We start from the raw sequence: 288358 nt of genomic DNA, 5'->3' as shown, positions 1-288358 counted from the left end.
CCCGCATGAAGATCACGTCTAGATCTTCAAGCCTGCGCATGACATTTCCAGGGCCAGCAGCTATTCTCTGTATGACTGCTACATGACAACCTCTCACTATAAGAGACGATAAGGATAAAAGATCTCTATAGGTCGACGCCCCGAACAAATATCATTTTAAGAAATAACAGACGGTAATGAAGTGAATTTATTCACCTAAAGAGGTCAGACTTTGGACGAGGATAGACAACCTCTCATAGGAAGAGACAAGAATGAAGTGACTTAGAGAGGTCAGAGTACGGGCTAGGAAAGACGACCTCTCGCTGGCCTCTTGCGTACTCCTGTTGTGGTTGGTAATGTGGTGTGCTGAGTGAATGTGAAGAGGAGAGTGTTGGTACGAACACAAACAACCTGTCCTCGAGTCAGAAGAATTAATCACACGCGATTAAAATCCCCGACCCAGCCCGTAATTGAAACCAGAACCCTGTGAAGTGAAGGCCTCAACGCTGAACACTCAGCCAAGGAGTGGGGCAGTTTTTGAAAAGAGTATGTCTATATTCTATATCATAAACTTAACATGTTACAGACGTGAAAATGGTGTTTGTAATCTCCTTTAAACATAAAGAAACACGTACATTTTGTGTTCGGAAAATCGCTTAAGCTGGAGATCGAAAATAAGAGAAGAAGGAGTTGAATTCTCTTTATGAGGGTACTTATATCTGAAAAACTAAGATGTTACAGACGTGAAAATTGGTATTTGGAATCTCCTTTAGAAATAAAGAAACCGGGTTTTCTTCGACTTAAAAGAGGACTGTTTCTCACATGTAGAGTTCCATGTCGCATGTTCCAGATTTAGCTCTGCCAGTAGCCTGGTCACCTCAGCCGCAAAATGCAATGCCACAAACGTGGTTTACATAGATGTTCTGGGGTAAGTTAAATGAAATACAATTTTTCGGTGAGTTTTTACACTTGATGGATTTTCAGATAATGTCTTAGTGCAGTACCGAGGAACAATTAATTTTTATAGACAACCTTTCATAGGAAGAGACAAGAATGAAGTGACTTAGATAGGTCAGACTACGGGCTGAAAAAAGACAACCTCTCGCTGGCCTTCTGACCCCAGATTGGCAGGTTCGATCCTGGCTGAGTCTGGTGTTATTTGAAGGTGTCAAAATAGCCTACGTCAGCCTCGTGTCGGTAGATTTAATGGCACATAAAAGAATTCCTGCGGAGCTAAATTCCGGCACTTCAGCGTGTCCGAAAAATGTAAAAGTAATTAGTGGGATGTAAAAACAATTATTATTATTATTATTATTATTATTATTATTATTATTATTATTATTATTATTATTATTATTATTATTATTAGTGTCCGCCTCTGTGGTGTAGTGGTTAATGTGATTAGCTGCCACCCCCGGGGGACCGGGTTCGATTCCCGGCCCTGCCGCCAAATTTGAACAATGTAAGAGGGCTGGGACGGGGTCCACCCAGCCTCGGGAGGTCAACTGAATAGAGCGGCGTTCGATTCCCTCCTCAGCTATCCTCGAAGTGGTTTCCCGTGGTTTCTCACTTCTCCTCCAGGCAAATGCTGGAACGGTACCTAACTTAAGGCCACGGACGCTAATTTCCCTTTTCCTTGTCTATCCTTTCCAATCTTCCTATCTCCCTACAAGGCCTCTGTTCAGCATAGCAGGTGAGGCAGACTGCGTGAGGTACTGGTCCTACTCCCCAGTTGTATCCCGACCCAAAGTCTCACGCTCCAGGACACTGCCCTTGAGGCGATAGAGGTGGGATCCCTCGCTGAATCCGATGGAAAAACCAACTCTGGATGGTAAACGGATTAAGAAAGAAAGATTATTATTATTATTATTATTATTATTATTATTATTATTATTATTATTATTATTAAAGACAACTCACTGGAAGGGACGAAATGAAGTACTGATTTATGTATTTATCGTGTCAGAAGCAAGGAACATTACATTAAAGAGAGAATAACACAAACTGTATTTACGTAAAAACTTTGAAAAAAGGAAAAACCACAAACTACAGCGTGGGCCATAAGTCAGTTGTCACTAGCAATCCTTAGACCTTGTTTTGCCTAGCGCAGTGGTAGTCAGTTGTCATATGTCAGTTGTCACTAGCAATCCTTAGACTTTTGCCTAAACAGTAGTCTGTTGTGGGCTTGACCAGTGCGGAGTACCCGTAAGTCAGCTGACATTAGCAGTTTGAGGTTATGTTGTTTGTTGTTATCTGAGAAACAATGAATAGAAAGTTAACTGCAGAACACCGTTTTGCAAACATGGTGGAAACATGACCATAATTACAGTGATGTTTGTGAATTGTTTGTGGAACGTTTTTCAAACATTCAACCTCCATCTCGACAAGGTATTCGCAAATTAATTTTAAGATTTGAAGAGAATGGGTCGCTAGCGGAGCTTCCTCGTTCGGGTAGGCTGAAGTCTGTTACTACAGAAGAGAACCTTCATGTTGTCGCGCTATGTTTTGTCCAATCACCGACAAAATCTCAAAGAAAAACGTCCAAGGAGTATGGAACAGCAAGAACAAGCCTACGAAGGATGCAGAAAAAAAAAGTTGAAATTGAGATCATATAACATAGGTCTAAATGAAGATGATTCGGACAGACGTATGCGATTCTGCGAGTTGCACACAATCCGACTAGAAGCCGATCCCAACTTTTACAAAAGTGTTCTTTGAAGCGACGAAGCGTCTTTCAAGTTAAATGACAGAGTGAACGGACACAACTGTGTCTACTGGCATGTGGCGACTTAAACTCTCCCGTGTGTGCATGAGCAATAATCTTCAGCGATGGGCTTCAAGAAGTGTTGTTAGAACTGGAAACTAGTCCGTCTACAGCCAATTAAGGAAAAGTTGATACGACAACAGTAGTATAATACAGGGATTCGGGCGCCACCACCTCCTCCGGCTCCCAGAGGCCTCCTCCACCACCACCACAGCCAGAGGCCTCCCAGAGGCCTCCTCCACCACCACCACCACAGCCAGAGGCCTCCCAGAGGCCTCCTCCACCACCACCACAGCAGAGGCCCCCCAGAGGTCTCCTCCACCACCCGCGGGAAATTTGAACTTGTAAACAAAGCCACGTGCTTTTTGACAGCTATAATCGACAACAACGCATCGCTAACCTCACTGCTGCCATCTTGACGGGCCTAAACCTCAGTAGTACCAACTTAACCTAACTAGCGCGAGAATTGAATTGGTAAACAAATCCACGTGTTTTTTGACAGACAACAACGCATCGCTAACCTCAGTACTGCCATCTTGACGCGCCTAAACCTCAGTAGTACCAACTTAAACTAACTAGCGCGAGATTTGAATTTGTAAACAAATCCACGTGTTTTTTGACAGCCACGTGCTTTTTGTCAGACAACAACGCATCGCTAACCTCAGTACTGCCATCTTGACGCGCCTAAACCTCAGTAGTACCAACTTAACCTAACTAGCGCGAGATTTGAATTTGTAAACAAATCCACGTGTTTTTTTGACAGCCACGTGCTTTTTTGACAGCTGTCATCCGCCATCTTTAAACTACACAGCACCGTGCTGCCCTCTTTATCGCAGTAGCTGCAAATTCGTCACCTGTCATCCGCAGTGCTGCCATCTTAACGGGCTTAAACCTCAGTGCTACCAACTTAACCTCACTAGCGCGAGATTTGAATCGGTAAACAAATCCACGTGCTTTTTTTGACAGCTGTCATCCGCCATCTTTAATCCATAGAGCACAGTGCTGCCCTATTTACCTACTTACCATTGAAATGTGGTGGCGGATAATTTGAAAAATGCTTTTGGACAGCAGCCATCTTTAATCCAGAGAGCACCGTGCTGCCCTCTTTAGCTAGATACCATTGAATTCTACGTGACAGCAGCCATCTTTAATCAAGTTCGTCACCTGTCATCCGCAGTGCTGCCATCTTAACGGGCTTAAACCTCAGTGCTACCAACTTAACCTCACTAGCGCGAGATTTGAATCGGTAAACAAATCCACGTGCTTTTTGACAGCTGTCATCCGCCATCTTTAATCCATAGAGCACAGTGCTGCCCTCTTTAGCTACTTACCTTTGAAATGTGGTGGCGGATAATTTGAAAAATGCTTTTTGACAGCAGCCATCTTTAATCCAGAGAGCACCGTGCTGCCCTCTTTAGCTAGATACCTTTGAATTCTACGTGACAGCAGCCATCTTTAATCAAGAGAGCACCGTGCTGCCCTCTTTGTGGCGGTGGCAAATTCCACGTGCTTTACAAACTCTCGTGCTTTTTTCTGACAGCTGTCATCCGCCATCTTGCGTCACAAACCTCAGTGCTGCACTCTTTAGCTAGATACCTTTGAAATGTGGTGGCGGCAATTTGAAAAATTCTATGTGCTCTTGTTTGGAAACAAAGCCACGTGCTTTTTTGACAGCTGTCATCCGCCATCTTTAATCAATTGAGCACTGTGCTGCTATCATGCGGGCAATTTCATCAGTTGTCATCCGCCATCTTTAATCTACAGAGCACGGTGCTGCCCTCTGTAGTAGCGGGCAATTTGAAAAGTTCTGTTAGCTGCCATCCGCCATCTTTACTCAAGAGAGCACCGTGCTGCCATCTTTAGCTAGATACCTTTGAAATGTGGTGGCGGCAAATTGAAAAATTCCACGTGCTCTTGTTTAGTAAACAAACTCACGCGCCTTTTGTCAGCTGTCATCCGCCATCTTTAATCTATAGAGCTCAGTGCTACACTCTTTAGGTACATACCTTTGAAATATGGTGGCGGATAATTTAAAAAGAAAAATTCTACATCAGCCATCTCTCGACGCTAATTGCACAAGGTGGTGGCTATACATGACTCCTTAAAGGTGCTTATGCAAGATGGCCGCTACACATAGGTTCTTATGAGACGCCATTGGGATACTTGCGCAAGATAGCGGTTATACAAGGCTCCTTATGAGACGCCCTAGAGATGCTTGCGCAAGATGGCGGTTGCTGTTATGAGGCGGCTTGAGGGTCCTTGCACAAGATGGCTAGAGATGCCCTAAGGATGCTTGCGCAAGATGGCGGACGCAAGATGGCGGCTATACACGACTCCTTATGAGACGCCTTAAGGGTGCTTGCGGAAGATGGCTGCTGCTCTTATGAAGAAAGCTAGCTTAGAGGCTAACGTGTCGTCCTAGTTCGATTCATTAAATTTGGGGCAGCCTTGAGGTTTACCGCCGTAAAGATGGCAGCAGTGAGGTTAGCGACGCTATATTGTCCTTCAAAGTGAGGTTAGGGTTCGTCAAGAAGACAGCTGTCAAAAAAGCACGTGGCTATGTTTACCAAACAAGAGCACTTGGCTGTGACGTCACGTTCACGTAGTATGCTGCCTCAGCATGCAAAGTTCAATGTCTACACCTACGTAGTTAACATTCTGCTACGTTCACATGATTTTTTACACGTAACTATTCTTTATGCTTTAAGTTCATGCACATAGGCTATGCTATGATAGCAGCACAAACACATGCGAACTTTGTACATTCTAGTGGAATAAGTTTAGTATTGCGTGCATCATAGATACATGATGTGTACATGCATTTAATCATTTCTATACTTAATGCTGCTGCTTTGTTTACAAGATTTTTATACATTGCTATTCTTTACGCGTTAAGTTCGTGCACACACAAGCGATAGTCTTACGCTCTGGCAGGAGAAGTTTAGTACGATATTCGATACATACATTATCGATAGGTGATGTGTACACGCTTTGGAACATAGCTCTTCTTTGTGCTTTAAGTTCGTGCACATGGGTTAGGGATACACAAAAGCGATTGCTACATGCTCTAGCGGAAGAAGCCTAGTACGACAGTCGATACATGTAAAATCGGTAGGTTATGCTAAGATAGCAGCTCACTTACACGATTTTAGCACAATCTAGTGGAAAAAGTTTAGTATGATAGTCGTTTCGTGCAAAATCATTAGGTAATGTGTACACGCTTTGAAACAAGGCTATTCTTTGTACTTTAAGTTCATGCGTACAGGTTATGCTAAGGTAGCAGCACAATCTAGCGCAAGAAGTTTAGTACGATATTTGATGCATGCAAAATCGATAGGTGATGTGTACACGCTTTAACACATGGTTATTCTTCGTACTTTAAGTTCATGTGTATAAGTTATGCTAAGATAGCAGCACAATCTAGCGGAAGAAGTTTAGTACGATATTTGTTGCATGCAAAATCGATAGGTGATGTGTACACGCTTTGAAACATTGCTATTCTTTTTACTTTAAGGTCATGCGTATAGGTTACGCTAAGATAGCAGCACAATCTACCTGAAGAAGTTTAGTACGAGAGTCGATACATGCAAGATCGATAGTTGATGTGTATACGCTTTGAAACATGACTATTCATTGTACTTTAAGTTCATGGGTATAGGTTATGCTAAGATAGCAGCACAATCTAGCGGAAGAAATTTAGTACGATATTTGATGCATGCAAAATCAATAAGTAATGTGTACACGCTTTGAAACATGGCTATTCTTCGTACTTTAAGTTCATGTGTATAAGTTATGCTAAGATAGCAGCACAATCTAGCGGAAGAAGTTTAGTACGATATTTGTTGCATGCAAAATCGATAGGTGATGTGTACACGCTTTGAAACATTGCTATTCTTTTTACTTTAAGGTCATGCGTCTTAGTTATACTAAGATAGCAGCACAATCTACCTGAAGAAGTTTAGTACGAGAGTCGATACATGCAAGATCGATAGTTGATGTGTATACGCTTTGAAACATGACTATTCATTGTACTTTAAGTTCATGGGTATAGGTTATGCTAAGATAGCAGCACAATCTAGCGGAAGAAATTTAGTACGATATTTGATGCATGCAAAATCAATAAGTAATGTGTACACGCTTTGAAACATGGCTATTCTTCGTACTTTAAGTTCATGTGTATAAGTTATGCTAAGATAGCAGCACAATCTAGCGGAAGAAGTTTAGTACGATATTTGTTGCATGCAAAATCGATAGGTGATGTGTACACGCTTTGAAACATTGCTATTCTTTTTACTTTAAGGTCATGCGTATAGGTTACGCTAAGATAGCAGCACATTCTAGCGGAAGGAGTTTAGTACGAGAGTCGATGCATGCAAAATCGATAGGTAATGTGTACACGCTTTGAAACATGGCTATTCTTTGTACTTTAAGTTCATGTGTATAAGTTATGCTAAGATACCAGCACAATCTAGCGGAAGAAGTTCAGTACGAGATTCGATGAATGCAAAATCAATAAGTAATGTGTACACGCTTTGAAACATGGCTTTTCTTTGTACTTTAAGTTCATGTGTATAAGTTATGCTAAGATAGCAGCACAACCTAGCGGAAGAAGTTTAGTACGATATTTGTTGCATGCAAAGTCGATAGGTAATGTGTACACGCTTTGAAACATGGCTATTCTTTGTACTTTAAGGTCATGCGTATAGACTATGCTAAGATAGCAGCACAATCTAGCGGAAGAAGTTTAGAACGAGAGTCGATGCATGCAAAATCGATAGGTAATGTGTACACACTTTGAAACATGGCTATTCATTGTACTTTAATTTTATGGGTATAGGTTATGCTAAGATATCAGCACGATCTAGCGGATGTTTAGTACGATGGTCGATGCATGTAAAATCGATAGGTTATGTGTACACGCTTTGAAACATGGCAATTCATACTGCTGCTCTGTTCCCAATACTTTTAAGCATAGCTAATCCTAATGCTGCTCTTAACGACGTCGATCTAAGGATTGATTACGTGACCGTGACATCACGACCACGTGCTCTTGTTTGGTAAACATAGCCACGTGCTTTCTTGACAGCTGTCTTCTTGACGAACCCTAACCTCACTTTGAAGGACAATATAGCGTCGCTAACCTCACTGCTGCCATCTTTACGGCGGTAAACCTCAAGGCTGCCACCTTATGCATGTTATTGCGCAGAATTTAAAATCCAACAACAGAACATTGCTAACCTCACCCATGTCATCTTTACGGCGGTAAACCTCAAGGCTGCCACCTTATGCATGTTGTAGCGCGGAATTTATAATCCAACAACAGAACATTGCTAAACTCTCTGCTATCATCTTGAAAAGTTCAGTGTTCCAAACACTAGTTCGAAATACGTAACTCATCGCACCTCGGGGATTTTATTATGTAAGACGTAACCCCTAGGTTCCATTCCTTGTTCTGAACATGAAACCATTTACAAATAAAAATTAATTTTCTACACTTAACAAAGTACAAGCGTTCTTGCTGATAGCGATCGATGAGGTTGTTGCTCCTTTAGCCCTTTAGCCCTTTAGCCCTTTTGCCTATTAGCCCTTTAGCCCATTAGCCCTTTTGCCCATTAGCCATTTAGCCTATTAGCCCTACAAGGAATGTGCGGTAATCTAATCTTCTTAGAACAAAGGTATCCCCTGACATGTTCTAAACACATGTTGTATCGAGTACAGTGTTCTATTTTAGTCTTGATTACTTATTTGGTGTTCTAAACACTTCAATCAATGTTCCGATCACATGATAAAGTTCACGGCATAGAGTGCAGTGTTCGATTCTAGTCTTGTTACGTTTCTTTTGTGATTTGCAAATCTAAACATGCTTAATGACGTCATCACTGCAGCACGTGCTTACTCTAGCTATTCCGATGCAGGTTTAAACTTGTTCGATAGAGCTATGCCTTGACATAAGAGGAGGCCTTAACAGCTTATGTATAGCCGCTATTGTCTAAAGATAGCTGCTGTGAAGAAAAAGCACGTCGAATTTTTCAAATTACCCGCCACCACATTTCAAAGGTATGAGGTAGAGATGGGCGAAGTTGTTCTTTTTCCGGAACAGTTCCGGTTGTTCCGGTTCCGAAAAAATACTATGTTCCGAATAACAGTTCCAAAATAACAGTAAAAGGTTTAGGCAGTGGGGAATTTGAAAACATTAACGAACCTCAAAAATGTTCATTCTAAAACTGGCTCCTCACTGTTAGTTTCATGCTTTACTCTTTATGTCTGTAGAGAACGCTGAAATATAGTTTTTATCAAAAAAGTGGGTATTAATGAAGCCTGAGAAAGAAATACCTTAATTAAATTTAATTTAATTTTCAGCTGTGATCAGTTGTTAAATGTTTCATTTTTCAGGTATCTTACAGCCTAATAAATAAATAAATTAGTTTCGACAGACAGAATAACAGTTATAGATTAACTAAGAAGACAGGTACCAGTAAAATATGAAAAGGATAGCGCAACACAAACAGCCGTAAATCGCGCTAAAAGAATACTTTGACGATGCACGTGGTTTCACGCAGCAAGAATTCATACGAATAAAGATTAAAAATCAGTGCCATGCACACTTTCGCTGTCTCTTAAAATACTGACTGAGATGCGCGCCTCTACGTCTTACAGTTTCATATTTTGTGGGTTCCTTCCCCTTCCATTAATGCTCCAGTGCAGTCAAGTTTCAAAGAACTTCGAAGCCAGCGCAGAGAAATAGCACTCACTTTCGCCCAGAGTCTGAACAATCAGCCAACCAGGATACAGAACACTGTTCTTTTGGAACAGGGTGTTGCTAGACTAGTCCCGCCGAGTGCAGGCGATACGGAACACTGTTCTTTCGGAACAGGGTGTTGCTAGACCAATCCAGCTGAGTGCAGGCGATACGGAACACTGTTCTTTCGGAACAGGGTGTTGCCAGACCAATCCAGCTGAGTGCAGGCGATACGGAACACTGTTCTTTCGGAACAGGATCTTGCTAGACCAATCCCGCCGAGTGTACAGTAGAGCCCCCTTTCATAAAACATTTTTCACTAATATTATTAGTAAGAAACCAATAATATTAACTAATATTATGAATATTACGTTTCATAGAGTTATTATGTAAAAATATTAGTTAGGCCTATTCGTTTATGAGTAAAAATTATTAGTAGATACTCCTAATAATATTTGTAAACAGTTTCAAGGACAATATGACTAATAAAAGTTACTCATATTATTGGGATTATTTCCATGAGTGTATTTCGACTCATAATCTATATTATCAGTGAAACCAAAGCGAGTGGACCGAGCTCGATACCTGCAGTCGCTTAAGTGCGGCCAGTATCCAATATTCGGGATATGGTGGGTTCGAACCCCATTGTCGGCAGCCCTGAAGATGGTTTTCCGTGGTTTCCCATTTTCACACAAGGAAAATGATGGGGCTGTTCCTTAATTAAGGCCACGGCCGCTTCCTTCCCACTCCTAGCCCTTTCCTGTCTCATCGTTGCCATAAGACCTATCTGTGTCGGTGCAACGTAAAGCCAATAGCAAAAAAAAAAGAAGCAAAGTGAGTGGTATTTTAATATTTTGGCATAAAATTGTGAAGATCAGTGAACAGGTTGACTCTGATTCAAATAGTGATGAGGAGCGAATGTACTGGTACGGAACAAACATATGAATACAGTGAGAGATTTACGTCGGATTACAGAACATCTGAATATGTGTGCTTGATAGGAGAATGCAAGGAATAAAGCACTAACCTCAAAACAGCAGCTTCAGATTGCACTGAACTGGTTAGGTAGTGGTACACAGTAGCATTCTGTTTCTGATATACATGGTACTTAAACAACTACAATCTGGAGAGTTATGTCAGCGCCAGATGACACCCTTCCTCATGATCTCGCATGTTGGTTAGCTGACTATGGCGAAGTGCTGCATTTGTCATATTCACCGAACTTGCCGGTATTCCTTTAGTTTGAGGAGTACTTGGTGGAACGCCAGAAATGGATGCACCAAGTGCGTATGAACCAGCATTTGCTGATTGGTATGGGAAACATTCCTTGAATGTAATGCTCATATATGGGCCAAATTTAGAATTATACAGTTGATAGCGTGGTTTGGCGACCACGGGGCTCATAGCTGAGTCCTGGCATTGCTCCCACTTACTTGTGCCACTTCCAGCTCTCCTATCCGACCTCCCTTGGTCAACTCTTGTTCTTTTCTGACCCCGATGGTATTAGGTTGCCAGGCCTAGGTAGTCTTTCTTTTTCACGCCCTTCGTGGCCCTTGTCTTCCGTTGGACGATACCTTCACTTTTCGAAGAATCGGATCCCTTCCATTTTTTATCTCTGATTAGTATCATATACAGGATGGTTGCCTAGTTGTACTTCCTCTTAAAACAATAATCATCATCACCACCACTTAGAATTCTATTATGTTGTGAGAATTGGCCTGGTAGTGTCAACGATGTTAGGGCTCTAAGGCTAAGTGACTTGAACAATAAGATGATTGATGGATGGAGACCTTTTTCTGGTGCAGTTCTGTTCGGAGACTCAGTCTATCCTTTTATGCTCCGCTTATACCACCGGTAAACCAAGATGTTGCTAATCCATCTCAACAGAGATTTTTAAGAGCACATAAAAAAGAAAAATAATGGAGGGTTATAGAGTGTGCAATAGGCTGCAGCCCAAAAACTTTCCTCAAAGAACATTTCTTCTCTCACATTACTTTAAATCTTTTTACCGGTACCCATTCTCCTATGTACCAAAAATCAGAACAACGAAAATATCAAGTGACCCTATTGAAGATATGGATTAATATCCAGTTGTAGTCAAGCAATAGCCTACTGCTGGGAACAAACACAAACCAAGAACATATGCAAAAAACCGATTCTAACCTCCAATTGGATCAGCTGACTAATTAACTAGTATTATGAGTGAAGACATTTTATTAGTCATGTATACACATTTATGAAACAGAATTTGGTTAACCAATAAATATTTTTATGAGTTCTAATAATATCAGTTAGTTTTATGAGACAGGGCGATACAGAACAATGTTCCTTCCGAACAGGGTGCAGGCGATACGGAGCACTGTTCTTTCGGAACAGGATGTTCCGGCGTACTGTTCACTTAGAGACCAGTTCCGAGTTCGGAACAGTTCCGAAATAACTGTTGTGTTATTTTTTGCCCATCTCTAGTATGAGGTTTAGTGCTGTAAAAATACCTGCACGATGCAAAGCTAGCTTTCTTCATCAGAGCAGCCACCATCTTGTGTGAGCACCTCTAGGCCGTATCATAAGCAGCTGTGTATAGTCATCGTCTTGTCGCTGCTACCTCCCGCAAGCACCCCTAGGGCGTTTCATAAGAGCAGCAGCCATCTTGTGCAAGCGCTCTTAAGCTGTCTCATAAGAAGCTATGTATAGCCGCCATCTTGTAGAAATAGATAGCTGCCAATGTCAAAGGGCCTAAGTAGGAATCGAACCGTCCATCTCATCATTAGACTATGTTTTTCTTATGTTATCATGTTCCTAATACTGCAAACCTAGGTATTAGGTAGAAAAAGTTTGTCCGTTTTGCTCTACGACGCACCGTTTTCGAGATATTTATCATTTTGCATTTAAGCCCCAAATTTAATGAATCGAACCTGCACGGCACGTTATACTCTCTACCATAGCTAGACCTGATCATGTTACGAAGACTTGCTTCATTACACGCTGAAACAGAGCTAATGCCAAAGGGCCTAAGTTAGAACCGAACCGTTGATCTCATCATTAGACTATGTTTTTCTTATGATATCATGTTCCCCATACTGCGAACCGAGGTATTGGGTAGAAAAATTTTGTCCGTTTTGCTCTACGATGCACCGTTTGCGAGATATTTAACATTTTGCATTTAAGCCCCAAATTTAATGAATCGAACTAGGACGACACGTTAGCCTCTAAGCTAGCTTTCTTCATAAGAGCAGCAGCCATCTTCCGCAAGCACCCTTAAGGCGTCTCATAAGGAGTCGTGTATAGCCGCCATCTTGCGCAAGCATCCTTAGGGCATCTCTAGCCATATTGTGCAAGGACCCTTAAGCCGCCTCATAACAGCAACCGCCATCTTGCGCAAGCATCTCTAGGGCGTCTCATAAGGAGCCTTGTATAACCGCTATCTTGCGCAAGCATCCCAATGGCGTTTCATAAGAACCTATGTGTAGCGGCCATCTTGCATAAGCACCTTTAAGGAGTCATGTATAGCCACCACCTTGTGCAATTAGCGTCGAGAGATGGCTGATGTAGAATTTTTCTTTTTAAATTATCCGCCACCATATTTCAAAGGTATGTACCTAAAGAGTGTAGCACTGAGCTCTATAGATTAAAGATGGCGGATGACAGCTGACAAAAGGCGCGTGAGTTTGTTTACTAAACAAGAGCACGTGGAATTTTTCAATTTGCCGCCACCACATTTCAAAGGTATCTAGCTAAAGATGGCAGCACGGTGCTCTCTTGAGTAAAGATGGCGGATGGCAGCTAACAGAACTTTTCAAATTGCCCGCTACTACAGAGGGCAGCACCGTGCTCTGTAGATTAAAGATGGCGGATGACAACTGATGAAATTGCCCGCATGATAGCAGCACAGTGCTCAATTGATTAAAGATGGCGGATGACAGCTGTCAAAAAAGCACGTGGCTTTGTTTCCAAACAAGAGCACATAGAATTTTTTAAATTGCCGCCACCACATTTCAAAGGTATCTAGCTAAAGAGTGCAGCACTGAGGTTTGTGACGCAAGATGGCGGATGACAGCTGTCAGAAAAAAGCACGAGAGTTTGTAAAGCACGTGGAATTTGCCACCGCCACAAAGAGGGCAGCACGGTGCTCTCTTGATTAAAGATGGCTGCTGTCACGTAGAATTCAAAGGTATCTAGCTAAAGAGGGCAGCACGGTGCTCTCTGGATTAAAGATGGCTGCTGTCAAAAAGCATTTTTCAAATTATCCGCCACCACATTTCAAAGGTAAGTAGCTAAAGAGGGCAGCACTGTGCTCTATGGATTAAAGATGGCGGATGACAGCTGTCAAAAAGCACGTGGATTTGTTTACCGATTCAAATCTCGCGCTAGTGAGGTTAAGTTGGTAGCACTGAGGTTTAAGCCCGTTAAGATGGCAGCACTGCGGATGACAGGTGACGAACTTGATTAAAGATGGCTGCTGTCACGTAGAATTCAATGGTATCTAGCTAAAGAGGGCAGCACGGTGCTCTCTGGATTAAAGATGGCTGCTGTCCAAAAGCATTTTTCAAATTATCCGCCACCACATTTCAATGGTAAGTAGGTAAATAGGGCAGCACTGTGCTCTATGGATTAAAGATGGCGGATGACAGCTGTCAAAAAAAGCACGTGGATTTGTTTACCGATTCAAATCTCGCGCTAGTGAGGTTAAGTTGGTAGCACTGAGGTTTAAGCCCGTTAAGATGGCAGCACTGCGGATGACAGGTGACGAATTTGCAGCTACTGCGATAAAGAGGGCAGCACGGTGCTGTGTAGTTTAAAGATGGCGGATGACAGCTGTCAAAAAAGCACGTGGCTGTCAAAAAAACACGTGGATTTGTTTACAAATTCAAATCTCGCGCTAGTTAGGTTAAGTTGGTACTACTGAGGTTTAGGCGCGTCAAGATGGCAGTACTGAGGTTAGCGATGCGTTGTTGTCTGACAAAAAGCACGTGGCTGTCAAAAAACACGTGGATTTGTTTACAAATTCAAATCTCGCGCTAGTTAGTTTAAGTTGGTACTACTGAGGTTTAGGCGCGTCAAGATGGCAGTACTGAGGTTAGCGATGCGTTGTTGTCTGTCAAAAAACACGTGGATTTGTTTACCAATTCAATTCTCGCGCTAGTTAGGTTAAGTTGGTACTACTGAGGTTTAGGCCCGTCAAGATGGCAGCAGTGAGGTTAGCGATGCGTTGTTGTCGATTATAGCTGTCAAAAAGCACGTGGCTTTGTTTACAAATTCAAATTTCCCGCGGTTGGTGGAGGAGACCTCTGGGGGGCCTCTGCTGTGGTGGTGGTGGAGGAGGCCTCTGGGAGGCCTCTGGCTGTGGTGGTGGTGGTGGAGGAGGCCTCTGGGAGCCGGAGGAGGTGGTGGCGCCCGAATCCCTGTATTATACTACTGACAACAATATGGAGCACCCCCGCGTTATTGCGATCATAATGAATTCCCCTTCATGTATGGCCTGAGAAATAATTTGACTCTTCCATGAGTTTGTAATTCTGAGATAATATTCACCAGAAAACTAAACGCTCATCGTATAGGTTATGTACGATATTAATGATGAGTCGAAGCGAGTTGGTCAGGCAACAGGGGTAGCTGTAATGGACGTGTAAACTTTTACGAAAATTGGCGCACGCATCACATTTTAAAGGTCCGGTACTTGTTTACAACATGTAAACTCGGCCGGGAAGCTAATACCATTCAAGGCCAAACTTGCTGCTGTCAGGATGAGTATCAACAGTATTGTGTGAAAGCAAACATGGCAGGGGTTATGTTAACGAGGAAAAGAGGTAAGAATAAACTGACAACAGATGATTATAATCACTCCTTCTATTCGAAGTCGTCCACTGGAGAGGAGAGAAAAATGTGGAAACGTAGAGCCAATAGGGATGTATCACGCAAAACTTGTCTGCTAGGCAGCGTAATGGTAATACCCGGTATGCGCTTTTCGCTGCTCGATTGGAGTATTCCTACATTTGTGATCATCGAAACGAAACTTTAAATGCATGAAAATGGAGTTACCATATTCTGCTAATATTTTTAACAAGACAGGAAATGGCATAGGTGCAATGACAATTGCGGATTTGGAAGCAGAACTGAAGAAAGGGGGCGGAAAAATATCCGGAAAAAAGCAAGAGTTGATTGAAAGTTAAGGACTAAATGCAGCAACTCTTTCTTTTAGCGATTTTGTTAAGAGTGAATTATTTAAGTACAAATAGAATAGCATTTTGAAAATATTCCTAATACAGTATTTTTCTTTTTTTTTTGCAGGTTAGAGGCGTACATAAGGCACGACAATGGTGTGACAGCAGTGCCTAAGGCTACATCCAGTACGACTGAACTTCATTTCCGTGCAGCGCACAAGTTTCAGGATCTTGTTCGGATCATAAGACAAATATAAAGATTACAAATTTGGAATTAATGAATTATTTCCTGTTCAGGAAGTCTGAAATTGATGGTGCTCCAGTGTCCAATTATAGGTCACTGTGAGATTCAGGGTACCGTACCGCACACGGTGTTATGGCTGTTTTCTTAATTCTATATCTTCTTGCTCTCGGAGTTATTTCCAAGGTACCGGTGCCACACCATGAAAATATCGAAGGTACAGCGTTCTCCTTAAGTCTTTGTCTTTCACCTAAAATTATTGAAATAGGTCATATTAACTTTTCAGAATGTCACCACCTGATTATAAAATTATTTCTTAATTAGTACTAATTAGCTTACTTACCAGTTTCAGTAACGACATAATCTTCAACTGTAAAATGTTTCGAGCGGACCTTGATATTAGGATTCACATTTTTAATTCGTAGGTCCTGCCTACGAATCGCATGCAACCACTTTTTTACGGAAAGGATCCTGCTTAGGAAATTGATGGCATGAATACGGTCGACCTTGATTTTGGGACATTGGAACACAGCAATAGTCAGGCATCACAATTTTCTTGTTGTCTTTGTTGTCGTAACGATATATTAAATTTTTAACTTCATCATTTAACTAGGTAACTTCCATTAAGAACACACACAAACAAATGACGATCGACAAGCGCATACCGGGTACTACTCGTGAGAAAACTATCGGTAGTGTTTCAGTACATCCCTATTCAAATATCCGGCCAGTGTATATTGTACCGGTTACGACCCGTACATGAGTATTTTTTGAGTATAAATTACATTTAATTACCACGCGTAATGTTCTGAGCACGCCTGGTTTGTTTACCGTCAGCGGGGCAAGCAAGCGAGTGAAGGACAGCTGTGAGCTGTGACGTAGCCACAGGGGCTAGTTAGACCACCTGCCCGTCACACCACGTGTTCCCAGCCTGGACTCGTATATTCTAGATTCCACGTCACATCTTCCAGATTGTTCGACGGGGAAAATTTTGTAACTCCCGTAATAATTATGCTAGCGGCTTGAGCGATATGCCATCTTGTTTGGGATCATCTGAACGTCGCAATGCTCGAGTTTCAAGTAAATCCATAGAGGGATTTAGGAGATATTCAGTCAAGCCGTATTGTGACGTAGACGCCCCGGATCGAATAAAAGGAGGGCCCACTGTAGCCTGTTCACTCAGTTACAGCTGAGTAGTCAGCGTGGACACTCTCGCTGCTACTATCGTCGTGTAGTGATAGTCCCGACGAGGAACTCTGTAATTTTCTAAGTATTCATAAAGTGAACTTGTATTTTCTTCGAGTGTAGGAGAACGAATTCTTCCAAATATTCTCAAGTGGACTTGCAATATTTCGAGTGTTAAGGGACATTTTCTAAGTCTTCATAATTGAACTTACAATATTTACGGGTGTTCGAGACTGGAATTTTTCCAATTATTCATGAAATGGACTTGTATTATTTACGTGTGTTAAACTCATAATTGGACTTGTATTATTTACGTATGTTAAAGAACGAATTCTTCATAAATTGAACCTGCAATACTTGCGAGTGTTAAGAGACTCATTCCTCTAATAAACAGTGATTTACAAACTTTGATAGTGATGATCACTGAATGCGCTCAAAGTTCCCGTAAGCATAAATTTGTGATTTTGCCGGTACTGGTTCAAAGTCTTATAAACTTTGCCGGTGATGAACTCTAACTTCATTCAATGTCTTTAAAACATAAATTTAGGATCTCACCTGTGTTTATTCAAAGACTTGGATACTTTGCCAATGATAGAATATAAATTTATTCATGTGGATGGACTTGTGTTTTTCGTACATGTTCACCCAAAGACTTGTACATTCGCCAGTGTTAATTCAAAGACTTATAAATTTCGCCAGTGATAGACTGTAAATTTATTCATGTGGATGGACTTGTGGTTTTCGTACATGTTCACTCAAAGACTTGTACATTCGCCAGTGTTGATTCAAAACTTTATAAATTTCGCCAGTGATGAACTTTAAATCTATTCAGATTTTCATGTGGATGGACTTGTGTTTTTCGTCTGTGTTCATTCAAAGACTTGTACCTTCGCCAGTGATGAACTTTAAATTTGGTCATAGTTTCATGAGAAGGGACTTGTGTTATTTTTGCCAGTATTTATTCAGAGACGAAGACTTTTGCTAGTGGTGAACTTTGAAAGTATTCATAATCCTCGTATACAGAGACATATCATTTTACGAGTGTTAAATTTTGAAAATCTTGACGAATAATAACCAGTGACTTCGCTAATAGGTTAATCACCCAAGATTCTTATGAACTCAGATTTATCAGTACTGCGAGTGACCTTGGAGACATCAACCCTCTCAGTCACATTGGACTGAGGTAGCAAATGATTATCTGCAACATCACCAGGATCATCGGGGTTCAACCTGGGCCTCGAAAGTTCGAGGCATCTCTACCCTCTACCAACCCAGACAGTCCAGCCGCTTCTGTACGGAGTCCCTGGAATCTTCTGGGACGTGTTCCAACCTGCTCGGCTTGGTGAACTGGAGAATCCGAGCCACATTATAGGACTATGTGGAAGACAACTTATATCTACCTGGAGGTGATGTGCAATTTCATGTCTTATATGAATAAACTCATGTTTAGTCAAAGTCAAAGTTTTCTTGTAGATAGGACCCTACCTCCTGTACCGAGCCCTAGCTACTAGTCACCCAGTTTTTGCCCTGAGAACTATATTCTTGCCTACTTTAAAATATAATCTGAGAGTCGGGCTCTTTTACCGGTACAATATAATAGAGTTGGTGACTACAATGTAGAATTTCAGAAGAATGTTGCGCATCATCATCCACCTACTGATCCAACAAAATCAAAACGGGATGTATTATCCGCAACATATAAACGGTATGGTTCAAATCCCGGTCGCTCCATGTGAGATTTGTGCTGGAAAAAGTGGAGGCAGGACAGGTTTTTCTCCGGGTACTCTGGTTTTCCCTGTCATCTTTCATTCCAGCAACATTCTGCAATATCATTTCATTTCATTAATCATTCGTTTATCATTGCCCCAGAGGAGTGCGACAGGCTTCGGCAGCCGGCACATTTCCTATCCTCGCCGCTAGATGAGGACTTCATTCATTCCATTCCTGACCCGGCCGAGTGACTGGAAACAGGCTGTGGATTTTCGTAGAAACGGAAAGCGATGAAGAACATGTTCGTTAGGTCCACAAAAGAGTTACAAACCGAAATGGCAAATGCACTAACGGAAAGACCGACAACTTGAGATCTCTCCTGTGTAACCATTCCTTCCCAAAAGATGTGTTTCATAATTATCTTCACATGTAAACGAAAAGTTAGTTCAACTGATGTTGATTCTGTATATGAGATTTGGATGCCTCAGGTTTTCATCCATCAGGTCTGTATGTAGTACGTCTGAAACTGGGTATAATTTACAGGGAATTCAACCGAAATTATACCGGCCTGGAACAACGTAAGGGAGCGAGCTTGTAGTTTTGTATGACTATTGATACCATGATCGTAGCCACGAGAACTCCGCTTTTACGTGTATTTCGAACCCCTAATATTTCACTTCAAAAATCTCTCTCGCATTGAAATTCAAGAACTGCAGCAATTGCTAACTAACCGAAAAGAAGAATTTCTGTTGGTGAGTTGACTGGCCTGTAAAAGTACAACACAAAGACCCAAAAGGGCTACTATTTTTAACCATGCCAGATTTCATATGAAAACTGCCAGTCCTAATCCTGGATAAAGTGGGGAGGAAAATGTTCGGAAACCGGGCTGAGTGGCTCAGTCCAGTGGTATTTGAACGTTCTCAAATGCGTCACCCTCGCACAGTGCGTAATTTCAGGAATCTAGCCGGCCAAAAATCGTATCTCGGAAACTAATGGGCCGATTTACATAAAACTTAGTATGTAACAGCTCTTATTGGAGATAATTAAGTGTGTGGTCAATCAAGTACAAAGAAAAAATTACTACGCCAGTAACAGAATTAGTAATCTTTGTAATTTTAATAGTTTTTCGTTATACGAGTAGCTTTAAGAAATTAAATAGACGTTAATAGTGGGACATGCTGTTTAGAATGTTTAAAGACAGATACAGGAATACATGTACTTGCCAAATAATTTATTCATTAGATGCAGTTACATCAAAATCGCTATCGTCACTTTCATTATCTCCTTCGGCAGAACCAGATACAGGAGGCTCAGACAGTAAGTTGAGCACTTCTCGTGAAAGCGAAATCAACTTCCTCCTCCTTGATATCCCTAAGCTGGTAATATAAGGGTCCGATGATAAAAGCAGCCTATGGAAAATGTCACTATTTGTATCTTTCTGAAAGGATTCCTATTATCTTTATTCCTAGTCTCCTGGGCTTCCTCGGAGAGGTGTCCAATAGGTATAATACAGTGCCATGACCCAAGAGTTCGTGCAAAGTTACAGGCATGTAGTACGATTTGTATTTTTGTAAGTATAATTGTATAGTTTCCTTTGCGTACATGCCAATGTTACTTTATCAATGGCATACCCACACAAAAGAGTTTCTACGATGGCACGTAGATGGTTTATTAAATTTATATCTACTCCAGTAATATCCGCAGAAGTGGAAGCCTCTCTGAAGAATCTTCTAGCGGTTTCCATCATTGGTATTGCCAACACTTTGCTTCGGATATCAACCAATAGAAGCGTTTCCTCCCTGAAATTCTGTAGTGAAGTCATCTACAGTATTTATTTATTTATTGCGTGTGTATTTTAGGCTTTAAATCAGTGCGTAAATGTATTGTGTTGAATGAGTGTTATGCGATAAGCCTACGTGTGTGATTTATTTCTTTAACATTAATACTGTGATCTTTTGTAGTCATCTGCAGTATTTATTTAGTGCGTCTGTTTTCTAGCTTTTATTGTCTGGATAAATTTATTAAATGCAATTAAATACATCACCCGCCCCTCAAGTCCATAAAAATTATTTGTCTATTTTCTCTCGCACTTTGCCTTATATTTCAGTGCTGAGGTTTCTTATGTGCCGTAGTTTACCTCTGATTCTGTACGAACCCAAAGTGGCCCCTGTAAACCCCACGTCCCCTTCAGTTCATAAAAGTAATTTTTAGCTTAGTTTCTTCAGCCTTTTGGCTTGAACTTACATACTGAATTTCACAAATGTATGTGCCGCCGTTTTCCCGTGATGGCGTTCAGCGGAGCGTTCGATATGGCAACCCTGTTGTCATAAGAACAATACTGTTTTTTTAACATGGAATGAGCTATAGTAAGCTAATGGCAGGCTCGTCCTGACATTGTTGTGATGTACGTCCTTCTGCACGGCTCATTCCCTGCTCGATCCAACTTTTATTGTACTTCAGCAATTTGTCCCTTTTTCTACCATAATTTGTCCAGCGTGATCGAATTTTAGCACACAAAATACTGACAGATTTCCTTATTGATTTGGATATATCCTCGGAACAATCCTCAAAGCCTAAATGTTCAATTACAACATTAGCAATATCATCGTTCCGCTTATATTCCCTGCTGTTCCTCAGCAGCTCGAAAACCGACCTCCGGGTTACAGGGTACATGGCTTCTGAAAAAAATTAATTACTCTCATGGTCGCGCCTGGTCGCAGCAAAAAGTCACAGTTTTCTATTCTTTGAATTATAGATAACTCATCTAAAAGACTTTTATTGCGGAAATCAAAGGCAATCCATTTTGAAAGTCAGCTCGAATTTGTATAATTAGATAGCGCTTGGACACCGTGTATCTGAATTTTAAGTGCATATTTCGGACAACAATATAGTAATTTTCAGAAAATGCTACATACTATATAAAAATGCATACCTTCATCTAATATAATCATATTGCAAGCTAAAGAAATATTTAGTTCTGATGTCTTTACTGAGCGCTCACATAATAATAACTGCGCGTTCGCCTCGCCAGAATATGATGCTCTAACGGAGGAGAGCCACTTTAGGCCGTCGGTGAGAATAGATAATCAGACAGCGCAACTTTTCAATAGTTGATTATTGTACCCAAGAGTCTTATAAACACGACTCACAAAAAATGCGCACCAAAGACAAGGGTTGAAAATATTATTTTTGGCCGGCTGGATGCTAGAAATTACCCACTGTGCCTCGTGTCGGTAGATTTACTGACTCGTGAAATAATATCTGCGGGACTAAATTCCGGCACTTCGGCGTCTCCGAAAATTGTAAAAGTAGTTAGTGAAACGTAAAGTCAATAATATTATCATTTTTTTTAATGTTCGGACTTCTCTTTTGCATCCATAAGAGTTTGCATGGTCATTATAGAACTTATGTCACATGTTTACATCTCAGATTCTAATTGTCGATTTCCTTCGAACGAGATTATATTCCCCATTCGGGAGATGAGGCAGTTTCGAAACCCAAGCAGTACTGACGATGGTATGGTTCCTAATTTTCACAACAGGTGAATGCCGTGGCTGAAAGGTAAATGATAATGTGTAAAGCCTTCTATTTCTTTTTACAATCCTGCGAAAGTTAATAATAATAATAATAATAATAATAATAATAATAATAATAATAATAATAATATTAATAATAATAATGGCTTTACGTCCCAGTAACTTCTTCTGCGGTTTTCGGAGACGCCGTGGTGCCGGAATTTAGTCCCGCATGAGTTCTTTCACATGTCAGTAAATCCACTGACACGCGGCTGACGTATTTGAGCACCTTCAAATACCACCGGACTGAGCCAGGATCGAACCTGTCAAGTTAGACTCAGAAGGCCAGCGCCTCAACCGTCTGAGCCACTCAGCTCGGCAAACCAAGTTAAGATGTATCTCATTTATCTTCACATGTAAACAAAAAGTTAGTTCAATCGATGTTGATTCAGTGTATGAGATTTGGATACCTCAGGTTTTCATCCCCTAGATCTGTGTGTAGTAACTGTCTGAAACCTGTGTATAATATTTACAGAGAATTCAACTACAATTATACCGGCCTAGAACTACGTAAGCAGGCGAGCTTGTAGTTTTGTATGATTACGGATACCGTGCGCGTAGCCACGAGACCTCCAGTCTTACGTAGACGTCGAATCACTGATACTTCATTTCAAAAATCTCTCTTGCTTTGGCCTGTATGCGAACAAGGACCTTCTTACTGAGAAGCCAATAACAATGTCACTTGGCTATAACCTAGAAGTGGGGCTTAAACTGGTGAATAAAATTCAGCACTGGATTAAATCAATGAAACATTGTTTATACGTTGAGCTAGTACTCCAACTCAATGTCATCAGCTCTAGTTTCTCATCACGCAACCTCAAATTTAAATCCCACTCAAGACAAGCAAGACATTCAAAATGCAAAGCCACGTCGTGTGACTCGTATTCCGTACACAATATTGGGTCCCGTAGCTTATACGATAAATATTTAAAGTCATGCTTTAGACACTGATCGAAAATATTAGCGACCGAGCTTGATAGCTGCAGTCGCTTAAGTGCGGCCAGTATCCAGTATTCGGGAGATAGTGGGTTCGAACCCCACTGTCGGCAGTCCTGAAGATGGTTTTCCGTGGTTTCCCATTTTCACACCAGGCAAATGCTGGGGCTGTACCTTAATTAAGGCCACGGCCGCTTCCTTTCCAGTCCTAGCCCTTTCCTGTCCCATCGTCGCCATAAGACCTGTCTGTCAGTGCGACGTAAAGCCAATAGCATATATATATATATATATATATATATATATATATATATATATATTAGGGAAGATATTACTTCTTTAAAGGAGCATAGCAGTTAAACATCACCAATATTTACTTATTGAAAGAGTATAGCACCAAATATGATGAGACTTTAATAGCCATGGCTCACGAGTTTATGAAGTAAGGACAGCAAAGTAGCGGATAACACAAGTACTTAGAAAGTAGAGTCTACTAACACCCTTATCAACGTAGTTTTCTCCTGATTGGATGTATCACCATTAGCTGAGAAAAGGAAGAGAAACTCAGAGACTTAGATCATGGGTGATCAATAGATATCAGATTTATATGCTGTATTAATAACCAATCTAAGCATGCAACTAAGATGCAAAAAGTGGTCAAATATGCATTTAAGTATGAAGTTATAATCATTACAAAATATCAAAGCCATTATGTTAAAAACAGTACTGATGGTTTTATTATTATTATTATTATTATTATTATTATTATTATTATTATTATTATTATTATTATTATTATTATTATTATTAAAAATATCAAAGCCATTAGCCTATGTTAAAAACCGTACCGATAATTTTATTATTATTATTTAAGTATGCACTTATTTTCATATTATTAAACACGTGTATCAAGTGCAAACGTAACATTCACCCACACCAATACGTACAATTATGGCCATGAATAAACAACTGAATGAGAACAAAATCACACTACTTACATCTGCGACGTATCAGTGTTCATTGTTAAAACAATATGCACATATCTCCTAGACAAGACACAATGTGTTAATTAATACACGTGATAAATCAATTGTCTGCCTCTGTGGTGTAGTGGTTAGCGTGATTAGCTGCCACCCCCGGAGGCCCGGGTTCGATTCCCGGCTCTGCCACGAAATTTGAAAAGTGGTATGAGGGCTGGAACGGGGTCCACTCAGCCTCGGGAGGTCAACTGAGTAGAGGTGGGTTCGATTCCCACCTCAGCCATCCTGGAAGTGGTTTTCCGTGGTTTCCCACTTCTCCTCCAGGCGAATGCCGGGATGGTACCTAACATAAGGCCACGGCCGCTTCCTTCCCTCTTCCTTGTCTATCCCTTCCAATCTTCCCATCCCTCCACAAGGCCCCTGTTCAGCGTAGCAGGTAAGGCCGCCTGGGCGAGGTACTGGTCATTCTCCCCAGTTTTATCCCCGACCAAGAGTCTGAAGCTCCAGGACACTGCCCTTGAGGCGGTAGAGGTGGGATCCCTCGCTGTGTCCGAGGGAAAAGCCGACCCTGGAGGGTAAACAGATGATGATGATGATGATGATGATAAATCAATTAGTAAGGTTTTAAGAAAACCGTGTAAAAAACCACAAGCGTGAAGAAACACACTTCAATACACATTCCTCTTTCATTTTACATTGCACACCATACTTTTCCTGTTCATAATTTGCTCTGCAGTACGGTACTCTACAACAGTCTTCTCCAAGTTTTTCTCTTTTTAAATCTGTGGCATTTGTCAGTTAAAACTAGCATCAATGCGGAGAATGATTCTCTACATCTACGGGTGTGACATGCCAGTTCTTGATTTCGGGAGCGAGTGTAGGTGTTAAAAACATTCTGGTAGACCTACATTATCAGTATCAGCCAAATATTTGTTAATAGCTATCGTGATGTCGTAGCTCGTTTAAGGACATCACGATATTTTGTTTGCAGACGGGGTCCGAGGTTTCCTGGGATACCTTGTATTTCACGCTTCACGTTTTCCATAATGGCCAGCGAATCACCGAGACGTCACCCACGTGTTTCTAGCTTCTTGACTGATTCTGGTGATTTGGAAGTGTGTTTTGATTAAGTGCCCGTTTCCTATGAGCAGTTTCATTGCCGAAAGAGTTCACGCCATGAATTACTTTACATTTTGTTGAAGACTGCTTTAAAACGCGTTAAAATATGCACAATAAACCCGACATTTGAAATGTATTCAAACCCCAAACCAAACCCCATGGCACTACAGCCCTTGAAGGGCCTTGGCCTACGAAGCGACCGCTGCTCAGCCCGTAGGCCTGCAGATTACGAGGTGTCGTATGGTCAGCACGACGAATCCTCTCGGTCGTTATTGAAATATATTCACCATTCTCAAATATATGCAAGTATAAAAATGAATTGGCGTATGGCTTTTAGTGCCGGGAGTCTCCGAGGACATGTTCGGCTCGCCAGGTAAAGGTATTTTGATTTGACTCCCGTAGGCGACTCGCCCCTTCGTGATGAGGATGAAATGATGATGAAGACGACACATACACCCAGCCCCCGTGCCAGCGTAATTAACCAATGATGGCTAAAATTCCCAACCCTGCCGGAAATCGAACCCGGAAACCCTATAACCAAAGGCCACCACGCTAACCATTTAGCAATGAAGCCATACTATGCAAGTTTATACTCATTTAAATTTAATAATTTGTCTAATTTCACCTTCAAAGCACTTCCTTGTTGGTTTTAGAAGTCTTCATATAGGCAAAAAAATTATGCATTTGCATACAAGTCCACCGAGCTCGATAGCTGCAGTCGCTTAAGTGCGGCCAGTATCCAGTATTCGGGAGATAGTAGGTTCGAACCCCGCTGTCGGCAGCCCTGAAAATGGTTTTCCGTGGTATCCTATTTTCACACCAGGCAAATGCTGGGGCTGTACCTTAATTAAGGCCACGGACGCTTCCTTCCCATTCATAGCCTCTCCCTGTCCCATCGTCGCCATGAGACCTGTCTGTGTCGGTGCGACGTAAAGCAACTAGCATTAAAAAAATGCATACAAGTCCGATGTCTATAGAGCGTTCCAACCTTAAATTGCAGTACAGCGTAGATGGAGCGCGCTGTTGCGAAATCGACCCGTGAAGATCACGCTCGAGTGTGACTCAAGCAGGGCGTCACAGTTCCACATTTTTCGTTTGCAATTTTGTTACTTTAAGTTCATTCATTCATAAATTAATATTTTAGGGTGGTAAAATAAATACAACACACCTTAATCACTGGCGTTGCTCTCAGACATTGAACGTACACCTATCATTTCTGCAAGGCCTGATGTTCCCGCTTTGGATGAACCGGGTTCGGGAGATTAACTTGAGGATTATCCGGACGATGAAGTAAGTCGTATTAAAAACTTTTCATCGTCGACATCGTCCTGTAATTCGTCTGCTTTCCACAAATCTCTTTCATTTTCTTTACTTCGTTCACTAATTTGCCCAATTTCTTATGTTTTTATGGCATAAAAATATTAGTTCAGCATTTGGAACAAAACCATGTTCATTACCCGCGTGGACTAAGGAAAATCACGGTCCTCGGCTTTTCCGAGGCCTATGTCCCGAACTCGCCCCTTCATTAGCTGCCTGCTGTGCACTTTTCACTGTCGTATCCTTCCATTCTTTTGTCACTGTGTGCCCAATATTTACCCACGATTCATCTGTGTAAATTATAGCTTTAATTAGTGCCCTCAAACGTTTTATCTCCCTGAGATATCTGTGCCTCCAATTAATAATTTCATTGGTTTCAATGAAAGCTGCTTTATTACCCCGTCTTAAATAACGGAAGCCTATATCATGTAAGAAGCGATACAACGTAGTTTTGGAAAATCGTGGCAAAGAATCTTCTCCATTTACCCGACTCAAAATCACGTTCAATGTTGGTGGTATATTAGCAAATAAAAGAAAGTGAACCACCTAACGCACTCCACTTCGCACAATTTCATCATATTTAATTTTCCTTGCATTTTTCTGTCGTCCTTCTCTTTTTTGCTTTTTTTGCGGGAGTTCGCAAATGACCATGTTCCTTCCTTATAGCATAGATTGTTCTTTCGGAACAACCTGTAGCTTTAGCTGTTTCACTGACTGCGCTGCTTATATTCATAGTCTTTAAAAAATAATCCAGGACACTCATTATAATATTGCGTTCTTTTCCCATGAGTTTACCTACGGAACGTTTCTTTTTAATTTGACGATCCATTGTACATCCTTCTGCACTTTTTCTTCGAACTAAGAACCCCCCGCACGAGCACGAACTGACAACTACACAGACTACACAAACACAACAAACACAATCTACTTGTCCTCAAGAACTATACATTTATCACTGAACTTGTCCGGCTCCATGGCTAAATGGTCAGCGCGCTGGCCTTTGGTCCAGAGGGCCCCGAGTTCGATTCCCGGCCGGGTTGGAGATATTAACCTTCATTGGTTAATTCCAATGGCTCTGGGGCTGGGTGTGTGTGCCGTCTTCAGCATTAGAATTCATTACAGGTAGGGCCCCATTCTTGTAGACGCGCAGGTCGCTTATGCGGCGTCAACTCGAAAGACCTGCACTCGGCCTCTTCGGAGGCCACACGCCATAAAATATTATATATATATATATCATCGATCTTTATTTAATCAATCTTATAATACTGATTAAATGAACCCCACGGCACACGGCTGTCAGTATATTTAAAAGCTCAGCCAGCCGAGTCATTCGTGAAACGTAAACAAACGAGACGTTCTCCCTGTCATAAATTAAGAGATAATAAGGACTCGAGCTATGATTTAAAAATAACTTCCATATCCGAAGACCGTTTGCTTTGCTTTAACCACACCATGATCCTTCTGCACCTTTTCTTCGAAATTAGATCCCCACGAACTCACGAACCACACACACGAAATACACTTTCCCTCAAGAATTGTACATATGTCACTGATATGTATTTAACCACTATTATACATACTACTGACGAAATGAGCACTGCACTGCATGCGACTGTGTGGAAATGTTAAAACCGCATGTTTGGGAGATCACAACCGGTACTTCAGCCAGCCAGCCAACCGAGTCACGCGCGAAACCAAAATTCAAGGAGATATTCTTCCTGTCACAAATTTAGAACTAAGCAAGATAGGAACTTCGGGATTGTTTTAAAAATAACTTCCATATCTGAAGACCATTTGCCTCGCTTTGACCCCCCATGCAAATTCAATAGGAAAGACGCTGGCCAGCGACTGACTTTTTCGTGCCTGCACATAAAATTCCCTGAACATGACTGAAAATAAACGCATATACTGCATTTTGTTATCATTTAAAATTAAAAATAAACTTATCTACATCGAGCTGAAATGTTTCTTTACCAGCAGTGAAAAAATTATTAAAATAATGAATATAAAATAGGAGTTATGACATGATAAGTTCTATGCAATGAAGATTTTGCATTTGGCGAAATTTCCATTATATTACCATTTTCACAGTAAATTATCTTTTTTACATTTCTTTTGTTAACGGCATCAAATGCGCCTTGAAATTCTGTACATAACACGATATTCACCCATTTTAACCGATAACATCTGATTTACGGATATTTGGCAAACCCGCTGCATTAGAGTAGGACAGCGCTACTCGCAAAACATGGGAGAAGGCAAGAGACGGAATTATCCCATTACTGATGTACTGCAATTTAAGGTTGGAACGCTCTATAGTGATCATTTAGAATACTAAAATATGTTTTCGTCTGCGCAGGAAGGTGTCACTCACTGTTAGTTGATACACTGATATGTATGTTTAGTCTTCACCTCGACGGCTGGTTAATTTCCCATCAGCTGTCATAGATAGCCTAGGCGTCAGTACAGAAGTGTACTAGGAAAATGAGAAGCAAGGTAGTTTCCCGTTGCTTTCTTCATTGAGCTAGAAGGTGTGTGTATTAGTCCGTTAAGCCCACTGAAACGCATACACAAACTGAATCTATAAATTACACCTTTATTCAATTCGATGATGATTAAGGGGCAGATGTTAATGACCTAAATATCACTTAAAATGATCAAAAAATCCCTTACATTTATGGAAAAATACAATAAAATAAGTAAAAAAAATAATGACTTTCAAATATCTGACCAAACTGAATTCTGGTGGCTGCGTCACAATGGTTTTGCTAATAGTATATCCGTGTTCTATTCAGTGTGCAGCTCTTGTTTTAGAGAAATAATGATCTCCTAATTTACTTGAAATTGTATATAACATGGGCACAACTATTTGCTGGATGTAGACCTAGCGGTTTGCCCCCAGAAGAACCTGGGAACACATCTTTATGGTGCTTCTGGAAGCCGCTTTCTATCTGAACTATGTCACCTACAAGTGACGTTGCGCTGCATTGGTCTTGCAAAGGTGAAAACAATAAATTCAGTTCTCAATGCTATGATGGATTTTTTTGAGAATCACGGATATAAGAATTTGACTTTGTGCTCATCGCATTGCTGCCGGTGCTTTGATTGTTCTTCCCCTCTCCTCCAGGAAGAGAGATTCATTGTGGACGATTTGATTTTGTTTGTTATGCGCACTTTGCGCTGACAAATTCATATTTTTGGATGTGTTATGTGAGTGTTCATTGTACACGAAGGATGAGCAAATGTTGTTACAACGAGGTCAATTAAATAAATAAAAAATAAAACCGGCAACACCTTTAAAAATGTTTTTCTCGCTTAATGTGCTGCTGTACAACAAATTACCTTTCAGCACTCACATCAACACTGCACAATTTTACAAAATAAAACACGCCCATTGTTTTAAACACGCCTTTTCCAAATTCTACTAGCGGAATTACACCCCTGTGGGTGGGGGCGGCAGAATAACACCCACGGTATCCCCTGCCTGTCGTAAGAGGCGACTAAAAGGGGTACCAGGGGCTCTCAACTTAGAAGCGTTGGTTGGCGACCACGGGACCATTAGCTGAGTACTGGCACTGCTTCCACTTAAGGCGACACTCCGCAGATAAAAATCGATATTATGGTCATTTTATTTCTTTCTTTCTTTCTTTCTTTCTTTCTTTCTTTCTTTCTTTCTTTCTTTCTTTCTTGATCTATTTATCGTCCAGGGTTGGCTTTTCCCTCGGACTTAGCGAGGGATCCCACCTCTACCGCCTCAAGGGCAGTGTCCTGGAGCTTCAGACATCGGGCCGGGGATACAACTGAGGAGGGTGACCAGTACCTCGCCCAGGAGGCCTCACCTGTTATGCTGAACAGGGGCCTAGGTGAGGGTATGGGAAGATTGGAAGGGATAGACAAGGAAGAGGGAAGGAAGCGGCCGTGGCCTTAAGTTAGGTACCATCCCGGCATTTGCCTGGAGGAGAAGTGGGAAACCAACGGAAAACCACTTCCAGGATGGCTGAGATGGGAATCGAACCCACCTCTACTCAGCTGACCTCCCGAGGATGAGTGGACCCCGTTCCAGCCCTAGTGCCACTTTTCAAATTTCGTGCCAGAGCCGGGAATCGAACCCGGGCCTCCGGGGGTGGCAGCTAATCACACTAATCACTACACCACAGAGGCGGACGAAATTTTTTTATGACTGAAATTGAAAGGATTTTCTTTTTTCTTGTCACGAAGTTTCCGCTGAATTCAAACAATTTATCACTGTAACAATGCTTTGTTTGCCAATTGTAATTTTACATTTAAATCCCATTTTTCTCCCATAATATTTTGCCAAATGTAACAAGATATGTATGGTATATGTAGGCCAATCACAGCTATACTAAGAAACCTGCGTGTGGAATTTTTGATTGCATATTTTTTTCAAGTAGTAGGGATTATTAAGTCCAAAATTTTACAACGTAAAAATTACACAAACTTTAGTGAGATATATCTTCTTATATAAATCATGTAGGCCTACAGAAAAGTCAATATCTAGTGCTTTTAAAAGAAGTATTATCTACCTAATTACGATTATTTAGTTTATTTTCCGGGTTGAATCGTATTGTTGTTGTCTCTACATCACGTACAGTTTGCCGACGTTTCGAATACATTGCAGTATTCTTTGTCAAGGCGACTGAAATACCCCTACTCGATCCGAGGTAGTCAGTCTCCCAAGCAGCAGTCACAGACAACAACAACACGATTCAACCCGGAAAATAAACTAAATAATTCTTCGCACCGTGGAAGCTTCACCTCTAAGATACCTAACCACGAGTTTACATTAACATGTTAATTAAATTTAATGAAAAATGGAATTAATTATTTCAAAAAAAAGTTATTTTGGAAAAACTATTAATTGTATATGAAAGAAATATCTCTACTTTTATGTAGGTGACATTCCCACAAAGTTTCGTGAAAGTCCATGCATTAGGTAAAACTATCATTTTATCTCCGGAGTGTCGCCTTAATTGTGCCAGGCTCCTCACTTTCATCTATCCTATCCGACCTACTTTGGTCAACTCTTGTTCTTTTCCGACCTCGACGGTATTAGGTTGCGAGGCCTAGGGAGTCTTTCATTTTCACGCCCTTCGTGGCCCTTGTCTTCTTTTGGCCGATACCTTCATTTTTCGAAGTGTCGGATCCCTTCCATTTGTTCTCTCTGATTAGTGTTATTTAGTGGATGATTGCCTGGTTATACTTCCTCTTAAAACAATAATCACCACCACCACTAGCTGAATTAAAAATACACTGTGTTGGTTTCACTTCTGGCAATTTTCTTGCATAGAACTACTTGGGAGGATAATTCTGTACTGAAAAGGAAAGTCATACAACTGTTTCCAGTCCCTTCTCGTTCTTGTCTGTTCTTGGCCTTAAGGTACGCGGAGGTGAAGGACTTGCTATAGTAGCGGGTGCGAAAGCTAGTGCATTCCTTGCGCTTGAGACACGTTATGAAATACTTTCTCCGAATTATCAGAGTTCTGTATTGTGTTCAAGCACACATCTTGGAAACATATGACTCACAGGTATAAATCCTTTCCTTACCCTTTCAGAGTCACCAAAATCTGTTGTCAGTTTGCTTGATCATGAAAGATATTTAGAAAATTCAACCATATGTAAGACAAATGTATTATTTTTTATGCTCTCACTTGTGGACTTTTATCAGTCTGAGAAATGAAATGGGGTGTGGCTTTTAGTGCCGGGAGTGTCCGAGGACATGTTCGGCTCGCCAAGTGAAGGTCTTTTGATCTGACATACGTAGGCGACCTGCGCGTTGTGATGAAGACGACACATACACCCAGCCCCCATGTCAGCGAAATTAACCAGTGATGACCAAAGGCGAGCAAGCTAACCATTTAGCCATGGAGCCGGACATCAGTCTGACATTAAAGGATATATGCATAAATTTAAAACAACATTAAAAATGAAAGTTGACATGTGACTGATCAACACAAATCGGCAAAAAATGCAAAAGAAGCAAAATAAAAACGCGTTATTTTTGTCTGTTATATCGCCGCCATAAGACCTTTCTGTGTCGGTGCGACGTAGAGCAAATTGTAAAAAAAAAAAACTTTCTTTCCTTCTTTCTTAATCCGTTTACCCTCCAGGGTTGGTTTTTCCCTCGGACTCAGCGAGGGATCCCACCTCTACCACCTCAAAGGCGCGTGAGACTTTGGGTCAGAATACAACTGAGGAGGAGGACCAGTACCTCGCCCAGGCTGCCTCAACTGCTATGCTGAAAGGGGCCTTGTGAGGGGATGAGAAGACTGGGAGGAGTAGACAAGGAAGGGGGAAGGAAGCGGTCGTGGCCTTAAGTTAGTACAATCCCGGCATTCGCTTGGAGAAGTGGGAAACCACGGAAAACCACTTCGAGGATGGCATCAACCCCCCTCTACTCAGTTGACCTCCTGAGGCTGAGTGGACCCCATTACAGCCCTCGTACGACTTTTCAAATTTCGTGGCAGAGCCGGGAATCGAACCCGGGCCTCCAGAGGTGGCAGCTAATAACATAACCACGACATCACACACGCGGACCTTGTAAAAATATAATAATAATTCTATACTACTGAGCAACGTCCTGATGCAAAGAGAAAAAATGTGACATTTCAAGTTTCAACAACATCCGCTCCCTAATGATCGGCCCTCACTCAATTCATCACAGTGACTTACTGCACAATGAATGGCATTACTGATATCGCTCATACCTTGGTCATTTTCATATTGTCGAAGTTATACTGTAGACGAAACTGGGACACTTCTATGAAAGTAACAAATTTGCTCTCACCGAGCGAGGTGGCTGCGCGGTTCAGATCGCGTAGCTCAAAGTACCATAATTAAGGTCGCAACCCTTAACTTTCATATCATAACCCTTTCCCATCCTTACGTTACGAAAACCTTCAATGGGTTACTGCGACGTCAAGTACCAGAAAAAAAAAAAACAAAAAACCTTTTTCTCTAGCCCACACTAGAAGAGAGTATGCACTAGGAACACTATATTTCACCAGACATAGGTCTAGGAACCTAAATAATGACACCTTCCTAAGATGATGTTCCAGAAATCTCCTCTCAACACACTATAACAGTCTACTACTATATACTGTGTCAAACATAGAGCAAATTTCTTTTAATAATATAGGCCTAATATGTTTACTTCATCTGGTGTTGATTTTTAAGAAATAGATTTCTTAAACATTTCAGTAACTGTACTGGTACATGGTTCTCGAACGTAAGTTCCCGTAAATTTAAATCGATTGTGCCCTGAACACAAGAAACATAACCGTAACCAATTGTACTACAGAGCTGGTCATTTAAAGAAACTCCAGTCACAACTTTTTTTCCCTGAGTTTTCAAACTATACATAGGTGTAATAAATTTTGGCCCGTCTCTGTGGTGTAGTGGTTAGTCTGATTAGCTGCCATCTCCAGAGGCCCGGGTTCGATTCCCGGCTCTGCCACGAAATTTGAAAAGTGGTACGAGATCTGGAACGGGGTCCACTCAGTCTCGGGAGGTCAACTGAGTAGAGGGGAGTTCGATTCCCATCTCAGCTATCAGTGGTTTCCCACTTCTTCTCCAGGCAAATGCCGGAATGGTACCTAAGGCCACGGCCGCTTCCTTCCCTCTTCCCCCCATTTCCTCACAAGGCCACTGTTCAGCATAGCAGGTGAGGCCGCCTGGGCGAGGTACTGGTCCTTCTCCCCAGTTGTATCCCCTCGACCCTCTAGCACACTGCCCTCGAGGCGGTCGAGGTGAGATCCCTCGCCGAGTCCGAGGGAAAAACCAACTCAGGAGGGTAAGCGGATTAAGAAAGAAAGAAAGAAAGTCATAAAGTTCGGTGCAAGAAATAATCCTTTGAATTAACATGCCACATTTTGGTTATGGTTTCTATGAACCATAATTAAAGAAAGAGAGAAGTATACATCGTAAATAACTCTCTCGTGCACGCTTCTCTACATGCCAGGTTGGCCACATTAGTACATTTCTTTTAACAATTTGTCTTATCTCGCACCGACACAGATAGGTCTTATGGCGACGATGATATAGGAAAGGCTTTCGCCCGGTCTGAAAATGGAAGACACTGAAAACCATATTCAGGGTTGCCGACAGTGGGGCTTGAACCCACTATCTCTCGGATGCAAGCTCAGAGCTGCGCGCCCCTAACCGCACGGCCAACTCGCCCGGTAGCAATAGTACATTCAAGTGAAGCAGCTCATTTGCAGCTTTGGAATTAGAAGTACAATATGCCCAAATATGTTGTTTCACAACCACCGAGCGTGATAACGCGCTACGGCTCTGTATTCGGGAGACGAGTGGGTTCGAACCCCACCGGTGGCTGTCCTGAGAATAATTTTCTGTGATTTGCCATTTTCACTTCCAGAAAAATGTCGGAACAGTTCCTATGCATAGGTCACAGTCGATTCCTTCCATGACTTTACCCTATTGCATTCACCACCATTCATTTCATTTTCATTAGTTTCTCAAGTGAGGTTGGCGCCAGGAAGGGCATCCGGCCATAAAACATGTCATATATTATAATTTCATCTCACATCATCCCCGACCCCGTACCAGAAACCGCGACTTAGGGGAAGATATGTACATTATTTAAAACAACCATGTTAACCAAATGTGCCAAGAACAGAGTGGACATAAAATAGTATTTTTACAAAGAGAGACATTACAGATGCAGAAGGGCACCGATAACTGATGTATCGAATACATGCCGTGTTATCATCAAAAATTCACTGACAGGATTATATGATGATTCAGAAAACACACCCTGAAATAAAAGCCCTGCAGATGGCTTCAAACTCTATCAGGTCAGGATAGGGTAATTACACGCACTATTATGCTCTTACGCATCGTAGCTCATGGTTTTAATTACCATAAGATTTTGAAACAGGGATAATAGATGTCACATTCACGTCAGCTGAGAACCGGAGAAAAGAAACAGCTTAGCAAAACAAAATATTACATGCAAGATTAAGTATCTCATTCTCGACAAAATAATGAGCTTACAGAAATCAACTCCAACTCTGAGAAAATTCCAGCCCTTCGATATGCTCCAGATCTCTGTTTCACTGAAGAACAACTTCCGCATTAATCCAGCTGGTTACACATCACATCATACACTGCACTGAAAATAAACTTACGTCTAAAGCTGGCTGCAAAAATGTATCCTCAAGGATAATGAAAAGAAATGTTGATAACTGTATTTAATAACACATCGCCTGTCACCGAACCGACACAAGCCAAGTCGAGACTGCACGATCACTCCCTCAGCCTGCTATGACTCGCAACGAGCGCTCACGGCACACTGACCGCCTCAGCCAGCCACAGCGGTTTAAGAGCAGCAGGCATGGTCCGCTGTGTGTGTCAATAAACCAGTACGCCGCCTACCCAACTTCTGTCTGTAGGAAGATGGCTCCCGGTTAGTCCATATGTAACGATAGGTTAGAATGTTTACTGCTGTATAATAATAATAATAATAATAATAATAATAATAATAATAATAATAATAATAATAATAATAATAATAATAATAATAATAATAATAATAATAATAATAATAATATAGCAAATAACATACGTACATTTTCCTGGGGCCTATTATGCATTTCAGCGTTCAGTTTCCTCTTCTCCTTCTTAATCTCTTAATCTGTTTACCCTCCAGGGTCGGTTTTTCCCTCGGACTTCTACAGCCTTAAGGGCAGTGTGCTGGAGCTTCAGACTCTTGGTCGGGGGATACAACTGGGGATGATGACCAGTACCTCGTCCAGGCCGTCTCACCTGCTATGCTGAACAGGAGACTTGTGGGGGGATGAGAAGTTTGGAAGGGATAGACAAGAAAGAGAAAAGGAAGCGGCTGTGGCCTTAAGTTAGGTACCATCCCGGCATTTGCCTGGAGGAGAAGTGGGAAACCACGGGAAACCACTTTCAGGGTGGCTGAGGAAGGAATCAAACCCCTCTCTACTCAGCTGACCTCTCGAGGCTGAGTGGACACCGTTCCAGCCCTCGTGCCACTTTTCAAATTTCGTGGCAAAGCCGGAAATCGAACCCGGGCCTCCGGGGGTGGCAGCTAATCACACTAACCACTACACCACAGAGGCGGACAGCGTTCAGTTTACAAGCCTTTATTAATGAAACTCGCTTTTGCTCATTGGGGGCTCCGCCCCCAAACCCCCAGTTGCTCTTCATAAGAAGTGGTCATTTGGAAAATTACTGTGACGAAATGGTACGTCGTATCAACAAACAGATTGCACCACCAGACGGCACATTTAGTGGCCTACATGTTTGGTCCTAAATATTTTCTCGTATATTGGGGTTTTAGAGCAAATGTGGGACAAATTTCGTACGTTTTTCACAAGTTGAGAAATCGTTTTTCTCACCACATGGACAGCTACAGTCTTGAAACTTGGGAGGCGTATCGACGATGACAATGTCTACAATTTTGTTCTTTGACGTTTTGTCGTATTTTCATGGCCTGCACCTTACAGTGATTTAGAAACTTAGATTAGGCTGAAATTTAAGTACTATTTCCACATATACATTTCATTTTTCCATACCTACACGGCAGCTGGAATCATGCAATTTGGCCTACTTATGGCCTACGGACTTGCCAGTCAGTCTGCCGAATTTCATGATTCTATTGTACCGTACCCAGGGGTAAATACCCTCTAGGACGATGCCTACATTCCTGTATGAACATCCGACTAACTCAGGGTTGGGCAGAGTGTGGGTTGGTTGTCGATTGGGTCAGGATAAAAAGTCGAAGTTCTACACTAAAATAGCAATCAATGACAGGAAATGGAGGTATAACACGAATGAGAAACAATCATAGGGGGTAAAATGGATTTATTAATAAATATTCCCGATCATATCACATGAAAATAATTAAATTAAGGAAAATAATAATAATTTGTAAAAAAAATGAACTCAAAGTATTGAAATAAGTCGAAATTAGAACGTTAATTGAATGATCATACCAAATTTGACATTTAAAAAAAACAAGTTCAACAAAGAACATTTATATAAATCAAGACTGAGTTTCTTCTTATAGTCCAATGTTTATATAGTATGGCAACAAGTATACGCAAACACTGCCATGTGGTATTTCCGTATGGAGTTTCACACTATCGCATCCCAACGATACGGTTTCAAAATTAAGTTAATCCCGAGAGTCGTCAAACTATTTCCGTAAAATAAAAGTTACATTATAAAGAAAAATTACGACGGAAAGAAAAATAATTAAGACGCAATGGACGCTATGTAAGTTATGCAAAATACTAGGGGCATATCCTATACTGTATTTACAACAATTCAAATAATCAAACTAGACATATATATACATCGGATATCGAGTAAAATCTTAAATGCTACACTGCTTCTAATGTGAATCCCGGTTCACTGCAAAAGATCTAGACAGAACTAGATAAACCAACAATACTTCAGCACTCGGGCTGTTCCCTTTAAAAACAACGAGACAAGGTATACAATCACAAATAACAATGTAAAACATCATCCTGTAAGGGAAAAACATATAAATAACCCTTGGTATCATGAAGAAAGCAATGGGCAACATTGCCTCCTTCTGCTGCGTTTGAGCGCTCAACAGCGCGGTCATCCGTCATGTACTTCCGGGTAGATTACGAGCTGAAAAGAAATGTTGAACTCCACTATGCTAAAAATTGGATTTTGTCTCCCGAGGCTGCCACAAGGAAATACTGTCTCCTTCACACTTACAGATAAACACAGGCCAGGAATCAGCTTGCCATGAGATAACGCCTTTCATCGGCTACACAGAAACTCACGTATATTCATTTCTTCTTAGCATGCTTGGGCCATTTAACAACATCAGACTCAATAGTCTGGAATTAACACTGTCCATTCTGATCACAATATACACTCAGAAGACACTAGGCAGGCACACACATCTGCACAATACTCTTTATCTTGTCAGGCATACAATCAGCCTGCACCAATACATTATAATTCAGCATGCAATTTTTATCTCATTATTTCTCATGAATTCCACTGGCCTTTCCACATAATGAGACGCAGTTCGTGTCCTTGGCAGACCATCAGGCAAACAGAATCCAACTTAACTTCAAAGATCTTATTTTAACAACGGCGTTCTGTAGCTCCTTCAATCAGCTTCTGTAAAATCATGCATCATGCAGAATAGCTATACCTTTCTCTCTGAATAACCGAAATAAAATAAACTAATACGTGTTTAACGTTGTATAAAAATGAACCTGTCAATCTAGCCCTTCTAGCATATAAATATAAGGAAAACTCGGAATATCCTATACTAAGTAACATACACAAATAAACAACAACTGATCCTATCAATCCCTCATTTTCCCAAACATCTAATCATAAAGCAAAATGAAAATAAAATAAACATGCATTATTCTCGTATCCGAAACTATCATAGTAACAAAATTAAACAAACACATGCCGTTAGGCTTACTTTACATGAAAATAAAAATTCTATCTACACTGCCCTAGTACCTTAACATAACTTACATATCATGCCATAAATAACACATGCGCCTTACTGTATTTACATTACGACTCTCGAGATACCAGGATAGCAGCTTACATCCCCACTGATTTAGGGATCTACACCATGTTAATCACAGTATTAACATGTGTGAATGCACTTCCTTCCTCTGCAGGCGTATCCATCATCTTGCTGGAAAATAATTCACTGGAACACAGAAGACTATAGTTGATAATATCTTCGCTGCTTAATGCTGCGAGCCGAAATACCCTTTCTCTTTACAAGATCAGCTAAACACACTGATTCACATATATATTACACACTTCACTTAAAGGGTGAGAATACAGTTTAAAAAACAGCACACGGTTCGCTACGGAAGTTCATCGCGAAAACGCGCCCGTCGCGAAATAGTGAAACAATAGCACGTTTCCACTACACTTGTTACTCAGAGGTCACTAAACACCGTCTTTATCAATTGAAAGTAAACTCTGCCAAAATTATACTATTCCATTTACTCAAGTACAGTAAAATATTGCAACAGCACAATTTAAAGTATCATTGAGAACCAGTTACTATTACGGGAATAACACCACGTTAATCACGATCACCAATCAAAGTTTGTGCTTCCGCACTATCCAAGCATTTAACACAGAGATACAGAGTTGGTGCTTCCGCACTATCAAAGTCTTTAACACAGAGTGACGCTCTCCAGAGCTAGGGTTACTGAGGAGGCTTCGGTGACGCCATAATATTGGGGTTCCCGGGTGTCTGAACCAACCACCAATCAGAGAGTTCGTCATATATGATGACACAATACTTATTGTGATATATTTACAAAACATAGCTCAAACACTAGCAAATCTCTTCCACCAATTTTTATATTACATTTCCAAATATATCTGACTTCTGAAACTGTGGAAAACCGATTACCTACAGAAACTGACTTTATCAACTGAGCACGTTGGTCGTCCTGAAATTAAGATTTGGCGCGGTGTGGCCTACAGGTTTGCCAAATCCTTAAGTTCCCATTGGCTGAAATATCTTGCTTGGTCAGCATCTAATACACGTGTGTATCCTTGCCAGCGCTTGGGTACGCTATCCTTTCTCACGGTCATACGGAAATATGAAGCAACGTCCAGCGATTGACTGTCTTGCTCAACATCCGGTATTAACTATCTTGGGATATGATGCTTTAACATGTTAGACTGTAACTTTTATGAATAAATTGTACATATTGGGTCAAATAATATTCCAATTATTATTATGGGCCGGCATGATACGGCTCATCATCAGTCATATAAGTGTGCCTAATGGTAAAATTAATTATGGAAAATGTACAAAATTGACATAAAATGGAAAATATAACTCTATATACGGTGTAAGTGATCGAGATCTGACTAAAAATTATAGGACAAAAGTTGCAAATCTCTTCATGGTAGGTGGCGAATGTGTTGTCCGTTTTGCGATACAACATACCGTCTATCCACAAAATACCTCGAAAGGATAGTCTGCGCCGTCATGATAATTGCCTCAACATTTCGATATTTTTCGGCGGTAAATTGGAACTTTTTGGAATTTCTCTGCCAGTCACAGACTAAAAGCTATAATTTAACCATATTTCAATTTTCTAGAGCACCTAGAAGTTTAAGTCCGCCATTTTGTTTGGTGAGAGGTAAAAATTAAAAATTAGAACTACTTGGACATTTTCCTGAGGGAACACCCGAATAGCTATCAATCAATTTCAAGTTTCTAGCTCATCTAGAGGTGGTAAACATTAATGTTAGTGAGTGAGTGAGTGAGTGAGTGAGTGAGTGAGTGAGTGAGTGAGTGAGTTAGTTAGTTAGTTAGTTAGTTAGTTAGTTAGTTAGTTAGTTAGTTAGTTAGTTAGTTAGTTAGTTAGTTAGGTAGTTAGTTAGTTAGTTAGTTAGTTAGTTAGTTAGTTAGTTAGTCTTCTGGCTTTATATAATAGAGATAAACCTCTCCTTAATTCCAGACCTGCAACTAGCGTTACAGCGCTGTGAAAGCATAAATAATCAGAAAACACAGAAGAGTCCTGGTAATTCGGGCTAATTGGGGGCTGAAACTATCTTGAATTACAAGAAGAGAAAACACGGAAATAAGACAAATCAAAGGATAATGCGTAAGAAATGCTTAACGAGTGCAGGAAACGTTAAATAATTCAGTGCCTACCTATGTTAGATATGAGCTAACATTATCCAGTTTGAAAGAAACACGATTACAAATGTTAAAGAAATAGTCCAGAATATTTTATATTAAATGGTGACGGAGAATTGGGAGAAGCAAAGCAAACATGTACGTTTACGTGACTGATCATAGCAGAGGACCTACAGTTTTTCGCGCAGTCTGAACCATGGGAACATGATTCTTAATTTTTGTTTCAAAAATCCAAACATGTTACGTTTCTTTCTTTCCTTCTTTCTTAATCTGCTTACCCTCCAGGGTCGGTTTTTTCTTCCGACTCAGGGATCCCACCGCCTCAAGGAGCGTGAGACATTGGGTCGGGGATACAACTGGAAAGGATGACCAGTACCTCGCTCAGGCGTCCTCAACTGCTATGCTGAACAGGCGCTTTGCGGGGGAATGGAAAGATTGGAAGGGGTAGACAAGGAAGAGGTAAGGAAGCGGTCGTGGTCTTAGGTTAGCATCTTGGCATTTGCCTGGAGGAGAAGTGGGAAACCACGGAAAACCACTTCCAGGATGGCTGAGGTGGGAATCGAACCCACCTCTAGTCAGTTGACCTCCCGAGGCTGAGTGGACCCCGTTACAGCCCTCGTACCAGTTTTCAAATTTCGTGGCAGAGCCGGGAATCGAACTCGGGCCTCCGGGGGTGGCAGCTAATCACACTAACCACTTCACCACAGAGGTGGACTAATGTTACGTTTAAGTGCGGAAAAAGTACTTGTGAGGGGCGTATAAACGAGGTTTTACTGTATTTTGACTTTCATAACCGGAGATTCACTCAGCATACACCAAACGTGAGTAGCACCTGGCGAGTTGGCCTTGCGGTTAGAGTCGCGCAGCTTTAAGCTTGCATCCGGGAGATAGTGGGTTCGAATCCCAATGTGGGCATCCCTGAAGATGGTTTTCTGTGGTTTTCCATTTTTACACCAGAGTGTACCTTAACTAAGGCCACGGCTGCTTCCTTCCCACTCGTAGGCCTTCCCTAACTCAATGTCGCCATAAGACCTATCTTGTCGGTCAGTGGCGTGCGGTGAACATATTCATTACCCCAGCTGAAAAAAATGCTTTTTTAAATATAAACATTTTTTTGCAAGTTATTTACGTCGCACCGACACAGATGGGTCTTACGGCGACGATGGGGCAGGAAAGTGCTAGGAGTGGGAAGGAAGCGGCCGTGGCCTTAAATAAGGTACAGCCCCAGCATTTACCTGGTGTGAAAATGGGAAACCGTGGTAAACCATCTTCAGGGCTGCCTACAGTGGGATTCGAACCTACTATCTCCCGAATACTGGATAGTGGCCGCACTTAAGCGACTGCAGCTATCGAGCTCGGTTAATTACAAACAATCGCAGCCCCACTACACTCTCTATAGTCAACGTTACCATTTTATAAGGCTGCATTTTTCGTGGAAAGGTCAACCTGAGAAAGATCTTTCAAGAATATTTTCAACCACACGCTCGCACATACTTCCAAATCGATATTCACGGCAGTGACGACACCATCATAACTTAATCTATAGCATATTTTAAACAATGTACTTACGGTTTCATCCGGTGACACCTCGTGATAGTACAGTCATGGTTTTCACAAAAATACACTGGGACTAACTATTTGCTTTTTACTTAAAAATCCCAATCTAAAATGAATCAGCAAAATTTAACTGGTATTTTACCATTGTGTCCGCCTCTGTGGTGTAGTGGTTAGCGTGATTAGCTGCCACCCCCGGAGGCCCGGGTTCGATTCCCGGCTCTGCCACGAAATTTGAAAAGTGGTACGAGGGCTGGAACGGGGTCCACTCAGCCTCGGGAGGTCAAATGAGTAGAGGTGGGTTCGATTCCCATCTCAGCCATCCTGGAAGTGGTTTTCCGTGGTTTCCCACTTCTCCTCCAGGCGAATGCCGGGATGGTACCTAACATAAGGCCACGGCCGCTTCCTTTCCTCTTCCTTGCCTATCCCTTCCAATCTTCCCATCCCTCCACAAGGCCCCTGTTCAGCATAGCAGGTGAGGCCGCCTGGGCGAGGTACTGGTCATACTCCCCAGTTGTATCCCCCGACCAAGAGTCTGAAGCTCCAGGACACTGCCCTTGAGGCGGTAGAGGTGGGATCCCTCGCTATGTCCGAGGGAAAAACCGAACCTGGAGGGTAAGCAGATGATGATGATGATTTTACCATTGTCGAAGTTTTATAGTTTCACTCGCATAATGAGTGTACGTGCATCAACGACAAATGAGGGAAAATATTCGTCACGATGTATAACACACGTTATATTAATGAAGAATGCCACAGAACTCGCGAAACCTTCACCTTCACCTTCATCCAAGAGGGACACTACAAAAATTCACCAAATACCATCATCACACCGCCTCTGTGGTGTAGTGGTTCGCGTGATTAGCTGCCACCCCCGGAGGCCCGGGTTCGATTCCCGGCTCTGGCACGAAATTTGAAAAGTGGTACTAGGGCTGGAACGGGGTCCACTCAGCCGCGGGAGGTCAACTGAGTAGAGGTGGGTTCGATTCCCACCTCAGCCATCCTGGAAGTGGTTTTCCGTGGTTTCCCACTTCTCCTCCAGGCGAATGCCGGGATGGTACCTAACTTAAGGCCACGGCCGCTTCCTTCCCTCTTCCTTGCCTATCCCCTCCAATCTTCCCATCCCCCCACAAGGCCCCTGTTCAGCATAGCAGGCGAGGCCGCCTGGGCGAGGTACTGGTCATACTCCCCAGTTGTATCCCCAGGCCCGATGTCTGAAGCTCCAGGACACTGCCCTTGAGGCGGTAGAGGTGGGATCCCTCGCTAAGTTCGAGGAAAAATCCGAACCTGGAGGGTAAACAGATGATGATGATGATGATGACCATCATCACAGACAACCAAAACAAAATTCTTTTACTTCGCCCTTAGCTGTGTGTTCATGTTGGGCAACCTAAATGTTTTTCTGCGGCTATCAAAAACCATACTCTACACGCGTCATCAATGAATTGCTCGAAAAAGCTATGTAAGTGCCGAAGCCCGAGAATTAAATATATTCTTCTATAATACAATTAATTTCATAAAATGGCTCTATTTTTATTAGCAAGGCGATGTGCAAGTGGCTAACTGTTAACATATTGATATTTTTCTTGTAGTCTCTAGTCTGTGGCGCTGAACACTTCGAGTGTCAAGTATTAGAAATAACATGCCTTTCACAAGCTAGCTGGCTTGTTGCCGTAAATAGCTGTCGGGGAGGGGCCACAGCTCCGCCTCGACGAAGCTTCAATTGCATGCATCACCCAAGCGACCTTTTAAATTTCGCTGGTGGTAGCTCTTTATCGCGCCGGCAAGGAAACCCAGCTCGCTGGAGAAGCTGAACTGCGGTAGTGCGAGCGGATTGTCGAGACAGCTGTACTTAGCTTGGCTAAGATCTTCACATTTTTTTTAACATTATAAAAACAGTTCTAAGGAATAATTAGAAAATGTTAACACAAAGTTCTTTACCTCAGCGGCGCTGGGGTAGATGGGGTTCAGTGCACGCCACTGGTGTCTGTGCGACGTATAGCAAATAGCAACAAAAGAAAAGTGAGTACCAGGTTAATTCCTGGCGGCAAAGGCGGCGGGGCGTAAGAGTTAACCACCCTACCCTCCTAGTGCCGAGATTACGGATAGTGGAAGTCTTTACATTCCACCCCTCCAAGGGCCTTCATGGCCTGTATGGAGATGACTTTGCTTTTCCGACTTTCATAAGACCAGCTCGAATCACACAGAACTTGGAACTACCAAGGCTTGACTGTATGTGTTTATCCATTTGCTCAGACAAGAGCTTAGACAGATGTGCTATGATAACGTAGATATGGGTGGTGCTGCACAACAGCATTCAAGGCTTGGCCAGTCCGTGTGGATGTGATGAAAGATGTTATTCATAAGATCAATAGTGCTACAAAAGTACTTCCTGGTCCGGTTAGGACAATGATGGTATACACTACTATTCACCCTCATTATCCCTCATTTTAAAATATTCCCTTGAATTTTTGGGAATTCCGTGCAGAGGCTTTCAGACAGCTCCGCGTTCGTTTCCCGGCCGACTCCGGTATATTAACTATGTATGGTTAATTCCTCTAGCTCGGAGACTGGGAATATGTTTTAGTTTTAATACATATCTTCATTTACATACAATACATCACATTACCAACCACCACAAAAACCCACAGCAGTGAATACATGCCTCCTCATAGGGTCGGCGTCGTGAGCTCGTCAGGGGCATCCGGCCGTAAAGCTGGGCCAGATCCACACAAAGGGCCGACTCCAAAAAATTGCGATAAGCCAGGAAGAAGAAAAGAGTTATAATAATAATAATAATAATAATAATAATAATAATAATAATAATAATAATAATAATAATAATAATAATAAACTCATACCCTCGCGGTGGTGCAGCTCTTTTCAGGCACATATTCATTGGAGATAAGCTGCATATTCCTTTTTAGCTATATAACAGCCCTCCTTCCCATCTTAAACCCCTGCTAGTACCGGGAATCGAACCCAGGCCTCGAATAATAGCGTATCCGTAGCCAAGACACAGAATGTTGATCTACTGAGCGAGTTGGTCGTGCGGTTAGGGGCACGCAGCTGTGAGCTTGTATTCGGGAGATAGTGGATTCGAACCCCATTGTCCGCAGCCCCTGGAGATGTTTTTCCTTGGTTTCTCATTTTCACAACAGGCAAATTCTGGGACTGTACCTTAATTAAGGCCACGGTTGCTTCCTTCCCACTCCTAGCCCTTTCCTATCCCATCGTCGCCATAAGACCAATCTGTGTGGATGCGACGCAAAGAAAGGAAAAAAAATAATACTAATCTTTGGTTGAGAGGTCACGGGTTCCATTTCCGGCCGAGTTGCGGTATTTTTAACTGTAGATGTTTCATTTGTGTGGATCGGGGAGTATAATAATAATAATAATAATAATAATAATAATAATAATAATAATAATAATAATAAAAATTGTCCCGGGGATAGCGCGGTGGACAGAGGTGCGGGCATGAATGGATCTATCTAAGACAATTGAAAGATTAATTAAAAACTTTAAAATCAGCGTTATTTTTCTTTTCTCGGTTATCTTTTATTTTTTAAAACAAACTTTATAATTCAGGTACTAAAGTTCATAAAATAGGAAAACGATTTTAGAATATCGAATAACAACAACCTTGTCCGGCTCCATGGCTAAATGGTTAGCGTGCTGGCCTTTGGCCACAGGGGTCCCGGGTTCGATTACCGGTAGAGTCGGGAATATTAACCATCATTGGTTAATTTCGCTGACACGAGGCCTGGGTGAATGTGTCGTCTTCATCAGTATTTTATCTTCATCACGACGCGCAGGTCGCCTAAAGGAGTCAAATCAAAAGACCTGCATCTGGCGAGCCGAACATGTGCTCGCACACTCCCGGCACTAAAAGCCATACGCCATTTCAATTCATTTCAACAACAACCTTGAGCTTAAAGCTCTCTAACTATGAGTGCTGCAGCTCCTTTAAAATAACAGTCAAGGAGACGAACCTCCCAATTTCTTTTCCGGAGTATTCAAAACACACATTGTTTCAAGAACACCTTTTGCTCCACAAAATTATCTGAGAGACTACTCTCCAAATATGATACCACACCACCCTTCAAAAGGTACAATTTAACCTTTACATAGAAGGAGCGTCATTGCTCTATTAACATTTTACACTTGGAAACATAGTTCCAGAAAGGTCCAGGCCTATCAAAGGCACAACCTACATTTTACAATTCAAACAGTATTCACTGTCCTAGACACTCAACAGTCTAACCTCTTAACATAAAAGGAGGAAATTGAATTTTACAGGGGTATCGAATACCCATTCCACCGAGCCTTTGTGGTAAACAACAGGTTAAAGTTACTGGCCCAAAAATCAAAATGATATGGGGGCGGACACTTGCACTCCTTGAAATTTCCAATTAAAAGATTAAAACCCTATTTGGGCTTCTGGCCCGAAGTTACAGAGGCTAACCTTATAATACCGAGGTGAATAAATGGGAGAATGTTTAAATTACAAAGATTTCAAACTGAAAAAGGTTACAAAATCATAGTCACCTCAAAATCAAGTTGATAGGGAACGCGAGAGGGTACCTCACTCTCTATTCCCTGATTTCAGCTAAGTTCTATTGACTTGTTTGAAAGTTACATTTTAGAAAATTTGCATTAGTAAAGATTGGAAACCTTCTCCTCGAGCAAGCTTTCAAAGATAGGACTTAGATAGGACTGCCATTACCTTGAACTGATAGATTGCTCTGCGATGGACGAGGTTCCCGCCTCCTTTATAAACACTCACACTAGATTGGAGCGATGAATAAGACCACCTGGTCGAAAATGTGCCTGCTTTTATATCCGAGAGGAAGGTTCTAGAGAGCTCTGGGCTAAGGCCCGACACAACCCCAATTCTTATTAGGTAATTAAATAAATACTAGACATAGTTTGACTGGCTGAAAAATAAATATACAACCTTTCCTATTGGCCATGATGGTCCTGACGATGGTGGTGTTTTCATAGCTTTCATTTAACTTCTTTGAACATTTTTGTAGATATACTTCTGTACTAAGTGTATATGTATATCTGACAACCCGTGTGGCTCTGAGGAGTGCACGTGTTAATTTCAGCTAGTATGACTAGGAAGAAGCGGTCTTGTCCTATATGGCAGATACCATCCCAGCATTCTCCTGGAGCTAAAAAAACTGCAGGAAATACCATCACGATGGGCGAAAGTAGGATTCAAAGTGTCATCACGAGGATAAGGGCGCTTGGTTCCAATCCTCATATACGAATTTAAATCGTCCATACTGCACCGGGAATCGACCCCGGATGGAATGCTGGAGCTCTGTGGTGGTGCAGTTACTGACACTGACATATGAGTTATTGGACTATGTCATCTGACTACTTAAATGGAGGTTCATTTATCTACAAAGAAGTCAGTTGGGCAAACAAAAATTTCACTCTCTACTTGTACTAAAAGCTAGCTGAACATTTTGAAATACTAAATACGTTGGAACTAGTGGAAAAAATTCGAAAGACTGTGTGATTAATCGATATAATATTTTTCTACTTTCTTCCTGAAGTATTTAGCTTCAGCACCATTATTTTGGTGTAATGCGTAAGTCCCGTTAGTTCCGCCGAAAGTGTGTTTTGTTCATCCATGTCTGGTGCCTACACTACCGGCAGAGGTTGCGTGGCGAGCCTCAAGGCCATTCAGCGGCTCTTACTCTGTCAAACACCGCTATTCTCCGTAAGGAGCATGAAGAGATCGTCATCTCATTACAATCTTTCTCTTCCACTACCATTCAGAAACTGGTTACTTTCATCTAACATTCTTCCCCAAGGATCTACTTAGCTTTTATGTGTCTTATATTTTTATCAGTCAACTCGGATCCGTACCTGAGAGATAGACTGCTGACATTTGCTTGAGAGGTCGCGGGTTCGATTTCCGGCCTAGTTGTGAGATTGTTAACTATGGATGGTTGATTTGTGTGGTTCAGGGAGTAGGCCTCTATGCTGTTTCCATACTTCCCTACAACTAACACTCATCGTACAACATATTCCACCACCACTCTGTACCCAACGCGGCAGACGCCATTCACTTTCCATACAGGGCAGTGGCGTATACTGAGCTACCAAGGCTATCGGTGAAACCCAAACCTCAATTTAAAAAAATCGTATGGCTCTTTCTAGCCGAGTGCAGCCCTTGTAAGGCAGACCCTCCGATGAGGGTGGACGGCATCTGTCATGGTAGGTAACTGCGTGTTACTGTGGTGGAGGATAGTTTGTGTGTGGTGTGTGAGTTGCAGGGATGTCGGGGACAGCACAAACACCCAGCCCCCGGGCCATTGGAATTAACCAATGAAGGTTAAAATCCCCGACCTGGCCGGGAATCGAACCAGGGACCCTCTGAACCGAAGGCCAGTACGCTGACCATTCAGCCAAAGAGTCGAACAAACCTCAAATGAAAACGATGGAAATCTAAAGCACATTATAATGTAAACATCTGACACGTTGTTCCATTTACAAAATTTGAAGGCAATGCGAAAAAAAGTCACACGTATTTCTGAGAGCAAGGCATCGGAGAAAGATGTTGCAGTCCAGACTCTGCGTACCTCTCTCCTCGAAGTATGCTAGGCTTCGGTCTCTATCAAATTGCCACTAACAGCCATGCGTTCCTCATCATATATCCTTCCTCACTTTAAACTCATAGATAACAGAGTGCTGACATTTCACTTCCGTTACTTCTACATCCTTGTAGGAACTAGGAAGACACTACAGGGCTGCTCTTATAAGGGTAATATTATACTCTATAGGGCATAAACAACACTGCATAGTTGATCTTACCTTCTTACCTGTCATTTGATGAATGCGCCAGCCCAACTGCAGTCGGCAGGAAAAGGTCGTTTACAGGGTTCTTGCGAACGAGAGTAGGGAGATTAAAAAAAATGTTCTATACGTATGCATACGAAATGAGGAACACAAACGCATTTACTAACATTTTGAGCCAAAGTTGTGTATTCTTAAACCAACATTTTCTTTTCTTTTATATTACAATTGATTGCACTAATAGTGCTAAAATGGATGCCCCAAAGGCTCACATCATAAATGTTGTAACTAAGGTTGAAGTTTACAGAACACAACTTTTATTTGCTTCACTTTATAATATTTACACAAATAACTGAAATTTATTTTGAAGCAAAAAGGAATATTGAATCTTGAGAAAAGTCTGTCTTTATACAATATGTACAGGTTTGCAGTCTTTATATACACTTCTATCTTGAAAAGATAGTCTTTGTGAATTGACACTTTGATAGTCGAGAACTATCTGGCACACTAACATAAATGTCATGAGAGTCCTTGTTTGTTGAAGTGCCTGAATTCTTAAAAAAGCAAGTTCAATTGATTGAAGAAATTCCACCTAGCGAAACTAAGGGAGCTTGCATAAGTTAGGGAATGAATATGGCTTGTAAGAGAATTACGGAACATAGGCAGCGGAAACAGGTAAGGGAGCGGTGACCAGAGGTGAAACCTCGTACTGCCAGAAATTCAGTCCACCTGGTCGAAGCACATTTTCAAGAGGAGTAGCCTCCGTGCTCGACGTAGGGTGTATTCTGGAGCTGGACACCGGGGCAAGTGGGCAAGTGAGCAGACAGGGAGCTCCTATTTATAGTACACTCGATGGTCAGGCACGCGCACTGAGGGCTGCGCGTCGAAGCTAGCAGAATGATACACAGGCGCGCGTGCAGCTGGCTGGCGGAGCGAGAAGGGAGCGCCGGACATACAACACCCTCCCCTCCTAAATGCGCCGGTACGGCGTGAAACGGCGGCGGCGCTGGCGGCGACTGCGATGCTGGGGCGGAGCTGCTGATATCTCTGTTGTATTGTCCGGAGCTGGAACTGGGCGGAGAGGCGCTGTCTCGTCCTGAAAGGAACCCATTGTTATTAAATGATCTAAGGCTCGTTCAGCAATAGATTTATCTGGTTTAGCAATAGCATCAATAGCTGGACAGGGGCGGTAGCGCAGACGTATCTGATCTTGATGGCGGCAGATACGTTTCTCCGTAGTCTGTATCTCGTAGAGACGATGACCCAAAGATCTGCAGATGACTCCAGGTATCCAGAGTGGGTTGGATTTGAATGTCCTGGTGTAGACCTTGTCGTTGAGGGAGAACTTCGTTGGTGTTGTCTTATGCTGGGCCGGAAGAGGCTGTAACAGAGAAAGTAAAGTTCTGTGAGGTCGTCCATGGGGCTTCTGTGCAGGAGTGATATTATCAGCGCCTGGTAGAGTTCTGTAGTTGTTTAAGAGTTGGAGCAAGGCTTGGTCTTTAGTTAAGCCTGAAGAGACAGCTTTCTTCATACTTCGTTTAAATGTTTGTACGAAGCGTTCAGCTTCACCATTAGATTGAGGGTGAAAAGGTGGTGCTAGGATATGACGAATGCCATTATGTGTACAAAAGTTCTGAAAAGCAGTAGCTGTAAATTGAGGTCCGTTGTCCGAAATGAGTACTTGCGGTAAACCTTCTGTAGTAAAGATTTTCTGGAGAGCACGAATGGTAGCTTCGGTTGTAGTAGTCGAATGCATATCTACTACATATGGAAAGTTTGACAGTGAATCGATGACTATTAACCACATGGAATTGAGGAAAGGACCTGCGAAATCGATGTGAACTCGTTCCCATGGAGTAGTAGCAGGAGGCCATGAAGCAAGATCAGAAGACGGGGCGTTCTGATTCGTTTGACATTGCTCACAATGACGTATTAGCTTTTCGATGGCGGCATCAATACCGGGCCAGTAGCAGTGTTGACGAGCGAGTTGCTTTGTTCTGGAGATACCCCAATGGCTTTGGTGTAATAATTCGAGAACTTGTTTCTGTAGGCTAAGTGGGATAACCACTCGGAAGATGGTGCCTGCTTCTAGTAGTACAACTCCGGCACGAGTCGTGAGACGATGCTGCATACGATGATAAGGTGCCAGTTGGGCAGGAAGTGTGCTCTGAAGAGGCCAACCGTTGCGGATGTAAGTACGTACAGTAGCAAGTGTACTGTCCTTATCCGTAGCTTTAGCTATGCAGGTAGCATCAATAGGAAAACTGGATACAGTATCTTCAAGTTCTATGTCCAACTGAAGACATTCAGATTCTTGAGAATCGAAGGCAGTATCAGGACCAACGGGTAAGCGGGAGAGGGCATCAGCATTACAATGCTGGGATGTGGCTCGATATACAATCTGATAGGAATAATCAGAAAGGAACATGGACCATCTTTGAAGCTTTCTGAGGGAATTCTCTGGGATCTTATTACCAGGATGGAATAAGTGTACGAGAGGCTTATGATCGGTAATGATCAGGAAATGGTTGCCATAAAGATATTCATTGAAACGGCGAATACCAAAGATGATGGCTAAAGCTTCTTTCTCTATCTGTGAGTATCGACGTTGATGGTCATTAAGTGTTTTCGAAGCGAAGGCGATGGGGCGTTCTTGTCCATGACGATCCTTCTGTGAGAGAACTGCACCGACACCATAGTCTGAAGCGTCAGTAGCTAGCGTGATGATCTTGTCGGGCTGAAAATGAGTGAGTTGTATAGCTTGAATTAAGGCGTTGTTGATTGTTTTCCATGCCTGTTGGCATTGCGGAGTCCACTGAAACTTAACACCTTTTTTACGTAGAGCGTTTAATGGAGCTGCCACTGTAGCGAAGCGTGGAATGAACTTATTATAATAGTTCGCTTTGCCTATGAAGGACTGAAGCTGCTTGAGGTTCTGAGGTGCTGGCATGTTTACTATCGCGGAGACATTCTGTATACTAGGACGAATTCCATTCTTATCAAGTATATGTCCGAGGTAGTGAACTTGAGGCTGAAAGAAGGTACATTTAGCGAGATTCGCTCGTAGGCCATTGTCTTGCAATTTCTGGAGAAGAAGGCGGAGATTGGTGAGATGTTCCTGATGATCTTTTCCAGTAACAATAATATCATCCAGGTAGTTAGCACAACCGGGAATTGAGGCGGTGAGTTGAGCCAAATAGCGCTGAAAAATAGCCGCTGAGGATGAAACACCGAATGGGAGCCGCTGGAGCTGGAGCAGTCCGAGAGGAGTGTTGAGTGTGAGAAATTTCTTAGATTCTTCGTCTAAAAGTAGCTGGAGATATGCTTCTTTAAGATCAACTCGAGAGAAGAAGTGTCCACCAGAGAGACGACGGAATAAGTCTTCTGGACGTGGAATAGGAAAGATATCGGTTTCAAGTTGTGCGTTGACTGTAGATCGAAAATCGCCACAAAGTCGAACATTACCATCAGGTTTCTTGATTACCACGAGTGGAGTAGCCCATTGACTAGAAGTAACTGGTACTACAATGCCAGTTTGTATCCATCTTTCTAATTCTTTCGTGACCTGTTCTTGAAGTGCTAGGGGTACTGGACGTGCTTTGAGGAAGCGAGGCTTAGCTCCGGATTTCAGCTGTATGTGAGCTGTATAGTCTTTTGCTGTTCCGAGCTGAGAGTCGAAGACTTCAGGAAACTGCGCTAGGAGAGCGGTAACGTCAGAAGTAGGATGCAATGTAGATACGACGTTAATGTTGTCATGTATCTGGAAACCAAATAAGTTAAATAGATCCATGCCCATAATGTTTGATGCAGTGTAGTTGTTAACTACGAGAAGAGGAATGGCCTTCTGAATTCCTTTATAAGTAGCCTGAAGCTTAATTTGACCTTTGATGTCAATTTTCTTCTTGTTAAATGTCACGAGCTGGATGTCAGCTGGAGAGCATGAAGGTGAACCTAAGTCGTGGTAGGTAGTCAGGTTAATAATAGAGACAGGTGATCCAGTGTCTAATTGAAAATCGACAGATCGATCAGAGAATGAGAGAGGAATGATGATTTTGTGAGAATCCTTTGTGGGAAGAATAAGATTGATCTGATCAACTTCCATGTCTTGGCGGGGCTGTATATGCTTCCGGCGCGCTGCAGTAGTCTTAGCAGGGCGGAGCGAACTTTGACAGACAGTCTGAATGTGTCCAAGTTTATTACATCGTTGACAAGTAGCTTTGAAAAAAACGACAGTCACGACGTTCATGATGCTTGAAACAACCTCGGCAGGAAGGCAGGAGTTTCGAGGTGCTTTTAGAATTGGGCTTCCGTGTAGCATTACGAGAGGGAACCTGGCGAGAATGCTTGGTGGAGAGCGCCTTATCCGTACGGTTCACTGTAGCAGAGGACTTGCGGGCCTGAGGCGAGACTTGTGCAACTTCGTGTGGAGAAGCTATGGCTGCGGCAGTCTTGGTAGTAAGCTCATAAACCGTAGCAATACGCTGTACGTCTTCTAAAGAAGGGTTACTCTGCTTGACAGCGTCAAAACGTATTTTGTCTTCAGGAGTATGTAAAATTATCATGTCCCGAATGAGAGAATCAGTGTAGGATGAACCACAATCGTCCTTGGAGCAGATGAACTGGCAGGGTTTAGCTAGACCACGCAATTCAGTTATCCATTCAGTATGTGTCTGATGGGGTTGCTTTCTGCTCTGAAAAAATTTATAGCGAGCAGCCACTATGTGAGGAGCTTTGGCATAGTTTTCCGTGAGACGGGCCAAGAGCTGTGTGAAGGGTACCTCAGATAAGTGTTCTTCTGGACTTAATTTACGTAGTAATTCACACGTAGCATTGCCAACCGAACTAAGAAATAGTGCGCGGCGGCGTTGATCATCTGTGACAGAATGGCAGATGAAATGCTGTTGCAAGCGGGCTAAATAAACTGACCATTCTTCCTTAGCTGGATCAAAAGCAGAGAACGGAGGAATAGCTGATGGCTGTGTAGAAACAGAAAGAGCTTGAATAGCCTGAATTAATGCTGCCTGTTGTTGTTGCATAAACTGTTGTTGTTGCTGCTGTAAGGCTTGGAAGACCGTAGCTAGTTGTTCCGCAGTAGCCATTGCGAGATGCGTGCAAGAAATAGTAAGGTAAGCTGTGTGTCAGAACTGGTTGGAGTGTCGTTGTTGGTAGCACGTCGCCGTAGAGTTGACAACTGGGCCCGTTGAATTGTAGTGCTTGTTCCGTGTTTACCTCGTCGCTATAGAGTTGGCAACTGGGGCCGAAGAATTGTAGTTTGTTGCTTTTTTACCTCGTCGCCATAGAGTTGGCGACTGGGGCCGATGAATGGGAGAGTCGCTTTTTTACCTCGTCGCCATAGAGTTGACGACTGGGGCTGATGAATGGTAGTGTCGCTGTTGTACCTCGTCGCCATAGAGTTGGCGACTGGGGCCGATGAATTGGAGTGTCGCTTTTTTACCTCGTCGCCATAGAGTTGTGTTGTAACTAAGGTTGAAGTTTACAGAACACAACTTTTATTTGCTTCACTTTATAATATTTACACAAATAACTGAAATTTATTTTGAAGCAAAAAGGAATATTGAATCTTGAGAAAAGTCTGTCTTTATACAATATGTACAGGTTTGCAGTCTTTATATACACTTCTATCTTGAAAAGATAGTCTTTGTGAATTGACACTTTGATAGTCGAGAACTATCTGGCACACTAACATAAATGTCATGAGAGTCCTTGTTTGTTGAAGTGCCTGAATTCTTAAAAAAGCAAGTTCAATTGATTGAAGAAATTCCACCTAGCGAAACTAAGGGAGCTTGCATAAGTTAGGGAATGAATATGGCTTGTAAGAGAATTACGGAACATAGGCAGCGGAAACAGGTAAGGGAGCGGTGACCAGAGGTGAAACCTCGTACTGCCAGAAATTCAGTCCACCTGGTCGAAGCACATTTTCAAGAGGAGTAGCCTCCGTGCTCGACGTAGGGTGTATTCTGGAGCTGGACACCGGGGCAAGTGGGCAAGTGAGCAGACAGGGAGCTCCTATTTATAGTACACTCGATGGTCAGGCACGCGCACTGAGGGCTGCGCGTCGAAGCTAGCAGAATGATACACAGGCGCGCGTGCAGCTGGCTGGCGGAGCGAGAAGGGAGCGCCGGACATACAACAATAAATCCAAAGATAAACATTAAAAAAAATATACACTAGCTGGTTGATGTCGTGCGGAAGTCGATAAGTGAACCAAAGAAACAAATGTGTCCTTACACGGAACAGCATCGCTGTACCTACAAATAGAGTATATGATGCCAGGGTGAGAAATTGTCCTGCAGAAATAAAGCCACTAAAAGGTCCCCACACATATTTGGGAACTGCATACAACAAAATAATAAGTTTAAATCTACGACTACAGGCATATCCTTTCCTATCTCGCATGACATATCCAATGGATGCGCACCTAGGTTCATAAACAAACGTTATATACAAATGTACTGATTAAGCTAGTTTTATTAGTGCCCAGTTTCTACCTAACGCACCACAATTTACAAACAAAATAAAGAAAGTAAGAGAGAAAGAAAGAATGAACGAATGAAACCGCCGTCGCATGCCTGTCTCGCCTGCGAGAAGGAATTCCTCACACCACCATCTATTTAAAAATGGCGGCGAGGCTCCCTGCTGTGCAGGCAGGGGAAACGACCTCCAAGTCTTGGCCGTGAAACGCACCCTCACAACAAACAAAAATAAAAACATAGCCTAGTTTCCAAGCATGCAGAGCTCTGCTCTTGCTTCAACCTTGTCTCTACACATGACGAAGATCGCCACATAATGAGTGAGGAATCACATACATTTCTTTAATTGTCCAACGCCCGTGACAGACCACCCTGGATCTCGATTATACCATATGGAGTATTACACTCTGTTATACACATCAACCTCGCCGTCAACCCAATGCGACGTGTTCCTATTAACCCTCAAGTCTAGGGTTCAATCCCTTACTTGGCAGAGTACGAGGGGTCGCAAATATACGTGACATAGCCTACGGTGTAGTTTCATTACACTCACAGTCAATCAAACTCAATACAAACACGAAGTAAACAATTAAATCCAGGCCGCATGCGTGCTCTACATTATGCAGACAGATTCCCTTCCCAACATAAGGGTACTCTATCATTAATAACCCATAATTACAAGCAGATATCGTCTGATGCCGGGCACTAAGAAACATTGATTTAAGCTCGTACTTAAGCTTCCCTACGACTATGTGTACAGCAACACTATCATTTAAACTACCTTAATCCTTGCTTTCTATAAAAATAAAATAAAAATGTATATGCCTTACCCTAAAATATATAAAGAAAATACCTCAATAAATGGCCTAATGGGCCGTAATCATATTCCCTACTATATTTACAAATTAATCACCGTATTTCTGCATAACAACCCCCCAACCCTACACATATATATTAATTATTGTTCACTTATCTATCATCTTGGAGACCTCTTCCTCACCGTCCGGGTTGACTGCGGATGCTTAAGCAGTCATGGCGGCAGCGTTGTCCCAGATCGATCCCTTAGGTCCCGTCTTCCAGTGTACCATGTTCATGATGTCCTTTTCCGCCTGGGTAGCCCGTTGGTCGTCTTCTTGGGGTCGTGGACGGCAGTTCGTAACACCAGTCTCCTGCACACCTCACCGCTCTTCACTAAAATGAAATATTCAGTTTATTCACAGCACAGCACCTCCCGATCTATTTATTCCCTTTGACATGGGAATCAATACTGGATATCTGGAATCTCGAAACTGACTCCACTCCACTAATCTAGTCTTCTACCTCTGACCGGAATAATACCAACTATCCTAGCTTTTTGTTATTGGTATCTTTCGCCCGTCGCCACTCCTCTCTCATCGCCTCATACTGAAAGTCTACACAGGTAGCACTCTTTGCGTTACATATTTAAACACTCGCGGTCTCACCGCACACGTCTACATATTGTCATTTACTTAAATTGCTACCGGGAATTTTACAAATCTCGAAGCTACTGAATCAAATTATCGCCACAACACTTATTAGTTACAATCTTTGTCTTAGACAAAGGTTTCTGGCGCGAATATCAGCAGAAACGCGACGCGCACGGACAGCGATCTTATCATGGACTGAATACCTCCTTCCACCTTTCTCTGCTCTTATAGAATCCAGGAACCCACGCGACGCGTTGGGAAGTCCCGGGAAACAACTTGAGATTGGCATGTGGCCTCGAAACATTTTCTCACGGCAGTCGGCCTCCCACGTAGTTATTTATTCGATTATATATTAATAGACTTTGCGGTACCTATGGCTTCGTAAAATTTTGGCACTGATTTCCATCCTATTACTTTCCTGTAAAACCTTCAAATATAGGAATTACGACTCAATTTCCGTAGCGTGGTGAGCCTGTCTGTTCCCGCTGAAAATCTCTGTTAAGATGGCAGGTCTCTCCCCCAGACAAAATCCCATCTCTCCTTCTTTCTTCCTCACATATTCTTTCTTCGTCACACATGACCACGCCTTGCCTCGGGAATCCCCTTCAGTTCCCGCGCTTGGTATAGCATCACGCCTTTGCAGTTAGCGTCCTGCTGCGCATTATTTTATCAGCGTTAAATATCCATTCTTATAATTAACAGAATGGTACAATATAGTTTTCTTTTTATAGGTAGATCTGCTAAAATGAAATGCAATATTTCAGGTGTAGCGTTCTCTTTTGTTGGTTGGAATCGAACCCGTGATCATGGGTCGGACACCACCACTGATCTCCCGAGGAAGCCAATAAACCAGTGAACGATACGTACGACCCCTGGTAATGCTGTAAGATTCAAAATTTGTATTTAATAATAATAATAATAATAATAATAATAATAATAATAATAATAATAATAATAATAATCGGCGTAGGGATGTGGCGACACCATCGCCCAGTGGGAAACCACTGCAATTAGCCACCCGAGTATTGGCGGGAAAACCATAGCTCATTGGGTTAGGAGGAAATGCCAACCCAAGCAAAGACATCATTCGGGTATGGTGGGATGTCACTTAAAAGACCAAATTGAATCGGAGCACCTGGTGAGCCCAACAGCCATGCAGGCACAGCAATTTAAGAAGAAACTTAAATTCAACAAGAAAGGAAAGCTTTCATACTTTGCTACATTAAATATTAACTCGCTAATGAAACTGGGTAAGTTGAAGCACTTAACAGATGTAATGGATCAACATAAAATCTCAATAACAGCACTTCAAGAACAGCGAAATGCAGATCAGGATCCAATTGAATCAGGAGGATATCGTCTCTATAAAGGACCCCCAGGGAAAGGTAATGAAGAATGTCCCTCAATTCGGAGTGGGATTTCTGGTTCATAATAGTATAATAGACTCAATAGAAGACTTCTCCTCGAACAATGCGTGGACAGCATCTTTAGCAATTAAAGTAGAAAACAAAACCTACACCTTGATAAATGTACACGCACCAACAAATGATAAAAACAGAAAGGAAGGATGGAGAAGAAGTGGACAAATTTTTGGAGGAACTCAGCGATATGATATCAAACATCCCTGATGCACATGTTAAAATCTTGCTGGGAAGGAAGCGATCGTGGTCTTAATTAAGGTACAGCCCCAATATTTGCCTAGTGTGAAAATGGGAAAGCGCAGAAAACCATCTTCAGGGCTGCCGACAGTGGGGTTCTAACCCACTATCTCCCGAATACTAGATACTGGCCGCACTTTACCTGCTGCAGCCATCTACCTTGGTACTGGCGGTAGGAAATGGGGCCTATCATTATAATGAAAACTCCCCAACTTGACTGAGACAGGCAGTAGGAGGGGGCCTGCCAGTATAATATAAACTCCCCAAATCGACAGTGACCTGGTGAGCCGAACTTGTCCTCGGACACTCCCGGCATTAAAAGCCATACGCCATTTCATTTATGGAGGGTCTAGTGGACGTGAGGTCTTCGCGGATGTGAACATGAGTACTCTGTAACCTCCTTTTCTTACGAAATACTTTCTGCCGAGTACGATACGAAGTGAACTTGACAATGATAGTCCGAGTTTTCTCTGCTGATTTGGGCCCAACACGATGTCTTCTATCAATGTCATTGATATTCACATTACCGAGCTCGATAGCTGCAGTCGCTTAAGTGCGGCCAGTATCCAGTATTCGGGAGATAGTAGGTTCGAACCCCACTGTCGGCAGCCCTGAAGATGGTTTTCCGTGGTTTTCCCATTTTCACACCAGGCAAATGCTGGGGCTGTACCTTAATTAAGGCCACGGCCGCTTCCTTCCCACTCCTAGCCCTTCCCTGTCCCATCGTCGCCATAAGACCTATCTGTGCCGGTGCGACGTAAAGCAACTAACGATATTCACATTTACGTCTATCTCCTTTAAGACGTTTTGCGGTGAGTTCGTCAGTGTTCTCTTCTGAGCTCTGCTACACCTCAAAGTTTCTAATATTATTCCTCCTACTATACCGCGTGATTCACCCGCCCCTTCCAATGTAGTTTTATGCAATCCCTAATATTATTTCCGTCCTGAAAACATCTGCCCTGCCGGTATGCTCAGACAACACAACCGGATATCTTGATAATTACCGCCTCAACATGATAGGACGCCGTAATATTATACTCGTATACTGGAAGGCATGCGTATGCCTTCTATATCATATGAACCTAACAAGCCGGCGAAACAATAAATTGATATTGTAACCGCAGTGACCCTAATACACGCTATAAGCTGCAGAGTGTGCCGTACGGAACCGTAGCGTAAAGGCGCGGCGGATAGGGCTTACGTGTGAGGTGGGAGGTTGGAGTCAGGGGCCAAGATTCCGTATTTTTGAAATATTTGATTAATACGTACCGCACGTAATATAGGTGCAATGCCCACTTTCATGCAAATTGTGTGTGAATGAATCTTTGTGGCCCTAAGAAGGATCGATTAGTTAGCAGGCAGGACATATACGGGCCGGACATAATAAGAACACAACTGCCCTGACAACGATTTATAGCAGCAAATGCTCGATGTGGAGACGGTTCTGGATTATGCACATTCGGGTTCGGTGTCCAATAGAACGTCTTGGCGCTGAAGCATTCCAGGTGTAATTGCACGACAGGAGCTAGTCGGGTTTTCCGGCGCTTGAGTATAAACGACGTCCTTCAAACGTCTCCACAAGAAGAAGTCTAACGGCGTTAAATGCGGTGATCTGGCAGCCCAAGAAACAGGGCCTCCTCGTCCTATCCATTTCCCTGGCATTTCCCCGTTCAGATGGTTACGAACGGGTAAATTCGAATGTGCTTGAACTCCATCCTGTTACAATCAGATCGTCAAAGGATCGTGCAAGGGCACATCCTCCAGCAGCAGTGGGAGTTCCTGACGCAGAAAAGTGCAGGTAGCGCGGGCACTTCCAATGGCCCTCGAAGAAATAAGATCCAATCAGGCGATCCCCAAGATTCCACATCACACATTCACTCTCCATCGTACTTGGTTGACCGCCTGTCGTATCCATTGAAGATTGTCCAGACTCCAATAGTGCATATTGTGGTGATTGACATTCCCATTACTGTGGAAGCATGATTCGTCCGAGAATATGATATGCTCAGTCTGCCTAATAGCCACCGACAGAACCCCATTCGAGCTTCGAAATCCCGCCCATGGAGCTCTTGGTTTAACTCAAGATGGTATGGGTGAAATTTATGTTCATGCAGTATTCGCCAGACGGACGGCTGGCTGGTGTTCGCCTGTTTTGCAGTCGCCTTTGTATTGATGTGTGGATTATTACGAGCTGCCTCCAGAACAGGTTCTTCTGTTTTATCCCATGTTACGGGCCTATCTCGGACTGGTGGCTGCTTGAAAATCACGCCTGTTATTCTTAAGCGTCCTTCAATGCGGCAGAATGTCGTAGCAGCAGGGTGTCGCCTGTCGGGATACCGTTCCTGGCACAGACTTAGTGCCTCGCACGCGTTTTGTCTTGCTTCCCCTTAAATGAGGAGCATTTCAATGTATTCCTCTGTGGAAAGCCTGCCGAATGACAGCAGAGATTACAGTACATTTCAGGCCCTTACCAGCGGAGTATGCTCAGGGCACAAGATAAATAACAGCGTCGTTCTGCTGTTTGAATGTGGAAAACAGGGGCCTGTGTTTACGCATTGCTTGGCTGAGTGGCTCAGACGGTTGAGGCGCTGGCTTTCTGACCCGAGCTTGGCAGGCTCGATCCTGGCTCAGTACGGTGGTATTTGAAGATGCTCAAATACGTCAACCTCGTGCCGTTAGATTTACTGACACGTAAAACAACTCCCGCAGTGCTAAATTCTGGCACCTCGGCGTCTCCGAAAACCGTAAAAATTAGTGAGTGGTACGTAAATCAAATAACATTAATTACGTATTCAAGCATCATATGAAAACCTACAACCTGTTTTCCAGTCAGTGGCTGGGTCAGGCATGGAATGAATGAAGCGCCATCTTGCGGCGAGGATAGAAATTGAGCCGGCTGCCGGGGTCTGTCGCATTCCTCTGGAGCAATGATTAATGACTGACAGATGAAATGAAATGATAGTGGCGAGTGTTGCTGGAATGAAAGATGACAAGGAAAACGGAGTACCCGGAAAATAACCTGTCCCGCCTCCGCTTTGTCCAGCACAAATCTCACATGGAGCGACCGGGATTTGAACCACGGAACCCAGTGGTGAGAGGCCGACGCGCTACCGCCTGAACCACGGAGGCTTTATTCAAACATCATACCGGTACAAAATTATCACAGTGACGCAGATTCGAACCGCCGATGGCACATTCCGTCGACTACGAGGCTAACGCTTAACCACACCCGCTACGTTACACTGTTGGGAACATGGTTGTAGTACGACGAGAGTACATATGCCATCCGGTTCGGTGTTTTAGACATTAATTACTGCACTGTTACCTAGTTTTATTCATTGATTCCCCCTTCTTTACACACGGTCACGGGGCACGACACATTAACATAGTTACATGGTCAAAGCACGTCGCTACATGATTTCAAGGCGTCATGTTTTGTGAGCGGACGATATAACCTGTTGGTAGGGTTCAAAATCTTGTGCAAAATGTGCTCACTGGATATTAGTACCATAGCTTGCAGGGGAACAGTCACCTTATAACGTTATAACCATGTCACACGTTAGTTGGGTTGCATAAAACTTCATTGGTAGGGGCGGCTGAATCGTACGGTATTGTTCGACAGTCATTTCCTGTTTCGAATATTCTTCCCTATGTGCGTGGATTTCCTTATCTTGACAATCGAGCTTATTCTTTAAGTCCGCTACAAGTTCATCTTGTAGAATTCAGGATCCTCCGGCTCCTTTACGACAAGTGTTGTCACTCGCTCCGGTATTGAATCCACAATCTTGTCCAGAAACTTACCCAAGCTGAAAATCTTATTCGGTTCCTCGTAGAGGTCTCTTCCACAAGGCTGACACTAACACTCGCGTCCTTGGTGTTTCGTTTGTTACTCCTGGTCAACTTCGTTCACAGTGGAATATTTGAATAAACTGAAGAAAATAAGGCCGCTACAGGGAGACACATCCACTTAACATGGTCAGGCTACGATTATACACTTCAACATAGATTTTGATATATATTACTGGGAAATAACATCTGCTAATTCACTTTAACTGAAGAGCCGATCTCACTAACATCCGTCAGCCAGCATAAGAATAAAGGGGCCTGGCACTATAATCAAAACTTCCAAATTCGACTGTTACTGGAAAGGGGACCTACCATTATCACCAAAATCCCCTGCCCGACTCGTTGTCTGAATGGTCAGCGTACTGGCCTTCGGTTCAGGGGGTCCCGGGTTCGATTCCAGGCCGGGTCATGGATTTGAACCCTTGGTTAATTCCAGTGGCCCGGGGGCTGCCCACCACAATAACACGCAGTTACCTACACATGGCAGATGCCACCCACCCTCACCGGAGGGTCTGCCTTTCGAGGGATGCACTCGGCTAGAAATAGCCGCACGAAATTTAAAAACAAAAACAAAACCTCTAGACCTCCGCGTGGTGTTGTACGGGTAATGCTGAGACACATGCAATGTAATAATATCGTACGCACAACGTGTACAGTAATTTACCTAGAAATCCGTTTACAGTGCAGAATTCCGTAGTGAAGCATGGGTACTTTAGCTAGTTCTTCATAAAACGCTTCAATTGATCGTCACCTCATTACAAGCTTTATTTCCCATTGTCATTCAGAGAGTGGTTACTATCACCTTTCTTCCCCAATGATCTAATTAATTAGCTCTCAATGTCAATTTTTAATCAGTTGTGCTAGTACGTATATCACACCCTCGCACTGTATTCAGAAGAGATATTATTGTCATTATTCGTATTATTATTTCATTTGTATATTATTATTTTAAGCTGGAAGGTCTCCATATGTGATATGAGTAATTTCTTTTGTACAAAAGGATGGGAAAACAGTGCTATTTACAACTCGGAAACTTTGTGTGAGTCATACGGAACTGCTCAGAGTCCGTTGATGTTGTTATTGCTTGGGACCCGGAAGTGGTTCAGAGCGTGGGGGAGTACGGCAAGAGGATCTTTTACTCGTGATTGGATGGCCAGGATCAATCTAGACTTATCATGTGAGAGTAAGGGGAATCTGAGGTCTATATAGGCATGTGAGAAAACAGAGGAGAGAGGACTGAAAACTTTTGTAGTAAGAGGAGAGGTAACTTTTGTGAAATGTACTTGACTTCAAACTTTGGTGGAGCATACTTGACTGAAAACAGCAGAGGTGTTGATTTAAAAACTTTGGTGTACGTAGAGGGGATTAACTTTTGTGAAACATGCTAGTCTTAAAATCTTTGGTGGAATGTGAGAGGCGATGTAACTTTTGTGAGACATGTTTATCTTAAAATCTTTGGTGGAACGTGAGAGGAGATGTAATTTTTGAGAAACATTATTGTCTTAATATCTTTGGTGGAATGTGAGAGGAGATGTAACTTTTGTGAGACATGCTTGTCTTAAAATCTTTGGTGGAACGTGAGAGGAGATGTAACTTTTGTGGAACATGGTTTACCTACAAACTGTGGAGTGCTTAGGCGTTTGATATTATATCACTTGTGGCGGCTTGGTGTCTTATATGTTGGTGAAAGCTGTGAGGTACTGTATCTCAGGCTTTCCATAATTTATGCTCTGGAACAACAAGCGTGTGTTGCCCGAATGAATGCATCCTTAAACCAAGTGTTAGAATCTGTGAACACTGTAGTATAGGCTATAGGTACAGTATCAATGTGACATAACAAGTGTCAATAATGAGAATATGCAAGTTGTGTTGTTACACAGAGACAGTGAAGGGTATTTATCTACATATATATATGCTTTGTAATTAACGTTCATCCGGCTGACTGCAAATGGTAGCTTGGTCCTTGCTTTTAGTTTCCCATTGTTTTGTTGTTGTTGTTCTTGTTGTTGTAAATATGGAGTCTTCCAGCAGTATTTTGTGAATGTATTTTATGTATATTTTGGTATGCTGATGAGGTGCTCATGCACGGATGTTATTTAGAATATAGTTAGTTATTTTAGAATCAGTGGAATTATTTATGAACCTTGGTATAGTTCCTACCTATTTAGTCGTTTTCAGAGGGTTAGGTAAAGCCTGGAGCAGATGTACCAGTACGCAGCTTTATGTACACTCCCTGGGAGAGAGAATTATCATGCTTTATTAAAATTTGAGGGATCCATTCTGGTGAACTCTGGCGGCCATACTACGAACATTTCGATTAATTATTATTATTCATTTATTTTATTTCAATTACGTTATTTTAATTATTTCAGTTATCATATATAATTATAAATTTTCACATTCAGCTTGGATCCGTAGCTGAGAGGGAGAATACTGACGTTTGGTTGAGAGGTTGCGGGTTCAATTTCCGGCCGAACTGTGGATTTTTTTTTACTGTGGATGGTTGATTTGTGTGGTTTAGAGAAGGGGTCTTTATTCTATTTCTATACATCTCTACAGCTCACACTCATCGTACAACATATTTCACAACCACATATACACGCTGTACCCCACGCCACAGACGCCACTCACTTTCCATAGAGGGTCTTTCTAAAAAAGAGCTGCATCCACCCTATGATAATCAGATTAATATTGAAATCTGTAACTTATGAGGTCGTATTTCTGAGACGAATATCGTGAGATTATGATTACAGACACTTCTACCTGATTATTCGTCCTGGTACAAGGCAAACGATTAATTAATTATCAATAGGCCTCCATGCATTTTTAATTCTATATATTTGTCGCATAGACCACATTCCTTGTAAATGTGAAGCACAAACAATGAAGTCCAGCCTGAGTTGCCCACAAAAACTGCCCGTCGTAATTAGTTACGTGGCATTTTTCAACAGGTAGAGCAGTACTGAGCTGTACAGACCCGCAAAGATATAAAATAAATGCCTGAGTAGTAGGAGCAAAATATGTACTAAAACAATGGGTGCTGAATCAGTATTTTCCCACGCTGAGTCAGCACTTTTTTCTAGTAGTAAGACAACGTCGATAATAAATCATGGGTAAAGTGGTAAGACAATGACGATAGCAAAATGAGGTCACTGATCTCTACGTGAGGTTAATACGCGAAATAACGGCATAACCTCACGTACGAGAGCAATCCCAACTTCACAGGGTTCCTTGGAGGAACCAAATCAATTGGGACAATGGCCTGGGTTGCTGACCCCAGGTGAGATTAAGACGTCATAACCTTTTGTACATAGGCAATCCTAAACTCAGGCCCACCCCTCGTTGAAGTCGAATCGGTCGGCCCACCCTTGGAGGAGCTGAACTGTAGGTGAACTGTAGGTGAGGCTAAGACGTCATTATGACGGATTAACCTAACCTTGCGCACGAACGCTAAGCTAACCTCTCACGCGTAGGTGAGGTTAGGGCATTATTATCTCGTCTTAACCTAACCTCACTACCAGGAACGCTAACGTAACCACACACAGGCTCTTTACGGGATCCCCTTCGAGGAACCGAACCAGTCAGGTGACCTGTAGGTGGCACGCGCGATTTTAAATGCGGACAGCTGGCTAATAATGCATGCTTAACCTTATGTGACGTCATAACAACGCTCGGGCCTGCCCCTGACGGAGCTGTGACATTACAGTGCGGTCGATTTGAAATGCTGACTGCTGGATAAGAGTGCATGCTCAACGTCACATTACGTCATAACCTAACGCAGGTTACGTATGCAGGCTTATCCTTACAGGCTCCGGGTTCGACCGCCCAGACCTAAACTTTCAAGGGCGTTAACCTTACAGACCCAAGTTAGTTACCCTAGAGTGCAAGCTAGACAAGATGGTGAGCATACATTGTTATTAGGAGACGTGATAGAGGGCGAGATCAGGACCTTGAAGCTGAGCTTGGAATTCTGAACAAGATGGTGTATATACAGTGTTATTATGGGACTAACGTGGTGATGTAAGGCCTATTACGTATGCATTGCTTATATTTTGATAACTTTGGAAGCGACCTTTTTGGAGCTGGGCTACTAATCTTGAACAAGATGGATACTATACATTTTATGAAACTAAGGGTGTTTTGTATACGTATGCATTGCACATATGGGAATAACATTGAAGGGCGACCTCAGATCCTCGGACTTGAGCCACTACTTTAGAACAAGATGGTGACCAAGCATTGTTCTTATAGGACTAGTGATATGGTGTAAGGCCTAATATGTACGTATTGCTTATATAAGAATAAATATGGATAGGGACGCGGAGCTGAGCTTCGAATTCTGAACAAATGGCGACTATACATTGTTCACGTGAGACTAAGAAAGTGGTGTAAGTGTTAATACTTATGCATTGCTTACATAGGACTAAATCTAGAGTGCAACCTCAGGGTCTCAGAGCTGAGCGGCCGCTGTGTCAAATACGCTAGCGTCTGAGCTGATGCATAACGCTCTGTTTTTAGTGTCTGGAATACTCGTTTTTTTAATTTTAACTTTAGAGCTTATAGAATCGAAATCTACAGACTTATAATAGCTTGCAGTATTCTTTACATCATTCAGAGACCAACCCTTGTATTCAAAACACACACGAAATATTAATTTACTAGGACAGCTATGTGTAACGCGTGGGAAATATAGCGGAGCTGAGCATGTGACATAGTAAGGTCATACTGTTTTGACACGAGTGACCATGTGGACACGGGGCGTTAAGAAGGCCATCCGGCCTTAAAACATGATCAACCTTACATTACGACACAGATCGCACCTGCAATCCCACTAGGGGTGCGGGAAAAGTGGAAGAAGAAGAAATGTCACGGTCGGAAGATTAAATTTACACGTGTTAAAGTAATAAACGTAAACAGAGATGAGCATCTACCTTTAAATGCAAACTTTATCTATGATTCCAGTGTCGAACACGAATCCATCAGATTAGGTAGGGACTTAGACTTATGTTTCTATGATATACTAAACACGAAACAGAGAAGGGCATCTGTCACCTCACCTGTGATGAACCTCGGAATTTGCTTGATGTAAAAATGAGAAACTACAGAAATCCATCTTCAGGACTGTTGATAACGAATCTGAATCTAGTCTCCTGAATACAAGCTGATGTGTATCTTGTTTTAGTTATATTTAATTCATTTGACATATAACTAATTCCCTACTTTACAATAAAACATACATAATTAATTACAGCTGGTTTCAAGGGCAATAGATGACACTAGATAGTCAACCGAACATGCTTGTAGAGTCACGTCTGTATTTTATCGTTAATATAGCTATGAAATATCCAGTTTACATGGAATACGAACCATAGGGATGTGATATTTCAGTTTAAAGTCGGGAGTTGTACCGCGCGGCTTCCTTCCTAGTCAGCTGCGTTTAGGAAAGAGATTTAGGGTTCAAATCTTACTGTCAACAATTCTAATGATAGCTTTTTTACAGTCGAGTAAGTTGTACATGGAATACGAACCATAGGGATGTGATATTTCAGTTAAAAGTCGGGAGTTGTACCGCGCGGCTTCCTTCCTAGTCAGCTGCGTTTAGGAAAGAGATTTAGGGTTCAAATCTTACTGTCAACAATTCTAATGATAGCTTTTTTACAGTCGAGTAAGTTGTACGGAATACGAACCATAGGGATGTGATATTTCAGTTAAAAGTCGGGAGTTGTACCGCGCGGCTTCCTTCCTAGTCAGCTGCGTTTAGGAAAGAGATTTAGGGTTCAAATCTTACTGTCAACAATTCTAATGATAGCTTTTTTACAGTCGAGTAAGTTGTACATGGAATACGAACCATAGGGATGTGATATTTCAGTTAAAAGTCGGGAGTTGTACCGCGCGGCTTCCTTCCTAGTCAGCTGCGTTTGGGAAAGAGATTTAGGGTTCAAATCTTACTGTCAACAATTCTAATGATAGCTTTTTTACAGTCGAGTAAGTTGTACATGGAATACGAACCATAGGGATGTGATATTTCAGTTAAAAGTCGGGAGTTGTACCGCGCGGCTTCCTTCCTAGTCAGCTGCGTTTAGGAAAGAGATTTAGGGTTCAAATCTTACTGTCAACAATTCTAATGATAGCTTTTTTACAGTCGAGTAAGTTGTACATGGAATACGAACCATAGGGATGTGATATTTCAGTTAAAAGTCGGGAGTTGTACCGCGCGGCTTCCTTCCTAGTCAGCTGCGTTTAGGAAAGAGATTTAGGGTTCAGACCTTACTGTCAACAATCCTAATGATAGCTTTCTTACAGTCGAGTAAGTTGACCTATCTCTGGCTATCATAACCCGTATTTATTAATACAGTAGTCATGAGTTGCTGCTGGTTTGAGGAGTTACCTCGTTCACTCACTAACATATGTGCGGACGCTGACTATGTGAAATTCCATAAGCGGGTGTTAGGGTTGGACAAAGGGTGTACGCGCGATTGGCATTAAGGTTACACATGTTGGAGACTCGTAAGATCTTAGCTGAGTCTGACAATATTTCTACTTGAATTCAAAAGATAGTAAGTTCTAACCCTACTGTCAGTAGCCTTGAAAATTGTACTTAAATTTTTTTTATTTTCACACCACGCAAATGCCGGGAGCTGTTTACATGGAATACGAACCATAGGGATGTGATATCTCAGTTTAAAGTCGGGAGTTGTACTGCGCGGCTTCCTTCCTAGTCAGCTGGGTTTAGGAAAAAGATTAAGAGTTAAAATCTTACTGTCAACAATCCTAATGATAGCTTTTTACAATCGAGTTAGTTGACTGTGTGGTTAAGGTTGTGCAGCTATGTGCTTGCATTTGGGAGATAGTAGGATCGACTTCTACTGTCAGCAACCCTGAAGATGGTATTCTGTAGTTTATAGTTTCACACTAAGAAAATACCAGTGCTGTATGTTAATTAAGACCGCGACTGCTTCCTTCTTACATTTATTTGTATTAGTGCGTTATTTAAGAGATTGAGGTTCGAATCTTACTGTCAACACTCTTTTTGATAGCTTTTTACAACTGAGTAAATTTGTTGTGCAGTTAGAGTCGTGGAGCTGTGAGCTTGCATTCGAGAAAAGACCTAGCTCTGTTCTTGTATAGCCCTGTGTTGCTAACTTCGTTTGTAGGCAGCTTATCAGTGTTACGAAAATTCATAACCGCGCACACAGAAGCAAGCAAGAAGGCAGTAAAGCAAACCAGTGTATGTAGGCCCTGTACGACCGTTGCTTGTTTAGGAATAACTTTGGAGGGTGACCTCAGGGATTAGGAACTGATCTCGGCATTCTGAATAAGTTGGTGTCTATACATAGTTCGTATAGGCTGATACGTAATGCACTGCTGATATAAAACACTTTGGAGAATGACCACAGCGACTTGGAGCTGAGCTGGGAATTCTGAACAAGATGGCGACTATAAATTGTTTGTACTAGGGAGATGGTGTAAGGTCTAATGCGTACGCATCACTTACATAGGACTTAATCTAGGGGGCAACCTTAAGGTTTCGGAGCTGAGTGACCGCGAAGTCAAATACGCTAGCGTCAGAGCTGATGCGTAACGCTCTGTTTTTTGGTGTCTGGAACACTCATTTTTTATTTTAACTTTAGAGTTTAAAGATTTAAACTCTAGAGACTTATATTAGCCTGCAGTATTGATTGTATCACTCAGAGACCAAACCCTTGTATTCAGAATACTTTCTAAACATGAATTTACTAGGACAGCTATGTCTAACGCGTGGGACAATATAACGGGGCTGAGCATGTGACATACATATATACATACATTATAACAAAGATCAATCTCTTGTGTTTAGAACTAAAACAAAATTAAAGGTATAGGCGGAGATTGAGGAAAAGTTAGCAGGCGTCAGGAACTGCATTTGGCAGTAAAACATGACCACAACTCTACATTATGACACTAAAAGAAAGAGTGAATGGCATCTGCCACCTTAATTAAGATACAACCTCAGAATTTGCTTGATGTGAAAAACCAAACAGGTTTTTATATTCACGTGACTGTTATTATCGTGGATAAAGTGACGAGATCTCCGGTTTCATAAAACAAAGTCTAAGTCTAACATACTTACCTGTTATACATTTTAAATGTCTTGTAACAGGAGCATAATCTTCAAAACGTATATATGATTTAACACTTACTTGTATCATATCATAAAAATAATCTTCAGCTTGATAGGATACATTTTTCTGTCTTGTAACAAAAACATAGCTCTATTATGAAAATGGGCATAAAAAGGGAAGAGAAATAGGTTAAAAAATGAAAATTAACTACTTTTCACCATTCATATGTTTGTTAAGTTTATTACATTCGTGCCGTTATGAGTTAAAGGATAGGTTATTCCAGTAAAATAAAACGATACTGCTTTGCCTTTCCATGTATTAATTATCAGGCATCTAGTACATACCATTAACATGGGTATACTAGCATACTGCTAGCATTTAGAAAATGAATTTTACAAAGATTATATTAAAAATATAAAGAACATCATATATAAAGAATAGTACACACAACTGTACAGTTTTTATATGTAAAATAAAGCAATATAACTTTGCTTTCCTATGTATTAATTACCTGAGCTATTATATCGTCCAAAAATACTGTTAGCATTTTAGAAAATATATTTTTACAAATGCTTTATTAAAATATAGAGAACATATTGTAACTTATTGCCAGTTGTTTATACGGTAAATAATGTTTATAACACGCTGCTATTTGTTACGGGGTTACCCGTGGACCAGCAGAGGTGAAAGAAGGTGCCGGGGTGAATGGGTCTAACTACAATATCAAAGTTAATTTAAAACTTTAACAAAGGTTATGTATTTTTTTAGAATTTCAAAATTCAACAAATACCAGTTACAATTAGCAAATTTGGAACAAGTCAAGGAAAATACAATGCAGAGAATTCCACAAGTCCTGGGCTTCAAGCCAATCGCTTTACATTTCCTGAGCTCTCAGCTCAATTTTAATGCAAGGGCAGAACTCTCCAAATACATGGAGCACTTGCTCAGTCAATTTCAATATCAAGCCTCCCAGGGGCATGCCTTAATCTTACAAAAACTTTGAAAAAGAACTAACAGGCTCTCAGTTTTCCAAGCCTTTGGAAGGCTGCACTAAATTACAAATCCTGGCCTCTGAAGGCACAACTTACAATAGGAAAAATTATAATACAGGGGTATTAACTACCCAACCTACGGGGCCTTCATCTAAACGGAAAAACGGTTAACTAAATGGCCCGAACACAAAATGAATGGAGGAGAAAGCTTCCACTCCTTGAAATGAATTCTTAAACCCTAAAGGGCACTAGGCCGATGACACAGGTCTATTCCCAAACTATGGAGGTGACTCGTATAAGAATAAATTAAGACATTACCGAAAGGAAGAAAACCAGTTACAAAACGTAGTCACCTCAAACCAGTATGAAGGGGAGCTCGAGAGGGTATATCACTCTCTATCCCCGATTTACAGTTAAAGATTTTATGAAGTTTTTACATGAGCCGAAAGGAGATTTAAATTTTAGAGAAGTTGGTTACATAGTTAAAGTTTCGAACCTTTCCCTCGGGTTAAACTGCAAAGCTAGCAAGAGATAAAGATGTTAAGTGGCCATACCTTGTCGGTGTACTGCTCCCTGATGAAAGAGGCGCCTCCCGCCTCCTGCTTGACACACACACTAAGTTAGATGACGATCAATTGGCCAAGAGGCGAGAAAATCCGCAGTTTATAAACCCTCGGGGAAAGTTCGAGACCTTTCACGAATAAACCAGCCCCACCCTCTTAATTTTATTGGTCAATTCAAAAGTTACACTCAAAGTCGAAGAAGAAATACGGGATTGGTTGGAAATTAATTACAAAAATTATGGATTGGCTGGATTCAAAACTGGCGGAAGGAAAAGATAAATATTGTCAAACCAAAAATAAATGAACATGAATTAGTGAAAAAAAATAATACAAAACTTCTTCAAATCAAAGTTCATTCACTTCGCACCAGGGTGCATGATCATAGTTCTTGTAGTGACATCTGTTGAAAAAGTCCAAACTTCTTGATGAAGGGCTAACAAAACAAACAGAAATTCACACAGTACTGGTGCAAGATTTAAATGCGCGGCGTAGGGGTGTACCTCCCGGTACACTATTTATTAGCAGATACGTTAAAAGATAAGTTAACTTCCTGAGGATTTAGAGTTAACATTTGAAAACAACAACAGTTGGGCAATAGAGGTCAGACAAAAAATTCAAGCAGCAAAATTTGTCTAAACTTTATTGCTCGTCTTTTGTTATGTTGTGCTGTGTGTTTTTAACTTTCTTGTCTATCTTGTATTGCATGACATATGCTGTTTTATAACTTTAAATCTAGTTTGCTGCTAGCAAGTGATTTAGGAAAAATAACCCCACGGCACACTAGTAAGTTTATGTCTTTCCTACTAACGTTTATTATCAAACGCGATCAAAGAACATTTGATCTGCTTGATGCGTGCGTGAAAGTATTTTCATTTGCCTGCAAAGAGCCCCATTCTTAGTAGCTAGAACTTTACGATTGTGTTGAACTTGTAAATGTCTAACTACACTAGAACGCTCCCCACTGCTTTTCCCACATAATGTGAATTCTTAGTCTCATATACATACATTTTAGGTGCTAAACCCTACAAACTCCGTTATGATATTCGTGCGACATTCACCTCACATGAGACCCATTACTTTGTTATTTAGTGCCTTTATGTCGAATTTATTGCTTCATGAAAAAGAAGAAGTGTCAAAGTATTCAGAATGGTTACGCATTACATCGTACACGTTTGTATTCTGAATATGGTAAATAAAACTCTCTGGGTCCATGCACAAGAGTGATAGATCGTTAAATCGTTGCTTTGCAGAACCATAATGAATATCATACATTTTTAATTTTGAGTAACCTACATGACTATTCCTAAATAAATTGGCTTCGCGTAAACAAACTCTGTTTTTATTTCAACTGTAATATGATCACGATCAATGATATTATAGGTTTCAAAATTAGGTTTTGAGATGTACAGTACTTACGTTCAGCATACCAACCGTCCCAATGATTAATCAAATGAATATCACGATGTCCGCGAACATTTTCCATAATTTTTCCATAGCTGCAGTTAGTCATGAGTTTGGAAAACGTACTTTCAAAAGTTGTGGTAGCGCGTTGACGATGTTCTGTGTTTTAATGCATGTACGGCTTAAACCATACTTGCTGCGTAAACAAAATAATACACTCTAATAATTAAATCGTAATTTAGACATTGAAAAAGACACCGAATCTGAATAACATATCGTTTCTTTGGATATAGTGTAGCCAGCAGTTTATGTATCGTCAGGTGGAATAATTTTTTCAAGGCATAAACATGGTCACTATATGCGTTATGTAGTTTAGAAGAGTAAGCAAAATCAACTTCTAAAATGAATCCGCGATTAGGATCTTTAACAGCAAGAAAAAATATCAAAGTGTTCAATTTCACTTTTCGATATCCAAACAAATCTTTATATGGTAAAAAATGTGACATTGCATAGGCATTCAAGTTGTTAACATCATAGTACATAAGATAAGAATGTTTTTATGAATCATAATGATCAAGGTATGGGTTATTTGCAGTTGAATATCTATTAACTAGTGAAACAAGTCCTCCGCATATGCGTGTTCGAAAAACAAATGCATGTCTACATTTGTAAGAAGGTCAAGTTTAACGCCTGTATACTTTAAAATTGCATCCCACGAAAGACGAGGGCTAGTGTAGTATATTTTTTTTTTTTTTTTGCTAGTTGCTTTACGTCGCACCGACACAGATAGGTCTTATGGCGACGATGGCACAGGAAAGGCCTAGGAATGGGAAGGAAGCGGCCGTGGCCTTAATTAAGGTTCATCCCCAGCATTTTCCTGGTGTGAAAATGGGAAACCACGGAAAACCATCTTCAGGGCTGCCGACAGTGGGGTTCGAACCCACTATCTCCCGGATGCGAGCTCACAGCTGCGCGCTCCTAGCCGCACGGCCAACTCGCCCGGTGCTAGTGTAGTAAAAGCAAGGATCTAATCAATAAATGGTCGAACACATTTTACGAAAATTTTCAAACACATCACAAAGTAAAAGCATGTATATTTTAAATACAAATCAGCATATTCACCTAGGGATTTTATATTGAATGTATTCAACACGTTACGTGCAGGCATGTAGTCCTCGTCTGAAATGTACGTCGCATGGTTATCACTTGACGGTGTACTTAGCGATGGTATACTTCTTTAATTTAAAACACTTGAAAATGCTGTTTGAGGAGGTAAATTTTTTTATTCTAGCGTTCAAAATATTTTAATGTGAGCATAGGTCAAAATAATTTCCGAATACAAAGTTTAAATCTCTCTGGATCTGGGAAATGCTCATGAATGTATTTGAAGTCATCGCTTGGACGATTATTTACAATCATGGGGCAAATAAACGCAATTGTATGAGTATAAAAGGCGAATACTAATGTCATCTACACGTTGTGAAAATTAAGTAATGTACTCATGATTTTGTGCAATTAGACAAAACCGAGTGCAAACTCCCGCACAATAAAGTGTGAGTCATAGACAGAAACTTTATGAAAAAAGCAAGGAATAAATTTTGTAACACGATATGTGTTGTTACACGTCTGATGAGCAAGTCCACGATATTGACCCGTAAATTGACCGTGATATCTAACCTTCAATCCCTGTACATGCGATAGGTTGTTTACAGACGTGTCATTCTTCTGTTTCATCATACAAACAATCATATTCTTCTACTGTCATTCCAATTGGAACTGGAGATGATATACGTAAATTAACACGATGTGCTAACTCTTCTAATTCATTTAACATCCATGCAGTACAGTTTGGTCCCCAAAACATCTTAAAAATTATACGGAAGAATCAAATGCACATACAACTTTGCACACACAGAAGATCGTGTATGCTTCTGAATATAGTCAGCATACGGTTGTGAAAAATCTGGTTGACAGCGTTGAATAGGAGTTGTAAAACATTCAAGATCTGCATAAACAGAAACCGAAACAGCATCTTGCCGTTAATAATTTTCAGATGTCATTACCTTCAGAGTGAGTTGTACAATCAACTATGTGAGTAGCTAACACACTTTCTGATGAAAAGTGTTATGAGCATGTATCACATATAAACTTCCTTTCTATATGAGATGAGAGCTGGAAGCTTAACAGACGTGAAAGATTTGTTAAAAGACAGTAGTGGCTTGTGTTTTCTTTAGAAACGTACAAGAGTCGAATATGATGTAGTTTAGGTGAAGAGGCTGCATAAAGTGGTCCTACAATAATCTCTCCATTTACACTGAGCACTTGAAACGAAAAATCTGGATTGTTTTTCTCAAATTTAAAAATGTTTGATAAGTCCATTGGAAAGGTAACATCTGCAAAATTTAATGGTTATCGTAACTTGTTGAACCTATCTGCATACTGTGTAATTCTGTAAGGATTGTGAAGTATTACTGGTTTTAATGCCATTGTAATACAGCATATAAAGCAATAGTCATAATTATTCTGAATATTGATAACTGTTTTCGTATCTGATATATATATCGGAAGAGTGAACCAGAATTTAAGGGATCATAGACCTTAAGCTGAAGATGTAAAATAGTTTCTAGTGCTTTACTTCTTACTCCCTCTTCAAACGTTTGGAATTTTGCAAGTAAATCGTCCACACTGCGTCCACGAAACCATTCTGCGATATTATCACAACAAACAACTTTGTCATTTTTGAAATTAAATAAAAAGTTTCATGAATTTCATCATCTTCTTTGTAGAGTACGAAAGTACATGCTAATTCAGAATGTTCAGATAGCCATGAAGTTATTTTATCTTCAAATACGTCGTAGCATGATAGTAGAAATCAATTGGATCCAAAATGTATTTAGGAGACTTTTATAATACCACTAATTATACGCGGAGAAAAACATGAATTAATAGGTTCCCAATTATAAGCCATGATGTATGTAAAATTATGTTTTTAAATCTACATGATATTACAAGCAAATATATTAAATGTATACAAGTAACAACGTATTTAAATCTTTATCTCAAATTGAGTTATGAGCATGTGGTAGCTTACGTGTTATATTGTAAAACCTACCTGTTATATACCGTTAAAAATAAACTATACATGTATTGTTTTCCATACCAATGTGTGTCATTGAAATTGCTTTTTGATTTATTTCTTGAAGATCAGTATCGGATAGTGGATTATATCTATTTGGTAAAAACACTTTAAAATCCTCACAGTTACATACAATTCTCTCACCAAATCTAGAAATAAGGCGGAATGCTTGATCGACGGAGAGTTCACTAATTCTGCGTGTTGACATTCCTACGAAGCCACCGAGATTGTTAATCCCTTCCATTTTGAAAACACACATTTACTAATATTAGTCTATAGTAATATCAACATGCCTTTCCTAGCAAGACCTAGTTTACTCAGTGCATTATGTCTTCTGAAATGGGCTAGACCAAATTTGTTATTTTCATTAACCGGCCTTAGTCTCATACTTGTTTTTAACAAAATGAAAATGACTGAATTATGAGAGAAGCTAGTAATGCCATTCCATATGCAGCCAGTCCCTGTTAAGAATGATGTGAAAATATTGCTCATAGAGTCAGTTGATGCATTCCTTTTATTGGGCTTGGCGGACTGATATATAATAGCAACTTCTGACTCAGTGAGAAAAGTAACGGAAAACTACCTCACTCCTCATTTTTCCACTACGACCCTTCAGTGACACCTAGGCCACATATGACAACTGATGGTGGAACTGCTGAGGATGAATCAAGCCTCCGGGCGGAACACTTAACATAATACAGTAATATTAACAACGTACTGTATACTTTTATAAACGATTGAAACATACCTTGTATAAGATAATGGAGTTGTGTTGCATGCTGAGGTCCGTCTCGTATCCATAAAAGTGATGAAAAATTCTTACAATGTACGTTGTGTGATAGGGTGAAGGGATTTGAACAGTGGCGGTTTCTGATATAGCGCAATGGAGCAGTGAACCTCCAGTTTATATCAAATTGTACTCAACTACTTAATATTCATAACTCCCTTCTCAATCTCGAAGCTCTTGCTTAGCCCATCTAACCGTAATATACTCGTACTTGGATTTCAATTCATGCGAACTGCGCACGTTCCGTGACTGGATACTTGTCTGGAATGAACCCCCTTAGAAGGTGATCTCACCGTCCGTACCCGGGCGAAGGGAGTGGCAAGGTGCGGGGTACATCGGCCGGCACATAGACAAGACCAGGATATCGCAGAAACAGATATCCGTACTTTACGCATGCGCAATATGCCACTCTCTCTAGTCGTGTTGTCGGGGGTGTCCGGGGTAAGTATGTGTCTGCCATCTGTTGTCCTTACGGGAATTCAACTACGTAGCAGAAAATAGTGCACATAATTAGCGCTAGTGTTGAAGAGCATCATTACTACCGGCAGTCACATTAAACTGACAAATTCCAATAGATGTCTTTTCCCAAATACATCAATACTTACTAAACATCTATTCATTTGCCTTCTTTGGAATAATTACTTTTTGGAGAGAAAATTAACTTAAAAATCACCGAGACAAAGAGTAGCGGGAATGTAATACTAATGAAAACGCTAATTGCCTAGCCATACGAGTTCTTAAAATTAAGTTACCAACATTGTGAACTGTGTGAACATAAATTCCTAAAGTTTACTCGTGTTTTTCAAGTGTGATGCTAGTGTTTACAAAAGTTTGCAATAGTTATCATAATTCGTAATAGACTTTTATTGTACGCTGTGCAAGCGTGTGAGTGTTTTTATGTACTGTTGTGCCGTTCAGAAACTTAATTTTTATGACATAAACAAGTTACAATATTTTGTCCGTTTGTGTATTTTTGTGCACTGTAGTTGCGTCCATAATCTTTGTTCCCGGGAAAGGTAAGGAGCTACATAATGAGTTTGAACAGTGATATGATACTTAAGAAGTGGAACAAAGATGCTCCTGTCATTCTTACATTACTCCCTCTCTCTTGAGCGTAAACTTAAGATTAAGGATGCCGGACGTCCAATGCCTGATGTTGATATAACGAGGCATCCTAAAAGTAAAAGTAATGAAATCGTGCGTACATTCAGAATGGATATAAAACTTATATAAAAGAATCGAGTGGATCTGTGGATGCGAAATTACTAACATGTTGATTTCTTTTCCTTTTTTATGATTCATGAGTGATGAAAGCGAAGGGACTTGGACCAAAGTCGGAGTTGGTAGATTTAGGCCATTTGTCCCAAAAAAATAAAGAAACACAAAAGTTCCAAATCTCATATGCTTGCCCAGTTACAATTCGATCTCCTGGGAAGACACGATAACCGTTAGTAATTGGACTGTGCTTACAGGCAGTCTGTAGAAAGAGACAACTATCAAGTACGTAAAAATCGTTATGTGCTGTGTAAAGTTCTGTGGCGCGTTTGAGATGGCATTGCACGGGCATGACGAAACAAGTAAATCATCGAATCCTGGCCACGTTAATTTTAGTTCTGAAATTGACGTTGCATTAAGAGACCATCTGTCCAAAGCTACTGTTTTCAAAGGCACCTCGAAAGACATTCAGAATGATTTGCTTTCGTGCATTTATGAAATCTGTCGTGAGAAAAAAAAAATCATCACAGCGCACTTCATATCGGTAATCGCAGATGAGACCGCGATATATCAACTACCGAGCTCGATAGCTGCAGTCGATTAAGTGCGGCCAGTATCCAGTAATCGGGAGATAGTCGGTTCGAGCCCCACTGTCGGCAGCCCTGAAGATTGTTTTCCGTGGTTTCCCATTTTCATACCAAGCAAATGCCAGGGCTGTACCTTAATCAAGGCCACGGCCGCTTCCTTCCACTTCCTAGCCGTTTCCTATCCCATCGTCGCCATAAGACCTATCTGTGTCGGTGCGACGTAAAGCAAATAGATATATCAACTACAGCACAATTTGTTATCGTTCTTCCGAACGGTAAGCCAGTTGAAAGATTCTGGGGTTTCCTCCCACCGTCTAGTCATGATGTTAAGACAATAGCAGAGTGTTTAAAATTTTCTTTGAGCGAAGTTGTGGATAATCCAGATAAGTTGATTTCACAAGGTTATGATGACGCAAATTTAACGAGTGGTCAACATTTAGGGTGCAAGTTCTCATCAGGGAAGATTTTAGGCATGCACATTATGTTTACCGCTATGCCCATTCTTTGAACTTAGTCATGGCACAGGTGACAGGGGGGAGAGGAGATACTGAGGGGGGGGGGGGGGGAGTTTTCCTTTTGTTGAACCCCCAGTGACGAAAGTCACGCGCCGCCACTGGTGAAAGGAAATCATCCTGGTGGTGTTGCAAACAGCCAAGCTCATGGCAAGGAGGAAAATGATGTTGGCAAAATTATGCTTGAGGAACTGGAAAGGATGGTAAATAAACTGCATTGTCATAAGGCAGCAGGAATAGATGAAATTAGACCTGAAATGGTGAAGTATAGTGGGAAGGCAGGGATGAAATGGCTTCATAGAGCAGTAAAATTAGCGTGGAGTGTTGGTAAGGTACCTTCAGATTGGGCAAAAGCAGTAATTGCACCTATCTATAAGCAAGGGAACAGGAAGGATTGCAACAACTATCGAGGTATCTCATTGATTAGTATACCAGGCAAAGTATTCACTGGCATCTTGGAAGGGAGGGTGCGATCAGTCGTTGAGAGGAAGTTGGATGAAGACCAGTGTGGTTTCAGACCACAGAGAGGCTGTCAGGATCAGATTTTCAGTATTCGCCAGGTAATTGAAAAATGCTACGAGAGGAATAGGCAGTTGTGTTTTGTTTCGTAGATCTAGAGAAAGCATATGACAGGGTACCGAGGGAAAAGATGTTCGCTATACTGGGGGACTATGGAATTAAAGGTAGATTATTAAAATCAATCAAAGGCATTTATGTTGACAATTGGGCTTCAGTGAGAATTGATGGTAGAATGAGTTCTTGGTTCAGGGTACTTACACGGGTTAGACAAGGCTGTAATCTTTCACCTTTGCTGTTCTTAGTTTACTTGGATCATCTACTGAAAGGTATAAAATGGCAGGGAGGGATTCAGTTAGGTGGAAATATAGTAAGCAGTTTGGCCTATGCTGACGACTTGGTCTTAATGGCAGACTGTGCCGAAAGCCTGCAGTCTAATATCTTGGAACTTGAAAATAGGTGCAATGAGTATGGTATGAAAATTAGCCTCTCGAAGACTAAATTGATGTCAGTAGGTAAAAAACTGAACAGAATTGAATGTCAGATTGGTGATACAAAGCTAGAACAGGTCGATAATTTCAAGTATTTAGGTTGTGTGTTTTTCCAGGATGGTAATATAGTAAGTGAGATTGAATCAAGGTGTCGTAAAGCTAATGCAGTGAACTCACAGTTGCGATCAGCAGTCTTCTGTAAGAAGGAAGTCAGCTCCCAGACGAAACTATCTTTACATCGGTCTGTTTTTAGACCGACTTTGCTTTCCGGGAGCGAAAGCTGGGTGGACTCAGGATATCTTATTCATAAGTTAGAAGTAACAGACATGAAAGCAGCAAGAATGATTGCTGGCACAAACAGGTGGGAACCATGGCAGGAGGGTACTCGGATTGAGGAGATAAAGGCTAATTTAGGAATGAACTCGATGGATGAAGCTGTACGCATAAACCAGCTTCGGTGGTGGACACATGTGAGGCGAATGGTGGAGGATAGGTTACCTAGGAGAACAATGGACTCTGCCATGGAGGGTAAGAGAAGTAGTGGTAGACCAAGACGACGATGGTTAGACTCGGTTTCTAACGATTTAAAGATAAGAGGTATAGAACTAAATGAGGCCACAACACTAGTTGCAAATCGAGGATTGTGGCGACGTTCAGTAAATTCTCAGAGGCTTGCAGACTGAACGCTGAAAGGCATAACAGTCTATAATGATAATTTATGTATGTATGTATGTATGTATGTATGTATGTATGTATGTATGTATGTATGTATGTATGTATGTATGTATGTATGTATATGAAATAGAAGTTGATTTTCCGGGCTGAGTGGCTCAGACGGTTAAGGCGCTGGCCTTCTGACCCCAACTTGCCAGATTCGATCCTGGCTCAGTCCGGTGGTATTTGAAGGTGCTCAAATACGTCAGCCTCGTGTCGGTCGATTTACTGGCACGTAAAAGAACTCCTGCGGGACTAAATTCCGGCATCTCGGCGTCTCCGAAAACCGTAAAAGAGTAGTTAGTGGGACGTAAACCAAATAACATTATTATTATTATTATTATTATTATTATTATTATTATTATTATTATTATTATTATTATTATTATTATTATTATTATTATTATTATTATTATTATTATTATTAGGAGTTGATTTGCTGTGTACCTTAGTAGAGAAGTGTGTATTTGTTAAAACCGGAACCAAGTCTAAAATAAAGTAATAGTTAAATTTTCTTGTTGAATCCAAATAAACAAGCTTTCATCCAGTGTATGAGTTTCATTTTGACCCACTGTACGTGCTGTGATGTGACCTGGTAAGTGTGCATAAACATTGTTGTACGTTACAATGGGGGAAAATCTGTCGGTCAAAAATAAAAACATGCAGAAGGTTGTAACTGAACTACTACATTACCAGTATTCAGACACCTCGTGTTACTGACCCTCAACCGACTGCGCCTCAAAGATAACGTACAAGACGCCTGCTTTAAGTATGGCGGTTCCACACTGAAAGTTAATATCCGTGTCAAAGTATTCAATAACGCTTTACACTGTTCATTTAACTTTTTACCATTACGGAGCACGTGCCATACATATTAATTCGAACATACTTTCTCCATAAATTAGCAACAATTCAACGTGTTCTTCATAGGAATACGTCCTGAGGAAATGAATGTGCTATGATGTGATCTGGTAGGTGTGAATAATTATCTGTGTGCGTTGGATTCGGGAGGTTGTGGATTCGATTCTCATGCTGCCCGTTCTGAAAACGGTTTCCTAGATTTCCCATTTTCACCAGCATGCAAATGCCGCTACGGTACCATAATAAAAGACCAAGGCGAATTTCCTTCCCAACCATTCCTCCACCCATCCGTAGGGGAAAAACGCCAAATTGGAGCGCACCCCTTAAAAAACCTTTCTTTCTTTCTTTCTTTCTTTCTTTCTTTCTTTCTTTCTTTCTTTCTTTTTCTTAATCTGTTTACCTTCCAGGGTTGGTTTTTCCCTCGGACTCAGCGAGGGATCCCACCTCTACTGACTCAAGGGCAATGTCCTAAGATGTGAGACTTTGGGTCGGGAATACAACTGGAAAGGCGTACCAGTACATCTCTCAGGCAGCCTCACTTGCTACGCTGAACAGGGGCCTTGTCGGGGGATGGGAAGTTTGGAAGGGATATACAAGAAAGAGGGAAGGAAGCGGCCATGGCCTTAAGTTAGGTATCATCCCGGCATTTGCCTGGAGGAGAAGTGGGAAACCACGGAAAATCACTTCCAGGATGGCTGAGATGGTAATCGAACCCACCTCTACTCTACCGAGGCTGAGTGGACCCCGTTCCAGACCTTGTATACCTTTTCAAATTTCGTGTCAGAGCCGGGAATCGAACCCGTGCCTCGCACTAACCACTACACCACAGAGGCCGGCAACAGCAAAAAAAAAATATTATTATTATTATTATTATTATATCCCCGTTAAAATGGAGCACCTCTGTCGCCCAAAAACTTGCCTCATGCTCGATTCGAACCACTACCCTGCCGACACTCACAGACACCTTGAACTCCATCCTGTAACCGATTCAGCCATGAAGCCAAGTTACACGATTTTTGCTAGAGGTTCAGGAGTTAAGTATGGCCATTCAACCTCTCAAGTTAAGATCCGTGTCAGAGTCTTCAATAATGTTTTACAGTGTTCATTTAACTCCTTTATATGACAGAGCACGTGGCATAACATATTAATTCCATCGTATTACGGTTACCTGTGTTATTTCAAGACGCAATAAATCACATGTTTGCAGAATGGTCCTCAGTATTTGGCGCGGATTCGTGCATAGCAGTTTTACCTTTGCTAGGTCCATGGCTCATACACATGACACACAGGTAGAGGAGAGCCTTGTCTATAATAAGGTGAAATTTCAAGCTATTTCGTGTTCATAAAACTAAATTATATGGATCTTTAATGTCACGCGCGTTATTTGGGTTGCCTATCCTCGAAAAGTAAGGGGCTGGTGAACCACCCTTTATCTTCTTCTTAATTTGCTTACCCTCCAGGGTTGGTTTTTCCGTCGGGCTCAGCGAGGGATCCCAGCTCTACCGCTCCAAGGGCAGTGTCTTGCAGCTTCAGACTTTGGGTCAGGGGATACAACTGGGGAGGATGACCAGTCTCTCGCCCAGGCGGCCTAACCTGCTATGCTGAACAGGGGCCTTGCGGAGGGATGGGAAGATTGTAAGGGATAGACAAGGAAGAGGGAAGGAAGCGGCCGTGGCTTTAAGTTAGGTACGATCCCGGCATTTGCCTGGAGGAGAAATGGGAAACCTCGGAAAACCACTTCCAGGATGGCTGGAGTGGGAATCGAACCCACCTCTACTCAGTTGACCTCCCGAGGCTGAGTGAACCCCGTCCCAGCCCTCGTACCACTTTTCAAATTTCGTGGCAGAGCCGGGAATCGAACCCGGGCCTCCGGGGGTGGCAGCTAATCACACTAACCACTACACCACAGAGGCGGGTACCACCCGTTATAAGCATCAAAAATACCTTACTTCCAGATACGAGTAAGAAGACCACTTCCGGGTGCTAGAGGGACCATCACCAGAAATGTTGTCGAATGGCGGCAATCGTACAGACTGGACAGAAATATTCAAGACAATATTATAAAATTCTTGGTGACAATAATAAGTAACTATTTTTATGGAACACATGGTATTTAATTTCCTCCCGGTAGGATAAAAAATGTTCATATTCTTGAGTACATTGTTTTTTCGTCCGCCATTCCTTTCCACCTTTAAAGGTACAAACCTGTTTTCACATGACTCAACAATTGCTTTAAACCCATCCCAGAGTCTGTTTACATTTGTATTCATCTTTTTCCACCGATCATTTTTACTTTTCAAAAACTCCCTCACGCCTGCTTTATCAGCCATATGGTACTGCCTAATAGTCCTACCTTTAAGACCTTCCCTTCTACCACATTTATTTTTAACTAAGACAAAAGCAGCTTCGTGATCACTAATACCTCTATTACTTCGGTTTCTCTATAGAGGTCATCTGGTTCTACCAGTACAACGTCTAGTTCGTTCCATCACTTTATGAATCAGCTGTCCTTATTTGCCATTTCTTTGGTTGTGCTTCCTGTCGTTCGCACTACCTTCCCAGTTGACATTTGGCAAATTGAGATCTCCCGCTACAATCACATTCCTTTCCATTAAAGTTAAAGTTGAATAATTGAAAAAGAGGTTCAACCTATTCAATACATAAGAGAAAGAAATGTAGTGATTACATTCTTATTTAATAGTAATTAGAAATGGGACCGGTTTCGACCCTAGTCCAGGTCATCGTCAGCCGTTCAAAACATAAAAACATGAAAAACAATGCATAAGAAAAAGAAAAAGATTAAGTGAAGTCTGGATCGGTATAAGATGAAATATAAAATGATGATGGGGGTAGAAACTGTGAGTCACTTAAAAGAAAACAGTACATAATATTATAAATGGTAGTACGGCACACGCAATGATAGGTAAAGTCTCACAATGTTTATGAACAGTGGAGAACGGTCAAATGGGTCAGTTTTTACACACCGTCAGGTACAAAGTCACAACACTATCGAACAACATATGAAGATCCATAAATATGTTGAAGTCGAAGACGAATAGAATTATAGAAGCAAACTGCCAGCTCCCGGTGATCAGCGTGGCATACTCAAGGTCATGCGCTGTGGTCTCGAATGCCAAAGTAGAATGGAGAATATCCTGAAGATCCAGTATTTGCCTCGGTTGCGGGAAGTTAAGTACGTATATATAGATATATACAACGCAATTCAGTATAATTGAATGAGTAATTGTGCTCCTGCTGAATTATTAGAAAACAGTTGACTTGAAAAAATAATTCCTTTCCATGTCGTTTTCCACATAGCTGATTATCTTATCAAATAATTCTGAATCAGCATCAGCGCTACCCTTTCCTGGTCTGTACACTCCAAAGACATCAAGTTGCCTATTATCTTTAGAAATTAGCCTTACACCTAGAATTTCATATTTGTCATCTTTAATTTTTTTCGTAGCTTACAATTTTTTCTTTCATCAGAACGAATACTCTGCCTCCTACCATTCCTATACTATATCTACGATACACACTCCAGCTCCGTGAGAAAATTTCTGCCTCCATTGTATTGTTTCTCAGCTATGATTCAACTCCTATTACAATATCTGATATGTGACATTACTTAATTATATTCCTTTCTTTACAATTCTTCTACAGTTCAACACTAAAATGTTTATGTCTTCCCTGCTAAACTTCGAGATCCTTGTACCCTAATCACCGCTCCCTAGATCATCCCGTTTCCCTGAATGTATCTCCCTACAACCATTCTAAACAAATTTTCTAACTTACACGTATTACTGCGGTTTAAGTGAAGGCTGTCTGAGCGCGGATCCCTATCTCCTACCCACCCATTAGGATCTAGAAATCTCACTACCAGGTTCCCACATACCCACTCCATAGTCTCATTCAAATCCCCAATCACCTTCCAGTCAGTATCCCTCCTACACAGTATTCTACTGATAACAATCTCTGCTTTCGTAAACTTCACCCGTGCTGCATTTATTAGATCCCACACATCCCCAACTATGTTGGTACTTATACCTGCTTGCCTTACGTTGTTGGAACCAACGTGAAATATTACCACCTTCTCCTTTCCCTCCTCCTTCTCTTCTACTTTCCTCAACATCTGCCCTAACGTAATTCCTGGATAACACTCTACCTTGGTTCCCTTTCATGCACACACTTTCCCCACATATCTAACAATAGAATCCCCTATGGCCAGAACCTCAACCCTACCCACCTCATTTGATCCCCTCCCCTCCTGGCTAGCCCTGACGGTTGCAGAAGCTACTTCCTCCTACATTTTCTCCCTCCCATACGCCTGTTTCACCTTTCTTTTCTTATCCTCTACTCTACATTACCCATTACTTCCTTTTCCCTTCCTCCTAGTTCCACACTTCTCAGCAACAGTCCCCAGTTCTTCATCTTCCCTCGGTTGTTCTACCTGCAGTGACTCATACCGATTTCGCACAGACACCTGTCCTGAATTCTGGTCCTGAATAGAACCCTTAGCCTGCAATGTCCTTCCCCTTAAAACATTAGACCACCTGTCTTCTACAATTCCCCCCTTTTCTTCCCATCCCTCTTTTACACCTACCGTATCCCGTGCATTGTTTGAGGAAGTCCTACCTACCTTTCTGTCCTCTGAGAGAATCCTAATTATCTGCCTCAAACTCTCCAACTCCTCCCTCATACTCCTTAATGCCTGGCCAAACCCACAGTTCCTACACTTGCATTCCTTATCCATTCTTTATCGAATAATGAAAAAGAAAAAGAAAAGATAAAATAACTTATTCTGTGCAAAAAATGGAAGGAAATGAATGCTGTCTATGTTAGTACACAAGGATCACACGACAATTGGGTAATTAATATAGTACACTACAATACTACTTAGTCGTATTATATGTTTATCCTGCAACGCCCCAACAGAATGAAAACTGCCGTTGATTACTGAATATCGAAAGGAATACCAAAGAATTCCACAATTCTAAACTGCATTTAAGTCCACCCTATTACAACAACAGGATTCTAGTAAGAGAATTTCCAGAGAGTTACTTCTGCTACATAAATATTTCACACTGATAAAATAAGCACGCCGATTTCTAATAAAATAATACTGTACATACAAATATCGAACGGTTTACTGTACACAAGGATACACACGAGTACAGCAGGAAGATACTGTCTAATATATCAACACTACAATTTAAAACTGAAATGTAGTTACCGCTACGTGATTATTACAGCTGGTGGATTATTATTATTTTCCCTACAACGCGGGACGGAGATTAAAACTGTCCTTGAATGCTGAAAAATAAGAGGATGTCTACAATAATTTCTCAAAAACTTCTGTCAAAACTACGCCGGAGACTTGAATTGCAATTTTTGGGATATAGGAATTTGATTATTAATTTTTTTACTTGATGAATAATCGAAGGTGCAAAGTACAAAGTACGCCGGGGACTGGGAACCACAATTAATCGGAATACAGTAATCAGCTGATTCTTATTTTTGTTTTCTCATCTACCCTATACTCTTTGTTCTTCAATAAGTAATTCTCCAGCGAAATACCATATATTCTCTTTAACTTCTTTTTAAAATCAAACTTTACAACAAGCGTATCATATTAATTAAATCTATTGTCTGCACGAATGTAAAATCTGCGGAAGTTACAACTCCTTATAATAAAGTACTATACCAACGAACCTACAGATAATTAAATTTAAAGTTGATATTATTACCTAAATTATTTCCTAAACCTAAATTCGGAACAAAGTACACCTAGCTAGCCTACATAACCTAGAACACGCAATCGACCGAACACCAACTGAACTACTTGTTATAAAATTTAAATAAATATCACTACTCCTAATTTATACCAATAAGCACTAAACTATTATTATTATTAGCCTATTATTATTATTATTATTATTATTATTATTATTATTATTATTATTATTATTATTATTATTATTATTATTATTATTAAGTAGATACATAAGTTCGTAGCGTTTTATGTGTGATAATATGAGTTGTAATTATTTCACATCTAATTGTTACACATTTTGGAGAATGAGAGACAATAGTGATACAAACTACACACTAGAATTTTCACTAATCATCAGTAATATTGTCAATGACTTTCTGTCAACGCCAGGCCAAGTTTTTTAATTCCCCGCCTAAAGTAATCTACCGATTTGGCGTTAAAGAAGACGATAAGCCAAGTTCAAAGTTCATTTTCAACATGAAAAGAGAATCCTTGGATGTTGTTCGATGAATAAAGGAAGAGGTGACAATCGGATGGGACAAGATCGGAGATCAAGAGGAATTGGAGAAACCTACCAACCAGCTTCCGGATAACTGTGGGGTTTTTTTGTTTCCGTTAGGAGTATGCGGGCGTGCACTGTCGTACAGTAGCAACACTTGATGTTATTTCGGTCGGTTTTCATGTATCCATGGGTTCCATGGGAAGATATGTCTGACGAATGGATTTCACACCCCAAATGATGACTGTGTCTGCCGACTTTGTGACATGCCCTGTTCTCGTTATCACTTAATGACCTGTTCCAAAAGAACACAATCTCTCAGTGGATTTGCTGAAGACTGATGAAAGAATTGTGAATGATGTACATGATCCGCTATATATCTATGGATATTACATTAGGTAGGCCTATGTAATGCTTGTGTAGATTTCCCATTATATTAAATAAATATGCATATTGTGCTTAGTAAATAATTATTTAAAAAAGAATTAGCCATGCGTGTCGCTAGGCAGTCGGATAAGTTATTTCGCAAGTTACCTCCGAGGATCAGTGGTAGAGTGTCGGCCTCTGGATCTCAAGATCGTGGCTTTGAACCTGTAGAAGTAGTCCGTTAGACACTCTATGTCAAATAAATTTCGGCAAATAAAAGATTTCTTGCATTTGCTGAAGACTGGTGAAAGAATTGTGAATGATGTACATGATCCGCTATATATCTATGGATATTACATTAGGTAGGCCTATGTGATACTTGTGCAGATTTCACATTATAATGCACATTGTGCTTAATAAATATTTAAAAAGTAATTGGCCATCCGTGTCGCTAGGCAGCCGGATAAGTTATTTCGCAAGCTCCCTCTGGGGGAGACATTTTGTTTTTACCCAACAAAATGTTATTCTGTGGAGAGTAATAAATAAGTTACAAGATTGCGAGCAACTGCAAAATGACCTTGATTATGTTGTGAGATGGACAGCAGGCAATGGTATGATGATAAACGAATTAAAAGTCTGGTTGTGAGTTTCACAAATAGGAAAAGTCCTCTCAGTTTTAATTACTGCGTTAATGGGGTGAAAGTTCCTTATGGGGAATCACTGTAAGTACCTAGGTGTTAATATAAGGAAATATCTTCATTGGGGTAATCACATAAATGGGATTGTAAATAAAGGGTACAGATCTCTGCACATGGTTATGAGGGTATTTAGGGGTTGTAGTGAGGATGTAAAGGAGAGGGCATATAAGTCTCTGGTAAGACCCCAACTAAAATATGGTTCCAGTGTATGGGACCTTCACCAGGATTACTTGATTCAAGAACTGGAAAAAATCCAAAGAAAAGCAGCTCGATTTGTTCTGGGAGATTTCCGACAAAAGAGTAGCGTTACAAAAATGTTGCAAAGTTTGGGCTGGGAAGACTTAGGAGAAAGAAGACGAGCTGGTCTACTAAGTGGTATGTTCCGAGCTGTCAACGGAGAGATGGCGTGGAATGACATTAGTAGACGAATAAGTTTAATAATAATAATGTTATTTGCTTTACGTCCCACTAACTACTTTTTAAGGTCTTCGGAGACGCCGAGGTGCCGGAATTTATTCCCGCAGGAGTTCTTTTACGTGCCAGTAAATCTACCGACACGGGGCTGTCGTATTTGAGCACCTTCAAATACCACCGGACTGAGCCAGGATCGAACCTGCGAAGTTGGGGTTAGAAGGCCAGCGCCTTAACCGTCTGAGCCACTCAGCCCGGCACGAATAAGTTTGAGTGGTGTCTTTAAAAGTAGGAAGGACATTATGAAGATAAAGTTGGAATTCAAGAGGACAAATTTGGGCAAATATTCGTTTGTAGGAAGGAGAGTTAGGGATTGGAATAACTTACCAAGGGAGATGTTCAATGAATATCCAGTTTCTTTGAAATAATTTAAGAAAAGGCTAGGAAAACAACAGATAGGGTATCTGCCACCTGGGCGACTGCCCTAAATGCAGATCTTGATTGATTGATTGATTGATTGATTGATTGATTGATTGATTGATTGATTGATTGATTGATTGATTGATTGATTGATTGATTGATTGACAATTAAAACTTCGTCATAGACGCCCTAAAGAAATTGATGAGCAGACTGCCTGGATGGCGTCCGACTCGTTGGCTGAATGGTCAAAGTACTGGCCTTCGGTTCAGAGGGTCCCGCGTTCGATTCCCAGCCGGGTCGGGGATTTTAACCTTCATTGGTTAATTCCAAAGGCTCGGAGGGCTGGGTTTTTGTGCTGTCCCCAACATCCCTGGAACTCACACACCACACATGACACTATCCTCCACCACAATAACACGAAGTTACCTACACATGGCAGATGCCATGAGGTAATAAATTTCTTTTTCTTCTTCTTCTTATCATAATTGTTATTATTATTATTTTACTTAGTTTGGATTAAAATATCAATAACATTGTTTTTGTTTGTTGATTGATTTATTGTCTACTACGGTGCCATTCGTCTCTTACTGTAGTTATCATCGTCCACTTGTAAATAAAATCGTATTGAACTGACCATCTAACGCGTTTTTTTATTTTGCCAGGCGACATTGTCACTGAAACGCAGGTAGTTTAACGTTTCACTGACACATAGAGGGTCTTCGGTGACACAAGGATGGAAAAGGGCTAGGATTGGTAAGGTCGCAGCCGTGGCCATAATTAAGGCAGAATCGTATAGGTATTATGACATTTTCTTATGAACCATATTGAGGGTAGTTACAGATAGGAGTTATACTTAAGGCTGAATTTAGAGGAAATTACCTCCGTTTGCAAAACATTCCTTTAAAATGTGTATTATTATTATTATTATTATGGAAACAGCAGCAAGGCCTCTCCGGTCGTCATCATGCGAAATCCTTGCGAAGGGAACAATAAGTTCACCTTAGGTACATGGAATGTGAGAACACTAGCTAAGCTTGGAAAATTGGAAGAAGTAAAGAACTCAATGATCAAGAAAGATGTGGATGTGCTAGGTGTATGTGAAACTAGATGTGCAGGAAACGTAGACTTTCAATCAGGTAATTTCAGGGCAATACACACCAGAAACGATAAAGTTGGAATGAACGGAATGGCAATATTCTTAAAAGGTAAATGGTGTCAAAATGTGATGAATACACTTCATATCAGTGACCAGTAGTGGCGACTGGGAGTTAGAAGTCGGGGGGGGGGGGAACAAAAATGAGACAGCACAGAGTACCCGGGTTTAAGGGCTATATGAAGTGGGGGGGGGGGGGTTAGGACATAAAAATTGGAAAAGATATAGGAACTAAATGGTAAGTTTTCTCTCTCATCTCGCTATTTGCTTTACGTCGCACCGACACAGATAGGTCTTATGGCAACGATGGGACAGGAAAGGCCTAGGAATGGGAAGGAAGCGACCGTGGCCTTAATTAAGGTACAGCCCCAGCATTTGCCTGGTGTGAAAATGGGAAACCACGGAAAACCATCTTCAGGGCTGCCGACAGTGGGATAGTAAGTTTTTAATGCTCTCTAAGCGAATTTCGATAGAGACTTAAAGGTTGAGTCTACCAACTTTACTGCCGTAATGGTAGTACTGTACAATACAACTTTCACCTAAGGGATAATCATTAGACCTACACATGCATTACAATTAAATAGAAGTTCGGCGTGATTATACAATTAAAATGTCATTTAGTATTTAACTGCACATTAACAAACAGACCTTACACAGACACATTTACTGAGCGAGATTGCCAGAATGACAAATGAGCGCGGCAAGAGGATGAATCGGTTAGCCGCAACGGACGATATTTTCTGAGTATTTCCGCTAAGTTTGTCTTAATATGTGATTAAATATATTAAAGGAAGGAATAAGTTGAAAAAAACCATATGGATTGTACAAGTTGTTTTTTTTATAATTTCTAGTTCAGGCGATTTTTCAAATAACTCTTAGGTTGTTCAATCTCTCGAAACTTAAAAATAGTCGGGGGGCTAAAACGGAAAAAAAATGTATTTTTTCTCCACAAAGTGGGGGCGATTCCCTCCTCCTGCCCCCCCCCCCCCGCCCTAATCGCCACTACTGTCAGTGACAGGATTATGATGCTTAAGATAAAAGCTGACCCTGTTGACGTAGTCATTATTCAAGTATATTTTCCAACCACAAACGGTGAAGACGATGTTGTAGAAGAAATGTATGACTGTATTCAAGAACGCTTTGAGTTAGTAGACACCAAAGCTAATATTATCTTAATGGGAGACTTCAGTGTTTCAGTTGATAGTCATGAAAATCTTAAACATACCGGTAAACTCGGACTTGGCGAAACAAACTCGAGATGAGAAAAATTGCTCGAGTTTTGTAAACAACATGAACTATTAGACCCTAATAACTAATACAGGCTTTGGTGTTCACAAAAGACGACGTTATTCATAGAAGGCTCCTGTAGACAGTAGAAGACATCTGTTAGATTACATAATAGTAAGACAGAGACACAGAAACCAAGTGCTTACCAGTCACAGTTACCCAGGGGTTGATGTAGACAGCGATCATAATATTAGTTGCAGCGAAGTGCAGTAGGCTAATTAGATTCAGAAACATAAAGCGTACGGTTCGAAGAAATGGTGTTTGAATAACTTACACATTGCAGATTTGGCTTCAAAATTCAAAAAGAAAACTAATCAACTGAGCAGTGAAAGAACTGGATGAGAAAATATCAAGAACACCTTAATGACAGCCGCCTCAGAAATACTGGGTAAAAGAAAATTGGAACCAAAGAAGAAATTGACTCAAGAAATTTTAGATCTCATTGAACAGAGGAACAAAATGAGAAGCAGGGATTTTGAACAATATAGAGCATTAAAAATTTAATAACAGACAGGTGTCGCTTAGCGAAAGATAGGTGGATGAATGAAATTGGCGAGGACATAGAAAAAGATTTAAAAGCAGGGAAATCTGATAAGGTATTTAAATAAAATCATTGCAGAACAAGAAATTAACTAGAAGTTATGTGGTTAAAAACAAAACAGGAAGGATTCTTTTTTGAAAATGAGGAGGTAGGTGACCGCTGGATGCAATATATTGAAGATATAAATGAACGTCAGGAAATAGATAACATTCGGGATTATATAGAGGATGAGAGCCTGATTGAGGTAGAAAGAAAAGGCCCACCAATTACAAAAAGGGGGTTTAATATGGCTCTACACTTACTAAAGGATAAAAAAGCTGTAGGTGTTGATAACATTTCAGCAGAGCTCCTAAAGAACTCTGGAGACATAATGAAAGAGAGATTGTTTGATATCATTACAAACTACTATGAAGAAGGAATCATACCACCTGATTTCGAGTCGGACGGTAACACTCCCAAAGAAAGGAAATGCCAAGAACTGTTCAGATTACAGACAATAGCCATTCTATCCCATGCTTCTAAAAATCTACTGACAATACTTGAAAGCCGAATCAGCAGAAAAATTGAGCAGAATTTAGATGACAACCAATATGGGCTTCAGAGCAGGTAAGGGTAGTAGAGAAGCAATTCTAGCTCTGCGTGAGATCCTGGAGAGAAGACTGGAAGTTAACAGGAAAACTTATGTAGCTCTCATTGATTTAGAGAATGCATTCGGCAAGGTTGACTGGAAGTTACTATTTCAAACTCTGAGAAGGTTATGTGAATGATGTTGATCCACGAAATGTCACTGTAATGTTTGTCACAAATGGAAGATAATAATTGATTTTACTCAAATAAAGTCTCAAATCGGAGGGTGATTAAGAAATAATCAGAAAAAATATTTGAGAGAATATATACTTTACTGCCTTACAACTACTATTTCTGCTACATCGGAGCGCTTCCGTAAGTGTTTTGTTTGTCTAACACTGTCGTTGGTGATGTCTTTGCTCACTGAAGTTCTTTGGTGTCGTTTCATTGATTTTTCTCATTCGATGTATTTTGAAGGGCTGTCACATAATGTGCCCTAACTGATTCATTAAACGATTTATTGGTTCAGGGATCATGCTATTTTCCTTTTTAACACATATATATTTTATATATATATTGGTCCAGGGATCATGTTATTTTTCTTTCAAAAATGCCCGCGCTGGACATATGAAAGAAAAAAGGGAGAATTCACAGACATACGTAGCACTCCCATTCATCGGTGCCAGCCCTGGACCTCAAGAAAGAAACAAAAGACGGCGCGAGCAGCGGAATGCAACATAATGGAGTCCCTTTTACAGCGCATAAGTACGTATACATATTTCTCGCTAGTAACGACGGTATTTCTTAATCAACCTCCCATTTGAGACTTTATTTGAGTAAAATCAATTACTATCTTCCATTTGTGACAAATATTACAGTGATATTTCGTGGATCAACATCATTCACATAACCTCTGAGACAGATATTTGCTGTACAAAGCCTGGATAAAGCCCAAAGCACAGAACTAAACATCAGTGGAACGACAAGAGAAGCAAGAATAAAAAGAGAAGTGCGGCAAGGCTGACTCTTATTGTCTTATCTGTTTAATATCTTCATATAATTCGCTATTAGAACAGTAAAAGAGAAAACAAAAGGATCGATTTTAATTGTAAACAAATTCATAGTATTCGCTTTGCAGATGATATTAGCATTGATAGCTGATTCAGAGCACAACATGTCTAGAACGCTAACAACACTTTAGAGAAGTTCAGGCAAAACACAAAGAAAACGAAAATGATGGTCGTTCAAAAGAAAAACACTGAATTGAAAACGAACAATTAATTAGACTGTGCAAAAATAGATCACGTTAAAGAATTTCGTTATCTGGGTAGTGTTATTACCAATGATAATCAGTGCCTGACAGAAATCAAAAGAAGAATTGCTATGGCAAAACAAGTGTTTCAAAGCAGGAAAAATCTATTGTTAAATAAGCACCACACTGCCTGCTTTGTGCCGCGAGAATTGCGTTTACAGCGACATTGCAGATGGCAGTACTTACTGCACCCAAAGCACATGTTTGTTAAATGGGAGTTCGTCCGTAAAGCCAGTACAAAATGAAAAATAATCCTTAACATGTAACTAACTGAAAAGATAAAGCACATACAGAAACTTAAATTTCACATCTGAACTTGTCTTAAGATATAGAAACGTAAAATATATAAAATCTCACCAGTTACACTAAGTATGTTAGGATCATCCCGCTGCTGCCGACTGCTGCATGGTACATAAACATTTCAGAATTTTCTCGACAAGAGTAACGGAGCACCTTTTCAGTCCTTTTCTTACTGTTATTTACCAGCAGTGGACGCAAAAAAATTTCTATCACTATTTCGCTGACCCTTTGTTCACAACCAAATGTCAGGATGCGTTTTACGGCACATAATGCGTGCGTTCGTCATATCATTAAATCCACCATCCAATCTCACTGAACTAAATAGAGCTTCTATTGCGTCTCCAGAAAATCATCTAGTTAGAACATAAAATAACCGTTTTGTAACAGATAATACACGCATTCCTCTATAGATTTCACAGTTAGCGAGACAGCATATGACGTCTCATTAGTCACGCACTTCAGTTTTTCACGTTTTTATTCCAACCGAATGTTTTTAACGTACTCGATGAAATCATCATTCAACCATTGTAAGTATTTTATCTGCTGGTGAATAGAAATGCACGCAATCTGGATTGTTTTGCCGAAAAGCATTACAGTAATCATTTCTGAACTAAAAGGGATAGATTGGAGACTTCTATACTTTAACGAGGAAGTAGACAGCAGGACTAGAGAACTCTGATTACAAGTCAGATTACAAGAAAACACAACAGTTTATTCGCGAGAGCAGGAGATTTTACAGTGGGTATGTACCGCATACACCTTTAACATTGACCACGCAAACGAACTTGTCACTGGTTCGGTCGTAGAGGAGCCGTACCTAATCAGCCATTTAATCGACGATCACTGTTACACTCCTCTCTGTTGTCTGAGAGTTTTATATTCAGCTCTTTCCTTCACTAATCGGGAAATCCTGACAAACACTATCAACATTTTCCATTTAGGCTACCTGTCCCGGGTACTTCGTGACGGAGCTGACACTAGACTGGGAGTCCTGCCATATTCGTAACCGTTTGGGATACTATTCCTCACGCCGCATAGTACCGCCTGATTTGTTCTGACTGCCCGGGTTTTGTCTTGCTAAAATTATGAATTTAATTTTTAAAAACGGTCGTTTTTCCTTTATATTTGGCTGCTTCCTTTACCTTATTCAGACGATCAATTTCTGGGTTGTCTTCGAATTGTATCTATAGTCTTTTAACTTCATTATGGTTATTCATCAGCTGTTATCGCAGTCTCAGAATTCTTGATCGGAGCCTCTAATGTCTGATTTTCTGATCACTGTTGTCATTGTTATTCGTTGGAATATTGACTTGGATTGATACATCGTTATTCAAATGAATTTCGTACTCGTCATCCAATGTATCTCCCGCGGTTGAAGAGCTTGTTTTATCACAGATTTCTTCCGAAGAAATATCTTGTCGCTGTCTGGTCTTTCGTGGAGCTATTTTTCTGGTTTGAAGGTAATGGGGATAATTCGAAGACCGACTAGGCACGCTCTCTGTCAAAAATGGCTTTCACGGCCGCAGATCTTACAATCATATGAATAGAACCAGCTTATGGGTGGTTAGGCCGTGTGCATTTTGCAGAGTTTTGCCCAGACGTGCCATTTGGACTCATCAGCTGGATTGGGAGTAATAATTTTTGGAAATGGAGAATTCACTTCTCCTTTAGCAAGTTAGCAATCTCTATTTGCTAACACGGCGGGACCATGCGCTTGGTCTGCCACTGCTAAGCAGAGTCCTGGAGGGGCGTGTCAATCCAGCTGATGAGCCCAAATGGCACGTCTGGGCGAAACTCTGCAAAATGCACACGGCCTAACCACCCAAAAGCTGGTTCTATTCATGTGATTGTACGCTCTCTGTTTCAATATATTTTTCTTTTAGTTTTATCTTTTAGCTCCATCTCTAAAATTCAGGCTACAAACTAGAGCTGGGAACGGTAGGAGCGGAGCAGTTGTTTTCGCTCGTCCTCCGGAGACCTCCGGTAGTCCTCCGATTGAATTCACGGGCGGAAAATTCAAATGCTTTAATGTGGGCAATGTTGTAACGGTGATCTTAGGAGGAATTACAATTTAAATTTCATTACTAATTCCACAGATGCATGTGTTCCCCCACGTTTGTCATTCAAATGCTGTAGTCGTTTCAAGATCGCCGCATTATTTGTTACGCTATGAACAACAGATTTTGTTCTGCTGACATTCAGTTCGCAATAGGTGCAGGTGGATAGAATACTGTAGATTGAATATTGGCACATATTATACCATTGCAAATGCATTTACAATATTATTAATAGTAAAACAGTTTAAGCAATAAGTATATTCCAGTACATGTAAACACGTATTATACACGATGCTCTTACATTGTGTTATACGTGTAGCTCATTTATTACGGAAGAGTACGTCCGGCTTCAAGGCTAAATGGTTACCGTGCTGGCCTTTGGTCGCAGGGGTCCCAGGTTCGATTCCCGGCAGGATCGGGAACTTTAATTTTAATTGGTTAATTTCGCTGGTACTGGAGCTGGGTGTATGTGTCGTCTTCATAATCATTTCATCCTCATCACGACGCGCAGGTCGCCTAAGAGTGTCAAATCAAAAGACCTACATCTGGTGAGCCGAACTTGTCCTCGGACACTCCCGGCACTAAAAGCCATACGCCATTTCAGTTTTTAATGAAGAGTACGAACTGATTGGTATTGGTTATATGCTGTACCGTGCTGAGTAGTTCAGACGGTAAAGCTCTGGCCTTCTGAGCTCAAGTCTGCGGTTTCAATTCCGACTTTGCTCGGCGGTACTTGAAGATGCTGACATACGAGAGTCGCATGTCGGCAGGTGTACCGGCACATGAAAGAACTCCTGTGGGAGAAAATACCGGCACCTTAACTTCGCAGAAAACCACAGAAGTGGTTATGGGAATACAATAATAATAATAATAATAATAATAATAATAATAATAATAATAATAATAATAATAATAATAATAATAATAATAATAATAATAATATTTCTATCAATTTACCCTCCAGGGTTGGGTGTTCCCTCGTTCGCAGAGAGGATCCCACCTATACCGCCTCAAGGACAGTGTCCTGGAGCGTGAGACTTTCGGTCGGGGATACTTTTTTGTTTTGTTTTACGTCGCACCGACACAGATAGGTCTCATGGCGACGATGGGATAGGGAAGGTCTGGGAGTGGGAAGGAAGCGCCCGTGGCCTTAACTAAGGTACATCCCCAGCATATGCCTGGTGTGAAAATGGGAAAGCACGGAAAACCAACTTCAGGGCTGCCGACAGTGGGATTCGAACCCACTATCTCCCGGTTGAAAGTGGGTTCGGACCCCACTGTCGGCAGCCCTGAAGATGGTTTTACGTCGTTTTCCATTTTCAAGTCTAGAAATTGCCCTCCTTAATAGTTCCTATCACATCGTCGCCATAAGACGGCATGACGTAAAGCAAATTGTTACAAAAGTAATCGACAAATAAAACACGAACGATAAATGAGAATGTATATATTTCATATATTCGCCTTCGTCATACGTATAAAGCAGTATTTACCATATCGCTACCACATCCGTTGCGCACCACGGATGGAACGGCAAGGGAGCACGCATTCAATACTGTTCCTCCGTCCTCCGCTCGCCATCCGCTCGCCGACTGAACCAGCGATTGGTTTCCAAGCAACAGTTTACTACCAAAGAATACCGGAGGGAGCGCTGCACTCGCACTACCGATTGCAATCATAGGAGCAACTGCTCCGTTCCCAGCTCTACGTCCAATGACGAACCGATGCAATCTCAGATGAAACTGTGGAATATGATATAGCTAAGACGAAGACAGAGTGCCTAGAGCTGAGAACGGTAGGAGCGGAGCGGAGCAATTGTTTTCGCTCTTGCTCTGGAGACCTCCGATTGAATTCACTGGCGGAAAATTCAAATACTTTAATGTGGGCAATGTAGTAATGGTGATCTTGGGTGGAATTACAATTTAGGCTACAGTATCAATTCCACAGATGCATGTGTCTTTCTACGTTTGTCATTCAAATGCTGCAGTCGTTTCAAGATTGCCTCATTATTTTGTTACGCTGTGAATAACAGATTTTGATCTGTTGAAATTCAGTTTGCGTCCGCCTCTGTGGTGTAGTGGTTAGTGTGATTAGCTGCCACCCCCGGAGGCCCGGGTTCGATTCCCGGGTCTGCCACGAAATGTGAAAAGTGGTACGAGGGCTGGAACGTGGTCCGCTCAGCCTCGGGAGGTCAACTGAGTAGAGGTGGGTTCGATTCCCACCTCAGCCATCCTGGACGTGGTTTTCCGTGGTTTCCCAGTTCACCTCCAGGCAAATGCCGGGATGATACCTAAGTTAAGGCCACGACCGCTTCCTTCCCTTCCGATCTTCCCATCCTCCCGTAAGGCCCCTGTTCAGCATAGCAGGTGAGGCCGCCTGGCGAGGTACTGGTCATCCTCCCCAGTTGTATCCCCCGACCCAGAGTCTGAAGCTCCAGGACACTGCCCTTGAGGCGGTAGAGTCCGAGGGAAAAACCAACCCTGGAGGGTAAGCAGATTAAGAAAGAAAGAAAGCTCATTTATTACTGAAGAGAATGAAGTGATTGGAATTGTTTATATGTTGTACCGGGCTGAGTAGTTCAGACGGTAGAGCGCTGGCTAGTGGCTGGGACGGAGCGGTGCAGTTGTTGTGACGTCATCTTCTGGTTGTACCGAGTAAACTACCGAGTGAATGTACTGTAGCGGCATGACAACGTAAAGGTATTTCACCCGTATATTCAATGCCCTTTTCTCACAACATAACTGTTTCGCTTAATACAGCAATTTGCTGATGTTTATCATCGGCAATTTCAAAGAAATGCCATGCATCGGACGGCCTTCGTGGCATTTGTGGTACAAATTTCTGTACAAATTTATTAAATGCCTTTAAATATTCTAAAACACGAATACCATCTAAATGCAACACCAAAAAGAAGTGGTCAGTACTTTATGCCAATTGCAGGGTAGACTGAAGTCACTGAGGTATGCTCATGATGTGAAATGCACCGCTGTGCTGCGCACGTAGCGAACGATAAATGGGACACGGCGTTGGCGAATGGCCCACTTCGTACCGTGATTTCTCAGGCGACAGTCATTGTAGAACGTGTTGTCGTGTGCCACAGGACACGTGTATAGCTAAGAATGCCAGGCCGCCGTCAACGGAGGCATTTCCAGCAGACAGACGACTGAGAAGGGCAGGTTGGTCGCTTCGTCAAATCGCAGCCGATACCCATAGGGATGTGTCCACGGTGCAGCGCCTGTGGCGAAGATGGTTGGCGCAGGGACATGTGGCACGTGCGAGGGGTCCAGGCGCAGCCTGAGTGACGTCAGCACGCGAGGATCGGCGCATCCGCCGCCAAGCGGTGGCAGCCCCGCACGCCACGTCAACCGCCATTCTTCAGCATGTGCAAGACACCCTGGCTGTTCCAATATCGACCAGAACAATTTCCCGTCGATTGGTTGAAGGAGGCCTGCACTCCCGGCGTCCGCTCAGAAGACTACCATTGACTCCACAGCATAGACGGGGACGCCTGGCATGGTGCCGGGCTAGAGCGACTTGGATGAGGGAATGGCGGAACGTCGTGTTCTCCGATGAGTCACGCTTCTGTTCTGTCAGTGATAGTCACCGCAGACGAGTGTGGCGTCGGCGTGGAGAAAGGTCAAATCCGGCAGTAACTGTGGAGCGCCCTACCGCTAGACAACGCGGCATCATGGTTTGGGACGCTATTGCGTATGATTCCACGTCACCTCTAGTGCGTATTCAAGGCACGTTAAATGCCCACCGCTACGTGCAGCATGTGCTGCGGCCGGTGGCACTCCCGTACCTTCAGGGGCTGCCCAATGCTCTGTTTCAGCAGGATAATGCCCGCCCACACACTGCTCGCATCTCCCAACAGGCTCTACGAGGTGTACAGATGCTTCCGTGGCCAGCGTACTCTCCGGATCTCTCACCAATCGAACACGTGTGGGATCTCATTGGACGCCGTTTGCAAACTCTGCCCCAGCCTCGTACGGACGACCAACTGTGGCAAATGGTTGACAGAGAATGGAGAACCATCCCTCAGGACACCATCCGCACTCTTATTGACTCTGTACCTCGACGTGTTTCTGCGTGCATCGCCGCTCGCGGTGGTCCTACATCCTACTGAGTCGATGCCGTGCGCATTGTGTAACCTGCATATCGGTTTGAAATAAACATCAATTATTCGTCCGTGCCGTCTCTGTTTTTTCCCCAACTTTCATCCCTTTCGAACCACTCCTTCTTGGTGTTGCATTTGCTCTGTCAGTCAGTGTATTTTCGGCCTTTCCCCTCACATGCTGTATTCTAACGAGGTACTTCGCACGCCAATCAACAATGTCACCACGCTCTAATGTTAAAACACGTTTATTCTGTACGCACTTTCACATTACGAAGACAAGTTCGTCCCATTTCCCATCGTCCCTCGTAAACCAGGGATGAGTTTGTGACTGGTGACGGACGTAACGTTAGGGCCTGCAGGACCTGCAATGCAGGCGGGCCCGGGACTTTAGACTCAAAATAAAAATAATATAGGCCTACTCTAGTCCAGTGTTATCTGCACGGAAATTATCTGGGCGGCTTTGTGGAATCAGTCGGAATAGTTTGTTTTTTACAATTTGCACGTAGAAGAATTGCTAGTTGGTTGCATCTAGCAACACCGTGACATGCTCTTCAGAAAAGACCTGCGCTAAATTATTTTAAAATAATTACAGCAGTACAAATTGATCATCATCATCATCATCTGTTTACCCTCCAGGTTCGGTTTTTCCCTCGGACTTAGCGAGGGATCCCACCTCTACCGCCTCAAGGGCAGTGTCCTGGAGCTTCAGACTCTTGGTCGGGGGATACAACTGGGGAGTATGACCAGTACCTCGCCCAGGCGGCCTCACCTGCTATGCTGAACAGGGGCCTTATGGAGGGATGGGAAGATTGGAAGGGATGGGCAAGGAAGAGGGAAGGAAGCGGCCGTGGCCTTAAGTTAGGTACCATCCCGGCATTCGCCTGGAGGAGAAGTGGGAAACCACGGAAAACCACTTCCAGGATGGCTGAGGTGGGAATCGAACCCACCTCTACTCAGTTGACCTCCCGAGGCTGAGTGGACCCCGTTCCAGCCCTCGTACCACTTTTCAAATTTCGTGGCAGAGCCGGGAATCGAACCCGGGCCTCCGGGGGTGGCAGCTAATCACGCTAACCACTACACCACAGAGGTGGACTACAAATTGATACCAAAATATAATATTTTAGTTAGGTAAGCGTGTATTCTGCCCGAAGGCAGGTCCGAAACTCCGCAGAGGTGTGCCTGAGCCGGAATTTACGTATGGTAGTGGGGCCAGTTCCTTTCCGCTCCTCCATTCCCTTACCCCGTCACTCCAACAGCGCGTAGCAACCCATCTAAATCTTGACCACGCCCAAATGTTGCTTAACTTCGGAGATCTCACGGGATCCGGCGTTTCAACACGGCTACGGCCGTTGACTATTTTAGTTAGGAAATTACACAAATTTTACAGAGTATTGAAATAAAATGGCGTATGGCTTAAGTGCCGGGAGTGTCCGAGGACATGTTTGGCTCGCCAGATGCAGGTCTTTTGGTTTGACTCCCGTAGGCGACCTGCGCGTTGTGATGAGGATGAAATGATGAAGAAGACGATACATACACTCAGCCCCCGTGCCAGCGAAATTAACCAATTATGGTTAAAATTCCCGACCCTGCCGGGAATCGAACCCGGGACCCCTGTGACGAAAGAAGTTTCAGCAACGATCAGTCAACTCTATTTCGAAAGAGCTCCTTTTGCACTAAGTTGATAATAGGCCTATCGGTTGCGCGGTTTGATATTTTACGAACTTTGTTTGAATAGTTTTTTTTATTTAAATGTGTCCATATATATTTCTGTGCTGTCTTCTTCTTCTTTATCAGTTTAACCCTCCAGGGTCGGTTTTTCCCTTCAACTCTGCGAGGGATCCCACCTCTACCGCCTCAAGGGCAGTATCCTGGAGCTTCAGACTCTGGGTCGGAGAGACAACTGGGGAGGATGGCCAGTACCTCGCCCAGGCGGTCTCACCTGCTATGCTGAACAGGGGCCTTGCGGGGGGATGGGAAGATTGGAAACGATAGACAAGGAAGAGGGAAGGAAACGGTCGTGGCCTTAAATTAGGTACCATCCCGGCATTTGCGTGGAGGAAAAGTGGGAAACAACGGAAAACCACTTCCAGGATGGCTGAGATGGGAATCGAACTCACCTCTACTCAGTTGACCTCCCGAGACTGAGTGAACCCTGTTCCAGCCCTCGTATCACTTTTCAAATTTCGTGGCAGATCCGGGAATCGAACCCGCGCCTCCGGAGTGGCAGTTGATCACTACACCTCAGAGGCGGACTTTCTGTGTTGTAATCAAATAAATTATTATAACCGAGACTTCGATATCGGCTGCAGAGTATAGTTCTGTACTTACTGAAACATGAAACCAATTAAACTTACGTACGAACATCAAAAGGGTGCACCGAGCGAGTTGGCCGTGCGGTTAGGAGCGCGCAGCTATGAGCTTGTATTCGGGAAATAGTGTGTTCGAACCTCGCTGTCGGCAGCCCTGAAGACGGTTTTCCGTGGTTTCCCATTTTTGCACTAGGCAAATGCTGGGGCTGTACCTTAATTAAGGCAACGGCCGCTTCCTTCCCACTCCGAGCTCTTTCCTATCTCAGCATCCCCATAAGACCTACCTCTGTCGATGCGACGTAAAGCATCTTGTAAGAACAACAGCAACAACAACAACAACAACAAAAAGTGGTGTACGGCTGGCAGTTCAGCAGCTTAGCCGTTAAACAACGGAGGCAGTCAAAAGAAACATATTACACATTATTTTTAATAATCTTACAGTAAGGAATAATCCCTTTGGCAATATAAGTTGACGTTATATTACATTACTAGCAGTTACCCGCGGCTTCGCTCCCGTGGATTTCGTAATTTGTAAAAGTAATCGTTCCTCGGCATTATACTATGACATTATCTGAAAATCTCTAAAGTATAAAAACTCACCGAAAAAATGAGTTTCATTTACCTCAGAAACTCTTCGTAAACCACGTTGTGGTATCACCTTTTGGGGCTAAGACGACAATGCGATATAAAACTGTGCATGTGAGACACAGTCTTCTCTCAAGTCGAAAAAAATAAATACATTTCTTTATTTTTAAAGGAGATTCCTAATACCTATTTCCTCATCTGTTACTTCAGTTTCTGAGATATAAGTATCCTCATTAAAAAATCAATTCTTTTTTCCACTTCTTTTCACCCCCGTTAAGTGCCTTTCCTGAAAACAAAAGGGTACATGTTCCTGTATTTTTAAAGGACTTTCCAAATAACTTACCAAGTTTCTTGTCTGTAACATGTTAAGTTTTTGACATACTGTATACTGTAGATATACCGGTATTCATTTTAAAAATTCACCCGCTTTTTCAATTCTTTTCAGTCCCTTTCGAAAATAAAAAATACGTGTTTATTTATTTTTTAAAGAAATTCAAAATACCAACGTTCACGCCTGTAAAAGCTTCAGTTTTTAAGATATAAGTATCCTCATAAACATAATTCAACTCCTTTACTTATTTTTAATCCCCCACCTAAGTCGGTTTTCCGAAAACAAAACATACGTGTATCTTTATATTTAAAGGGGATTCCAAATACCAATTTTCATGTCTGTAAGATCTTCAGTTTTTGAGAAATAGGTATCCTCATAAAAAGAGTACAACTCCTTTTTCACCCACCCCCCGCCATTTAAGTTGATTACCCCACCCCCGATAAAGTGTGTGTTTCTTTATTTTTAAAGATTTCAAATACCAATTTTCACATCTGTAAGCTTCAGTTTTTGAGATTTCTACCTGCTGTAATTAAATTTATATTAAGTTATTCAGAGGTTTATATTGTATTTGAGGGGGTTCGAATTTTGATTTCAGCAGGCTTGCCCGTATCACATTCGTCGCACCCCTGGTTGGTGCGGACGACTTTCTTCAATCGTATTTCGAAATCGTCCAGCACTCTTTAAATAGGCTACCGGTGCATGAAACATTACCGGTACGTATCGGCATGAAAGCACAATAGGTCTACGTTTTCTTGTTTGATGCCTGTGGAGATTTCTTCAGAATCTAGGCAGTTTCACCCACATGCCCTTTTAAGAGGCTGCTCGCTTTTTCTTTCCCATGACTTCCCAGAACGTTTGTAGTAAACTATCTTCCTCTCACCGCTATGAAAAACGCGTTGACTTGTTTTAGGGGCATTTTTCGACTCCTCACACGGTCCGGGAGTATGGTAGTCTCTGCCATCTCTGTATCAATACACTACAGGTCCGGCTCCGTGGCTAAATGGTTAGTGTGCTAGCCTTTGGTCACAGGGACCCCGGGTTCGATTCCCGGCAGGGCCAATGGATAATTTCTCTGGCACGGGGGCTGGCTGTATGTGTCGTCTTCATCATAATTTCATCCTCATCACGACACGCAGGTCGCCTATGGGTGTCAAATCGAAAGACCTGCACTGGCGAGCCGAACATGTCCACGGACACTCCCGGCACTAAAAGCCATACGCCATTTCAGTTTTTCTCTACAGTAAACAAAATCTCAATTCCTCGTGGGAATATCCTACTCACTCAGTTTGCGGACTACGCGAGCAACAGAAGACAAGCGATTGGGTGCGAGGATTAATAGCCTCACTCACGACCATCTCCACTCACTCCTCATTTGCCTGTAGCATGCTTCTTCAGCGACGCCTAGGCCATCTGTGACATGACGGTGCTGTTAAGTTCAAACCAGCTTTCGGGCTCATTATCAGCATACAGTTTTTAATACTGTTTCTTACTGCAGTAATCGCATATCGAACGTACAGTCACAATGACGCACCCTTTTCAGAAAGATTGTGCCACTTGTTTTGAAGCAAAGAAAACATGATAAACAATATTTATTTCTTGAAGAGGAATTTCCTTACAGCATGTTGGCTCAACTGGTTAGATGAGGCAGCTGGGAAAGATGGCTGAGACGTGTACACGTCGTAGTTCTTGAAACTTATGACTGAAACATATGTATAATCGTGTGTTTCGCCCTTAGTAAAGTAATTTCAAAATGGATTTTGGAGAACTATTGTATGCTGCTCAAAGAAATGAGCACCAAGCTAAGGCGGAGGTGAGTATCCATAAAGGAACATCAGGTCCCTTGCTTTTTTTTACCCACCATGGTGTCAAAGGTATTGATATGGGAGATGACATTACCTATGGTCTAGTGTCATTCACGATTTGTGAATCAGGTGCACGGTATACTATCCTTTTCACCCTCTCGATACCTTTACGAAATACCACTGCAAGAGCTTGTTTCTCTAAGAGGGCATTAAAATCTTGACCTAATTAACAACACTATATAGACATTTACGTAAACAAATGAGGGTTATAAACATTGTATTATTTCTTACATGTGTGCTTGTTCCTAAACTGTTGTTAAAAAATAAATGCGTTAAATTGAAATATAATTTGGTATACTACATAATTATCATCTGTTGTATATGAAATTACTGCCATTAAAATTTGTCAACTTTTATTTATTTATTTATTTATTTATTTATTTATTTATGCTAGTGAAACAGTAGATGAATGGTTGCGAACTTCAGAAAATAAAAGTGTCATGGTGATTTTACTTTTAAAGAAAGTTTGAAATTACCTTGGAAGGTAGGCCTAAGTTATATTGTTTCTCATAAACCCAAATTTTCTCGAATTTCAAGGCCAGTGTGGCACCATTTCGTGAAATCAGCAATGTGATACATGTCTTTGCTTTGGTAGGCTATGTTAGAATACTGACAGAGGATGGTTATATAGTTGTATTAGCCCTGAAGGCAATACCACCAAAGCCACCAAAATGCTGACAGCCATCGTAGCTAGGATTATAGTCGCTGGCCTTCTTTACAATGTTTTAGGGTCGGCACTTTGTGGATTTGGCCCAGTTTTACGGCCGGATACTCTTGACACCAAACCTATGTAGAGAGATGTATTCATTTCTGCATGTTTCTGTAATGGTTTGTAGTGTGCTGTGTTGTCCATAAATCGAGAGAAGTGTATTAAGACAAACAAAAACACTCAGTCCCCAAGCCATAAGAATTAATCAGACATAATTAAAATCCCCAGCCTGACCAGGAATCAAACCTGGGGCCCTCTGAGCCGAAGGTCGGTATGCTGACCATTCAGCCTTAGAAGATGGACAGCTAGAATAATGGAGGTTTTTTTCCTATTTGCTTTACGTCGCATCGACACGGATAGGTCTTATGGTGACGATGGGATAGGAAAGACTTAGGAATGGGGAGGAAGCGGCCGTGGCCTTAATTAAGGTACAGCCTCAGCATTTGTCTGGTGTGAAAATGGGAAAACACAGAAAACCATCTTCAGGGCTGCCAACAGTGGGGTTCGAACCCACTATCTCCTGGATGCAAGCTCACAGCTGCACGCCCCTAACCGCACGGCCAACTTGCCCGGTAATGGAGTATTTAACTTACTAAAATTATATCTAAGGCATTACAATTCACATTTCCTTTCAGTACCGTATGCTGGAACTGGGAAACTTCTCCTGTTTTATATCACATATTCATAACCCATCAGACCAATGTTTACCCATTATAACATAGGCTGTGTATCAAAGTTTCTCTATTCTTAGGGAACTTGTCACTTTTGTGAGATGTGCAAGGCAACCAAAGGACCCCAATTGATTTAAAGCTTTGGTTCTGTTGATGAACTGCTGTTTCAACAATTCTGGCTGGACGTGTTTAAATTTCCTGCCTGACATGACCTTTCCCTTTTCTTCATCTTTTACTCTCAATTGTGGAATTTAAATTATTATTCTCATTTAGTCATGAAATCATTGACCTTAATATTTATGTCCCCTAAATTGAACCTATCATTTAATCAGATCTTTTGTAGTAGTTGATATATCTATAATTACTTTTGTTCATACATATTTCCTTTATTAAATTTACTGAATTAGAGATATAGGCCTTTCCTATCCCATCGTTGCCATAAGATTTCTCTTTGTGTCTGTGCGTCACAAAACGTAAAGTAAATTTAATAAAATAAATAAATAAATTGAATAGAGATAGCTGCGATTGTGGGGAAGTGGCACTGTACTCAGCTCAGCAGTTTTAATAGAAGGGTGTTGCATGTGACAGTGAGGACGTCAGACCTTGTAACAGCTATAACAGTTGACTTCAGGATGGATGTCTTTGATCGTGGCCAGATTGTCAGCACCAGATGTATGGGCCACTCTATCTCTGAAGTTGTGCACACACTGAGCTTTCCAAGGGCCACTGTATCAGGAGTGTTCTGTGAGTACGTGAATTTGGGAAAAAACAACACATTGACGTCAGCTAGCTTGGATTGTAAGAGTGGAGAGACGGGCCACAGTGCAGCAGATCATTTGTGAATTCACTGCTGGACAACAACAACAACATCAACATGTGAGCAGCCATACCATCCAGAACCATCTCCTTGCCATGGGATTCAGAAACAAGTGTCCCACGAGGGTACTTATGCTGAACACCCATCACAAGGCACGATGACTGACATGAGCAGAGGAACACTGCCATTGGTCACTCGAAGTATTGGAAAAGGTTGCCTGGATAGATGAGTCGAGGTATCAGTTGGTACATGCCGATGGCTGGGTATGAGTGTGTCATCACATCCCTCTTACTAGCAGGGTACAGTACAGGCTGGTGGTATTGATACCCTCATTTGGGAACCGTGCATTTGGGCTGAAATGGGAACCCTGGTATATGTGACGATATACCTCACCGATTACAGGGACCTGCTGGCAGATCATTTTCACCCCTTTGTTTGCCTTCAGCACCTTACAAGCAATGTGTACCTACAGCGAGACAATGCTCCAGGCCATTGCTCCTGAATTTTAGCTGACTGGTTCAGTGAGCTTGCCTGGCCCCCGAGGAGCCTCGATCTCACTCCCACTGAGCCCATCTGGGATGCAGTCGAGAACGGTGTGCGTGCCCTAGTCCCTACTCTGTGTGGATTGTGGAAGTCTGTGCAGCGATAATGGATCAGTGTGGCTCCCCATTGCTTCTGGTGTCTTGTAGAGTCCATGCCATGCCAGATTGCTGCCGTCGTCAAGGCTGCACTCTACTAGCCAGGTATCTCTAATTCAGTTGTTCAGATAGTTCAACATGTTTCCTACCAATTCTCAGATTTGACGGATTCTTTGAATCCATTCTGAAAGCCACATAGTATGTGGATGTGCAGAAGTCCATTTAAATCTACTTAAAGACTTCTCCAAGACTGTGGTATGTCAATTTATTTGGTTGCAGGCAGCAAGGTAAGAGCAATTGTTCAGTGTTAGTGAACCCAGAATATATGGTGCAACAGCCCATTTGGGCATTGGGCTTCCAAGATGACTGTTGCCCAGCCAGATGACTAGCACATACTATAGTAGTATATGGTCAGCACAACAGCATCCTCAGCTGTTTGGCTTGGCTTTGAATCCTGTTCCAGCCATCAGTCCAAAATTAAAATCTTTGAACTGGCCAGGAATTGAACCCAGTGCCTTTAGGTGAGAAGCAGGCATGCTACCCCTATACCACGAGGCTAGTTTGATGTTAATGGATGTTGGAAGTGGTAAAAGAACTGAACAGGACAAAAAATTTGAGAGGGAACTCAGTGTTTTGATTTTAGAACGCAAGGTCATTCATGTTCATCTCTGCTCCCTTTGTCCCAGCATTCCCAACTGATTCACCACTGTTTAATGATACACTACCACTAGTTGTTGTGATTTTTGTACCATGGAATTGGTGCTACACACTACTTGCAATTGGTCAAGATGATTATTTGGGAGTTATAATGATATTAAAGAAAGCTGTACCAAAACCATGAACCACTCATTATTATTTTTGGGTAATGTCTTCCTTTCTCTCTCTTGTGATTAGTGTTAAAATGGGGGCTAACAATTCTGTTGTTTTGCCCCTTTAAACAATAGTTATCACCTTCACAATATTATGTCAATAACTTTGAGAAAGACAAATGCATACCGGTATTACATTTTTTAAAAGATTGCATAACACTACGGTATTGATGAAGTTTTGAAGTCTAGAATCTTATCCATTGAACGGCGCAAAAATGTTTTAACAGTAGAAGGACCAGACCAGTCATTTTGATGGGTGAGCCTTTTTCTTGCTGCAATAAATGCTACATATTGTTCAGCCAGACTTTGATGACTTTTATCATTCTTAATGATATTAGTTACCATAAATCTTTAACCTTGTATTGTTTTTGTGGAGGTAATAACTTAACTCTTTACCTAGGAGCATCACCCATCAAAATGACTGCTGTAGAATTTTAATCCTTGTTAAATTACCACTTCCTTGCTGTTTTTAAAAGGGATACGTCTTATGGGATCAATCATCAGATTTCATTGTAGCATTTATTACAACAATTCATTGTGATTATCCATTAGAGCACACAGTTACAAAGAAAATATTTAGCTGTGCCCTGCATAACAAATGCACTTTGATTATTCTGAATTATTGACTTCAGTGAGTGAAAATATAGCTTGTTCTTTCATATTATACGGTACCCACAACACTTTCTAACAGGTAGATACTGAGATATATCTGAATCTGAAGAGGATGCTGAAAATGTATGCAAAATGAATGAGTTCTCGGATGATGGAGAAGATTACAAGTGTACACCTCCAGTCATTGTTGGGGTTAATCTGGCAGTGAGAGCCTTTCTGAAGAAGAAAATGTGATCAGACACAAGTCTACACAGTTGCCATGGCAAGTAAGTCTACGTCATTTTATTTTGAAGCAGTCGGTTTCCATCTAATGCTTTGTTATGGCTGTAACTAAATAGGCAGCGTTGATCTTTCCACTTGGAATTGTTTCAAACTAGGATAAAATATGAATGTATCATAAATTTCATTCTTATAACAGGCTCGTTGAGTTAGCGGTCTAAGTTGTGCAGAAGAATCTTCGCTGATGCCTGCAATAGGAGATAAAGTACTCTGCTGATGGAACAGAATGGACCTGCACTGCACCTGGGAATTTACCTGGCAGACGTGGGCAGCAGTACATACTGAGGGAGACTCCAGGACCAACTGTATATGCTAAGAGGAACATTATGAATATGGACATGTTATGGGCTTTTGGGCTTATGCCATGTCAAGAAAACAAGGTGAAACTCTCTGTGTTTCGCAGAGAACTTTGCTCCGCATCTTCAGAAGAAAATCTCGACTGTTCCTGAGGAAGTCTTCTACAATAATGAGGGTTTGAATTTAACCCTTTCACTCCGGTTGATTGCTGTAGCAGTCGAGAGGGAGCAGTCCTGCGCACAGGGTGGACTGCTGTAGCAGTCATGCTGGAGCCATGCCTCATAGCCTGTCGACTGCTATAGAAGTCATGTGTCTTTCGCCTGTTTTCCGTTTCTGTACGATAGACTGCTGTGGAAGTTCGGCCTTGGAGGACTCTAGTTGCAGTCTTGGAAGTCTATAATGGTTACGGCTACAGTCACCAGGTGTCAGGAGTAACCAGTTCAAAGACGAAAGCAATGTGTCCGGTATGCTACTCACTTCGTGCCTAGTTGCTCCCCTGTGCTGACGTGCTTGTGCTTCTTGACTTAGCTTTCAATCGCTTTTAAACTGTGAAATGCCTGATGATGGAGGAAGGATATACTGTGGAGGAATCTCCTGCCCTCGTACTGGGTAGTGACTTTGAAGATGACAATGATAGTGATTTGTCATCTGATTCTGGTGACGGGACAACTTTAATCACACCTTCTTCTTCAGGCACGTTTTGTACTCCAGTTACCGCTTCGTCGTCTAAAAGGTCGGCCTGCTTCAATAATTCAACTGAATGCGAAGATAGTGAGGATGAAGATCAGGTGCCTGGACCTCCGAGCAGAAAACTAAATTGGAAAAAGTAGAACCTGAATCTGAAGAAACGTAAGTTTGATGCAGCCAGTTCCATATTGAAAAGTTTAGTGGACAGTTCTAGCATGTTAAGTTTCTTTCAGCTGTTTTTAACATGCGTATTGTAACTCTTCTGTACAAGGAGGATTAAAAGTCCGAAAACTATATATTCATAAGCATTTCACCGAATATGCATTACGAATGAAATACTTTTAAACTCTGTCTGTCCTCTCCTCACGTCACGACCCGACTGCGGATGGGAGAGCAGAGCGAGACAAGTATCCCGTATAGCAGGCTCGGTGAGCCACTCGCTGCTCGTGTCCAGAGGGTCATGCAACCATACTTGCTATGTCAGAGTGAAAGGGTTAAGATTATTTTACCGTTGAAACTGTAGTGGTACGCTCACTCATCACCAGTGCTGGCACAGTACTCCAAGCAGGAGCTGACAACAACATTAAGCTCCCGTTAAAATGTTCATCACACCGTGTGTGCATGAGGAGTAACAGAGAGGACGTCATACATATCGGGGACGAATGTGGTAGAAGAAATAAATAGAAACTGATAAAGTACAGTGAGACACCAGGATAGAATAGAACAGAACTGAAGAATGAAAAGGATGGATGATGTGAGACCGTGTGAGAGGAGGCAGAGGGGGCATAACCGGTGTACACACGTTATGAAAGTACAGTATGACACTAACACACAACACACAGCTTGGAATGAGCCAACTGGTGATGACGAATGTACAAATTTGGAAAACACTGAAATAAAATAGCAATATAGAAAGGACAGGGAAGAGAACTACCTATGTAAATCCTTAATGGCTGGCAACCACGTATAACTTAATTGATAGCCAGTGTCCCTGTTGAAATTGTTAGGATTTTTATGTATTTCTAAACTTCCCGTATATTCCTAGACCTGTAGTGTCATCATGACCGTATGATTGGGCGTGCTCAGCTATTATTGACTTGTCTGGCTGGTTGAGACGGATATTTCTTTGGTGTTCCTTGATGAGAGTCCCATTGGACCGGCATGCTTGGCCAATGTATACCTTGCCGCAAGTACAGGGAATTTTGTACACCCCAGGGTGTAATAGTGGGGACAATTTGTCTCTGGTTTTACCTAACCTGTGAACAATTTTAGTGACAGTGCCGGTGAATGTAAGGCAGGTAGGCAGTTACCTTCACTTCTTCTTTCTGTGAGCTTTGCTTAGTTGTCCCTCTGAGATGCAGAGCTCTGTGAATCTGTGCATCGTCTCTTGCACAAACCCATATGCTAGCAAAATTGTCGTCAATCTTTCCAAGAAATCCTTGGACAAGAACCAAACAGCAGTTCTAGCTAAGGGACTTAATTTTGCTGTCGCTCCTTCTAAAATTCCCACTGAAGGGGTAATTACTTCCGTGGAGGCAGCCATCCACAAACTACCTATGGATGAGGCTGAGGAAGTATGACAGAAATGTGTGAGACTTATAAAGTCTGTGCTGCTGTACCCGTGCCTAATTTGATTAGAGACTAGAGGAGAGCTTTGAAGGTACATAAAGATGACCCTGAACTGACCATTCTCTCAGCTGATAAGGGTAATGCGACTGTGGTAATGGACACTGAGGAGTATAAAATACAAGATCTCAGCTATATTGTCAGAGCCTGTGTACAGACTGAGCTCAAATGACCCTACCACTCCTGTATCCAACACCACTTTTAAGCTCTTAATGCAATCCTCATCAAAAGAGGAGGCAAAATATCTGACTGCGGGGATGCAGTGCCACCTAGATTATATGAACTTCCTAAAATCCGTAAAGAACGTGGTTGCCCTCAGACCAATTTTAAGTACAATGTGTTGTCCTACGTATCCATCCATTATCTAAAGACTAAGCCTTGTCGCTGCAGCCACATCCTATGGTCTTCAGCAATCCTTTTGATCATGGCATAGAAAGCAAAACCCAGCTGAGTAATTATGTTCCTAAGGTATGAGAGACGTGGTCTTCCTCTCGACTTCTTCCCTAGAACCTTTCCTTCGTATGCGTTGGCTAAATACCTAAGCAAGTTGCTTCAGCCACATATAGGATGTACTGAATCGTACGTTAGGGACTCTCTGTATTTTGTCATTAAGTTGTCAACCATAACCCTTCAACCCTGTGTACTTTTGGTGAGTTTCGATGTGGAGTCCTTGTTTACTAAAGTGTTGATTGGTTCGGTCATGTTCCTCACTGAGCATCTGTTCCCTGAGGACATTACTAAGCTATTTCACCACTGCATGACTTTGAGCCTTTTCTTGTTGGGGTGGGCAATTTTATGAACAGATGGATGGGGTGGCTATTGGTAGTTCACTCTTGCCGGTAGTGGCTAATTTCTTTATGGAGCATATTGAGAGGGAAGCTATTGCTTCGGCGCCTGTCATACCTATGTTTTGGTGGAGGTATGTTGATGACACATTTGTGGTATGGACAGAAGGTCCTGAGAAACTTATGTATTTTTAAATCACTTAAATCAGCAACATCCTTCAATTAAATTCACTATAGAGATGGAGTAGGACGGATGTTCCTTTCTTGGATGTTCTATTATGAAAGAAACCAGATGGCTCCGTAGGATATACTGTCTATCATAAGTCTACTCACACAAATCGCTACCTCCATGCAGCACAAAAACAGGGCATTCTCACAACATTCATCATGAGACCGACACAAACTTGTGAGCCATCAAATATCCAGGAGGAGTTGGACACATTCAAAGTCACTTTCAAGGGTAATGGTTACAACAATGTTCAGACTCTTAGACCCCTGCATCCCACAGGGACAACTAAGCAAAGCTCACAGAAAGAAGTAGTGAAGGGAACTGCCTACCTGCCGTACATTCACAATATCACAGACAGAATTGCCAAGGTCCTCTGCAAACATAACATAAAAACTGTGTTTGGCACCGTCACTGAAATTGTTCACGGTTTAGGTAAAAGCAAAGACAAAATTCCCTGTACTTGCAGCAAGGTATACATTGGCCAAGCATGCTGGTCCCAATGTGACTCTTATCAAGCAACAACAAAGAAATATCCATCTCAACCAGCCAGACAAGTCAGCAGTAGTTGAGCATGCCCTATCATCGGGTCATGATGACACTACAGGTCTAGGATTATACGGGAAGTTGTGGAAAATACGTAAAAATCATAACAATTTCATCAGGGACACTGGCTATCAATTAAATTATACGTGGTTGCCAGCCATTAAGGATTTACATAGGTAGTTCTCTTCTTGTCCTTTCTATATTGTTATTTTATTTCGGTGTTTTCCAAATTCATACGTTCGTCATCACCAGTTGATTCATTCCAAGCTGTGTGTTGTGTGTTAGTGTCATACTGTACTTTCATAACGTGTGTACACCAGTGTACCGCCTCCTCTCACACGGTCTCACATCATCCTTCCTTTTCATTCTTCAGTTCTGTTCTATTCTATCCTGGTGTCTCACTGCATTTTATTTTATTGGTTTTTATTTGTATTTCTTCTACCACATAGGTCCCTGATTTGTCTGATGTCCTCTCTTGTTACTCCTCACGCACACATTTTAATTGGAGCTTAATGTTGTCAACTCCTGCTTGGAGTGCTGTGCCAGCATACAAGCAGACACTTAGTGACGAACGAGCGTACCACTACAGTTCCAACGGTAAAACAATCTTAAATTCAAACCCTCATTATTGTAAAAGACTTCCTCGGGAACAGTCGAGATTTCTTCTGAAGATGCGGAGCAAATTTCTCAGCGAACCATAAAGATTTTCATCATGTTTTCTTGACACAGCATAAGCCCAAAAGCCCATATCATGTCTACAAGTATGCACCGTGAAAGCATCTATGTTAACATCATGAGTGGTAGTCACTTGAGTGTGTGGCAGCTCTTCATTGATAAGAAATATAAAATAATGCACAGAATCTGGAGCTAGTGAAGAACCTCAGGATGACAATTGCGTTCTAACATTAGAGGAATTAGAAGCAGCTATCCATAATGCATGCTCATGGAGTGTATGGAGCCAAAAACTTTCGTATTAAGACCATGTGGTCAAAATATTGGGGACCACCGTTTCTTGCTGGGACAATGGCCAGGAACAAATTTAAGAAATCATGTGCTTTATTCATTTCAACGAGAAAGTCACTCGATCGCAGCGTCTCCAAAGAAACCGCTTCATAGCAGCATTACTGATCTGGAAACCTTCTATAGAGAACTGTATTTTGAGCTATGAACCAACAGAGAACATTACAATTATTTCCCTGTAAAGCTTGATTCCCTTTCAGTTATAACCGGTACATAAGCACAAAGCCAGATAAATTTGAAATTAAATTTTGGCTTGCTATTGATGCAAAAACCAAATACATGGTGAATGGCTATCCATATTTGGGAAAGGATGAGTCGCAGCCTCCGAAGATAAAGTCTGTTTCTCGTCTCGTGCAACCATTTGTTTCAAAAGGCCGAACTGCGACATGCCAATTTCTTTACTTCAGAGAGTCTCAACGAGTCTTTGAGTAAAAGGAGCAGTAGTTTGGTTGGCACTATAAAGAGAAAGCACTGGTAGATGGCACCATCTACCAAGACTACTACAGGGACTCTGCTCAGCAGCATTATTTATAGATCTGGCGACACTGCATTGACATCCTACCAAGGCAAGATTAATAATGTTCTCTGCCTCGGTATTCTACACGTCAGTCACGATCTGCAACCAAAGCAGGAAGAAGCTCCCACAAACCGTGAAGTTTTATAATACTACAAAATTTGTAGTAGACATTCTTGACCAGATGTCCCACCTATATACTATGGATTTTGCAGGTGGCCCATGCATGTATTTTTCAGTGTTAGATATTCTCGCAATAAGTGCATGTTTCTAGACTGTTACAAAATATCTTGTCGGGACTTTTTCATGCTGGTAGAAGAAATGGCCATGCCACACACACTGGCAAGACATTCAATGTATGTTCTGCGACAATACTGCTTGAGCGGCAAGATCGCGCCGTGCAGGCTGAGCTGATAAGCCACAATGAGCAAGTAATGCAGCTTAAGAGTGGATAGACCCAAGAAGGGAGAGGTGGAGTAGAGGGGGGATGGGACAAACAAGCGAAAGGGAAACAGGACAGTACTCTGGTGGCATAAATTAGTCGTAACAGCTACTCAATAATATGTTTCTTCAATTCAGATAGGATGGAAAAAAGCGAGTAACATGATAATATTGCACATAGTTGTAACAATATGAATATAGTTAAGGATTTAAGCCTAACTCCAAACATATTAGAACATCAGTTAAGTGTTACCAGGCGAGTTGGCTGTGCGGTTAGGAGTGCGTAGCTGTGAGCTCACATCCAGCAGTGGGTTCGAACCCCACTGTCGGCAGCCCTGAAGATGGTTTTCCGTGGTTTCCCATTTTCACACCAAGCAAATGCTGGAGCTGTACCTTAAGGCCATGGCTGCTTCCTTCCCATTCCCAGGCCTTTCCTGTCCAATCGTCGTCATATAATAGCAACAAGTGTTGGACTATCATCCAGTGTTTCTAACTGAGCATTTACAGGGTCTAGAAAAAACTACCAATATGATCCAAAAGGCAATGCAACCAATTTTTACCTTGTAGTTACATTTTAACTTTATGATCTCTGAAGATCCAACATAATGTCGTTTTAATTTTTAAAAATTCTTTCTGATTTTATTGTAAGCAGGTCTTTTGAAGTGTAAATCTTTACCTGTGGCATTTGACTTTAGTTCATAGTGTATAGCTCAAGAAGTTGAGACGTGTTATTTAAGAAATAGTAGTTTTTTTAGAAATTTGTGTGCATTTTTACTAAATTTTTGCTCTTAGGCTGAAGATGTCTCGTACAAAGAGACAAAACCTGTCCCTTTGATGCTGTTCTGGAAAGGAATAAAATAACTTTGAGTATTGTAAAGGGGGAATTTATCCTAAAAAAATCCTTAACACTTGTTCAAGTTTGACAATACAGGTTAATAATGAAATTCATTTCTTGTAATATGAATATGTAACAACCACGAAAAGAAATGTCCAGCATAAGAAACGATATATGGTGCGATAAGTACAAATCCAAGATAAAACGAAACTAACTTAAGAGAAATAGGGCCAGATAAACTTGAAATAAGACACTTAAGCTAAGTACAACAAGATTTTTGATCCCATAAGAAAAAACAAGGGATTACACATGATACTAATATAAGGGAGGAACAAGTCAGTTTGTGAACTAGCAAGCTGGCACAATTGACCCCTGTTGAATCTTTCTCACAGGAATCCAGACACATGAGCATTGAGTGGCTGTGTGCCTGTTGATGCCGGTTTTATACCTTGCCTATCAAAGGCACCAATGTAACCATGCTGTATACGTGTTCACAAAATATGAAGTCGTATGAAATTTACTTGAATTTTAAAGACACAATAAAAAGATGATGGTCCACACAACAGTTCCCAAGGATTTCCAGTAAACAAGCACCTAACCCTGGCTGACATAAGAAAGGGCGATTAGAATTCAAAGTCTCTGTCGGTCCACAAATGCCTTCATAAAATCATATATTGGTTTCTGAAACAATCAACCTCACTGGACCAAGGTTACATGGGATTGTGTCATACATCTTTAGCTGTGAAGTTTTAGAAATGAACAAAGCAGCTGTGCAGAGAGACATAACTCACCACAAAATTTGACATGCTCTAGCGGACGTAGATGGCCATATGGGGAAGACCTCTGTTGTAACAAGTCCAAGGTAGTGTACAAGTGTTAGGCAATAATTCACCTCTTTTTATAGTGACATTAGAAACCGTGATGTAAACATTCACCAATCTGGAAAGAAACAGATGAGTCAATGCTTGTGACTTAAAAGTCAGCTGATAACAGTACTTCCACACAAGGTGATGAGGAGGGTGAGAAGGTCGTTCGGCTACGTTATAATTATAACAAAAGATTTGAAGTTGTGGAGGTCCAAGCGAAGATACCATGGCAGATGTCCAAGTTCCGTTGCTTCAGTGTCCAAGTAACTGGATTAGAATTTAAAGTAATTGTGCTAGATAAACAAAATTCGGGAGGCATGTTTGCACATCTGAAAGATGACGCCTATTCAAATTTGACACCACTGTGACCTTGCGAAGCAAGTTTGCTTTAAATACTAACTGTACACTTCATGAGCATTAGTCATTGTCCAGTGTTGACGTTGTCCGGTAGGTATGAGTCAACCGTGCTTTTAAGGAGACAAAGGCAGTATCAGGAGCTTACTGAGTTTGAACGGGGCCGTGTAATAGGACCACGAGAAGGTGAATGTTCTTTCTGCGATATTGCAGAAAGACTTGGTAGGAATATGTTCACACTGCATCAGAGTTGGCAACAATGGCCACAGGAAAACACCATCTCAAGAAGACTGGAGTCTGGCTACTACAGAAAGACTGCTGTATTCATCACATGGCTGTGGTGGACCTGCAGCAGCCATCAGAGCTTCAGTTGGCACCAGAGTGACACAGTGAACTGTAACAAGTGGATTACTTGAGGGACAGCTCCAGGCCAGACGTCCTGCAGCGTTCATGCCACTAACTCCGAATCACTGCCATCTGCGACATCAGTGATTTCAAGCTAGAGCTCATTGTTGGGCAGAGTGGAGATTTCTTGAGTCCTCAGATGAGAGCCGTTTCTGTCTTGGTGCCATTGATGGTCATAGGTTTGTGTGGAGGAGGCCAGGTGAGCACTTGGAACCAAGGTATTTGCTGCATCAATACACTGGACCTACACCAGGAGTTATAGTCTGGAGAGTGATTTCTTTTGACAGCAGGAGCACTTTCGTCGTCATCCCCAGAACCTTGACAACAGATTTGTCAGACTGTTCATTGAACTGTTTTTGCTGCCATACATGCACAGTATTCAAGGGGGTGTTTTCCAACAGGATAATACTCGTCCTCATACCATTGCTGTCACCCAACATGTTCTACAGAGTGTTCACTTCACTTCAGTCACTACTGATCTACATTTAGGGCAGTTGCCCAGGTGACAGATTCCCTATCTGTTGTTTTCCTAGCCTTTTCTTAAATGATTACAAAGAAATTAGACATTTATTGAACAACTCCCTTGGTAAGTTATTCCAATCCGTAACTCCCCTTCCTATAAACGAATATTTGCCACAATTTGTCCTCTTGAGTTCCAATTTTGTCTTCATATTGTGATATTTCCTACTTTTAAAGACACCACTCAAACTTATTCGTCTACTGATGTCCTCCCACACCATCTCTCCACTGACAGCTTGGAACATACCACTTATTACATCACATACCACTTAGTTGAGCAGCTCGTCTCCTTTCTCCCAAGTCTTCCCAGCCCAAACTTTGCAACATTTTTGTAACGCTACTCTTTTGTCAGAAATTGCCCTGAACAAATTGAGCTGCTTTTCTTTGGATTTTTTCCCGTTCTTGAATCGAGCAATCCTGGTGAGGGTCCCAAACACTGGAACCATACTCTGGGTAAGGCATACTCTAGGTGGGGTCTTACTAGAGACTTATATGCCCTCTCCTCTACATCCTTGCTACAACCGCTAAATACCCTCATATCCATGTGCAGATATCTGTACCCTTTATTTACAATCATATTTGTGATTACCCCAATGAAGATCTTTCCTTATATTAAAATGGTGCCTCTCAGGGTGCATGCACTGTGCACGCTGCATAAGACGACTTTGCAGCATGCACTGTGCACGCTGCAAAAGACGACTTTGCTTGGTTGCCCAGAGTGCAGACCCTCCACTCCTCGATTTGGAGCAATAGCGCTGTCTCTCGCTTTCCCCATGCCTGTCTCCCTCTTCCTCACTTGCTCCGTAGCGCTCTAAATTCGAGCCAAGCTTAGCCGAATAGCCCAGAGACGAAGCGTTGGTCCGAGCCGAGGCGATTGGAACCGATGCACATTGCACGGAGCTCTTGCACCTCGATTTGCACGTGTGTGATTTTGGGCATTTGAGAGGCCCTGTATTAAGAGACCTAGGTATTTACAATGATTCCCAAAGGGAACTTTCACTCCATCAACGCAATAATTAAAAATGAGAGGACTTTTCCCATTTGTAAAGCTCACGACCTGACTTGCCCTGTTTATCATCACACCATTGCCTTCGCCTGCGAGATCACCATACATTTTGCCTGTTGAGCATGTATGGGATATTATGGGATGACAAACCCAGCGTCATCCAATACCAGCATTAACTGTTGCTGATTTGACTGACCAAGTGCAACAGATGTGTAACTCTATCCCACAAAATCACAATATGGCATCTGTACAAAACAGTGCATCCATGTTTGCATTCAAAATCATGGGGACTACAGTAATTATTAATGTACCACCATGTCACATGTCTTCTCACACATATTTAAACTTGTGACCTGGAAACTTTTAACAAATTGTGCTGCGTTCCTTTGGGTTTTTTCTGGTTCTCAAATCAAGTAACCTTGATGAGGGTCCCATATACTGGAACTATAATTAGGGTCTTACCAGTGACATATATGGCCTCTTCTTTACATTTTTACTACAATCCCTAAATAACTTCATAACCATATGAAGAGAACTTAACCTTTATTTACAATCCCGTTAATGTGAGTACCCCAGTGAAGATCTTGTCCTTTTATTAACACCTAGGTAGGCTTACTTAACAGACATAACTGCATGGCCCCAGCTACCATGTTCAGTCATTTTAATCTGATGTCTTCATGGCTGCCCGCACATCAATATTGATGTTCTGCTTAACTCTGCTAGATGGCAGAGTACACTGGATCTCTCTTAGACAATCTTTGACTGAGTTTTAACCTTTTGCGGTCCTTTGTCCACTGGGACTAGACATGAACTCTCTCCCTGTTGCGGTCCTTTGGCCAGTCCCGCTGGACAGAGTGTATTCTTTTAGTTATTGGCAATTTACTCCTGTACGGGAAGTTTCCGCTAATGTCGTCTGGTGAGTAAATTTCTTAACTACAGATTTCAGCACGTTTCATGTTATGTTTGCATGTTTTGAGTGCTGTGTCTTTTCTTTTCATCTATGACCTACCGTAACTCCTGTTTGTAAACAAACATGGCCTCCACTTCAAATGAACATGAAGACTCTCCCTGTTGTGGTCCTTTGTCCAGTCCCACTGGACAGGGCGTATTCCTTTAGTTATTGGCAATTTACTCCTGTACGGGAAGTTTTCACTAATGTCGTCTGGTGAGTAAATTTCTTAACTACAGATTTCAGCACATTTCTTGTTATGTTTGCATATTTTGAGTGCTGTGTCTTTTCTTTTCATCTGTGACCTACTGTAACTCTTGTTTGTAAACAAACATGGCCTCCACTTCAAATGAATGTGACTTGAACGATTTGGATATCGAAGATCTTTTGTTGCTTGATGAAGATAATTTATTCTCGGATGATAGTGAATTTTTTGACGAAGATATTAGTGAAGTTAGTGAGAGTGATGATAATGAAGAAAGTGAAATAGAAGCAGGAAGAAAAATAAATACAACAGACTATTCTGGACGGAATAAGAGAAATCCACCCGGTAATTCTTTCAAACATTATAACTTCACAGTTCCTAATCCTGGTATTCAGTTATCAGGCTCTGCAGTTCCCACAGACGCTGTCAGATTTTTTACTGACCAGTTTTTGAGTGAAATAGTGAATGAAACAAATTGATATGCAGCTGCCAAGCTTACTTATGTTCCCTTGAGAAGCAGTCCTATATGGTGGTCATTGAAAGATGTTACATTGACAGAAATGGAAGTATTTTTAGGCGTTACATTGAATATGACATTGAATCATACATCTGATGTAAAGGAATACTTTTCTAAAAACTTGCTTTCTTATATGCCGTCTTTCAATTATTTTTTACAAGGAGTCATTTCCTTCAGATATTCTGGATGCTACATTTGAACCCATCACAGAACCAAGCTGCAAAGGCTACACTGAGTAGAGGCCAAAAGGTTAGGAATGTAGCGACTTACTTCTGGCATGCATTTCTGAAGTATTTCAAACCTGGTGATTGCATTGCATTAGATGAAAGAACTGTAAGCTTCAAGGGGCGTGTAGCATTCAAAACATACAATCCTCAGAAACCAACCAAGTGGGGATTGCACGTTTTTGTACTGGCTGATTCTGAAACTGGGTACGTTTTAACCTTATTTTGGGAGTGCTACAACACAATCATTGCCTAGACCTGGAATGCCATTCGCCTGTAGAATTGTTTTTACATCTCTGTGATCAACTTTTAAAGCAGCTGATGGTAGAGGCTACCATTTATTTACAGACAGATTCTACAATAGCCTTCAGTTGGTTAATGAGCTACTTGCTAGGAAAGTACATTTTACTGGGACCATTACTAAGACCAGAAAAGGATTCCTAAAGAAGTAAAGAAGAAACAGAAGAAACATGAATTACTTGCCTTTAGTAAAGATGATGAAGTAATGGTTCTTTTTTGGCAGGACAAGCAGCAAGTTGTAATGCTCAGTACCAACCACAACACAAACACAAAAGGTTACCAGGAAGGGTCATGGTGACAGCCAACAGGAGTTTGAGAATCCGACAATGATCTGCAACTATACCTCCAAAATGGGGGGCGTCGATAGAGCGGATCATTATGCATCAAGTTATCCATTTGGAGGAAAATCGGTGAAATGGTGGAGGAAACTTTTCTTTTGTCTCTTAGAAGTTGCTATAGTCAATAGTTTCATTCTATTTAACCTTGATAGAGTCAGAAACCAGCTACGTCCTGTGAGACACTTGAAATTCCGAAAAATGTTGATATGAGACTTAGTGGGCTCTGTGAGAAATCCGACATCTGTTAGAAAAAGGGGCAGACCATCATCGTTGAATGAAGTGGAAAGTTTGGACAAGAGACAACACTTCCTTGGTGAACTTGAGAAATCCAAAACTAAGGATTTTGCAGTGTTAGTGACCAGAAGAAAAGGAGAGGGCAGATACATGGAACATTTTTTTTTTTTGTAAAACATGTTCCAGAAATCCGGGGCTTCACCCCTCTGAGTATTTTGAAAAATATCATACCTTGGTGAAATGTCAACCTTGAACAACTCTGTCCATGTAACTGTGTTTAAAATGTACTTTATTTGATTTGTTCCTGAAAAAGTTATTTCCCTCGTAAACTATATTGGACCAGCTGTGGTGCATTGAACAAAAGTAAAAGGACTGCAAAAGGTTAGTTAATTTTGTGAAAATGGGAAACCATGGAAAACCATCTTCAGGGCTGCCAATCATGGGGCTCGAACCCACAATCGGCAGCCCTGAAGATGGTTTTCCATGGTTTCCCATTTTCACACCAGGCAAATGCTGGAGCTGTACCTTAATTAAGGCCACGGCCGCTTCCTTCCCACTCCTAGCCCTTCCCTGTCCCATCGTCGCCATAAGACCTATCTGTGTCGGTGCGACGTAAAGCAACTAGCAAAAAAAAAAAAAAAAAAAAGTTAATTTTGTTGGGTTAACATTGAATATATCACCAAAGATTTTTTTTTTTTTTTTTTTTTTTGCCACGCTGGCATGCTGGAATGCTGAGCTCTTTTCCACCCTTCAAAAATCTAACTACGCTATCTCTCCCAGGTTTGAAATCTTCATCTATGATCCACAGAGAGAGCTTTTAATATTAACGAACTAAATGGAGCGTGCAGTAACCAAGTAACATCATCACTGGCTTCTCAATCTACCTGCTGTGCGTGTGGGATTTTTAAAATGAAAAGTCTTGACTTCGGTTGAATTTTCATGTAAAATTGGAAGTTCTGTGATTATGATCACAATATCAACAGTCGTGAGGTTCAAACCCCGTTGTTGGCAGCCCTGAAGATGGTTTTCTGTGTGGTTTCCCTTTTTCACATGAGGCAAATGCTAGGGCTGCAAAAAGCAACCTATAAAAGATATTTTAAAAAACAGTCTTGTGACATTACACATTTGCTTGTTACAAAATAAATATTTAAACTGAACGTTCATATAAAATCTTCATAGTCATTCTTAAATGTCCTCCTACTGTTTTGAGTTAACCTTTCCACAAATAGTATATTCAGAGTAGGTAAAAGAAAGAAAGGAGTGAGGGAGAGAAAATAATCAGTTGATTATATGGATAAAAGAAACACTTTGCAAAGAACTGCTAGTATCCCATCGTCGCCATAAGACCTATCTGTGTTGGCGCGACGTAAAGCCCCTAGCAAAAAAAAAAAAAAAAAAAAGAACTGCTAGTGTGATGTCAGGTCTGTGTAACTATGAGTTTAAGGTATTGAAATGGGATTAAAATTTGTTCTGTGGGTTTGAACCCCCCTGTTGGCACCCTAAAGAGTGTTTTCCGTGGTTTCCCATTTTCACACCAGACATTTGCTGGGGTTGTACCTTAATCAAAGTCAGCTTCCTTCCTACTCCTAGCCCTTTCCTATCCCACATCACCGTAAAACCTATCTGTGTCAGTGTTATGTAAAGCAAATTGTAAAATAAATAATAATTTGGTCTTACCAATAGTTTCTTATTATGTCAGTAAGAAGTGGATCACTAAGAATTTGTTTAGAAAATATTACTGTGTTTTCTCAATATGCATATTTCTGTCGCAGATGTATTGCTTTTTGAGAAAGATGTTCATGACATAATGTTTTACTTCGTATGTTCACGCATCAGAAAGATACTGTTCATCACCTCAGTCTTGTCTGTAGTTCTTAATGTTGCAGGGACCTTTTCTTTTAGAAGATTAGTTCCTTTAAAACAAATGTAAACAAACTTTCTCATACTCCTTCCTCTGAAAGGCAAAATAAAGTCAAAGAATGGGAATAAATTAATTTGAAGCTACCAAGCTATTTGGCTATGCAGTTAGAGTCATGCAGCTGTGAGCTTGCATTTGGGAGTTAGTCGGTTTGAACCCCACTATTGACAGCTCTGAAGTTGGTTTTCTGTAGTTTCCCATTTTCACACCACTGGGGCTGTACCATCATTAAGGCCATGTTTGCTTTCTTCCTACTCCTTGTCCTTTCCTATCCCATTGTTGCCATAAGATCTGTCTGTGTCAGTGTGACATAAAGCAAATTATCATTTGAAGTTGTACTGTTGGGGTCCGACTCATTGGCTGAATGGTCAGCGCTGAGGCCTTCATTTCAGAGGGGTTCCGGGTTCGATTCCTGGCCAGGCTGGGGATTTTAATCGTGTTTGATTCATTCTTCTGGCTCGGGAACTGGGTGTTTGTGTTCGTTCTAACACTTTCCTCTTCATATTCAGACAACACACTACACTACCAACCACACAGAAACACGCAATAGTGATTCCATCCTTCCATATAAGGTTGGCGTCATGAAGGGCATCCTGCCGTAAAACAGGGCCAAATCACACGTGCAACACAGTTCGCACCCGCTACCCCACAGGTGTGTGTGGAAACGCGGTAGAAGAAGAAGAAGTTGTAGTGTTGGGAAGGTAAAGCATTGTCACTCAGTTGTGAACACTACATGGAAGTTAGGCTATTGCAAGAAGATTGGGGTCTAAGATTTATCATTAGATCTCAGATTTTTAGATTAAAAAAAATCCTAGTTAAGATATTTAAAATAAGCTCACTTTCAATTGAAAATACATTCTAAGGAATGACAAAGGAGACTTATCACTTTACTGTCCATGGCCATAATCATAGTTCAGTACAGTATTTCTTATTTTAAGGATATCATGAAAAAGCAGAACAGAAAGTTATTCACAGTATTTTGATGTAGTCTGTCCCTTTGCAATCCAAGAGTTTCTAAATGTTTGTAGGCAAGAGGTCTCCTATTTCCCTATGTTATGAATTTCATTAAAATCCAATTATCAGGTGTTTCACAAACTACTGAATTGAGTTATATTGTAGAAAATGTAATTTATTGAACTTAATTTTATGTTTACTGTCAGTTTAGTAGTAATGAATTTTCTTCTTTTTCTGTTTTACTAGTCTGTGAAGTGTTATCGCACAACTTTCGATCCACCTAAGAAGGAGCACAAGAATAAGGCATTATCAAGTAATATTCAGAAGTTTCTGGCTCGAAAGGAAGAAGAAGAAAAGAGGAAAGCAGAAGAAGCCAGGAAGAAGAGGGAAGTATGTACAATACTTAAATATAAGCTCTTAATGACTTTCTTTTATATAAAATTACTTGCTACACTTCTTCCTAATTAGCTTGGCTGTAAGCTCCTAGTCTGCCCTGTATTTAAAACAGGCTTGGGAGATGAGAGCAGGTTTAGTCCGAGGTAACACACAGTAGAATAAAAGTAAGTTAATATCCATCTTTTGATCACCCTACAAGAAGTGTATTTCCTTGGTTTTTCATATCAACACTGGTTACTAGACATACTTAACACACAGTTTATTGACCATTGTCCCACTTCATAGCATAATAAGACAATTTTTTCTATTTTATTTAACCTCTCAGTGATTTGGACCATTTTAGTGCCACATTACCCAGCAGTTGGAGGTGATTCTATTGCAAGTGCTATAAAAATGTGGCAGCCTCTCTAAAAATTCACTGTTCCTACAGTATACTGCAGGTCAGGTTATTATTTTTAAATGTTTACTGTAAAGACTGAAAAGAATGTAGTTTACAATCATTGATTTTATATTATTTTGTTGTTTACACTAATGGAGAAGAGAACCCAGCCACCTTAGAGGTAATTCAATCCTACCAGACTCCAGTCCCAAGCCCAGATAATGGGGAGGGTGAATGGCTGGTATTTTGATCTTGAGGAATTCACGGAGACCAAGTCCTTGCCTGTGGTAAAACTCGACAAATACCTAGCTAACGGTCTTTCTGCTAGTACTCCCAGCATGTCCTAACCCTAACCTGAATGGGGAGGGGCAAGGGCAAGTTCTTGGTATGTTAAAACGAGAATATATTGGCTAAGTTATGGTAACCCTAACAGAAGCTGGAGGAGCTTGGGGGTTTAGCTGCATTTTTTCCTTCTTCGAGGGTTGTTTCAGGATGCTATGAAAACTAGTGTTATCCTTGCCTCAGAATTATTTTGCTTAAAAGTTGGAGCCAATGGGTAATTAGCACAGAAACGACACTGACATTACATGCTGCCCCACTCCTCCACCCAATCATCCTGTGGCACGGAGTGCTGTCAGACCTGCCAATACTTGGCGACACTCCAAGCATGAGCCATGGGTAGCCCGAATGAAGGAGTGCTGAGAGCAGCAGCTCCAAGCTTGCACTTACCCCACTGCTTGCTCTGTGCTGCTACCTGCTACCTCACTAGCCACAACACTACATGCCTTCTCACTGTTCAGAAGTTAGTTCTCGGATTGTACACCAAATAAGTCCATACAATGTCACAAAAGTAGGATGATTTCCCTGTACGTTTTGAATTCATAATTAAACTGCATCTAGGTATACAGAAACTTAAAAACATTTTCACCCCATGTGTTATGTCCCTCTTTCTTAAGGTTGGTTTTCAATGGTTTCCAGGGGCCGATGACCTTTGATGTTAGGCCCCTTTAAACAATTATCATCATCAGCAATGGTTTCCATTCACGTCAATGTTATAGATTTCAGAAGCATCCGGTCGCACAAACAATGTGATGAATATGTCCCTCCTCTCAGAGCTGTCTATACGTCTTCCACCCACGAGTACATACTTTTGTACAGATTGACAGATTGTAAATTGACAGAGAGCAAAATAAAATAAATGAAGTAGAGGGATTACAACATGAGAGACTTTTACAAAAACAGAATGAACTGGCAAAAATCACAATTAAAATTTTTGACATCCCCCAGAGACACCCATTAGGCCTATGTAATGACTGTTGGAAAAACCAGTAATCAGAATTAACCATCAATGCCACAGAATTGTGCTGATTAGGACACAAGAAGAGAGAAAGTAAAACAATTAGCGCACACATTAATATTACCCATAACCATCCCCTCCAGTGAGCGTAGTAGCAGGAAATCTGTTGGTTCCAAATAACCACGAACCTACTACACTGGCGTAGCAGGGGGAGAGGTGATATTCCCACCGACGCGTCCCATGTGGTGGATAGGAGGGGGCCTAGCCGGCTCGCGGACTAAACACACATCCCCCTGTGGATGGGGAACACAGGCGAAGAATACTCCCATGGTATCCCCTGCCTGTCATAAGGGGCGACCAAGCGATGTTCGACACCATGGGTCTGCCTTGCCAATGATTAGTACCCACTATGTGAGGAACACCACGAGATAGTATGAGTCCCTGTATGAGGAAAACCATAGGTTTGCGTTGCCTGTAAATGGCGCCGCAATGTGAGAAACACCATAGGTCTGTGTTACATGTGCGCATTACATTACCTGTGAGTAGTACCATAATGTGTGGAATACCGCGATTCTACGCTAGTTTTGATTAGTACTGCAACATGACAAATACCATGGTTCTACTTTCCTAGCAATAAGTACCATTATAAGGGGCTGATGACCTGGGTTTTGGACCTCTTTAGACTACAAGCATCATTGATTCAGGATTGTCCCTTGGTCCCTTGGTCAGTAATACTATTGTTTAACGCTCGTTTCTGGGAATGTGGGACAATCCATGGATTGTTTTAAATTCATATCCATACATTCATTCTTCGTCATCATTTTTTGAATTCTGGTCAGTGGATGATTTTGGACCTTTTAAGTTGTCATTACATTTCCTACCATTAGGGGCCAATGACCTATGTGTTAGGCCCTTTTAAACAACAGCACAGGTGAGTGATGTTTGAGGGCAGCTGGGTCATGGATCATCTTCAATTACTTCTCTTCATTCTTTGAATTTTTTGAACCAGTCCAAAACTTGAGTACAGGATTAATGCTGATGATAATAAACTTCACTTAACAAAATGAATGTTTCTGTTGCAAATTTTCCAAGTTTTATGAGAAACTTCACATTTACATGCTGCTCAACTTTTACACTCAACATTTTTTAACAGAACTCATGTACATGAGTTTCTTAGAATAGCTGCTACAGTGAGACTGTTGATTCCACGTCAGCATGAGTTGGAGAATTAATGTAGGACGAAACAGGTTACAGCACTCGCCTGCCGGAGCCGTCATTACCAGGACCACAGCAAGTTTGGGAAAAAAAACCCAGTTCAGTTATTTTTTAGCCACACCTCATATAACAGAATCGTATCAGTAGATTTACTGGCACTAAAAAGAACTTCTGAATCTGGTGATGTTCTTTCAAGAATGAAACATCATTCTAATTTAATTGTAAGGTATAATCTGTTGTTTATGTTTTCTTTTTCGGGTATTTTCTACATTTTATTTATTTATAAATTAGTTTCGACAGACTGAAGAACCTAACAGTTATAAATTAATTGAGTCAAAACTGAAAAGAAATGGCTTTCACTATAACAAATTACATTAATAATTCAGTTCATTGTAATAGTTGTAGTCTGATTCACTCAAAAATTCAATTGCTTCACTTCATTCACACTACAACCTGCCATACTTCCATACCATGCAATATTGTATCACAGACTCAGTGAGCTGAGCAATAATGATTTGTAAAAGGTTTCAGGGAGTTAAAAAGGATATAGGAATCCCGAAATAAAGCGAGTTCTCCTTTTACATGGCTACTAGCAGAGAGAAACATTCTGGTGTCTTCTCCGACTGGATGTACCATATTCCAGACTTACTGGTGCCTCCCTACTCACTCTGAGCCAGATGAGCCTAGCCTGGCCGCTCGGTGATTAGACGTTTTCCTTGCCTCCTGCTACTGGCAGGAGATATTGATTTAAACTCCAGTCCCACCAGTTGTGAACTGAAAGCAGATCTAAATAGTTAGAATGTGTGCAACCAAGCTCGATAGCTGCAGTCGCCTAAGTGCGCCAGTATCCAATATTCGGGAGATAGTGGGTTCGAGGCCCACCGTCAGCAGTTCTGAAGATGGTTTTCCATTTTCCTCCAACCACCTGTGTGACACCACGGAGCGGTGATGTGGCGCATTGTCCTGTTGAAACATGGCATCTTCATCAGGGTACTCTGGGGCCGGAAAGGGATGCAGATGGACTGAAAGAATGTCCACATAACGTGCACCTGTCAGCGTTCCCTGAAGCGACCATGAGAACGCCACTCAGACCAGAAGTGAGCCACCTCCTGCCTAGACACAACCTTGTTGACACGCAGGATCCATAGCTTCATGGGGCATACGCCACACTTCATGCGCCCATCAGCTCGATACAATTGGAACCGGGATTCATCGGACCATACCACATGGCGCCACTGTTCCATGGTCCATTGCCGATGTTCGTGGGCCCATGCACGTCGTTGAGCTGTGTGTCGAGGTGTCAGCAAAGGGATACGAGTTGGTCATCAGCTGGTGAAGCCTATGTGGTGCAGTTGCCTCCTTACAGTCCTGGTAGAAGTGAGTTCCTGCCTCCCAACATTCAACTGGGTGGTGATCTGACTCTCAGTAGCCCGCCGAGCGCCCAGTGTAATTCTGCGGTGGCAATGTGATTTCCGTTCGTTAATCACCTGTAATCTTCCCGTGCAGCGGTTTATGTGGGTGATAACATTCTCTCTGCGATGTTGAAGATCCACCCTCGACACTGTTGATCTCGGAAACCCGAATTTGTGAGTAATCTTCGCAATGCTATGACCTATGTGCCGATGATCATCGCACGATCAAAGGCGGTTCACATGCAACGTGTTGCCTTCTTCACAAACACTGGTGTCTGTGATAAACTGCTCAGCTATGCCGCAGCTAGTCACAATGCTCAGGGGTCACACGGCTTTTTCCTAATGGGACAACCATTCTTGTGACTTTTGGCCACTCAGTGTATATGCAGGGAATTACAAAATAAAATGATTGAGACCAATAAAGCATCACACTTTCATATAATATCTTAACATTTCATTACATTCTAGAACATGTTATTTAATATTTACAAATTTATGCATCTAGGTAGGCTTCCAGCCTCAGCCAAACATGTGGTGCCATACCATATTTCTCTTTGAATTCAGTCACACAAAATCTATATATATAAAATAAGAGTTTTGTCTGTACATTGCTCAGAATTTGAAAAGAATTGTATTTCTGTATCAGTCATGTCCACTGTAACAAGCAAATGCACTTTTTACTTTTCCGTAATTTCTGTCTGTCTGTATGTATGTATGTATGTATGTACACGCATCACTAGAAAACGGCTGAAGAGAATTTAATGAAAATCGGTATGTAAAGTCGGGGTATGAACCACTACAATCTAGGCTATAAATCATTTTATTAACAGTGAGTGAAATGGTAGTTTAGGGAAGGCCTAAAATTTAATTCTCAAATATTTATATTAATTGTGGTCCTATCGATAAATAATACATAACCAAAGTTATATAGAATTAAATTTCCGATCATTTATGTCTTATACATTTTTACCGTACCGGCTATGAGAACACAGATATTCATGAATTTGTATTTTTGTTGCCAAGTCCATATCAACGCCGAGCCACGAGAAAATGGGTTAACAGAATTTAATGAAAATCGGTATGTAGCGTTGGGGAATAAGAAACTACAGTCTAATCTATAAACAATCTTATTCACCCTGGATGAAATTGCAGTTTAGGGGAAGGTGCCTAAATATTTAATTTTTAAATAGCTATGTTATTGGTCGTATGGAAAATTACTACATAACAAAAGTTATAGAGAATACAATTTCCTATCATTTGTGTTTTATTCAGTTTAACCGTACCGACTATGATAAGGGTAGTATTTCAGAGTCGGAAGAAAACTAAATATGAAGGCCTACAATATCGAAAGCGCATAACATTGAGCATCAATAACTTTACATTGACCATTGTTTGTTGTTATGTTCTTTGTCTCTTATACTTCCACTCAACTCCGATAGATGGGAATGCTGCTGTGTACCATGTATAACAGCCTACCTGAATATTGGCGGGAAATGACTGGAGAGTTGGAAAACTTTCTTCTTTAGCATGCCATTTCTCTACTGGTTCATCGTAGTATTCCAGCTATTCTATCCCTACTCTGACGCGCTGTTTAAATGAACAGTGTGTCCACTTAAGGCAGAGGCTCACTTAGTAGTAGTAGTATGACCTGGTCTAGAATTACAACTTAAGCCTGTTCCAAATTATGGCACCACAATTCACTAAATAACTCAAAATTTAACCCAGTAAAAGCCGTTTCTTAAGAAAAGCTTCTTCTTTTTCTTCTTCGTCTGCTTCACATTTATTAAATTATCAAATATTTATATTATTAGTGATCCTATCGATAAATAATAGATAAATAAATGGATATAGAATTTAATTTCTGATTATTTATGTCTTATACCTTTTTTACCATTCTGGGTGTGATAACATATATATATATATATATATTTGTATTTTCGTTGTTAAGTCCATATCAACGCCGAGCCATTCCAAATTAGCAGTGAAGAGGGGGTTTCTCCTCTGGCTTGGAGGAAAAATTTGCCTCCAAGTCAGATAGAATTTTCCACCACCAGTGCATTGAACTGAGGTTTTCCGACTCATCGGGTACTCCTAGGAAACAGATTAGTGAGGACATAGTTTTTGCCCTGGGACTCTCCACTATTCGACTCCCCCCCGCCGAAAAAAGACTAAGAGTGTTCACGGATCACGGCTGTCTGCGGCTTGGTCAGTCCAGCTCTAGAAATTTGGACTGTCAGTTCGGCAGCGTTCGTTAAAAGTGAGAAAATGTGTGGTTTTTCATTTGATCAACTATTTCGTGTGAAAGCATTGCTTTTAATCGCGCCATTCCTACTGATGTCATTGTAATGACCTATGTTCATTTCAGTTGGGAAAACCACTAAGAAAGTCTTTCTGAGGATGTAAAAAGGCAGGTGGAGTGAGTTTCTGACATCATAATGAAAACTCCCCAACCCGATTTTGACTGATGGTAGGAAAGCGGGCCTACCTATACAATGAAAATGCCCTAACCCAGTTTTCGTACGAGAAAAGACGTTTGGTGAATTCCCTGTCGCGTTTCTTGGGTAACGTTAAGAACTATGCAATATAATACAATCTTGCTCACAACGTGTACACTACCTAACCTAAAATTCTGTATACAAGGTAGAATTCCGTAGCGAAGCACGGGTACATCAGCTAGTTTATAATATGCCATAAAACTTAAACGTTTCTCCATTACTCACCAACAAGCTGACATGCTGAAAAGTATATTTAGAGGGGGATTTGTTATTCACCATAGTTATATCCTGCAAGGTGTGAGCTCTTTAGAAGACTAAATTAAGGATGGAGACGACATTATTGTTGTATACAAGGAACTTGGTATACAAGGCACAACATAAAAGTTTATTGCTTCAACACATTTATACAATATGTACATGAAATAGAACGAAACTTTTCTTGAAGCTTGTTGAGTTGCACACGTTTAATGTTAATATAAGGTAGTAGGCTGAGGGCCTGAATAATGTTTACATAGATACAATTTGAGATTCCTATATACATTCAATCTTGTCTTAATGAGACAGTCTGTTCAAATGAGAGAATGTTCTTGATAGTCGAAAACTATCGGTCATGTATAATAACAAGTGGAACTTGTAGAGAGAGTTCGTATTAGCAGAATGCTAACAGGAGGCGTATAACTTGCAAGGAACTTGCGTCTAGTGTTCACATATAGCAGAATGCTATGATTGGAGTCAGAGCACTGTAGGGGACTTGAGTGAGTAGCAGAATGCTTGGATGGGTGCTCGACGTGGCTACGGGATGCAGGATGAATGAGGCAATGTCTAGAGGTGAAACCTCACGGCCAGGAATCAGATCACCTATTCAAAACACATTTTTAAGAGGGTACCTCCCTGTCTGCCTTGCGGTGTAGTCTGGTTGTTGGACACTGTAGGAGTCCTGGAGAGGCAAGAAACGGTGCTCCTTTTATAGCGCTGGCTGACGTCACAGACGATCACATCAGTGCACTGCAGTCTGCCTCGTGGTCTCTGGAAACATCCATGTGTCGGGCGGGCTGCGGAGATTGTAGGCGCGGAGGACACACACAACAATTGTGCCCTTTACTTAGGTTTACTTTTCCAAGGTTGTTAGATATTCTGCTACAGTTTAACTCAATATCCTGAATTTCCCTCCCCTGTGAACCCTGTGACCTTGCTGCGAAGGGGAGGCTTGCGCATCCCAGTGAAGCAGATAGCCAAATCGTAGGTGCAACCAAATCGAATGAGTATCTGTCGAGAGACCAGACCAAAGAATTATTCATCGGAAGGGGGGTAGCAGCCTTTCGGAAGTTGCAAGGGCGGTAGGCTGGATGATTGATAACGCTGTATTTTGGAACTAAATGGCTGTAAATGTGAGTCTAATTTCTTTCTTTGTCCTGTTAACTTCTACCATGGAGGTACTTTTATTTAGATGGAATCTATAATCTTGAGCTCGAGAGATATAACAAAGTCCATCAGATAACTGCTAAGAATAGTCATGTATACTCATAAAAAATATTTTTTTAATGTACAGGGTGAGTCAGCTAAAAATGTTCATCTCAAATAACTTGTAAACCAATAAAGATATTGAAAATCCATTTTCATTTTCAGTAATGTTACACAGGAGCTCATAATGAAACATGCAGCATTTTTCGATGGAATCATCATCTACTGAAATAATGATACAGTATTAATTTTGTTCTTTTTTCTAATGGAACTACAGCTGTGTTGACACTGCTACATGGCTGAAAGCAACAGGAAACTACAGTTGTAATTAACTCCTGAGGACTGAGCTCTCTCTGTATGATTGAATGATATACTGATGATGGCTTCCTCTCGGGTGAAATATTCCTGAGGTAAACTAGTCCCCCATTCGCATCTCAGGGTGGGGACTACATGGGAGGGGGCGATCATCAGGAAGATGAATACTGACATTCTGTGAATTAGAGTGTGGAATGTTAGAAGTTTGAATCATTGTGGTAAATTAGAAAATCTGGGGGGGGGGAATGGATAGACTAAAATTAGATGTCTGTGTAAGTGAAGTATGTTGGCAGGAAGAGCAAGATTTTAGGTCAGGCGACTACATAATTATCAACACAAAATCAAACATGAGAAGTGCAGAAGTTGGTTTAATAATGAATAAGAAAATAGTTCAGTGGGTAAGCTACTACAACTATCATTCTCAATGCGATTTTATTTGTGTAAATAAATATCACACGAGATACATACACTTGATTGTAAAACTACTTTGTCACAGAGTCTATTCTTTACAACACATAACTCCCATTCAGTTTGCTTAATGACTAAACAATAATGTACAGTTATACACACCACTGCAGTACTATTAAGAGAAACACACTGAAGCAATTTACTATTGATTTTGACAAGTACAGATATCAACAAGTCCTCACATTGATTATTCAGTTCACCATCACAAGGCAGGAATAACTAACTACCTACCTTCCAGCCATCAGCTCAGTATGTATCTATCTATCTATCTATCTATCTATCTATCTATCTATCTGTCTAATATTTTATCTGATGACCTACCACCGTTATCCTCAGTTGCTTTCGCAGATGACCTAGTCATACTCAGCAAAACCGAAAATGATGCTACTACCTTGTTAAATTTGGCTGAAACCAGCTTTGCAGAAATTGGTTTACATATCCATCCTCTTAAAAGCAAATCTATAATCCTGAAGAAAGGAAAATTAACTGAAGGAAACGTCACTACAGTCGAAGGATCAATAATCCCATCGATAAAAACAAACAATGAACGAATCAAGTATTTAGGAATTGACTTCAACAATGAAATCTTTCTTGACAGACATAAACTAATAAGCACAATAACTTCTGACTTAAATAATCTGCTAAAAACAAAACTTCTAAAACCTGAGCAAAAAATCAAGATTATTAACGAGTTTGTTTGGCCGGGTTTGATCTATCCTCTACAATGTGCCCCTCTGACACAACTATCAAACACTTTTCTTAAAGATCTGGACAAAATTATAAGAAGTTCTGTAAAAGAAATAATGATGCTGCCTGATGATACTCCAAATTCGATGCTGTATAGTGCCAGAAAGGTCAGAGGGATGGGAATAATTTGCGCAGAATGGGAAGCAAATATACAGCATTACAATATTTGTAATCGCTTACTCCATGTTCAGGACGTTCACCTACCATACGTAAGGAAGTTACCCAAAGAACAAGATATGGCACTCCACAGACTTGATATAAAAAAGGAAAGTCTCCCCCCAAAGATTGACGGAAGGAAACTACGCGAAATTATGAGAAATCGATCCTTTCAGTCGTGGTGTCAGCTACCACCTAAAGGAAAAGGAGTAGTGTTATATTCAGACTGACCGAAAGCAAACTCCTGGATGACTCATAAATCACCTCTGTCCTCCTCTGAATACATGAATGCAGTGAAGATGACATGCAACCTCACCGCAGTCAGGTCGGTTCCCGGTAGGTCATTCAACACAACCCGTTGCCGCCAAAATGGCTGCAACGAGACAGAAACCCTTGGATATGTGCTGGGATTCTGCCGGAGCACTGAACTAATGCGCAACCGCCGCCACCACCGTGTAAGATCGTCGATCGCTCAAGGCTTGAGACAGCGTGGATGGGAGATGCACGAGGAGGTTCACTGCGTCTCTACCGATGACTCCAGTCGGAGGGCGGACATCGTAGCCATCAACAGAGAGGACATGAAAGCGATGGTCTTAGATCCCACCATTCGCTTTGAAAGGGACCTGGATCAGGCTTGGGATGTGGACCTAGAAAAGCAAGCTATTTATATTCCATGCTAGTAATACAGATACTGAGGGACTCTCTGCAAATCATTCACTTCCATCTGTACCTGAGAACGTGATTGACATTTCTCCCCCACTAACCCCGGGAAAAAAGAAGATAACAGCTTCAACAATTAAATCTTCATTTCTTAATATTTTTAAACTCCATTGGAATTGAAACTGTATTCTGGATCCAAATGGTCACCCTCATTGGAGGACGGACGATTTATTTCTTTAATAAATCTCTCTCTCTCTCTCTCTCTATGTATATATATCATTCAACAGATCATCTAGAAATCTCCAACATCTGGAAATGTTCTTGCAACACACTAAATGGAACACACCCAAAAACACAGGGAACAATCAAACTATCGGCCTCTCGAATGGAGTAGATTAAACTCGAATATTCTGTTACATGTACACAAACCACATTGAAGGAGTCCACATAATTCCTAAAGTTTCTACACATCTGGATAATAAAACATTACGGTAAGCTCCCATAAGTATCAGAATGATAGTGGATCATACCCAATATACGAATATTGCAGGGTTTTCTAGTTCTTGACTGAACAGATTTTGAGGTTATACGAATTTACAATACATATTTACAGGGAAATCACATGTTAGCTGTACTTAACATTTAATAAAAGATAATTAAAATATATTAAACATAATAATTGAGCATTTTACAAGAGTTAGGTTAGGTGTAAGATGGTGAGTCCGCCTCTGTGGTGTAGTGGTTAGCGTGATTAGCTGCCACCTCCGGAGGCCCGGGTTCGATTCCCGGCTTTGCCACGAAATTTGAAAAGTGGTATGAGGGCTGGAACGGGGTCCACTCAGCCTCGGGGAGGTCAACTGAGTAGAGGTGGGTTCGATTCCCACCTCAGCCATCCTGGATAGTGGTTTTCCGTGGTTTCCCACTTCTCCTCCAGGCGAATGCCGGGATGGTACCTAACATAAAGCCACGGCCGCTTCCTTCCCTCTTCCTTGCCTATCCCTTCCAATCTTCCCATCCCTCCACAAGGCCCCTGTTCAGCATAGCAGGTGAGGCCGCCTGAGCAAGGTACTGGTCATTTTCCCCAGTTGTATCCCTGACCAAGAGTCTGAAGCTCCAGGACACTGCGCTTGAGGCGGTAGAGGTGGGATCCCTCGCTGTGTCCGAGGGAAAAGCCGACCCTGGAGGGTAAACAGATGATGATGATGATGTAAGATGGTGTACATATGACACAACCGCATGGCTGATGATGACATTTAAATGTCGAAACCGGTCCATGTTAAATAAATGTTGTAAATAACATCTGTACAACACGTAATTAGTATTGAATAGGTTGAACCTTATAAATAACTCATCTCTGTAATGTCAGTTCAATACGGAAACAACAGTGAAGCTCATATCTTTGAACTTTGAACAACCGCATAATGAACGAATTATTGTTGTCAAGATTGACACTAAGCCAATGCCCACTACAATGGTAAAGGTACCTACCAGTTCAGCAGATGATGAAGAAATCAAAAGAATCTATGAAGAGATAGAAGATTTAATAAAATATGTAAAAGGAGATGAGAATCTAATTGTGATGGAAGACTGGAATGCAGTGGTAGGCCAAGGAAGAGATGGTAATGTTGTAGGAGAATTCGAACTGGGACAAAAGAATGAAAGGGGAAGTTGGTTGGTTGAATTCTGCACTGATCGTAATTTAGTCCTTGCTAATACATGGTTCAAACACCACAAAGGAAGACTGTACATGTGAACGAGACCTGGAGACAGGAAGGTATCAAATAGACTTCATAATGATTAGCGTTGATTCAGAAACAAAGTGTTCAAGGCGAGGAAGAAAGGTAAAATCAAGTAAGAATCAGTGGATAACTTGGGAGATATTGGACCTGATTGATGAATGGCAAAAATGCAAAACAGGAGGGGGGGGGGGGGGGGCAGAAAAGAATACAGGCAATAAAAGAATGAAGTGGATAGAAAGTACAGGACAGCTAAGGAAAAATTGCTAAAAGAGAAGTGCAAGGCTGTTGAAGGTTGTGTGGTCCTAGGAAAGATAGATGCCGCATACAGGAAAATCAAGGAAAGTTTGGAGAAAATAAAACTAGGAGTATGAATGTTCAGAGCTCAGATGGAAGACCACTTCTAGGGAAAGAAGACAAGGCAGAAAGATGGCAGGAACATAAACAATTGTTGCTGTTGTTGTTGTTGTTGAGTCATCATTCAATAGGCTGGTATGATGCAGCTCCCCATGCCACCCTATCCTGTGCTAACCTTTTCATTTCTACGTAACTACTGTATCATAAATCTGCTCTAATTTGCTTGTCATATTCATACCTTGGTCTACCCCTACCATTCTTACCACCTACACTTCCATCCAAAAACCAACTGCACGAGTCCTGGATGTCTTAAGATGTGTCCTATCATTCTATCTTTTCTTGTCAAATTTAGCCGAATCGATCTCCTCTCACCAATTCGATTCAGTATCTCTTCATTCGTGATTCGATCTATCCATCTCACCTTCAGCATTCTTCTGTAACACCACATTTCAAAAGCTTCTATTCTCTTTCCTTCTGTGCTAGTTATCGTCCATGTTTCACTTCCATACAATGCCACGCTCTACACGAAAGTCTTCAAAAACATCTTTCTAATTCCTATATCAATGTTTGAAGTGAGCAAATTTCTTTTCTTAAGAAAGCTCTTCCTTGCTCGTGCTAGTCTGCATTTTATGTCCTCCTTACTTATGCCATCGTTAGTTATTTTACTACCTAAGTAACAATATTCATCTACTTCCTTTAAGACTTCATTTCCTAATCTAATATTTCCTGCATCACCTGCCTTCGTTCGACTGCATTCCATTACTTTTGTTTTGAACTTACCGAGCTTGATAGCTGCAGTCGCTTAAGTGCGGCAAGTATCCAGTATTCGGGAGATAGTAGGTTCGAACCCCACTGTCGGTAGCCCTGAAAATGGTTTTCCGTGGTTTCCCATTTTCACACCAGGCAAATGGTGGGGCTGTACCTTAATTAAGGCCACGGCCGCTTTCTTCCAACTCCTAGCCCTTTTCCGTCCCATCGTCGCCATAAGACCTATCTGTGTCGGTGCGACGTAAAGCAACTAGCTGTTTTGAACTTATTTATTTTCATCTTGTATTCCTTACCCAAGACTTCGTCCATACCATTCAGCAGCTTCTCGAGATCTTCTGCAGTCTCAGATAAAATAACAATATCATCGGCAAATGTCAAGGTTTTGATTTCCTTGGATTGTGATTCCCTTTCCAAATTCCTCTTTGATTTCCTTTACTGCCTGTTCTGTGTAAACATTGACAAGGAGGGGGGACAAACTGCAACCATGCCTCACTCCTTTCTCGATTGCTGCTTCTTTTTCAAAGCCCTCGATTCTTATCACTGCAGACTGATTTTTATACAGATTGTAGATAATTCTTCATTCTCGGTATCTGATCCCAGTCACCTTCAGAATTGTAAATAGGTAGCTTGGTCGAATCAACATTATTGAATGCCTTTTCTAGATCTATGAATGCCGTGTACGTGGGCTTGTCCTTTTTGATTCGATCCTCTAAGATCAGACTTAAAGTCAGGATTGCTTCACGTGTTCCTACATTTCTTCTGAAGCCAAATTGATCTTTTCCCAACTCAGCTTCAACTTGTTTTTCCATCCTTCTGTAAATAATATGTGTTAAAATTTTGCAGGCATGAGATACTAAACTAATGGTGCGATAGTTTTCACACCTGTCAGCACTGGCTTTCTTAGGAATAGGTATAACAACATTCTGCCGAAAATCGGATGGGACTTCTCCTCTCTCATACATCTTACACACTAAATGGAATAACCTTGCCATGCTGGCTTCTCCTAAGGCAGTTAGTAATTCAGAGGGAATGTCATCAATTCCAGGTGCCTTGTTCCTATTTAGGTCACTCTCAGCTCTGTCAAACTCTGGCCTCAAAATTGGGTCTCCCATTTCGTCAGCATCAACAGCCTCTTCTTGTTCCAGAACCAAATTATCTACATCTTTACCTTGATACAACTGTTGGATATGTTCTTGCCATCTTGCTGCTTTGTCTTCTTTCCCTAGAAGTGGCCTTCCATCTGAGCTCTTAATATTCATACACCCAGATTTCCTTTCTCCAAAGGTTTCCTTGATTTTCCTGTATGCAGCAACTAACTTTCCCAGAACCATACAAGCTTCAACATCCTTGCACTTCTCCTTCAGCCATTCTTCCTTAGCAACCTTGCACTTTCTATCCACTTGATTCTTTAATCACCTGTATTCTTTTCTGCCCTCCTCATTTCAAGCATTCTTGTTTTTTTGTCATTCATCAATCAGGTCTAGTATCTCCTGAGTTATCCACTGATTCTTAGTTGATCTTTTCTTCCTTCCTAACATCTCTTCAGCAGCCCTACTGACTTCATTTTTCATGACTATCCACTCTCCCTCTATAGTGTTTCCTTCAGCCTTTTCATTTAGCCCTTGTGCAACATGTTCCTCGAAACAATCCCTCACACACTTTTCTTTCAACTTGTCTAGATCCCATCTTTTTGCATTTTTTTCTTTTCTTCAATTTCTTGAACTTCAGATGGCATTTCATGACCAACAAGTTGTGGTCAGAGTCCACGTCTGCTCCTGGGAAAGTTTTGCAATCCAACATCTGGATTCTGAATTTTTGCCTAATCATAATGAAGTCTATTTGATACCTTCCAGTATCTCCAGGTCTTGTCCACGTATACAGCCATCGTTTGTGATGTTTGAACCAAGTATTGACAAGGACTAAATTATGATCAGTGCAGAATTCAACCAGCCGAGTTCCTCTTTCGTTCCTTTGTCCCAATCCGAATTCTCCTACTGTATTACCTTCTCTTCCTTGGCCTACCACTGCATTCCAGTCTCCCATCACAGTTAGATTCTCATCACCTTTTACATATTTTATTAAATCTTCTATCTCTTCATATATTCTTTCGATTTCGTCATCATCCGCTGAACTACTGTAGTAGGCATATAGACCTGCTCTATTGTGGTGGGCATTGGTTTGGTGTCTATCTTGACGACAATAATTCTTTCACTATGCTGGTCGTAGTAGCTTACCCGCTGCCCTATTTTCTTATTCATTATTAAACCAACTCCTGCATTTCCCCTGTTGAACTTTGCGTTGATAATTCGGTAGTTGCCTGAGCAAAAATCCTGTTCTTCCTGCCAACTTACTTCACTTATACCAACTACATCTAACTTTAGTTTATCCATCTCCCTTTTCAGATTCTCTAACCTACCACAACGATTCAAACTTCTAACATTCCACGCTCTGACTCGCAGAATGTCAGTATCCCTCTTCCTGATGATCGCCCCCTCTCATGTAGTCCCCACCCAGAGATCCGAGCAGGGGACTAGTTTACCTCCGGAATATTTTACCCGGGAGAAAGCCATCGTCAGTACATCATTCCTACAGAGAGAGCTGCTTGTCCTCGGGAGTTAGTTACGGCTGTAGTTTCCCATTGTTTTCAGCCGTGTAGCAGTATCAACACAGCTTAGCCTTGTTGAGTATTATTACAAGGCCATATCAGTCAATCATCTAGACTACCGCCCCTGCAACTTCCGAAAGGCTGCTACTCTACTTTCGATGAACCATTCCTTCGTCTGGTCTCTCAGCAGATACCCATCCGATATGGTTGCACCTGCGGCTCGGCTATCTGCTTCATTGGGACACGCAAGCCTCCTCTCCGTGGCAAGGTCACATGTATCAAGGGAAAGAAATGGATGATAAAGTTCTAGAACCTTTCTGTTTACTGGCAAGTTCAGTCTGCCGAAACTAACTTCGAGTACATCAGTTTATAAACTACCTGAAGGAGACAACATAACGTAACAGTATTACACCTGCAAAAGAAAATACTTAAGAAGAAATGAAGTCTTAACCCTCTTGGAGCCAAGAGCCGATCTAATCGGCCGCTCCCCATCAGCTGGAAGAGGCCAGAGCTCCGCCTCCACTGTACTGCTGTAAAGTGCCAGGCCGTTTTCAGTGGAAATACATGTATTTTAAAATTCGCGTATATCTACCGGTGTATAGCAAATACCGGCATGAAATTTTCTACATATCGACTACGTAGAATAAGAAACTGGTTTGGAGTGATATAAAGAGTCAAAAACGTTTTATTGTTGATTTATAGTTGTCGGTAACGTTTATTTTTAGGAAGAGAAAAATATTTTCGCACTTTCTCTCTCAATATCTACTTTGAAAAAATAATTTACGATACAACAGAATATACGTAATTATGTATAATGTATTTCTAAATACAATTCTATAGAATAACTAATATGAAGGAGAAATATAAAAACGTAAAAAATAAAAATTCTAACATATGTCACTAATAAAAACAAGACAACTTTACTCACCGATAAAATTCGCGTGTATGTATCGATGTTTGGCAAATACAACAAATTTTCTACGTGCGGACAACACAGTATTAAAATAATTCTGAATTATTAAATAAGTAAAAAATAGTAGTTGATATTATAGTTTTTGTTTTCAGAAAAAATAGTTTCTCATTTTCGGTTGTAGATGTTAGAAAAATAATTTTACAATACAACAGAATTTACGAAATTACGAAATATATGGCACTAAAGCCGTGATTTGCTTTGACCTACTAAGCGACCGCTGCTCAGTTCGGTACCTGCACTTTACGAGGTGAATCATGGTCAGTGAGACAGATCCTCTCAGTAATTATTCTTGGTTTTCCAGACCGGGGTCCTCTCACCCTCAGATATCTCCTCAAGTCCAATCACTTAGGGTCACTTATATTGAGTGAACCTCGAACCAACCCTCAGGACCAGGCGAAAATTCTTAACCTGGGCGGGAATCGAACCCATTACCTCCGGGTGAGAGGCAGGCACGCTACACTTAGCCCGCGGAGACCGGCATTTAGGTAATAATAGAGGACTATATGTGACTATAAGGTTTAGCAGAGAGTAAGTGAAAAGTAAATTAAAGTATGATATGGGCGGAGAATCAGACGGTAGGGCATGTTTAGGTCCAAGAACTTCCTTGAAGGAGACAGGAGGTTGAGGAATGTTGTCGGGTTCATTGGGACAAATTTCCACAAAATGTTCTTCAGAGACATCATCATCATCATATTCGTTATCACTAGTTTCATCTACCACCATATTCAGAGTAGCTTTAGTGCTGTTAGATACAATTAAACGTCTCTTCTTTAGCTGCGGTTATTCCGCGGACGTGTCCGGTATAATTTCGTCGCTACTCTCTGAACTAAATTCCCTATCGCTATCCGATAAATCATCAGCGTTAACTTCGCACTGTTCTAAATACTGCATTAATTTATTGTCATCAATACCTGCTGAAAAATTATCACGTGAATGACATGCCATTTTCCTGTCACGAATCCACTCACTGCAAGGAGCAGTCTCTTACTGACCAGTTAGCGGTATTTGTAAACACAGGAAACGACTCTTGTGAAAGGTATAACACCCTCTTAGAACTGCCAAAGCAAGGCCAGGCACACAATAACGAGTAGCCCCTTTACTACAGGTTGTAACAAAAGTATGCACTTCACTATAGGTTACCTCAAAATAATGTATATCACAGAATTTGAAGCCGGCCGATGTAATCGGCTCTGGCAACTTCCGACTGGATTGTTAACGGCCGACCAGATCGGCTCTGGCAATTTAAAGGGCGGATGCTCGCACTACCGCCCGGCACCAAGAGAGTTAAAGGATTGAATTAAGAAAGACATGCCCATGTGCATAGCATTCGTAGATCTAGAAAACGCATTCGGTAATGTTGATTGGGCCAAGCTATTTCAGATTTTGAAGGTGATCAGGATCAGATATCAAAAAAGATGAATTATCTTTCATCTGTACAATAATCAGCCTGCAGTGGTAAGAATTTTAAGGCAATGAAAAAGAAGCAGCAATCCAGAAAGGAATAAGGCAAGGCTGCAGTTTGTTCCCTCTCCTTTTCAGTGTCTATATAGAACAGCCAACAAAGGAAATCAGAAAGGAATTCAGAGAAGAAATCACAATCCAAGAGAGGAAATCAAAACCCTGAGATTTGCCGATGATATGGAGAAATTGCTGAATGGTGTGAACACAGTCTTGGAGGAGTACAAGATAAAAATACATAAATCCAAAACAAAAGTAATGGAGTGCCGTCAAATGAAGTCGGGTGATGCAGAAAATATTAGATTAGGAAATGAAGTCTTAAAGGAAGTATTTGCCACGTAAGGCTGTACACTACTGGATATTCCCTCACCCAAGTAAATGATCAATCAAGATATTCAAGCTTAATGAAGAATTGAAGAAATACACACACACTCTCTCTCTCTCTCACCCACATTCAATTTAATGTTATATATTTCCAACTTTATTTTATTATGTGCTTTACTATAACCGTATTCTTCGGCATTTGCCTTGTGTAAATAATTCACCTCCCTTCTTGAAATTTGCTATTTGTTGGACTGAACAGAAGCCACACTGTAATAATACACACAGGCAAATATATTACATGTACGTATGCCGTAAGTTAATAAGAATACACGAAGGCTAAGTCTGCAAACCATACCAAAGTTGTGACAAGACAAGGTTAGGTTAAGTTTCATTAACAAATTTTCCTTCCATTTGAACTGAACTGATCTTTATAGAGGAGGTGCTGTAGCTTTCGTTTTTGGAGCAGTTCTTGCAGATTTTTCTTGCTTCTTGGACATCCTAATTGAATTCTATACATAAGTATAGAAAGAAATAAGACCGTAATTAATAAAATGCTGCGTTCGTCATTTCACACCAACTACGTTATTAAATGCATTATTCAAACATTCCACAATTCTATTTACCAGGTATTACCCAAACAGATTTACAATTCCACAGAAAAAGAAAGTATGCTTAATTATACCCGCAAATGTAACACGTGGTTTTAACAATATGGCAGTGGCAATACATAATTATCGCAAATCACGAAATAAACCATGATTGTACAGTGCCTTCTTCTTCTTCTCCTCCTTTTTCTACCGCTTTTCCCACACCTGTGGGGCTGCAGGTGCGAACTGTCTTGCACATGTGGATTTGGCCATGTTTTACAGCCGGATGCCCTTCCTGATGTCAGCCCTATATGGAGGGATGCAATCACTATTGCGTGTTTCTGTGGTGGTTTGTAGTGTAGTGTGTTGTTTGAACATGAAGAGGAAAGTGTTGGGACAGACACAAACACCCAGAGCCCGGGCCAAGAATTAATCAGAGGCGATTAAAATCCCTGACCCGGCCAGGAATCGAACCTGGGACCCTCTGAACCGAAGGCCGCAACGCTGACCGTTCATGACTGTACAGTGCCGACGTGCCAGATTAACAGTAACTGTAAGTCATCGTATCGGCAAGTAGGGTCCCTAAACTATATGGTTAGTGGCACTGAACCAAACCCAGCAGTTAGAAAATAACAAAAATTCTTTACCTTCAGTATTAACAGGGGAGAAAGAGTAAGGTTGTATACTTAGTGTATAGGCTTATGTGCCTGAGAGTATAGATGAGTATTGATACTAGGGTATTAGAATAAATAATGATGGTAGAAGTAAGGAGGACATAAAATGCAGACTAGCACAAGCAAGGAAGGCCTTTCTTAAGAAAAGAAATTTGCTCACTTTCAGCATTGATACAGGAATTAGAAAGAAAGTTTTTGATGTCTTTCATCTAGAGCGTGGCATTGCATGGAAGTGAAACATGGACGATAACTAGCTTAGAAAGGGAGTAGAAGCTTTTGAAACGTGGTGTTACAGAAGAATGCTGAAGGTGAGATGGGTAGATTGAATCATGAATGAAGAGATACCGAATTTGTGAGAGGAGAACGATTTGGCGAAATTGGACCAGAAGAAGAGATAGAATGATAGTACACATCTTTAGATACCGATCGTTTATTCATTTGGTTTTTGAGGGAAGTGTACGTGGTAAGAATGGTTGGGGTAGACCAAGGTATGAATATAACAAACAGATTAGAGTAGATGTTGGATGTAGTAGTTACATAGAAATGGAAAGGTTAGCACAGAATAGGGTGGCATGGAGACCTTTATCAAACCAAGTCTGAGGACTGATGACCCAAACAACATCCTGAATTTCAACTACTTCCTTTTTTAATACTTCCTTTTTAATTGAGAAGATGATCGAATAGTTTTTTTTGGGGGGGGCTATTTTGCTTTACGGCGCACCGATAGAGATAGGTCTTATAGCGACGATGGGACAAGAAAGGTGGCCGTGGCCTTAATTAAGGTACAGCCCCAGTATTTGCCTGGTGTGAAAATGGGAAATCACGGAAAACCATCTTCAGGGCTGCCGACAGTGGGGTTCGAACCCACTATCTCCCGGTTGCGAGCTCATAGCTGTGCGCCCCTGACCGCATGGCCAACTCGCTCGGTAGTTGTTGTTCTTATCTAATATGTAAGATAATGGCATATTTCATGAATATATGAGGGTTGGGGCATACATCATGGCAACTATTTTTTCCTTGCATTTTCACAGTGCTTCGATGCAATGGTCATATATTCTGAATAGCATACACTCATAGTACATAGACACAGCATGAGATGGCTGTTAGTTGGACAGGTACCATGCACAGGGCAATGGGACTGCAGTAGTGAGTCAGGCTCCATGCAGAATGGGTGTGGTGGTAGAGATATAGGACGAAGTGGAGAGGAACAATATTTGCTCCCACCCCGTGTCAGCTGGAAAAGGAGAAATGATGATGAGGTGGTAGAGGAGGAAAAAGTCTCTTCTCACTAAATATTATTTCTTTAATGTTGTTACATGATATGTTATTTCTCAGTCTATAACTTATTATAATGTTAGTCAAGTACAGGTAAACCCTATTATTATGGGGATTCTTTATCCGTGATTTTTCATAGACATGATTTTGATGTTTAAGTCTAGTACTGCCTTCTGTTAACAGTACGTGGAAGCTGCAATGTCTTAAGGTGGGTACAGACATGTGTCGAACACCGTAACGTACACTATGTCACTCGCGAAGTTTAAACGGGTAAGCGCATTTTTTGAAGAACAGGATCCTGGAGAAGTAAGGAGTGCAATAGAGAAGAAACAAGTTGAACATTGTCTTAAATATTGCAAGGAGCTGTATAATCGACTGGTAAAGAAGATTACACAGTCAACAATTAAATATTTCTTTGCAAAACAGTGAAATGAATGTCAAGCGCCTGGTGAGAATATTTCAACTACAGTGCAAAGGATTTGCACGAAAGGAAATCCGTGACGGAAACTGAACCGACTACAGCATTATTAGATTCTTCCAATGTAGATGATTTGGAGCCTATTTAGGGTATATAGATGGACTTAATGAAATGATTTTAGTTTATTATTGTGGGTTTCAATATTAAAATTTTAAATGTATAAATTTTTCATTAAAATGTGTTTCAGAAACATGATAGTTACTCTTTGTAAAAATACTAAGAATCTCTGCTGTTTTTAACTTTAATATGCGAGTAAACGGAAACCTAACCGTATATTTCACTGATAAAATGACTCGATTTACGCAAATTCGGTTTGCACGGCAATACCAGTATAAATGGTCCGTTATTGGACATTATACATTTTTCAGCTAACTCATTCCTGGTTGCCAGCGTTTCACCCCAGTGTTCTAAGTTGGGCTCTTCAGTTGGTAAATAGCACACCCACCAAGACGCATGGCTAGTGCATACCGTGGAAGCCACTGCGTAGGTTACTTGGAGCCACCAGCCGTAGTCGACACAGTGGCCTCCATGGTGTAATTGCACTTTCATATGACAGAAATATCTTGTTCTTCTTTCTAATGGCAGTGTTTGTTGCATGTTGTTCTGTATAATTTGTATTTGTGCTAACTTTTAATATAGTCTGTAGTACGGAAGAAACAGATTGTCTAAGATGTATACTTCAGTTTGTGTACTGTAGTTTTATAATTTATTAGTTAACTCAGATATACACCATCTGATTAAGCAAATCTGGACACCCTTCTGTACACACAAACTAGAATCTGGATATTGTTAAGAACACCGCTGCTGCTACAAAAGGCAGATGAGGGCTTTATGTTGTTCAATGCTATGAGATTATCTGCAGAATGGGTAGAGCAAGGAAGCTTAGTGATTTCAAATGTGCGAGTATTATTGACTGCCTTATTAATAAGCAATCAGTGAGGGCCATTTCCACCCTTCTCAAGTTAACTGTTAGGGACTTGAGTGTGGAGTGGAAACGGGAAGACAGAACAAAAACAAAAATCATTCGAGTAGGCCACGAGTGTTGATCGACAGGGACCGTCGAATAATGAAGGTGATAGAGGGAAATTGTGTAACACTGTGTTATACAATCAGTTGTGAATTCCACATTGCTACTAATTGGGCAGTTAACACCATGACTAACATTAGAACTGGGGTTCAAGATTCAGGCACCCCACCCATAAACAGCACATTTCGTTGGTAAATGTTCACATTCGATGGTGTAAAGAGTGCCATCATTGATCTGTGGACAGCTGAAGATGCATGATTTGGAGTGGTGAATCATGCTATACCATTTGGCACTTAGATGGCAGGGTGTTGTAAATGCCAGGCAGAGGATACATACCAGCCTCTAATGTGTCCTCAGTGAAATTTGGGGAAGGTGAGAAGATGTTCTTCATGAAAGGGACTTCATCCTCTTGTAATAGACTAGAGTATGTTGACCATGGAAGGATATAAGGACATCTTGACCAAGTGGATGTTGTCTACTGTAGAAGACTAATGATCACTGTATGTTTTCAATGTGAAAATGCTCCTTGCCATAAAATGGGATCTGTTCACAAGTGGTATGCAGACAATATGGTTCTTTAAAGGGACTAGGATGAACTAGAACAGCAACATCGCTTCAGACCCTAGCAACTCACTTGACTGACTACGCTTACTACAGGGGTGCAGGAAAAACGGTCTACCTTTCCCCAGGAAACATTCTAACACCTGGTTGGCAGTCTCCCACCTGCGAAGTTCGAGCTGCAATAAAGGCCTAAGGTCATGCCATATTAATGCCCACTACCGGGCAGTATATCTGAGGTACATTTAGAGGACAGTTTCAGATAGGTGTCTGCGTACTTTTGAACTGATAGTGAATAATTGTGTATCAACTTGTATGAAATGAGCAGTTTTTGTGGTGTTCTCTTTCAGGAACTCGTAGCACTTCGTTCACAAGATGGTATGGCTCGTAAACGAGTGCAGGCTATGCTTAAAAGAACTAAGGCAGCCAACAAATCGGTTATTGATGATGCTATTGATGAAGATAATACTGCTGTCACTATTGGTGGTGAGTATTTATAAGTATTGTGTTGGGTTGTGAGGGTTCTTAAAACTAAAAAATACTACTCAGGGAGGTAGCGTGCTTCTACTATCAACTAAATTTATTAAACTAGTATTTACAATTATGTAAAGGTTCACTTGCATTCAAATTTTCCATTTCACACAGTTTGTACTCAGGAACGTGGTAGAGCACATGGTCCTCTCTCACACAGTATCATCAAAAGGAAATTAATATAGTTCCATCTTATTCATTACCAATCAAATTTTTGAAATCTTTAACTTATTATTAACATTTACAAAAAACACATGTTTTGGTACATGTTTTGTCGTCGTGTTATAGGACTTCTTCAGCAAATACACTTGACAAAATTTATTGATACACAATTAAGAAAAGATTTTTTAAAAACATCGGACATTGCACATTTTCCCCCCATACTAATTGTTCATTACACTATAAAAATAAATGTTCACTTATATAAATGTCAACATAAAATAGTCTTCTTAGACTTAACTGTCCCAAATGGAATATTGATTAGATGAAGAACTTAACAGTGTACATTAATTACAGTCTCCATTAAACTGTTGTGGTTCACTGGAATAGACTCTTTTTGTGAAAGGAATCTAAAAAGGAAAAACAAAGAATCAAAAAAGGAAACAACTATAGGTCAGTTGAATAAATATTCGCTCTATTTTGTCATGTGGATCTGTTTACTGTTATGTGCTCACATGTACACTGTAATCGGAACAAGGCCAGAATGTGCAGGCACATCTATGACATCATACTTGTGGGACCTCCCTGCGTAATAGAGTTTCGGGTGGGGAGAAACTAAAATTAGAGAATAGTTTTACCATTATACTTTTTTTCTCTTCACTTTCCTTCTGTCGCCTGTAACCCTCTGGTCTCCTTTTATCCTATTTTACATTTATTTGTATCTTACACATTTGTACCATATGCTAACATTATACACACAAAAACAATAAACAAAGGAAAGATAAACAAAATACCCAAAGCAAGGCCCACTAAAGGAAATATGAACAGACGGACAACAGGATGTGGAAGGTGCTGGACAACCCTGCAGGGAACATAACTTGGTGACGCAATCTTGAGAAAAACAATCACGTTCCTTAAATACCATTTTTAAAACATAATATTCTTTATATTCATTTAGTAAGTAACAACTTTCAAAAAATATACAAAATAGAGTACATATTTCAAAGATATTAACGGGCACAATTGACGGAGAGTGTGCTCTGACACAAAATGATTTAAAGATGTTACACATTTACTTTCAAGGTTGATAAGACAACCTAATCAAACTGACAGCCGTGCTGGCAGGCACATGAGGGTTCTAGTTCTGCCCTCAGAACACGAGTAATGTCCGTGCTGATGCAAGTTGCCATCTGGCTTAAACTATTATCAACAAAAGGGTATTTTAAATCACAACAAATTAATAGTTTAAAAAAAGAAGATATTTTAGCAAAAAGTATTTAAAAGAACATCAAGGATATTCTAAATACGTGACCATGCAGTTACTTCCATATAATGGGTACGTTCCGTGAGGCGGTAGCATATCCAATTGCAAACCTATTTTGGAATTGTGGATTCCCTTATGCAGGTGGCTAGTCCTATTCTACCATAAACTGGCAAACAAAGGAATTTACAATGACATGAGTTACTTTACAAGTACAGTACAATCTCGATAATCCGGCTCGTTTGGTAATCCAGCGCTCTCTGGAAACACGTATCATATTGTCTTCCCCCCTCCTCCCTTCACTATCTACTACACCTAGTCATCGGTTGGGGTCTGTGTTCCCGCCAGCTCCTCAGGGTAAAAATATTGACTTCGTCCTTAAAATATGATAATATTGTTGTAGGTTCCGTTGAAGAGTAAGACCATGTGCATTAAAATATTATTTAACCCCGAAACTCTATCAATGCATTTCATCTTTCGTCATATCATCTCAATAATTCTTGTCATTAATAGTTATATAACCTTACAGTTACATATCATTACCTACATTTCATAATAAAACTCAGAAATAATCCTTACACTAGTTTATTAGCATGCTAATTTCGTATGAAAGAAAATAAAATTGAATTATGTGTTGTAGAGAAAAGAAAATGTAAATACAATAATTAGCGATCTTATATACATTGATTCTTTTTGTCAACATAGTTAGAATTGGTTCTTTTGTAATCTTACATTCATCATTTTACCATTAATGCTTCGCTGAATTACTTAAATCCATCATTTTGCACAAGTATTGTTCATAGGGTAATTTTTATACAAGGTCATATTCTTTGTTCATGGTGGGATGTTAAGGATTTTTCATATTTGATATTCAATATTTAATATTTAGTATTCGATACTTGATATTTGGGTTTTCATATTCATTCTGTGAGATATGAGATAATTAACAAGTTTCCTTATTGTGGCTTTAAACTGACACCACACTCTAAAATACTATTATAATTAGAAATGCTAACTAGGCAATGTTATATCAATTTGTTTATGACATTGGAAATCATATCTGTAATCAGTAAGTGCCTCTAATGAAATAGCCTTTCGTTATTAACTCTGAAATTGTGCCACTCATTTATATATGTGCTAATATTAACGATGTCTACTCTTATTTCATCTACCACTGTGCTATTACTTTGACGTAATATAATTCCTCAATCTACATTTTATTCTGGGAGACATTCTCGTTCTGTAGGCCAATAATTATTAATGTCCCTACATATACACCAATAAGTATCCTAAAACTCCATAACTATGCATAATCTTTCACATCATATCACCAATCGACATTAAATCAGCTATTCTGTAACTCAATATACATATCAACATGACTTAACCTCATAGCTTTCATTTTAATTAACATGGTTTATGAATATCTGCCACACGAATCCATTACAACAACTTCCTTCCTATAACCTTACGACGAAAATAAAACATTATACCACAACACTGTCATTACTACACATTTCTCATGTACCCCTTCTCATTAATCTACCTGAATATATATATACTTATTTCGCTTCCACTAAATAATATTTCTGTTATGGTTTGACACTCCCTCGATGATATATGACCTTGTATAAAAATTACCCTATGAACAATACTTGTGCGAAATGATGGATTTAAGTAATTCAGCGAAGCATTAATGGCAAAATGATGAATGTAAGAATACAAAAGACCGGGCGAGTTGGCCGTGCGCGTAGAGGCGCGCGGCTGTGAGCTTGCATCCGGGAGATAGTAGGTTCGAATCCCACTATTGGCAGCCCTGAAAATGGTTTTCCGTGGTTTCCCCATTTTCACACCAGGTAAATGCTGGGGCTGTACCTTAATTAAGGCCATGGCCACTTCCTTCCAACTCCTAGGCCATTCCTACCCCATCGTCGCCATAAGACCTATCTGTGTCGGTGCGACGTAAAGCCCCTAGCAAAAAAAAAAAAAAGAATACAAAAGACCCAATTCTAACTATGTTGACAAAAAGAATCAGTGTATAGAAGATAGCTAATTATTGTATTTACATTTTCTTTTCTCTACAACACATAATTCAATTTTATTTTCTTTCATACGAAATTAGCATGCTAATAAACTAGTGTAAGGATTATTTCTGAGTTTTATTATGAATGTAGGTAATGATATGTAGCTGTAAGGTTATATAACTATTAATGACAAGGATTATTGAGATGATATGACAAAAGATGAAATGCATTAATAGAGTTTCGGGGTTAAATAATATTTTAATGCACATGGTCATTACAGCCGTGTCAGTCGATTTGGTTTACTCAAAGATTAGGTTATGGTCTGCAATTCATGTCGACTCTTTTCAATCTTCCCCCATTTCATAGTAAAATAAACTTTCCGTGTAGATTGGAATGTTAAGGTCGATATACACACTTCACGTATGTTGACAGTAACCTATAATTGCATTTTGGGTATATCTGCTACTTAAATTGGCACACACTCGCGGTTAACTGCTTAATGTCTAATATTGACATTCACAGTTTGGCACATATAATTCGTTTGTAGGTAACACTCAAATGTTTTTAATTTAATACAACAACTACTATTAATTTTATATATATCGGAAACTTATCTCTTATCTCGACTTGAGTTGGTCAGCTGCTGGCTCCTGGTTGTATGTTATGCCATCTCTGAGAAGTTATATTCCATCTCCGGTCACGTCACAGCTGGTTACTGAGCATCGTAGTCTTGGTCTCCGTCATAGTAGCCTGGGCAGTCTTCCTCCATCAGCTTAAGCAGTTCTCATCCTATTGGCGGTGTCCATGCAAGAAGAAAACAATATTATACTAGCAGAATAATTATCTAATTCATTCATTTTAAACATTAGCATCGAAATTGCGCTCTTATATGAATTTAAATGCAGCTTATTCTCATTAAATAGATCTTTTTCTTCACGTTTGTTAGTGCTTCTAGGTATTAATTATGTTATTTTTTATTATATTCAGCCACACTTTCTCTTCGATCTTGCACCGGTCCGTATATTCCTTTTCCTCTAATATTTGAAATTGAAATATATACATGTTTCTCCACGTCTTGACTAATTCTTTAGCTGTGAATAATTGATTTCTTCACCAATATTTATATTTTAAATACACAGTTCTCTTCCTTCTTGTTAATAAGCCTTTCCTTAGTTTCAAGTAGATTACTTTTTTTAAATGCGATCTATTTTCTGAAAGTAGTAAGAATTAATTGAATTAAATTATTTCTCAAGACAATAGTTGTTCCAATATGAAACTCTTTTCCGATGGTCTTTCTTAAGTCTCTGCCTTCTAAACTGTGAGGATGATTACCTCATTGTACTTCCTCTTAAAACAAAAATCACCACCACCGCTTCTAAACTGTGATTAACATACCTCTTGGTGACAGTTCATATGTGTTCATGTTACATGAAGCCGGCGCACGCCATTTTGTCCGCTACATCTCTGCGAGTAGGATTGCCTCGACTGCAACGTAATGGTACACTACTCATTCTGTACGCTGCTTTCCCGCCATTAGCTCTTTCACCATTGTTATCAAGTTTACAACCTAGTGTATACAGTAGTACGTCCTGTATGTATGTGTAGGTACTGTATTTTGTAGTGTGTTTATCTAGTGTACTACCTGCAATGTCGACCAAAAGAAAGCACGTGACTTTAAGTTTGTTTCAAAAACAGCAGATAATAATTAAACTTGACAAAGGAGAAACCACGACAAACCTAGCACGGATTTATGGCGTTGGACGATCTACAATCTACGACATCAAAGTCAACTGTGATAAAATCCTGGAGTATGTTGGGACTGCTGAGGGAGACTTGAGGGGAAGAAAGACAGTTAAAATAGGTGTGTCTTGAAATGGAAAATGCTTTATTCACTAGGTTTATGCAAGAGCGTGCCAGGCACACGCCATTATTGGGTGACATTCTTCGTGAAAAGGCAAAATATTTTTATGAAAAATAATGAAAAAGGACAATTTTTGGGCTAGCGATGGCTGACTTGATAATTTTAAGAAAATATTTGGGATTCGTTTCTTAACTGTCACGGGAGAAAAATTGTCTAGTGATGTTTCGGCCTTTGATACTTTTCAGAAGAAATTTGACTTAAAATCCAAGAATTAGGTCTTCTGCCAGAACAAGTTTACAGCGCGGATGAAAGTGGTTTATTCTGGAGGATGTTACCGCATAAGACTTTCGTACACTCTTCCGAAGAAAGTGCCCCAGGAAGATAAATGTCGAAAGACAGATTGACATTCATGCCTTGTGCAAACTCCACTGGCACACACAAACTTCCGTTACTGGTTGTAGGAAAAGCCAAGCATCCGAGGGCATTTCAAAACGTATCTCACTTGCCTGTCACCAATAAAAACCAAACCAAGGATCGGTTACCCGAGATGTTTTTACCGAATGTTTCAAGCAAGATTTTATACCGGCTGTAAAAAGATTTTCAAAAGACCACAATTTACCTCCTAAAGCTTTGCTACTTCTGGATAACGCTCTTGGACACCCTAAAGAAGAGGATCTGCATTCCAAAGACAGGCAAATTCAAGTCCTCTACACGCTTCCGAACACTACACCACTCTTGCAGCCCATGGACCAAAATGTAATCCAGCAAATAAAAGTTCATTACAAAAAATCGCTCCTTTCTGATGTAATTAAACAAACTGATGGAGTAATACATTTTTTGAAAAAAACAAACATTAGAGACATCATTTTCAACCTAGCTCAAAGCTGGAACAAAGTTAAAAGTGACACTATCCAGTGTTCGTGGAAAAAGGTTTACCCTGCTTTCAATTCTGAAAACTTGGTTGATCATTCTGAAGATAACTCTTCTTTACAAATGACTTCCCAATTTTTGCAAGAGTTTACAGAGTTTTCATGGCCAAAAACTGTGTATTCTTTTTTCCAGAAATAGAAATGTACTGTACTTATCTGTAAATTTTTTTAAATTTTACTCCCGATAATCCGGAATATTTCGATAATCCGGCAGTTGCCCGGTCCCATATATGTCGTATTTTCAAGAATGTACTGTAATATGTTGAGGTTGCCTATTGCTAAAACATACTGTGTACCATTGCGCAGCAAAGTGCTATTTCGACTAAATTAAATCGTCGAAGATGCAAGACTGACCCGTAAAATTCCTGTGATAGTTACCTATAAAGTTAAGGCGTGTTGAAGAAAATATGCTTACATTATCCTGTTACCTAGGCCTGAACTTCCTTGGCAGAGCAAGAGCCCAAACGGTAGATGTCTGCCGTGACAGAGAACCAAGGTGAGAGTGGTAGACGCTAACTTTGCATCTTAGAATATAAACTACTCGGTGTGCACGCGTCACCCTTCCAGAACAACAGAAGAGTTGACCAGTCACGTGCTGAATTTTGACAGAGCAGCTTTTGCATCTTCTTAGATGAGGGTGGAACATTCTCACACCCTCTGACAGTTGCCAGATCACCACAAACAAGGGTTCCTTTTGGCATCAATCCCACACTCTCTGATACTGACTAAAATTCTCTAAACAAGGGTCCTTTCTTGCATCAGCGAGTCATGAGAACAGACAGTTCCCTTCCTCATTGTACTGCACAGAACTGCAACCCCCCTTTTCCCCCACCTTTTTGTAGCCTTTACAGTATAATCAACACTGTGGAAACACAAAAGGCCTAAGTACAATCTTAATGGTGCTGAATGTTCGACCCGACCAAAACTGACAGAGAACAGTCAGGAGCTGGATTGGTGCCTCTCAAAACCAAAATCACCAAGATAGGAGGCTATCGTGTAAAATAACATGAACACAGAGATACAAGGAAATGCTGAGTTTTATTAGAATTAAACAAGGAGCAAAACAAAACAAAGAAGGTGACCCTCGTGAATCAAAAGGAACAAAATTTAAAATGTTTTTTACTCACATTGCAAAACTTTTAGACCCTCTTCAACGTTGGTCAAGTCATATCTCAAAACATTACTTTCTCTCCGCTCAACACCAATCTTTATCATCAATACAATATTTTGACTTGACTCGTTTTCTTCACACACTTATGATATGTCAAACTTTGATTCAAAACGTTGTATGAGTATTTCTTTCTCTTCTTAAAACACCAATATCATATCAAGGTACCAAAATCTTCCACCCCCTTCTCTTTTTTTCCCTAAAATCTCCACAGAAAAAAAGGAACGGAAAAAGGTCATTGCTGACGTAAAAAGAGGAGAAGGGTCAAAACAAGAAGTAATGTGCTGAAAGCACAGAACATTAAAATCTTAAACTACCATAATAAGTGGGTTGCCGTGGCTACCTTCTAATTAAACAGATAATGAAGTAATGCATACTATGCATAACATAGTGAAAAATAAATCAACGGCTGAAAAACCTGTAACAAGAACAGGAGTCATAAAGGCAAAAAAAAAAAAAAAAAAAAAAAAAAAAAGGTTTGAACAGCTGATACGTCCCCTTTCCAAACTACACTCACACATATTCAGAGACCCATAATATCCAGATCATAACCAAAGGAGCATAACGGCAAGGCATACCCAAGCAGTCATTGATCTGTTAAGCCAATAAATCAAATGCTCTTTGCCTAGTTCAGAAAAAAAAACAGGTGTGCAAGGTTTCAATAAGAAGCCTTTCTCTCCCAAACCAAACATGCCATGTAGTTATACGTCCTCGCTGCCAACACTTACTTATACCAGATGAATTAGGATCTCATGTTGACATGAATTTTGCACAGCAAACGATTGCAATTACAGTCAAGACTTCCAGGTCAAGCAATGCACCGTAGGCCCTTAATGCAAACAAAACAATGGTCTCCAACCGCACAGATAATCAGCCGTAACACTCAACTCACAAGAGGATGTATAAGCGCCCAACCCTCATCATTCCTGTGACAGTGGAAAATGCACACACTACAGTAAATAAATAAAGTTAAAACTAAGCTCAAGCCACACAAGACCAATCAAAATGCAAGTCAAGACACATCTTTTAGATATCCATGGCAAACATATCAAAAGAATGAAAGGATACTGTTACCTCAAATTACTTGAAGAGAGAAAACACCCCCGACTTGAACGAGAGTCCCATAGCATATACAGTATTGAAAATTGCTGAAACACTGCCTATATGAGAGGAAAGTCATTGCTATCCCTTTTCCCTTCATCTCAAGACATAACCCAAACAGAAGTAAAGTCCTACTTAGAGCTAGAAATAAATGCTTCCGACGACAGATCTCGCACGAGACGCTATCTGCCTGCATTGGGTCTAGTTAGGTTCACAAGTCTTTCAATTGAAAGAGAAGCAGCCATTATTGGCTGACCTACAGTGACTGTAAATAATGCAAAATCAGACTGAAGTTACAAGATACAGGCGTGGTTCAAAACAAAGACTCAGTTTTCATTATTATTATTATTATTATTATTATTATTATTATTATTATTATTATTATTATTATTATTATTATTATTATTATTAATAATAATAATAATAATAATATAATAATGAACTGGTATATCTCCCTCCCGCAAAACCGACAGAAAATTTCTTACTCACGGATTTAAACATAACACCAACAAAACGAAAAATGAGGGAAGGGGGTGACCATACTAAAGTATGTCTCAGGTGATGAAGTCTTCCAGAAGTGAAACAAACAAAAAACTAACAAAACTTGAACTTTCATACTTGGAATCTGACTGGGGCTGGATCCAGTGTTGCTGATTCGGATGAGAGAATGGAGGCTTGGCCACCACCTCCAGTGCTCCCAGATCACTTTTCTGTTCCATTCACACTCCAGCACCAGCATTGCTCATCTACACATCAGGTTTTTCCTCATTCGGCAGGATGGTTCGCAATAACACCTGCAACACTGACATTTTTCTGATACAGGTCACGTGGGCGAGATGCGGTTTTGATCCAGAAAACAGCATTAGGGAATATAGTTCTCTGAGGAGGTTCACATAGCGATGAAGGCGTTTGAAGACTTTACTCCCAGTCATGGAGCATATTCACATTCCTCGCCGCACTAAGTCTAACAATAGCTTTCAAGAAGGAACTATGCCTTCTACTTCATGACAGCATATTTTGTCGTACCAGAGGACTGAAGAAATCCGTTGCTCCAAATGAGCTCCAAATGCTTCATCAGAACTTAGCCGTGCTCCAATAAAGTCCATCCATATCACAGGATAAGGTAACGAAAAAGATTGTTTAAATTTAGCCCAAAAAAGAAAAGCACGGGAATTCGCACGTACAGCCCTTGTGCATTATATATATATACATACACATACGGAATTACCAGTCTAGAAAGCCAAGAATAATGGCCATGAGGATTTGTCATGCTGACCCCACAATACCTCGTAATTTGTAGGCCTTCGGGCTGAGCAGAGGTTGCTAGGTAGGCCATGGCCCTTCAGAGCCATTATACTGAATATACCAATGAAATCCCATTACATAAGAACTCGACATAACTAACATCCTACCTTGGCTTCTATCTGCACCTAGACGAAATACTCTGACATAAACAATTATTCTGAATGGCCACAAACATTAAATAAGATTACATAAAATGTTGGAATAAAATGAATATATTTTGACTGCCGCATTTTCCCACAGTCGCATCCTCTTCCACATAAACTCGAGCTCTGCTTGGCAGAATGATGCCAGAAATTTTAAACTTTAACTGGAGGAGGTGACACACGACATATCACAACCTCTAAGATGCCATTCACAGCAGAAACATCCTTTTGCATAAACTGCCTGTTTTTCCTGGGTTTCGCTGTTTCATTTGTGAGGTAGTCGACAGTGACCATCTTCCAACAGACTCCCCATCACCTTTCAGTCCAACCACAATAATACAGGAATTTTCCGTCATCTCGCTCCTCCTTAAAACTGATTGCAACTCGAGAGAGTAATTCACCATCCACCAGGTGGGCACAGGGACTGCAACAATTGGACCATAATTACAAACAGCAGAAAAGGTCTTTCAGATAGTGTGAGGCCAGTGTCGAAAGAAATTTATCAAGGTTGGGCTCTTTAGGTGACACAACATAGGGTGCTCATAGGAATTTTTTTTTTTAATTCATGAGATGCTGAAGAACTTTAGCTAAATTTACTGTCACCATTCTGGAGATGGTTCCCACTTGGCTCATCAGAGCCTCATGACTCTTTCCCCACTGAGGAGCCCAGTGATTTCCCTGGGTAAGCACAAATTTAGAAATGTAAAAAATTTAAGAAAAGTAGAAAAATGTACAAGTGTTTTCCTGCTGCAATGAAAACATACAGTAACCATCTAAACTTTAAGCTACATTTAAAAAAAAAAATCTCTATCCTTACATAACCTATAACTTAAAGAAGGTAACCCATGTACAGAGAAATATTATTTACCCATAGGGATTTTGTAAAATTCACAAGTTGCCTTTACACATACTTCCAAAACATTCCAATGTAACAGGTTTACCAGGTCAGCACAAAAGAAAAAACATCATCCAGGTAAATCAATGAATATTCAAGATAAACTTAAATATTATAACTAAGCGGTCTGCCTATTCAATACAATATATAATTTATTATATCTAGTACATATTTTGTCCCCTAAGAGACATCATTAGCAAATAATAAATTAACATTAATATACCAGAAATCAATATTATTAAAATTGGAAAAACACATTAAAATTTTTGACATTTAACGCGTTGGGTGCCACGTGCCGCCATATGGCGTCACGGTGGTCTACAAATTTGAGAAATTTGAAATCAGAGTTGGCGTGACGCCATATGGCGGCACAGTTGAGTTTCAGGCGATGCGCCGTAGATAATCAGCTGTGACATCTATGCGCGTAAAATTGGTACTACGTGAAGGGCGAATTTCAGGGTCTATTCCAGCTATGTATTTTTACTGTATGCCAACATGTGGCGCCACAGTATTCTTCCGAAGCCACTGACTGGCCAGTGGTCTTTGTCACAGGTGAAAGCGCGCCAGGCTTTGTTTATTCCTCGTTTACGTACGTATTATCACTCAGTTTATATAGTTGTGCAAAAATATAAAAAAAATGGAAGATATTGGTAATAATCTTACGAGGGAACACATACATGTGTTACACTCGGATTCGGTTGAAATTTGGTAGGAATATTCGTGGGAGGCAGTAGAATGCCAAGGTGAAAACTGCATGTACCCAGGGCAAGTTTTAACGCCAAAATTGAGCAAATAAATAGTCATAAAATTAGAAGTACCACGGGAGTATCGGGGTGTGGCGGAGAGGTAGGGAGGAGCGAAGCATCGGACGTGAACCAACCGGGCTGTGTCGAGCTGCGCCAGCAGCCAGGTAGCGTACAGTTAGCGCGTTTCCCTTAACTTCCCGATCAGATGTGCAAAACGTAAATATGAAAACAGCACATGAAACAAGTGTACAAAGGACGATGTTTGAACAACGATGCCAATAAGGTTCGAAAAATTACGAGTAACAAGATCTCGGGCATGCCGAGACGCATATTTTCATTGTTTAGAGTTATCAGAAAACTGTTCACAACAATATGTAATGCAATATAAGTACTTGTTTTGCATTTTACTAGGTTTTCATAAATATTGCGTTAATTTGAATTAGGAAATAAATATCCCGTATTGGAAATTCGTATTGAACATTCCATGTCAAAAAATTCTGTGACACCATATGGCGTCACGCTATATGTTATCTTTCCTAAAAATTGATGTGACACCATATGGCGTCACGCATGACCATGGTATGGTGAGATAAAATTTACTTAGTACATCATATAAATACATCCCAAGATTATATAAACAGTCTACAACGCGTACAATTGCTTTGGCACCAGCGGAATGCAATTCAAAAACATGCCTGGCACCAGTGGAATAGTGTGCTACAATCGGCTCGGCACTCAACGTGTTAAAATAAGATCTTCGAAATTTTGTTAAAATTGTAAGTCATAAGACAGATAAAACAGTTAAATTGTCCATACTTCTCTTGTTGATATTCTTGGAAAATACCAGTTTTGCTTATAAAATCTTAAAATATCATTTCTTGTAAATAGCACACTTGATTTGTATCTCTTGGTAAAAGATTTGTTGAAACTTAATAAGCATTCCTTAGATGGTATAATAAATTTAAATGCTTCAGAATTTAAAGTCAGATGCACACTTACCTCGGTAGAAGTGAGTCCTTCTCCGCACATCGGGGCCAATAATAAGGAATAAAATTATATCCATTACCACACAGAACTTTACCATCACGGCCCCGAGCTGACTTTAAATTACTGTCTACTGTTCGAAACTTCTCACTAATCATATCCATGTACTTCTGTCTAATTTCCTCATCCTGGAGATTTTCTACCCTTATACGTTTGCAGACAGATTTCACTTTCTCTACCCTAGGCCTAGAGATACTTAGTTCACTACAGATCAGATAGTAAAAATGAAATGGCGTATGGCTTTTAGTGCCGGGAGTGTCCGAGGACATGTTCGGCTCGCCAAATGCAGGTCTTTTGATTTGACTCCCGTAGGCGACCTGCGCGTCGTGATGAGGATGAAATGATGATGAAGACTATACATACTCCCAGCCCCCGTGCCAGAGAAATTAACCAATGCTGGTTAAAATTCCCGACCCTGCCGGGAATCGAACCCGGGACCCTCTGAACTGAAGGCCAGTACGCTGACCATTCAGCCAACGAGTCGGACTAGATCAGATATTGGTCTGTATCATCGAAAAATCCGCGAAAAACTCTTACATTCCTAACAGATTTCCTGAATTCAAAGTCTGTTAAGATATAGTCTATTATGGATCTGGTACCCCTAGCCTTCCATGTGTAGCGGTGAATAGCCTTATGCTTGAATAAGGTATTCGTAACTGCTAAACCCATACTAGCACAGAAGTCCAGCAAACGCTTCCCATTCCCATTAGCTTCCATATCTTCCCCACATTTACCAATCACCCTTTTGTATCCTTCAGTTCTATTCGCAACTCTTGCATTGAAATCACCCATTAGCACTATTCTGTCCTTCCTGTTGACCCTGACCACGATGTCACTCAATGCTTCATAAAACTTGTCAACTTCATCCTCATCTGCACCCTCACATGGTGAATACACGGACACAATTCTTGTCCTAATTCCTTCGACTGACAAATCTACCCACATCATTCGCTCATTTACATGCCTAACAGAAACTATGTTGTGTGCAATGGTATTCCTGATGAAGAGCCCTACCCCAGACTCTGCCCTTCCCTTTCTAACACCCGTCAAGTACACTTTATAATCTCCTATCTCTTCCTCGTTATCTCCCCTTACCCGAATATCACTTATTCCTACCTCATCCAGATTCATCCTCTTTGCTGACTCAGCCAGTTCTACCTTTTTTCTTCCATAAGCTCCATTAATATTGATAGCTCCCCATCGAATTCCATTTCGTTCGCCAAGTTGTTTCCAAGGAGTCCCTTGCCTGTCAAATGGGAGTGGGACTCCATTACTCCCATAGGTCCGAGACTTGTTTAAAATGTTCTGAGCTTGGTAAATTCATGAAGCAGGATGCTACCCTACTTGCACATAGTCCAAGTGAGGATCTCTCCTCTAACGGGTTATGGACCACTGGTGAATTGTATAGTCCTAGCCGCCTGAGCACAAGAAGGGCCATGACTCAGAATATGTCCGAGATGCCCACTCCCATTCCATAGCAACTGGTATGCTGACTCTCAGGACCACTTACTAGGCCACTCAGCCGTTGCCCATGGTTCACGAACTAGGGCGTGACTACAGTAACTCACAAACATGAACCATGGGGTTTATAATAACATTTTTTAAAAAATTGGTAGACTGTTGTAACTCTCGTGTGAAGAGATGAAACTGCAGTCTTCTAGGAGCATGAGTGAAGAAGAGTGCTTGATGGTAAGTAGCTGTGTTAAATATTAGCTGGAAGGAGCGACTGTAGCCTCTTGTATGGAGTCAAAAGGGAAATTTGGTTTGAAGTCTGTAACAGTAGGAGATTTATGTGTTAAAGAATGAATTTGAATGAAAGGAGAGTTTAAAGAGAAATCGAAGTGTGTAAAATCACTTACCTCATTATTAATGTTGAAATTGGTTGACATTTGTGTGTAATTTCATTTATTTTCAACTGTAATAGTGTTAAATAGTTGCTGTGATAGCGTTGAAATGACTGATATTTAAGTTACTAGTGTTACAGATGATGTGAGATTAATGGAGGAGAGGGTCGAAGCGGTGTGCCATGTTTATATGCTATTGGCCGTGGCGGGTAGCGGGAAATGAATTCAATTCTTAGAACAATATAAAGAGAAACGATATCATCAGTATCAAGTGGATTTCAAATAAAAGTTAGGTCCAGTCTATAGTCATTCTTTTGTGAGGAGATAAATTAGCCTTCCTCTCGAACTACGATGCGGGAGCGAGGGAAAGTGTGACAGTAAACATCCATAATTATAAAGTTCTATAAGAACTCAGTTAATTTCGTTAAAAGGTGTTCTGTAAAGGGTTTAAGAAATCAAATTGTAGCATTAATAGTGTGGCGAAGCAAATAATTTTTTTTTTTTTTTAATTCTGTAATAGAGGAAGTGTGTTCGATGGCAAGTAGTTGAGTTATAAGTAGCTATAACAATGTAATTCTGTGGGAACAGTTAATACTGCTAAAAGGTGTTCAGCAAAGGATTGAGAGTGTAGGAAATCAAACTAAATCTTAAACGGCTTGAAATTAGAATAATAATGAGGGAAAGATTTTATGATTATTCCAATTTTTTTTTTTTTTGAAAAGGTAAGTTTAGTCCTTTTAAAGCATGTAAGAGTGAGGAAGTGTGTTCGATGGTAAGTAGCTGTGTTTTTTTTTTTTTTTTACAGAGATTTTGGTTTGAAGTCTGTAATAAGGAGGAGAATAAAGTATTAAAAGTATGAGATTATAGAGTTAATCAGAGTTTTGATACTTGTTACTTGTGCTTCTGGTATTATAACGGTGTGAGAATATGGGAGGTGGATGTGGTGGAGGTGGGGGGGTTAGGTGGGGTGTTAAGTTTATGTGTTGTTGATAGTGGTGGGATTGTGGGTACGGGCAGGGCAGGAGTTGTATTTTTTGAAATTAATGGGGACTCCGAAGTTAATAATTTAATATTAAAAATGTTATGTTGATTTAAATTTAGTAGAATTGTAACATGTAATGTGCTGCTGTAGTCAGTACAAAATACTAAGTAATCGGAGATTTCTGCCGGTAATGTTTTCATTTTATAATTACAATGCTGCTTTATAAATTATTTTTTGTGTTCATTCATTGTCAATAAATATCTGTCTAAGGAAGTGTGAGTATTATGTTTGAACAGAGGAAGTATATATCACAATTTTCTTGTAATTATAAAGTGTCGTTTTATCTTTCAGGACCTTGTCAGCCTGATGAAGATGATTATGGATATGTTTCTCAGGAAGCTTCTGCCTTTTATAATAAGTTAATGGACAAGTATAAGAGTGCACCTGCCGAAGAGCCACTGTTTCCCGAAAGGTCATCAAAGCCAGTATATAAGGATCTCAATTCAACGAAGGTGAGAAATATAAGGGTCTTGATGTATTATTCCCTTATTCCCTTGCCTTGTTCAGGTGCACAGTCACTTTTTTTTTTTTTTTTTAAGAAGGATTAAGTACACCAGTGAACATTCCAGAAACTCAGACTTTTCTGAGTAACTGTTGGTTCTGTTTGCCTATGGATTGCTGTCAGAAAGTGGTTGGTCAGAGTTGAATTGTAAACAGTACAGTAGAGTTGAAACGTACAGTCCCTGGCCATATTATTAGAAGCACCTTTTTTTTTTTTACAATTCTTCTGGGGTCTAGTTTTGTAAACTGGCTCACCTATCATTGTTTAATGGGTTGAATATTGTAAAACAGCTACAATAGAAGCCCTATTTAGCATTTTTACAGAGACCTGATTTTTTAAACTTTGAATGAGTGTTTACCTTAAATCAAGGTTTCAGTAGAAAACACATCTTTTCCAGAAATATTTGCCTGTATTAACATAAATTGCACCATCACACATTATATACACAGTGGCAGCAATAAAACAAGGAGGTATCTATCCTACACACTGTACTGTAGTTGCAAATTTGTACTATTTGTGCTGAAGATTCCTCTTATGTTAAACTGCCCCTGTTATCGGAGCAAGAGACCTGTATTGCACCATAACTAGTTTTGGCTCAGATTGTTCTTTGAAAATAAATAAATGTATTAAACAAAGGCATGCTTGGGTACAGCGTAATAAATTTGTTTCTTTACACTGTCATCAGATTAACAGACCTATGCTATTTGCAGAAATCGCTGAATAATTGCTCAAGGCTGTGGTTATTGGTCCTCACTACATACACAAGGAAATGTGGTTGATAGATGATGGATCATTATCTCATACATACATCTTCATTGTTCACTGTAACGTCTTTTAAAGTTCAGTCTGCTAGCCTCTTCAAATGAACTAAGTGCTTCCATAATCCTCCTTCTGTAGCTTCTTTTAGTTGCACACCTCTTAAAATTTGGTCCCTTCTACGTTTTGTGGTTGGTTAAGAAATTGTTTTCAATTTTTAGTTACGAATATGTTCGCTATTATTCCTGATAATGGGGACCCTTCCTCCTGACAGTAGATTTTTGTCATTGAATTCAATACTGCTTTGGTTTAAGGTGGTTCTTATAAGGTTATACACGTTTTTCCATAAAAGTCGGAAAAGATACCAAACTCGCACAAAAACACATTAAAACCGGTATGAAACAGCAATCGGTTTGCAGACGTTTTCCAAACAGTCGCTTGCTCATTAGCACAGTGGTTTCTAATTCCAATAGTCAGAACATGGATATTCAGTTTCATTCTTAAACATTGTAATAGCATCACTCCAGAGGCGTTTGGCAAACTTTTCCATTTTCTTACTTCAAATGTGATCACTTGACCTAGGTTTACCGTGTACGTATTATGAAAACATATTTCAGGCTCCCTATAAATTCAAGCTCACTATAAATTTACATGGGAACAGCCTTTCTGAAACTTAACCAGATGTGAAAGTACATAACCTAACCTCTGAAATTAGTTGTGCACACTGCTGTATCTTGAGAAGGAGAAGCATCATGTTCTTATTGTATTTCAGTACCTAGTATTAAAATTAAGCAATCGTTTGCTTCAGCCTTTATTTCTAAGGAGTTAACAACTACTATCGGTACACATATTATGAAAACATGTTCTTCCAATATTTTTTTACACCAGTTGTGGGGTATTATTACTCGACGTCAACAGCACCTTTGAATGTCGGGGAAAGCTCGCTCAAGACCAGCTACAATATATCAGACCATAATGCAGAATCCAACATAGCGGTTGTTTTGGACCAACACCCGTGCCGTGGATTTCCTGTCTGCTGTGAAACAATAGAAAGGCGATGGGCATAAGTTCGGGTTTAAAAAAAATTAAGGCCGATAATTTCCGTGAAGAAGAACTATTGTATTCAAAATTAACTGAGTTTACAAAGAAATTATATTATTTATCATCTGAGAAAACATTTAAGGCACAAACACACATTCGACCCACACACATAAAACTACAAGTAACAAAGTTAAAAATCACAAATGTTTACCAACGTCTATTATAACCGCATAAGATAGATTTAGAAGAAAAAATATATGGCACCAATGTCATTCTGACTTCCTACGAAGTATAGTAGCTAACTTCAAATGTGCACATAACGATGTATTTTTAAAATATCTATTCACCTTCAATCACTTATGACTGAGCTAAAAAAAGTATAACTAAGCTGACACATTATTTTCTAAAGATAATAATTTGCTGCCAAGTTTTACCTATCTTCAGACTTTTGATCTGGAGGTTCTTAGAAATTTCCTTTGGAAAAGATTTTTCCTCAGACACGTGTTTGACCTATGTATAAGCAAGCAAAGCTAAAAATCACTAACGTTTATCAACATTTATCAGTAAACAACAACAGTGTAGAAGAAATATAGAGATTTAGAAGAATCCACTTTAGTCCATGTTTTAATGACTGCTTTCAACGAAACAGCACCCCCTGTGGATTGGGGCAGTTGAATAATACCTCGGGTGTACTGTGCCTATCATAAGAGGTGACTTAACACGTTGACTACCAGCTCCTCAGCGGGTCATTTAAACCTCCAGCCCAGCCTTTTAAAATCCCCTCATCTCTATGGTGCACTATTTTGCATTAAATGTTACTGTACGAAAACAATTGTAGGTACAATATTGAAAATTTTAACATACCTTGAGTATGATTACTAGTAGTGCTTGAGGCTATGGTACTGGGTTTGATATTTTCCTGAATGGAGAGGGACACCGCACTTTCTTCAGAACCACCTGGTTTCATGCCGGACGTTGCTTTTCATGCACACTCTGCACGTCTGGTTGGGAAATTGTCCTATTTCATGCCTGGGATTTTATGAAGCATATGCTCTTTTATTTTCCTATCAAGTCGATCATTAGCCGGAGTTCGCTTAGGGGGTTGCACCGGTGGACTACACATAGATGCTGATGAACCTACTGAAGAGTGAGATGGGACCGGCAACACAGAAATACTCGCGGCTTCTGATGGTTCTTCATGTTCACTGTCTTGTAAAAAGTTTCTACATATTGCCTACATATTTTTGGAAAATCCTGAATGCATTATAAAATGTACACTGCAAATGTAGAAAAACTTTTTTTTTTGGTCATTTCACTGTTTTTTTGCATGAATGTATACATTGCCAAATACTGGTTGGCTGTATCCACTCCGTGCATATACTGATTATAATCAATAATGCTTACAGGTTTCATTTTTATTTTCTTAAACCTGTTTAGTACTTCAGCCATTTCTGCAGAATGTACAGTTGAAACCATGGTAATTACTTCTTGTCCTTCCATGAACATAGCAGTACTTCATTCTCCCTATCGAAAGTTAATTCTCCTGTTTTCAACTTCTTCTGCCTTTCACTGAATTCCGTATTAAGTCCCTTATTCTGTCTTATTGCCCCACATACAGCTGTTTTTCATTCATGCAGTTCCTTGGCTAAGCCTACACTATTGTAAAAATTGTCCATGTACACGTATACCCCTGGCCAAGATAGGGATCTAATACCGTATAATCTCGAATACCACTCGCAGCGTTTTTTCAAAAATTGGGTGCGGGTCTTATTTAAAATTTTGGGAAATTTATCTTTCCGAATGCACGTAAATCGGGCATCACCGCCGGCGCGGCTTGGCAACAATGCTCTCTCCGCTCTCAGTATACGCTACTTCCGTGCTTGGCGTCAGTCTCACGCATGTTCTCGGAGTCTCAACATGAATTCCACAAAGCGTTTGTGATCTTTTACTGCGAGTGAGAAACTGAAAGGAGTTTGGGAAGCCAAAATTATTGAAAATTGTGCTGCCGGTAGAAAATACGATATTGACGAGTCGTGTATTCGCAATTGGAGAAAGAAGAAAAATGTGCTATTAACATGTAGTGGTGATCGTAGAGCTTTTCATGGACTGAGTGTACAGTTTCCAGAAATTGAAAAAATACTTTATAAATACGTGACAGAAAGGCTGGAATCGGGATATGGTGTGTCAACCGAAATGTGTCAGATAAAGGCATTAGAGATTGCAAAGGAACTTTCATTGGAAGGGTTTAAGGCAAGCCGAGGATGAGTTTGTAATTTTTATAAAAGAAATGGGTTGAGCATACGAAGGCATACCTCAATTTCACGGCGTCTTCTTGGTGCCTACGATGAGAAATTATTGTCGTTTCAGCGTCACATAATTCAGTTGCAGAAGGAAAATGCATATTTGCTTTCCCAAATTGGCAATGCAGATCAGATGCCCGTCTACTTTGAAATGCCAGTGGACAGGACTGAGAATGTTAAGGGTATGAGAAGTGTTACCATTAGAACAGGTGGTAATGAAAAACAATGGTGTACAGTAATGTTGTGTATTCTCGCCGACGGAACCAAATTTTATGTATTATGAACAGATTCACATCAGTATCAGTTTTGGCTATTTATATCCATCATCAGCTGATATATTACAATATTGTAACCATTAGACGTTAATGTACGTGACAAAGATGTTGTTATTGATCAGAGCATCCGGATGTCTATTGGGGTTAAAGATAAAGTGTATTGTCATATTGTTTTGTCTATGTGGGATTGAAATGGTGTCTCTGACCAATGTGGCGGTGAAAGGCTACAATAAACTAAAAACTTATTACGTGACATTAAGCACATTAAACACACAAAACATATTAAAATACACGAAACGTAGTATAAAACACTTGATAGGTTTAAACACTAAAATATAAAGTACATATATGTTAAAACACTTGTTAAAATTTTAAAACTTCATGCTCTGTGGAGTTCCTTCTTCAGGCTTCCTTGTGGTTCTTACACATCTGTGTAACATTGATTTGGTTGCATAAGTTGATAATGTTCTATTTGGCTAGTATATGTCATGTATGTTCGTGGCAAAAACCCATGTCATAAGATAGTCAAGTACTGTTGCGGTTCAACTGTTGATATAATTTTTGGTGAGTTTTAAAGCAGATTGTGAAGTCTTGAATTTTAAATTCAATTAAAATGAGTGTTGGTAACGACCTCCCTCTTGTCTGTGTTCGTGTATGGAGCTGCTGTTATCTGTAAAGATAAACTAGTATAAGTACAGTGTGAATTTGAATGGCAGAACAGTGACCGCACAGTACTACAGGGACTTCCTGGTGCGACAGGTATGATGTGGTGTTCGGGAGAAACGTCTGGATCTTGTGGACAGTGCAATAATCCTGCACGACAATGCAAAACCACATAAAGCAGAGTGTGTAGGGCAGCTGCTGCAACGTTGGGGATGGGAAGAACTGGAGCACCCACCGTACTCTCCCGACATTTCACCCTGTGATTTTGATCTCATTCGAAAGATTAAGGAACCACTACGTGGTAGGCGGTTTGAAACACGAGAGGACATTGCTAATGCTGTGCGCCAACAGGTGATCCGATTCACACATGGTGCAGCAAATGCTGAGGCAGATGGTATTCAGCGCCTCCCACATTGTTGGCAGCATGTAGCAGGGGACTACTTTGAGGGTCTTTAGGCCCAGGTTTGTCATGTCAACTTTGTGTACTGTGTTGTCATTCTTTTCCACCGGGAAGGCTATTTTGCCCTGTATACTACCATAATAAATTAGTGTGTTACGATATTTCAGTGCTATTCTTTGTTCACACATGTAGTTAACACCTTGTCCTTTCATCTGTGTATGTCACATTTTCCAACCAGACTGGTATCTTCAAGAAAAAAAATAGTTGCCATGACTTTTGCCCCAACCCTCGTATGATCCCTCTGTTCCTTCCCTTCTGTGTGCTGATTATTTTGCACTAATAAAGAAACTTTGTACTTTTGTGTAATATATTTTCTATGTCATTTTAGGACCGTGTCAAGGCTGCACTTGAGAGGCAAAAGGAAGAAGAAATGATGCCACACAAAAGAAAGAGAAAATCAAAAGATAAAGGAAAGGATGTAGATGATGGAGACACGACACTCAATTACTCAAGTTCAGATTTGAGGGACTTAGATGACAGCCGTAAAGGCAGAAGACGAGAAGAGGAGGAAGAAGAATATGAAGAAGAAGAAGAGGAAAGAGCACCAAGTAAACCAGTTAAGCCTAAAAGACCTGCTCCACCTCCTATAGACTTCCAAGAACTACTTAAGTTGGCTGAAAAGAAACAGTTTGAGCCTATCAAGGTGGAACCTCGTATCAAGGAGGAGGAAGATGAACGACCAATGACAAAAAAACAGAAAATGGAATATTTGAAGGAACAGGAATGGCGACGGAGGAAGGAAGAAGCTGGCAGAAGTGGTGGAAATCGTGGAATACCTTCTCAAAGAATTCGAAAATTAAGTGAAAGTGAAAGGGAAGAAAGAAGAGGTGATTCTGGACAGAGAATTCCCAAACTAAATAGGGATGAGAGGCAAACTGATAGTGGACAAAGAATTCCTAAATTAAATGGAAGTAGGGATGACAGGCAAGCTGATTCTGGACAAAGAATTCCTAAAATAAACAGTGGTAGGGATGAAAGGCAGAGTGATTCTGGGCAGAGAGGTCATAAAATAAATAGTAGTAGAGATGAAAGGCAGAATGATTCTGGACAGAGAATTCCTAAATTGAACAGTAGTAGAGATGAAAGGCAGAATGATTATGGACAGAGAATTCCTAAAATGAATAGTAGTAGAGATGAAAGGCAAAATGATTCTGGACAGAGAATTCCTAAAATGAATAGTAGTAGAGATGAAAGGCAAAATGATTCTGGACAGAGAATTCCCAGAATGAATAGTAGTAGAGATGAAAGGCAAAATGATTCTGGACAGAGAAATCATAAAATGAATAGTAATAGAGATGAAAGGCAAAATGATTCTGGACAGAGAATTCCCAAAATGAATAGTAGTAGAGATGAAAGGCAAAATGATTCTGGACAGAGAAATCATAAAATGAATAGTAATAGAGATGAAAGGCCGAATGATTCTGGACAGCGAATTTCCAAAATGAATAGTAGTAGAGATGAAAGGCAAAATGATTCTGGACAGAGAATTCCTAAATTAAGTGGTTACAATGATGAAAGGCACGCTGATACTGGACAAAGAAGTCCTAAGGTAAACAGTAGTAGAGATGAAAGACGATATGATTCTGGTCATAGAACTTTTAATACAAATAATAACAGGTTTGAAAGGCAGAGCGAATATGGACATCAAATACCAAAGTTGAACAATAGTAGTAACAATAGCAGGTATGAAAAACCAGACGATGGTGGAAGAAAAATTTCTAAAGGGAGTAATGTGGGAGAAAGGACCTCTGAATCCGGGGGAAGAACTTCTAAAGTGAACAGTACCTATAGTAATAGTTCGAAAGATGAAAGACAAGTTAATGATGGGCAGAAAGTTTCAAAATCAAGCTCTAGTAGGGATGAAAGACAAAGCGATTATGGCCAGAGAGTTCCTAAAGTAAATGGTAGAGATGAAAGGTATAACAGTTCCATAACAAAATCATTTAAGAGAGATGAACAGCAAAATGATAACAGGGATAGAATTACAAAAACATTTAGTAAAGATGAAAGGCTTAGTGATTCTCTGCAGAGAATTCCTAAAGCAAATGACAATGAAAGGACATCAAAGTTCTCCAGGGGAAATGATTCAAGGAGAGAAGAAACTCCTCACAAAATTCCAAAATTAAATGATTATAGGGAGGATAGATCTCACTCACAACAAAGAATACCAAGTAGGGAGGAGTATCACCAATCAAAGGCTTCAAAACAGAATGGAATGATCTCAAGGGATGATAGAGACAGAGCAACAAGTAACAGGGATGGCAAGACAGATGCTAAACTCTTAAAGAAGACTGAAACAAATGATGATAAGTCTCGGCCAAAATTAATAAAATCAAGCAGTAGTGACTCCATTCGTAAAGCAACAGATGGCCGAGAAGTCAAATATCAGAATCAAAGTCAGGATAGACTAAAGAGTAATAGTGTACAATCTTCAAACTCTTTGAAACAGGTCAATTCAGATAGAATTTATGAAGAACAAAAGAGAAATAATGATGCAAACAATAGAAAACCTCAGTTGTCAGGTTATAGTAAAAAACTTCAAGAAAGTCTTTCAGCTAAATTGCAAGAACGAAGAGAAGCTGCAGAAAGGAAAATTAGAGATGAGAGGGCGCTTAAAAGTACCAGTGAACCTAATTTGGCTACAAAACCTTCTATGAAGCCTGGAAGCAAAGACATAACTCCATCAAAACAAGGTAACAAAGGGGCTGCCAGTAATGAACCTGCCAGGAAAGAGAGTATGACAAATCGACCAAACTTACTTGGTCAGAGATCGGTATCAGGTGGTGGCTTGCCTGCCAGAGTCCAGAATATCAATAAATCTCAACAATCAGGTTCTCAGAATGACCGAGGGAAAATGTCATCGATATCTTCAAATGTGAAACCTAAACAATTTCCTCCTCCTGACTTAAAGCCTAAACAGTTTCCTCCTCCAGATGTGAAACCAAAACAGTTTCCACCCCCGGATGTACGATCAAGACAGTTCCCACCTGCTGATGTCAGGCGGAAACAGTTTCCTCCTAGTGATATGAGGAGAAATGGCAGACCACCTGTAAAACGTAAGTTTTTATTTAGAATATTTGAGAAATTAACATTGGAAATAATACAAGAAGCATGATAAGAACAGTCATGTGAGATTAAAATAGGATGTAGTTAACTAATCCTTTCCCTATTTTAACTTCCAACCTAGAGAACCATATGGTAAAAACTCAAAACACATTTTTTAAAGTTGACACTTCTAACATAAATAAACAGAAATAATAAACAGCACAGGGTATATGAAACAAACCATTACCGGTAAATGGCTTGACTGAGTATAGCTACAAGCCAATTTCAGGAGGGATTAGTTTCCGGTAAACACTCACAATTAGTGGTATGTTGGAGTAGTTTAACCGTAATGGTAATTGCTGTTTTAAGGTTCAAAACGTTTATAAGCTCCTGACAAAGGAAGTGTTCTATCTCCATGAAGATATTAGCTAAAGAGAGGTAGTGCTATGAAAGACTTCCTAGCCTTTGCACACTTAAAACAGACTGTTTTATTCGTAACAATATTATCGATCTACAGTAATTTAATTTAGGATGGCCCAATTTATACACAGTTATATTTGAGAATGGATGACAGCAGTTTCCTAACTAGTGGCTGTTTACCAAGTTTCTTCTCCTCACAGTAGGTCGCCAGCTCTGATATTTACCTGGAATGGCAATCCCTTCAGTAAGCTTGATTGACAGCTCACCTTTCACGTTGGTTCACACAATCGGTCACTCCACTCAGCAGCTTCATGCACTCAAAATCAATCACAGTCTGTTAGCAGTCGCGATGCATGATGACTGTTTCTTGGTTTGACTCCAGAGAAGTCCATCACTCACACAACGCAGTAAATTAAATTAATGCACAGCCAACCCACAATTACATGACTGTTCCACAGCATAGCAAAAACACTCCAACACTACTGACATTGTGCCAACCATTACTCTACTCTGGTGAAACACTCACTACTCCACTACCACCACCATCACCACAGCAACTGTTTGCAACGAGCATACTTTTATATCCCTGGTAATGAAGTAGTGGAATTTTCTGGGTACAGCCAGAAAAGGAATATTTTCCTCTTGTCTTCAAGAAGGCCCACAGTATGATACAAGAGACCGGCTATGCCCACCAAGCTGGCTGGGAGGTCTCCGGCCTGACTCACTCATCCCTTACAAGAACTAGGGATGTATCACGCAAAACCTGTCTGCTAGGCAGCGCAATGGTATACACAGTATGCACTTTCTGTTTCTTGATTGTTTTACATGAGACTTGTATGGAGTATTTCTGAATTTATAGTCATCAAAACTATACTGTTACTTTAAATGCAGGAAAATCATATTTTCCGCTGATGTTTTGAAATAGATGGGAAATAATATAGGTGCAATGACGATAGCGGATTTGAAAGCGGAGTTGAAGGAAAAGGCTGGAAAATTATCCGGAAAGAAGCAAGTTGAATGAAAGGGAAGAACTAAAAGTAACAAACCTCTACTTTTAATGTTTTTGTTAAGATAGAATTTTTTACGTGCAAATAGCCTTTTGAAAACATGCCTAATACGGTCGGTATATATTAAGTTAGAGGCGTACATAAAACGCGATATTGGTATAACTGCAGTAACAGAGCTTACATCCAGTACTACTGAATTGAATTTCCCTTCAGTGCACGAGTTTCATGACGTTGTTTCAGGTCATAAGACAGATATAAATATTTTAAATTCGGAATTGATTATCTCATGTTCAGGAAGTCTGGAATTGATGGTGCTCCTGTGTCAAATTATAGGTCACTCTGTTATTCAGGGTACACCACCTCACACGGTGTTATGGCTGCTTCCCTAATTCTAAATTCTTCTTGATCTCTGGATTATTTCCAAGAGGCTGGTGCCAATCCATGAAAATATCGAAGATACAGCATTCTCCTTAAGTCTTTGTCTTTGATCTAAAATGATTAAATAATACTGAAAAGGAAAATCCTCAGCCTGTTTCCAGTCATTCGACCGGGTCAGGAATGGAATGAATGAAGCCCCCATCTAGCGGCGAGTATAGGCATTGTGCCAGCTGCTGAAGCCTGTCACACTCCTCTGAGGCAACGATTAATGGCTGACAAATGAAATGAAATTGTAGAGTGTTACTGGAATGAACAATGACAGGGAAAAGTGGAGTACCCGGAGAAAAACCTGTCCCACCTCTGCTTTGTCCAGCACAAATCTCGCATAGTGTGACCGGGATTTGAACCACGGAACCCAGCGGTGAGAGGCCTGTGCACTACCACATAAGCCACAAAGGCTTATCGAATAATAATAAATGACATTATTGTTTTTATGTCACACTTACTACTTTTACGATTTTTGGAGACTTCAAGGTGCCGGCAGTTTGTCTCGCAGGAGTTCTTTTACGTGCCAGTAAATCTACAGACACAAGGCTGACGTGTTTGAGCACCTGTAAATACCACTGGACTGAGCCAGGATCGAACCTGTCAGGTTGGTCTTAGAAGAAGACCAGCGCTCTACCCTACGAGCTTATCAGCCTGGCTAAAATTATTGAAATAGGTCATATTAACTATTCAGGAGATCACTAACTTATTGTAAAATTATTTCTTAAATAGAATTAATTATCTCATTAACTCATTTCAGTAATGACAAAATCTTCAACTGCAAACTGCAAAATGCTTCGAACAGACATTGATATTATGAGTCGCAGTTTTATTTCTTTAGTCCTATCTACAAAGCGCATGCAATCACTTTTTACAGAAGGGCTCCTCCATAGGAAATTGATGGCATTGTACTATTGGACTTTCTGTAATGTAAGATTTCGCCAAGTCAGAGTAAATAAAAGTTACGCAAAATGATTTTTTTTTTCTAGTTGCTTTACGTCGCACCGACACAGATAGGTCTTAAGGCGACGATGAGATAGGAAAGGGCTAGGAGTGGGAAGGAAGTGGCCATGGCCTTAATTCAGGTAGAGCCCCAGCATTTGCCTGCTGTGAAAATGGGAAGCCACGGAAAACCACCTTCAGGGCTGCCGACAGTGGGGTTCGAACCCACTATCTCCCGGATGCAAGCTCACGGCTACGCGTTCCTAACCGCACGGCCAACATGCCCGGTCAAAATGAAATTAAACTGAGCAAATGCATATACAGCATGGTTCAGAGGTCTATAGGGCTGAAGTTAAAAGAGCATAATCGCTATGGTGGTGAAAATTAAAAAAAAGAAATCAGAATCAGATTGTTTAAAAAACAAACTCAAATAGATGACACATTCGTCAATCGCGTTACTCGCAGATATTACATGAAAATAAGTAATCTTCAATCAAGAAAGGAAGAAAATGGAGAAGAAAGAAGTGTATCTGTTAGAAAGAAGTTATACTCTCACTGAACAAGAAGAGAGAAATCAAGTAAGCTAAATACGTTATCATGTTGTTGTTTGAGTCATCAGTCCATAGACTGGTTTGATGCAGCACTCCACGCCACCCTATCCTGTGTTAACCTTTTCATTTCTACGTAACTATTGCATCCTACATCTGCTCTAATCTGCTTGTCATATTCATACCTTGGTCTACCCCTACCGTTCTTACCACCTACACTTCCTTCAAAAACCAACTGAACAAGTCCTGGGTGTCTCAAGATGTGTCCTATCATTCTATCTCTTCTTCTCGTCAAATTTAGCCAAATCGATCTCCTCTCACCAATTCGATTCAGTATCTCTTCATTCGTGATTCAATCTATCCATCTCACCTTCAGCATTCTTCTGCACCACCACATTTCAAAAGCTTCTATTCTCTTTCTTTCTGGGCTAGTTATCGTCCATGTTTTACTTCCATACAATGCCACGCTCCACACGAAAGTCTTCAAAAACATCTTTCTAATTCCGATATCAATATTTGAAGTGAGCAAATTTCTTTTCTTAAGAAAGCTCTTCCTTGCTTGTGCTAGTCTGCATTTTATGTCCTCCTTACTTCTGCCATCGTTAGTTATTTTACTACCCAAGTAACAATATTCATCTACTTCCTTTAAGACTTCATTTCCTAATCTAATATTTCCTGCATCACCTGCCTTCGTTCGACTGCATTCCATTACTTTTGTTTTGGACTTATTTATTTTCATCTTGTACTCCTTACCCATGACTTCATCCATACCATTCAGCAACTTTTCGAGATCTTCTGCAGTCTCAGATAAAATAACAATATCATCGGCAAATCTCAAGGTTTTGATTTCCTCTCCTTGGACTGTGATTCCTTTTCCAAATTTCTCTTTGATTTCCTTTACTGCCTGTTCTATGTAAACATTGAAAAGGAGAGGGGATAAACTGCAGCCTTGCCACACTCCTTTCTGGATTGCTGCTTCTTTTTCAAAGCCCTCAATTCTTATCACTGCAGACTGATTTTTATACAGATTGTAGATGATTCTTCATTCTCGGTATCTGATCCCTATCTTCTAGATCTACGAATGCCATGTACGTGGGCTTGTCTTCTTGATCCGATCCTCTAAGATCAGACGTAAAGTCATCATACGTTATCATACATAAGCCAAAATCAGCATTGACCAGCATAGTAGCAAGATTGCCAAGCATATTTAGAAGATACATTCAAGAAAGAAAAAAAAAAAAAAAAAATAATAGCACAACGAAACAGGAAGAATAGTAAATCAAATCTTATTTTAAAATAGAAATGAACTCAGAAACAATATCATAGCCATTGTAGTATATAAGGGAGCAATTTCAATTGATATTGAAGGCAGACAGGCATTCATATTTGTCAGTATTTTAAGAGTTAAGAACGATGTACTGCTGAGAGGTGATGATTGGGACAAGTTGGTGGAGGAAGAATGGTACAAGGACAGGAAGAGATGGAGGAAACTTATATACCACACCCGGGAAACTGGAGATGGTTTAGGATGATGATGATGATGATGATGATGATGATCATGAATCGACCTATCTCACATGTGTATTCTTTTACCATGAGCTCAAGAAAGAAGAAAATGATATCATACTAGATGGGCAGCGGGCATTCTCAGAGATGTTTTCGTTACGCTGGAGCCAGCCCACCTGATCTGAACGTGGAGCCAGCTGACTGGTTCCCAATCGACCGAATGCAGCAGCTGTAGGATGGATTGTGGCTAGATCATCCTGGACCACAGAATGAAAAGCTAAGTTTCTTGATCCAAAATTCTTAATTGAATTGATGAATAATAATGTTTAGAATATATAACCATAGAGATGTACTTGTAATATTGTTATAACCAGCGTAATTTAACCTAAAAGTCAAGCTCTCGCACATATAACCTCAATGAGAATCTATATATAAGATTGGAGTAACTTTCAATGAGTATATTTGTTTGCTATTTCTTTTACGTCGCACCGACACAGATAGGTCTTATGGCGACGATGGGACAGGAAAGGCCTAGGAATTGGAAGCTAGCGGCTGTGGCCTTAATTAAGGTACGGCCCCAGCATTTGCCTGGTGTGAAAATGGGAAGCCACGGAAAACCATCTTCAGGGCTGCCGACAGTGGGTCTCGAACCCATTATCTCCCGGATGCGAGCTCACAGCTGCGCGCTCCTAACCGCACAGCCATCTCGCCCGGTCAGTGTGTATAAAGCAAGGAGCAATGCAATGGCAATCCTGGAATGATAGTATGAGTTAGGTAATGTTTACTACAACATAAAACGATCTTTCTATTGAGAAGTAGATGTGAATTGAGAAGTACGGTATGAAATAATGTTATGTTAGGTTAGGAAGTTAAATATCATTGTGAAGAGATATCATGGATCTATTGTAGTTGAAATAGCTATATTTGAGCATTTTACTTCGAGGGAAACATTATATAAGAAGAGATTGAGATATTTGAGAAGGAATGGATATGTTAAGGAAGGATCAGAGTTGAAATAAGTAAGCTACATATTATAATGAAGGAAATGAATAGTTGTTGAAGGGTATAGATATTAGGAAGGCAGAGAAGAATTGGAAATAACGCAGAATATGAGTAGCTTAAGACTGGGTCGAGTACAAATATGTAGTAGAAGGAAATCTCATCGAAGGATTGAAGGAATATTATGACTGCTTATCTAACCCAAAGGAGTGTATATCAAGCCAAGTCCATCAGATAGAAACCATATGTTTGAAATAAAGATTGGTATGCTAAGGGTTACTTACTATAAACATCTCGAATGTGTATTCACATAATAATATTCATAATATATGGATACTGGAAGATGGATACTGACATTCTGCAAGTCGGAAGTTTGAATCGCTGTGGTAGGTTAGAGAATCTGAAAAGGGAGATGGATAGGCTAAAGTTAGATGTAGTTGGTATAAGTGAAGTACGTTGGCAGGAAGAACAAGATTTTTGGTCAGGCGACTACCGAATTATCAACACAAAATCAAACAGGGGAAATGCAGGAGTTGGTTTAATAATGAATAAGAAAATAGGGCAGCAGGTAAGCTACTACAACCAGCATAGTGAAAGAATTATTGTCGTCAAGATAGACACCAGACCAATGCGCACCACAATAGTGCAGGTCTATATGCCTACTAGTTCAGCGGATGATGAAGAAATCGAAAGAATATATGAGGAAATAGCAGATTTAATACAATATGTAAAAGGTGACGAGAATCTAATTGTGATGGGAGACTGGAATGCAGTGGTAGGCCAAGGAAGAGAAGGTAGTACAGTAGGAGAATTTGGATTGGGACAAAGGAACGAATGAGGAAGTCAGCTGGTCGAATTCTGCACTGATCATAATTTAGTCCTTGCCAATACTTGGTTCAAACACCACAAACGACGGCTGTATACATGGATGAGACCTGGAGACACTGGAAGGTATCAAATAGACTTCATTATGATTAGGCAGAGATTCAGAAACCAGGTGTTGGATTGCAAAACTTTCCCAGGAGCAGACGTGGACTCTGACCACAACTTGTTGGTCATGAAATGCCATCTGAAGTTGAAGAAATTGAAGAAAGGAAAGAATGCAAGAAGATGGGATCTAGACAAGTTGAAAGAAAAGAGAGTGAGGGATTGTTTCAAGGAACATGTTGCACAAGGGCTAAATGAAAAGGCTGAAGGAAACACTATAGAGGAAGAGTGGAGAGTCATGAAAAATGAAGTCAGTAGGGCTGCTGAAGAGATGTTAGGAAGGAAGAAAAGATCAAGTAAGAATCAGTGGATAACTCAGGAAATACTAGACCTGATTGATGAACGACAAAAATACAAGAATGCTAGAAATGAAGAGGGCAGAAAAGAATACAGGCGATTAAAGAATCAAGTGGATAGAAAGTGCAAGGTAGCTAAGGAAGAATGGCTGAAGGAGAAGTGCAAGGATGTCGAAGGCTGTATGGTCCTGGGAAAGGTAGATGCTGCATACAGGAAAATCAAGGAAACCTTTGGAGAAAGGAAATCTAGGTGTATGAATATTAAGAGCTCAGATGGAAAGCCACTTCTAGGGAAAGAAGACAAAGCAGAAAGATGGCAGGAACTTATCCAACAGTTGTATCAAGGTAAAGTTGTAGATAATTTGGTTCTGGAACATGAAGAGGCTGTTGATGCTGATGAAATGGGAGACCCAATTTTGAGGCCAGAGTTTGACAGAGCTGTGAGTGACCTAAATAGGAACAAGGCACCTGGAATTGATGACATTCCCTCTGAATTACTGACTGCCTTAGGAGAAACCAGCATGGCAAGGTTATTTCATTTAGTGTGCAAGATGTATGAGACAGGAGAAGTCCCATCCGATTTTCGGCAGAATGTTGTTATACCTATTCCCAAGAAAGCCGGTGCTGACAGGTGTGAAAACTACCGCACCATTAGTTTAGTATCTCATGCCTGGAAAATTTTAACACGTATTATTTACAGAAGAATGGAAAAACAAGTTGAAGCTGAGTTGGGAGAAGATCAATTTGGCTTCAGAAGAAATGTAGGAACACGTGAAGCAATGCTGACTTTAAGTCTGATCTTAGAGGATCGAATCAAGAAGGACAAGCCCACGTACATGGCATTCGTAGATCTAGAAAAGGCATTCGATAATGTTGATTGGACCAAGCTATTTATGATTCTAAAGATGATAGGGATCAGATACCGAGAACGAAGAATCATCTACAATCTGTATAAAAATCAGTCTGCAGTGATAAGAATTGAGGGCTTTGAAAAAGAAGCAGCAATCCAGAAAGGAGTGCGGCAAGGCTGCAGTTTGTCACCTCTCCTTTTCAATGTTTACATAGAACAGGCAGTAAAGGAAATCAAAGAGAAATTTGGAAAGGGAATCACAGTCCAAGGAGAGGAAATCAAAACCTTGAGATTTGCCGATGATATTGTTATTTTATCTGAGACTGCAGAAGATCTCGAAAAGTTGCTGAATGGTATGGATGAAGTCTTGGGTAAGGAGTACAAGATGAAAATAAATAAGTCCAAAACAAAAGTAATGGAGTGCAGTCAAACGAAGGCAGGTGATGCAGGAAATATTAGATTAGGAAATGAAGTCTTAAAGGAAGTAGATGAATATTGTTACTTGGGTAGTAAAATAACTAACGATGGCAGAAGTAAGGAGGACATAAAATGCAGACTAGCATGAGCAAGGAAGAGCTTTCTTACTAAAAGAAATTTGCTCACTTCAAACATTGATATCGGAATTAGAAAGATGTTTTTGAAGACTTTCGTGTGGAGCGTGGCATTGTATGGAAGTGAAACATGGACGATAACTAACTCAGAAAGAAAGAGAATAGAAGCTTTTGAAATGTGGTGTTACAGAAGAATGCTGAAGGTGAGATGGATAGATCAAATCACGAATGAAGAGATACTGTATCGAATTGGTGAGAGGAGATCGATTTGGCTAAATTTGACAAGACGAAGAGATAGAATGATAGGACACATCTTGAGACACCCAGGACTTGTTCAGTTGGTTTTTGAAGGAAGTGTAGGTGGTAAGAACGGTAGGGGTAGACCAAGGTATGAATATGACAAGCAGATTAGAGCAGATGTAGGATGCAATAGTTACGTAGAAATGAAAAGGTTAGCACAGGATAGGGTAGCATGGAGGGCTGCATCAAACCAGTCTATGGACTGATGACTCAAACACATGGATGAAATGAATAATGTTTTCATGGATAGTCATAGTTGAGCTGTTGAAAGGATTTAGATTGCTGAATATATGTAAGGAGGATGTTACACCACATGGATAAATAAGCTAGTATTCTCATAATCGAGCTGTGATCAATTAGGAATGGATAGGACTAGTGTTCTGTTAGAGATTATGTGATTCGAAGTTTATGATATACGAGGGTAATCACAAAAATAAGGTCTCCTATTTTTTTATAAATTCAGAACTCTTGTTCGTGTGGCTGTTAGTCACAATATTGTGAAGAGTGTTTCCCGTGCTCGCATGTAAACATGCGCACGCCGCGCTGAGGCACTCAGTCTTGGCTTGGCAGCCGTTGAGAATGGAGCTCCTGTTGGATGTTACCACCAAGTGCATGGATATCAAAATTGTTCGTAAGTGGTGTAGAGAGTTTGCAGCCGGTCGGACTGAAGTTCACAACGAACAAAGGAGCGGGAGACCGTCAATTTCCGTCGAGACAGTCGTGAAGGTTGAGTAAATCATGCTTGAAGATCGGTGGATCACCCTGGATGATCGCTGCACTTTGGTTCCTGAGGTTTCCCGATGCGCCGCTCGGAGAATTTTAACGGAAAATTTTAAATACCGGAAGGTGTGCGCAAGATGGATTGCCAGCACCGATGATGAGGTGAAAGATGAGGTTCACAACTTCCCAAACAGCATGGCGGCGAGCTGGTATGACGTGGGCATACAAAAACTGTCACGGCGTCTACAAAAATGCATCGACTGAAATGGGGATCATTTAGAAAAATAGCTAAATATTCAAGCTGTAAAATGATGTAAACCATTGTAGAAATAAACAGGTCTATGTATTTATAAAAAAAAATAGGAGACCTTATTTTTGGGATTACCTTCTTTGTATATTTGGAGTATATCAAGTAAAATGGAGTGAATGCTTTGGTATTTGCAGATGATGTGGTGATTTGGGGAAAGGGAGAAAAGGAAGTACAAAGGAGACTGGACATTTGGAATGAAAATCTGAAGGAGTTTGGAATGGTAATTAATGAAAAGAAAACTGTAGTCGTGCACTGTGGAAGAGAGAAAAAGAGAAGCCAAGTGAACATAAATGGAGAACGGTTAGAGAATGTAGAACAGTTTACGTATCTGGGTAGCATTATGAATGGAAGTAATGAAATCAATCCTGAAATTAATAACAGACTAAGTAAAGGTACAACATTTTATCATCAAGTCAGAGAGCTTTTATGGGATGACAAAGTACCGAAGAGAACGAAATTAACATTATATAAACATTATTTCATACCAATTGTAACATATGGACTAGAAATGCTGGTAACTAATAAGAGACAAGATAGTAAGATCCAAGTAGTAGAAATGACATTTTTAAGAACATTGGTTAAAAAAGACAAGAAGAGATAGAATTCAAAATATAAAAATCAGAGAAGAGCTAAATATAGAGCCGTTAGTATAGAACACACAGAAAGCAAGACTGAGATAGTTCAGACATGTAGAAAGGATGGGAAAGGAACGGGTAGGAAGAAGGTAATTGGAAAGAGAATTTAAGGAAAAGAGACCAGTTGGAAGACCGAGAAGGTGGATGGATCAGATTTGGAAGGACATTAGAGGAGCTGGATTGGATGTGGCAGAAGTAATGGAGCAGGAAAAGTGGAAGGACAGAAAAGGATTGGAGGAGGCTTTTTAACCACACCCGGACGACTGGAGTGGGACATTGATGATGATGATGATGATGATCAAGTAAAATACAGTTAGGTTATTAAATGCAAGATTTTGCGTAGCAAAGAACAAGAAAGGTAGTAATTCATTCAAAGGTTATCTTGATATACAAGGTCTTTTGTTTAGCTGGCTCCGCAGGACCACTCAGAGCAATATATCTCTTGGCAAATGAGTCACCCGGCTATCGCCTTCCGTGCGTGTTCCCCTGACACACGGAGCAAGCCATAAAAAAGACCTTGTATAACCATATTGAGTGATCAATTTAGAAGTCAAAAGTAAATTCATTTTCATAAGAATGGGAAGATGCATTTGGGAACAAGATTGTTTAAGGAGAAGTTAAAAGACAGTTGATTCCATTGTAATATAAATAATCTCAGTTAGCAAAATAAATATTTTATCCCAGTTAGCTCATGTCAAGCAAGTTGTGATCAGGTTTAGAACAGAATCGTACCCTAATTCTAAATAGAATGTTTTCATGATGGTTATTTTGATTTCAAGATTAACAAAACAGTTATTTTCTTTACATTCTCTCTTCCCACAATATTTTAATTTAGATTATAATAAACCATGCAGATAAGATAGACGGGTGGTGCAGTTATTTGTAGATAGTAATGCTAGTATAAGATTGTAGATGTAAGGGAGATGCATTTTCGTGCTCGTTATGTCGATTAACCTGGTACGTAGGATGTAGACGTCCATCTGATGAAACGATGTACTGTAACTTCATGCGCACCGTACCAACTATCTTCAGATCCCAAGTTAAACTAAGATAATATTACAATCAAACCCTGAGATCATCTGAGCTGCTGGAGAAATTTTTATATGCCTGTACTGGACACTGTATGGTGCAGTATGAATACGATTGACTTTGATTTTGAAACATTGAAATAGTGCAATATTCAGGCAAAACAGTTTTTTTCTTTTTTTCTTTCCTGCCATTGCAATATACAGTATTAAAACTTTAACTTCAGTTAACTAGGCAACATGCATTAAGAACATATAGGAACAAATGACGATCAACAAGCGCATACTGTGTACCACTCGTGCGACATCTATCGGTAGTGTTTCAATACATCCCTATTCCAGAGCGGGCTATGACAGCACTGGCAATCGCTCAATTTCATAATATTGTGAAGGTCGAAGAACAGACAGGAATTAAACATAAGAGGTTAGATGACTGATGGAGTGTATCACATGTTGGTGAAAGCGGTGACACTATCTTGCAAACAGTGAACCAGGAATAGTTTATGTACAGTAATTGCTTGATGCTGAATGTATGGAAATAATACTTCTATTTCCTAAAATGAATTTTTTTTTACCTGCACTGGCTCAGAGAATGCAAATCACACAGGCACTTGCTTGGTAAAATATATATTTCAACCTTTCAAATTCTTGTTTAAGAATTAACTGACTTAGTTCATTTATTACTATTTTTAAAATATATGAAGTAACTACCAGTGTGGTTTTCACTCTCACCAGTCTCCCACTGATCATCTGGCCAGACTGGAAAGCACCTTTCAGGAGGCCTTTCCCCAGAAGGAACACCTAGTCACCATATTTTTTGACCTGGAAAAAGCTTATGACACTACTTGGTGATATGGGATTATCTCCACACTACACCAGTGAGGATTTTGCCGTAATTTACCTATGTTTATTGAGAACTTCATGTCACTCCAGCTGAGTAGGAATGCTTATTCTCAATATTACATTCAATAAAATGGGATACCACAGGGATCTGTACAGTGTGTCACGTTCGCAATCACCATCAATGCTATCCTGTTGATTAATTTGACCATAATAGGTGCTTTTTATTCTTGTATTGACTTGCATAACTATTTAAAACAGGATGCTGGAAAGATCCGCCTTGCCAATACACTTTATGTTAATTAATCTTATTTATTCATCGTACATGTTTTGAGAAAAACATACATTCTCTTCCTCAGCGATAATATTTATATAATGACTAGTACTTAATGTCTGTCTTTGACAATCAAAATTACTATCTATAAAGCAATTGGAAATTCTAAATGGACTATTAATATGCCTAAATTTTCTGAATAAAAGTTGCACTTTCCAGGTTTTAAACTGCATTTGAATGGAATCAAAACAGGTATTATAGTATTTCCTTACAAATCATATTGAGTGCAGTTGTAGCTTGGAGTTTTACTTTGAAGTCTATGGACGTGAGTACTTTTGAGAAAGCTATGTACAACTGTCCAAAATGCTGTAGTAGAGAGATTCATCCCAACTTTAAAGTTTATCCTGGTGGTTTATTCATTTTGACAGAGAAGTCTACTTTTAGACTAAATTGCCTCCATTTAAGAGCAAATAGTATACTCATATTCACAGGTGCTGGAATAAAACAATTTCTTCCTGGAACTGAGCCCGTCTGAACTTCTGCATGAACAATATTTTTGTCTAGCTTCTGTAGATTCAATGTCGTTCCTTTGTACAAACCATCCTTACTGAGTCATTAACATCATCACACACTTTGGAGTCAGTGCTGACGTACATTATTTGGTCACCTTTGAAACTATTCAGAACCTATTGGTTGATGATGTTAACTTGTTTGTTTCATGGGCAAGAAATTGCTATTTTGGAAAACATTGTTCTCTCACTTGGATGAAAAGAAGTTAATCTCGTTGAATATTTGTTGAAATCCGGTTCTCTGGAATCTCAATTGTGCCATTTGGCCTAGTTCTCTACTTCCGAGTTTTAGAAGCCCTTCAGTGAAGTTAGGTCTTAATTTTGAGCCACAAAGTAGAATATTTAAAACTCGACCTGATAACTGTTCTGTAACAGTGAGGAATTAGGGCCGCTTCACACTAGGCGACAGGAATCGGCTACAGAGTAGTTTAGGTGGATTCCGCGTCGCCGTACGGTAGCTGGCCGCACTACGTAGCCGCCTTCCCCGGCCTAGTGCTAGTTTTCATGAAGAATTCTCAGGCAGAGGAGTGTCTATTGCTGCTCTTATTATTGTCGAAATGAAAGAAGGGAAAGCAATGTAGGTTCACATCATGTGTTGAAAGATCGTTTTGAAAAAGGACTTTTCTATAAACTATCTAATGATATACGTGATGATGGTGCCAATACCAAGTTTTTTAGTTACCACTACTTCATTTTTCTCTGTAGACTACTGAGAAGACGGTACTGTAGAGTTGTTCGTACACACAGCCGCATTTTGAAAATTATTGTTGACTCCCTCCAACCCTCATTTTTAAAGTAAAATCAAGAACACTCACAGCAAGGTACCTTGAATGTTGTTCTCTCCACAACTTAACTAATAATTAAAAATTGCTTGCGTACCCTTGTATTGCCAAAATCTCCATTACCTTCTTATTCTGTCTGGCCTTTTCCCAATCAATTGAGGTTGGCACCTTATGTGGATTATTATTATTATGTGTGAGTATTGTATTCACTATTGCGTGTATCTGTTATGGTTGGTAGTGTGGTGTGTTGTGTGTATAGACAAACAAAACACCCAGTCTCCAAGGCAGTGGCATTAACCACACAAGATTAAAATCTCCGACCGAGCAAACAGCTGTGCGGTTTGTGCCACTTAGCTATCATCTTGCGTTAGGGGGATAGCGAGTTCCAACTCCACAGTTGGCAGTCCTGAATATGGTTTACCATTTTTGCACCAGGCAAATGCTGGGGCTGTACTTTAATTAAGGAAGTCGCTGAAAAACTGTGTCATTACTTCCTACTATGCATTTCTGTTCTCAACTTTATTAATATAGCCTACTCATCACAGTTTAAGTTCCGGATGGACACTGCTTAGTTTATATAATAAATCATTCATACTGATTGTAATATATTTATTTAGTACTGTTTAAAATATTCTGAAACTGAATACGTAACGGGAAGGAACTTGAAATGTATAATGGCACTGAAGGGTGTTTTGAATGGAACGCAAAGAGGGCGAGTAGCTGGGCTACAGAGTAACCTAGTGTGAAGACTCCAATACAAAACGTGGCCTTAATTAAGGTACAGCCCCAGCATTTGCCTGGTGTGAAAATGGGAAACCACGGAAAATCATCTTCAGGGCTGCCGACAGTGGGCTGGTGATTATTTATCGGGAGATTATGTTAATTCTTTGTGTCACGATATTGTCTCCAGAGAAAAATTTTTAGGCCACACAATGCCTTTCCTTTTCATTGGAGTTTGGAGCATTGGGCTACATGTTTACAGAAATATGACAGCAGAAATCCGTCGGGAGAACGTGACGTCCGTATTGAAGAGAAATTATAAGAATAAATTGATTTTCAATACCATGTATCAAGTAAATGATATTACATAAGTGGCCATCTTCAGCCAAATGAAAATTCTAAAAATTATGTGATAACTAAAACATATGTAACTTATACCAAAGACAATGTTGTAGGAATAATTATAATATTAAAATATATATAATAACAAAAATTAAGGTTATGATCTTCTTGTCACAATATGATGTCTTAAGTTGACTTAGGACCTCGTGCAAAGAAGTAAATCTGGAAATAATAGTCAGAATTAGGAATGAATAAATATACAGAAAAGAAGTTAAAAAAGGAGAAAAATTATTTGAGAGATTTGCCTCTAACGTCTGATGTAGAACAAGCACTGATTTGCTGGAGGAAGCAGGCAGGCCTTGTAAACAAAGGAGTGGACAGGGAATAAGCACTGACTTGCTGCAGGAAGCAGGCAATGTGAACAAAGGAGTAGATTGGGAGAGGAGAGGAGGTGAAAACAAGGGAGGGGAGGGAGGAGAGAAGGGGTGTGTAAGGATGGGATGAAGGATGAAGTAATAACACTGGTGCTGAGAGGGGAATTTAAAGAGATTATAAGAGAAAGAATTCTTTTAATCTGAGGCATGATTACTAAAGATAGGAATTAAAAGGTCAAATAAAGTGTTTGATTTCTTTGAAATATCATTTAGATTGAAGTTAGGATTGAAAAACTGTTCCAGATGGATAAAACAATTTTCTGTAATATTGAGCAGGGGGCCTTTTTGTATAACTTTGAGAATTTTCATGTTTCGGTTAATACACTGACTGACAGTGACAATGCAACATCAAGGAGGAGTGGTTCGAAAGGGATGAAAGTTGGGGAAACAACAGAGACGGCACAGATGAATAATTGATGTTTATTTCAAACCGATATGCAGGTTACACAATGCGCACGGCATCGACTCAGTAGGATGTAGGACCACCGCGAGTGGCGATGCACGCAGAAACACGTCGAGGTACAGAGTCAATAAGAGTGCGGATGGTGTCCTGAGGGATGGTTCTCCATTCTCTGTCAACCATTTGCCACAGTTGGTCGTCCGTACGAGGCTGGGGCAGAGTTTGCAAACGGCGTCCAATGAGATCCCACACGTGTTCGATTGGTGAGAGATCCGGAGAGTACGCTGGCCACGGAAGCATCTGTACACCTCGTAGAGGCTGTTGGGAGATGCGAGCAGTGTGTGGGCGGGCATTATCCTGCTGAAACAGAGCATTGGGCAGCCCCTGAAGGTACGGGAGTGCCACCGGCCGCAGCACATGCTGCACGTAGCGGTGGGCATTTAACGTGCCTTGAATACGCACTAGAGGTGACGTTGAATCATACGCAATAGCGCCCCAAACCATGATGCCGCGTTGTCTAGCGGTAGGGCGCTCCACAGTTACTGCCGGATTTGACCTTTCTCCACGCCGACGCCACACTCGTCTGCGGTGACTATCACTGACAGAACAGAAGCGTGACTCATCGGAGAACATGACGTTCCGCCATTCCCTCATCCAAGTCGCTCTAGCCCGGCACTATGCCAGGCGTGCACGTCTATGCTGTGGAGTCAATGGTAGTCTTCTGAGCGGACGCCGGGAGTGCAGGCCTCCTTCAGCCAATCGACGGGAAATTGTTCTGGTCGATATTGGAACAGCCAGGGTGTCTTGCACATGCTAGAGAATGGCGGTTGACGTGGCGTGCGGGGCTGCCACCGCTTGGCGGCGGATGCGCCGATCCTCGCGTGCTGACGTCACTCGGGCTGCGCCTGGACCCATCGCACGTGCCACATGTCCCTGCGCCAACCATCTTCGCCACAGGCGCTGCACCGTGGACACATCCCTATGGGTATCGGCTGCGATTTGACGAAGCGACCAACCTGCCCTTCTCAGCCCGATCACCATACCCCTCGTAAAGTCGTCTGTCTGCTGGAAATGCCTCCGTTGACGGCGGCCTGGCATTCTTAGCTATACACGTGTCCTGTGGCACACGACAACACGTTCTACAATGACTGTCAGCTGAGAAATCACGGTACGAAGTGGGCCATTCGCCAACGCCGTGTCCCATTTATCGTTCGCTACGTGCGCAGCATAGCGGCGCATTTCACATCATGAGCATACCTCAGTGACGTCAGTCTACCCTGCAATTGGCATAAAGTTCCGACCACTCCTTCTTGGTGTTGCATTTGCTCTGTCAGTCAGTGTATTAGTGAACTTATGGTTAGTATCACCCATGTGCTGTCCCATGGCCGAAAATCTGTTATATTTCAGGGCGTTAACATGCTCGAAGTATCTTGTATGGTAGCTTCTACCTGTTTGACTAACATAAGATGCGTTCCAAGTATTACAATTGAGTCTATAAACACCTGACTTGGTGAACTTATTGCTATGATTAATAGAATTGGTGTTGTGTAAAATATTTTATGTTTCTGTTACAAGTTTCAAAGACTATTTTGAGGTTATGATTTTCAAATATGTTTGTAATTTGGTAGACTTTTTTGTATTATTAAACGTAAAAGATAAAAAATTGATGTGAGTGTTTTCTTTTGTTAAGGTGGTTGAAGGTTGGTATTTATGTTTAGTAATGATTTTCTTTATAAAGGAGCTCTTGTAGTCATTAAATTTAACTATACTGCGAATGGTGTGTAATTAATTTTTAAGTTCTTTTTTTGACAGCGTGATGCTAAGAGTGCTGTGTACCATACTGTGGTATGCTGCACGGTTATGGGCATGTGGATGTATGGAATCTTGATGAATTGTGTTAGCGGTATGCGTTGGTTTTCTAAAAATCATATAGCTCAATGAACCTGGTGTTCTGATGATCATTAGATCTAAATAATTGAGCTTTTTATCGTTTTCTGATTCTAGTGTAAACTTGATATGCGGGTCAATATGATTAAGGTTGAATAGAGTGGTGATGGCATTAGTTGCACTTTTGTTCCGGATCACAAGAGTGTCATCCAAATATTTTGTCCAAAAAATAATATTACTAAAGATGTTATTATTAATTTTGGTGTGTTCCAAATGATCCAGATAGATTTCAACCAAGATGCCCGAAGCTGGCTATCCCATAGCTAACCCATTTTGCTGATAAATAGTATTGTCAAATGTGAAATAATTGTTATTTAAAACCATTTTTAGAATAGAGCAGAAATCTTGAATTTCTGTTGGGTTCAGACCACTGTATTTATTCAAATTATTGTGAATAATGGGACAAATTTGTGAAATTGGGATGCTTGGGTACATGTTAACAATACAGTAAAACCTGGTTAATTCAAAGTCGTTGGGGCGCAAAAATCGGACTTCAAATTACGTGATTTCGAATTATCCACCTACTCTTAATTCAGAAACGCCAACCCTTGCCGCGTCAAAAAATATTCTAAGACCTGAACTGCATGCAATTAACCTTGATTCACAGTTTAAACCTTTGAAATGCCTTGGAAAAAACGATTTCCAAAATATATCCAACAAGGTGCATTTACATTATTCAGATTCACAATACAGTATTCACTTGGATAACTCACTGACAAACATAACATCATGCAACGAAAGAGAACAAAAGCATGATTCAAAGATGAGGAGAAATCTAAGCTGGCTCCCCTGAGCAAGTCCTTTGTTCATTGGATTCTTTCTTTCACGTAGTGGAAGCAGAATTAGCCATTAGTAAAATGCTAGTAGATAAACAAGAAAAAATTAGATTTGAAGCTAAAAAGAAACTGAATAACATCTTCAACTCTATATCTAACAGAAACCCTTCCATTCCAATAATCAATGCAATGTCAATAGTAATAATATATGCCCAACTAAACTCCCAATACAAAAACAAATATTAGATTTTAAGGAAAAAATCACTGACTATGTTCTTATCATAACAAAAGTCGATAAAGGCAACTTCACTGTTATTATTATTTTTTTTTTGCTATGGGCTTTACGTCGCACCGACACAGATAGGTCTTATGGCGACGATGGGATAGGAAAGGCCTAGGAGTTGGAAGGAAGCGGCCGTGGCCTTAATTAAGGTACAGCCCCAGCATTTGCCTGGTGTGAAAATGGGAAACCACGGAAAACCATTTTCAGGGCTGCCGATAGTGGGATTCGAACCTACTATCTCCCGGATGCAAGCTCACAGCCGCGCGCCTCTACGCGCACGGCCAACTCGCCCGGTACTTCACTGTTATTATGAGCAAGTCAGATTACATAGAAAAAACTCAACACTTCTTCACAGACAGCATATTTTCTATAATCAAAAGAGACCCTGCACTAAAAATTCAGCATCAGCTTAAACACTAAAAAATGCATCATATCTATTAACAAGCAAATAAAAAAAATAAAAAAAATATGAATCCAGACCTGCCAACTGCCAAAGCACTTCACAAAATACATAAAACTGATGTTCCTATCCGACCTATTATTAATTACAGACCCAATCCTTTATATAAAATTTCACATTTCATCCAACATTTCCTCAAAAGAAATTACCATTTTTTGTCTGGGACTTCCATTAAGAACACAAATGAATAGTTGAAAAACTATATCATGTGACTGTTCAACCCAACTATTCTCTCCATTCCTTTGATATTGTTAACATGTACCCAAGCATCCCGATTTAAAAAATTTGTCCCATTATTCACAACAGTTTGAATAAACACAGTGGTCTGAACCCACTAGAAATTCAAGATTTCATCTCTATTCTAAAAATAGTTTTGAATAACCGGCATCAAGCATCCTAGCTGAAATCTATCTGGATCATTTGGAACACACCAAAATCAATAATAACATCTTTAGTAATATTATTTTTGGACAAGGTATGTGGATGACACCCTTGTGATCATGAACAAAAGTGCAACCGATGCCATCACCACTCTATCCAACCTTAATCACATTGACCCACATGTCAAGTTTACACTAGAATCGGAAAACGATAAAAAAATAAATTATTTAGATCTGACGATCATCAGACAACCTGATTCAATTGAGCTATTAGACTTTTAGAAAACCGCTAACACAATCCATCAAGATTCCATACACCCACATGCCCATAAACGTGCAGCACACCACAGTATGGTACACCGCGCTTTTCGCATCCCGCTGTCAAAAGAACAACTTAAAAATGAATTACACACCATTTGCAGTGTAACTAAATTTAATGGCTATAACAGCTCCTTTATAGAGAAAATAATTAATAAACACAAATACCAACCTTAAACCACCTTAACAAAAAAAACTTGTAACAGAAACACAAATTTTTTACACAACACAAATTTTATTAAATCATAGCGATAAGTTCACCAAGTCAGGTGTTTATAAACTCAATTGTAATACTTGGAACGCATCTTATGTCGGTCAAACAGGTAGGAGCTACCAAACAAGATACTCAGAGCATGTTAACACCTTAAAATATAACATATTTACGGCCATGGAACAGCACATGGGTGATACTAACCATAAGGGCTCTCATCCATTGGAAGCGGAAACCTGCAAAAAGCTGCGATGACGAATTCGTACGAACATGCACAAAAATGGACGATCAAAACCACTGAATTCAAGCGGGACTGCATCCATTGGAACTGGCATTGTTCGTCAGTGAACACACGAATACCTGCAAACTATCCAGATTGGTTTGGATTTTTCGGCCGAAGAGCTGCGTTTTATAATCAGTGCTGAAAGGCTGATACTTCCGGTACAAGACGGGAAGTTTTTGTGGGACCATCATAAGTTGTTATAGAATGAGGTGGCAAGAGAAATGGGTGAGACAGGTAAATTTTATATAGTTATTCATTTTCTACCACTTACTTGATTCTTGTATTGGAAGATTCTTTACAGCACAAGTTCAAAGTGTAATTTTCATTAAAAAGCCTATCCGCCTCCATAGCGTAACAGTAGCACTATTAGCTGCAGTCCTCTGTGGCCTGGGTTTGATTGCTGGTACTACTAGAAATTTAAGAATGGCAGGAGGGCTGGTATGTGGTTGACATGGTACATGCAGCTCACCTTCATTTGGGGTGTGCCTGAAAAGAGCTGCACCACCTTGGGATGAAGAAACAAATTTACTTTACTTATTAATAAACTCTAGCAATATTTATACTTTCCCATCTGATCACTTCATACCTACGTCTGATTACTTTTTGTAAAATATGTTCTAAAAATGCCATATATAATAAGTCATTGCCTCCAGTGTTTGAGTGATAGAAAATAAAGACGCAGTTTCTCATTTCAGATAAATGTTATCAATCTGTGACTTGACAGCGGAACTCCACACATACTCCTGTGTGCTACGGCCGTTCGAACCAAGCTTTATCGCACTGATGAGAGAGAATCATTTCCGCTATTTCTATTACCTCTCGGTGTTACAAAACATCTTTATTCCTTTCTTACCCTGTTTACAATCCAGGGTCGGCTTTTCCCAAGGACTCAGCGAGGGATCCCACCTCTTCCCCTTCAAGGGCAGTGTCATGGAGCACGAGACATTTGGGTGGGAGATACAACTGGGGAGAAGGACCAGTACCTCGCCAGGCATCCTCACCTGCTATGCTGAACAGGGGCCTTGTGGAGGGATGGGAAGATTGGAAGGGACAGGCAAGGAAGAGGGAAGGAGGCGGCCGTGGCCTTAAGTTAAGTACCAAACCAGCATTTGCCTGGAGGAGAAGTGGGAAACCACCAGTCGAGGATGACTGAGGTGGGAATCGAACCCACCTGTACTCAGTGAGGTCCCGAGGCTGAGTGGACCCCGTTCCAGTCTTCATACCACTTTTTCATTCGTGGCAGAGCCGGGAATCGAACACGGGCCTCCAGGGGTGACAGCTAATCACGCTAACCACTACACCACAGAGGCGGACTGTTACAAAACATACTCTCGGATAAGAGAGGATTTCCTTTGCCTGGTTGGGAATTAGAAAATGAATGTTAAAATTGGAAAAAAAAAAAAATATAAAGGGGAGAAATTATCCTGCTTCCCATTTCAAAATGAACATTGCTTACCTCAAAGTTAAGCTAGACGTTTTTCAGGTGAAACGGTTTCTCGAAAGTTACTGTACTTATTTAACTAATATTGTACTTGTTGTAATATGTATCGAAATGTTTCACATGTCATGCGAACATAACCAAAGTACTGTCTTTCGTCCTTTTCCAGATCAGCCCATATATGTGAAAATTCACAGTCAATAGCCTTTTTGATAACATCATTTACCCACTCCCATCTCCTTTTCTTAGATCTACTTCTCACTAGCAGAGGTGTATCTAATGCATAGAGCTTACACAAATCTTCAGGAGACGCCATCATCTCGCACATACAGGTACTAAATAACTCGGTCGAATACGCAGCCAAAGGACAATAGCGTATGCACGATTTCGGACGAACAGACTTCACACAGATTCGTCCGAATTCGCAGTTCGCAGGTTTCCGCTTCCAGTGGATGAGAAGCCTAAGTTCACATGAAAATTCTCAAAGTTATACGAAAAGGCCCCCTGCTCAATATTACGGAAAATTGTTTTATCCATCTGGAACAGTTTTTCAATCCTAAATCCAATCTAAATGAAATTTCATAGAAATCAAACATTTTATTTGACCTTTTAATTCCTATCTTTAGTAATCATCCCTTGGATAAAAATAATTCTTTCTTTTATAATCTCTTTAAATTCCCCTCTCAGGAGCAGTCTAATTTTCTCATCTTTCAGCCCCACCTTACTCACCCCTTCTCTCCTCCCTCCCCTCCCTTGTTTTTGCCTCCTCTCCCCATATACTCCTTTATTCATATTGCCTGCTTCCTGCAGCAAGTCAGTGCTTTGTTCCCAATCCACTCGTTTGTTTACATGGCCTGCCTGCTTCCTCCAGCAAGTCACTGCTTGTTGTACATCAGACATTAGAGATGAGTCTCATAAATAATTTTTCTCCTTTCTAATTTATTTTCTGTATATTTATTCATTCCTAATTATGGCTATCATTTCCAGATTTACTTCTTTGCCTGAGGTCCTAAGTCAACTTAAGACATCATATTGCAACAAGAAGATCATAACCTTAATTTTTGTTATTATATATATTTTATTGTTATAATTATTTCTGCAACATTGTCTTTGTCTGGTATTCATATGTTATCACATAATTTTTAAAATTTTTATTTGGCTGAAGATGGCCACTAAGTGGCTGAAACTAGTCCCAAGACTTATGCAATATCATTTACTTGATATATTGTATTGAAAAGGTGGATCCTCTTATCAATTCTATTTGAGCACAGTAAAAAGGTTTGGAATTTAATCCAGGCTCTTGGCACACAATCTAGTGATTAGAAATTGTATACCACCACCTCTCCTATCCTGCCCACCAACATTTTAATGGTAAAAATATTTTCGACCAACGAGACTCAAACCGGCTAACCACGCCATCCGATTACTTAGCTGCACACCTTAACGATCATAGCAACCATGCAGACTGTGCTTACTGATGGAACAAAAAGATTCATTCGTTTCACGGAAAGATAGTATTTTTCACAAAATAGTTCAAATATGATGTTCATCATTGCATTGTTCTTGTAACCCGTATGTAGTACCAGCTTAAATCATTGAAACAATCCTGTTTTCTCCATATACATTATCTGTGGAAGTCAACAGAAGTCACGATGTACATTGTTTTACCCTCGTGGCGATAAATATAGCTGTCTATCTACGTCAGCATTGCGAATGAGACAATAACTTTGCTAATAAAAACATACTTTCCTTTTAAAAAGTCATAGTCTTGAGAGGTTCATTGTATTTTCCTTGTTAAGGTGACAACAATCTATAACTGGTACCAATTCCGGCTGTTTCATTTTCGTTTTCTCAATATCACTGTGAATGACAGATAGAATTGGGGATTTTATATATACATACATACATACATACAGTAGAGTCTCGATTATCCGACCTAAACGGGACCTGGAGTACGTCGGATCATCGAAAATGTCGAATAATACAGAATAACTTTGAAAATGAACTATAACAAACAGGAAGGCTATACTGTATTACTATGTTTTACGGTACTCTATTTATTGACTTATCATTTCAATTGTACAGTACATGCAGTATTGAACGAAAACATTTCAAATGTCTTACAAAAAGAAACTTATCAACAATGTCTGCTTGCCTCCTGATTCACATCTTCTTGCTATGAGATCCCACCATTGACGATAATCCTTCACTGTGAGTCTACATTTTCGTTAGCATTCACAAAACCAATAATATCGGGGTCAGTTAGCTGATCTTGTGCACACCACTTACATCTTGAGTCATAGCATCCTCACAGCCAGGAATGCAATTCAGTAAGGGAACAATGTTTACAATGTCTTCTTGTACCACCTCCTCTCGATATTCAACCTCACTCAACATGTTCCAAGACTTTCTAGTGTCGTAGTTTCAACTTCTTCCCAAGACTGCACTATCCAGTATGCCACGTCTTTCATGTTGTTTTGTTTTAACTTTTCTATCATGTCGTTGCCATTGTCCATTTTCTCTATCAGGGATGAAAGGAGTTTCTGCCGATTTTCCTCTTCAATGTTTCCATCACACCTTGGTCCATTGGTGGCATAATGACGTCACGTTAGGAGGGAGGAACATGACTTTGATGTTACCATTTCTAAGTTTCTCTTCATTTGGGTGTGATGGAGCGTTGTCTAGTAGAAAAGTGCTTTTTCTGGGGAGATTCTTTGAAGCTAGAAATTTTTCCACATCTGTAACAAACTGTGTAAAGAACAGTCTTTTAAGAAGTCAGAAGACATCCAGCCAACCTTCTGATTCGTGTAATGGGCTGGAGGAAGAGCATTAACAGAAAAGTTTTTAAATGTCCTAGGCTTCTTTGCTTTACCGATCATACGCAATTTTGCTTTTAAATTCCCAGTAGCATTACTACAGGCAAGAAGAGTAACTCTTTCCTTAATACACTTATAGTCAGATGCAAACGTCTTGGTTTTGGGCTGCAAGAGTTTTGATGGCAGCATCTTGAAATTCAGCCCAGTCTCATCACAATTAAAAATCTGATCGCCGGTTAACCCGGGAACGCCGGAGTTTTCAATTTTCGTTTTTTAAATTTTTATTTAATATTCCCAGCATTCACATATCAGAGAACATTTAAAAGTCATTTTTCTAAAAATTGAATCGTTGGTTTTTAAATGAGGGCCTGGTACCGTACGGTACCGCACGGCGCATGACATAGCTTTTGGTTGGAACATACAAATTGTTACCTCTTTAGAATACCATGAAACTGAATGCTTAATATTGTTACAGAATATCACTTACAAATTACTGAGCAATAAACAAAAGAAGAAACGGTGTTTATAGGTTTATTTGTGATATCCCTTTGGGAATTCCGAAATATAACATTAGCTCAGACGTGACATATCTTTAGAAAATACGAGTAATATTACTTCAGCTTTTCTTATTTAGTCACCTATTTCCACTCTTCACTAGTTTAGAATGGCAAAATGCTGTTTACACAAACGCACAGCTCCGGCTTTGGTTTGTCGGAGCGATATATTGATGTACGCCATTGAATCTCAAGGTGTCAGATACACTAAGAAGTGTAAACAACTGCATTTATTTACCTTAAAATACCACCCAAATATATATGTCGTAATAAATATTTTGCACCTACCCTTTTCTGATCGTGGTACTTACACATGGCCACTTAGAAGGAAAATGCCGATGAATATTTTCATTTCTTCGGGGTTATTTTTCGTTTGTAAAAAGCATATACCGGTAGTTGTTGACTTCTGAGCACAAGAAATTCATAATTTCATCGTAATGAAAACCCTCAAATATTTCGGTCGGCATCATATATCGAAAAGTGGAAAATTTCGCACTATGGAATTGGAGTGAAAGTGGGCCATACGCCATCCAGGTACCTGGTGGATGGGGTGATGATTTCGCTCTCTTCCCGGGCCATGAATCATTATCGGACATGGATTATCTACTCCTGTGCGGAATTTGTTGCTTTAGCACTATTTCTGCTGGTGCCCGTGATTGACCTCCCGTAAGGTTATCTGCGAGACCCCCTTCATCTTCCTCAGATAATACCTTAGATTCCAGTGGTTCAGTATGTCATGCCGTTTAATTTTTAAAAGTAAAATCTACAATTATAGAGTTTTATGACACACATAAATCATTATTTGCAACTAGAGTATGAATTGTTACCCTTAGAAGTAAGGAGGAGAAAGTAAACAGAGAGGCATGGTAAGCGCCGTGCGGTACCATACGGTACCAACGGAATAATTTATGTCATAACAGCTAACACAGGAATGCTGACCAATTGCTTGTTATTTCAATTCATGGACTTATATTTCAAGACAATAAACCACATGATACAAAATCGCATTGTCAATATTTATAAACAAAGTAAAGCAACTTACTTTAGACGGGCAGTCATTTTTATTCCTCTCGACACGATCTCAAATTACAAGCAGTTGTTGCAGCAAACAAATACTCAAATAAAACCTTTTGTTGATTTTAGGCATTGTAGAGAGTATCTCCTTGACAATGTACAGCGAAGTTGCCAGATTTATGGCGCGAGTAAGGATCAGTATGAGAAAATCAGAAGTAAGGCGCACTGGTACTATACGGTACCGCACGGCGTTGCCGGGTTAATCCTTCAGTAAGAATTATTTCTTGAAATTCCCTTTTAAATTTCACAACCTTATCGGATTTAGCTGACAGTTTTTCTCTACAGATATTAATCTGCCCAATGCTGTACCGTTTTTTCCACCGATCAAGCCACCCAGCACTGGCAGTAAAATTAGGGTCCCCTTCATTAAACTCCTTCTGGAAATACACCGCCATTTCTTGCAGAATGGGGCCAGATACTGACAGGCTCTTTTCCTGGTTTTGAGTAAACCAAAGAAATAGTGCTTCACTCACTTTTTCCTACTCACATTTTTCATTGTTTTTCTAATTTTCAGTGCATCACTTGTTGCTCTGGTAGAGCACTACTTTTCTATTTCATCTCTCTTATGTTTCCAGTCTCCCACTGCAACACGTCCAACACCATAACCTGAAGCCACTTTTTGAAGAGTTTCCCCTTTGTCCAGTCTCTTTAACCCACTCAACTTGTCTTCCACAGAAACAATCACTTTCTTCTGTTTACCCGCCATACTCGGAGAGGATATGAAAACTATTACATCCGGTCCCAACCAATACTACACTGAACAATGACTGAAGACTCGCTTGCACCTGTCCTTGAGAAAAACCCAGTCCTAACGCATGACTGCCAGTGCTTGTCCCACGGTCGCACCCTCCACACCGGGTGTCCCAGAATTGCCTCCACCTAAAGTTCAAATTAAGCCTACCAGTGTCGGATAACACGGAATGTTGGATAAGCGAAGGTCGGTTGTATATATAGATAGATATGACATCAATGAATAAAACAGTATAATAATTTTCATTTGTTTAGTCTAATTTTAAAAACTATTATACGCTGAGGTGCCGGAGTTTAGTCCCGCAAAAGTTCTTTCACATGTCAGAAAATGTACTGATATGAGGCTGACATATTTGAGCACTTCTGGTACCACCAGAATGAGCCAGGATTGAACCAGCCAAGTTGGGGTCAAAAGGACAGCGCCTCAACCGTCTGAGCCACTCAGCCCATCTATAAAATCAGTGAAAAAATTAAATAAATGAATAGTATATTTTGAATTACTAACATATAAAATGTCATTACTAAGATGATGATAAATAAGATTTTCTGCACAAAAAACCTAAGTTGTACACTTCTGTCAATGTAGAGTTATTCATCCTGAAACAAAGCTCCGCTTGTGAAACAGTGTCTTACCAGTGGTAGACACCTGCAGGTTCCTTAGTCTCCATTTTGATAAAAGACTAACATGGCAGCCCCACATCCGTCAGTCGAAGGTTGCCTGGATATGAAGAGACTTAACATGCGTAAGTTTCTCAGCATCACTTCATGGGGGTGCCACTCTGCTACACTTTTATATGACTATGGTCCTTTCCCAGATTGACTATAATAGTGCAGCTTATGGGGTTCAGTATCAAGGTCTACGCTGAACTAGATAGTGTTCACCATAGTGGAGGTAGGCTGGCAACCGAGGCTTTTCATTCTAGCCCTACCGAGCTCGATAGCTGCAGTCGCTTAAGTGCGGCCAGTATCCAGTAATCGGGAGATCGTGGGTTCGAGCCCCACTGTCGCCAGCCCTGAAGATGGTTTTCCGTGGTTTCCCATTTTCACACCAGGCAAATGCCGGGGCTGTACCTTAATCAAGGCCACGGCCGCTTCCTTCCACTTCCTAGGCCTTTCCCGTCCCATCGTCGCCATAAGACATATCTGTGTCGGTGCGACGTAAAATAAATAGTAGTAGCATTCTAGCCCTGTGCCCAGTGTAGTCGCCGAATCGCGAGTACCACCTTTATGAATAAGGCGGCATACTTTCATGTTCGCTGCCATTTGTGAAATGCCATAACATCAAAACTATCAATGCATTCCCTTTAATTTCACCATCAACGGGTATATTGTTCACTTGAACATGCCAAAACCACTGTATCAATTCCACTTCCTAATCGGAGTGTTTAACTCCTCAAATGCGTATTTGCTTTGCAGTATTTGCACTCTGCATTTCTTGAGCTTCTATGCACTCAGGATTTAAAAAAAATTGAAAGCATGGTTACAGGAATTGTTTTTTATCTTTTGTCAATTTTCCTTATCATTTGTTTTATCTTTTCGCTCAGTGTCTTGGAAGAATACTGATACTTGGCAAGCGTGCAACTCAACCCAAAACAAAATACCATAAGTAAGAATAAACTAATATACATTATTAAATAAACTATAACTTCGAAGAAAAGTAAACTCATGTCCTCATCCCAAGGTGGTACAGCTCTTTTCAGACACACCCCCATTGGAGGTGAGCTGCATGTACCATTTTAACCACATACCAGCCCTCCTGCCATTCTTAAATTTCTGGCGGTACCGGGAAATGAAGCCGGGCCCCCGAGGACGGCAGCTAATAACACTAACCGTTATGCTACAAAGTGCATAACTGTACACTAAAACTTAAGTAAAATGAGTAACTGCAAGAGTACAAAGGACTGTGATTTCACACAAACTTAGCACTCGATTAGGGGCGCGCAGCTGTGAGCTTGCATCCAGGAGATAGTGAATTCGAACCCCACTGTTGGCAGTATACTTATCTGCTAGTATACTAGGAGCCATACTGGCAGACAGGTTAGCAACTCATCAGCAGGACATACCTATTATCTTAATAATAACAAATCTCACTTTCTGTATAAATTGGCTGGAGGTCAAACACTACGTTCTATACCTCACAAATTTGCGCGACATAACCTACTACCTACATTTGTAAACATGTTGATCAGCATTATTATTTATAAGTTTCATATTCCGTATTGATTGGATTCAATGTAATAGATAAGAAAAATGTTCCACCGATCAATACATTTATTGTGGATGAATTATTACACTAGTACTGGTTTCGACCTATCTTGGCCATCATCAGCTAGCACACAAATTTACAATCATGGGATAAATTACAAAGAAGTTACTTAAGAGCATCCGGATGTCTGATAAAAAATGGAAGTAAAATATATTGCAGTATGTTGCGTTAAAATAGCTCTGATTGAAAGTAGTGATGGTTAGAATAAACTAAAACCTATTGATTGAGCATGGACATGAGTACATAAACACATTAAAATATATATGCCACATCATAAAACACTAAAAATATATAGCACATTAAACACATTAAAACATGGTATATTTTAAAAACGTCTATTAAAATTTGAGTTCATGTTGCGTTGCATTCATTCTTCAATCCTCTTGGAGTTCTTGTGTTGATTAAGTTGAATATCGAGAATGTTCTATGGTTGATATACTTTGTATTGGTATGTTATAAGAACTCTTGTCAGTAAAATTTGAAAATTAAGTTGATGTAGCAAGATAGGTTTTAATATCAGAGTAGTTGGTGGTGACACTTTTCTCGTCTATGCGCGTTATATGGTCGTTATTGTTGTTGCTGTGGAGGTTGTGTACCGATATGTTTGGATATTTGTTGCACAATAAATGTATTGATCGGTGGAACATTTTTCTTATCTGCTAGTATACTAGGAGCCATACTGGCAGACAGGTTAGCAACTCATCAGCAGGACATACCTATCATCTTAATAATAACAAATCTCACTTTCTGTATAAATTGGCTGGAGGTTGTAGCACAACAAATATCCAAACATATCGGCACACAACCTCCACAGCAACAACAATAACGACCATATAACGCGCATAGACGAGAAAAGTGTCACCACCAACTACTCTGATATTAAAACCTATCTTGCTACATCAACTTAATTTTCAAATTTTACTGACAAGAGTTCTTATAACATACCAATACAAAGTATATCAACCATAGAACATTCTCGATATTCAACTTAATCAACACAAGAACTCCAAGAGGATTGAAGAATGAATGCAACGCAACATGAACTCAAATTTTAATAGACTTTTTAAAATATACCATGTTTTAATGTGTTTAATGTGCTATATATTTTTAGTGTTTTATGATGTGGCATATATATTTTAATGTGTTTATGTACTCATGTCCATGCTCAATCAATAGGTTTTAGTTTATTCTAACCATCACTACTTTCAATCAGAGCTATTTTAACGCAACATACTGCAGTATATTTTACTTCCATTTTTTATCAGACATCCGGATGCTCTTAAGTAACTTCTTTGTAATTTATCCCATGATTGTAAATTTGTGTGCTAGCTGATGATGGCCAAGATAGGTCGAAACCGGTACTAGTGTAATAATTCATCCACAATAAATGTATTGATCGGTGGAACATTTTTCTTATCTATTACATGTTGATCAGCATTTTCAACTAGAGCCCACATTTGACTCCTGCTCATATTTTGCGTCCTGTCTGTTATGTTTAAAGCAATATGGATTATTGTGTTTTCACATTTCAACTTGTGGGCACTCTATTTTAACACACATTCTGGACACACCACGTCACATAAGTTGTATTTTATTTTCGTTTTTCAGTAAGATTAGTCTTTACCTTCGTGCCGTTTTATAGAAAGACATGTATTACTGTTCTTAAGACGAAGGTTCAATAATAGTTTCAGACACAAAGTTTTAAATTGACATTGTGATAATTTTATTTGTTCATGTTATCACATATTTAAGAAGAGCTTTAATGTTGTTTTTTAGATGTAATATAATTTGGTTTTTAGACTACTGTAATTTTTTATTGACTATTGACTTTTTAATATGTTTACGACTGTTGAAGAACATCATTTTAGGTTTAAGATTTAGGCTGAAGGTGCTCTTTATAAGACCGAAACATGTCCCTTACAGACATTGTATGAAAGTGTAAACCCCAAAAAGGTGATTTGTATTGAATAGGTGGACAAGAAATACTTCCTATTATAATTGCTGTGCCATGATCATAGCGATAGTGTTTATGTATACCCTGTTTTTATCAATTTCCTTATGTATTTACATTTTTTAAACCAGAGTAATTCAAGATGATTGTCAAGATATTGTGAAATTTTTTTAGAGAGAGAATAGAAAACATACAGTTATTATCATTGCAATAATATATAGACTGTTACTCCCTAACAAAATATAAATTTTACTGGTCCACCTGTTCAATACTTCATTAGACCTTTTACATTTTAAACCGTCATGATACTCACTAGAACATGTTTCGACTCACTTGAGCCACCTTCAGCTAGACAGTACAATTAAATTTGAAATGTTTAAAAAATTCTGCCATCGAATTGGTTCATTAAATTATACAACATATTAAAAATTATAGAAAGGTAAAAACTCTACAAATGTGAATAAGTCCACGAACTTACTATGCTGGCGTAGCAGGAGGAGAGATAATACTCCCATGCGGCACGTCCCAGTTGGCGGATAGGGGGGTCCTAACCAGCTTGCCGGCGGACTTGAGGGAAATAAAATACCTCTCGCGGACCAAACACACAACCCCCTGTGGGTGGGGGACGTAGAGGAAGAATTCTCCCACGGTATCCCCTGCCTGTCGTAAGAGGCGACTAAAAGGGACGACCAAGGGATGATCAAATTAGAGCCATGAAACTGCTTGTGATTAGTACCACCATGCGGGGAACACCATGGGTTGCTTTTACCTGCGCTTAGTACCACTATGTTGGGTACCAAATCGGTTTGTGATTAGTAGCAAACGAGAGCTCGACGGCTTTTACAGTACCTGTGATTAGTAGCACCATGGGATGAGGAAACCCATGGTTCTGGCTTTCCTATGATTAGTACCCACTATATGATGAACACCATGGGATAGTACGACTCCCTGTAGTTAGTACCCTTATGTGATGAACACCATAGGTTTGCGTTGCCTGTAAATGGCGCCGCATTGTGCGAAACAGCATAGGTCTGTAATAGATGTGCGAATTTCATTACCTGTGAGTAGTACCATAATGTGTGGAATACCGCAAGTCTACGCTACTCTTGATTAGTACCACAACATGACAAATACCATGGTTCTACTTTCCTAGCGATAAGTACCATTGTGAGGGGCCGCTGACTTGGACTTTGGACCCCTTTCGACTATAAGTATCATCGATTCAGTGTTTTGCTATAGAAGCAGTTCCTTGGTCAGTAATACTATTGTTCTACGCCAGCTTCTGTGCATGTGAGACACTGTGGGTCGGTTCCACTGATCGTTTTAAATTCATATCCATCCGTCCGTCCGTCCATCCATCACGTTTTGAATTGTGGTCAGTGGATGTTTTTGGGCTTTTAATTTGTCATTTCATTTTGTACCATTAGGGGCTGATGACCTAGATATTAGGCCCCTTTAAACAACAAGCATCATCATCATCATCATCATCATCATCATCATCATCATCATCATCATCACTGTGAATAAGTAAAGTGATGTAAAATTCCTTGGGATGTTCTTGCATTATGCAAATTAAAAATATTACAAAATGTAAAATATATTTGTGAAGTGATGTAAATTCTATGGGAAGTTCTTCCGTTATTGGATGAATGTCGAAGATTGACAAATTTCATTAGATTCATTAGACTATACATTCAATAGTTGTCATTTCTACTTTCCTCTTAACCCTTCAGGGGCGGTGGTAATTCATGGCTGTAGGCTGTGAAAAAAATTGAAAAATAAAAACTGCATTCAAAATTTTGGCAAATTTACTAAGATGATGAAAATATACCCATATTAACCATATACCTTGGTTAAGAGTGTAAACCCAACTTTGAAGTGGTCTGAAGACAAAATAAATATTGTCTCATCATTTTTCACTGGAAGAATGGCACAAGGATAATTCATTACATGATTTGACAATGGTTAACTTCAGATACACCTTAGTCCTCTGTATGTGTACCCGTTAGTCCCATTTCCTGATACCGGATTGCGGATGAGGTGAGATGAATTTATATGGCGCGTTTATACGGCCAGATGTCCTTCCCGATGTTAACCTCAGTTGAGGAGCTAATGAAGATGATATTAATGTTGGTGAATGAAATTGGGTAAGTAACTGGAAAGAAATGACTCTGGCCTACAAATAGGTGCTGTCTTGGAGTTTGTCTGCAAGTGAAAATGGCAAATCACAGAAAATCATTCTCAGGAAAACCAGTGATGGGAATTGAACTCTCTCATCTCCCGAATGCAGAGCTTGGCTCCATAGGTGTAGCTCAGCTACTCCACTCGGTACACATTAGCCGACTGTTATGAAATATATGTATAAAAATCTACTTTCAGTGATGTTTTGGTTCAATTTTATGTCTTTTTCAGAAAGGGGAAAAATTAGTCACAGAAGTTGAACTCAAGCTCCACAAAAAATAACAAAAATATCCTATAGGGTGTATTTCAGTATCATAGTTTCACAGAAACATTGGCCCTTGATCAATATTACGAAAGGGAATAATAGTTGTTGTTCCAGGACTGTTATTATCGTACTTGCGTTCCATCCACTCTGTCGCTGCCAGTGTCGCTTGTGTGGTTATTGCTCTCAGATGAGCTGGAGAAAGAATTTTTGACACGAGTCACGTCCACTAAAATCCGACGCTTCTTTGTATCATGGCAACATACTGTACATTTAGACTAAGAGGAACTTCAATTATGTAAATTTTAACGTTTCGTCACTGAAGATAGCTCAAAGGAGCTGAAACATGTATGACCAATATTACTCCATCTAAAGATGGAGATATGTATGTATTGAACAGGAGGACGTATTAAATTTGCTTTATAAAGTCATCCAATACTGACACTACGTCGGTATCGCTAATCTGTTTTTATGACACCATTTCACCAGAAAATGCAAAAATACGTAATAAGTGCATGCACAAAAACCTGTATCACGCAACGTGTGTATTACACAACTCTCACTAATAGGAGAAAAGATTGCAAGATATTGAGAGGATTTCTCTCATCAGTAGAGTTGAAGGCATAACTTCTGTTATCTGTGAGCATATTTGCGTACTTCCTTAGTAAGGAAGCCGTAAAATTTGAATGAAATATATATGTTTCAGCCCGGAGAAAAATCGTGTAGAGCACATGTGTATATATATATATATATATATATATATATATATATATATATATATATATATATGTTTCTGCCTGCAAAGAATTCTTTCTCTCACTCCCATTTTCTATTTTTCATTCTTATAACCTATAGAAGACCTACTTTACTTCTGCATCAAGAACATAAACTTCACACACTTCAGTATTGAAGACAGATTCCAGTTCTAACATCAACATATATCATTCTACAACTCATGCCTTTCAACAACCTTTTTTTTCAATTACCCGTATTACTTTCTACTATCATTTTATGACATATTTTATAACATATTACTTCATTAGCTGAAGGAGGTTTCAAACTGAAACGTGTTCTAACACTGTATATGTATTTATATATTACTAAGTATTGAATGGTGGAAATATAAAACATTTCAATTAAAGGAATAATAATTTTATTTATCTTTGTACAGCCAGGCTGAGTAGCTCAGATGGTTAAGACGCTGGCCTTCTGATCCCAACTTGGCAGGTTCGATCCTGACTGAGTCCGATGGTATTTGAAGGTGCTCAGATAAGTCAGTCTCGTGTCAGTAGATTTACTGGCACATAAAGGAACTCCTGTGGGACAAATTTTTGGTACCTTCAGCGTCTCTAAAAAACAGTCAAAGTAGTTAGTGGGACGTAAAACCAGTAACATTAGAATTTGTACAAGAGCCTGTGCTGTTGGTTCTGTCCATTTGGCTTATAAGATGTTGATTATATGTCTTATATACATTTACATATACTCTACTTCTCTTTATTGGGATTTGCAGGTCGAATAGAAGATTCAGATGAAGAATATGATTCTGAAATGGATGACTTTATCGATGATGGTCCAGAGGAGGAAGAAGATTATTCTAAACATATCAGGGAAATATTTGGATATGATAAGAACAGGTATGTGATTTGTATGTATACCTTTAAATTGTTTGGAATGAATGTGTTTAAATCTGAAAGGATTAAGTTTTTTGCCTTTATTGTATTCTTTTTTTGTAACATCACTCTAACTCGTACAGGTTTTAAGTGTGGTGTTAAGAATAGAAAAGGTATCCCTTCAGATGCATGTGGTGTCATAATCAAAGGAAAATATCAAATATTACCATTTATTAAATGTTAAACTGATTCCTCTGGCATTGTCCCACAGTAACTTTTCCTGTTATTACCCTACACGTCCCACTTTAAGATGAGATCTGTAAAGATAGCCCCAGATTGAGTGTTAGTAGCAAGAAGAAATGAGTTTGTCAGAGGTTCAGAAGAAATGGATGTAGAAGAACTGGGATTGATGTCTTCTTCTTATTATTTTATGACCACATAGGATCACTTTAGTCAGTCCGTCGTTCAGGTCTCTTTGAAGGGTTTGTTCGGGCTTTGCGGTCCTCCCAGTACTTCTTCAGACGCTCCGATCTTCGTGCCCTTTCCTCAGTTGAAAATGTGCGTGTTGTTGGTTTGTTTTGTGTAAGGGTAAAGCGGAGGTTTGTATTCTTGAGTTTTGCATTCAATTTTATCTTATTTGTGGTGTCTTCTGTTGTAAGGCCTATTTCCTTCAGATCCTCTCTTACTTCTCTGATCCATTGATGTCTATTTAAAGACAGCAGCGTATGAAAATATGGAGATTGACATTGTTCTTTTAGTCTTTTCATGTATGCCTTTGTCTCCTCTCCCCACACTGATTGTTGTCGGGTTTATCATATACTGTGTTGCTTTCCAAATCATGTTCTTGACTTTCTACATATCGTCGTCGTGCCTCTAAATGCCGTTATGTGACAATGTTGAGGGGAGAAATACTGATCCACAGCACATGTATTACTTAGAACGAACATTCTTTGATATAGTTCATGCGATACTGAACCTTAGATAACAGAACCTTTCTGGTTAGAGTTCTAAGCTGAAATATTACCACATAGCAGTTCTTTTTAGGCACAACAACAATATGACTTAATTTATCACTTGCTTGTTCCTTTCACTTATATTTTAACATTCCAATTGCATTGCCATGTGGCCAAGCTGTAAGGTCATGTAAGGTGTGAGCTTGCATTCGGGAGATGGTGGATTCGAACCTCGCTGTCAGCAGCCCTGAAGATGGTTTTCTATGGTTTCCCATTTCCACATCAGGCAAATGCTGGGGCTATACCTTAATTAAGGCCATGGCCGCTTCCTTCCCACTCCTAGGCCTTTCCTGTCCCATCGGCGCCGTAAGACCTGTCCGTGTCGGTGCGATGTAAAGCAACTTGAAAAAAAAAAAAAAAAAAAAAAAGAAAAGACATTAGTTTTGTTTATTGAATTGGAGTTGTGTAATACTTTCAAGCTTCTCTTATTAGTTCTAAATGAAATTTTGATATGTTTTTTGAAGATATTAGCGATACTGTAGACATTTTCATTGAAGGTAAAGGTGGAGTAAGCAACTGGTTTAGAATTATCTTCTAAGAGTGTTGTTTTTGGACAGTGTTTAAATTTGTTAATTATTCGTTCAAATAAAAAATCTGTTATAACCATTGAATTACTGTATTTTCTCCATGTCACCTCGTTAAGAATCACACGTGGCTCAAAGATCTCATCAGTGTACTGTTAATTACTTAAGGATCCATTGTGAATGATCAGGAGATTGGTTTTCATATCACACCTGCCCACACCATAACAGGTCCACCACCATAAGCAACGGTAGATTGTATAGCTATCAGATGAAATCACTCCCCACGTCTTCTCCTGACTCGCAGATGACTATCTGTGCGATATAACACAAAATGACATTCATCCGAGAAGAGCGTAAGACGCCATTGTCTTAGTTGTCAGTGCAGATGATCTCTAGCAAATTGCAATCTCTTACTGCAGTGTTGTCTACTTGAGTAGGTCATTGGAATCTTACATTGGCCTCTCAGTGCCTGTTTCTGACTATTTGATCACTACATACATATCCCACGTCGTTCCATCTTAAGCGATGGGTCGGCAAACGAGGCTTCTCCACCAGTTGCGGTCCCTGAACTTGTCTCCTTCTTCGATGCTTTCCAAAGTATGTCCTCTCTGTTGAATGTCAATCTTCACCATGTCCTTGTACCTGAGTCTTGGTCGCCCTCTTGGTCTTTTGTCTCCAAGTTTTAGATCGTACCTTTTTTTTTTTTGGTAATCTGTTATCACCCATGCGTCGCATATGTCCATACCATCTCAGTCGCTGCACTGTTATTTTGTCCTGCAGTCTTACAACTTGAGCCTGCTTGCGGATTTCCTCATTACAGACTCTGTCCCTCCGTGTTTTGCCGATCATGCTACGGACAAATTTCATTTCTGCTGCCTGGATTCTACTAACATCTTTGTTTCTCATGGTCCATGTTTCGCAACCATAGGTCAGGATTGGTACGTAATAAGTTTCATATATGACTCTCTTACATTTTGTTGGTATTTTCTTGTTCCAAATTATGTCTTTAACTATTTTGTAAAAGTTGCTACCTGCCTGAATTCTGTGGGAAATTTTCTTATCTATAGAACCAGTATCAGAGATAACACTTCCAAGATATTTGAATTGATGGTTCATCTGTAGCTGTTTCCCCTCCATTTCAATGTGTCCCATTGGTTGCCCGTATCTCTTCATGACCATAACCTCACTTTTCTCTTGGCTGAAGATGAGTCCATATTCTTTAGCAGATTCTGCCCAGGAGTTTATTTGTCCTTGAAGATCTTCTTTAGAGTCTCCCCACAAGCATATATCATCCGCGAACAATATAACTTTCATTTTCTTACCTCCAATGGTTTGGTGAACTTTTCTCTGAATCTCGTTCATCACAGTGATGAAAAGAAAAGGAGACAGAACACCACCCTGTCTTAACCCAGATTTTATAGCAAAGGTTTCAGTCATTCCTACAGGTGTTTTGACTTTACTTCGGGTATCTTCATACAAATTCTTGATCTGGTGTGTCATATCATCCTGTATTCCAATTTTCTTCAGTGCTTCCCACACCTTCTCTCTATTCACTGCATCTAAATGCTTTCTTGATATCCAGAAAGGCTAACCACAAATCTTGGTTGTGTTCATAGATTTTTCCATTTACCTATTTGATCACTAATTTCACTAATTTGTACTCTAGGCACCTGATGTAGGTCCACCTGTACTGCAGTATAAGAAATATTAGTTCGTATTGACTGAACAGTATAAGACAAATATACACTTTCGTTTTCTCATCATATGTAATGTTTCCTCAGAGCTACTCACTATTTCAAATATCAAGCTTTTGTTTTCCATATTGACAGCATATTTCAGTTTTCATTTTTATCATTGTCAATCAAAAATCATTTCTACATCAGGATTATATTTTATGATGTAACTTGCCAATTGTACCAGGTGGTTCACCAGCCCCTGATATTTTTCGGCAGTAGGTAACCCAACTAACGTGTATATTGTAGTCATGTGAAAAACTTTATTACCTTCTTCTGTATGGCCTTAGCACAGCAATACAGTTTATATAATGCTCGCGAATATGGTAAAAATCATTAGCAGCAGTGTTATTTCTATTACTTAATTCTTTTGCTGTGCTATTTTTAAACAGAGCACTTACAGAAAAATGTTAATTTTTTTCTTATTTTCCAAATGAACTGAAACTTTATTTTTTTAAAGGTTGGTGACATTCAACACCATTGCACCATTTTTAATTCAACTTTGGCAAACTAGAAGTGACATTTGACCTTGAAACACACATTACTGTGATACATCTCCGAACATGAAACTGGAAACATTGCAGGCTGTCCTGGGCATTTCTTGTAAAAAAATACTGTCTGTTTTCTCTTGCAAAGTCCCTTTCCTTTCTTTGAACATTTTGCTGGTAATATGGAACAAACAACACAGTTAGGTTTGTGACTCTTGTCCTGCTGCTCCCCAAGAAAGTGCCTGTCCGTCTAGCGTCTTCGAGGTATGTAATCAGAAGGTCTTCCTCGTTTCGCTAGCGGACTGCGCTGATACTCTTGTAGAAGTCCCATTATGACAGGATTTCTGAAGTCAGGAACACTAATTGCCCTTTTTTTTAAAGCTTATTGTACAATATTCTTCCATTCATTAGTGCAGTTTCAATGTCATAGCTAATATCCCGCTAGTCCGATACAAAATGAAGATCTTCCTCGTTGGCACTTTCTTCCGAACAATCACTATGCACATCATCGCTTGTTTCATTATCCCAATTTACTGAACAGTCTGAATCAGAATCAGCCACTAAAAGATTGAAGATTTCTTCACTGTCATTACTAATGTTGTTCCGTGCGCTCAAGCTGCTAAGTAAAGCCTGCTATCAGCCAAACAGCTGACAGGAACGTTGGCAGGCGGGTGGGTGAAAGATAAATAAACTTAGGTCCGATATTGGCGGCAATGTTTTCAAACAATGCTTAGTATGTAGTCAATACATGACTATAGATGTTTGTGTTATTAAATGTGCCTTTATTAAAGAAAGGTGTGTAAACTGTGGCAGGAAAGAACCAAGTCGACAAAAGTCGATTACAGCAGCGAATGCTGTAGGGAAGTAAGTCGACAAAAGTCGACTGCCGCAGCAAAATAGTTGAACTATTATGAATGTGGAAAACGATCACAGCTGCGAGTAACACTATCTTACGTTTGGACAGGAAGTGTCCATAAGGACTACAATGTGCCAGTAGCACGCCAGGGCTCACAGTAACTAATGTGGATAAACCACGCGTTACTGTTGTTGAATCAGCCAAGCTGTGTGGTAGTAGGTTTGAATCACAGGCTGGTACACTTTTTTTTTTTTTTTCGATTATCGCCACTTACAATGACTGTAATATGGCCGCGTATCATCCTGTTCCGAAGTATAAATTTTTATTTGATCCTGAAGAGGACCATTTTTATCTGACGTTAAGTAACCAGGTTGGACTACTTGATGGGAAGTAGGGTACCCTGCATATTCAGAGTAACAGGTGTTCAAAATGTTGACCACTTTACAGTGTTAATTTTACCATTACGGAGCACATGATATAAATTTTAATTTGACCATACTTTCTCCATAAATTAGCAACAATTCAGCGTACTCTTCATAGGAATACATTGTGAGGAAATGAATAAGTGCTGTGATGTGACCTGGTAGATGTGGATTATTATTTGTGTGTGTTGGATTCGAATCTCATGCTGCTCTTAGGGGAAATAAGTCAAATTAGAGCCACCCCTTAAAAGTAATAGGAAAAAATATTGATTATTATGGTATCCCCTCTAAAATGAAGCACTTTTGTCATTCAAAAAACTTGCCTTATGCTGGATTCAAACCACTACGCTGCCGATACGCATCATCTGCTCCAGCACTTAACCAGTTCAGCCACAAAGTACACATAGATGATGCTTGCTAGAGGTTTAGTACTTAAGTACGACCATTCCACCTTGATAGTTACATGCGTGTCACAGTCTTCAATGAAGGTTTACAATGTTCATTTAACTTCCTTTTGTAACAGAGCATGTGGCATAACCTATTAATTTGATTGTACTACAGGTACCTGTGTTATTTCAAGGCGCAATATATCACATGTTTGCAGAATGGTCTTTAGTATTTGGTGCAGAATTATGTATAGTAGTTTTTCCTTGCTAGGTCCATGGTTCAATTTACAGTGATGACACACAGGTAGGGGAGAGCCTCTATTGACCATAAGGAGAAATTTCAAGTTATTTGGTGTTCATAAAACTAAATTATAAGGATCTTTAGGTTATATGGATCATTTGGGTTGCCTTTCTCTGAAAAAAATTATGTTTTTGACGATAAAATATTTAAGGATCAATATTTCATAAGGACTTATTTTTAGTGTTATGTTTCAGTTTTTTATAATTTATTTTTAAGTCTGAAAAATGCCCAAAGGGGCTGAAACATTATTGTGTGATATTTCTTAAATTTCTTTTTAAGACCCATTTGGGTATACTTTTCTTATACCACCTGTAATGCTCGTACTGTAATTTAGTGGTTTTGGAGAGTTTGTAGATGCAAAAAATGATCCAGCCCTGGAGTTGTTTTCCTTTGGTGGCCCATGCTAGGGTGCCTGGCAACACTTCCAGTCTCCTGGAAACATTTCCACTGATACCAAATTGTATTCTGAGCAGCCCCTAGAATTGAGCAATGTACCTCTGTGAGTAGCCATTCTGAAGCAGTATGAGTGGCTTCATTCCCCTGTTGCCTACATCGGTCCACACAATTTGTCATGACTTGTAAATACTGCACTCCACACATATCTACCTTTGCACACACTTTGAATTGAGGCACTCGTGCTTTTCAACTGACTTTGACAACTTGCAATCATCCAGATGACAGTGGAGCCCTCTGTTATGTAAACAAGGCATGCTATTGCCGTACAGTAATAGTCCAATCCCCATCTTGCTATACATTGTTAGAATGTAGTTTGGAACATCTTAACAGGTAACCAAATTTCTTTTTTGAGCAGTGTATAAGTCATTGAGTCTGAAATACAGAAAAAACTGACTGGAACTGAATGTGTCCAGTAAAGGAAAGACCGTAGAAATGACCATCAACAGGAAAGGAACAAACTTAAACCTCTTTTTGGCAGGAGCAAAATTAGAATGAGTTTCTCATTTCAAGTACCTCAGAAGCAAAATCTCCAAAGACAACACTGTCAAGCAGGAATCAGCAGGACACAGAAAGTATCAAACTTTTACAATCAAGTCAGAAATCTCCTCTGGGACTTTAAAATATCACAAAAGACAAAAACAACCCTGTACCTCACCTACTTCATACTGATTCTCACATATGGTTTAGAGACATGTACTCTACTAAACAATGACTACAGCGAATTCAGGCAACAGAAATGAGATTCATTAGAACTATGAATCAAACTTCTCGAAAGGACAAAACCAGGAATGAAGTAAACAAGAAGGTCCCTTATTACTAATGTAATAAAGAAGCGCAGACGTCAGTGATATGGGCACATTATGAGAACGAAGAGCGAGAGACCTGCCAGACAATACTTTGACCATACTGTCCAAGGAAAGAGACCAGGGCAAGGCCAAGGAATCGCTAAGGGCCCCATACACTCGCAGACTTCCGGAATACTTACCTGCTCAGACTTACCTCTGGGAGGTTTACATGATCCTTGGGTTAGCCAGAAGTATGCGGTTGCCCACATACGCTCAGACTAAATCATTTACCAAGGAAGTTGAATACGACGCACTCAGCTGTTTTCTGTTTAAGATTATGTGCTTCGGATGGTTGAAAACTTTATATGGATTGAAATGAATTAGGTAATCAGTATGTAAGATGAGTTGTTACTTAGACATAATGTTGCACTTTGCGCGAAGAAGACGCGCCAAAAAAAATGGCAGTTTTATACACGTAGGTTACCACGTTTACATTTTCTGCCGCAACTCTGAGAGAGTGCTTTCGTCACAAAGTCTCCATCTGAATTCAAGCAGCGCCAGAATGGCAGAGACTTGCCTGCAGAATTTTTGTCGGTAGACTTAACGGCCATACACACACTGACATGGTCTGAACAGACTGGTTTGTGCTGACTTACCCCCAACTAAGTCTGCGTGTGTATGGGGCCCTCTAGATAGGCACAGTGAAATGAGATGTGGAGGAAAGAGGTCTGAAATAGGAAGATGTCCTGGAGTGGGAGATGTATACAGACAGGAAGAGACGGCGAGCGCTTGTATAGCACACCTAGGAAACTGGAGCTGGAAAATGATGATGATGATGATGATGATGATGATGATGATGATGATGATGATAAGAAAACGTAAGTGTCCAATATTACTACTGCTACCTCTTAATCATTACACCATCAGATAATGCTTCACCTACTGTCATTTTTCTGAGTTATGTTTTTAGAAATTTAGCCACCCATTCAATCACACTTTTGTGTAGTCCATGGGTGTCAAGGCTTGCCCACTGCAAGCACAGTGCCTGTACTAGAAATACTTGTGCACGAAGGGACAAGTCGCTTCGCTTCAGTCAACTTGTATTTCCCCACCTTGCTGACTCTGGACTATGCACGCCTACCAATGATAGGCTCCAGTTACCTGTTTTGGTCTACAGGTAATTGTTGAAACATTCAGTTGCATATGCTGTGGCATAACAATGGACACAGTAATTTGTTAGTGTGTATTTGTGTACTTCCTTATCAACGTGGTTGCTTGAAGAGATGCTACTTTTATCACAGCCTGTTTTCTTTTGTTTAAATTTATAAAAGCATGACTTTTGCTACAGAAGTGATATGGTAGCGGCATAGTATTCGGTATTATTCTGCTTCATAATTATTCATAGGAGAGTTGAGCATGTTAAGTCCCTAAAACATAAATGCCTGTTATTTTGTACTTCATTGCTTATGGCAACTTTTTAAGTATTTATATATTTTCCTAGTACACAGTGATTACAAAGCATGCTATTCTGCACTTCTTATACAAATGCAGTGTTGAACATATCTTGTTATGTATGTCCTTACATGTAAGAATATATACACGTATTGTACAGAGTCCTGTAGTCATGAAGGTGTAATGTACACCCCTCCAGGCTTACGCTATTTGATAACGTTCTGGGCTAACGCTCATAACAGCTGTTTCTCATGCATGCTGAACTAACCTTGACATGCCTGATTTAATCCAGTAGCCCCCATTTTCGTTGGTAGTCTCCCATGATATACCCTATCAAAATCCTTGGGTAGGTCAATAGTGATGTAGTCCATTTGACCTCCTGAATCAAAAGTATCTGGTATATCTTGCTGGAATTCTGCAAGTTGAGCCTCACTGAAATAACCTTTCTTAAATCTGAATTGCCTTCTATCAAACCAGTTAATAATTTTGCAAACATGTCGTCTATAATCAGAATGAATGCTTTCCCAGAGCTTACATTCAATACATGTCATGCTGGCTAGCCTGTAATTATCCGCTTTATGTTTATAAACTGCCACCCCACGGTCTAGGGTTAGCATGCCTGCCTCTCACCCAGAGGCTCTTGGCCAGGTCAAGGATTTTTACCTCCATCTGAGGGCTGGTTCAAGGTCCACTCAGCCTATGCAATTCCAGTTGAGGAATTATCTGACTGTGAGATGGCGGTTCCAGTCTAGAAAACCAAGAATAACAGCCTAGAGGATTCATCTCGTGGACCATGCATCCCCTCATAATCTACAGGCCTTTGGGCTGAGCAGTGGTTACTTGGTAGGCCAAGGCCCATCAGGGGGTGGGGGTTGGTTTGGTATATTTATCGCCCTTTCCTTTGTACACTCCACGAACCTACTACGCTGGTGTAGCAGGGGGAGAGTTATTACTCCCACGTGGCGCGTCCCACGTGGCGAATAGGGGGGTCCTAACCGGCTTGCCGGCGGACTTGAGGGAAATAAAATACCTCTCACGGACCAAACCCACAACCCCTGTGGGTGGGGGACGCAGACGAAGAATACACCCATGGTATCCCCTGCCTGTCGTAAGAGGCGACTAAAGGGGGCGACCAAGGGGTGATTGGATTAGAACCATGAAACTACTTGTGATTAGTACCACCATGCGGGGAACACCATGGGTCGCTATTATTTGCACGTATTACTACGTTAGGTACGAAATAGGTTTGTGATTAGTAGCAATCAGGAGCACCGTGCGGTCAGGCTTTTACGGTACCTGTGATTAGTAGCACTATATGAGCGACACCAGGGCTCTGACTTGCCTATGATTAGTACCCACTATATAAGGAACACCACGGGATAGTATGAGTCCCGGTGGTTAGTACACTTAAGTGATGGAAACCATAGGTTTGCGTTGCCTGTAAATGGCGCTGCTATGTGTGAAACACCATAGGTCTGTATTACCTGTGTGAATTTCATTAACTGTGAGTAGTACCATAATGTGTGAAATACCGCGAGTCTACGATACTTTTGATTAGTACTGCACCATGTCAAATACCATGGTTCTACTTTCCAAGCGATAAGTTCTCTTATGAGAGGCCGATAACCTATATTTTGGACCCCTTTAGCTTGCAAGCATCATCGATGCAGTATTGAGCTATGGAAGCAGTCCCTTGGTCAGTATTACTCTTGTTCTCCGTCACTTTCTGAGACTGAGGCATTGCAGGTCGGATCCACTGATTGTTTTAACTTCATATCCATCCGTTCATTTTTCGTTCTCACGTTTTGAATTCTGGTCAGTGGATGATTTTGGATTTTTATTTTGTCATTGCATTTCGTCTCATTTCGTACCATCAGGGGCCGATGACCTAGATGTTAGGCCCCTTAAAACAACAATCATCATCATCATCATCATCATCACCACCTTTGTACACTGTAGCATCTCTTGAGGGAGAACTGTGCAGCATATGTTCACATTACATTAGTAAAGACATACCACGTACAGGTGTGTAAGTTGTACTAGCTCTCAAGGGGAAATAGATTCTGATGCTGAGTAACTGAAAGAGCGCAAGTTCAAGCACAAACATTTTCAGAAGCCATTTCGAGATATTTGAAATTACCGGTAGTCGTATCTTTTATAAATATGGTTTTATATTGGCAGTTAGTTTGTGTTGTTATAAATATTACCCATACTTTTAATAAATACAGTACATTTTGAAGTTCACACCGAACGAAGTTCGAGTAAGTTTGTATTATTTTTTATTGTTCCTCTTATGTTCTAGTAACTTACTTTCTGCTCAACATTTACATTAAGTAATGTTTCATTGCATTTTCGGCTTGAATTGTGAAATACATTGAGGGCATGTGTTTATTTTCTACTATTTATTATGTTACGACCATATTTCTTTGTGATAATCACTGTATAGCATGACATTGTAATAAAATATATTTCCAAGGGATTGGTATCTATTCATTGGGCTATTAAGCACATTTCTTTTGATCTCAAACAATACTTCCTTTGATATGTAACTGGAAATTAACGTGTTGATAAAATTACATCCATAGTTTTAAAGCTACTCTTTCCCATTCAGAAAGACCGTGCGCGCCTGATCGAGCAACAAAATGGCACATGCTGCCCTCTCGAGGGTTGAATAAGTTACATGTATTTGTGTGTAATAGTATTGACAAGGCATACCTAGTCATAGCCCTGTTTCATACACAGGATTCCATTAAGTGAATTTTTTATAGCGTGAATAACTCTGCTGTCCGTGAAAAATTTCATTGCTTGCTTTCATGCTTTTAAATATCATGTATCATGTAAGTTTGTATATGTTTGTATATGTTTACTTTCACAAGCATTAACAATAGCAATATTTAAAATTTGTTCAGTTTGATGGTCACACTATTTTGAGTGCAAAATTGTTACTTTGTAGGGTGAATCAGATCAGCAAGTGAAAATGAAAGAAGGTTGGGACCATTGGAAGATGTAATTATAATCCGGTATACCTGTCTTAACATAGTGAATTCTGTCAAGTCAGGAAACTTAAGCATTGGAACAATACGGTGTGCCCTGTACGGCCCTACATGACAAATAAACAATAAAAACAAGCTTAAAATGGGTGGCCAAACTGGTTTAAGCAGAGAAGAAGAGAGCACTTTGATTGAAAGGCTACTGATGTGTGCAAAATAGGACTTTCTTGTGAGAGAGATTGATGTCCGAACGATGGTTTAGAGCTGTCCCAACAGAAGAGAAAGAACGGAAAAACAGTTCACTGACGACAGGCTGGGAAAGGATTGGGTACACCTTTTTCTTTGAAGAAGCATGGAATTGAATGAGTGGCTTGGTGAAATCCAAAGACGGGTCAGAACAGCTGCTGCACATTTTTTTGGGGCGAGTATTTCTCATACTTGAAGTGGGGTCCCACAAACTAACAGACTTGACTTGACCCAGGTCAAGTTAAAGTCATTGTCAAACGAGAAGTTAAACATTGTGAAAGAGTAATTCCTCATAGAATAACAATTCATTATGATTGCAGTGAATGCTGATACACAGTACACAAGAATAAACACCTCTGTGACACATGGACGATGGGAGAAGTAACTGATTCTGGCTGTAATAGAAATCTTAAGTGGTTGGTTCCATGTGTGTATGTTTGAAGCATGGTTTACTCTATTTTGTTTTCTTTTGTAGCAAGGCTTGAAGGACTAAAGGTCCTAATCATTTACAGTTTATCTAGTCTTATTTCTCTCCATGTTATTAAGCTGTTTTTTTTTAATATCTCCCAACGCATCTTTGCCAGCCGCTTGACATGCCATTCTTTCACCCACTCAAGACATGTCTAGAAGAAGGTTCTCAATGAGTGGAAGTTGCATAACAGAGGTATAATTAGAATTTCTTCACCTCCTTAAACAAGCATTAGACTGTATTGGTGAAAATAAGACACGGAACATCATGTCTGGATTTTAAAAATCAGGAATCGTTCCATTTTGCCCAGAAAATATCCTCTGTCAGATTGCAAAATCTTCGTCAGCTCCACCATCAGCTGTCCTAGATGGCCTAGGCATCACTGTAGAGGCAAACTAGAGAAATAAGGAGTGAGGTAGTTTCCTGTTACTTTGCTCTCTGAGCCAGAAGTTGCTATTGCATATTGGTCTGCCAAACCCACTGAAGTACATGCCCCAACTGACCAACCCTATGTGCAACAGTTTCACACCATTTATAATGGGGACTGGCTGCATAAAAATTGGCTTTACTAGGATGTCATACCTCAGTCAACTTTTCATATCACCAAAGCTGAGGATGAGACAGACAAATCAATAAAAGTAACATTTGATCTAGCCTGTACCAGAAGTCATAGTGCACTGTAAACGCTAGATCTTGCCAGCAAAGGCACCAGTGAAGAATTGTTCATTCAATTGTTCGGACCTCTGTTCATGAAGAACAGCAATAAACTAGAAGGGGAATTTGCTTTCATGAGTAGAGAAAGAATGTGTATGAAATTAATTTCTGGAATGTCCATTCCTCCTGGCTGTCAGACATCTTATATTCGTGGTCTCACCTCGGATGTAGCCACCGCTGGGCTGAGTGGCTCAGACGGTTGAGGCGCTGGCCTTCTGACCCCAACCTGGCAGGTTCGATCCTGGCTCAGTCTGGTGGTATTTGAAGGTGCTCAAATACATCAGCCTCAGTAGATTTACTGACACATGAAATAACTCCTGCAGGACGAAATTTTGGCACGTTGGCATCTCTGAAAACCATCAAAGTAGTTAGTGGGACATAAAGCCAAAAACATTTATTATTATTATTATTATTATTATTATTATTATCATTATTATTATTATTATTATTATTATTATTATTATTATTATTATTATTATTATTATTATTATTATTATTATTCCTAGCTACCCTGCTTAAAGAACAGAAACTTATTCAAAGAAAGTCCTTTGGCAAAGTTATAATGGAAGCTGGAAACCAACCTTTTTCAGCTATAAGAGAGCCCAAAAGGGATCATTGGATCAGAACTATAGAATGCCTAGATCTGATGAGAGACAGTCATAAAGCATCAGTAAGGGATCGAATGTTGGGTATTCAGCCCAGGCTCCTAAATAATGACCCAACCAAGGCCAGTGAATGTTATAATATTGCCAATCAAATTGCACATCTGCTGGTCATGAATGGGAAGGCAATCCACAATGCCCAAAATTCAGGGAGGTCAGGAAGTCAGAAATGACCTTATAACATCCATCAGCATTCTGGAATTAGAAAAGGCTATCAAACAGTACATAATTGTAAAATCAGCTGGCTTGGATGGTATCTGAATAGAGCAGGTTAAGCACTGTGACCTACTAATAAAGAAATAGGTTCTTAGCTTTTCAACAACTGTATAAGCAGATGTAGAATCCCAAAGGTAAGGAGAAAGAGTTGAGTGATTGCTCTACTGAAATCTGACAAAGAAGGAAACCATCCAGCAAGCTGGATTTTGTCCTGGTAAAAGCGACACTGGGCAACTGCAGAATCATAGACAGTTTGTAGAGGATGGATTTGAAGATCCTAAGGAGTAGTATTCGTTCATTTATCAGCAGTATATGATGCTGTCAACCATCGGCTACTACTGGTTAAGGTCTACAGTCTAATCAGTGACATCAAGCTAAGCAGGTTTATTTCCACTCTTCTCCAGAACCATAGGTTCTTTTTAGACTTCCTGTGGCAGCACAGCTGATGGAGAATGCAGAAGAACAGCCTTCCCCTAGAAAGTGTGTCGGACCCAATTCTGTTCAACATATATACAAACCATACTGTACATTATTTACTTCGGATAACAAACAAATGCATAAAGTATGATTACATACATAAATGCACTCTTATTTACACTTCTCTATTATAGAATTTTATGTCACAATGTCTTTATTATTGCAAAACTGCCAAGGTGATATTTCTTCTGTTGAAGCGGCCTTTTATTGGGTGAGCCTCATGATATTGAAGGAACTGCATTGTCGGCTATCTGAACAAAATATAAATAAAATGACTTAAACATCATGACACAGTCAAAAATGATTCCTAGAAGTTCTTTTTGTTACTCAAAAATATGATGCAAGAATAAATGACAATTACATGTTCAGTCCTTTCATTGAGTTTATTGCAGTAGTGAAATTTATTGCAATAGTGAAATCACTCGTAATTCTCTTCAAGTAATAATAAACAGAAAATTCAGTCCCTTATCTCACATTGAAGTTGTCTTGCTGCTCAAAGATCCCAAAAAGAACGATGATTTGTGATGAAAACTGTGGAGAAAAAATACGTGGGAAACTGAATACACATGCATAAATCTGGCTACAGAAGAACCTGCTAGTAGATTGAAATTGCCTGTGATTCACATTTCCAGCACCCATCCCATGATGCGCTAGGCGTGTGCTCTGCACATCTTTGTAAACTAACGTCATGCACCCAGTGCATGATCCACACTGAGCGTGTTAAAAATGATATCAAATGTGATAGCAGAGAAGAGCAGGCTGGCAGACACATTTCTTCAGTACATGAAATAAATTTCTATATTTAGCTCGTATTGACAATGAATCCTTGTGTTGAATAAAATAGAGTAGGAGTTCACCTTTTCATTACAATACTGTTCAGTACTATTCAATACTGAACAGTATACCACTTCAGTGTCGATTGTGCCCAATTTCATGCATAGAAGTGGACCTACGTTAGACCTCAAAGAATATCCTGGATGTGGTCAGGTTCTGGTCAAAAATTATGTTATGTATTTCATAATTTTTGTAACTTTGTTTATACTTATGTTTTTTATGTTAGAAGAATAATACATTTTCTAAGGAGAAAAGGTACTGACAGTTTTGCACTCTTTGTCTTCCTCAAGATTGAAGAGGTATAAAAATGTGACAGTGTGCAATGTGAAATGTGTAACGCTGAGAAAAGAAAAATATTAATTCAAGAATGTAGACGACAAGACGACATTATCAGCGAGAATGAATAACATACGAATTGTATGATGTATTGGATACCTCATTTACGAGTTTTGAGTTTTTAAACTGTAGTGCAACATTCATATCACAATACTTCCTTGATAGTGCAATTTATATTTGTTTATACTGTATTATAATTTTTTAAACTTCAATTATTGATCAGATTTCGCTACACTTGAGACTTAAAATGAGACTGGTGGGGAAAAAAAAGCTATGATCGCTATCAGATGCGTATTGTAGATGATTCTAAACAGTCTATTGTTAATTGTTGAAGAATCATATTATACACCCATCCTCATGTATAGCTTGGAAACTACCACATTAACGAGTCATGACAACTGAAACTCCAAGCTGCAGAAATGCAGTTCCTATGCAGCATGGTACAGAAAGACCAGGAAGGACAAGTTCAGTAATGAAAAAGTCTGAGAGGAGGTGGGAATAGGAGACTTCCTACTTCAGAGAATCCAGAAAGCAAGACTGAAGTAGTTTGGCCATGTAAAAAGGATGGGTGCAAGAGTAGTGCAAGAAGAGAATATGAAACGGAAGTAAAAGGAAAAAGACCAGTGGGCAGTCCCAGAGGAAAATGGACTGATCTGGTGAAGAAAGATGTCGAGGAGAGAGGACAAGATTGGGAGAAGATTACGAGAGAAAAGTAGTTCATGGACAAAGATGGAGGGGGCTCGTACACCACACCCAGGCAACTGGAGATGGTCAACGATGGTGATGATGATGGTGGTGATGATTGTTGAAGAACAAAGAATATGAGAATTACTTAAGTGCTGTCATTAAATATGAGATTGCATATCCCATATATTGAAACCCTAAACTGAAATAATTCCACAAAAATATTTTTAAATTTTGATTCATGTCACCCACGTTTATGGTGTCTGTTTATTGAGAATGTGGGTGCTTTAGCGTATATTTTGTATGGATGTGTGCATTTCATCATATTATTGTATAGTGTATCCGACTCGTTGGCTGAACGGTCAGCGTACTGGCCTTTGGTTCAGAGGGTCCCAGGTTCGATTCCAGGCCGGGTCGGGGATTTTAACCTTAAATGGTTAATTCCTACGGCACAGAGGCTGGGTGTATGTGTTGTCTTCATCATCATTTTCATCCTCATCACGACTCGCAGGTCGACCACGGGAGTCAAATAGAAAGACCTGCACCTGGCGAGCCAAGCCCGTCCTGGGATATCCCGGCACTAAAAGCCATACGATATTTCATATTTCATTGTATAGTGTTACGGGTGTTCCTTTTGGGGCTGATGTGGAAAATGTCCATCTTTATTTTGATGTCCATGAGTTCACAATCTTTGTCTTGTAATTGACGTAGTCAGCTCCTGCACTTTGCTAGAGTTCTCTGATTTTAACATGCCAAGATTTTGCTGAATTTATTCTTGAATTCTTGTGTTGTTCACAACATTAATAATAGTGTAGTTTTTGTTATTTTACACCCCGATTGACTTACTAGAGCACAGTACATTGATATTTTAAAATGTTTATTGAAATAGTTGGTTTCCATTTATGCTCACGGCACTCTTAGGAGGTAAGAGAATTAACATATTAAATAGTTGTGGTAGTACCAGTAGATCCCTTATTAGCTCCCTTGTGTATATTAGGTCTTGAGTAGCTTGACTATTACCCAGTGTGGGTAGAAGTATTATAAAAGGACCTTGCTCCCTCCTTATGGTGCTTGCCTTGTTAATAATGGTAAACTTGTCCATGGAAGTGGATTTTCCCAGCTCCTTTGCATAGATCCACATGATGTTCAGAAACGTAATTTGTTTTGCCTTACATTCAGCATTCCAATTCTTTTCATCCATTTGCTGTTTCATTTCAATCATAGTCTGGACATTAGCTGTATCACAGGTAATAGTCAGATCCCATTTAAGTCTGGTGACCATAGTGGTCACAGTATCTTGCTCAACGTACATTCCTCTGTGAGCACTGTATGAACCTAGCTCAAGGGCATGTGTTGTGTGTGAAAAAATTGCATCATTTTTCTGAAAGATACAGTGGTTACACATGTGATCATTTAAATCACTATAAAATTGTTTGAAAACATATATTCACATTTTTCTTAAATAGTATTGCTCTCATTATCTGGATGACTTGTAACTGTGTACCAGATGTTGACCTTAGACCACAAAGTGACTGTTGGTACAAGTATTATGGATTTTATGTTTGTTCTGGTTCCTGCTTTTCTGTGAGTCAACATACCCTGATTGATGGACCCTTATTTCTGTAGATATGATATATCAGTGTGGTCCGAATTGCCTTCTGTTATCCTGTGCAGTATCCAGTTGCAATAAGTTTCTCATTCATGCACCATTGATACTTTGTAACTTACAACTGCAGAAATCTGCTTATGGTTTTCCTTGATATTGAGAAGGCAAATGACAGCATTGCAAGAGAGAAGATATGGGAATCCCTGAGAAAAAGAAATGTGCTGAGGGGCTTGTGAGAAATGTTCAGATACTGTATGAGCACTGTACTAACTGTATGTGTGTGTGATTGGGTGCTGGACACTCATTCTGGTTCCAAACCAAAAGTGGAGTTCAGCAAGGCAGTGCACTATCCCCATCATTGTTTATCACCATCATGGATGACATAATGAAGAAAATCAAGGAAACCTCTGGTGAACTAAGTGCAGTGACTTTCGCTGATGATGGTATGTTTTAGGGACAAACTGAGGAACAAGTAGATCTGAGACTCAATGAATGGAAGTTCCAGGAGTTCAATCTCAAGATTAGCGAACCCAAAATAGTAGTGATGGCAATAAACAGAAACATCATGCTAGGAAACCATCCACTAGAAAGTGTGGAAAACTTTACATACCTCAGCAGTGTAATATCTTGAGAGACACCAGCCACAAAGGAGGTGGCAAATAGAGTGCAGAAGAGCTCTCACTTTTACCAGCAAGTACAGACACTCTTCTGGGATCCCAGAGTACCAATAAAATCAAAGAGGGTGATGTTCAATCAATACTTATTACCGATCTTAACCTATGGTATCAAAACCTGCACCCTTACTAACAACAACTCACAAAGGTTGAAGGCATTTGAGATTAAGTTCCTGAGGTCCAAATTCAAAAAACAAAACTGGACAAGTTAAGGAATGATACGGTTAGAAAGTAAATTGGGATTGAGACATCATTGTTAGATCAGGTTAGCATGTCCAGACTGAGGTTGTTTGGACATGTAATGAGGATGGAGCCAACAAGGACAGCTTATATTGAGTTGGAGAGATATGTGACAGGAAAACGGATGGTGGAAGACCCAAGAACCCACTGGATGGACATCATAAAGATGGATATTTCAGATTGGGGAAGGACACTGGTGTACATCATTAACAACAGAATAGAAGAGGCTGGCAAACAGCACCCGGGAAACTGGAACTGTAAAATGAAGATGATTACATTCAGCATTCCCTGGACATAGAAAGCCTCCATTACTGTATCTCTTTGTTGCAAAGAACCTAGCTTGTCCACACTTGTGCATAACACTATTGCCTTCTCTACAGAATACCATTCTGTGGTAGTGGTATACTTTCTTTCAAATAATTTACTTATCTCGTTGTTTAAATCCACATGGGCAGCAAAAAGAAAGTACAGTAAAACCTCGTTAAGATGTTTCTGCAGGAGACAGCAAAAATTAACGTGTTAAGCAAGAAAATGTACTGCTGAATATACGAATAAAAACCATCCAACAGGGATATGGAAATACTAGATACAATTTTTTCCGACATGAAGGCATTTTATAATATTTATTCAAAACAATCTTTGAAGGTGTCCACCTTTTCAATACAATTTATTTTTCTTTACAAATAGAATCTTTACATTAACATCGATTCAGTTGCCAACAACAATTGAAAAGGTGGACACCTTCAAAGATTGTTTTGAATAAATATTATATGACAGCTCAATACGGACCAAGAAAATGAGATTTATAACATGTAATGAAGGCATTTTACGTCATGTATCCACGGGTACAGTGAAAACTATATCTACCATTTCTCAAGATGTGAGGAAAATATTAAAAGGTATGAAAAACTTGAGAGAACAAATATAAAAACGCTTCCTGCTGGGGCTTATGAAATAACAAGTGCACTGAACGGTGTGAAAAACACCAAACAACAAATATGAAAACATATATGAACGGGGCCCAATAAAAATATTATAAATATTATTATAAAAACATATTATTGCAGATCACACTCTTTCTAAAACAAATGTTAGTAGAAGCCTTTTATTATGCTGTTCTTCACAGTGTCTATCCATTATAATCATGGTCTTCCTCGTCCACTCTTCTCTGTCATCTCTCTTTTCCAGGGCTTCTCTTGGCAGTCTTTCTTATTTCATCTGCTTGACATGTCCAAACCACCTCAATCTATTCTGCTCCAGTTTGTCATTTAGTTTTTGCACATTCAGTTCTTTTTGTATGTCTTCATTTCTCACACTCTCCTTCCTTGTCTTCTGTACCATTCTGCTCGGGATTTTCATTTCTGCTGCCTGTACTGTACTCTCATCTCTCTGAGTTGTCGTCCAGGTTTCTGCTGCATATGTCATTATGGGTAAGTAATATCCCTTGTACATTACTTCTTTAGCCTTCATTGGTACATCTTTATTTCATATTAATCTCTGTACTGGTGGTAAAAGGCACTCCCCAGTTTTAACCTTCTATTAATTTCCATATCCATTCTTCCATTTTCTGTCAGTTCACTTTCCAAGTATTTGAAGTGTTCTGCTATTTCTAGTTCCTTGTCTCTGATTTTGATAGCTCGTTTTTATTTCTTTAACTCATCACCAGTCTTGCTCTTCTCCACATTGATTCTCAATCCCCACTGTTCATTCCTTCTATTCAGTACATTCAGCTGTTGTTGTACCTCCTCATATTCTCCCCACATCACATCATCATCTGCATACATCATTACATTCATTCTTTCCCCTCTATAATCTTCCCTTGCTGCTTTACAATGTCATCCATCACTATTATGAACAGTAATGTTGACAGCACATTCCCTTGTTTTACCCTATTGTCAATTCCAAACCATTCTGATCTACCCACTGTTGTCTTCACACAGCTGCAACAGTTATCATACATTGCTTTTACCATTATTATTATTAGTTCCTTGCCAATGCTCCTACGCCTTTTTTAAGTCTATAAAAGTCACTACTATATCCTTCCCATATTCCCAGCTCTTTTCCATGATCTGTCTCAGAATTAAAATGGGTTTTATTGTTGACCTTCCACTTCTGAGTCCAAATTGTTCCTCTTGTAACTGACTGCCCATCTCTTCTCTAATTCTTCTTTCCAGTATACTTTCCATTATCTTGACAACATGGGAGATAATTGTGATTCCTCAGTAGTTACCGCACATCTTATCTCCTTTCTTGAATATTGGTATTATGATTATGGTATTATTCCCAATCTTTTTTTCTCATATATAAATATATTTTACTGAATGAATAACAAAAATTTTACTTTTCTTAGTAGAAATTCTATCATTCTCATCCAAGAAATTGTAAATCGTAGCGTGCACGCTTCAACCCTGTATGTTTGTACGTTGTAACATGGAACTTGTAATGTGTTGGTTTTCTTTGAATGTGTAAATGTAGGAAACTAAAACCATAATATTCTGTGGTGAAATGCCAAAAGTTGATATGTCCAAAATCTGCTATTGTTTAGTTTTGTCAGATGCTGGTAGTATTTCATGTGCTCCATATTCCACCAAAATATTATATGTCTACTCATTATAGTAACTTAATAAATGGCAATGGCAAGTAATGATGTGTTTCACATTCATTTTCACATCAAGTTTTAGCAGGAGTCTGTTTTGTCAATACATGTTATGTTCTGTTTATCTCATTGTAGGTTTTGAATAGTTGGGCTCCTCACTAGGGTTTAATAATGCATTCACTGTAGCTTTCATCCATATCTTTGGGATTTGTATGTTGGTAACAAACATTCGGCAAATTCAACAGCCGTTCAATTGCTTTGATCTGCTCCACATTTAAGTCATCTATACCAGCGCTTTGTTTGATTTCATAATGGAGGTGGCTTCTTCCAACATGCTCATGGAGGACGACTCTTTGAGGAAATTGTTTTCATAATTCGTATCACATTTCATCATTTCCTATGGTTTACTTCTGGGGATTTTCCCACTATAGAACATTTGGATTGCTGCCTGATGTGGGGTTTACTTCAGTAAAATTTGGTGCGGCTCAGGTTCTTAAGTAATTCCCGCACTCGCCTGTTGTTCAGCTTCAAATCTAGACTTTCCATCAGGTTTGTCTGCCTCACTTCAGTTTTCTGAAATTACATCACAAGATCTTCTCCTGGTTAAACGGAGTTCTCAGCAAAGAGTCATTTTGCAAAGAGATCTTGATAGTATTTCATACGGGTTATGGCATAATCTGATAGTCCCAAAATGTACTAGGTTCTGCATCATCCAGGTGTTTCTTCTCGAAATTTGTTGTTAAGGGTACTTAAGCTGTCATACATCTCTGGTTGAGAAAAACTTTTTGTTATTTTTTTCTATCAAGATCTTCACTTAACAGATGCCAATTTGCAGCAACAGAAAGCTCAGGAATTTCAGAAACTATCTGGTGCTCACAACTTAAGAAACCTTTACGCAGGAATAAAAGAGCTGCACGGTACATTTCACTCTTCAACAGGTGTACTGTAAACTGCTGACGACTCTACCACTCTTACTGACAACCATGAAATCCTGGAGCATTGGAAGAAACATTTCTCCACCCTACTAAATCATCCTTCCACTGCTGATGAAGGCTTTCTTTGTGATGTGTCTCAACAGCCCGAACAACCATGGATGGCAGTTCCACCAACTTACCAAGAATTCAGTGTAGCTCTCAATCGTCTGAAACCCAGAAAGGCACCTGGCCCAGATAGCATCCCTCTGGACTTAATTCAGGCTGGTGGTCAATCACTCAAAATGTTTTCACACTCATTCTCAGAATTTGGGAAGTCAGAGAGGTACCTGGCAAACTAAAAAATGCCACTATCGTCACAATCTTCAAGAAACGTGATTGCAGTGTTTGTGGTAACACTGTAGGTAAAATTCTTGCAAGAATTCTGCTTAACCGCCTCCAGGTTATCTCTGAGAGAGTCCTCCCAGAGTACCAGTGTGAGTTTTGAATTTCCAGAGGCACAACTGATCTGATCTTCTCTGCAAGGCAACTTCAGGAATAAAGCAGAGAGCAACAGAATCCTCTTTTCTTAGTCTTTTATGACCTGGAAAAGGCATTTGACTCTGTTCCAAGACCTGCGATGTGGGCGGTACTCAAAAGCTTGGGCTGTTCTCGGCATTTTGTTGATCTGGCTCAGGCCCTCCAAGATGGCAGGACCGGACAGGTTTGCCATCAGAATAGGATCTTGGATGAATTTCCTATTACTCATGGACTGAAACAGGGGTGTGTACTTGCTCCAACACTAGATGCATTATATTTGGCTGCCATGCTACATGAATCTTCTACGAATAACCTGGGTGTGGAGGTTAGGCATTGTTTCGATGGAGGGCTTTTCAACCTGGCAAGACTTTGCTCCCAGAGGCTCACCCAGGTTGCAAAGGTAACCAAAATGCTGTATGCAGATGATGCTGCATCACCTACACTCACACCAGAGGAATTGCAAGTCAGTTAACTGCTACAAGAGTGCATGTGATCGTTTTCGTCTCACCATTAACGTTCAAAAGACTAGGGTCCTGGCACGACCTTCACCAGGCACAACTCTTCCCCATTTCAACATCTCCATCTCAGATACTCCACTGGAGCAGCAGACCACTTTCAATACTTGGGTAGTATCCTATCTTTGCGCCGCAACTGTGAGCAAGATGTAGAGAAGAGAATTGGTGCTGTCCTTGCAGCATTTGGCCGACTATCACACCCGGTGTTCATGAATAGATACCTGACCGTGAAGACGAAACTCATGGTGTATCATACTCTCATCACAACATTGCTGTATGGTTGTAAAACTTGGACACTTTACCGACATGACTTAAAAAAGCTTGAGCGTTTCCACCAGCAAAGGGAAAAGTGATTTCTTTTTCTATAGGTTTTACACCACACCAACTCAGATAGGTCTTATGGTGATGATGGGATAAGACAGGATTTAAACTGGAAAGGAAGCGATCATGGCCTTAATTAAGGTACAGTCCCAACATTTGCCTTGTGTGAAAACGGGAAACTTTGGAAAACTACTTTCAGGGCTGCCAGTAGTGGGATTTGAACCCTCCATCTCCCAAATGCAAGCTCACAGGTATATATGACCCAGATTCTTTCTCTCTCTCTCTCTCTCTCCCTCTCTCTCTCTCATGTGGAATGATTTACAGTAAGTGAGAAAATTACTTGCACTGTGCCGTAGATATCATTATTTCTGACTATTTATCACAATTAACATTAGATTCTGAACAAGACTGGCATATGAGGGCCATACTGAAAGTCATGAGCAACATTTAAAAAAAGTTTATTAATTTTGATACACTATAAATAATTTCAAACTATACACTTTTGTTTATTTTTTCAACATAGTCGTGTGGGCACATTTTTCCCACCATTGTAGAAGTCTGAAAATCCCTTTACAGTAGAAGTCCGTTCCAGCACCCCGAAGGCACTGACACACTACTCTCTTCACGTCCTCCTGTGTCTCAAAGCACTGGTCTCTCATTTGTTCCTTCACAAAACCAAAAAGATGGTACAATGTTGATTAAGGATAAAGGGTTTCCACCTGCTCAATACATTGACATAGTGACTTAATTAAAATATCACATTTTTATTATTATCATACCTTGCAAACTTTTCATTGGCTGATGATAGCATGGGAGATGCCGAAACCGGTACCATAATGATAATAATAAAAATGTGATATTTTAATTAAGTCACTGTGTCAATGTATTGAACAGGTGGAAACCCTTTATCCTTAATCAACATTGTAAATTTCGATTCAATACGGACCGTAATGAAATTCTTAACATCAAGAAGATGGTAGTCAGAGGGTGCCACGTCTGGACTGTAGGGAGGATGTGGCATAACTTCCCATCCAAATTTTTCAATTTTCTCACTGGTGAAACTAGCATTGTAGGGGCTGGCATTATTGTGTGGCAGTATAATGTTCTTTCCAGGACATCTATCACGCAATGCATGACGAAGCTTGTGAAGTGTTTATGGTTTCCCAGGTTCAAGGAATTCAGTCAGAATGACACCCTCTACATTCCAGAAGACAGTGCCCATTACTTTTCCAGCGGGCTTCACTGTCTTGCTTTTTGTTTCATCTGCAAATTCAAATGGTGCCATTCCATGCTTTGTTGTTTCTGGTTCGTAATGGTGGAACCAGCTCTCATACCCCATAACAATATGCATCAAAAAATCATCTTCATTTCCATGTCTCTGAAGAAGGTTCTGAGTGGTGTTTTGTCTCTGAACTATCGGGCGAGTTGGCCGTGCGGATAGAGGCGCGCGGCTGTGAGCTTGCATCTGGGAGATAGTGGGTTTGAATCCCACTGTACCGGGCGAGTTGGCCGTGCGCGTAGAGGCGTGCGGCTGTGAACTTGCATCCGGGAGATAGTAGGTTCGAATCCCACTATCGGCAGCCCTGAAGATGGTTTTCCGTGGTTTCCCATTTTCACACCAGGCAAATGCTGGGGCTGTACCTTAATTAAGGCCACGGCCGCTTCCTTCCAATTCCTAGGCCTTTCCTATCCCATCGTCGCCATAAGACCTATCTGTGTCGGTGCGACGTAAAGCCCCTAGCAAAAAAAAAAGAATCCCACTGTTGGCAGCCCTGAAGACGGTTTCCCGTGGTTTCCCATGTTCACACCAGACAAATGCTGGGGCTGTACCTTAATTAAGATCATGGCTGCTTCCAACTCCTAGGCCTTTCCTATCCCATTGTCGCCATAAGACCTATCTGTGTCGGTGTGACGTAAAGCCGCTAGCAAAAAAGAAAAAATTTTCTCTGAACTTGGTGAGCAAACTGAGAACCAGTGGAAACAAACTTTTCAGTAGCCTAACGCACGAATCATTTCCTGCACCATACTGTGTCCTATTGCAAGTCTTGCCACAATTTCACTCACATTGACACGTCTATCTTCTTTAATGATGTCATCAGCTCATCACAGGTTGCACTCAGCGGAGGCAGTTCATGGGTGCCCACTATGTGTCTGTTCTTGGATGCTCTCTTTCCATCTTTAAAATGTTTCACCCATCTCCGAACACTGCTAGCACCCACATACTCATCTCCATGAGCACATTGACGGAATGAAATGTTGATATCGGCCATTTTGTAACTCCTTGCTGTGGTCACGTGATGAAAGCTAATGACGTCAGAGTACCTGTCACATATTCCGGAAAGTCTGAAGATTGATATGATATGCATGGTTATTCTATATTAAACAAAAAATGTTGCTCATGGCTCTCAGTATGGCTTTCGTTACTCAGACCATAGAAATACTTGTAATATATGAGTGAAAACTGAATGGATGAAACCATTTGTGTTGGCTGCTATTCACAGTTGAGAATACATACAATAATTTGTATGGGGACAAGAGTGCATTGAAAAACTTACTCAGAATAAAAAGAGTGGAATGGATTAAATATGATTACAGTTGATATTAACAGTATCAGGTAGCATGATGTAAATTAATAACTACTTACTTGCAAGCAAAGAACAAGGACATTTTTAGTTTATTCAAAGACTTCTATTCTAGACTCTGTACAGAAAGATATAACTGGTTTAAATATAGATTATGATATTTTTATTTTATTTTTAGGGAAATGTCCTGTGCATTGTTATTTTTAGTGTGAGTTGTTGCTAATTAGGATACTCAAAACTTTCATCTTATGTATTATTAGTAGAGCTAGGAATTTTACGTGTTGCACCTTAAATCTTTTTCGCTGTTAAAATGCCCAAAATAGCGTGTCTTGCAAAGGAAATATAAAAATTAAACACCCCTAACTGTGTTTTAGTTGTATCTTTTCTCAATGCTAGCACTTTTTTTGCACCATTTCTTAATGTCAGCACCTTTTTCTACTTGTTTAATACTTGTTTCTGGCTCCTTTGCCCCATTTTATTCCTAAAGAAATTAAAGAAGTAAAGCCAAACATTTCCTCTGTAAAGCTTGGTCCTATGTTCTTTGTAGTTCCTCAATTTGTCGGTAGAATCATTGGCTCCTTATGCTGCACTAATCGGGAGCTTAAGTACGAACCTGGTGATTGTTGAACTATTAGCTTGCTGCCCTTCATCAGCTCCTTATCTGCCGGCCTTGTTATTATTACATAGGTGACGGTTCAGAATATGCTTTGACTGGTGTTGTGTCTGCCATTGTCCTATTAGCAAATAGTTTAATATTACGCTATTTGCTGTTACTGTAGTATCAGTATCAAGTATGCTGGAACAGAAAATGAACGCCAAGAAAATACGTGATAGTGCTAAACAGTTTATTGCTGATGGTATTCAGAGCGATGGATCAATTCTCAGGTGCAATGTTTGCAATATATCAATAACAATTGATACCAAAAAAAAAACGTAATTATGTTACACAGTATATAGCTAGGGCAAAATGTGAAGAATAAGGAGGCTATATGAAATTTCTTAAATGGGCTGTTGTGATGAATATGAAGGAAGCACTGGATGGTATTACAGAACTTAGGTAAAACCCGCATGTTAAGGATGTTGCAACAAAGAGGCATTTAATATCTACTGCAAATAAAATACAACACTTGTGTCTGTTGACGTTGAACATTACTTTCTATGTACAAGTATTTACCTAGTGACCAGAGATGCAGCCTTACTGAAAATAACATTGAAATGTTATGTTTGACAGTTTTCTGGACATGTGATTTTAATAACATTGTGTTCTTGGACTTGTTTTAGGCAGATTTTGATTACATGATAACATGACTGAATTTTGTGTCCTTTTATATGACATTTGGTGATGTTTGTATGAATATTTATATTTAAAATTTGCACCTTTTTTGCACCTTTTTCGGCTATATTAAAGCACCTTTTTTTGCACCTTTTAAACTGAAATGTTGCACCTAAAATTCCTACCTCTAATTATTAGTTATATAAATTATAATTGATGTTTATATTATTTCATACAGGTATAGGGGTATTGATGATGACGATGAGTGTATGGAATCTAGTTTTGCCCAGCAGTTGAAAGAAGAGTTTGTTAGTACAAAATTGGGTAAGTACTCACTTGCCAGTGAGATAGTAATTTTGTGGTTGGACCTTATTTTAAACCTGCCCAAGAAATTTTGTTTACTGTAAGTTCTTGTTTTTATCAGAACTTAGGACTTAAATGTGTGTCTGATATAGATCCGTGAATGAATAGTCTATGGAACAAAATGTCAGATATATGTTCAGCTTTACACTGTCAATTGTGTACTTCTAAACTATTCAGAAAGTTTTTGTAGAAACCCTGTAGAATTCTAAAATCATGTTTTGCAAAAGTAAAGGGTCATTACAATTTCTGCATTGTATTTAACATGTTGACTGCCAGAGCAGTACATTGTACCGCTGAGTGAGTGTCTCATGTTGTCACGGCGGTACAAAGTACCGCTGATAGGTGTTGCTATATGACTTTCCCTGTCGGGCCAGCGGACCGCTGAGCTGTTTAATTCGCTATGGTAGCGTACCGATATAGCCTCGAAGCAAATCCTGGCGTGCTTGTTTTTCAAAATATAGTCTTTATTTTTTATTAATCCAACCTCCTTTTATTGGCAATATGTATTTGTCCAATCACTTTAGCCATGCGCTTAGGTGTGCCGGGTTAGCTAACTCGCAAGATCAAGATTTTGGAGATAGTGGGTTTGAATCCTACTGTCGGGAAACCTGGTTATAGTTTTCTGTGATTTCCCATTTTCAGCCCAAGCTTATGCTTACCTAATCGATAGGCCACACTGGTTCCTTCCAAATTGTTGCACCCATACCTGAGCTGATTTCTACGCTTATCGCAATAAATATAGCGTAAACATGAGAGTATATGCATTTTCTAAATTGAAAACATTCATTGACAACATGTCCGGCTCCGTGGCTAAATGGTTAGCGTGCTGGCCTTGCGTCACATTGGTCCCGGGTTCGATTCCCGGCAGGGTCGGGAATTTTAACCAAAATTGGTTAATTCCCCTGGCACAGGGACTGGGTGTATGTGTCATCTACATCATCATTTCATCCTCATCACGACGCGCAGGTCGCCTACGGGAGTCAAATCAAAAGACCTGCACCTGGCGAGCCGAAGACCTCGGACACATTCCGGCACTAAAAGCCATACGCCATTCCATTGACAACATAGCAACATTTTACATTACCATTGAGCATTTGGCAAGGAGTAAATAGGAAATAAATATATTTCAAATTTAATTTGGTGAAGAGTTTTTTTGTGTTGCAAAACGTAATAGATCAGTTTGACGGACACTACTTGCCAGAATCCTCATACTGAAGGGCTAGCGTCATTATCTTCCGAGTTCGAGAAGAAAACAGTTTCATTTTTTAAATTAACCTCTCCGTTCACTGGTAAAATAACTTAGAAATATCGCGCAAGTATTTCACACACACCCTACTGTAAAACAATGAGTGCCTTGTGATTTTAGTCCTAAGCACTAATAAACAAATCGTGGCACGCTCTGTTAACTACAGTGTGTACTGTCAAGCAATGCTAGCTTCTAGTACCGCTATGGCTGTCTAGGCAAAACCATGCAGGGAACTTTTCTGTGGGGCCACGGCGGTACCTCGGGGTGCTGGGAATTTTTATCGTATTTCGTACGTACATTGAACACTTAAGTGAAATATCACATCGATTTTGCTTTACTGCTTATTTACTACATGCATAGAAGAAAAAATGCTTTGGCGACTGGGACATTTCTTGCCATGTGACCTGGCAGTCAACATGTTAAGATTATACATTATTTTTTTCCCGTGCACAAAATGAACGCTGACAGTATTAAAGGTAATATAAAGGAATTTACCATTTTAGACCTAAGGTTCAACAGTAGTAATTTCAAAAATACAAGTGAACTAACGATACTGAAAGCCTACATCAGAATTGAAGATTCCGTATTGCAGTGAGCTAGTCCCGTTCTGCTGAGACAGGCAACCAAGAAATACACTATAACATTACGTTATATTATGATTTATTTATTATTTGTCTTTAATAGTGGTAAAGTTAGGACTCATGGTCCTCTCTTACACTTAACCACATCATTGTACAGATAAACCGTAGAGAATATTAAATATTTTAAAAGAAACTAATTTGTATTATAAATTCAAAATAAATGCAACATCATAATTGAACCAATATGAACATATCATTTGTCAAACTACTAAATTAAATTTAATGATAAATAAGTTTAAATTAGTTTAAAGAAAAATTAACTAAATTATACACACACATGGGCTTATGCATCTAAGAGATACCTTCTGTAGGAAGACTTGAAAGACTCTAGTGAGTTACTACTTCAGATGTTATTTGGAACAGAGTTCCATAATCCACTTCCCATCGTAATAAATGAGCGATTATAGGCAGCTGACCTGCTAAGGTTGCCTGCTTGCAAATAAATAGCACTGAAAAGCACTTTTTTTTTTTTGCAATTAAATTAAAACATAGGAGATGCAAGACTGCGCCACCATATTCATGCAGTTGAAGAGGTTAAGTTAAGACATGTTAAAGAAAATTAAAACGTACATCATCCCGTAACTTAGGCCAGAACTGTCCCTTGATGGTTATGAATTTCATGTTTTTGGTCCGTATTGAACAATATATAAGTAATAATAATAATAACTTAAATGTTTCCACCTTTTCAATACAATATATTCACAAATTTACAAAATTATACGGTACTAGTTTCGACCCATCTAGGGGTCATCATCAGCCGTATTGAAGCAAAGATCATTTGTGGCGAAATCCTAAGACATGTCTTAGGATTTCGCCACAAATGATCTTTGCTTCAATACGGCTGATGATGACCCCTAGATGGGTCGAAACTAGTACCGTATAATTTTGTAAATTTGTGAATATATTGTATTGAAAAGGTGGAAACATTTAAGTTATTATTATTATTACTTACAGAACTGTCCCCTCGGAGCGCTGAACAGACACGTGCACCGTCTCAGAGGTTCAAGATGAGAATCGACGACGCTAGTTTTTCGTCTTAGAATATGAATGAAGACAACCCCTCTCCGTTTGCGTACGTCCCCTTCCAAAACAAGGTAACCAATCGACTAATCACATGCAGGATTTGACTGGAGCAACCTACGCATGTTCTTAGCACGAGGGTGGAATGTTCTCACACCCTCTGACAATTGTGAGAACATCTTAACACTTGCCAGACCCCTGAATTCTTTCTGGTCTCATTCCCACATTCTCTGACATTCTCCAGGACACCAGAAACATAACTTGTTTCTGGTGCCAGCGAGGCGTGAGAACAAACGAGCCAGTCCTGCCATAGGGTGCCCAAACAGTCTCTCATTACATCTTGCTGTGTAGTACAAAACTTCAGTTTTCTATATTACAATATTAATAATACCACCAATGAACTGCAGAAAAATGATTTCCCCCTTTTCACATGCAACTTCAAATACAGTATAAACTGTTCCAAATATGTTATCAGATAAAATGTCACACTGTTAAGATGCAAATTCTGATTCAAGTTTATCATGTTCTGAATCTGCTATGAAAATCCACAGCCTGTTTCCAGTCATCCGACCGGGTCAGGAATGGAATGAATAAAGCCCCCACCTAGTACCGAGGATAGGAATTATGCTGGTTGCTGAAGCCTTTCGCTCTCCTCTGGGGCAATGATTAATGACTAGCAGATGAAATGAAATTATATATGAGTGTGTTGCTGGAATGAAAGATGACAGGGAAAACTGGAGTACCTGGAAAAAAACCTGTCCCACCTCTGCTTTGTTCAGCATAAATCTCAGGATTTTGAACCATGGAACCCAGCGATGAAAAGCCAGTGCACTGCCGCCTGAGATATAGAGACTCTTCTGAATCTGCTATAATATTGCAAAATCTGTTGATCAAATATTCTACTGATGGGAATGGGTCACTATCTCATATTTAAATTAGTGCATCATTCAAAAATTCATCACCACAGTGTCACAGTGTAATCACAAGCTGCAACATAAAACTAACTCTTGCTTATTACGAACTATTATTATTATCATTTCAAATAAACTCTACACTTAACACCAACCACTAAGTCTTAATCTCATTTTTGACACTTTTTTAAAAATTCCACTTCAGTAATTGCAGCATCTCCTGCTTGGTTGCAAGATGGTTTATTAAACCTTATCAGCAAGTCTAATAAAAGACCATTAGGTTATCTTCTTAACACATGAACACTGGCACATATTATTTATTTACATATTTTACGCCCACATTGGAGCACTTAAATCAATACATTTGAGTTAATTTCTTCTTTTTCTTCTCCCAGAACTTTCTCGTCCTCTCCGACCTGGAAGCGCTTTGTGTGTCCGATATAGTATATTGTTTCCGTTCAACTGTTTTTAGTTTGAGACTTATGCTTTTGTTCTTCAAAATCTTCTTCTCTTTTCTGTCTTTGATTTGTTGCTGAGTTATACCCAATTCTTCCAAATCATCCTGAACTTCTTTGAACCAATTATTATTGATTTTATTTTTCAAAAAGTAATCAAATAGTTGTTTCAGTATCCTGGTGTCTGGTGATCTTGATATGTGACAGAAAAAGGAAATTCTTCTTTTACGTATTGTAGATATTATTGATTCACATTCACGATAGACATTGTTGTTAGGCAACAATCTCCACTGTCCATCAACTTGGTGTTTTTTATTAATAATTGTTCTAAGAATTCTTCTATCAGTTTTCTGTAATTTGTCTGTTGTAGATTTTACATTTAATTTGAATAAAGTTTCACTAGCATACGTTGCCTCTGGTTTAACTATGGAATTATAGTGTTTCAGCTTAGCGTTTATCCAAAGAGATTTTTATTTTATTTTATAGGTTGGCCAGGTAAGTCTTTGTGCTTGTTTAAATTTAGTTGTTCTGTGTTCTATTGCTTCTTTTTCATTTGTGTTCCATGTTATTATTTCCCCAAGATATTTGAATTTCTGAACAATTTTAATCTCTTTATTACTGTTCAGTTGAATAACTGGTAAATCAACTTTAAAAGTTGGCATCATTTCTGTTTTTTCAAATGAAATTTGTAATCCCATTTTTTAAAAAATTTTTTTGGCTATAATTTCTAGTTGTTCAATTTGAAATTTAGCCTCTTCTGTTGTATTTGCAAGTAATGCTAAATCGTCCGCTAAAGCAAGGCAGTTGAGTTTAATACTTCTACCGATCTTGACAGTTGATTGGCATTTCTTGTTCCATTCACGCATAACCTTCTCCAATGCACAATTAAATAACAATGGTGAAAGTCCGTCTCCTTGTCGAAGTCCAGTTCTTATAGTGAATGATTCTGATAATTCACCTCTAAATTTAACTTTTGCCTTCGTATTTTTAAAATTCATACTAATGAGGTTAACAAGTGTTTGGTGTAATCCAAATTCTTTAAGGCTTTTTAATAATGAGTCACGATGAATACTGTCATATGCTTTTTTTAAATCTACAAACGTGATGACTAGACCCTTACTTCGAACTCTTTGGTGCTTCATTATCCATTTTAAACTAATGATTTGATCTGGACAGCTTCTACCTGGTCGAAATCCTCCCTGATATTCTCCAAGTTCTTGGTCGAGTTGTTCTTGGATTCTTGTGTATATAATCTTGGATAAAATCTTGTATGTAATATCAAGCAAGGATAATCCCCGATAATTATTTGGATCGGAGTGATCACCTTTCTTATGCAGCGGGTGGATTATCGCTGTATTCCATTCCTCGGGAAGCTTCTCCGTGTTCCAAATATCAGTGATGTACTTATGTAGGTTTTGAATAGTCTGATCATTAGCATTCTTCTATATTTCTGCTACTATTTGATTCTCTCCTGCTGCTTTGTAGTTTTTAAGTGCATTAATTTCTGTTTTCACTTCATTGTAAACTGATGGCATAATCTTTTGTAATGGAGTTTTATTTTTTGGGTTAGGGTCAAATTCTAAATTTCCACAGGATCCTCACAATTAAATAACTCTTTAAAGTATTCTGCAAGGATGTTAGCATTATCTTGATTATTGTGTGCCATTTTTCCATTTTTATTTCTTAACATAAGTGTGGGAGGGGTAAACTTAGATTGATATTGCTTGAATATTTTGTAATAGTCTCTTGTTTTATGCTGATTGAATGTTTCCTCTATAGTGCTAAGCATTTCCTTTTGATAATTTCTTTTAATTGTCCTAATTTCTTTAGCTGTTTGTCTTCTGGCATTAATTAGTTCTTCTCGAGATTTTTCTGTTTTCCTCTGTTGATCATTTAACCATGCCTTGTGCCTTGCTTGAATTGCTTTATCACATTCTCCGTTCCACCCCGTTCTTTCTCCTTTTAATTGGAGCGATTTCTTCAGCTGTGGTTTTAAGTTTGTTGATCATTGTCTCTAATTTGTCATTTAAAGGTGTTTTGGATTTCTCTAAGTATATTTTATTATTTATTAAGTAACTTTGAGATGATTACGTTTATGTTTCCTTTTTGGTGTTAACTTGATTTTTATTTTTGAGATATAATGATCCGAGTCAATGTCTACCCCACGGAGGACTCTGACATTATACATTTCTTTATGATAATCGTTATCCATAGCAACATGGTCAATCTGAAACTCTCCCAATTTTACGTTAGGGCATTTCCATGTCATAAGTTTATGTGGTCGCCTCATGAATCTGGTGGTTTCCAAAATGAGTATGATCTGCACAAAGTTCAATTAATTTTTGGCCATTTTTGTTCATTAATTTATGAGCTGGCCATTTTCCTACAACTGTGCAATACTTCTTTTCTCTGCCTATTTTAGCATTGAAATTTCCAAGTAAGATTTTTATATGCTCATCAGGGATCTTCGATAATATGTAATCAAGTTCTTCCCAAAAGTTTTCAACTCCTTCTCTATCTTTATTGTTTTTGTCATTTGTTGGTGCATGGACATTTATTAAAGTATAAGTTTTATTCCCTACTTTAACTGTTAGAAGTACCATCCTCGAAGATTTTGAAGAAAAATCTTCAATTGAGTCTATTATGCTACTATCAACAAGAAAACCTACACCAAATTGGGGGACATATTATTGTAAAAACAGATTTACGTTATTAAGAATGGGCTGACACTCTGAAAAAATTACGGTATAACTTTGTCCTGTGATCAAGAAAGAAAGCCTTTACTGTTTCAAATTGGCTTGTAAACTCTTTATAGTTAAAAATGTTTTAGTACCACATATACCTTGATATATACCATACCTTCAAAGTGATAAGTGTTTTGGAACTTTTTCCAAGATAATGGAAACATTGAGTTAGAAAATGTTCAAAATTGACTGGTAAATAAAGCTTTTTGAGCAATTTAGAGGATTTGATGGCATGGACAAAACAGAAGACAGTTTGTCTGTGATATTGTTGTCAAAGCCTTTATTACTGCAAATCATTGTGTTGGCATTTTGAGAAGCAACAGTTAAGCACACACCTGACACTGTTCTAGATTATAAAACGAAACAACGAAAGGATAAAGCTTCATATCTCCAACATCATTACTAGCTTCAGCAGCTAAGGAAAATGGCACACTTTACAAATATTGAACTATGTTCAGTTTTGTTTTACTAACAAAAAAAATTTAATAGTTGTTGTTCTGCCATAACCATATTTTTGCGCAGTTTTTAAATCCAGAAACATTGCATGAACAAATTACCTGCATAGTCAGAAACTGCATTAGGAACATTGTTTTACAAGGAATGATGTAGAAATCAAATATGCATTTGTAACACTCTTTTCCCCACTATTGACAAAGAAATTTGTTATTGATTTATTCATCATCATCATTAGTCGTTGTGCTCATTACTGAGCGTCGTGACCTCATAACTCCATCATTTCCTTGTTGCAACCTTGACAAGATGTCTCCATCCAGAGCGGTTTTCACATTTCGTTAGTATGACCTGAAGTGGTAGCCCAGTGATCTTCTTCGCCTGATCTATCCATCTGCTTGCTGTTCTTCCTCGTGGTCTACTGCCTTCAATTTTGCCTTGTAAAATTACCTTTTCCAAGTTCTCTCCGTCTCGTCTCAAAATGTGGCCAAGGAACTGGAGGTAACGTTCACTCACACGGGAAGATAGACGTTTCTTGATGCAGAGTTCTTCCAGAATGGAAACATTAGTTCTTTTTTCTGTCCAGGATACACGTAGCATTCTCCGCCAACACCACATCTCAAAGGCATCAATGCGCTTTCTGTCTTTAGCATTCACGGTCCAGGTCTCACAGCCGTACAAAAAGACGGAGAACACTAGTGATTCTACCAAGCGCATCTTCGTGGCTTTTGATATTGCCCGGTTCTGCCAGATCTTAGTAAGTTTAACCATTGCAGCACGACCTAAGACAATACGTCTTTTTACCTCTTTATCACAGTTTCCCGTGTCGTTGATGACAGACCCCAAGTATACAAATTCCTTAACTATATCCAGGTCTTTTAGGTATCCCGTAAGTTGGATTTCACCTTGCCGATCAACTACCATTAGTTTGGTCTTTTTTATGTTTATCTCTAGACCATACTGAAGACTAGTGTTCTTCACCCTTACAAGCAAGTCATGAAGTTCCTCTTCACTACCAGCGATGAGGGTAGTGTCATCTGCAAAGCGTAGGTTATTAATTTTTCTGCCACCAATCGAAATTCCACCATTCCAGCCATTGAGAGCTCTTTTGATGACACACTCTGCATAGATGTTGTAGAGTTGAGGTGATAATATACAACCTTGCCTTACTCCATTCGTCACATTGAAAATGCCTGAGAGATCACCATCTACCTTTATGGTTGCTGCGTGGTTTTTATACAGGCTTTTCAGTAACGATATCAAGTGCAGTGGAACCCCAAATTCCTTTAGCACCTGCCACAACTTGTCCCACATAACACAATCAAAGGCCTTTTTGTAGTCCAGGAAGCAAATAAAGGCAGGGACACAAAACTCGCGACATTTCTCAATTATCTGTCTCATGTTCAAGATAGACTCTCGTGTTCCTTTACCTGCAACAAAGCCTGCTTGTTCTGCGGATATCTGAGGTTGCAGGAATGGTTTTAGGCGTAGATTTATTATGTAGAGCAGAACTTTGCTTGCATGGGATATTAATGCGATAGTACGATAATTGGAACAATCCCTTATAGACCCCTTTTTGTGAAGAGGGATTAGTATTGATGTTGTCCAGTCCTTGGGCCATTCACCAGTTTTCCACACCATATTACATACCAAATGTAAAACACGCATGCCCTCCTCCCCCATCACTTTCAGCATTTCTCCCGAAATACCATCCATACCTGGGGCTTTGTTGTTCTTCAAATGATTGACAGCGTTCACAATTTCAGTTAATAAAATATCAGGTTCTTCTTCATACCTCAAAGAATTTTCCTGTTCGGCAGAATTATTTCCTTTGCAATACAGCATTTCACAGTATTGTTTCCACCTCTCTATTGCTTTGTTCTTATCAGTAATGAGGTTGCCATCTTCATCTTCAATCACCCATGTGCGTGGTTTGAACTCATGGGTAATGCTGTTGACTTTTTTAAAAAGATCACGTGTTTGATTCAGCCTATGATGTTGGTCTATTTCATCACAAATACTGGTGAGATACCGTGTCTTGTCAGTTCTGCAATTGCGTTGTATTTTGCGGCAAAGTTCACTGTATGCTTCTTCGTCTTGCTTGGATTGAATGCCACGTTTCTTTAGTGTGCTCCGCTCTTCTATCAGCAGTAGAGTGGTGTTCGATATCCAGGGGTGCTTAGCTTGGGAAGAATTAGTAAATGGTTCAGGGAGAGAAGAGTTAATGATTGTCTTGAGGTTATCCCATGTTTGGGAGGCTGATCCTTCCTCCTGCACTTGCTGGAGTTTTGGCCTTATTCTTTCTCCAAAATCTTTGAGAGCCTTTTTGTCAGTAACGCGAACTTGTGTCACTCTCTTCTTCTTGGTCAGCTTCAGTTTGATCCGCATTTTCATGGATAGCATAATGTGGTCACTACCACAGTCTGCTCCAGGATAGGTTTTGCAATCCAGTACAGAAGTCCGCCATCGTTGCCTCACCAAAATGAAGTCAATCTGATTTCGAACCCTGTCGCCAGGAGAAATCCATGTGTATCGACGCCGTGGGTGATGTTGGAAGAGAGTATTGCAGATAGACAGGTTATTGCCAACACAAAACTCCAGTAGACGCTGACCACGCTCATTCCTCACACCTAGACCGTGCCTTCCAACCACATGTCCCAAATGATTATCTTCAATAGTCTCGCCTATCTTCGCATTAAAATCACCCTGAATGACTAACATTTCCTTCTGAGGAATCTTTCTGATGGTGTGTTCCAGCAACTCGTAGAATTCATCGATTTCTTCATCCACTGCAACTGCAGTAGGAGCATAAACCTGAATGAAGTTGATCCTACACGGAGAAGCATTCATCTTAATGGAGATGATTCTGTCAGAGACAGGCTCATATCCGACGACAGCACTGGCTAGTATTTTAGGAATGACTACAGCGACACCATTCCGACTGAGATCCTCGCTTCCAGAAAAATATATGGTGTTATCCGAGTGAGTGACAAAGTGGCCACAACCTTTCCAATGTGTCTCGCTGAGTCCAAGTATGTCCAGATCATGTAGGCTCATTGCTCTTTCAACGATAGCCAGTTTTCCTGTCTGTAAGAGACCTCGTACATTCCAGGTTGCAATCTTTCTAACTACGCGCAAAGTTGGTTTGGATTGATTTGCACGTTCAGATGCTCCACTTAACCATGTCCCCCCCGGAGATCCGACTGGGAGACTTACTCCGGACACTGATTTATGATTGAGTAAAGCCATGAGGTTGTCTTGGGAAAATTAACAGTGGTGGTTTCCCGTTGCCTTCCACTGACCCCCAATTCCACTCTGCTCACCGACCCAGCTTCCCGCTGGGGTTGTTACCCAACCTTCCACTGGGTTGCTCGGCTTAACAGGGGCACCACGTGTAGGTAGGAAATGGAGAATTGAGGTGAGAGAGGCTAAGAGAACTCTCTTGTTGAGTTCTTATATTCGCATCACACCTCCATTTAGCCAGAGTCTCAAGGTGGTCGCAGAGACTCTCCCTAGGTCAGTTCCCAGGGCCTATTGATTTATTATTTACCTTATTTTTCCCATGTGATTTGTGTTTCACAGACCAAGCGTGTTGGCCGTGCAGTTAGGGTCGCGCAGCTGTGAGCTTGCGTTCGGAAGATAGTGGGTTTGAATCCCACATCAGCAGCTCTAAAGATGGTGTTCTGTGGTTTTCAATTTTCACACGAGGCAAATGCTAGGGCTGTACCTTAATTAAGGCCATGGCCACTACCTTCCCAATCCTAGCCCTTTCCCATTCTTCCACCACCAAAATCCTTCGATGTTTTAGTATGTTAAACAAGTAGCAAGTGTATTTCACAGACTCACTATGCCTTCTACATCATCTCTACACCATGAACCACAGAAAAATCACATAAACACATGCTACAGAACACTAATTTTTGAAGGTATTAAACATCGTCTTTCTTCTGGGTATTTATCAGGATACTTTTGGAGTACTATATCTTTATTTGCTGCCCTGTTATTGGAAACATAGGCACACTTCATTTCTGCAGCACAAAAGCACTTCTTTACCCACAAAATAATCGGGATAAGAAAGCCAGTACAAGAATCGAGTACGATCACTGACTGAATGAAATATGGTGCCATATTGCAAAGCTGCAAAAGAAAAGAACAAAGGCCAACCAGACAGCCAAAGCGAGGCATTATGGACATGCGCATACGCTCTTTGCGCATTAAAATGTCACAATATCACCCAGTGCTTCATTTAAGATTTAATACCGTATTTACCCGAATAATCCCCGCCGTCGAATAATGCCCGCACCCTCATTTTAAGAAGGCTTATTCTTAAAAAAAAATGAAATGGACTAAAATTCCTTCCATTGAAAGAGTAACGTAGGCATAAACAAATATTTTGTATCACTCCGCGAGGTCCACGTGGTCTTTATGCAAATATCACTGTTATGAAATATATTTTCCATGAAAATGAGCAAGTATGCCTACTTGCATGACAGGTATTTGATTAATCTGAACTTGCAATAGGCTCGATTCCCTGTAGATGGGAAGATTCGTTGTCTCTTGCATCACTAGAATCCTCTCCTAAATTACAAGTCTGTGGAGTTGGCTTTTATCTTAGTTTAATGCTACGTAATCTGAGATAACAGTTAAGTTTGTGTTCACCAACAACATTATCTCAGATAACGAGTATTATCTCGGTTTAAAATTTTACCGGAGATTGATTGGCCGGTAAAATGGGAAATCTAAGATAATAGCCTTCCAGGATGGCTACTCGTAGACTGCTGGAATGTCTAATTGCTATAGAAAGTCACAGCGACAAGTAATATGATCAAGATTATGCAATTGACAAACGTCTTAGATGGATGAAAGTACGTGCGGCATATTTTGAGGACTTAATTGATAGACAAGCTTATAAATAATAATATTTTGAGGACTACGATGACCAGACACATTTTAGGTTATCTAAAGCTTCGACACTGTCGAACATAAGCTGGAATTCCCAACACAGATAAGCCTAAAATGAAGTCTCGATTATATCTTGTATGGTACGTGACTGGGTGACTTTTAAATAAAGAACAAAGAAATACTGCCTTATAATTTGAGTGAAATATATTTCTTATTATCTTTGTTAATGCTTTCTGCCACCAGATTTAATAACAATCACTCTCGGAAAGTCATGTTAGGCTTCTTTCTTCGTTTCTGCTCAATAGCCAACATAATTTATGCAAATTATTTGCAAACCCCGAATGGAATCATAAACTTGGTTTACATTTCGATAGCGGCGGCAGCACGTAGTCATTTGTTTTCCATGCGGGTGTGCGTTAGTATGAAAAATTTGCAGTTCAAACTCAGATTGAAACAAAAACTTAGTTTCGGTAAAGCGAGATAATAAATTCTGTGGCGAATACGGAAGTGAGCATTATCTGAGATAATGACATTATCCGAGTTTTGAAAATCTAGCAACAGAAAACGTAACTGACATTGATGAATATGGGCCAAAAACACTTCTCACACGTGGTCTCTTTTTACTGGACAGTAACACGACCGGTGGTGGATATTTCTTTTCGTGCAATGTAAACACTTGAAATAGACATACCGGCAAAATCTGATGTTAATTTTGCAATAAGTAAAACCTCGTTAATTCGAAGTCTTTGTAATACAGAAATTGGACTTCCAATTACGTGATTTCAAATTAACAGCTATCTTGTAATTCAGAAATGCCAACCCTCGCCAGTTTTCGCTGATTCTGCTTTTCCACGTACTGCCTGCTATGTGCTATTGTGGCATTCCTTAAAACACTGAATATGAAAGAATTACGATTTCACTCTATTTTCAACTATGAAACACACTATAGAAACACCAAAGTGAGTGAAAGTGCGGAAAGCTACCCCTGCACATTCCGGAAGACGCGTTCTATCATGACGCGGAGAAATTTTGAATTTAAATTAGTCTGTAAAATATGGTAGGCCCTACTATTTAAAAAAAATGTAAACTTAGTTTAGAATTAAAAGTCTGAATTGTTTTCCGTTTAGATGATGGTGATGCTGCTTGTAGTTTAAAGGGGCCTAACATCGAGGTCATCGGCCCTGTTTTCCGTTTAAATATGACATATAGGGCAGTTTTCTTCCATCTACGGTTACACAAAGCATAACTGTACACTCAGCATCGAAAACTAGGTGAGCCAGGAGCGTGTTGGCAACCTTGACGCAAATAAAACCCGCACCCCAATTTCGTGCCTCAAAATTTTTAAACAAATATGCGGGGATTACTTGCGTAAATGCGGTATTTTTGTCATTTTATTGATCTGGAAAGTAAAAACACATTAATTTTCTGTAATGCACTGGTAGACAAAAAGTGTGGATCACTTTAATTTACGAACAAAAACCGTATTAATCTTAAACCTTGCTGTCTCTTCATTCATACAACATATTATTATAAAATGAAGTTAACCAGTGCTCTACTTAATACTGGTTATTGAAGTTTTTTCTTTTTTAAGTTCAACTAAAAAGTTCTTAGATGCTGTAATTTATGAAAATGTCATTGCCTTAAATTAGCATTGCATTACACTGAGCAAACTTATGAACATACCTCAGAAAGTTTTTTTGATGACACTCTAAACTTATCTTCCCTTTGTATTGGGTGTTACCACCTCTGACGATGATTACGGCCCCCACCCTTCATGGCATGCTAGCTAGAAGGTCCTGGATTGTTTCCTGGGGGATGAGCGTCCACTCTTCCAGTAGTATTGCCTGCATTTCATCGAGGGTGTCAAAATTGCAACACCGGACATTTCAGCCAAGCATATCCAACAGGTGTTCTGCGGGATTGAGGTCTGGACTGAGAGTTGGCCAGTCGAGGGTTCATATAGAATAGAATATATTTATTTATTTATTTATGACCTACAGGATGTCCCAATTACAGATGATGTAATAGAAAATAAAATAAAAAATTAAATTAAAATTAAATTAAATAATTAAATAAAAAATAAAATCAACCTGGGAGGAGTCATTATGACTCTGGCAAATGGGAGTGAAATGCGTTGTTGCCAATCATCTGCAACAAGAAAATATTGGATTCAGCAAGAGAATCCAACTAGCCTCTTTCACTCCAACTCCGGCACATAACCTGCAAGAGGTGCCCCTGCTAAGCCGAGCAACCCAGTGGAAGGTTGGGTACCAATCCCAGCGGGAAGTTGGGTCAGTGCTGGGGGCTTCAAGGCTTACAACCTTGACAGTTAACAAATTGTTATCTGCGGGTAACCACCCTAAACTTTTTCTTAACTCTCGCAACATAGAGAAAACAACCAACGGAAAAACTACCCCAGGTGGTATAAAATCCACCCCAGTTTTGATGGGGCAAGCAAGCCTTTGGATTCTGGGGAGCTTGCACCTTCATGTGAGACGAAGAAACGTTTTAAGTTCTTGGCGACCATCAACATCAACTCCCTCCTAGAGACAGGAAAACTAAAACATACACTAGATATTTTAACTGAACACAACATCCTAATAACAGCTGTACAAGAGACCAGATTCCTCGATCAAGAAGTGATAGAATCACAAGGTTATCGGATCTACAAAGGGCAACCCGGTGAAAGATTGATGATGAATGTGCCTCGCTTGGAAACAGGCTTCATAGTCAGCAACAGAATGATCAACTCCATCATCTCCTTTTCATCCCCAAATGGAAGAACGTCCACTATAGCTTTCAAAACTCTCAACAAAGCATACACAGTTGTTAACTTCCATGCACCTACTAATGACACCAACAGGAAAGATATTGAAAATGTGGAAACCTTTTGGAGGCTACTCGAAAAGACACCTGACCAGATCCCAAAGCACCACATAACTATTTTCATGGGGGACTTTAACGCCCAGATTGACAAAGAGAGAAAATTCAAGAACATAGTTGGAGATTACCCAGCCCACAAGAGGACCAACAGGAATGGAGAAAGGCTGATTGGCCTGTGCAGAAATTACAACTTAGTCCTCAAATCTGCAGCTTTCAAATGCCTCCCTAGGAAAGCTATGACTTGGAGATGCCCAAACCCAATGCTTGGGGAATTCCAACTGGACCACGTAGCCATCAATAGAAGCAACAGCAAAGAAGTGCTGAATGTCAAAGTATTGAGAAGTGCAAACATTGATTCAGACCACTATCTTTCTTTGATCAAAACCAATTTCATCCTCTTAAAAGAAGCAGAGAAAACCACTGCATCAAGTCGCGAATTCCAAGGTTCAATCCAGCCAAGCTGAAAGATAACAATAACTTCACCGAGACCCTGGCTAAAAACAAAGACGAAAAGGATTGGCCCCAACTACAGAAGGCACTAATAGATGCAGCGACAACCACCATCCCGGCGGTCAGAAAGAACAAACATCCGTGGTGGACAACTATTTGTGACTAATAGAAGAGAGAAAGCAAGCATGGATAAAATGGACCCGTAACAAAAGTCTCGATAACCATAAAAACTTCTTAGAAGCTAGGAAAATTGCTATTAAAATTATCAGGAACCCCAAGAGGCAGTACAATAAAGATATCATTGAACAAGCAGAGAGGGATTTTCAAAGAAACAACACTAGAGACTTCTACCAAACTTTTAAATCTCAAATAACACCCTAGTCAGCCCCTACACTTCACCTTCGGGGAGCTGACGGAAAGCTGAAAATGAACAATGAAGAGTGCACCACAGTTCTAGCAGAGTATTTCAACAACCTTCTAAATTCAAAGGAACCTAAGGGGAAACTGCATTTCGAACCTCAGAATGTAACTAAGTCGGACTCTCTCCCACCAACAAAGAGGGAGATCCAGAAAGCCATTTCAGAATTGAAATGTAACAAAGCAGCGGGCGAGGATGGAATCATAGCAGAGCTCTGGAAATACGCTGATGAGGAGTCAATCCAAAGTATCCATGAAATCATATCTAATATCTGGGTGACAGAAGCGTTACCTAGCGACTGGACCTCAGCTATCATCCACCCATTACACAGAAAAGGCGACAAATCAGATCTCAACAACTACAGAGGGATTTCCCTTGTATCAGTGACGTACAAGATACTCTCCAAAGTATTACTCACAGGAGTAGAGGCTCAACTAGACTCCTGCATCGGAGAGTACCAGGCTGGGTTTCGCAAGTCAAGGTCATGCGCCGAACAAATCCTGAACCCCAAAACCATCATCACTTTCAAAAACCTAAGCGCCTCACCCTACGTAGCAACATTTGTTGACTTTCAGAAGGCCTATGATTCAGTAGATAGTCACTCTTCCAGGCACTTGCTGAACTGGGACTAGATAAGAAAACCTTAAATCTAGTGAAAGTAACTCTTACCAACACTACAGCCAGAATCAAATTCAGAGGGGAACTGTCCCAGAGCTTTGAGATCAAAACAGGTGTTAGACAAGGGGATGGCCTATCTCCAATCCTTTAACTGCCTTCTCGAAAAAGTCATTCGTGAATGGACGAAAATGCTAAAGGATGACTCTGGATTGAGAATAGGCTACAAGAAAGACAAGTTAACTATTAACTGTTTAGCCTTCGCAGACGACCTTACACTCCTGGCATCCAGTGTGGAGGAAACTATCCATCAACTATCCTCTCTCGACCACATAGCAGCTAAAGTAGGGCTGAAGATCGCCATCAACAAAACACAGTTTATCACCAACATCAAAGATGCACCCAAATCAATCCCACTGGGGGGACAAAACAGTACAAAGGACTAACTCCTTCAGATATCTAGGAGAATGGATAACCCCAAACATGAATGAAGATCAGGCCATAAACAGCAGATGCATCAAACTGGAAAGCACGTACCACCTATGTAAGAATATGTACTAATCCAAATCCCTCTCCCTTAACCTCAAAATCAGGCATTACACTACTGTAGTGAGACCATCAGTACTACATGCCTCAGAATGCCTAAACATGGTAAGAAAAGGGCAACTTAGAAAACTGGAGCTGAAGGAAAGGAAGATCTTGAGAAAAATCATGGGCCCTATTAAAGAAGGCGGCAAGTACAGAATCAGGCACAACAACAGACTGTACCAACAATTGGAGAGCATTATAACATCTATGAGGAAGAGGAGATTGAACTTCTATGGTCATGTCATGAGAATGGACAATCAGAGGCTCACGTCCAGAATCTTCCACACCATCTCTAGAGGGAAAGCAACTAATGCCAAGTGGGCAAGACTCGTCAGAAAAGACCTTCAAGAATTGGACATTGCTCCCAGTGAAATTTATGACAGGAATAGGTACAGAACGTTGATCAAAACATCAAACTCTCTCCAGTCACTAACAGAAAAAACAGTACATCCGGGAGGAGATGTGAAATGGACTCAGGAGCGAAAAGACATTCACAGTGCAAGAATGAAGGAGTATTGGTCAAAGAAGAAAGCTGCTAGAGATAAGAACCACGTGGTCCATAGCAGGCCCAAACGGAACTTAAAAAAAATGAAATAATATACATACAAATATACTGTGACCGTTCGTGGACGCCGTGGTTTGTAGATAACCATGAACTATCAAATTATTTGCCGACTAGTATTCAGAAGGTTCGCATGATACTCCACTCAGGGCATGGCCCTTCGAAGAGTATTCGGTCACATTCAGATAACGACGACTGAGCTATAGATACTGCCAATCATAAAATGTAAATTCTACACTAAGGCAAAGTTTTCAAATAAATCGCAACAGAAATTGGAAGGATCACATTTTAATAAAAAAAATTAATTGATTGAATATGAACAACTGAAATGAATAACGTAAAATAAATCATATGCATTCATTAACATTAAATAAGGACCGAGTCCATCTTGCATTGTCCATCATAAACCGGAAATAATTATTTAACACAAATTCACAGAAATGTAGAATCTTATGGATATACCAAAGTCTATCGGGTCATATTATGTCATTCACTCGCCGTCGCAAATGTTAATTGTACCTGTCTACTCCGCCTTGCCTTTCATAGTTATCATTGTTCCTATCTGACTAACTAAATATCGGTTAACTTGAAACCCCCAACAGATTTCAGCATTTATAAATGATCACACATGGCAACACAATACACATAAATGAGTAAAATGCACGTCGTTTCCACCCATCGAGCTGCTGGGCTGCACCTGAAATGAATCTTTATCTACTGGCATGAAAATATAAGTTGGTGCCGTCTGGACTGCGTCGAGGTCTGCCTTCACCATCAGCTGAAATGCTACTACAGCATGAATCTACTATAAGCATCTACTACATGTACATCGATCGCAATAGGTGACTCTGATCTTAAACATAACTATCACTGAATTGCATTTTAAGACCCTAATCGTGCGCATATTCCAACATTTCATTACTTGCAACTACGAATCTTAATTTATTAATTCATGTACTTGATGACTCTCTTCAATACCAATGCCTAACGCTGGACTAGCTTATCAATCATCTCACAAAATATGCGGCGGAAATTCTATTAACAACACCATTAACAACTTAACACGTCTCGAAACTCAATATAATTCGACACGCAAACCATAAAAATCAACCTAAATTATCTCGTGTCCGCCACGCTTTATGACGACCCTACGCTCGTCATCTCATTGTATACCGCACAAAATCATCACATCCTAACTGCACAAGCAATATTAAGGAAGAGTCTTATTAACATTATACATGAACATTACCTAATACACCTTAATGAACATCCATATCACATCATGGAATTATACCAAGATCACGCACCAATATTTCACACACACTGTCACACTGCAACTTACCTGTAGTAAATGATATTATTTTTGTTTCACAGCGATAAATAATACGGACACAACGCAGTAAAACGTCTCATCCACGGTAATTGACGGCATACAATATTTACCCACGTATGATCAATCGCAACCCGACAAATACAACCGAAAATCTGTTAGATCGTTCAAGTTAACACCCCCTTGTCACCTACGTGACATTGACAAAAGGACTAACGCTACTAAAGCATTCTAGGAAAGCAAAAGATAGACAAGTACAATAACTTATCTGGCTTCTTCATGGTAATTCCGCAGCGGTTTAATCATCATTTTTGTAATTCCGTCCATTCCGGCAGAGGCCTGAGTCCGCCAGGGCACTATATTGGTTTAGCACTTCATGTTGTTCATTTACATTCCCTGGTCAGATAGTGATTTAACATCTCCGGCCGCCACCTGAAACTTGTACAATATAATTAGGAATACAATTTCACACTAATTGTATCTTCACTATTCCAGTTTGATACTGGCCTGAGGAAACATATAATTCGAGGTTTGCAAATGATTTTGGCTATTATATAACTTATATCTGGGCTTATTCTTTATGTTTATCAATTACAGAACCAGATCTTTAAGCTTGCTTCAATTATCTTCCTTCATACAGTAATCAGTAAGTAAAACACGAACTCCTTCCATTATTATTTACAATAATAATAAGTTGCTTTCCATAAGCAGAGAAATCCTATGCTAGCTATACATGTGTTTTTGACATTTGAGGAACTGAATAATAACTCTAACCTTCATCATAGAAGTTGCTAAAGGAAAACACACACTATTGTTCTTCTTCTTACTATGAAGCACGTCAGCACGGGCCCATTAGATGATTTGCCATATGAAGTTTCATGCTAATCCATGGCCCCCTTTACAACTTCAAACTAGATATCATGTCTAGCCACATTCTTCTCAGCTGATGCTGACATTGTACTGAGCTCTTGCTTGTAGATAAAGCTGATCTTGACGTAATTCGACATATACCACGGGGTCTTGAGTTCGATCCACCGGCTCTCATCCATTATGTCTATTCTACACTTACGAGTTGTATCGGTTCTTTTAAAAATATGCGCGTAAGCCGCACATTGACACGTTACACCTTTTTCCAAGTCATTGATATACATTTCATTTCACTTATGACTTTCAATGACCGGCCGACATATTGCTACAGGTCATTGAAAGGTCATAATACATATATACAAATAGATATAAATCTTCACATGTTTTCTAGAGATTATTTACATAATTTACAAAATTATCACGTTCCATCCTTGAGAAGAACTTTACGAATTGCAGTGGAAGGGTGGTGAAAAATGTTGAGTGACCCTTCTAGCTGATTTATTGTCCTAAGGGCTTGCATGAGCCAAGAATTTTCATGCGCAACCATCCTACATTTGGGCAGGTGGAATGTACATTTCTGCCTTGTTTGTCTGCTTGGAACATGAAGTGGGATCGATCCCAGTATAGCCGGACAGTCCACTTCACTCTTCAAGCATTTAATCGCTAACATTGCATTCGCACATTTTCGGCATGTTGCCAGCGTATTCATTCCAAGAATGTTTACAAATTCTTCATATCTGCTTGAAGAGAGTGGCATGCCCAGGAATATGAAACTAATCCACTTCATGAACCTTATCTGTACTCTCTCGATATGGTGTATGTGGCCTTTCTGATACGGGAACCACACCTCACAACCATACTCGAGGCAGGGTCTCACCAGGGAACAAAACAGAGCTTTGATCTATGCAATATTACTGAAATCATTACAATTCCTTTTGACAAACCCCAGGAGTCTGAAAGATTTCTTTATAATACCATCGATGTGCTTCTCAAAGGATAAGCCATTGCTGTTACTAAGAATTACACCTAGATCTTTAAACTCCTCCATACGATTTAAACATTCTCCACTGATTTTATATCTGTAAAATACAGGTGTTAATTTCCAAGTAAATGACATGACACCACACTTGGATTTATTCACTTTAAGGGACCACTTATCACACCACTCGCATATTTGCTTCAGATCCTCTTGTAGATAATCACCATCACTGTCTTCTTCTTTGACTTTGTATAGTTTCAAGTCATCAGCGTACAAGAGACATTCACTGCTCTGAACGACGGTAGTAATATCATTTAGGAATAAAACAAATAGAAGAGGCCCTAAGAGTGATCCCTGTGGGACGCCAGATGAAGGTTCATAGGGGTTAGAGATCAAACCCTCGGACTTGACATAACATATTTGTTTTGTCAAGTAGCTCTTTAGCCACTCGAAAATACTCCCGGGCACTCCATACGCTGACAACTTTCTCAACAAGGCTTCATGTTGTAAAGAGTCGAAGGCTTTGGAGAAATCAGTATATATCACATCAACCTGTTTACCTTTGTCCAATGCATTGGAAATTGAAGATAAATAAACTGCCAGATTGGTAACAGTTGACCTGCCTTTAACAAATCCATGCTGTGATGGGTCTATGTACTGACTAAAACAGACATACAGGCGATTATATGCGACTTTCTCTGCCACCTTCGATAAAAGTGAGAGCAGCACTACTGGTCTATAATTATCAAACAACACCTTATCACCTTTCTTAAAGATAGGGATTACATAGCACATTCCCGGAGGACGATGCCAGGTATCTCGTCAGGCGCACATGATTTGTTGATATCCACCGATGACAGGATCCGTCTCACTTCTACCACAGAAGTTTGAATAGACACTGGATCTATTGAAAATGGGGGAGAAAAAAGTTGAATTGCAGGGCTCGGAAGGAGAATGGTACTTCACGAAAGTTTGCGCGAATGTGTTTAGAATTTTATCTTTTTCGTGGATTTCAGTTCCGTTTATTAGCATAATGGGAGGCAGACGGGAAGATTTTCTTTTATTATTAATGAAATTCCAAAAGCACTTAGGGCTTGTGATGACATCATCTTCTACCGACCTAACGTAGTCCCTGTATTTAGCACACTGCAGATTTTTACATTCACTTCTTAATGTGGAAAACTGCACATAGTCGCACTCTTGGCCTGATCTTTTGTATTTCCTTCTCTCTCTTTCTTTTTCCTTCAGTTTCTGGATTAGTTCTGAGTCGTACTAAGAAGGCTATTTTCTGATGTTAATTTTTCGAAATGGTACACTGTCTTTTATGACCGCATATAGTAAGTCATAAAAAGTGCTCACAGCTTCATCCACAGAGTGGGACTCTTTAATCATATCCCAGAGGCACAGGGATAAAAGGTCCCTCATTAAAGAAAAATCAGCTTTCTTCCATGCAAATATGACTTTGTTTTGCTCTTTGAAGTGAAATGTCCTTGGCGTAGGCAGGAAAATTTCGATGGCTTGGTTATCAGAGTGAATTACATTTTCAGTTTTGACGCACTCTCCACTCCGAAATAATTTGTTTGAGACTAAAATTAAGTCTAGAAAATTATCATTCCTAGTAGGGAAATCACAAATCTGACTGAGATCGAATCATTAATAATTTCTGGAAATAAGAATACCTCCTCGCTTCTCTGTTTGATAATGTGTTGTACTTTCGACGACTCATTCGTTTTCCAAGCTAATTGGCTCAAGTTAAAATTACCACACACAATAACAGTGTCCCATGAGTTGAGAACAGATGTAATATTTTCCAATGTTTGATGTAGGTCGCTAAGCCGGTCGTTCACTTCATCTGGAGGCAGGTAGCAGCACACAATGAAGACAGCACGACCGGGTTGAGGGTTGACTTTCACTACTTGACACTCCCAATTCCCAGCAAGCTCAGGCTTCGACACTGGTCCAAGGTCAGACTTCACAGCTGGTAAAACACCTCCACCATCCAGTTTTGCAGTGTTCACGGAATTTCTGCCCTTACAAAATACAATGTAACTGTCCGTTAATATTTCAGTATCAACTACAGTTTCGTTAAGCCAACTTTAGCTGATACAAATACAGTCATAGTTCCCTTCACTTAGTCTAGCATTAAAGTCAGCAAGCGAGTCCTGACATAGCATAGATATTCTGCAGCGAGTGGCATGGGGGCAAGCATTATCATGCATCATGATGAAATTTTCACCAATTAAGGTAGCATAGGGGATTACATGCTCTGCTAATGCCTCTGTGATGTAATGTGTGCATTCAGAGCACCTCCATCAATGAAAATAAATTCCTTCCGGGCCTCAGAGCTGATACCTGCCCATACCATGATGGAGCCATCCCTACACGGTAACCTCTCGGAGATGTTCCAAGGTGAATATCGCTCTCCACGCCTTCTCCACACTTTCTCTCTACCATTAGGTGACTGGAAGCATAATCTTGACTTTTCTGTGAACAGTACCATTGACCAATGCTCCACAGTCCAATTCCAATGTTGACTCACAAACTGTAATTGAGCTACTCTGTGCTGGAGGGTAAGCTGTGGACCAGTTGCAGGTCTTCTGGAGGTCAAATCGGCTTTTCGAAGTCTTTGTCTGACAATCCTCACAGTCACATTTCTTACTGCCTCGAGTCAATTTCTGGCTTGGATGGCGGTAGTTTGGCATTCGCTCAAAACTTGGATGACCAGAAACCTATCGTCCCTAGCGGATGTAGACCTCCGACGGCCTGATGCAGGTCGTCTGTGGTAGGTACCGAGTTCACAAAATCATCTTAGAACATGCTAGATACCTCCATATGATGCACCGATGCCATTAGTCCCATAACGAATGCTGCGTCCATCATCCACCAACGCTACAGCTCTTAACAAAGTCTTCTAGACTAAGAGGCATCTTAACTTGTCAAATGTGAAAGAGAAACTGAAGGAAAATGTTCATTTGTGACAGATATTGTGTCACACACTGATAATCCACCAATAGCTTCGGCCTCAGTATCATAAAAGTTCAAAGGTGTTACTGCTAGTCGAAGCAGTAAAATTGAGTGCCTAACACTTAGGAGTAAAAAGCAACTCCTTAAGTTTATTTATAATCTCTAAACATCATATTCTTCTCCATAACTGCAGAATACACATTAGAAACTGCCTTAATGTAAAAATTAATATAATTAATAGAACAATTTCCTCTTAATAACTAGTGTTTAACAATTACAATTGATGAGGATAATATTATAGTTTTGATGAATAAAGAAGATTACGTTAGTAAAATGAATGATTTTTTTGAAGGGAGATAACTTTCGTCAGATAAAGAAGGACCCCACCAACAATATGCAAAAGACATTTAAGCAAATTTTAACCAATACTAACTTTTTGATGGATTCGAAAGAAGCAAAACGCTTGGTAAATATGAACCCAGGGTTACCTAAATTGAGAGCAATGCTTAAGGTACACAAAGAAGGCATACGTATTAGACCGGTTGTAAACTTCAGAAATAGTCCCACATATAAAACGTACAAATTTATACACACGTTTTTAAAGAAATATTACAAATTTAATGTAGGTACTAGCCTCCGCAATACTACAGATTTTTGTAATAGGACAGAAAATATAATTATATCGCAACAGAACACTATCCATAGCTTTGATATGTACTCGAACATCCCGATTTTGGAGACTATCAATATTGTTAAGGATAACTTAAACACATACAGCCCGTTGAGTAGAGTAGAAATAGATGAATTCATCAACTTATTAACGTTCACATTAGAAAACTTTTTTACTTTTAATAACAACGTGTATAAACAAGTTAAGGGGTTGGCCATGGGATCACCAGTGTCTGGTATCCTTGCAGACATACATATGGACCATATGGAATCTAATAAAATAGTCGGCGAAATAAAAGGATTAGATTTATAGTTGAGGTTTGTTGATGACACGTTCATTATCATTAACGAACAGGATCTCAAACCAAACGTGTTGTTAGACCAGGTAAATAACTTAGATAAACATATAACATTTACAATCAAATCGGAAGATAATAAAAGTCTAAACTACCTAGACATAACAGTAACTAGAGATAATAAAATTCTGGTTTGCCAAGTATTCAGAAAGCCTACACATACAGATGTTATCAGGAAAGACTCAGACCACCCGGGAGAACACAAGAAAGCAGCATTTTATAGCTTGATCAATAGAGCAGTAAGTACACCACTAGATAAAAATTAATTTAATAAAGAGATAAACATCATCCACGATATTGCCAGAATAAATGGTTACCCTACGAGCTATGTCAATAGGATAAAGAGCAAGATCATGAATAGACCAAACACACTACTTGTAAATAAGAAAGAAAAGAAGAAATTTGCTACATTCACTTATATTAATAAACAATCATACGGCTTGGTCAAACTCTTTAGGAAACACAATATCCACGTATCCTTTAGAACAGATAATAATAAAATTTTGTCCAATTCGAATAGCGTAAACACTAATAGTATTTTCAGTAAGTCGGGAGTATACAAATTGTCTTGTCAAGACTGTGAAAAAAAGTATGTAGGACAGTCGGGAAGAAGTGTGTTGGTACATTATAAAGAGCATGTGAATGCACAAAAGATATTCTAGATACTCTGCCATGTGCGAACATATGCACAAAAGCAATCATTTCACTAGGTCTTATTGTATACAGGAATTTTAATTTAACTAGCTGAAGAAGAGGATGTGCATATTCTTGAAACATGTACTAGACATAATGTTAAGGTGAAAGGTAAATATTAATTAACACATAGTATTGACTAGACGGATCATCCACCTCTCTATTTATTGTGATTAAGTCAATATGGTCCCAATACCGGCCATTATGGTCAAGATTATTAATAGTGGTCCTAGGAAAGGTAGATGCTGCATACAAGAAAATCAAGGAAACCTTTGTAAAAGAAGCAACAATCCAGATTGGAGTGAGGCAAGGCTGCAGTTTGTCCTCCCCCCCTTCCTTTTCAATGTGTACCTAGAACAGGCATTAAAGGAAATCAAAGAGAAATTTGGAAAGGGAATCATAATCCAAGGAGAGGAAATCAAAACCTTGAGATTTGCCGAGAGTTGGCCATGCGGTTAGGGGCGCACAGCTGTAAGCTCGCATCCGGGAGATAGCGGGTTTGAATCCCACTGTCGGCAGCCCTGAAGATGGTTTTCCGTGGTTTCCCATTTTCATACCAGGCAAATGCTGGGGCTGTACCTTAATTAAGGCCACAGCCGCTTCCTTCCCACTCCTAGGCCTTTCCTGCCCCATCGTCGCCATAAGACCTATCTGTGTCGGTGCAATGTAAAGCAAATACCAACACACAAAAAAACGAGATTTGCCGATGATATTGTTATTTTATCTGAGACTGCAGAAGATCTTGAGAAGCTGCTGAATGGTATGGACGAAGTCTTGGGTAAGGAGTACAAGATGAAAATAAATAAGTCCAAAACAAAAGTAATGGAGTGCAGTCTAATGAAGGCAGGTGATGCAGGAAATGAAGTCTTAAAGGAAGTAAATAAATATTGTTACTTGGGTGGTAAAATAACTAAAGATGACAGAAGTAAGGAGGACATAAAATGCAGACTAGGACAAGCAAGGAAGAGCTTTTTTAAGAAAAGAAATTTGCTCACTTCAAATATTGATATAGGAATTAGAAAGATGTTTCTGAAGACTTTCATATGGAGCGTGGCATTGTATGGAAGTGAAACGTGGACGATGACTAGCTCAGAAAGAAAGAGAATAGAAGCTCTTGAAATGTGGTGTTACAGGAGAATGCTGAAGGTGAGATGGATAGATTGAATCATGAATGAAAAGATACTGAATCAAATTGGTGAGAAGAGATCGATTTGTCTAAATTTGACAAGGAGAAGAGATAGAGTGATAGGAAACATCTTAAGACACCCAGGACTTGTTCAGTTGGTGTTTGAAGCAAGTGTAGGCGGTAAGAACGGTAGGGGTAGACCAAGGTATGAATATGACAAGCAAATTAAAGCAGATGTAGGATGCAATAATTACGTAGAAATGAAAAAGTTAGCAATGTATAGTGTGGCATGGAGAGCTGCATCAAACCAGTCTATGGACTGATGACTCAAACAACAACAAAATGATGAAATTCATATTTGAGTCCCATGAGTGACTTCTTTTAGCACATGATGTCTATAAACAAGAGGTTGTTTTTCTTAATCTGAGGTTAACATATGCCCATTTTAAATGCGTTTGTGGTATGGTCATATAATATTAAGTCTACATGTGCTTCCAAGGTTGAAAATATTAACTGATAGAAGTTAAACTGGAAATTATGTGGTGGGTTATCAGGGTCCGTAATACTAAAATTACTACACAGAGATGTGGTGTGTTTTACTACCCACTAAATTTACTGAACTACTATTTACATTTAATCAGAAGTTCACTCACGTTTGAATTTTCCACTCGACACAGCTTTTACTCATGATCATAACACATATACAAACACCAGCACATCAAACTCCTGTTCTCCACATGGCTTCACGCAGTGCAGTATTGTTTCAGAGCAGTTCACAGTAGCAGGTCTTGTTGAACTCCAGATAGCCGTCTGACGGATTCACTCCCAGTGAACAGCTTGTGAGCGTCTGCATACATTCACTTGCAAAATAACTGGTGTGCTCCATTTGAGTTCTTTATACTGGCTGGCACTGTTGTTTTGCTCTCTGCTGGCCCAATCCACATCCACGATTATTATCTCTCACTGGTATTCTTGCTGGCCACCCTGAATTAGCCTTCATTGTCACAGTATTTTAAAAGCATTTCATTTTAAGTGATTAAGTTCAGATTAAAAATAATTTTTAACAACTAAAGTTAAAAATTAAATCTCAGTGATGTAAATAAAATTGTCTTTAAAATGGCATTAATGATTCGTAAATGTCGTGAGTAACTTGCTCCCTCCTTCTGACTCATGTAGATTTTAATGTAATCACTGTGAATTTCACACTGAAACTTACAAAAACAACCACAATACTTGGGATAGGAAAATAATTTTTTGAGGTTTGTTCCCTAAAATATTATGAGACATTTAACTGTAGAAATAATTTTGTTGATAGCTGCAGTTGTAATGGATCATGTAATCTATGTTTATAGAGATCAACAAATTACATCTTAAAAGCTTATGTTGGGCAGGTTGTAAAACATTTTGAGAGATATCTCCTCTCTCGTTCATTTCCATATCATGTTTCTCACCCTATGTGACTAAACTTTTCAGTCTGTTGAAAACATCAATAATTATAACACATATAATACTAAAACATACCTATAAAAAATACACACTGTTAAACAAAAATTGACAGGTTTCATTCTACAAAAACATCCTCGGATTCTATCAGATCACTTTAAATCATGCTCATATATGTACAATATTGTTTACATTGCATAAACTTATCAATTATTGTGAATTAGTGATGTTAATGAACAAGTGAGAAAAATCATATATCCAGTAGTCCTCCACTGTCACCTTAGTAATTTTGAGAAATTTTCTGTACTTATCTACTTTGTCCATTACCTCCAGCAATTGTGTTTGGATTGAAGACAGTTCCCTTGCTTTGGTCAGAGAATTTACAACAGATAAGAATATCCTAACCCACATTCCACACATTTAGCATCAGAGTAGCCTCCTCTGAGATTCATTAAGCACTAATGCAAGAAGTGCAAATATTGTTCTGAAAATTAAGTAGCGTGAAAAGAGAGGGTGGGGAACATGCTCTTCCCACTTGAGATGTTTTAGTAGGTTATTATTTATCTCTAAAAATAATGTTTTACAAGGTAACTCTTTAATTCAGTTCAATACTTTCATTTAATCAATATCATTAGCTTACATTTTCTCCCTAATGCAAAAATTACCTTATAAGATTCATTTAATCAATACCATTAGCTTACATTTTCTCCCTAATGCAAAAATTACCTTATAAGATCACAAAGCAGCACTTACCCTCTCCTCTTCATTCAACAGAGTTAATACCTACAGCACTCTCCTCATCCCCTTAACTTCCCTCTCCTCTCCACAGAACAGAGTTATTGCCTACAGAATTTCCCTTACTCACCTACATTGCAACCATGACCAGAACAAGGGAATTGGCTTAATTCTGAATGTAGTTACGATAGCTGGAGGTAACGGACGAAGCAGATTAGATAAGTACAGAAACTTTCTCGAAGTTACTAAGGTAACAGTGGAGGACTACTAAAAATATAATTTTGCCATTGATGCTTTCACGGCCCGTACTTTTAGACATGATGCTGTATAGGCTTTTGGGCTTATGCCATATCAAGAAAATAAGGTGAAATTCTTTATGTTTCGCAGGGAACTGTGCCTTGAGTCCTTAGAAGAAATCTCGACTGTCCACGAGAAAGGCTTCCTAAACAATGACTCTTTAAAAATTTAGACATTATAATAGAAGTGGAAAATGGTACGTTCAGTCACCACCAGATGGCTCCCAGGACATGGCAAGAACGCTAGCATTCGAAGCGGAAGCTGACCGAGCCATCAGACTAAGCGGTTCACATAATGTGTGTACGTAACATATGAACTTGACAGGTGTATGATATACACACAAACCTGAAATGAGACATCTGGCGCCAAGGAACGTTACGTACACACGTTAGTCTGATGGTTCGGTTAGCTTCCGCTTTGAACGCTAGCGTTCTTGCCACGTCCTGGGAGCCATCTGGTGGTGACTGAACATACCATTTTCCACTTATATTATAACATCTAAATTTTTAGAGAGTCGTTGTTTAGGAAGCCTTTCTCGTGGACAGTCGAGATTTCTTCTGAGGACACAAGGCACAGTTCCCTGCAAAACATAAAGAATTTCACCTTATTTTTTTGACACAGCATAAGCCTAAAAGCCTATACAGAATCATGTCTAAAAATATAATTTGTCTCACTTGTTCATAGCATCACCGATCATTCACGAGTTTACATACCAAGCGAGTTTGGCCGTGCGGTTAGGGGCGCGCAGCTGTGAGCTTGCATTCGGGATAAAGTGGGTTTGAATCTCACTGTTGGCAGCCATGAAGATGGTTTTCCTTGGTTTCCCATTTTTGCACCAGGCTGTACCTTAATTAAGGCCACAGCCACTTCCTTCCCACTCCTAGGCCTTTCCTATCCCATTGTCACCATAAGACTTATCTATGCTGGTGCAGCATAAATGAAAATCCACAGCCTGTTTCCAGTCATTTGACCGGATCAGGAATGGGATAAATGAAGCCTCCATCTAGCAGCGAGGATAGGAATTGTGCCAGCTGCTGAAGCCTGTCGCACTCCTCTGGGGCAGTGATTAATGACTTGACAGATGAAATGAAATGGTATTGGAGAGTGTTGCTGGAATGAAAGATGACAGGGAAAACGGGAGTACCTGGAGAAAAACCTGTCCCTCCTATGCTTTGTCCAGCACAAATCTCACATGGAGTGACTCGGATTTGAACAACGGAGGCCGTTGCCACCTGAGCCACGGAGGCTTCGGTGCAACGTAAAACAACTTGTAAAAATAAAATGTTTAAGCAATGTAAACAATATTGTACATATATGCGCATGACTTACAGTTTTTCGATAGAATCTGAGGATGTTCTTGTAGAATGAAACGTTCTTTGTATAATAGTGTGTGTTTGTTTTACAGGTATATTATAGTGTTCAATATAACCAGTGTTCTTTGACAGAATGAAAAGCTTTAAAGTTACCTTACCTTACATTTACCCTGAAAAGTGTGGTTTTCCTCGTAACAGATTTTCGTCTGAGGTCATTAAGAAAATCATTGCTTACTTTTTCTTTCATAATTAAATTTTCATTGTACAACAAGGGTTGTAAAATTCTCCCAGTTTGTTAGCTATAATTTGATTAGAAATTTAATAGATGGTTTTCATGTTTCTCTTTGAACAGGCATTTTGGAAGACTTAGAAGACATACAAAAAGAGCAAATGGAGAAAAAGAGGAAAGCCATGAAGAAGAAACGAAGATTATAATAAATATAATGTTGAAAGTGATTTAATCCTAACATATTTTACAATATTTGCAATGTGTATGTAAAGTTTCTTTGTACAGTCAATTACAAAGACAGGCTTGACCACTGCATTTTTTCTTCTTTTGTAGCAAGACTGAACTTATCCTCTAATGTAATGGGCTGTAACAAAGATAAGTTATAATGTATCCATGGCAGTGCCATACAGTTGTAAAAATAATTATATTTGTGAAGCTGTGATCTTTTTTATAAGGGTTATACATTGGCAGATTGCCTTCCTGACAAAACTTTTCTTCAATGTATATAATTGTTATTGTCCATTACAACAAGAAAGGAAAAATAGAGAAAATTAATATATATCTAATTTCATAAGTATATGATGTACATAGGGTAATTTTTAAGAACTATATAAAGTACTTCAGTCTTGCTATGATAGAACTCTCTACATCTGTGTATAGTCCTTTACTAATGAATTTTATATAATTATATATATATATATCTGTTTGCTTGTTGAACAATTTTGTTTGAATTAATGTTGTATGGCATAAATATATTTATCTGACCTAAACTGCTGGCTCCATTTCTTGAAGGAAAGGTACTGTATATATTTTGTCTGAATGTATCTGTATAAGAAATCAGCCAGTTTCCTATTGTTTTTATATATGGTAATGTTACATTGAAATCTCATGAAGATTCATATGCTGAGGCATCTTCATTTGACATCTTTCTTTAGTTGCATTTAAGAAAAGCCAATAAAGTTCACTGTATAACCAATGTGTATAGTAAAACAGACATGTGGTTGACTACACCCTGGTTTGTTCTTAAAATCTGATTCTTAATGTTCCGGATTTTTCTGTGGAACGCAGAGGTGAAAAAAGTTGCGGGTTGGAATGGGTCTATCTACAATAGTCAAAGATTAATTTAAAACTGTAAAATGAAGGTTATATTTCTTTTCACATATTAAATTTTAACAAAACTATTCACTTGGTGAATGAACAAGATTTCAGGTACAGAGCTAATTTGGTACAAAAATCGACAAACAGGAAAACCAAAAATTGGTAAGTTACAATTTTGAGCTTCAAGCTCATAATTTACAAAGGTCCCAACATCACTAATGTTGTGTTTAGTTAGATAGACAGACACCGAGCTCAATAGCTGCAGTCGCTTAAGTGCGGCCAGTATCCAGTAATCGGGAGATAGTGGGTTCGAGCCCCACTATCGGCCGCCCTGAAGATGGTTTTCCGTGGTTTCCCATTTTCACACCAGGCAAATCCAGGGGCTGTACCTTAATTAAGGCCATGGCCGCTTCCTTCAAATTCCTAGGTCTTTCCTATCCCATCGTCGCCATAAGACCTATCTGTGTCGGTGCAACATAAAGCAAATAGCAAAAAAGAAAAGGTTAGATAGACAAGGAGAAGAATCTCCCAAAACACAATTTTCAAGCGCACTTTGCTCCAACAGTTACAAGTTAAGGCCTTCCAAAGGCATCATTCAATATTACATAAATATATTTGACATTTGAAGAAAAGAGCCTCATTGCTCTACAATTCTACCCAGGAGACTATGCTCCCAAATCCATACAGCCTACTCAAGACAACCTTTAAGTTTTACATTGGTGATTAGAGCATCTTTGCTCACTAAAATTCACTCTTTCAGGCCTCTCTAGGCACAACCTACAATTTGAAGACCATATCAATAGCTTTTTAACTTTACACAGGGGTATCTAATACCCATTCTACTGGGCCTTTATGAAAATTAACAGGTTCAGTTACTGACCCCATAAACAAAATGTATGGAGGCGGACACTTACGCTCCTTGAAATCAAGAGGTTAAAACCCTATGTGGGTTTGTGGCCCGACGATGCAGGGGCTAATCCTAAACTACTGAGGTGACTAGATGGACAAGTTAAGTTACAATTTACAAGCGAAAACGGTTACAAAATCACAGTCACCTCAAGACTGACTAAAGGGGAATTCGAGAAGGTAACGCACTCTCTATCCCCGGTTCCCCGGTTTTCAGTTAAGTACTTTTGACTTACTTGAACTTTTACATGAAAAGAAAGTAAGTTTACATATTAGGAAATTGACAGTGACATAGTTAAAGATTGGAACCTTTCCCTCGAATCAGCTTGCGCAGATAACTACCAAGATAGAGATATGATGGCCATTACTTTAGCTGATGTTCTGCCTGCCGAAGAATGAGGCCTCCGCCTCCTCTCTTAACACACACACTCAGTAACACGACGATAAGTAAGACCAGTTAACTCGAAAAGGTGTCCGCTTTTATACCCGAGACGAAGGGTCGAGAAGGCTCTGGACTAAATCCGGACACACCCTCTCATTTTTATTGGACAGTCAAAAAGTTACAAGAAGCCTATGATTGGCAGAAAAATAAATATATGAATTTTCCAATTGGTTGAGATCCCAAGTTGGCGGGATAAGTAAGAAGTGTTGCAAACCTTGAAGTATCAAAAATAGGGTAAGTCGATTCAGTTCAGAAAACCTATGAACACAAAATTTCATTAAATTTCTAGTTATTCCACTTTGCACCAGAGTGCATGGCATCAGTTCTGAAGTAGAGACATCTATGGAGAAAAGTCCACACTTCTTGAAATAGTTTTGGTACCAAAAAAAAAAAAGGAAAGAAAAAGAAATCCAGTCAGTTCAGAAAACCTTAAAATAACACATTACTCTATCACTTTAGTAGTGACATCTGTTGATCAACGTCCCAACTACGTGCACTAGGTGTTTCAAGTTTTGTATGTTAAATAGCGTTCTTCAAGGTGCTTCCTTTAAATGCACGGGGACGAGGTGTATCTTCCGGTACACTTAATATCAGTGTCACCGTTTGTCACTTTATTAATATCAAGGCTTCTTATATACTGTATTCAAGACAAGTTTGAAGAAAGTTTGTCACCCTTTCCATTTTCTTCCACTGTTACTGTTACTTTGTCACTGTTTTCTCCCCCCTCCATGTTGTACTTATAGGAATAATCTATTACACTTCTTCCATGCGTTTTAATATGCTACCTGGCTATTTCATTAGAATTCTATTTTAGTTGTATTTGATAATCAGTTGCTATATATATATATCTATGAATAATACCTGCAGCCTAATTTTTTGGAAGGGGAATTTTGAAGAACGTTTTTCATAGCGTTGTTGATTATTTCTATCAAAAACCATAAACACTGCAGTACAATAAATGTGTCTTGTCGGCATTACTAATTTCCAAGATTAAATGCAAATATTTCTGGTGGAAACTGATAACAATTCTCCAGAATTTCATTATCTTTTCTTCGTAATTGGCTGGGAGATCTTGCACGATCATAGTTCCCTATAAATCTGAAGGTATTTCTTTCATCAACACTCGTGAGACATCCACAGCTAGCCTTATAACCAGTCATTTTTAACTCTCTTGCTATTGCTATAGCTGTCAACCGACACATTTCACTCGTGATGAACATCCAAACTATCTCTTTCGGTCACATTTGCGTATATTTTTTTCCGTTTTTGGAAACTTTGCTTTTTGTCCATAAATAACTGACGGTTACTGTTTGTTCAAGACGACCATAATTTTTATCCGATCTTGTATGCAACTCTCATCGACATAGGACCTTCTTCCCACAGCACAATTACCAATTTACTCTCCTTCTTCAATAATGTGGAGCTTTTTTTTAAGTTATGAAAGGCCTATATTGAAAACTCACACCAGCTAACCTAAACAATTACGATGGTGCCACACAAATGACACTATATGTATGCGGCGTGCTTTTCACTTGAGGCAGGAACAGAGTTGCCAACAGAGTGTGTGGAAAAATACCAACTTTCAGATTTCTGTATATCAGGAGCATTGTACCAAACTTGACACGTATAACACCCACACCCCAACTTTTCGGTGCCAAATTTTGAACAATATATTCAGGGATTATTCGCGGTAATTTCTCTGCAGTTTCTCTGCAATAATTATTTTGAATCATGTACATGTTTTCATTTTTTACAAATTGTTCTTTCATGATGCATATCATCTGTAAAATTTAAATAAGAAACAGGCTGGAAGGCATGCAACAGACTTACCCAAATATGGAATTCTGTGACTTCTGCTGGTATGTACACCTCCAAGAAATCAAACTCTGACATTTTCAGCAGTCCTTGATACTTTCCTCTATCATGATTGCAGCTATAGTAGTAGCAGTCTTGCTTCTTCAGTAACCTTTCATTATTGTAACTTTCCATTGTTTTGCAGCCATCAGGTGGTGATGGTTGTCCATCTATTATCCATATCTGATACTAGCTGATGTACCCGTGCTTTGCTATGGAATTCTGAGAACGACTGACTGTGGTTTCCCAAATTGAAGTCAACATAGGTCATTACAAAAACGTCAGTAGAAATGTAGCGATTAAAACCAATGTTATGATATAAAATACTCGATCAAATGAAAAACCACATATTTTCTCAGTACTATGGTGCCGATCTAACTGTCCAAAGTTCCAGAGCTTGAATGACCGCAGACAGCCGTGAACACTCCTTTGCCATTATTCCATTAAATACGCACATTGCTCATTCCGATCAGTATCCCAGAGTAGGGATTGAATAGCTCAAATGCTATGATGAACCAGTGTAGTATCAGAAAATTGATGGACCAGAGGAATGGCATGCTAAAGAAGAAAGTCATCTATCTCCCCAGCTACTTCCCGCCAATATTCAGACAGATTGTTACACTCAGTACGACCAGGCGAGTTAGCCTTGTGGTTAGGCGCGCACAGCTCTGAGCTTTCATCCGGGAGATAGTGGATTCAAACCCCACTGTCGGCAGCGCTGAAGGTGGTATTCTGTGGTTTTCCATTTTCACATGCCGGGCTGAGTGGCTCAGACGGTTGAGGCGCTGGCCCTCTGACCTCAACTTGGCAGGTTCGATCCTGGCTCAGTCCGGTGGTATTTGAAGGTGCTCAAATACGTCAGCCTCATGTCGGTAGATTTACTGGCACGTAAAAGAACTCCTGTGGGACCAAATTCCGGCACCTCGGCATCTCCGAAAACCGTAAAAAGAGTAGTTAGTGGGACGTAAAACAAATAACATTATTATTATTACCATTTTCACACCAGGCAAATGTTGGCGCTGTACCTTAATTAAGGCCAAGGCTGTTTCCTTCACACTCCTAGCCATTTCCTATCCCATCATCACTATAAGACCTGTCTATGTCGATGCGACGTAAAGCAAATTTTTAAAAAATACTCGGAATGCAGTAGTAATCCTATCTATTGGAGATGAATGGCAACAGAAGACACAGAGCACATCACAACAAACAATGGTCAGTGTAATGTTATTGTGATCAATTTTCTGAGCTTTCTATATTGTAGGCCTTCACATTTAGTTTTCTTTCATCTCTGTGATATTAGGAAGTCTTATAAAATTATTTATAGCGTAAACTGTAGTTTCTTATTCTCCATCTTTACATTAGATTTTCATTAGATTCTCTTTACCCATTTTCTCGTGACTCGGCACTGATATCGACTTAGCAACAAAAATACAAATTCATGAATATATCTGTGATCGTAGTCAGTACGGTAACAATATATAAGACATAAATGATCAGAAGTTTAATACTATATAGCCTAACTTTAGTTATGTATTATTTATTGATAGGAACACTAATAACAAATATTTGAAAATTACATTTTAGGCCTACCCCTAAACTACCATTTCACTCAGAGTGAATAAAATTATTTATGGCATAGATTATTGCGACTTCTTACCCGACTTTGCATAACTATTTTCATTAAGATAGAACTACTAATAACATAAATATTTGAGAATTAAATTTTAGGCTTTCTCTTAAACTACCATTTCACTCAGCGTGAATACAATCATTTATGGCCAAGATTATATCGAGTTATTCCCCGACTTTGCATACCGATTTTGATTGAGATATGACTACTAATAACATAAATATTTGAGAACTACATTTTAGGCCTTCCCCTAAACTACCATTTCATTCAGCGTGAATAAAATTATTTATGCATTAGATTACAGCGATTTATTCTCCGACTTTGCATACCGATTTTCATTAAATTCTCTTCAGCCGTTTTCTCGTGATGCGTGTACATACAAACAGACAGACAGAAATTACGGAAAATTATAAAGTGCATTTCCTTGTTATTGTGGACACGACTGATACAGAAATACCATCCTTTTTAAATTCTGAGCAATGTAGAGACTAAACTCTTATTTTATATATATATAGATGTTTCTAAAATCTGTGCTTTAGCTTCTATCTTTCTGATGCCATTAGTTCCCACTTGTCTAATTCTTACATATATTTTAATGATGACGGAAGCTTGTATAATTTGATAGCATGCATAATATTATAGCAGTGTGCTTCCTCTTCCAATTTGTCGATATTCAATTGTTTCATCCCATTTTAATGTGGTCTACTGCCTGTAGAATACAGGAGTAATTTCTGTTCTGTCCAATAATTTTGCATGCATTTCCTCACAAGGAATCGTGATGTGCTTACTGATATCTATATAAAATAAAGAGTTTTGTCTGTAGATTGCTCGGAATTAAAAAAGAATGGTATTTCTGTATCAGTCGTGTCCACAGTAACAAGGAAATGCACTTTTTTATTTTCCATAATTTCTACCTGCCTTTATGTACTCGCATCACAAGAAAACGGATGAAGAGAACTTTCTTCTTTAGTATGCCATTCCTCTGATTCATACATCTGCTGGTACGTAACACACTTGTTTATCATAGTATTTCAGCTATTCGATCCCTACTCTGCGGCACTGATTGGAATGAGCAGTGTGCACACTTAGCAAAATAACAGCATAAATTGGCAGCGTAGTGCTGTTCGTTAAAAGTGAGAAAATGTGTGGTTGTTCATTTAATCCCAACATTCTCCGGACAGTGTAAATAGAAATTGGTATGTGAATTAATATGATAGGAAACTTGGCTATAAATAATTCTTCTTCTCATAATTTTAGATGTCTTTACATATACTGTACTTAAACATGCTTGTGAGTCTTAATGTAGAAATCTGTTAAGCATAAATGTAAACAACAGTAAGCACATTGGATGAGTGATGCATTTGTGTAGTTGGGAGTTAAGCAACTGGAATCTTCAGTGTTCCAGATAACATTATCAGGAGCATCAAAGGTATCACATTCAACTAGAAATATGTGTCCGACTCCATGGCTAAATGGTTAGCATGATGGCCTGTGGTCCAAGAGGTCCCGGTTCAATTCTTGGCCAGATCAGGGATTTTAACCTTCATTGGTCAATTCTGATAGTTCGGGGGCTGGGTGTGTGCCTTGACATCAGCATTAGAATTGTCCGGCTCCATGGCTAAATGGTTAGCATGCTGGCCTTTGGTTACAGGGGTCCCGGGTTTGATTCCCAGCAGGGTCGGAAATTTTAATCATCATTGTTTAATTTCCCGGGCACGGTGGCTGTGTGTGTTGTCTTCATCATCATTTCATCCTCATCACAACGCGTAGGTCGCCTACGGGCGTCAACTTAAAAGACCTGCACCTGGCGAGCTGAACCTGTACTGGGATCTCCCGGCACTAAAAGCCATACGCCAGCATTTAGAATTGATTACAGGTGGGCGCCATTCTCACAGACGCGCAGGTCGCCTATCAGTCGTCAACTCGAAAGATCTGCACCAGGCCCCTCTCGAGGTCACACGCCATTTTTAACTGGAAATGTAGATTTCTTCCAGGCATGCTTACTCATGTAATTGAATATGGGGGTCACTGAACTGATTATGGATACATGCACGAAGGTTGTTGATAGCATACCAAGTGAGTTGGCTGTGCGGTTAGGGGCACACAGCTGTGATCTTTCATTCGGGAGATAGTGGGTCCAAACCCCACTGTCGGCAACCCTGAAGATGGTTTTCCGTGGTTTCCCATTTTCACACCAGGCAAATGCTGAGACTATACTTTAATTAAGTCCACAGCCTCTTCCTTCCCACTCCTAACCCTTTCCTATCCCTTCGTCGCCATAAGACCCATCTGTGTCAATGCGACATAAAGCCAATTGTAATGATGGTAGCGTTAAGGCTCTGGAGGTCAAATATCAAAGTTGTCCAGTAAAAATTACTCACAAAGCATTTGGCAAATATCTTCCTTTCTCAGAAAAAGTATACGTACAAAGGTTGAAGAAGGAAAGTTGCACCAAGTGGAATGTCTGTTACCTGCATGTGTTTATTTGGAACAGATTTTTTTTTTTTGATGGAGTGAAAATGAATCTAGAACCAGACAACATTTTGTTCTAACATTGGGAGAGAGACAGTTATCCTGCCACGTGTTCAAGAATACTCTTGTCCACTTTGCCTGATTTTGAACAAGTTTTATGTGTTAGGAGGTTGGATCAAGTCTGTTACACAAGGGGACCAAATGTGCCACTTAGTTCATGTAAGATGTGGAGAGAGAAATTTACCTTCCATTCGTACAGTGGTCTGAATTGTATAAGAATGTGATTATTTCAGATGCTGATTTCACTCTGACAATGATGTCTCTTCTTAATTAAATCCAGATTGGTTGGTATTTAGAATTTCAGCTGATGAATAATGAAGAACAATCTTATCAGTGAATTCATTAATGAATGCCATCACAGAATTCTCAATCTCTTCTTGCAAGTTTGCGAGTTATATTGTGTATAACTTGGTGACTAACAATCTTGTGAACTGCCTTGAAATTTTAAAACCAGGTTGATCAAGCTGTGAAATCAGTCAATCCAAGCATTCTAGCTTTCATGCACACCCACCGCCTTATATTAATATCATCCACAGTCAATCAGTTAGCCCTTGCCTCTTGAAAATTAGATCAAATATACTCCAATATGTCCTTGAGTTTCACATGTTTTGTTCCTCGTTCATAATATATATCTAATAATGAGATAGTTGCGTCTTCGGATCTTCTGGAAGTGATGCACGATCATTTTCAACTACCATCCTTTGTTTTTAGCTTCAATTATGTTCTTGATATAATCGAAAGGAACATAGTCTTTAGCTACATCATCATTCAAAGGCTTAAACAGGCTCAACATATGTCGTTTCCTCGGATGGCATTTGCACCATTTCTTCATCACCCAGGATTTCAGTGATGGTGCCATTTTCAAGTTTCTTGAGCACATTATGAAGACGGTAATTCAATCTGCACAAGGGGACCAAATCTCTAACACCTTATTTACGTCATTGTACAAGATACAAACATAAACACCTACTAAGGAGTCAGATATAAAGCGTTCTAATTCACTAACGTAACAGTGTATTGCTGCTTGCACAGATTACATCTAACTGCTTAACAAGTCAATTTGGGCAGCTAGAACTTGTGTTACTGCCATCTAGGGGATCATTTATGCCTATTTGCAAAAGATGAAATAAATACTCGCTGGGCACTTCGCAAATGTTCCTTGTCAAATTTTTCTCAAATCTGTTCTTAAAAGTGCTGGGTAAATTGAGGGCATTTTAAATTATTTCTCATATTTCTTGGATATTTTGTGAATATAATGCTGTTTGTACAATCAATCATCCTTACTATTTTGTATGTCTTTTTTGTCTTGCTTATGCATCTAAGCTGGGGGCATGAATAACATAGTGGCTTAGCTGCTAGCTTTTCTCTCCGAGGGGCAAGGTCTGGATCCTACTCGATCCTAAGTTAGAATTTTCACCTGAAAAATCACATGACGTTAGGAAGGGCTTCCAACCGTAATTCTCTGGCCAAAACCATTGTGCACCTGGGAGGCTCCAGCAACCCTAGAAATATTTGAGATAAGCAGAAGAAAGTTTCAGTTCACATCTCTGTATTACAGTATATTCCTATAGCTTGATTCTGTTGCTATCTGACCATCATAGGAGAATACATAGTATAAATATTTGAAATGGTTAACTTGCTCCAATTTTGGCATGTGTACCTGATACTCAAATTTCTTAGGTTTCTTCCCAACAGAAATCTCTTTAGATTTGGATATGCTGATTTTTGTACTATTCTTGCTGTTTTAATTTTCAAGCTCTACTTCACTAAATCATAAGATTTTACCACAATCGATCATTGCCAGTAAACTTTTGACATAAGTCAATCTACATGTCCACTGAACAGAATGCACCCTGCCATTTTATGCCTTTCGATAGATTGTCCATGTAATCTATGAATGATAAGGAAGAAAGGCTACAGCCTTGCCTAAACATGTAGACTATTTTTAACCAAGAACTCATTTTTCCTATAAATTTCTCCAACCCAATTTTCAACATAAATGCTTTGAATTGCAGTATATGCAACAATCCATCTTTGATACCAACCAGCCTCATTTCCTATTGTACTTGGTAGTGCACATTCTCTAGATCCAAAGCAGTGTGCGGAAGTCTTTCAGAACCTGAACATCGACATCCTAGTCGGCCGTAGCTGAGCCTGGCAACCATTTAATCAGGCATTGTGAACTGGAGTTTACTTGCAGTAGGGTGACCAGTTCATGTTTGCTCCTTCTCCAGCCAACAGCACATTATATCTATCCAGTTGCTGACAAAATTAATTTTTAAGCTTGAAAATGTTTTGGGAGCTGGTTCTCCTCTAGATCTACGACACAGGTATATTTCTCTTATAGCTATAATTAGTTATGTGCAATGTATTTAAGTTCTAGTCCTGATGTCCGTCCGCCCCCCCCACCTGCTTTTAATTGCAGTATATGCAACAATCCATCTTTGATACCAACCAGCCTCATTTCCTATTGTACTTGGTAGTGCACATTCTGATGATAGAACACTACCTAAATACTGGAAGTTGTCTACAATATCCATCTTCTCATCTCCAATTCTTAGATGAACAGTTCGAGAGTTTCTACTCATCACCAAGCCAACTGTCTTCGTTTCGCTGATGTTGAGACCTAAGGTTGTAAAAGCTTCATGCTAGAGATCTAGTCTAGTTTGTACTTCCGCTTCTGTCTCATCCCATACCATTACATCATCAGCAAAAAGCAGGGCGTTAGTTGTTGGATCCTTTCTCTTAACCGCTTTTAAAACTTCTTTCATTATGATTATGAAGAGAAGTGGTGAAAGACAACTTCCTTGCTGGACTCCACTCTTCGTTTCAAACCAACCTGATCTTCCATCCTGGACCTGGACACAACACTTGGTTTCATCATATAATCGTTGTACTCATGCTATGATGTCATCGGGCACTTTCTTATGTCTCGAACATTCCCATATATGCCTGCATGGTACATGGTCATATGCTTTCTCGATGTCCAGATAAACAGTTGTAAGTGTACCATACCCAAATTCTATATTAATCCCATTATTTTGCAATGACCAGCCTTGCTGCTACGTTCCACAATTTTTAGCCAAATTTCAATCCGTTCTTATTGTTTTATGACACTATAGTAGAATTCAGGTATTCTCTAAACTCAGTCATGATTCCCTTTTCCAGGGGCTGATGAACTAGATGTTAGGCCACTTTAAGCAACAAGCATCATTATTCTCTTTCTGTACTCTTTCTCATCTTATTGAATATGTGATTCACAATGGCAATTCAAAATAACGCATTAGTGTACTGCAGAATGACAGAGCTTGAACAACTATCTGTTACAGTGATAAATACATTGCAAAAGGTGACATAATTCTGTAATAGCCATAGTTGATCTCCTTGCCTTTAAAGTATGTTGTCATCATAGAAAGCCTGTTTGGACCAAAACTGAGCTTGGTATGAACTAGACTTCATTTAAGAATAGATTTCCCTCAGTATTAATAATAATAATAATTATAATGATGGTGGTGGTGGTGGTAGTGATGGTTGTTCTCAAAATAAACTTGCAATATATTGGGCCGTATTCAGTACTTATAGTACATATTAAAGAGATGTTAAGTACAAAACAAAAGCGGCCAACCAGACACCAGTGTCATCTGAGCCAACAACCTTCCAATTTTGTGTTGGATGCTCTATCCATTTGGTGCATCATTTGAAAGTGTCCAGCATGCTCTAGAGACGATTCCATGAACTCATTACTTATCAGAGACGATGTGGATCAGGTTCTCTGAGGGCTAGAACTGGAGGGAATGACAAGTTCATGATCCTTCAGGTCTTGTCAGATCGCCATACTATTGCAGTCCAAGCCAATAGTCGGGAGACAGTGAGGAAAAACAACTGTGAGAAAAGACTCAAGTGAGAGAACTGTAAGATGAAGACTTTGGGAAGCCAATTTGAGGTTAAGAAGGTCCACCACTGGTGTGTAACTTGCCTCCCAGCATCCAACAGCACATTTAGAATTTGTGCTTCAAAACTGAAACTGAACTGGTATAATAATAATAATAATTTTGTGTGGCTATTTCTAGCCGAGTGCAGTCCTTGTAAGGCAGACCCTCCGATGAGGTTGGGCAGCATCTGCCATGTGTAGGTAACTGCGTGTTATTGTGGTCGAGGATAGTGTCGTGTGTGGTGTGTGAGTTGCAGGGAGGTTGGGGCAGCACAAACACCCAGCCCCCGGGCTATTGGAATTAACCAATGAAGGTTAAAATCCCCGACTCGGCCAGGAATCGAACCCGGGACCCTCTGAACCGAAGGCCAGTAAGCTGGCCATTCAGCCAACAAGTCGGACAGCTGAATTGGTGGATGAGTGGCAATGGTACTCTTCACAGATTAGTTGCGATTCTACCTTCAGTCGCCTAATGGTAGACTGAGAGTATGGAGGAAGACTGAGGAGCAATATTCACCTTGTAATATCTCCAAGAGGGCACCGTTTGGAGGGGGCTCCATTATGGTATGGGATGTTACCAGCTTTATCAGGCACAAACATAGCTCATCATCATTGATGGAGATGCTCTGAATGCACACGGATACATAGAAGAGATGTTAACAGAGCATGAAAACTTGAGACTGATGCATAACAATACCTGCCCTCTTGTTGCTCATTGTGTGTCAGAATTCCTTCATGTCTTTACAAAAGAAAATATTTATAAAAATCCTCCTATCAATACAATTCAAGTCATCTGTTAGATGAAGCAAAGTCTATACATGTTTCAGCCTAATCTCAAGGCCATCTTCAGTAGTAAAACAATGATTACATAATATACAAACAAATAAAAAAAAAAATTAAAAAACGTAATGATGTGAAGTGACAGTGATCATGATTAGTGAGTTAAAAACACATTGAGGTGCAAAGTCCTCTCGTCTAATAGATCTTGCTGACTGTTAAATAAAACACTGTGCTGAGGAGTGTAGTGAGACCGTCAATACTACGAATAAAACGTGTAAACATCTGTAATAAGAAAAAAGGAATATATGAGTGGATGAAGAACAAGTTAAAAATGATGTACGAAAAGAAAACTCATATGACTTACTTGTAACTAAAAGTTGTCGTCTCGAATGGAGATGACCTTGTCGGTCTCGAGTCACATTGACAACTAAGCCTGTGTGTGGCTTACTGTGTATCTGTGTCGATGTGGTTGGGAGGGGTAATGGAGGGGGAGGGGCAGGGAGGGAGGGACGTTGTGATTCGCGGAAGGAGGGTATTGATGGAAGAGCGGGTCTTGTTCTAGAATGTCGGTAGTGAAACTCTTTTTTATTAATGAACTGTTCGCAGATGAGCGGGACAAAGGTTTCCAATAAAATATTTTTCTTTTCGTTGATTTCATTTAAGTTATAGACGGGATTGTTATATTGGTCGATATCTATATATATATTCTCTAGTATATTAAGTAAGGGACCTTTCTGTTCGTAATGCAGGATCTTTAAATCTTGATCAATTGTTGTGTATTTATGATTTTTCTCTCTACAATGTTCGCTCATGGCTGAGTAGCGATTATACTTTAGGGCATTAAGATGTTCGGAGTATCTTACATTGAAACTGCGGCCTGTTTGCCCAATATACGTTGAAAGACATGATTGGCATTTTAATTTGTATATTCCAGAGTTAAAAATTTTTTTGCTGTTGACAGTATGAGAATTAAAAAACATTTTTGTATTGGTGTGAACGGTCTTGAAAGCTACTTTTAACTTGTGCTTTTTAAAGATGTTTGAAACAGGATATATATTATTATTATTAAAGGTAAATGTGGTGAACTTCTCTTTATGGGAAGATTGTTTTTCTAAGGTGGTCTTGGGTTTATTTCTAAATTTATTGAGAATTTTATTCACGAAAGCTTTACTGAAACCATTACCTTCGGCTATTGCATAAATGGTGTTGATTTCCTTTCTAAAATTCTTACGGGATAAAGGAACATTAAGAGCTCTGAAAATCATACTATTGTAAGCTGTCTTCTTCTGTGTCCCTGGGTGTAGAGAAGTTTGATGGATTGTGTTTACTGTGTGAGTGGGCTTCCTGTAAATATTAAAAGAAATGGTTTTATTCTGATTGCGAGTAATAGTTAAATCGAGATAATTAAGGGAATTGTTGTTCTCGGATTCTATCGTAAACTTTATGTGTGGATCCAGGTTATTAAGTAATTCAAGAACGGTGTTGCTGTCAGTAATGTGAGAATCCAGGATAATAAAAGTATCATCCACATACCGAGTCCAATGTTTGATCCCATTAATTTTACCTATAATGTGAGTGTATTCGAGGAAATCTACGTAAATATCGGCGAGGATTCCCGAGGCCGGTGACCCCATAGGAAGCCCCTTCATGTCTTTGCGATACAAAAAATTAACTGTACAGCACATGGAGTCTGTCATTATTGCCAGGGATGGAAACTCATATTACTGGTAAGAGGGAGGTAGTCAGAGACAGCAAGAGAATGTTCAGTTGCAAGATAGTGACTTATAAGTGAGTGTCCCTTTAATTCTGCTATATTCAGTGGAATTCAGTGAAAATTCAAAATATTTGCAACTTTTTGAAAAAGTCATAAAATATGTAAAATAAGCACTTCGCACTGACGTTTTGAGAATAATGTGCACAGGGCACAGTCATTGCAATGTGTTGTGTAATCAATACAATACAAGAGTCAGTGCAGATTGTAACATTTATATCATCAGCATAATAGCATGTGATCAATAATCTTCATTTCCAGTTGTTAATACAGTAATACTCTGAAGTGAATGTATGTGCTGGCATTTTGCTTTGCAATCTAGGCAGAGTTAGTTTAAGAGAAAATTGTGTATATGTTTAGTAATGTTCTACTTAAACAAATAGTCTGTCTTGAAAAAAGCAACAGTATGACATGTAGACCAGGCACATTTTATGCTTGCTTAACCCTATTATTACCCTGTGTATCAAATATAGCATATGCTATTCCTTTGAGTGAAGGATATATTAGTATTCAGTTACATTGGTTTGCAAAGATTCCAGTGTCGTGGTGAAAATAAGCGACATGCTGGTTTTGAAAATGTTGATTTTGTTGCAACATAGGACTGATAGGAATCAGTCGAGGAAGTAATATTGAATATGATAGTGGGTAAGATTGATAAAGTTACACCTTCTGAATGATGAGCTTGTTTTGTGACAACAATCTAAATCTGAAACAAAGGCAAAGGTAGATGTTATCACTGGTCAAAACTATATGTTGAAATGTCATTGCACAGGGGAATGTTAAGAATACGCAGACAGACAGAGTAACAAATGATGCAGTCTTGAGGAGGGTTCAAATTGAAGGAAATATTACTGCTCATGGCCATAGCTTATCACTGAGCGAGGTGGCCACGCGGTTAGGGTTGCACAGTTGTGAGCGTCCATTAGGATAGTTGGGTCAAACCCCACTGTCGGAAGTCCTGAAGATGGTTTTCTGTGGTTTCCGATTTTCACCCCAGGAAAATGCTTGAGTTGTACCTTATATGAGGCCATAGCCACTTCCTTCCCTTTGCTATCCAATCATCGCCATAAGACCTATCTGTGTTGGCGTGACATAAAGCAAATAAAAAAAGGAGAAGCTTACCTGGGTCATATATTGAGGGAAAGACAATACAGCCTGCTGTAGTTCATTATGAAAGGCAAGATAAAAGATAGGAGTTAGCAGACCACAGATATGCTCCAAAACACCTAGGAATGGATGGGCATCCAGCAATTGAAAGTCTTTTCAGGCTAACTGCAGATAAGGGCAGCCTTTTCCAGAGTTATCTCCAGTGTTCAGGGAAGTATATTTGTACATTCTATGCAATATGAGGGCATCATAGCTGTAAACTGTAGATCATGTGATTATGATCAGAATGTTCACAGTTGCCTAGAATTGCAAATTCATTTCTTCAATATGTAATAGTACAGATCATCATGTAACAAACTCGGAAAATTAATATTCTATCATTTATTAAGAAACTGTATTTTTATTAATTTAAAATTAACCTGGATGATCAGGATAAAAAGTGGGTTTTATATACCACATGTAAAAATTATGTTAGATGACTATAACACCCATATGTTGAAAGACTATAATCCATGCTATTTGAGATTCAAAAGATTGCCACAATGTTGGTTACTTCTCCCGATAATTTGGAAAAAAAAAAAAAAAAAGTGAAATATTTCATCAAGAGAGAGAGAGAGAGAGAGAGAGAGAGAGAGAGGAAGTACTAAGGATGAGACACGTAGCAACTATGGCAGACTTGTTGATTCATGAAAAACATACAGCAAGAACAAATATAAATCAACACAGCCCTCCTCCCAGTCAAAGAATAAAATTCTTCAAACTCTGATTTTTTTTTCACGTATACTCTGTTTTATCATAATTTATAACTTTCATTCCCATGTTAATGTTTGACTTATATGATAGGAATCAGTCGAGGGATGTTCCACCGTTCAACACTTTATATAATGTGTATCATTTATACCTTTAATAAATAAAGACTAGTTTTGATTCTCTTGGAATCATCATCAGTTCAAACAAATGTACAGATCAGAAAAGGTATCAGGACTAGGTATCAGTTCACCTCCAGCTTTCCTAGTGGCAGGATTATGAGAGCGAGGAGTAGGGGAACATCCACCTTTTTGTGACTACATTGTTCCATACAACCAAGGCCGTACTGTCATAACTTTTAACATCATCATCATCAGCACTGTCAGTTTCAAATTATAGCAGCCACCACAAGCAACGAAGGATGTTTCCCCAACTCCTTGGCAGCTCTGTACATAATTCATAAATATGTAATAGCAGGGTACATCCCAATTCTACAACCTCCAACTGCCTTAACATCGGCATTCTTACAAGATTTTCATAACATTAAATGTGTCAACTCTGACACACGTTTTTTAACCTATTTGATGGTTCAGCTATGAATAAATGAACCAAATCAGATGTTTA

General features: G+C 39.9%; 1 protein-coding gene across 1 annotated transcript; it reads left to right on the top strand.

Moving 5' to 3' along the window:
* Positions 1 to 107445: 107445 nt before the first annotated feature.
* On the top strand, positions 107446 to 272698 carry LOC136867107 (protein SPT2 homolog). The gene is made up of 8 exons (XM_067144213.2): positions 107446 to 107616; positions 128276 to 128419; positions 152201 to 152336; positions 168195 to 168355; positions 174229 to 176956; positions 212286 to 212409; positions 239926 to 240011; positions 271060 to 272698. The coding sequence occupies exons 1-8, from the start codon at positions 107557 to 107559 to the stop codon at positions 271140 to 271142; spliced, it is 3522 nt and encodes a 1173-aa protein (XP_067000314.2). The 5' UTR covers positions 107446 to 107556; the 3' UTR covers positions 271143 to 272698.
* Positions 272699 to 288358: the final 15660 nt, after the last annotated feature.

The sequence above is a fragment of the Anabrus simplex genome, chromosome 3, assembly GCF_040414725.1.
Source record: "Anabrus simplex isolate iqAnaSimp1 chromosome 3, ASM4041472v1, whole genome shotgun sequence".
Classification (NCBI taxonomy): domain Eukaryota; kingdom Metazoa; phylum Arthropoda; class Insecta; order Orthoptera; family Tettigoniidae; genus Anabrus; species Anabrus simplex.
This window is presented reverse-complemented; position numbering and strand designations above follow the sequence as displayed.

Coding starts and splice junctions, on each gene's coding strand:
- LOC136867107 (XM_067144213.2), top strand. CDS start 107,557: ATGGATTTTGGAGAACTATTGTATGCTGCTCAAAGAAATGAGCACCAA. Junction 107,617..128,275: donor AGCACCAAGCTAAGGCGGAG/GTGAGTATCCAT, acceptor CTGTTTTACTAG/TCTGTGAAGTGTTATCGCAC. Junction 152,337..168,194: donor TACTGCTGTCACTATTGGTG/GTGAGTATTTAT, acceptor TTTATCTTTCAG/GACCTTGTCAGCCTGATGAA.